Here is a 260000-nt window from a genome sequence, read left to right as displayed (position 1 = left end):
CATTAGGTTGATAAAATACAGCCTATACATAACCAGAAGTGACATGTACATAGTAATGATCTTCAAAAAAGCATGATGCAAATTGTACTGATTCAGGGCTGCAAAGCTCCTTTAGGTAGCTCCGGGGGTTCACTTACTTAAAATTCCTTTTACTTCGTTTTAGATTGTACTTCTTCGTGTAATCAACTGGGTTCGAAAAACCAATGTAAACAGGATATTTTCAGCTTTTTCTTTTTTCGTTGTGAAACAAATTCCGGTTCAGTTTAAAATGTGCCGCTTTTTCAACGCGTTGCGTGACAAAGTTTTCACTTTTACATGATGTTTTGTTTCATTCAGTATGAAAGATTTGGGAGAAAACGTTGCTCAGCAAGAATTTAGCCAATTTCACTAAACAGCTGTAACTTTTAGCCTTAAAAAACAACTAAGTTTTTTATTGGGAAAGCGACTGTTTGTGTAAGGCTGCAAGCTGAAGTTTGGAAGAAAACATCAGTAATTTCAATAAATGTCCATAGTGGTAAACTTTCTTCCAATGCCAGACAAGCAGAGATTTTTGATTGCGTGTTTCATTTTTCAAATTTTTTGAGACTTGCTTATGATCCTCGAGACAAAGAAAGCACCTTGTTTCTACAAAACAGACAATTTTTAACGGCCTTTTCTTCTGTTTTCCAATGAAATTTTTTGCTACAGGGCCAAGCAAATTATAACATTAAAGTTTGAGTGGTATTCAGTCTATCGTTAAAGACTTTGATGAATTTCTTCAGATTTGTCGAGAATGTTGGGTTTGTTCCGAAGTTGTCATATTTCGCACTTCTTCCAATTTAGTTACCCGAGGAGTGATCTATGCGTTAAAATTTGTGAACATGTCTGTTATCTTTATCGATTTCGTGTATTTGAGGATTTGCGGATATTTGTGAATTTCGAGTATTGCTTTCATAAGTTAACGCCAGTCAAGTTCAAATATCTAATTAAAATATTTTTGTCCTGTTTTCATGCCCATTTGTCGATACCTATTTCAAAAAGCAACTTCTGCTCCTTTAGGTAGCTAAGTTTAAGACGTTTGTTCGTTTTAACTCAATATTTGACCACACAGTTTCTCTAAAACAACAAATTGTTTATAGTTCACTCTTATTACAATTGCTCAGATATGTTTGAATTTTATAAACAACTTCCGCTTGCAATAAAATGAAGCTAGTTAACATTGTATGTTTTAAAGCGCCTCTTGTTCGATTGCATTAACAAACTATGCAAATAAACGTGGATATTTAAAGATATAGTAGTATTAATTTCAAAAACACCCCGCCTTGCAAATAGAACTTAGTTCCAAATACCCGGGTCAAGTGCCCTCACTAAAGTCCTCCCATTTTGTCGTAAGAGTGGGGGTAATTTGATTTTGATGTAAGGTTGAGGGGGTAATTTGGTCGGGGGGGGGGGGCAAAACGACGTAGGAGTGGGGCTGCAATGGGAAGATTTTTGAAGAATTACCCAGTGACCAAAATTGCGATGTATGAGTGGGCTCCAAGGAGATGTAATTTGAACAATTTTGTGGAATTAACCCGATGACCAAAATTTTGAATTCAGAGTTGGCTGCAGTGGGCTGCAATGAGAAAAACTTTGAATTACCGTCTCCGGCCAAAATTGCGATGTGAGAATAGGCTAGAATGGTCTGCAATGAAATGACTTTTGTGGATGTAAAACCCTGGCCAAAATTGCGATGTATAAGTGGGCTTTATTTTTCTGCAAGAAGAGAACTTTTGAGGAATTACCCTTCCCGTTTGACCAAAATTGCGATGTAAGAGTGGACTGCAATGGGATCACTTTTGTGGAATTACTCCCGACCTAAGAATTGGGCATACAATGTGGGTAAACGGATGTAATATTGATGTGGTAAAATACTCAGTGGGGGAGGAATTTGCAAAAATTGGGCTGCCAAGAGAGGCAAAATGGTGTAAGAGTGAGGGGATAATTTTTTCAGAAGGGATAAAATTGTGAAAAAATTGAGCTTCCACGGGTAAAATGATGTAAATCTAACAAATATTATTCGTATAGATGAACCGTCAAGAATAGGGCAACCATTGACGGTCTGGAGGCTGGGATAACCGGCTCAGGGTACAGAGAGTTTTAGTTCAGGACTGACAGTCTTCGAGTATGGCGGGCTAAATGAATGGCGATTAGGTATTCCAAGGGTGGGGGGGGGGGGAATGATGTAGGAGTACAGGGGGGTGGTAACTTGTTGAGAAAGGTAAAATGGTTTAAGAGTGGGACTGCCAAGGAGGATAAACTAATGTGAGAGTAGCGGAGTAACTTTTTGAGAGGGGGCAAAATGGTGTAAGAATGGGCTGTCAAGGGGGCATAATGATGTAAGAGTGGAGCTGCAATAGAGAAATGCTTAAGGAAATGCAGCTCAAAACTTTTACAACCTTTTGCGCCTCAATGAGCTGGCAAGTGGGGTAGAATGATGTAAAAGTGAAGGGGTAATTATAATTTAGCCTCCCACTCTTATATTTTGTTGGTCTGTCAAGGGGGTAAAATTATGTAAGAGCGATGGGGTAATGGAGAGAAAACTCGCAAACTATTACATCATTTTACCCTCCTTGAGAGTCCATAAATATGAGTTGGGGGTTTTTTTTATACTTTAGCCCCTCACTCTTAGATCATTTTACCCCTTTGGCAGCCCATTGCAGCTCAAAAAGATGCGAGAGTTTTTTCAGCAATTTCCTCAAAATTCCTTCCAATGTAGCCCCACTCTTTCATTTTTATGGGCGGAAAAATTTGAACCGGGTAGAGTCCTCAATAAAATTTGAGTGAGGGATACATTGACCAATCAGAGAAGAGATTATTTAAATATCCATGATTCTGCAAAGTTTGTTAACATAAAAGAATAAATTACACTCTAAAAAATTCAGGTAAGTTTACCTGAACTTTTTAGAGTGTAAGCCATAATAAGATATATTAATTTTTTGATCATTGGGGGCTAAGAGGGTATGAAAGTTCTCGGTTTTCATTGGGTCCTGATGGTTGTTTCCACTAACCATGTGAATCTCTGTGAACAGCTTGAAAGTCAAAGGTCCCCAAACTTTCCTGGGATCTGCCATATAATCGTCATCGGGAATTTTAGTTGAACTTCTGAGAGCGCACGTGAAACAGTTGTTGCCGAAAATGAAGAAACATATAAGACGAGGTAATTTCGATATGAAGGTACACTTTAATCAATTAATTAAGCCTACAGCATTGTTCTGACATAAACATCAGATTCTAATTTAAAGCCTATTATCTAAATCTACGATAAACATAGAAAAAAAAACTATTTTAAAAAATCACCAAGTGATAAAAAATGTCTGTAAAATCAATTTTGACATTTTCTTCTATTGACAAAGTATTGGAATTGAATCTAACTCTTCTACCTCAAAAATTCATTTGATGAGATAATTTTAAATTTATTTCACCTTCACTAACATAATTCAATTTTCAGGTCAACCGATAATCTAGGTACCAGTTATAGTTGCTTTTATATTTTATGTTAGCTCTTAAGTGTCAGTGCGACTGTGAAACCTGAGTATCTAGCAGCTAGTAGAGTTTGATTGTTAGTAATTGATAGAGCACAAAAGACTTGCAATGTCAAAATTTTGTCATTACGGTCATCTACCGGTACGAAATTTTTGAGTAAAATTACTCGTTTCTATTAACAGATTTCGCTTTTCCTATGTTAATAAATTGTGCGTGTGAAGCCAACTTTTGAACTTCGCGGACGAAAAGGCGGTTTGCTATATGGAAGTCCCAGTCAGTGTTTTTCAATTTGGAATTGGAATTTGCAAAGTAAAAACTTTTTCCGCAAAATATGTTATACGAAAGTGCCATCCGCGAAACTTCGCGTAATTAGATTTCACTCAGAAAAAATTAAAGGAGAGATTACCTTTCATAAAAGGAGAATATTAGGTCATAGATTTGACTTCAGAAAAAAATGCGTTGAAACATCGGGCGCTAAAGAAGTAGAAATCCTCCAAAGAATTTTTTTTCAATAAAATATGGTTGTGATGATACTGGAATACATTGCGCTTATTATGTGTGCAGAGACAAAGGGGTTCGGTTTCAGATTAACGACTGGATCAGCACGCCCTCAGCAAATTTGTAAATTCATAACAATTAAATCATAGCATATATCTCAGATGATTTGTGAATGAGAGGCATGAGAACACGTAGCAGTTGTGAACCGCGTGAAAAAATAGTATGACGCTCACATACAGAAGGAAACTTGTGAACTGCAGCACCAAGTGATAGTCTCTAGCAACTCAACTGTGGTAGATCACCCAGCTCCGTTTAAAGCAAAAATAAAATTTAGACGGCTCGACTCTGCTACGATCAGAACTGCATCGAGCCATATACTACCGCTGCACCAAATTTCTGTTGCAGTTGCAAATTTGTATCATAATTTTACTCTAGTTGGTCAAAAGGAGTAAGGTTTTGGTAATTTTTTTCTACTATGAATTTCTTCGCCACTGAATTTTCTCTGACCAACAAAATCATTTCAGTCATCAATTTATTATTTCAAATGTACAAAAAGAACAACAGATATTTATAGTCCGTATTGGTATGAAATTCTACAGATCTGTTTAAAAATTAATTGACATCGACATCAGTTAAACATTAGGTTTGAAAAAATTTTTCCCTTCGCATTTTATAGCAAGTGCTTGTTTAGTTTTTTGCCTTGAACAAATAAAGTGCCAATAATATCCACAGAAAGGAGTGGTACGCGCATCGCTATTGGTATCATTGCTAATAGAGGGTAGGTCTAATTGATCACACAATTTATGGTTTGTAAAAAATGATCTAGTTGTGATGAGAACGTATTTCAAGCAAAAATTTGATTCAAAAATGAAGCAATTATTCAATATCATTTCACCGATATCATGTTATTGAAAATTTAACTTTACTTCTAAGTTCTTAAGTTTTCGAAATATCATTTCCTCCCCAAACAACGCGTCTCTTTTATCTCTACTGCTCCCAGCTTGTTGTTGATCAGTGAGTCCCTGGTCAGAAAAAAAACTTTTTTTTATTGAATCAGGCTTAGGTCTCTGAATCTGATTGTCAGCGACAGGCACTGTTTTGTTCAGGTTCTCTGACTGCATGAATAAGGTCTCTATTTCAATGCTGGTAGTAAAAGTAGCTTCACCTGGACACAAAAATCAAAGTCTGTGACCACTGGAAGTCTCAACTTCTGTTTCGCCAGTAGTTCCACAGAAAATTTGCTTAGCGTTTAAGTTTTCCCCATGTGTCATCAAAGCTCACTTTAGAATGAATGGTCCAATTGAACCCAGGCACGGACTCCCGGCTTCAGTAACCCCTTCATCTTCTTGATTTGTTTGCTTAGCATGTTCATTTGCTCCTGGATAATTGACGATTCCAAATTTTGATGCCCTTTGGTTCACAACAATGTTTCAGGTAACATATTACAAAATTCGAAAACATTGCACGATACCACATTATTCGTATTCAAAATTTTGCGAAATTTTGACTGAAGTACAATCTTTTTCTGCAAATTTATATTTCGCACAGGTAAGGCTTCAATTCAAAACGAGCCCCCGCAGATACAGTGGTCGAAATATTACTCCGGTCTTTGGGATAAATCCAGATCTAAAAAAACTCTCTCCCAAAATTCTACTTCTAGCCTAGTTCAAAAAGTATAAACCAAGCTATAACAGTTTCCGTGCGACCATTTTCATCTACCAAATTATCAGAGAACATTTTGACTGGTTCCAGGCCACCCGGTCATCGATTGGACGGATGCTTCCCTCGAGTTTTCTCCTGTGTGCGTCTCAAGAGGTTCTGCATGAACAATGCTCTTATTTTGCTAGAAGGAAATGCAGAAAACAACAAAACGTTTTTTTTGGTTGATTGATTCCATGCTTTGAGCTTTATTTCCAGTGAAACACTTTCCGTTTTTACTCGTTTTTTCATGGTATCTTGTAGGAGAGTAGTAAATATAGGGAGCACTAGGAAAGGAGGGTTATCATGCCATGGGGATAATAGGGTATAGATTTGCATGGGGATAATAGGGTATAGATTTGCATGGGGATAATAGTGTATAGATTGGCATGGGGATAATATGGTATATAATTGCATCCGAGATAATATGGTATATAAATGCATGCGGATAATATGTTCGCATGCGGATAATGTAACGGTAATTGTCTCGCCGTCTGACTTTCTTTTTCCTCTAACTTGACCGTCCGCTTATTGAACTTAGGCTAAAGAAACTTTCGTACAAACTGAACTGAATGTAAAAATTGAATCAAATTAAAGCCGTTCAAATTAAAGCAACACACCAAAAAAAATCTGAACAATCAAATTTCGCACAAAGTATTTCTCAACACTATTCTGAATTCAACACACTATGAAATTGAGTTTGTACACTGTCCCTTTCACTGTTCGCCGCTACTTTCTGTAGCTTCTAAATCAATGAATGAACAAAAACTTTGTTCCTCCTCTGAGCTGCTTCTATCAAAGTCAACAATTTCGTCATCAGAAATGTCCTCATCTCTTATTCCTCCTGCATTAATGAAACCATGATCGGGTGGCGAATAGTGGCTGGCATTGTCCAGTAGTATTTTCAAGTTATTGCTACAGTGTTTTCTCATTCTTTTCTCCGGGGGTGGTAGATATGTTGGAAAGTCCCAATCAACTTCAGTGTCACGAAAAATTTCACTTAAGTTGTCACTACTCTCTGTACTGAAATCCCAACTTACCTGACTTTGGTCAGGATCAAACAATCCGTGCGAACTAGACGTTTCGCTTTGACTATCGCTCACTACAGAAAGGTGTCCATATGGGAGGGTTCGCAACCCATCTCCGCAGATATATCTCTTATTAACGAATGCGGATAGAGATATTTTATTAGCTGTCACCGTTTTCAGTACATGATTTTCTGATGTTATTCTTGTGTTTACTGCTCTAACTGGTTTCGATGTTTGGAGAGTTTCTTTATATAATTCGTGGGTGAGAAGTTTTTGAGCTGCCCTGGTCACAACTTTAGCAGACAACTTGCGACAACCTAAACAAGGTAAACATGTTTTACAATAAGCTCTCAAGTTTTGTTATTTAGTTTACTCCAACGCACTTAACTTGCATTCAACTTACTGAGGGAAGGGGTTAAGAATTATTCATTATATGGACTCACTTTTGATATGATTGATTACATCTTGGGTTTGAGGCACACAAACTCGGATATATAGTCTCTACTGAATTCGTCCTCGAATTTAAGCACTTCGGACTTATTTTTGTTGTCATGAAGTGCGTGGTCTTCCGGATAGGATGAAAAATTGAATTCGTTTTTTACCTCCGCAGATTGTTTGGCTAAATCCTGATACAGATAGTTTGATTCAATTCTATATAAGAGGCTGTCTGTATCCGAGTAAAATTGACGACATTGAAAGTTTTGTCCATAACTTGATAATGAAAGCGGTACATATAGTACTTAGACAAGTCGAGCACAGTTGCACCCACAATAGTCGGCGTATTCCACGTTATAATTTTCGGCTTGCTGCACATAGCGGCCATGTTCTCCCCAAATATTTTGAATCTCTCAAATTCGAATTTCGAAACAAGTTTTTCTGCTCTCTCCGCATTTCGTGTAATTTCCACCCTCGACACTCGCCTTTTCGACTCAATTGTTTTGCCATATACAGAATTATTCATGAGTTTATAATAAGTCTGTTGGAAATTATTACTTGCGTTTTTCAGCATATTGCTATTCAAGGTAATATACGGTTCGAGCCATCGTTCCTGATTGAATTGCAGCACGCGGTGAAGTTTCGTTATACGTAATCCACTTCAACAAAGTAGCCGATGGCAGAATCCTGAGGCATATTCAAGATCTGGCTAATGGAAACTTCATTGGCAAATCTAAAGCTTCCGATCGGAAGCAGCTCTTTCTGCATCAAACCCCCATACAAATTATTCGCGTCGAGGCACAACCCGAAAGTGGAAGCCTCTTCTGGGTTGAAGCCCGATAAGAACTGATTGTTGGCTTTGGCGTACCTCGTTTCGAATACGGAAGTAATTCCGCCTCTTACTGACTGCTCAATCATGTGCAGGTGCTCGGGTTCTGTCAAAAGTTCTACGCGTGCTTTTGTTATCCGTAAAGGTGCATCTTTTGCCACATTTGGCGCTGTGAAAAATTGCGCAACGTCCAATTTGTGTGTCTGGAAACTGATTTTGCGACAGTATTCTGGACAGCAGGCCAGAAGGGCAACCTCCAGTTTCAAATAGGAATCATGGTAGTCCTGCATTGTCTCACAGTTTAGCAGCTGCCACATCTTCTTCGCTTTATATAATTCGGACTCATTGATTAATATTTTTCCGTTTTCCAAAGAAATCGTCCATTTGCTGAGAGCCGGCAGCTCCCTCTCCGCAAACTTTGACCGGTCGCTCATGTAGGAATAAGGGTAATAACCCTTCTGCTTCAGAAGTTGTCTCTCAGGTGCAGGAATATGGGCGAACATAGACTCCATTATACCCTACTCTGACTCTGGCAAGGACTCCACCAGCTTTTCGAGAGATCCGTTGAAGAGTTTGTAAGAATCAACGAAGCGTAGATACTCGTAAACAGGTACGACCTTCTTGTCAGCCCTCTCCACTTTATCAACTTGCACTCCCAGCATCATTGCTATGTATTTTTCGTCTGTCGCTGGTATGACGTTGATAGTTGTTGTCGGTTCGCACTTTTGCAGACTAAGACAAATATGATGGAGGTCATAATTTTGATCAACCCCAAAAAGAGATTACGAAAAAAGTGACAAAACGACAGACAAAAAAAGACCAGTAAAAAGAAATGGTCTTTCTTCTGAAGTAAAACGTTTGGAACAGCTTTATTTAAAAGGACCAGCTTCCTATGAAAGCGCAAAACGCTTACATACTCAGAGCAAGCTGCCTTTAGGCAAAGTGCAGTCCTATTTGGAGACAAAACCGTCTTTCACAAAGTACCGTTCATTTCTATTAAAATTTCCCAGGCCGAAAGTTTTTGTAAAAGACATAAATGAAATTTGGTCATTGGATTTGGCGCACGTTGACAAACTAGCAAAAAATAACCGTAACATAAAATATCTCTTGGTAGCAGTTGACTGTCTATCAAGATATTTACGTGTGGAACCCTTGAAAACAAAGTATTTTGGCGGAAACAGCTGAAGCATTCCAAAAGATGATCAAAAATAAGCAGCTTGATAAAGTGTGGGTTGACGATGGTAAAGAGTTTCTTGGAGCTTTCAAACAATTGTGCAACAAACTTGGGATTCATATATACAGTACTTTTAGCGAAAAAAAAGTCTGCATTTGCAGAGAGGAACATTAGGTCACTCAAAAAGATAAGATAATTCATCGGTACCTCGAAGAAAAGTGGACATATTCCTACATTGGCCAATTAGACCAATTTGTGAAAACAATCAATTCAAGAGTAAATCGGGTAACCAAACTTTCCCCAAATAAAGTTACCAAAAAGGATGTACCTCAGTTAGTGTCATTGAACGCGCAAAACAGCACAACCCAGGAGCCCAAGTTTTATGTTGGGGATTTTATGAGAATAGTTAAAAAGGACAAAGCTTTCCGGAACAGTTACAAGCAATCATTCACAGAAGAATTCTTTGAAATAACGGGAACACCTACATTAAACCCACCAACATACTCTTTAGTCGACGCTGACAACGAACCAATTCCAGGAAAATTTTATCAACTCAAATTACAACTTGTCAGGCTCCCTCCCGTTCAAAATGTCCAATAACCGGTTTGAAGACGAGTTTACAGTTTACGTTGTTTCATCCGCTTCAATGAAAATATTTGATTCAAACTCACTTGCATCATTTCGGAATTTTTTTAGTGACTAAATTCAACTTTCATGTGATTGGCGAGGGGCGCTAAGTGAAATCATATTCCCAACAAAAATTGAAAATATTGTAAATGGAAATCTGACTGTGTACAACCTAAAAGACTATGAAGATTCCCAAAGATGTCTTCTGGAGGCAATGTTATTTCTAGACCCTATAGCGGGCAAAAACTAGCTTTTATGCCAGGAACATTGGATTCGGTGGCGCAACTTCTTGCCACAGTTAAGCGCACAGTTGGGTTACCCCATTTCTCTTTCAGAGAAATTAAGAGCACTGGAAAATACGAAATTTTGCTAGGGAAATATGAGGGAATTTCATTTCCCAGTGAAGAAATCCCCAGCATCATTGGCTTTGAAGGTATTCCTGACAGTAATGGAATTCATATTGGGTACAAAATGAATCCAAATGAAAACAGGCTTATGAAAAGTGATGAGACAAAAGCATATTATGGGGAATTTCCAGCCGACCTTTGTGCTGAAAAGCATCTTATTTTCATCTATACAAACATTATTGAATACCAATACGTCGGCAACACTAAGGCACCTCTTTTGAGAGTCATTGATTCTAAACATTGTCTGAAAAACGGTAGTGTATGTGAGCTTGAACCAACTCATCGAATCGTTTTTACAAATTTAGACTGCAAGAAACTTTTGACCAACACAATTCAATCAATTTCAATTGAACTGCGGACGGAAACAGGACAATTAATTCCGTTTTCGGGAACTGGAGAAGTTATTCTAACACTACAATTCAAAAAAATTTCCCAACAAAACGGATTTTTTCTATGCTAATCAATCGACGTCTTTGCCTCACTTCTCTGGACATTATCGACAAAGTGGAAGTGGTTTTGGCGCTTTAGCTGCAGGAATTGGACGTCTTGCACTGCCCCTAGCACGTCGCTTCATTTGGCCAACTGCTAAACGTATCGGAAAAGAGCTCCTGAAACAAAGTAAACCAGAGATTCTGGATGTAGTGGGCAACAAAAAATCTCCTAAACAAGCAATTAAAAACACAATTTCAAAAACTGTTAAAAAACAAACAGGAGGCTCTCGGCGAATTACTTCGCGTCGGAGGAAATCAATACGAGGCAAGCCAATGAAAGTAGGCGAGAAACGCAGAAAGACCATTTCAATGCATAGAGCACCAAAAAGAAGTCGGCAGTATTTTTTTGCTAAAGTGAACGATGATCGCGAATTTGTTACCATCAGAAGCAACTCACAGCTCATATGACTTATTTGAAAAACCCTCACTACTGGTCACTTTTGATGGTAGTTTTTGTCAAAAATTTGTCCAATCTACAGCCCAAATGGACCCATGTTAGAATTTGAAGTCGCTGGTGACAGAAACAACTTCATTGATTTACAAAAAATTTTTCTCGAAGTAAAATGTAAAATTGTCCAGTCTTCTGAAGCTGATTTGAAATATGACGCTACAGCCGCCGCTGACATTACAAAAACAAATTCTCCCTACTTTTGCAAAAATGTGTTACATTCACTATTCTCTGATTGTACAGTGTCTGCCAATGGACTAAAAATTTCAAATGCTAACGGAAATTATGCTCACAAAAGTTTCATTGAGACCGAGTTCTCACATAATAAAGATGCAAAAAATACATGGCTGGCCTGTCAGGGCTACTCTTATGAGGAAAACCCGGGAACGCTATCAACTGCAGAAATGAACAGAAGAAAATTTTTTGGTGAGACAATCAGCTGAATGCACATTCTATGGCAAAATGGCTGTAGACTTTTTCACTTGCGACAGACATCTGCTAGGTGGTGTGACGCTTCGAATTGCATTCAGACGCTCAACTGATGATTTTGTTATAATGTCTGACGATGCTGCGAAACAATACAAAGTAAAAATTGTCGAAGCTAATTTGTATGTGCGGAAGATTACCCTTAATGACACTGTTGTGTCCGGCATTGAAAAAACAATATTGAGTAGTCCCGCCTACTATCCTTATCTTGAAACCCTCACAAAAACGTTTCTGGCTTCAACGGGTCCACACATTTGGAAACAAGAAGATATGTTTGCGAGAGAACCAATCCGCCGACTGGAGATTTGCTTAAAAACAAATGAAGCTTTTCTGCGTAACAACCGGCAAAATCCATTTAATTTCCGAAAATTCAAACTAGAGCAGATTTATGTATATCGGAATGGTTTGCCTGTGGCAGATAGTACAATATCTACAGCTGACGACAAACGTCTTTACTTTAATACAATATCGGATCTAGCTTACATTGATAATGGACATGGAATAAGTTTGACAGATTACCCAAACCATTTCATAATGGTTTTTGATTTGACCAGTACCCAACAAGCATCCCACGACTTTATTCACCCAGAACTGACAAACTGTTCAATTTCTGTTGAGTTAAAATTTTCTGTGGCCTTACCAAACAATATTGAAATTTTCATTATAGGTGAAAAAGCTAGTACAATTTTTGTTGATAGTGCAAGAAGAGTATCAAAGAATCACATTTTGACAAACTAAAAATGGATGAAGATGATATCAATGATCTAAATCAAAGATGTGCTTTACTCAAGCATAAAATTCTGGGTGTCTTCGCTGCAAACAATTTTCTTCAAAAGTTGAAACCAAACAGTTTCCTAAATGTTAACGCATCAACTGCAGAAAATTTTGGTACCCATTGGTTACTATTGTGTCAGAAAGAGGAGGAGAATCAATTGTTCTTTGCTGATCCTCTCGGACAGTCTATTTCGTCATACAAAGATGTCTACCAAAGAATAAATTCTCTAGAAGAAAATGCGAAAATTTATGAGTTACTGAAGGATCAGCCAATTCAAAATAAAAACTCAAAACTTTGTGGACTTTTTTGTATTTATATTGCTCATTATAATTTTAATTCACAAAAAAATGTAAAACTGAGTGATGCTCAATTATTTCGCTTTGCTTTTCATATGATGTATTAACCCTTCCTTGATTGCAATAACTTATTTTTTCAAAATTTAATTTTTTCTTCATACACAAGGCGAACACTCAACAAATCAGTATCAATATTCAGTTTTCCGTATCCACTAACAAAAATATCCATAATTTGACAAAAAGCACCAGAATGAGGACCAGACAAAATGTTTTCAACTCTTCGGATAGTTTCACTATTAACAAAATCAGCTTGAACTTGTTTCGGTGGAGGACGGGCGTTGTAGATAGTCTTTTGAGCAACTACTGGCATCTTCGCACAGGGTTTTTGATTCATATTCACTTGTTTTGCATTGCTGTTTTTCAAATTATTGTAGGCAAAAGCTGGCAGTTCTTTGCGTACCGTCTGTGAGTCAACTTTATCTGCGGACCTGTTGAATTCAACCGCCAATTTGAGCTTTGTAAAAACGTCTCTATTGGTCTCCAAAGTTGTTGCAGACGAAAATAAGAATTTAAACGTTGTAAAAATACAAGGCACAGGAAAAATCTGGTTTAGCTTCAAAATTTCCAATTCGAAAGTTGTTGTATCAAGTAAAGCGTGATATTGGTTAGTTACTAAACCGCAAAACTCAGAAGCAAAATGAGCACACACTGCATAAACATTTGTGTTAGAAAGGGTAGGTTTCTCTTCGACAATCTGAAACTTGAACTGTTTTTGAAATTGTTTAAAGTAAATTGATGAGCGCTCGTACATCGCCTCAACCATTTTTGTTGCTGGTGTTGATCTTCGAAATTTCTTCTGACTTTTGTTGGAATCGTGGTTTTTTTGCTGGAGGTGGTTTTGTTGATTCGTCTTCGCTGAACTGAGAGCGTATATCTGCTGACTTTTTAATCAAGTTCTCAAATTCTTGAACAGTTAGAGAAACTCATTGCTGAAATTCATAATCGCTTTCCGCTTATTTGAAAAATTTTAGAAATACATAGGTCTCCGTCCTTTCATACGTTTTCACAGTTGCTCTGATTAAGCGTTTATCAGTTTTCGGAATGTCGAAGTAACAATCGCCAAATTCTGCGTCTTTAGTGGAAGTGAAAGGCATGGCGCAACCAAATTTTATCTCTTTCAAATAAAATTGTGAGCGCTCCAACTCAATAGCGGTGACAAGCTTGGATTACACATGTGTCATCAAACACTCAATTAAATACAAATGATTGGCGAATACAGTCTCAAGTACGCCTACGGCGTACTGGAGTCTGTTCATTACTATTTTTATGGCAAACATATGGTACACGAATGTGATCTTTTGAACAATTTCACACGCATAAAGTGCTCATCTAAAATGGGAAACTAGAAACAGATGCAACCTCAGATAATAAACATACATGTTGTACACAATTTCAAAGGCATAAAACACTCATATACACTAGAAATTAGAAACAGATGCGACCTCAGATAATAAATTTACATGTTGAACACAATTTCAAGGCATAAACCAATCATATACACTACAAATTAAAAGCACATGTGACCTCAGATAAGAAACTACACATTCAACACAATATATAACAACAGTTAATTGAAAACAGATGTAACCCTAGATAACAATCTTTGGTACGCTCGAGTTAAAATTGTTTGTGTATGTTGGCTCAAAATTAAAAAACAGATTTGACCCCCTAGCTTACGTGAAACTATTGAAAAAGTTGTACGCAGAAACACTGAGCCATAATTCGGCGGCATTCATATATTCGTTGAGTCAAATTGCAGTTTGTTCCCAGCAACAAATTCGAATCTGTTTAACTGAATTCTTTTAACACTTAATTTTTAAAATGTCGGTTAAAACTCTCGCAGAGTCCGAGGCTTCTTGGGAAAGAACATTAGTTTATCAGACAGTTTATGAAAATTTTGTTGTTCTCATCCAACAACGAAAACAAGACGATGTGTGGCACGTTTACCATCACAGTCTTCTTCCAAAGCTTCTTATAAATGCAATTGCCGCCCTACCCGAGAAAACCGACCCATCCGAAAGCACTATTATTACTTATGGTGGCCACCTACCTGCAAAACTATTGCCAGCATTTGAAGATTGTAATATGGACACATTACCTGAAGAAACTAAACGAATTCTCTACCGCTACGACTGTGAGTGCGTACCCTTGTTTGAAAATCATCTCGGAGCATATCAAGCTTGTGATGATCTTGGCAATTTGTGGGGGATCAAAACTTCACCGTCTTCACCAGACAGTGAGACAACACTATCTAGTCTACCCACAACACCGGCAATTGACCAAGTCTAACTGTTACGCCGGCATCCAGCCCATCTCTCTTTGCTGGAATTCACAAAAACAACAAACCTCCAAACAATTTTGATAACTTTGACGAGAACGTTCTGTCCGGAACAACTTTTCAAACGCCAAAGCGAGAGAGTCTGAGCAACTGTTTTCAAACACCCACTTGTTCAGGGACTCCAAACGTTAGCAGTCCACCAAAAAAGCGACGACCAGAAAATTCTTTGATGGAGTTATTCGATTAAATTAACTTAGTTAAAACTTGAAACTTTACTGTCCTATAAAAAACTGTTTCAATTTTGAGATGTTAAGTTGTGCGTGTGTGTGTGTTATACAAGTTACTTCGCTTCTATTTCCTGAAGGTGTAATACAACTTTTTTTAATGTCCGTTTTGTGTTATTATTCAAAACATAGACAAAAATATAATTCAAGTAAGTGATCATGTTCGGATTTGTTCAGGGAAGATTTTCACTTTCCCCCTATGACGCACTCACTGGTTTTATTCTCCTAGCAGGCATTCATGTACTGCAATCACTATGAAGTGTTTCCTTTTTGTGGAAATAATCCACAATTAGACTTCCGAATCAATAAAATTTCCAAACATCTGTTTGTTAAGCCTAAAGTTATATGGAATTAACACAATTTCTGTTTTGCAAAAAGTGTGCGCTTTTTGGGTCAAAAGACCTGTTAACATTATGCCGAAACAGTAGCAGCATATGAACTCTGAAACCAATTCATAAATTGGTAAAGTTGTCGAAAATTGTAATCCGTCAGTGATAAAATTCGGAAAAATGCACTTTAAAACATAAATGATGTCATTAGGCTCTGTTAAAAAAATTTTAGCGTCCTCTAGCAGCACCTCCGAGCTTTGGGCTCTCGTTCAACAGGTTAAAAAAAAGCAGGTTTGTGGAAAAAAAAGTTTTGGAAAAATTGAAAAAAAAAATTTTGATAGATGACCTCTGAACTTTGACCCAAAAATGAGGTCTTCAAAAAAACTTGGGATGAAACTGATGGTGCAGAGGTCCTCAGCACACTGTGTCCTACAAAACATCTCATCACGCTCGTCAAATTTAACTTAACCGTTACGGAGATAATTAGCGCCTAATAAACGGCTAATTAGCGACTAATTAACATAATTGCTAATTAATGAAAAAAATGGAGTTTTTTACAGCAATGGCTTTTTTGGAACATGCTGGATGTTTTTGGTCATAAGCATCATGGCCGAGAAATGGCTCCTTCACCGATTTCCAAAACATCTGGTCATCAATGTCACATTAACATCTGGCAATAATTAGCATATGAAGTACCCTAAGGAAAGATGTTAGATCGCGTTTCTTTGCATTTTTGCACATTGTGGGCCCACGGCATCAATTTCTCTCATAACACCTGTCATCGAAAAAGGCTTCAGAAAAAAGACACATGTTTCTGTCATGTAATTGTCATTTAATGACATTGATTTATGATGATTGACAGAAAAAAAAAACTTTTTTTCTGTTCGTTTTAGAGCAATTTTTAGAGCGGTCCTATGTTCGTTTTAAAGCGGTCCTATGTTTTTTGGCCCGGGGAGCAATTTCGCTCATCACACTTGACAGTGTAGAACAACTCTAACGACCCGTTTTTTAAGAGGTCTAAAATGGTACATTTTGAAAAACTCAAAAGAAACTAACATGTTTCTCCGCTTTTTGAAATGCACTTTTTTAAGTGATTCACAAAAACAACACTCGGTATGACCCCTCTGAGGGTCTACTAGCACATAGTTTTGATATCGCAAAGTGTTTCACATCTTTCTTGCGTTCATTATCAATAAAAATTCGAACCAAAAATTTCCCGCCAGTTCCAACCAATAAAAATTGACGAACTCAAACATTTGAATTCGGCGCCCGCCAAACAACGTTGTTATACATAGTGCCTTTCATATTACACTCTTCGTAGCGAATGCAATTACCACAAAGTGCAATACTAGTTTTCCGAATCATTCAATTCTTTCCTAAATTCAATTCAAGTTGTTATATTCAAGTCAAGTTCTTATATTCTTTCATCATGACTTTTGCTTTTCGGTATTGTGACTCTGTGCTTAGCACTAGATGAAATCGTTCTCACCATGAAACAAAATTTCATCCAGATGAAATGAAATTACCAAATTATCACTGTTCTTTGTGTGATTTTACATCTCGAAAATTGTCTGAACTGGAGCAACACATGCGAACTGAATATTCAAGGTTCACAAACTGTTGTCGGGCTTGCCACCTCGGCTTCAACAGTTCGCACCTCTATGCCCAACATGCAAGGTCAGTTCATTCAATTCCAGTCTTTGGTGCTGAGTTTCAACCTACTCAACCCCCCGATCAGTCAGCTTTTAATGGCAGTCTGCAGTCCTACTCAATAGAACCCACGGATGACGAAGTGGTGCTAGCAAGAGACCTCCAAGCGTTCATGAAATTCAAACAAGAGCGGATTCTGGAACTGATTGATCAAAAATTATCAGCGGGCCCGCAAAAAGCTCAATTCTCAGCAGAACTGCAACTTCTCAAACAATTTCGTGAGCCTGATGAAGACGACGAGCGTATCACCATCTTCAGTAACTCTCTGATGACACCTGTGTAAGCAGAAGGATTATCTAATGCAGATTTTTCATCAATGGTGGAAAAAATGTTGGCGGTGTTGTTCAACTTCGCCTCTTCTGGAAGTGGATGGTTGCTTGAAAAATTTCTTCGCGTCAATATCAAGTTCGCCAAGTACAGAAAGGCCAGCGGCTCTTCCTATATCAACTTTTACAAAAATGAAACTCTCCCCTCAACATACGGAACCATACAGACAACAACTGTTTCATTTACAGCTTTGTCGCAGCTTCCTATCTAAAAAACAACAATTTTGAGGAAGAAGAAGGACGAAATGACACTTTAAAGCTAACATCACCCGAGTTCTATCAAAACATGTCATCGCTTCAGCCTGCTGGTGAGTTTGCAATGCCCATGGGTTTCAATGACATTGATAAATTTGAAACACGTAACGACGTAGAGGTTAACGTTTTTGGATTTGAAAACCGAGATTTGTTTCCAATGCGGGTGTCTAAAAGGACAACTTCCGAATTGAGCCTCGATTTGCTTCTTCTTTATGAGAATGATAAACACCATTACGTTCTTATCAAAGGTTTGTGCAGGCTGTTCTGCTTCATCAAAAACATCAAATTCAGTTCAACTCTTCACTTATGCCGGAACTGTCTTTACTTGTGTCACAAGGATGTTAAACAATTTAAAGATCATGTTGAAGTTTGCGGTAATAATCCACCAGCTCTTATCCGCATGCCAAAACCAGACAATAATTCATACAAATTCACTAACTGGTCAACTACTTGGTTTGCTCCCTTAGTCATCTATTTCGATTTCGAGTCGTTTCTCAAACCCGTGCCCTCCTGTGCTCCAAGTGAAGAGAGAGCTTCATCGCGACCAATTGAAGTTCACGAACCATGTAGCTTTGAATTGACTGTTATTGAGCACGAAACCCCGAGCCCAAATTTACTCATTTGGACAGCTCGGAAAACTGCATGCAAAATTTCGTTCAAATGATTCATAAACTTGCTAAGGATATACACGAACAGAAGCGCAAACACCCTTTCTTCCATGGTGACCGATCATCACTTCATAAAGATGCGAGCAAACAGTGTTGGATTTGTGAGAACGAATTCTCAGAAACTGAAGAAAAAGATCTGGACCACTACCATTACAGCGGCAGTTTCCTGGGTTGGGCTCACCCATAATGTAACAGGGCCCACCGGAATTCCAATTTTATTCCCGTAATTGGACACAACATCCAAAATTATGACCTCCATCATATTTGTCTTAGTCTGCAAAAGTGCGAACCGACAACAACAATCAACGTCATACCAGCGACAGACGAAAAATACATAGCAATGATGCTGGGAGTGCAAGTTGATAAAGTGGAGAGGGCTGACAAGAAGGTCGTACCTGTTTACGAGTATCTACGCTTCGTTGATTCTTACAAACTCTTCAACGGATCTCTCGAAAAGCTGGTGGAGTCCTTGCCAGAGTCAGAGTAGGGTATAATGGAGTCTATGTTCGCCCATATTCCTGCACCTGAGAGACAACTTCTGAAGCAGAAGGGTTATTACCCTTATTCCTACATGAGCGACCGGTCAAAGTTTGCGGAGAGGGAGCTGCCGGCTCTCAGCAAATGGACGATTTCTTTGGAAAACGGAAAAATATTAATCAATGAGTCCGAATTATATAAAGCGAAGAAGATGTGGCAGCTGCTAAACTGTGAGACAATGCAGGACTACCATGATTCCTATTTGAAACTGGAGGTTGCCCTTCTGGCCTGCTGTCCAGAATACTGTCGCAAAATCAGTTTCCAGACACACAAATTGGACGTTGCGCAATTTTTCACAGCGCCAAATGTGGCAAAAGATGCACCTTTACGGATAACAAAAGCACGCGTAGAACTTTTGACAGAACCCGAGCACCTGCACATGATTGAGCAGTCAGTAAGAGGCGGAATTACTTCCGTATTCGAAACGAGGTACGCCAAAGCCAACAATCAGTTCTTATCGGGCTTCAACCCAGAAGAGGCTTCCACTTTCGGGTTGTGCCTCGACGCGAATAATTTGTATGGGGGTTTGATGCAGAAAGAGCTGCTTCCGATCGGAAGCTTTAGATTTGCCAATGAAGTTTCCATTAGCCAGATCTTGAATATGCCTCAGGATTCTGCCATCGGCTACTTTGTTGAAGTGGATCTGGAGTGTCCTACAGACGTTCACGACAACCAAAAGGATTATCCGCTAGCACCTGTAAAGGAAATTGTACAAGACGAGTGGCTAAGCGATTTCCAATTCAGCTTAAAAGAGCAGTAAATTATTCCTGAAGCTAAGGTCCCTAAATTACTGCAAACACTGTTTGAGAAGAAGAACTACGTAGTCCATTATAAATTACTCCAATTATATGTACAACTTGGATTACGTATAACGAAACTTCACCGCGTGCTGCAATTCAATCAGGAACGATGGCTCGAACCGTATATTACCTTGAATAGCAATATGCTGAAAAACGCAAGTAATAATTTCCAACAGACTTATTATAAACTCATGAATAGTTCTGTATATGGCAAAACAATTGTGTCGAAAAGGCGACAGTCGAGGGTGGAAATTACACGAAATGCGGAGAGAGCAGAAAAACTTGTTTCGAAATTCGAATTTGAGAGATTCAAAATATTTGGGGAGAACATGGCCGCTATGTGCAGCAAGCCGAAAATTATAACGTGGAATACGCCGAATATTGTGGGTGCAACTGTGCTCGACTTGTCTAAGTACTATATGTACCGCTTTCATTATCAAGTTATGGACAAAACTTTCAATGTCGTCTATTTTTCTCGGATACAGACAGCCTCTTGAATCAAACTATCTGTATCAGGATTTAGCCAACCAATCTGCGGAGGTAAAAAACGAATTCAATTTTCATCCTATCCGGAAGACCACGCACTTCATGACAACAACAATAAGTCTGAAGTGCTTAAATTCAAGGACGAATTCAGTGGAGACTATTTATCCGAGTTTGAGTGCCTCAAACCCAAGATGTATTCAATCACATCAAAAAGTGAGTCCATATAATGAATAATTTTTAACCCCTTCCCTCAGTAAGTTGAATGCAAGTTAAGTGCGTTGGAGGAAACTACATAACAAAACTTGAGAGCTTATTGTAAAACATGTTTACCTTGTTTAGGTTGTCGCAAGTTGTCTGCTAAAGGTGTGACCAGGGCAGCCCAAAAACTTCTTACCCACGAATTATACAAAGAAACTCTCCAAACATCGAAACCAGTTAGAGCGGTAAACACAAGAATAACATCAGAAATTCATGTACTGAAAACGGTGACAGCTAATAAATTATCTCTATCCGCATTCGATAATAAGAGATATATCTGCGGAGATGGGTTGCGAACCCTCCCATATGGACACTTTTCTGTAGTGAGCGATAGTCAAAGCGAAACGTCTCTAGTTCGCATGGATGGTTTGATCCTGACCAAAGTTAGGAAAGTTGGGATTTCAGTACAGAGAGTAGTGACAATTTAAGTGAAATTTTTCGTGACACTGAAGTTGATTGGGACTTTCCAACATATCTACCACCCCCGGAGAAAAGAATGAGAAAACACTGTAGCAATAACTTGAAAATACTACTGGACAATGCCAGCCACTATTCGCCACCCGATCATGGTTTCATTAATGCGGGAGGAATAAGATATGAGGACATTTCTGATGACGAAATTGTTGACTTTGATAGAAGCAGCTCAGAGGAGGAACAAAGTTTTTGGTCATTCATTGATTTAGAAGCTACAGAAAGTAACGGCGAACAGTGAAAGGGACAGTGTACAAGATCAATTTCATAGTGTGTTGAATTCAGAATAGTGTTGAGAAATACTTTGTGCGAGATTTGATTGTTCAGATTTTGTTTGGTGTGTTGCTTTAATTTGAACGGCCCTGATTCAATTTTTACATTCTGTTCAATTTCTACGAAAATTTCTTTAGCCTAAGTTCAATAAGCGGACGGTCAATTTAGAGGAAAAAAAGTCAGATGGCGAGACAATTACCGCCACATTATCCGCATGCGAACATATTATCCGCATGCAATTATATACCATATTATCCGCATGCAATTATATACCATATTATCCCCATGCAAATCTATACCCTTTTATCCCCATGCAAGTCTATACCCTACTATCCCCATGCAAATCTATACCCTATTATCCCAATGGCTTGATAACCCCCCTTTCCTAGTGCTCCCTATATTTACTACTTAGGAGCCTTTTCTGAATGATGTCTAACTGAATATCCAAGTGCGATTGACAAATAGATAATTTGGCAAGCCAGCAGACAAGAGCATCATCAAGGCAAATCTCCTCTCCGGGTGTGTCTGTAGATTCAAAATCAAAAGCAATCAGTGCTGCTGCCTGTCTCAGTTGTAGAGGGAAAGTCCTTTCCAGCAGGTTTGTTTAATCTTGTTACTGCAAAAAAATTATTATTCCAAACGCTTTTTTGGATAAGTGTTTTTGCTTTCTAACAATTTTCTTGAGAAATTAGTTAGCAAGATGATTGGATTTTCTTCTCGTAAAAGGATCTCACAACGTTGTGAGCGTCTGCTGTATCAGCTGCTCCTATTTTCAAGTTGTAGGGTTAAGATCGACGGCTTGCACATGGTTGACTGCTTGCCGGCTTCATTTTTTCACATTTTCGAACTGCATTCAATGCCACCGTATTTCTTGACATTTTTGGTATCATTCAACCTTAACGAATTAGTGAGCAAAAAGAAGCTCAAGTTGTTTTATATTGGAATTGTTTTTGCACCTGAACTTTTTAGCCCGATGCAACTCTAGAAAATTGATGAAAAATTTTCCAAAAAAAGAAGCCTGCTCATCTTGAATCAATCATAGGTGATTTTGGTTGTGCCTTTTCTAAACTTTTCCATTACGGTTGGATAAAATTCGTCTCAAAATCGTTTTTGCCAAAAATAGAACCCTTGGTTATTGTGCAAGATGGTCTCGATTACACGGATTGGGTAAAGCCGGTCAAAAAATTTTCCAGTTCTATGCAGATTTAGGTGTATTTATTGTAATAACTCAAATTTTCTGCAACTCACACTTTTGATAATAAATATGTGACAACAGGCTGTACTGGTTCCAGAAATCATTGTTGTGGCATCGAATCAATTTTTTTATTTGACATAACCTTATAGAGTTGCAAGACTTTTTCTGGCGTTAGAGTGTAATATTCATCACACTCCTTTTTGATGCTTTGTTAGGTAGTGGGTCTCCTTAGTATCCCAAAACATTTATTGAATTGCACATTTGGTTGATATTGTTGGATAAACTTCCTTCCACTGCAATCAACATCACTTAATGCACATCCCGGAAACACCAATTGAGCACCATTACAGGCTGCGAACAGCTCTTCGGAGCTCTCATATTTAGTGATCTAGCGAAATTTTTAGTGTTAACACTGGTAGATCTTCCAGAAACCATACTAACATCATCTGCCACTCATTAAGAACCTTTGACCTTTTTGGCAGCATGCAGTTTCTTTATCAAATCTTGCTTGTGCAATGCTATCTTTTGTTGTACCGTTTTTTTGGTAACCTTCGCCGGCCTACTCAACGAATAAGGTGCCGGCTCTGTGTTCCTCTCTTCACGCGTTACAAATTTGGCTATATATCAGTTACTTTCTCCAACCTCGTTATTGTTCGGCTCTCTTTTAAGACTTGTTGTACTGCTCATCCTGCATTCAGTTCTGCCGTGTGCGAGGAGTTCAATTAAGCCATCAAGGTTTTTTACCTCCTGCTGGCGGCTTTTTTCCGGGTTAGTTTCACTTCCACGCTGCACTCTGTCCTGGGAACAGATTTGGCGCATATTCAGACCCCAAAAACCTTGGCTCGTCTTAATTTGCTTGATGGCGTCATTTTGCCACTTGTAGCCTTCGATACAAGTTCCTATGTCAGCCCGTTGCCATCAGTGAGGTAGCTTCTGCCTCTGCAGTTTCTCCATCTAATTATTGACTGGTGATCTTTCTGTAAGTAGGGTCTTTGCTGTCAGTCTTTAGTGTAAAAGTTGACACTGACGTGTTACATGACCTTTCATAATATTCCCGAAATAGAGTTGCTTTAGCTGCTATTTGCTTGAATATTCTCAAATAATTTACAACTGCATGTGTTGCATGGAGAAGACTGAATTTTTTCTATGAAATACTTTTCATGCAGGAAACTTGCCCTTTAATGTATTGTATTTACTTGCCCTTTCTACTAAGCGAATTGCTCTGTGAACATTTGCCAGGGCAAAAATCTGCTCGATATTAATACATTTGCAGTACGTTTTTCTTTTTCACTATTTTGCATGATCTAATTGTGTTGATCTACGGACAACATTTTTAAATAAATAGACTTCAAAAAGTTTTTTTTTTGGGCTAGATGAGTTCTCTACATTTTCAATAGTAGTATTACTTTGAGTAGCGCTCAATTGCTGTAGAAAAGTTCTGTTTTTTGCCTTTCTAGTTATTAAAAGGCGCGCCAAAATTTAATTGTATTTTCTCATTAGGCTTTTTAAATTTAAATAGTGGTAACTATTTACTGTGCAGAATGACTGATTTTCAATTCTCATCGATTTTCCTGCTCGCTTTGCAATCATTGGCTTTTGCAGGTTTATACAGGTTGATGTAAGACCACCAACAGTTTTGAGCTAAGCTGAGCTTGGCAATTCCCTCTGGGTGCGTGGAGTGGATATCCTATTGAATTGTTTTATGGCCGTGTGAATTGTAAATGGTTCAAAAATTCAAAAACATTCTGTTTTTAAGCTTAGATTGCTTCACAGCAAGTGTAAAAAACGGCTGATCTCCTTGAGTTTCTGCGCGTCATCTTGTAGTACACAAGCCCGTACATCTTTGAGAAGGGCGTCTTTTACCGTTACGATGATGAGCAGGGACCCAGGTGTAGAATCTTTAGCGGGTGTAGTGTCGGCGTGTTTTAGATCAAATGTCACTCTAGATTTTGATGAAGCTGAATTTTTGAACGTCTTTCGTTGAGCCCTTTTGCTGATAATCGGAGAGAATTTTGCTTTTTGAGACGCATTTGTATATCAGAGAGAAACTGGTTCAATTTAAGGCTTTAGGCAAAAAAGTGTTTTTTTTTTGCGGATGGTGTTTATAGACTGATTTTGTGGTATGTAAACTTTTGCGCATTTTCTAGTGAGTGGTGCGTGATTGCTTGATTTGGAGTCAATTGTGATGCCTGTGTACTTATATTGTTCTTGCTGTTTTTACTACGCAGTTTCCACTGCAATAAAAGAATGATATGTGTTATGGTGTAATTGATTTTTAGGTGCAAAATCAATGCTGATAATTGGGTGTGGATGTTACACAAGGAATAGTGTTTTCGGATAACAAATCATGTTAATCTGTGAATGTGGGTTTCGCGATGCGAAAATTTCAATTTAATCGACACTGCTATTTTGTGATGCTTCTGGTGATGTATTTCAACTGAGTATCTAATATTTATTTCTGTCAATTGTGGTGCAAAATCACTATTATTACTAGAGTTTCTCATTTCGCTTTGCAAAATCTTTCTTAATTTATTATATGATTTTTATTAAGTTTGGCTTAAATGAAGTGATTTAAAAGAGCTTCGAATTTTATAGAGTACGGCTACAACGAAATCTTCGTCCTAAGAGGAGTTTTTTCTCAAACAAAACGGTTTCTCAATATAGATTCAACTAATCTCATTTTGGCTCCAGCAAGGTGGTTAATCGAGAAATCATAGTGAGGTCGTCTATCAACCCATCTCGACCAATGTTTATTGTAGGACTTGTTGGATTAGCGTTCCTCTAACATAGACAGAAGCGTCCGGTGATCAGTGATGACTGTATATTGCTTGCCGTAGAGATAGATCCACCAAACTATTCCTCGACCAGACAAGAATTTGCCAAACGATCACACCATTCTTAGCAACTTGAACTGATTTACACTGTATCGTTTTTCAGTGCTAATAAAAAAGCGAGATACAAATATTATTGACTTCCATCCATCTTTTGAATTTCGATCTAAAGCTGCTCCTAATCTTGATCTCAATGCGCCACATTTAATCTGAAAACATAGTTTAGGCATATTGTTATATGTTTTTCATGTTTTTTAGTTTCTATATATTTCACAGACTATTTCAATAATGAGCAAAGTGGGTGATATAGTTGTGCTAGATTTGGAAAAAAACTTACTGATATAAAGTGTTACCGCGTAAATGAGCAATGTGCCTTCTAAAGCGAGAAATGAACGACCTATTTAGGTCCAGAGAGAAAGTTATTGCGTCATTTTCTTAACCATGTAAACCTTATAAAAGATTAAGTGCACATAAAATGCGTTCTATTTGGCATAGAAAGCTCGGAAAAAGTTCATTTAACATAATTTACGTTGAGCCTACTAACAAATCGATTGCGCTCTTTTTAGGCTTAATAATTTTATGTTTCAAAAACGTATCAGTGACCAATCTGAGTCGAAAATTGGCTCAGACAAAATACGTGCTAACAAATACAGATAGATTTGCCGGGCCATTACGATGTGCTTTTTTGCCTTGATGGTGCCACGAAACAGATGCTTCAACGTTGCGATATACCTTTTTGCATTGATGTTTTTTAGAACCGTTGATCACAGACAACTTTCCGTTGAACGTTGCCTTTGTACAGTACGTTGCTTACAGTAACCTTTACGTAAAAGTTGCTCGATCTCTACTTGATTATTCACTTGAACGATGTGTCGATAGAGTGTTTTACACCTATATTTTTGGTGCCGCTCAACTTTCGAACCACCGTTTTTAAACAAAAACCCCTACTCGTATTAACTTAAAACGGGTGTCAGTCTGCATTGTCAGATTCCGGTGCGTAAACAATCTAAAAGCAAGTCTGCTAAATTAAAGGCAAATCGATTCCCACTACTTCTGAACGCATTAATGGCTGCTTTATGCCGCTATCACTTTTCCTTTGTTATATCTGGAGAAACATGACTACTACCTAACCCACCCAAATCATTATTCGCTTTACTTTAGAGCCATTGGATAGGTTCCTACGCTGAAGTTCTCTCTCAACAGATTTGCACTAGTCCTCGTTTTTTCTTACAATCATCCAACAAATAACATTTTGCAGATTGGACAAGGTCAGTGCTGAATATCAGAATATTCAAACATAAAATGTGCAAGGGTGCCTTCATCTGGTCCACAATGATGCGTTCACTCCTCAGTTGAGGTGTTATCATTCCTGCACTATTTGATGCCCCAGATTGGACATTGGATGCCATGTTACCATATTCAGTTCTTCTATGTTGCCACTTAGAAGAGAAGGGTTACTGAAACTAGCAAAAAAACTGTAAGACTCATCCAATAAAATAACTTATTTTGAAAAACGTTTCTGATTGTCGTTAATTGATTAATAACCGGCAAATCTAGCTAACCCTCCTAATTTGACTCATACTCGTTTTTTCGGGTAATTTACCTTGGTCACCGATAACCTATCCCTTATAATTTTTTGAGTTTAAAAAACATCGAGTTTGAGCAAAGCTTCCGAAATTCTCAAATCATTTTCCGCCAGATTGTAAAGAAAAGCAATTAGTACTATCTTGACAAGTCTCAGCAAAAGAGAATATTTTTTGGAGAAGGGAGCTGAGAAACTTTTTTATATATTTAGATTTAGAATAACAGAAATTAAAAATAATTTAGAAGGTACATTCTAAAAGCCTACAAATGATAACTGTACATTTGTATTGACAAAAAAGCTTTTTAATGGTGGCTTTGTTAGTTCCAAATATTCCAAATAACTCACATCAGTTAGGTTGTAAAAAATTATGTGTTTTTTATATTAGCTGCCAGCTCATTGCATCACGCCATAAAAAATTGCCTCAAGCGTTACAAGACCATGACAAAAAAGGGGATTTTATGCATTACCGGGTCTGAGTTTCAATCCTAACGCGGTAAAAGTACGAGAAATTGCTCAGTTCCATCTGATTCATTTCTTCCGTAATAAAAAGAGGCTAGTTATATGGCATGATGTTGTGAACAATTCATTGTCCCGTCATCGCAGAAATAACAATAAGCCTTTAACACCTTCGCAGCTTATTGCAGTGCTTGAAAAGTATCAGGAGCGTATATAAGCTATAGTGTATTGCCCCAGAGAGGGAACTCCTGATATGCACAATCAGCTCAAGCGTATTACTCTAGTTACCATCCATATAGTGAAAGACATTGTGTCTAAACGTACACAGAAAGACCCTAGTTTACTTAAAGAGTACAGAGCGTTACATCAGAAGCCTGCGCTTGAGTTGAAAACACTCACTATAGTGTTAGCACATAAGTACAACCTCCGGTCCTTGATAACACGCTCCCGACCTGAAATACTTTCTAACCGCCGTCGTAAAACGCTTTGCACCCGTCATGCGTTCGAGGAGGCGGAATTCACTCAAGCCTCTGATAACCTGAATGTCACTTAGTCTTGCGTTGTTGTGGGAGTGTACCCGCTGACTGGCGGAGTGACTTAATTTACTCACGAATTACCGATTAGTTTGTAGTTGGTTCTCCAATAGCGCTTTACTAGACGTTTTGATCTCCCCATTTTTTTAAGTTACTCACTACCGTCCGTTTTCCGCAGGTTATCTGGTTTCATTTTCCGTTTCCGTCTTTTGGTTTCCGTGTCGCCGTGTTTCTTTCTATTCCCCGTTTATCTGTTTCATGATTTTGTAAGTTGATTTTTTGCTGTAGTAAAATTTAATTTTTTTCTACTAGAGCGATGGTTGGTTGTTTTGTCTCGTTGCTTACTAGGGTGTGACTTAAGTTCAATCCGGAGTTACGGCTGGTTTCTTTCGTGACCTTCACCACACTTGTTTGCTGGCAATTTGTTGTAGCTTGATTAATTTAGATAGTATGCACTTTTGTTGTCTCGGTATGGTGGTTTGCTAGGGTTTGACTTGAGTTTGTTCTGGAGTTACGGCTAGTAAATTTTCTGACCTTTCGACTTTTGGTTATACTACTTCGTTGCCGTATATTATTCTAATGTTTTGATTTTTTTGATACCGTAGATGAAGCCCCATAATGTTTTGTGCTAGTTTACCTGGCAGTAGCTTCTCTCCCTGTGTCTAGGGTGTGAGTTATGTTTATTCTGGAGTTACGGCTAGTTTTTTTGGTTGATTTTGTTGCTGTGGTCTGCTAGCATTGATCTTCCCGCCTCCTCGCTTGTGGCTTACCGTCTCCCTCCCGTGCTATCCCGGCTTCCCATCCCGTCGCGCGCTACCCTCCCAACGTTTCCTTCAAGTTCGTACCGTTTTCCCGTTTCCTCCCGCGCCGTCTGCCCGACGTTTCCGCCCCGCCCCTGCCATTTCCCGCTTCGTTGCGCGCTTTTCGCCCGACGCTCCCATCCGTTAGTCCCATTTCCCGTTGCGTTGTGCGTTACTCGTTCGGCGTCTCTTCCCGTCCGTCCCCTCTCCCGTTCTGTCCAGTGTCGGGCTTTCTGCGCTCACTGTTCTTTCTTTAATTCGCCGGGTACTATTGTACTCGACGAACAACTTTGCTCTTTGACGGCAGGACAATGCAGGACAACAATGCGGCTCCAACAATGCAGGACGAATTCAACAAAGTTTATAGTGCGAGAGCAAAATTGGAGACTGAAGTTAATAACATCTAGTGTGAAATTAACAATGCTGTGGTTAAGCAAGACAGGAAAGTTAAGATCGAACGTCTGATTGTGAAGATCAAGGATGTTGTTACTAGAGTAGTTGATAAAAATGAAGTGCTCTTTGATCTGGTACAAAAGACTGAAGATCCAGATGCTGCCTGTAAGAAACTTGAAAAATGGCTAGAGACTGTAACAAAGAAAACTGACGAGTTCATTGCTGCTGCTCGAGGGTATATCAATTCGGTCCAAGACAAAGAGAAAGCAGAGCTGTATACCTCTCACCATTCATGATTAGGTTCAAATATGAGTTCGTTCCTCAAAAAGATCAAGTAAGCGTCAACGAGACTTAGAACTATCAAGACTTAAAAGGGAGGAACTTGAGCAACAACATGAGGCAAAGCTGCGCATTGCTAGACAGCGTCTTGAATTTGAAAAACAATTTTGAATTGGACATTGAGTAGCTTGAGGAGGATCATCGCAAGGAAGGAAGTAGCTGCTGTAGCCATTGAGGACATTGAGTTGACGACAAAATCATCAGCATACGGGTCTGGTACTCGCAAAAGGGGCGAGTACTTTATGGAAAGAAGTTCAGTTAAGAAAAAGAAACTTGTTCAAGATTGGGTCAATTCGTCACGGCCGGGAACATGGCAGATGTCGCAAATGAACCGAGTTTGCACTTTTCTGGTTCCATCGCCCAATCCAACCAAGCAATTTTCCAACTTCCCACCGCATCCCACACCTTCGGCTCCTTCTTTGGACTGCGCTGATTTGATAATCACTTCTAAGAAGAACGATCCATTGCCTGAGTGGAAGTTGTCAGAGTACAATGGTGATCCCCTGCAGTGGCATGAATGGTTCGGACAAATTAGAAGTGCCATAGGCTCACAGTCCTTGACTGATGATGTCAAGTTAACATACTTAAAAACTCTCATAACTGAAAAGCTAAAACCGCTAGCACTGAGTTCGCATACTGTGGTGTAATGTATAAGGATGCACTTAAGACACTTGAACGTAAATTTGGCCAAACACAGGCAGTATTCAGTGCACCTTTAGACAAACTCAGCTCTTTTCCACCACTAAAGACGCACAATAGTGATAACACCATAAACTATTCTGCAACAATTTCAAGTATTGTAGGGGTCTTTAAATCACAGTCATATGACTCGGACCTTAGGAGCGCCTCTTTTTTTAACACGGCTGTGCAAAAGTTGCCGCCCAATCTGAAAGAGTCTTGGTCACTCTTCACAGTCAAAAAACATTGGATTAAGCCAACACTGCTTGACTTCAACGATTGTTTGAAGGAGAAGGTGGAGGCACATTATTTAATGAGACAAACATCATCGAAGGCAAGAACTGAGGATAACACCAACTTAGTACTTTGTCATCTGTGAGTAATGTGGAAGGCCTCCTTCAGGTGACTGAATTACAGTTGACGAGCTCTTCTGGTAAAGATACCACGGCTTTAGTTTTGTGCGATACCATTTGCAGTAACTCCTGGGTGTTACTGCAATGATCTGGCAAATAGATTTGGTTTGCACGGTACAGCATTGAAACTAACAGTCAAGGGTATAAATACAAAGGAGGTTGTAGACATTAAATTAGTTGAACTAATTGTAACACCACACGACAACCAAGCATTAAAACCATTTGAAGTCAGCCCTTACGTAAAGGAAGACTTGAATTTAGGCGCCCATTTCATCAACATTAAAGCACTTCAGGAAACATACCCGCACCTAGCAGTTCTAGACCCAGTTACATATTGCTATGGAGACATTGAGATGACAATTGGACAGGATGTGCATCACGCCATCCGACCATTAGAGTACTTCGCTGCCGACGAGAGGTGCTCGCCCATCGCTGTTCGCTTACCCATAGGTTGGGTTCTAAGCGGCCCTCTACCGTCGTCTTCAGGTTTAGTCTCGAGTTGTTTCTAAGCTAAAATGGAGAAGGATTTTGAACTCGCTATTCAGGTAAAATCTTGGTACCACATGGAGTCGTACGGCGCAATTAAGCAAGTAGACCCACAATCCGCCTCGAATGCACGTGTGCATGATATTCTTGAAAACACCAACGTGCATAATGGAAAAATAATGCATAATGTGCTATGAGCTGAAGATAACATCGAACTGCCCAACAAATAGTTCTCGGCACTGGTTCGGTTGAAATCTTTGGAAAAGCGACACACGAGAGACCAGACTTTAAGGGAAAACTATTCGATTACCATCAAAGAGGACTTAGACAAGGGCTACCTAGTAGTAAAGGTCAAAGTTGCTCATAAGTTGGAAAGTCGCTCGAGACGAGAGTGGTACCTACCACACCATCCGGTTGTTAACCCGAACAAGCCGGGCAAGGTTCGTAGGGTACTAAACGGAGCAGCTAAAATCCATGGCGCTTCTCTTAATAAGTCATTACTCACCGGACCTGACTGACTACAAAATCTAATCCATGTACTCCTACGGTTCAGGCAACATCCATTTGCCGTATCCGCTGACATCGATGGAATGTTCCTCCAAGTTGGAGTGTTACCACGTGATCAACCATCATTGCGTTTTTTGTGGTGGGAGGACCCCACATCAAATGCTTTGGTACACCAGTATACACGCCACATCTTTGGGGCAAACGATTCGCCCACCTGCGCCAACTACGCACTTCAACGCACGGCAAGTGATAATGCTAAGGAGTACCCAGAAGCTGCAAAAGCCGTACTTGAAAACTTCTACATGGACAATTACTTAGACCCAGTGGAATCCCCCGAGAGGGCACTCATTAGGTTGAAGGAATTGGTACAAGTTCTTCATCTAGGTGGGTTCAAGCTTAATAAGTTTGTAGGCAATGTACCAGATCTGGCCGACCGAATTGATGGGTCTGCTCAATCCACTGAAGCGAAGGTCATCGTCAAGGAGGAATCAAGACACGTGCTTGGGATTAAGTGGGATCACAACAACGATACTCTGGTTGTGAGTAGGGGTACTAACAGCACCATCACAAAAAGTTTAACAAAGTGCTTGGTCTTAAGTCTTGTGTCAAAAGTCTACGACCCAAATGGTCTTGTCGCACCGTTTACTGTTGTTGCTAGGTTAATCTTGAAGGACATAGTTGGGCTGACAAAGGTGGGATGACGAGTTACATAAAGAAACAGTGGATAGATTCCTTGCCTGGTGTTTTGAACCGCATAAATGAGCAATGCGCCTTTTAAAGCGAAAAATGAACGACCTATTTAAGTCCAGTGAGAAAGATATTTCGTCATTTTCTTACCCATGTAAGCCTTACAAAAGATCAAGTGCACACAAAATGCGTTCTATTTGGCATACAAAGCTCGGAAAAAGTTCATTGAACATAATTTACGTTGAGCCTACTAATAAATTAAATCGATTGCGCTCTTTTTAGGCTTAATAATTTTATGTTTCAAAAACGTATCAGTGACCAATCTGAGACGAAAATCGGCTCAGACAAAATACCTGCGAGCAAATACAGATAGATTTGGCGGGCCATTACGATGTGCTTTTTTGCCTTGATGATGCTACAAAACACATACTTCAAAGTTGCGATATAAATTTTTGCCTTGATGTGAAGATGCTACAAAACACATACTTCAACGTTGCGATATAAATTTTTGCCTTGATGTGAAGTTTTTGCCTTGATGTGAAGTATAAATTTTTGCCTTGATGTGAAGTTTTGCCTTGATGCGTTGATCAGAGAAAACTTTCTGTTGAATGTTGCCTTTGTACAGTACGTTGCTTACAGTAGCCTTTACGTAAAAGTTGCTCGATCTCTACTTGATTATTCAATTAAACAATGCGTCCATAGAGTGTTTTCACCACTTCAGCGTCGATCTCAAAAAGCACTTCAGTTTTTTCAGCATATATGATTGGTTTACGGCCAATTTTCATTGGAGTTAATTTAATCTCTGATTGGAGTCCCGAATGCCAGAAGTTTATCGCAAGCATTCAAATTCTGTTTTAGCAAAGTAGCAATTTGCTAGCTTTATTCGTAAGTCATCTTCATCTACATATTTTAGACACTGATGTACATATTGCATGAGGTTTTTTCGAAATTGTTCTTACTATAATTTATCATCCTAGGAAAAATAGAATGTATCTTGCAGGCCATTTAGAGTACAATCTATAAAATTTTGGAAAACAACAGGCATATCAGTCAGACCATAAGTTGAGTCCTGAGGTGGTAAGTTTCTGTCAATTCGTCACTGATAATATTGAATAGTAGACTGTAGGCATATGTAAAGTTTATAGTCTTGGTTTTGCGAAATTGTATCAAGAAATTGTATCGTCACTGATAATATTGAATAGTAGACTGTAGGCATATGTAAAGTTTATAGTCGTCAAAAGAAGATTTTTAATGTTATGTTTTTCTATCAGGTTTTGCGAAATTGTATCAAGGTGCATTTCAATGATTAGAATATGATATTTGTTTTTGTTAATGGCTTTGTTTAGTACTATTGAGTCTAAAGCGATTTAACAGATGTTCCTTTCACAGTGATAACTACAAAAAAAATGAAGTTTTCGACCGAGCAATTATTTAGTTTCATATGTCCTTTTTTCTATGGGCAATTTATTTCATCTGTTACTTTTGGTTGAAGATGAATCCGAACTCGAAATAATCGTCGTTGGAGTTTCCTTTTGAACAGTAGAAGACCTAGTTTTATAGCCGATTGGGAGTTTGTGATGTAAATCATTGTTTGTTCACCATCATAGTCATGCTTTTCGACATTTTATTTTTTATTCCCTTTGGTTCACATTGGGCTGTCGATTTGAACTCTGAGTCTGTGTCCTAGACAAATTGCTTGACAATAGCGCAATTGTTGGAGGTTTTTCTTGTTTCGGGCAGCTTTGTTTGTGATTATAATGCCAACGTTGGCCACAATTACGGCAAGTGTTTGAATTGCAAATTTAGGGATTACGAATTTGCGATGCGAGTGCAGAATGATTTTTGTTTACCCTAATTTGAGTTACAGCTTCTATTTTGAAAATTGTTCGCTAAATTAACAGTTTTGTTGTTCGACCATTTTTGAATTAGCTTTTGTTGATTTTTATTGCCCATCTTCTGTTCCAGCTCTTTTCCGATAACCGTTGCTGGCCTTCTCAACACAAAGGGTGCAACTTCTGTGTTCCTCTCTTCGCGCGTTCCAAATTAGACCATATCCAAGTTACGAACTCGAACATATTCTTGGTACCACTTTACTATGACCTTTGTTGTAGTGCTCGTCTGCGGTGCGATGGCATCACACAAGCCATCAAGGTTTTTCTTTCGCCTCCAGCTGGCATTTTTTTAGCATCAGTTTCACCTTCAGATTGCATTCTGTCGTTGGAATAGACTTGGTGCAAATTCAGACCACAAAGTCATTAGCTTATCGTCATTTTCTCGTTGTCATCGTTTTGCATGTTGGCTCTCATAACTTTTTTCTACATTCATGTCAATACAATTCCAATGTCAGCCCGTTGCCGTCCGCGCGATAGCGTCTGCCAGGTACAGCGTCTTCATGTTATTAGTGAATGATAATCGTTCTGAAATAAAGTTTTCTGTTGTCAGTTTTTGTTGTAAGGTTTGACACTGACGTGTTGCATGACCATCCACAAAAACCTTTAAATGGAGTTGCTTTAGCTGTCATTTGCATGAATATTCTCAAATAACTTACAACTGCTTGTATTGTATGGTGAAAATTAAAATTTTTCTGTGGATTAACTTTCATGCAGGAAACAATTAGCGAACAATTTAAAGATTTTTGGAAAACAGCAGGCAGTCAGACCATAAGCTGAGTCTTAAAGTGGTAATTTCTTGCCGATTTGTCACAAATAATTTTGATTAGTAGACTATAGCATATGTAAAGTGTATTTTCGTAAAATAAGAATTTTAAGAATTATGTTTTTCAATCAGATTTTGTAAAATTGTTTTAAGGTGCTTTTCATTAATTGGAATTTTGTATTTGTTTTTGTGAATGGATTTGTTTAGTACTTTTGAGTCTAATGCGATCTTAATAGATTGATCTTTTAACAGTGATAACAATAGAAAAAAGTTTTCGACCGAGCAATTATTTAGTTTCATATGTCCTTCTTTCTTTGGGCATTTTATTTCATCTGTTACTTTTGGTTGAAGATGAATCCGAAATCGAAATAATCGTCGTTGGAGTTTCCTTTTGAACAGTACAAGACTTGGTTGTATAGCTTGTGATGTAGATCATTGTTTCTTCGTCACCATAATCATCCCCTTCGGCATCTTATTCTCTTTGGTTCACATTGAGCTGTCGATTTGAATCTGAGTTAGTTTCCTGTATTTTCGCACACTTTTACAAAATGTTTAAAAATACCGCAATTGCTGGAGATTTTTCCTATGTCGGGCAGCTTTGTTTCTGATTATTATGTTAACGTTGGCCACAATTACGGCAAGTGTTTGAATTGCAAATTTCGGGATTACAAATTGGCAATGCGATTGCAGGATGATCTTTGTTGACCCTTATTTGAATTACAGTTTCTATTTTGGGAGTTGTTCACTAAATTAACAGTTTGGTTGTTTGACCATTTTTGAATTATCTCTTGTTGATTTCTTATGCCCATCTTCTGTTCCAGCGCTTTTCCGATAACCGTTGCTGGCCTTCTCAACGCATAAGGTGCAACTTCTGTGTTCCTCTCTTCGCGCGTTCTAAATTAGACCTTAGTTACTTACTCGAACATATTCTTGGTAGGACTCTTTATTATAACCTTTGTTTTAGTGTTTGTCTGGGGTGCAATGACTTCATATAAGCCAGCATTGTTTTCTTTTGCCTCCAGCTGGCAATCGTTTTGCGTTAGTTTCACGTTCAGAATGCATTCTGTGCATCGAAATAGATTTGGGGCATATTCAAACCACAAAATCCATAGCTCAACTCCATTTGCGTGTTGGCATCGTTATGTTTGTTGGCTCTCGTAACTTTTACTACATTCATGTCAATACAATTCCTGTGTCAGCCCGTCGCCGTCCGCGAGATAGCTTCTGCCAGGTACAGCGTCTTCATGTTATTAGTGGCTGATGATTGTTCTTATATAAAGTTTTAAGTTGTCAGTTTTTGTTTTAAGGTTTGACACTGACGTGTTACATGATCACCCATAAAAAAATTTAATTGGAGTTGCTTTAGCTGTCATTTGCATGAATAATCTCAAATAACTTACAACTGCATGTATTCTATGGTTAACATTGAAACTTTTCTGTGGAATAACTTTCATGCAGGAAACAATTAGCGTACAATCTAAAGATTTTTGGAAAACAACAGGCAGTCAGAGAATAAGCTAAGTCTTAAAGTGGTAATTTCCTGTCGATTCGTCTCAAATATTATTGAATAGTAGACTATAAGCATATCTAATGTGTATTTTCGTAAAATAAGGATTTTGGAAATTATGTTTTTGTATCAGATTTTGCAAAATTGTATCCGAATTGTAGCAAATTGCTTTTCAATAATTGGAATTTGATAATTGTTTATGTGAATAGATTTGTTTAGTAAATTTGAGTCTAAAGCAGTCTTTATAGATCGATCTTTTCACAGTGATAACAATAGAAAAAATATACTTTTCGACCGAGCAACTATTTAGGTTTTATGTCCTTCTTTCTTTGGGCAATTTTTTTCATCTATTAATTTCGATTGAAGATGAATCCGAACTCGAAATTTTCGTCGTTGGAGTTTTCTTTTGAAAAATAGAAGACCTGGTTGTATAGCCGATTGTAAATTGTGATGTAAATCAATGTTGGTTCATAATCATTATCATCCCCTTCGACATTTTATTCTCTTTGGTTCACGCTGTCAATTTGAATCTGAGTTTGTTTCCTGAATTTTTGCAAACTTTTACAAAAAATTTAAAAATACCGCAATTGTTTGAGTTTTTTCTTATGTCGGGAAGCTTTGTTTCTAATTATTATGTTAACCTTGCCCACAATTACGGCAAGTGTTTAAATTGCAAATTTCGGGATTACAAATTTGCGATGCGAGTGCAGGATGATCTTTGGTGACCTTAATTTGAATTACAGTTTCTATTTTGAGAGTTGTTCACTAAATTAACACTTATGTTGTTCGAAAAATTTTGAATTATCTCTCGTTGATTTTTAATGCACATCGCAATGCTTTTGTTGTTTCAGAGCTTTTCCGGTAACTTTTCCTGGCCTTCTCAACGCATAAGGTGCAACTTCTGTGTTCCTCTCTTCGCGCGTTCAAAATTTGACCTTATCCTATTTACGTACTCGAACATATTCTTGGTAGGGCTTTATTATAACCTTTGTTGTACTGCTCGTCTGGGGTGCAATGACTTCATATAAGCCAGCATTGTTTTCTTTTGCCTCCAGCTGGCAATCGTTTTGCGTTAGTTTCACGTTCAGAATGCATTCTGTGCATCGAAATAGATTTGGGGCATATTCAAACCACAAAATCCTTAACTCAACTCCATTTGCGTGTTGGCTTCGTTTTGCTTGTTGGCTCTCGTAACTTTTACTACATTCATGTCAATACAATTCCTATGTCAGCTCGTCGCCGTCCGCGAGATAGCTTCTGCCAGGTACAGCGTCTTCATGTTATTAGTGGCTGATGATTGTTCTGAAATAAAGTTTTAAGTTGTCAGTTTTTGTTTTAAGGTTTGACACTGACGTGTTACATGATCACCCACAAAAAAATTTAATTGGAGTTGCTTTAGCTGTCATTTGCATGAATATTCTCAAATAACTTACAACTGCATGTATTCTATGGTTAACATTGAAACTTTTCTGTGGAATAACTTTCATGCAGGAAACATCTAGCGTACAATCTAAAGATTTTTGGAAAACAACAGGCAGTCAGAGAATAAGCTAAGTCTTAAAGTGGTAATTTCCTGTCGATTCATCTCAAATTTTATTGAATAGTAGACTATAAGCATATCTAATGTGTATTTTCGTAAAATAAGGATTTTGGAAATTATGTTTTTGTATCAGATTTTGCAAAATTGTATCCGAATTGTAGCAAATTGCTTTCAATAATTGGAATTTGATAATTGTTTATGTGAATAGATTTTTTTAGTAAATTTGACTCTAAAGCAATCTTTATAGATTGATCTTTTCACAGTGATAACAATAGAAAAAATATACTTTTCGACTGAGCAACTATTTAGGTTTTATATGTCCTTCTTTCTTTGGGCAATTTTTTTCATCTATTAATTTCGATTGAAGATGAATCCGAACTCGAAATTTTCGTCGTTGGAGTTTTCTTTTGAAAAATAGAAGACCTGGTTGTATAGCCGATTGTAAATTGTGATGTAAATCAATGTTGGTTCATAATCATTACCATCCCCTTCGACATTTTATTATCTTTGGTTCACGCTGTCAATTTTAATCTGAGTTTGTTTCCTGAATTTTTGCAAACTTTTACAAAAAATTTAAAAATACCGCAATTGTTTGAGTTTTTTCTTATGTCGGGAAGCTTTGTTTCTAATTATTATGTTAACGTTGCCCACAATTACGGCAAGTGTTTAAATTGCAAATTTCGGGATTACAAATTTGCGATGCGAGTGCAGGATGATCTCTGGTGACCTTAATTTGAATTACAGTTTCTATTTTGAGAGTTGTTCACTAAATTAACAGTTATGTTGTTCGAAAAATTTTGAATTATCTCTCGTTGATTTTTAATGCACATCGCAATGCTTTTGTTGTTTCAGAGCTTTTCCGGTAACTTTTCCTGGCCTTCTCAACGCATAAGGTGCAACTTCTGTGTTCCTCTCTTCGCGCGTTCAAAATTTGACCTTATCCTATTTACGTACTCGAACATATTCTTGGTAGGGCTTTATTATAACCTTTGTTGTACTGCTCGTCTGAGGTGCAATGACTTCATATAAAACAGCAATGTTTTTTTGCCTCCAGCTGGCAACTTTTTGCGTTATTTTCACGTTCAGAATGGATTCTGTGCATGGAATAGACTCGGGGCATTTTCATAGCACAAAATCATTAGCTCATCGTCATTTGCTTGCTGGCATCGTTTTGCTTGTTGGCTTTCATAATTTTTTCTATATTCAAGTCAATACAATTACTATGTCAGCCCGTTGCTGTCCAGGAGATAGTTTCTGCCAGGTACATCGCCTTCATGTAATTATTGATTGATGATTGTTCTGAAAGAAAATTTTCTACTGTCAGTTTTTGTTGTAAAATTTGACACTGAAGTGTTTTATGAACTTCCATAATAAGCTTCAAATGGAGTTGCTTTAGTTGTCATTTGCATGAATTTTCTCAAATAACTTACAACTGTATGGATTGCTTGGTGAAGATTGAAATTTTTCTCTGGATGAATTTTTATGCCCAAAACCTGCCCTTTAATAATTTGTATTTACCTTTCTGATTTGCGAAATGCTCTGTGAACATTTGCAAGGGAAAAAAACTGCTGGATATTAATATTTCTGCAGTATTTTTTTCCATTTGACTATTTTGCATAATCTAAATGTATTGATCTACGTACAATACTTTTGAATAATTAGAGTTCAAAAAATATGTTTTTTGGGCTAGATGCGTTCATTACATTTTCAATAGTAGTTTACTTTGAGTAGCAATCAATTGCTGTAAAAAATTTTTTTATGCCTTTCCCGTTATTAAAAGGCGCGCAAAACTTCAATTGTATTTTCTCATCAGCTCTTTAAATTTAAATGGTGATAACTATTTGCTGTGCAGAATAACTCATTTTCAATTCTCATCGATTTACCTGCTCGCTTTGCAAGGATTGGTGTTTGCCGGTATACACCAGTTGATGCAAGACCACCAACAGTTTTGGGCTAAGCTGAGCTCGGAAAACCCTCTGGGTGCGTGGAGTGGATATCCTATTGAATTGCTTTTTTATGGCCGTGTGAATTGTAAATGGATCAAAAATTCAAAAACATTCTGTTTTTAAGCTTAGATTGCTTCATAGCAAGTGTAAAAAGCTGCTGATCTCCTTGAGTTTCTGCGCGTCATCTTGTAGTACACAAGCCCGTACATCTTTGAGAAGGGCGTCTTTTACCGTTACGATGATGAGCAGGGACCCAGGTGTAGAATCTCTAGCGGGTGTAGTGTCGGCGTGTTTTAGATCAAATGTCACTCTAGATTTTGATGAAGCTGAATTTTTGAAAGTCTTTTGTTGAGCCCTTTTGCCGATATTCGGAGAGAATTTTGCTTTTTGAGACGCATTGCAAAAATATTCTGTTTTTAAGCTTAGATTACTCCACACCGAACGTATTTAAGGGCTAGTCTCTTTGATCTTGTGCTGAATATTTTGTAGAACGCAGGCCTAAAACCTTGGTGAGCATGGCTTCTTTTACCGTTATGATGATGAGCGAATTCAAATTTTTGAGACGCGTTTTTTATATCAGAGAGAAATTAGTTTGATTGAGGATTCGGAGCGAAAAGCGAGTATTTTGTGTGGATGGTAATTATAGACTGATTTTATTGTATGTAAATTTTTGCGCAAGTTATAGTGAGTGATGCGTGATTGCTTTATTTGCGAATTGTAATCCCTATTTTCTTAAATTGTTCACATATGTGTGCTTGCTGTTTTTACACCGCAATTTCGACTGAATTAAGAAAATGAATTGTGTTATTGCGTTATTGATTTTGAGGTGCAAAATCAATGCTGATAGTTGGATGTGGATTTTGCGACACAAATATTGTGTTCCGGTAACGAATTTTGTTAATTCATGTGGATTTCGCAACGCGAAAATATTGATTAGGTTAACACTACTGTTTTGTAATTTGTCTGGTGACGTATTTTTAACTCAGTCCGTAATAATTACTGGTGTCAATTGTCGTGCAATGGCCATTTTTAATAGGTTTCTTCATTTCGCTTTGCAAAATTATATTAAATGAATTACTTAATTTTGAATTGAGAAGTGATCTAAAATAGCTTCGAAATTTAGACATCGCAGCATCAAGGAAGCTTTCGTCGTAACCGGAAATTTTTGGAATCAAACAAACGGGCTTCTCTATTTATAGTCGACGAATCCCATTTAGGCTTCCGCAAGTTGTTTAATTGATAAATCATAGGGAATTTGTTTATCGACTCATCCATACAAATAGTTAATAGTTTTTATAGGGATTTTTGGATCAGCGTTCTTTCAAAATAGACAGAAGCGCTCGAATGACTAAACATTGCTTGCTCTAGAGATAGTATTTAAAATGGTCAGTGGACTATACTATTTCTCTCAATTCAAGCACGTTTACACTGTATCGGTCTTCACTGCTATTAAGAAAGCGAGATGCAAATGCTATTTTTTCTTCCGTCTTTAAAGTTTGGTTCTAAAGCTGCTCATAATCTTGATTTTGATGCACCGCATTTAGTTTGCAAAAAAGTTGGGTTTATAGCGACAAGTTTTGGTACTTTTCACAAATTTGTCTGTGAAATGTGTTTCTTGTCTTTCAGTCTATATATTTTTCACAGACTTTTTCAATAATGAGTGGAGTGGTTGATATAGTTAAGCTAGATTTGGAATAAACTTACTAATGTTAAGAACGGATCTCTAAAACCACTTCAGGTTTTTCAGTATGTTTGGCTGTGGTATGGCCAAAATTGTGTTTGTCTTTGACTCGAGTTCCAAATGCCTGTCTGTGAAAAATTATAACGCAACTATTCAACTTCTGTTTTAGCGAAGTGGGATTTTGCTAACTTTATTCGTAAGTTATCTTTATCTAAACATTGTATACACTGATGTAGATAATGCATTTAGTTTTTATGGAACTTGTCTTGACTATGACTTCATTGTCCAAAAAACAGAATGTATTTTGCCGGCCAATTAGCATACAATTCATAGATTTTTGGATATTAGCAGCAATATCCGTCAGATCAAAAACTCAGTCTTGAAATGGTAGGTTCCTGTCAGCTTCCCACAAATAATACTTAGTATTAGACTATAGGCGTATCTAAAGTCTGTAGACGTGGAAGAAGCAACTTGCAAATTATGTGTTTCTATCTGATTTTGCGGAATTGCAACAAGAAGGGCAAACTTTTAACTCGATTTGTCTTTCTTTCTTTGGACCATTTATTTTATCTCTTTGAATCGGAACTCTATTACATTTTTGATGCTTAGCTGTGCAGTTTTGCTAAAATTTTGATTTTTAAAGATGCATCTTTGATTATCCTACACGTGGGACTAAACCTAGATATTGCGCTTCGAATTTTTGTTTAATTGGAAAAAAGGGATTCCAGGTGATATAACTAACAGATTTGCTCAAGTTGTGTTGTTGTCCAAGTTGTTGAGAGAGAGAGGGAGATCTGTCAACAAAGCTTTGTTAAATATATTTTTTTGTGAGCTACACAGGCAACCAATGTTTGTAGTTTTCCAATTACTTTGCTTGGTTCCGCTGAGTATGTTTTCATCTTTGTCGTCCGTTCATGTGGTTCAGTAGCATATCCGGGTCTTCTTCCGTATTTTAGTAGCTAAGCTTCTAAATAATACGCTGCAAACGCTCACAGATTCTATCATAGCAATACGCTTGACATTTCCCTTGGTCAGTTTTCAAATCTAGTACCTCTACCTTAGTCGCTGTTTCGCTTGTCACCAGGGCTACATAATCGTCGTTGGAGCCTTCTCTTGAAGATTAGAAGACCTGGTTGCGTAGCTGATTTTAACTTGTGATGTAGTTAGCTGTTTCTTCATCATCATGTTCATCCTTTCATCCTTTCATCATTTTGTTCAATTTGTTTCACCTTGGAATGTGGGTTTGAAATTTGAGATTTGGCGAATTTGTATCAGGGTGCATTTCAATATTTGGCTTTTGATATTTGTTTTTGTGAATGGATTTGTTTAGTACTTTTGAGTCTAAGGCAATCTTAATTGTGAGAACAATAAGACAAATAAAATTTTCGACCGAGCAACTATTTAAATCGATATTTCCTTCTTTCTTTGTGTAATTTATTTCATCTGTTACTCTTGGTTGAACTTGTGTCGGAAATTGACATATTCGTTATTGGAGCGTTCATTTGAGGAGTAAGTGAGCTGGCCGAACTGGTTGTAAAGCGGATTGTAACTTTGAAAATACTTGACTGTTTCTTCATCATCATAATCTTCCCCTTCGACTCTTTGCTTAACATTGGGTTGTCGATTCGAAGTTTGAGTTTGTTTCCTGGGTTTTTTTGCATATTTATCAAACAAATGTTTGACAATTCCTCAATTGTTGGAGGTTCTTCTTTGTGTCGGGCAGCTTTGTTAGTGTTTGTTATGTCAACGTTGCCCACAATTACGGCAAGTGTTTGAATTTCAATTTCGGGATTAGGCATTTGCGTTGCGATTGCCGGACGATTTTTGTTGACCATAAATTTGATCACGATCTCTATTTTGACAAATTTTAACTAAATTTACGGTCCGGTTGTCCTACCAATTTTAATGTTTTTTGATGATTTTTACTGCCCATCGCCATTTGCATTTTATTTCGAGCGTTCCACTAGGGATTAGCGTTTCGTGGAGCAGTTCCTTTTGCGTTTCGAATTCTAATATATCGCTGAAAGACATTTCAAGCATTATGAAATCTTCATCGTGTCCCTCACAACAATTTTCAATTTGGGCTTGAGCTTCCAAAAAAAGAGTTCAACTGCCTCAAATTTTAGTTGTTTTGTTGTGAAAAAAATATGTTTTTCGTATGTGGTGTTGCAGCTTCTAGCAAAAATAACTCCATGTTCCTTCAAAGATCACGATTTGAGTATTTTCCGATTTCTAGGTGCGGATGTTTTCTACTGAATTTATGACAACCTTGCGTACCAATGCAGTGATAGAGAAGCGACGCGGGTCAGAAGCTCTAATTTGTTCCTTCATAATGTTCCCAGTTCGTCCACTTTCCTGCATCTTTCGCGCTCAAATTGCGGAGTGTGGCCTTCTGCTTGCTCTTCGTATGTCGGTTCTTCTGGTCATTCCGGTGAATTTCCGATCAATTCGTCTAAATGTATGTTATTCCTCGCGAGTAGGGGACTAATTTCTGCTGTGTTGTCCAATTTTCACCACATAGAATTGGGTTTGCATTAGGCTTTTCCCAAAAGGCTTCAATGTGCAGGAAAGTCTTATGCGGTTCTTTTGCTAACTGCACCATGTTATGCTTCGGTCAAATTGTTTGAATCACTTTGTACTACAAATGTCACTTTCAAAAGTTGTTGTGGAAATCGCGTCGGGATTTCCTACAGATTTACTCATGCAATTTCAATAAAATTTTGTTTATGGATTTCACGGAGCGAGTGCTTGTTATGTCACTTAGTTTCAAATGCGGGCAATTGACGAAATTGAATTTAGTCTTCTGATTTAGATATGAGATTCAGATAGAACAAAATTAAGAACAAATTTAAAGTGAGAAAAAACCAAATATCAACAATATTTGATGAACACAAAATTTGTTTACTTCTTGAGTATAAATTTTCCGCAAAAAGATCTCTAGTTTAATGAACAATTAAATCAGCTGTCTTGATATTAAATATTTGAACTAAATTTGAAATGGCACAAATATGAATATCAGTTAATAGATGAACTACGTAAAAAACTTTTAAAATGTCAAATTTATACCGCAATCTGCCGAGAGCCATGTTTGCCATGCCTTTTCGTAAAAACAAAGCTCTATTTCTCTTCAATCGTTCTAAAATTTTGCAGTTTCAGCTACGTTTTGGCTCGACCCAAATTTTTGATGCTGGACTTAAGCTAGACGCAAATATGTTGCTGGAGTTTAGCTCGAACTAAATGTTTCACGCTGGACCCAAAACAATAGATCCGCGCTGAGAATTGGCTAGCGGTGCAAGGCTAGTTTGGTGTTGCTGATATATGTTACACATCTAGAAAAAGAAGTATGGAAAAGTTAATTATTATTAGTCCTACAAAAATGCGATCCTCAACTCCTGGAAAAGACCATGCTCAACCTATTAGAAGACCATGCTCGACCTTTGTAATAAAAGACCTTTTCTTGACCCATGAAAAGACTTTACCTCGACTTTAACTAGGAGCTGGACCGTGCATTTATAGACTACCCCCTACTAGAATTATAAAGAAATACTCGACCCCCTGCTAGAACTATAAAGTCTTTTCATAGTTGAGGTCTAAACCTGGGGCACGCTAGACTTCTATACAGAAATTACCAAGCATAGCTTTTTCTATATACACTGTCTTAGTTGTTGTCATGTATATGCTTCTTCCATATTACCACTAGGTATCCACCATGATGAATAAACAGGATGAGAAATTGTTGTGGAAGATGGCACCGCAGATCCCACTTCTGTTGACGTATCAAATCCCTGAAAGAGAGAGTAAAAGAGATCAAAATCCGGCTCGGATTCCTTTTAAAATCCCGTTTGTGTCCATCTCTATCGCCGAACATCAGTGGATACTCTACAACATGTAACCCAAGAAAGGGACACACAGACACAAAATGGAAAAAAATCCTTTGTTTTTGTCTCTGCTGTGTGAGGCAGTTTTTCAAACAGAATTTTGTAATCTTCAATCAGCAAAATCAATATTACGCCGCAGAGGTATACCCGAACCGTCACGGGCAAATCTGAAATCATTGCGCTAATATCAATTAAACTGGTTGATATTAGTGAAATGTGACAGGCAATGCGCACCAAACACCCAATAAACTTTTTGAACGAAAAACTGTAAAAGAACAGTTTTGGAAGGCCGCCGTTGAAGCCATTTAGGTCGCGCATAAACGTCTGCCACCTACCTTTTCTATTAATCAGGGTTCTGTAGTTCAAAAAGGAGATTTGTTTCGATGATGAGATTTTAATCAAGTAAATTTTTGAAAAAAAGAATGTCTCTGTTGAACCTGCACTTAAAAAAAGAAAGCTGATGTGAACAATTTACTATCTTTAATACAAACGATATTTTCTGTAGGAATTTCTTAACTTTTCTTGTTCGGCCATAAGTACTTAGACCCAGTAGAGGATTCTTTGATTACTTTTCTCTTCTGCGAATTTTAAATAATGAGTGGTTTCAATATGAATTTAACCATTTAAATTTTTTCAATTGAAATGTTTCAATATTTCGGATTCTTTAATTACTGACTGATAAACACTAAAATAATATAGAGTTTGTTTGGTTAAAATTCAAATATCAAAACAATTGCTGTTTTTTTGTTCATTCCAGTTAATTACTGATTTCCATTGAACTCAACAAATGAAATTATTCATTTTTTTGCTTAAAAATATTTTTTGCGTCAAACTGCAGGTGTCTTTTGAAAAGTGTCTATTGACAGGTGTCTATTGGCAGTTGTCCATTGACAAGAATTTATCAATTTTGTTACTGAAAAATCTTTCCATTCATCCCTAGGAATGATAAAAATTATCTTTTTAATGCAACAACTGAGGGTATTTACAAAAATTAAGAATTTTGCATAATTAAGTGACAATTTCATAACAAATGTAGTAGACATTTCCAACTACAATTTGCCACAGTAGACACAAAAGATACGCTCAGTTCTGTATGGTATATTTTTTAAATTATAAACCAATTTTACATTCTCTTTTTAAAAACTTCAAACCACTTTAGGATACTGAAATAATAAGCCCTAAACCACTTCTACATACCGAATTTAAAAAGTTTTATACTGCTCTTTGTCATGCTCAAACGCGCGCATTAAATTAGGCACAATTGTTGGCTATAGATACTTGTCCATAGAGACAGCTCAAGAAACAAAACGTTAATAATTTCAGCATTAGGCGAAGACCTTTATAAAATAAAATGTCAGGCTAATAGTGTTAACTGTGTTCCTTTAAAAAGTATATAATTTGTTTTTATAACAAGTAGTTGGTTTTGGTCGTCGTGAGGGTAAGGCGAGGGAATTTTTCGCTATTCATTTACTGCCATAGAATCTGGCACATTTTCAGTTTTACAGGCAAACGCAAGACACCATTGGTGTTCTTATGTAGTTCTCTGCAAACGGAATTCGAGTTTAAAATGATTATAAGTGAAAACCTTGAACTGTATTTAATTTCTCTTCTAAAAATGATATCTGAAACAGATAAAGACAGGAATGATAACAGTAATATATGAAAACTGAATTTGGGCTTTGATATGGCTTTCCTTGATTTGAAAATTTCAATATACTTAAGTCATAAGAATTTGCAAACGATTTCAGAGTAATATTTCGTATTGTATATGGTCCTTGTATGACTAATGAAAAATCATACATATCATATATAACCTTGCACTACTACTAAGAATTTTTTATCATGGGTAACCAGGACATATACGATCTAAAGATAATAACTGCAAACAAGAATCTTGTATGATCTTAACAAAATCTGTACAAGGTCTGTACAAGATATCGATTATTTACAAAATTTTTGAACATTTCAGTAAAAGTATGAGTTTTATGGTCGTTAATTACCTCGACCCCCCTATTCACCATTATTGCATTGAATAAATTATTGCATTGAGTGAAGTATTACCCCATTTGGTTGTGTCCACCAATACCAGTGAGGTGTATAAAAAGTTGTTGAGGAACGAAACTCTGTCCACATCGTCAATGTCGTCAACCGGTCTGAAATTGCTCACTATCATTTGTTAATATATTTCATTAGTTATAATAATTATAATAATATTAATAATAATATTAATAATAATAATAGTAATTAGATTCGTGGTCTTACAACAACAACTTACAAATAATGTCTGATGATAAAGTATTTATCGTCATAGAGGACAAAATTAGGTAACAGAAAAAAAACAGAAAAGGATACAAGAAAAAAATGAAAGCAGAAAAAAAAGCTTTTTTCATTGAAAAATAATACAAACCAATAGAAACTTTTTAAAAAAGCAAGCCATAAATCCAAATGAAAATATGATTACTGTTATATTAGTTGTGTATTATAGAGTCACTTAATCTAGCTAATTCTAATTACATTTACTGTTAAAATATTTGAAGCTGAGAGGTCCGAACCGCGGAAGAAACCACTAACCTCGGCCATGGTAGTGGTAATTTTTCCAAGCCGATTGTTAAAGTTGACCAAAAGAGCTATGCTATCAAGAACAGAAAAAGAAACCAATTATCAGGCGCAAAAGAAAACTAGTAATAAAATGGTCAAATCTAACCAAATACATAATAATTAAAAACATAAAAATTAATGTCTGTCAATATAAGAAAAGCGTATAGCAAAAGTTAAATTATATAAGGTGGAATTTTTCCTGATATTAAAACTAAAGGAGAAAGGTTTTGTTTGAAAAGATGCAAAGTTATCCCATGCTTTCATTAACGAAAATTTTACCCAAGTTGAATTGCTGTAAAACTTGAGAGTAAAGCCTTTCACACTTATCTATATTGTACCTTTACTTATGCAGTTTAGGTCATTGAGTTATTGGCTCCAATCAAGACCATAAAAACTATACAACACACGCAAAAACCATTTAATAAGACTATTTAGTAGCTTTTACTTAAAAAGGCTACTCGGATTGCAAGAAACACAAAAACCCTACCTATGATTACAAGAAAGCAATAAATAGCTTAAGAAGATGTTGTATGTAAAATTTGATTTAAAATACCGCGTGAACAAAAGTTAATAAAATAAATAAATTGCGAGCGAAAAATTTCTCCCCACCACCACCTATCACTTCCTGATTTCTTCTAGAGTTTAATATCCGTTGATCTAATTTGATCTTCGCTTGCATTTTATCTCCTTTTCAATCAGCCCACTCAAATTTCGTTTTTGAATCCTTCTAATCATTTCTTGAATTTCTCTATCAGGGTTTTTAGCAATTCTTGTTTTGCTATTACAATTAGGTAGAAAGTCTAGCTAATATATGCGTAGCTCACTTAAAATATTAACTAGTTTTCCTGCGTCTATTGAAAAAAAAACTCAGTCAAACGAAAACATAATCATTTTATATTCACGCCTACTTAACAATTTTTTTCAATGGAACCGCAATCAATTTATTAGTTTTTTCAGTTTTTGCCTCCTAAATCGTAGCAATCTAATTAGGTTTTTTGGGGAAAATTTTTTAATTCCTCCTATTAGAGAATCTACTTCACTCTACATGCTTTTTATCATTGAAAAAGTTAATTCTGAAGACGATCCATGAAAATTACTAGCAATGCAATTTTTCAATAATAAAAAATGACATCAAGCTCATATATCAGTTTATTTGTTCAACACAAGCCTTACCCCAAACACAAGCCTGGAAAGAGATCTATTTACCCTTAAAGGTAGATAAAATCGATAAATATGAAAAATGATTCAAAAAAATGAAAGTGCTAAATTTAAAAAAATTCTACATTTTGCAGAAATAAAGATCAGAACCATTTTTTGTCTCTGGAGTTCTGTCATGTAGCCGATCTGCAGGACATAAAAAAGTTTTGTTGGCTAGTAAACAACGTTAAAATCAGGAAATGACAAAAAATTTTGAAAAAAATTAAACTATAGAAATTTTTAACAAAATCTGGCTAAACTTCGTGATTTTTTTTATCTTCAGAAAAATGTCATTGTCTCCAGAGACTACTCAATATCAATAATTCAAGTTCTATCTGGTTTGCACTGACTCATTAAGATAAATTTGGAACATGATAAAAATTCACAGAAATTTTGAAACAAAATTAATATTTTATTAATAAAATTGCTAAAACTCGTGTTGTTAAAACATTGATAACCATACATTAGCTCATCCAAATATACAGTAAATTATTATTCAAAAATGGAGCAGGTTACTGGGACCCTGTTGCCAGAAAAATCTAACAATTTCAAATAAAATCAAGAAAATTGAAATTAGAACGTTTCATTAAAAACTTCGTCATATTAAAAAATGCAAATTTCATTGCTACTAAAAACTATGCAGTATCATAAAAGAAAAACTTTGCAGAAGTGAAAACAAAATTATCAAAGTTTTTTTAGAAAAGAAAAAAAGTTTTTTTTTAAAAAAAAAGTTGGTAAAAATTGTGATATTAAAAACTTCAAAGACAATACATTACTCCTAGAAACTATGCAGTAACCCATTATCAGCGTCTAGAGAAGGTTCCTTGGCACTTGATGCTAGAAAAAACTAAAAATTATTTTGATTGTTTTTAAAAAACTAAAAATTTTTTTAAAAAAATTTGAAAAAAGCTTTATCAAAAATGCTAAAATTTGCCATAAAAAATATGAAGAAGAGATTAGATGGCCTTAAAAAGAGATTAGATGGCCAAAAAAGTTTTTCCATAGCCTATATTTTATTTAACCCTAGAAGAAGTTTTCTGGCCTCTGGGGCAGGAAAATTTTAATAATGACAATAAATTTCGAAAAATTTGAAAAACAATTGCTTGTTTCATAAAAAAAATTGAAAAAACTCGTGACGTTAAATCTTTTAAGACCATCCCATTACCCCTAGAAACTATGCAGTAACCCTATTATTGAACACTAGAGGAATATCTTTGACACTTAGGGCGGAAAAAAACAACAAAAATGCCAAGAATTTGAAAAAGAAAATTTTCAATACTTGCGTGTGTACGTTCGGAGTACCAAAACTTTAGCTCTTAAGATGGTCAAAAAAACTAATTACATCCTGCAGAAGACGTTATTCAACTTTCAAACACTTCAATTTTAAAATTGGTCCAAGAAAAATTTGAAGAAACAACAAAAAGTGCAAAAAATTGCAACATTTTGGGCTCCAAAATTCCTAACAATCACCTTCCAACCATGAATTACGGTCTTCACAGCGGTTTCAGTACTCTAAGCTTTTGAAGGACTAACTACTAAACGCGGCTAAGTGCCCCTAAAAAACCTGATGGCCGCTCAGTTTTACCTGTTTATCCCGTTTTGAGAGCTCAAACTCATGAAAAAAGCTTTGAAAACAAATTACAAAAATTTAAAAAAATCATAGCAGGACAATTCCTGACGTATAATTCAAACACTTTTGATTGACTAATCAAAAAACTGGACCTGGACGCGGAACGCACTATGAGTGAGGTGAGAAAACTATTTTCAATAAAATCAGTTCAATTAAATTAGAAAAATCAACGTCAAAATGCCGCATGTGAACAAAAAACCACTAGCGAAAACAAGCTGAACACAGAGTTAAGTTTTGAAAAAAAGTTGAACACAAAGCTAAGCCTTGAATGAACGTTAAATGGATAGAGCAAACCATTTAGAAACAATTACGATTCAAGAAATAAAAAAAACAATAAAAATGCAATTGAAATTTCGTTAAGTGAACAAACAACCACTAGCGAGAAAGCGAATATTTGTTCAAACACCTATTTCTCACAACTTTAAAATTAGGGTGAAAAAGATTTACGCCACATTACCTCTCGCTTTTTCGCTCCACTTCCTGTTTCGGCGTGACAAAATTCACTGATCCAATTTGACTTCAAAAATCTTGAAAATATTTGAAAATTCCTTTTTAAAAAGTTTGAAAAAAGCTTTATCAAAAATGCTAAAATTTGCCATAAAAAATATGAAGAAGAGATTAGATGGCCTTAAAAAGAGATTAGATGGCCAAAAAAGTTTTTCCATAGCCTATATTTTATTTAACCCTAGAAGAAGTTTTCTGGCCTCTGGGGCAGGAAAATTTTAATAATGACAATAAATTTCGAAAAATTTGAAAAACAATTGCTTGTTTCATAAAAAAAATTGAAAAAACTCGTGACGTTAAATCTTTTAAGACCATCCCATTACCCCTAGAAACTATGCAGTAACCCTATTATTGAACACTAGAGGCATATCTTTGACACTTAGGGCGGAAAAAAAACAACAAAAATGCCAAGAATTTGAAAAAGAAAATTTTCAATACTTGCGTGTGTACGTTCGGAGTACCAAAACTTTAGCTCTTAAGATGGTCAAAAAAACTAATTACATCCTGCAGAAGACGTTAATCAACTTTCAAACACTTCAATTTTAAAATTGGTCCAAGAAAAATTTGAAGAAACAACAAAAAGTGCAAAAAATAGCAACATTTTGGGCTCCAAAATTCCTAACAATCACCTTCCAACCTTGAATTACGGTCTTCACAGCGGTTTCAGTACTCTAAACTTTTGAAGGACTAACTACTAAACGCGGCTAAGTGCCCCTAAAAAACCTGATGGCCGCTCAGTTTTACCTGTTTATCCCGTTTTGAGAGCTCAAAGTCATGAAAAAAGCTCTGAAAACAAATTACAAAAATTAAAAAAAAATCATAGCAGGACAATTCCTGACGTATAATTCAAACACTTTTGATTGACTAATCAAAAAACTGGACCTGGACGCGGAACGCACTATGAGTGAGGTGAGAAAACTATTTTCAATAAAATCAGTTCAATTAAATTAGAAAAATCAACGTCAAAATGCCGCATGTGAACAAAAAACCACTAGCGAAAACCAGCTGAACACAGAGTTAAGTTTTGAAAAAAAGTTGAACACAAAGCTAAGCCTTGAATGAACGTTAAATGGATAGAGCAAACCATTTAGAAACAATTACGATTCAAGAAATAAAAAAAACAATAAAAATGCTATTGAAATTTCGTTAAGTGAACAAACAACCACTAGCGTGAAAGCGAATATTTGTTCAAACACCTATTTCTCACAACTTTAAAATTAGGGTGAAAAAGTTTTACGCCACATTACCTCTCGCTTTTTCGCTCCACTTCCTGTTTCGGCGTGACAAAATTCACTGCTCCGATTTGACTTCAAAAATCTTGAAAATATGTGATCAGATCTTGAAAACATAACCGTAAGAATTGCGAAAGCAAATCGAAGCGTAACAACTTCACAAAAAAACCGTAATTGCAGCTGAAGCCAATACCTTTAGTATTAAACCATTAGCTCATTACCTCCCCCGGTCTGATAAAAAAACTGGCGCAATTTAAACCATTGTCAAAGAAACAAAAAATCTGCAAAATTTTAATTTTTTTAAGAAGTTTGGTAATGTTAAAAAAATTTCGAAATAAATATGATGGTCACAATACTGATAGGTTGAAAAACTGACAGGGCTATCATTTACCCTTAAATAATTGTTGACTCTAATCTCAAGGATCGCTAAAGCAAACGGCAGATAATAACCTTAGAAACTAAGTTAAGTTTTCAAAAGAAAGCTGAAATCTGAGAAACGGAAAACCACTACAATTAGATTTCTAATCACTGCAATTACGACGTAAACAACCCATATTTTTGCCTTAATGTATATATGCCAGACAACTTGATTTCATACTATTTCAAAGATTAAATTAGACATAGAAAAGACATAAGCAACAGAATAATATTCAAAAACAAAAATCGTTTCGAAACAGAACCAAGCCCGGAAGCAAATTGCAATAAATAGTAATAAGTGAAAATGTTGGCAATAGGCTTTCTAGCAAATTCTCAGTACTGCCTTACGTTGAATGAAATCAATTGCAAACCAAGGAAAAGACGAAATTTTAAGAAAAAGGTGAAACCATTAATTTTTGTGACAACTGAAAAATCAATATTACCAATATAAATGTAGGTGCCAGGAATAAAACAAGAATGATAAAAACTAGAATGTGAAGAAAATGGACACAATGTAAGGAACACAGTAAATTATTAATTCATGATTTTTGAAAGTTAAAATTCAATTTGAAATGAAACAACGAAAAAGAATACATTTCATTTTTCAGCGTTCGAGAAATAGAACAGACAACGAGTCATCCGAGACAAAGATCTATCCCCTCATTAGAACAAAAAAGAAAAAAAAACGGAATTATAACAAGCGAAACCTTGTGCAAAAAAATGGTCTAAAAATGTTAAAGACTGCATTTATGAAAAGAAATTTTAACTGTTTTTCAAAAACTTAAAGTTATAAAATGACGGAATTTTCATCGAAACGAAATTAAAGTCCCTCATGTTGCACAAAAAGCCTATTTCTAGTAACTGAAACCAAAAACAGATCTAAAAACTGACCAAATTTGGAAAAAAAACTACCAAAATCGGATTAGCCAATGCACAATTTTGTAAAACAGAATTACATCGAGGTAGAAAGAGGCGATGAGTTTATGAGTTTTCAAAAAAAAAGTTGCCACATTAACTGATTTCTGACAAGAAAGACGGCTGGAAGATCCAAAAAACAAGAAATTAATAGCAAAAAAAACAAAAAGTTAATTAAAAAATCAAGGAATATGTGCCCATTTTGATTTTGAAACGCATTTTCATGCTCTGCAGAAATCTTCGGTATCGTTTTTCGAGGTTTATGATTCAATGTAGCTTCGAATAAAAATCATTTCTAGAAAAAAAAGCAATCTTCAAGAAAAAAACTGGGTCGCTTGGACGAAAAAAAGGCTTAAAAGGGGTTATCTATATGTGCCATTGCCAAAAACTACTTTTTCAAAAACTAGATTAAGTCAAAAAGTCATTCATTAAACGCAGCGCAAGATCAAAAAACTTCTCTCGCTCAGAAAAATTTAGTTCACACGATAATTGTTCTCACTTTTGCTTTTAGGTCAAAACAGCGTCTGAACGAGTAGTACTTCCGGTAAAAAAAACCTTAAGAAAACCAATACTCCTCTTCGAGTCGTAAAAAGACAGCGCCCCACTACAATTCAAATTCTTTGAATTGTAATAAAAAGACAGAACACCAATAAAATCCAATTCTTGTATTGTAATTAGCTATTGCATTGGTTGATTTTCGCTGCAGAAAAAAAGAAAATCAAGCGCTATTGAATCTGAATTCAAATGGACTACAGAAAATGAGTTGAATAATAGAAAATAGAAAATTTCGTTTTTAAAAAAATTAGAAATCGATTAACCGATGTCATGACGTACTGTTTTATTGATTCACGATAACGTATAACCGAAAATTATCCTTCAAAGAATTTTAATTCAGCCTCACCTTTCTGTTCTGCTGTTATATAAAAAACTTATTTTAGACATGCATTGACAATATCATTCAATTTGGCGATTGGCGCTACTAAACACTTAGCCTACAAATCTATTGGTTTTACTGCAGCTAATACCAGTGGAGCAAAATTGTTGTTCATTTGATTTGAAATTTCATAATTGTTCAAAATCTTCTAACCCGGCAAGAACTTCAGTTTCGCATATACATTCAAAATCTTGCTTGGTTTAGCAAAAAAGACACTTAAGATCTGGTATATTTTGACAAGGTGAATCAAGCTTTGTCCACTGCCCTAGTCTAATACCGACGGCTATTTTGCAAGATCTTGCAAGAATCTTGCAAGAGTCTTGTAAGATTACGCACCATCTTGCAAGATCTTGCAAGATTCTTGCAAGATCTTGCAAGATAGCCGTCGGACATGCAAGAATCTTGCAAGATAAGCGTCGATCTTGTAAGATTCTTGCAAGATAGGCGTCGAACTCTTGCAAGAATCTTGCAAGATAAGCTTCTGATTTTTGCAAGGGTCTTGCAAGATAAGCGACGAGTTCTTGCAAGGCCCTTGCAAAATGGTCGTCCGGAAATCTAGTCTTAGCTTGAGCGCGGTCCTTTTTGGCTTCTTTGATGACTAGTGGGATCTAAGTTTTAGATTTTTGTAAACATGTATTCCAATAAATTAGTCTCTCGATTTTTCTAGTTATTAAACAGCATTTAACGTGTTTGTTTTCTTAAATCTGAGAAATAACAAAAATAGATTTATATTCAATTAATTGTCTAAAACGAATTGAAATGTATATATTTTTACTTTACATATCTATCTGCGGAAATTGCAATTTTTAGATAAAAAGAGCCGACATACATCACAAAATTCTAGCGAAATTGAGATCACTTCACCTGCCTCGAATCTCTAGGCTGCAAGATTGTAACTCTATAAGGAGAGCAGTATCGAATACAATTTTTCGGCATCAAAAGCAACAATAGTTTAGCTCACTGTTAATTTTCATAAAGAGCTTAGTTCTACACAGATAATGTTTTTTTTTGTATATAATAATATATGTACAAAAAATAAAAATGTACAAAGGAAAAAAATCTCGTCTTAACTTTTTTTTTCAGCACGGCACAGTGAATTTGATATAGGAGACTAAAGTTTTAATTATAAGTGATATTTTCATACTTAAGTTATATTACACTTAAGTGTAAATGTCGGGTCCATTTACTGTACTGCAATTGATCATGCCTCATAGAGAGGGTCCTTAGAGACTCATGGGACTTAATATGAAACTATCGCAACCAAATAAATTATTCCTGCAGAAGTTCAATGTTAACAAGGGGAATAATTTCCGTGCGGTCTATTTCCTATCTACTAACCGTTTTCTTTAACTTCATTTTAAAAAGTCAAATGAGTACAACAAAAATGCAAAATTTTTTGTGGTCAGACTGCCTATCTATAGGAGAAAGTCGTTTGAATTTTATATTAATTTGATCTTTGAAGTGTGAAGTTAGCCTTTACAAAAGAGCAAAAAATTTCAGTTCCTTCAGATTTGAGTTTTTCACTAATAAACTAATATTGACAACAAGAAGGCTCGGTAATGTGCGTTCGCACATTAAGTTCCGAACCCGCTCATCTAATTTTTTCACTTAATTGTCTACCAAATGGGGAAAAGATAAAAAAAATTAACATAACTACATATCGTTCAACAAACTACTAAAAGAAGAAAACAATCTACTCTAGAGGGCCGATGAGACCTGTGGCTACCATAATATGACTACCAGAAAAAACCGCAATAAAAATCAAATAGTTACAAATATTAATTATGACCAAAACTCCTTGTCAATTTTTTGAAAACCACTAAAAACCAAATCAAAATCAGATAAAATTTATACTACGAAGATTAAACGGTACTTTTTTGAAACAAAATATGGGACCTTTCCCCAATGCTACTTGGGAACAAGTCGACTAGAAATGAGCAAACAGGCAAACTTTATTAAAACATTGCTTTTTTAAAAAGGAATTAAATTCGAACAGATTAGAAACAAACATTACGCATCAAATGAAATCATTGGGAGAGACTTTTATACTGCAATAGAGAGCGACTGAGGCCTCTCATTATTCAGGATATGTCATACGACTACAAAAAGAACGAAAAATACACGCAAAAACGAAAAATTTGCACGAAAAATTAAGCACAAAAACGATGTTCCCCAATCAATTAAATGTTTAGCTGATCACTAAAAACAATGAACATTGTCGTTTGCATTTTTTACAGTTGACAAAATTTGTAAATCAAATGACGCCCATTATTGTGATACTGTGAAAAGAAAACAAAAACCTACAAAAAAGAAAAATGAGCAAAAATCACAAAATTCTTTTTTTAAACTGGTTGTTCCGAGAAGAAAAACCATTTGAGGAAAATAAAACCGTTAAGAAGAATAAATTTAATTTCAATAGATAAATGATGTGAATTTATATAGAGATGCTTAGCTGCAATTTGACAGAAATAAAGTTGGCACATCTCAAAAATCAATCTCTTTTATTATAAAAAACAAATAATTAAAAACTCACAGCCAACAAAAGCTTTCGACTATAAGAGTAGACAGTTTGTCTTGCAAATACTCGGAAAACTAATTGCGACTGTTTTTTAATGAGATTAACCATGAAGATATCAAATTGTCTAAGCCCTGAAGATATCATTTCAAACATTTAAATAACAGAAAAATTATTGTTTGATTCGAAAAAACATTAAATAGAGCTCTAAATAATGAGGCTAATTTACGAAAATGATACAACATTGTAAAATACGGAAAGAAAACGCACACGACAACAAAAAATTGACTAAAACTATTACGTTTTTTTTATTCGAAAGTCAAAACAACTATCAGCTATTTACCGTTATCAGTTATTAAGTTCATTTGTTTATCTGTAGTTGGCCACTGAGACATTTAATTACACGATATTTGGTATATGACAACAAAAATTAACAACAAATAAAGGCCAAAAAAACTCTACCAGTTTCTGCAATAGAACGGTGTCGCAGCCCTTCAAACCGTATGTTAGAAAAACAAAAAATATGTTAAGTTTCAAATTTTGTAAATTTTTTTTAGTTAGATTGTTAAATAGTGTGACAATTTACAAAAGAAACAAAAACAACAGCAAAAATGCGCACAAAAGACAGAACATTTTGTAAGAAAAATCGCAATACCAAGAGCAAGAAAACCTTCGGTTAAAACAATCGGCCACAAAAATAGTTTGTATTCTATAAGGAGGAAAAGTTGACCTGTACTAACTGAGAATAAGCAAAATGTTCACTAAAATAATACAAAAAAATGACAAGTTCAGAAAGTCACAGAAATTTCATTAAAACAAATATATTCAATAACATAACATACATTAGGTAAAAAACAAATGAATAAAAAAGTTCCACTTTCACCTCTTGAGGAAGAAAATTAGATCTTTGAGTGACCAAACTTAAAAATCAGACAGCCAAATAATAACAATTGAAGACAAGAGTTCAGTTAATTTTTACTAAAACTTCCTCACAGCCATAAAAAACCTTTGGTTCTCTGAACACAAACTGTATCTACATTTGGCCTCGAAATTACGTAGTTAGGAGCTGTCATTAGCGGAGACGTGAATAAAAAATTTTGTCAGTAATTAACATTGAAAAAAAAAAAGCAAAATATCTTGAAAAAAGGCAGCAACAAAATAAAAACTAAAAGGTCTCTGATTCTAATAATCCATGATATTATCGAACCTCTCCCTGATTTTGTTGCCCGCCCAGCAAACCGACCAATTGTTCCAAGTGTTTGTGAATTAGACCAATTGTTGAGTAGAATTCTTCAAATATTAAAAAAAAACAACGATGCATTTTGTATAATAATCGAGTTAAATCGGCAAAAAACGGCAAAGTTTTGATTCCAGAAGACTTTCATACGGCACCTAATTGCAGCTAGCGCTCTTTTTGAGATTAAGAAGTCTGTGTTAAGGTTTCTATGTCACTAAGTTTGGCAGACTTCAACAAAGTGGACCAAATTTTGTGCCATTTTTGATGAAAAAATTTGAATTTTGAAAATTTTATCAAAAATTTTAGCCAAAAAAAAACTTCAGGCAAACAATTCAATATTGTCCTTCTATCTCTCACGGTAACAACAACACTCTGCTATTAAAAATTCTAACTTATTTTGAATAAAATTAGCGAAATTGTGCCAAATTTTAGCAACAATTACTGAAAATGTGAACAAAAGCAGTCGAATGTTCACAAAAATTTAAAACTTGATAACTCCCTGTAAAAAACGACAATCGAAATCTTTTTAGTTCCGTATTCTACACTGGACGGGCTTTTTAATGATACCACTCACAATTCTCTACTATGAATATATCGATCGGCCAAAATTGACTGAACAAAAAAAAACCCAGTTGAGTATATAGTTCCTCCCTCCCCACTAAAGTGGGGGTCGGAACAATAAAATTAGTGTAATCATAGCTATGGTCATCAACTCAACAAATCAACAGTTTAATAAATCACTCACATAGGCAATTTATTTCATTTCTCAAAACTTTTTCAATTTGTTTTCGTTCTCCACACTTTGCACAGCTCGCGCCCTAGTTACGTAGTAAAAAAGTAGTATTTTGTCATGTACCCACAATTCAACACAATACCAGCATTGTTAGTGTTTCCATAAATTTTGCTAAACAAACGCGGACAAAAATGGTTGTTACAGTTTTGCCGGTACAGACAATTTTTGTCACCTTTATATTTTCAAACAAAAATCATAGTAAATTTCAAATATTTTGAAAATTAATTTGAGTTTTATTAAATGACAATGACAGTTCTCATATCGAGTTTACTAATATGCAATAAATGTATCTTTTCCCCAAGTTTGGGCCAGTTTTTATCAATTTTTTAGATTAACAGGTCAATTGCATCTTTTTGAGGTATGAATGGAAAGGCGAGAATGGAAAGGAAATTGTTGGCTGACAACGAAATTTCTTTCAAAGATTGTTTGGCTAGGCATAATGTTTCAACCTTTTTGTTTTCTTTGGTCTGAACTCACACTTTTCAGTGTAAAAAAGTGCCACGATCAGAATCATGGTAGAATAGAAATACAAACTTGAAAATTCATGATTCACTGTTGGGTCACACTTTTAATGATTCGGGAGTGTTGAACGAAACTTGCAACTGAATGAATAAATTTATGTTGAATGGGTTGAATGAGTGAATTTGCTGGGTTGTACTAACAACTGAATGTCTCCCCACGTCATCAGGTAAGAAATCTATGATGAGCAAATACTGAAACTGGTTGATGTCAAGTGTTTTCTACTACATCAATACTGGCAGTATGAGATCGAAAAGATGATTGCTTTCAATCAGGTATGCTTATATTTGGCACATCTTGCAATAAACATGATAGCAGAGCCGCGTATTGCAGTAATTAAGATCGCATGAGCTAGCCGACTGGTGTATGTGAGTTGGTTTGTGTGTGTGTGTGTGTGTGTGCGTGCGTGTGTGTGTGTGCGTGTGTGTATGTGTGTGTGCGTGCGTGTGTGCGTGTGTGTGTGCGTGTGTGTGTGTGTGTGTGTGTGTGTGTGTGTGTGTGTGTGTGTGTGTGTGTTGCCAATGTTATTGCAACTTTCAAGATGATTCAAATAAACCGCCAAAATTGCAACAAAAACTTTGACTCTTTTGTCTAACAACGTGAAACTTAGACGTGCTCATTTAACAAATGATTAGACTAGAGATATGTTTTAAAACATAATTTTGGCGACCAATGATAGAAAAGACATAAAACCTTCTGAATTTAATTCAAATTTTTTAAAAACAAAGAGGGGGCATGAGCACACCCCAAGACTAATATCCAAGACTACGACGTCACCCCAGAGGAAGAGTTTTTTATTGCAGATGAGCCAACCAAAGACGAAGAGTTCTTTTTTTTCAACGGTTTTCAGACGTCACCCGACCAAGAAGGCCTGACATTTTTTGGTTGCAGACGTCACCAAGAGATGATCGCCCGAGGTTCCAGACCTCACCTCAGAAGTCCTTTCCCCGGTTAGACGTATCCAAAAAATACATGATTTTTTGCGACAAATAAACTCAAACACACAAAAATTGTTTCCCCATCGAGCTTTTGTTGACGGTTTCTGAATGGAATAGCCGTGAGAAAATACATCTCAGCAATTAACGAAAAAAAAACACAAATTGCACGTAAAAACGATCTAGCGTTTTTTACACCGGACACCGGAAAAATTCAAAAAGATTCTTTCTGAATTTGTTGCAAAAAGTCTACATGAAAGTAATATTGATAATTGAATAGAACACTTCAGTTGGACCTAAAATCAACATTATTTTGGTTGAACTCATGTAAAATTTTTGCTCAAAGAATGAAAAAGACTCAAAAGTGCTTTTTTGAGCGTCAAAAATCAAAAAAAGGTTTTTCTAACGTTTTAGTAAAAATATTAATAAGTCCAAAAACATTTTGATTAGACCCCCTGGAATTGTCAAAAAACAAGCTTGACAGTCAGTTTATCGGCTTTGCATTTTACAAAAGAGGCGTCTCAGTTTTGACAAATGTGCTTCTTTGACTCAAAAAATTCAAAAAACGTTTTCCAATTGTTTTGAATAAAAAATTTAATAGATTCACTGAAACGTAATAATTGGACCCTCTGGGTATGTTAGAAAAAGAGCTTTACAGTCACTTTATCGGCAATGCCCTCTAGTAAACAGGCAACTCAATTTTGACAAATTTGCTTCTTTGACTCAAAAAATTCAAAAAACGTTCTCCTAACGTTTTGAATAAAACAACTTATAGTTCCACTGAAACCTATTGATTGGACCCCCTAAGTTTGTTAGAAATCACGTTTCAAAGTCAGTTTATTGACGTTACTTTTTAGTAAAGAGACAAGTGAATTTTAACAAATTTGCTTCTTAGATTTTCAAAAATTCAAAAAAAGTTTTTCTAATGTTTATTGGAAATTTTCAGTTAACAAAAACAAACGTTTAAACATGCTCTTCTCCTTGTTTGAAAACAAGCCAAAAATTTATCTCGTCGCTCGCGAAACTGCAAAGAAGCAACAAAAAATTGGCAAAACTGCTTCTCTGTTATATAAAAGTAAAAAGTAAAAGAAAAAAATTTTTTCTAACATCTTATTAAAAATATCAGCCAAGTTTCAAAAAAAGCTATTTAGTAAACCTCCTCAGTTCAATACAAAACAAGCTGAAAAATTATATAACCATTCTGCAAAACCGCAAAGAACAGACAGAAAATTCCTGAAAAGCTTCTTACAAAAAAAAACCTACAAAGAGGTTTGTGTTTTCTTTGATCTTAACTGCATACTACTAGCCGCGAGCCTAGTTAAAGGGGTAGTATGTATTCCCAGGAGCCTATGAAATTCCAACATTTACACTTATTTTTGTTTTCATTTTATGAATACTACTAGCCGCGCATCAATTAATGGGGTAGTATACACTGAAGAAACATTCTCATGAAAATTAAAAAATAGAAGATAGGATCTATTTTTTTTCTCAGAAACAAGGAAATCAAAAGCTCTCGAATAAATGCTCACTCAAAATTCACTCAAGCATAAAATCCTTTTAAGTTGGAAAACTCAAAGGTCTCTTCTTTTTTGTCCGCGGTCTCAGAAACTGCCGAAAGAAGTCCCTTTTTCCCCTTTGGTCTCAGTAGTCATCAGTTGAAAAGGAATGTCTTTTCTTTGGGTCGCAATAGTCACCAAAGTAAAGATGAGCAATTTATCGGTGGCAGATAATATCCAGAAACAAATACAAGCAGTTTAATGGTAGCAGTTGTCCTTAACTTCATAAGAATCGCAAAACAGAATTTCTTGGAAAAGAGCTTCAAAGAAGACCTAGCATATAGGCAACCAGTTTTCTCTGCTTGTCTGTAGCTCACGTTACCTGGTCGGACGGCATTTTAAATTATAAAAAAAATTAACTTATTTTGCAGAAGTATCAGCATAGATTGAATTTGTTTGGTTTTTAGGTTTTATTTGTTCCTAAGACACCAAACACAAAAAAAGGAAAAGAAAACAGTTCAGTAAAAATTTTTTCTTGTACCTTGATTGTGACTAAAGGAGAGCTAAAACTTACAGGAGAACCGTTCCAAAGTCATATTTGTAAAAAAAATTGAAAGCAATTAATTGGTCCTGTTCAACAAATCAACAGTACACACGCGCGAACGCTTAGTTTTTCCTTTTTTAAGCAAATTTTTAGCTACATTTATTACCATTAAAAAAACGTAATTAGGACTCTTGTTTTCGTGAAAAGTTGCGTCGCTACTTCTGAACGAAAAGAGCTAGGCTGATTAGCCTACATAAACATAAGAGGTTTTTAATTTACCACAAAAGTCGTCGGTCCGTAAATTTTGAGCCGTTTTTATCTCTACTTTACATACGACAGAACAATTACGTGTCGACTACAGCTTTTTCATCAAGATGACAGAAGAAAACAGCCAGAGTCTACAATACGCGCTGAACAAGTCCAAAATGACCGAGCTCAACGTGAAAAATCAGCTTGATCTCTTGCAAACATCCGTTGAGCAGAGAAAAAGCTTCCGCACTCTTTCTTTGTTGATCAACAAAATCAAGGAGAGCGTTGAAGAGCTGAAGACAAACCTCGACAGCATCATGATGGTGAAAGTAACCTCTAGTAGCATAGACTCCGTCATGAAACGTCAGTCAAATTTGATATCTCGTCTTGAGAAGTTGGAACTGGAAGTCAACAGCCTCGACGATGATGGTCAGTTGAGTCAATCATCCAATCGAGTAAGCGATGACATCAGCTGGGTTTCACAGTCATCAAGAAGACAGCTTGAGTCACAGCGATCGACACCCGTTTCCCAAAAATCAGTAAAAGACGACTTGACAATGAAGAACTCCGTCAGCGATGTGTCACCCCAAGTCCCCCCAAGACCGGCGAAACCATCGTTTTTCCTCCCGCAAGGACAAAGTAAACTCAATCTTCTGTCAAATTTCCTCCAGAACAACCAGCAATTTTTTCAGGTTTCGAGAGAATGGACTGAAGAACCAGTAGAAGACTCTACGACAACTAATCACATTAACCAATCAATGTCGTTGTTAGCAGCCCCCACAAAAGCACCAACTCAAATATTCAGAACAAAGGTTCAAGACAGATTTGTTTTGGGTAATCATCAATCCCCAGCAACGTGGGTCTACAAGAACACGAGAACACCTTCAACCAGTTTGCTTCAATCCAACAACCCTCCATTCCATTGAATCGAACTGCAGTCTTATTTTCTGTTGAATCTCTTGACAACCAGCCTGAATTAATTGACTCATCAATTGGATAATTGAACCAGTTCTCTAGTTCAAAGTTGATCACATTGCCTGATATGCCAGTGAATCAACCAGCAAGTGCCGCAATTAGACCAAAAGAAAAGTCTTCTGTTCCGTTAAATAACGAAAGAGAAGGTCAAAGCATACAACGTCTTGCAATAGGTTTACAAAACTCACTTCAACATAACTGCTCAATTAGCAAAACCAATACACACTAAACTTCAAGTTCATGCATTTTTTCTGAGCAATTGCTTTAGCATCAATTTGATTTGAAAAAGGGAACAAACAGAGTGACAAATGAGACCACGCCAAATCCATGTTGTTACGAAAACAGTCGCCACAATCCCCTGCAATTTGACCATAATCAAATTTCAACTGCTCAAACCGTTTCAAACATTGAATTTGCAGCTGTTCAAATCAGCGAAAACCAGAACAGCGGGAAATTAGTGTCAGCAATGTCGTTACGTAAAGTAGCGCAAATAAACGTTTCCCCGCAATTTCAGATCCCACATTACCCAACTGGAGTTCAATTTAGCAATAGAAATCGAACGGAAGAACCAAACGATGGAAATTTCCCCCCTCCAATACAACACTCAACAATCAAGGTACCAACCTTGTTTGCTGTACATCGCAGTCACCTAATTTCCCGCTTACTCCGGAAACTACCAAACTACCAAACAGCCATTCATCCCCCCATTGCGCAACATATTAGCCAACCAAACGTTTCGGGAAATACGAAACAAATTCCAAATTGGTCATTTCCTGGAAACCAACATTTTCAGCCACTACCTGAAATACAAACAAAAAAAACCGTTTGAAAACAATTTCAATTTGCAAACCACAAATAAGAGTTCCGTTAAACTTCCTCCTTTAACAATTCCAAATTTCAATGGAAATCCACTGAAATATCATGAGTTGATAAATAATTTTTTTAACCTTGTCCACTATAATATCAGTCTTAAAGATACTCACCGTATAACATACCTGAAAAACTCGGTTGTAGGAAAAGCCAAGGCAAAAACTCAAGCTTATTCGTGTGACCCTGCTTACTACCTGATTGCGTTGAAAGAGCTTATGGTTCACTTTGGGGATCCTAGCATTGTTGTGAATGCTTTCATCAACCAATTGGAAGCTTGGCGCACGAACTATGATTACAACAAACAGAATTTTCTATCTTTTGTTTCCTTTCTCAAACGGTTATTGCAAGCTTTTGACTATTTGGGTTTCAAAGCTGACTTGCAAAGCTCAACTTTGATGAAAAAGGCAAAAGAAAAATTTCCACATAACGTTTTGATAAAACGGACAGAACATACAATCACATCAATTGTTAATCGACCAACACTCTCTGAATTCCAAAAGTGGCTTGAAGTACAGGCCCAAGTATACAACAAAATCAAGAGGGAAAATGTTCATAGGCCATTAAATAATTTGAAAACCTTTGGTCCAAACAATAATAACATTAGCAGAATTAACAACAACAAGGAAAATAGGAACACCAATGCGATGAGTCAATTTTCTAATAAATCACCTAGCAATTGGAAACAAAATTCATTGCACTCAAGTCGCCCTGCAAACCAGCATGGTCAACCACCGTTTCCTCCGCGTAAAGATGCTGATCCGTCAAACAAATATTGCGAGAAAGGCAATGAAAGTCACATACTCGCCATATGCCCTGATTACCAGAAATGTTCGCCAGATCAAAGGTATGAAATTGTGAGCAAGAACAATCTTTGCTCGAACTGTTTAAGCAACAAACATTTTAAGAAATTATGCCCGTCCACAAAACTATGCAAAAATGTAAAGGATTTCACAACACAACTTTGCATGATCCTTCAAAATGAGTTAAGCGGCCCACTGCTGCTTTCTCGACAAGCAATCCCAATCAGTCGACACAAAATCTAGCAAGCCACCAAACACAGACATCTTTTCAGCAACAAAATTAAATCAAAGGTACTGACACTGTCAGCAGTAAAAAGATCCAGCACACAAGATACGCTCAATCGTTTTCTGGTAAACAACAATCATAACAACAAAATATTCAACGCGCCCATTTGAATGCTTCGAATCCGACCCAAAACTTCAGTATCAACTGAAATACAATTCCTCCTCCTGAATGGTATGAACAACTACAAATACTACCAATTTCATTTTAAAACGGAAGTAAAGTGTTTGATACCTACGCCTTGATTGACCCCAGAAGCCAGTTCACCTTCCTACTGGATAAAGTTACTAGCTTTCTTGAGCTTCCCTGCGAAGCACAAGCATCAACAACTCTGCAGTACCTAAACACTGAACATGAAATGCCACTGTCTAAAAAAAGTGAAACAGTGACAGTAATGCCTTTTGAAAAAATCAGTCAGCAATTCACCATTGCAAGAACCTTTAGCACGCCATCTCTCAATCTATCACCCGCTAACGTTCTTGAACTCAATCAATTAAGCGACATCTTCAAAAACTTAGTCACATTTGTCTCCCTGACAAAGCGAACGGTGCAATAGGCGCCTTTCTTGGTGTCAATACGTTTGCCTTCACATATCCAGTCGATGTAATCCACGGTAGCAAAAAGCGTCCCTTCGGCGTCAAAACAAAGCTTGGTTGGACTCTCGCTGGAGAGTACAAGCTATCTCATAAAACAATGAACGTAAACAAGCCCCAGCGCCAACCATTCATTTACCATGTCTGTCGGAAAGACATTGAAGAAGAACCATTGGACAAATTGGTTCAAAGATTCTGGAAATTAGAAGCTGAAGGTACATTACGCGAATAAAATGAAGACAGCTCACTAGACCAATTAGCAGTGCAAACAATGGAAAACTCAATCTGTCACAACGGTGAAAGATATCAGATTGGCCTTCCTTGGAAACCTGTAAAGAAACTCCTGAATAACTATTTCTCAGCAGTCAGTCAACTAAATAGTCTAAAAAAACGACTACAAAACAATCCCGTTCTCAATCAGAAGTACAACCAGACACTCCAAACAGACTTGGATATAAATTTTGTCAAGCCAGTCGAAATGCAAGCAGCACCTCCAGAGTCATTATGGTACTTACCTCATCATCCAGTCACTAATCCAAACAAACCCGGAAAAGTGAGAAGAGTTGCAAAAGAAGCATCAAAGTTTCGTGGTGAATCTCTGAACTAAAACCATCTAACTGGTCCTGATTTGTTGAATAACTTAGTTGGATTTTTGTAGAGATTCAGAGAAGATCCGTTCGCTGTCTTTTCAGGCATCAAAGGGATGTTTATGCAAATTGCCATCAGACGAGAGGACCAGTCTGCTCTTCGTTTTCTTTAGATGATAGACAACAACATTCGACAATCCCAGTTTACTAGGTTAATCTTCGATGATACATGCTCACCATTTTGCTCAATTTATGTGCTTCATAAATGTGCTGAAGACAACAAAATTCAGTTTCCCGCAGCCTTAAATGCCATTAAGCACCATTTTTATATGGATGACTACAGTCTATGCCACCAATAGTGGATGCCAAGAATTCCAGTTCACAGACGAAAACTGCCTGAAAAAAGGCGGCTGCAGGTTGACAAAATTTGTTTCAAACACACCAGAGGTTCTCGCTGAAATCTCAGACGATGAAAAAGACAAACAAAAGGGATCATGAGAGTCCTCGGTCAATAATGGAACGTAACAACTGACGATTTTGTCATGTTTCCCCTAGAACAATTTCCTAAAGATGCAGCAGTGTACACACAAAAAGGAAATTATTCAATTTGGTATCCTCAATCTTTGATCCTCTGCTTGTTGTCTCCTCTGACAATTATGATTAAAATGATTCTGCAGCAGATTTGGAAACTTGGAAAATTAAGGGATCAATTGATACCACTTAAACTACAGAATGTCCCCCAGAAAGTTCTTAACAGCTACTTTGCCATGCCAGAAATTCGCATACCAAGAACTGTTAACAATTTGAGCAAAAACCCAGCCACCCAACTTTACACATTAATGGATGCCTTAATGGCAGCTATGGCATTTGTTTCTTACCTCCGTACCACAAATAGCCAAGCTGGTCATCAAGCCTCTTCTCTCATTGGAAAGTGCAAAGTCACTCCCATTAAACAAATAAGCGTGCCAAAAATGGAACTAGAAGCCGCTGTTATAGGAGCGCGCCTTCTACAACTGGTCCAAAGAGAAACGACACTGACATTCGACCAATTTTTTCACTTGTCCGACAGTCAAGTAGTCTTGGTCTGGATAGCCTCAAATAAGAAACAAAACGTTTTTGTTTCAAACAGATTGCAAGAAATTCATAAAATTTCTTCACCCCAGCAATGACATCACATTTCAACTTATCTCAATCCTGCCGATCAGGGATCTCGCGGTCTTGAGACAAACAAAATTCAGCAGAAATGGTTAGATCACCCCCAATTTCTTTGCGAGAACGAGTTTGCCTGGAATGAGATAAACAAACCACGCGCAACAAGTGCGGCAGTCACGAGAAGTCTCAAGACAATTAAACCTATAGTCGATCCGAGTAAATTCTCAACATCAAATAAAACTCTTCTGACAGTTGCAACAGTGTTCAACCTAATTAATCGCGCAAGAATGCGAACGAACAATCACCAATACAGAACTGAAGACATTCAATTATCAAGAAATTTTCTCCAGAAATTATCTCAGGACAGTTTTTCCATTCGGCCGTTAATTCCTTACAAAGTGGAATCAAAGAAGATTCTAAGTGCAAAATACAATGCCTAAATCCGTTGTTGGATGAGAATGGATTACTCAGATCTTGTGAACGATTGCAGTATGCACCAACACAACTGGATTTAGAAAAACGTCCAAAAATTTTGCACGCCAGGGACAAAATTTTTCGTCTGTACTTGGAACGTGTCCATCAAATATGTATTCACCAGTCCACAGAACCCACAAAAGCATTCATTCAACAACGTTACTATGTGATTGGCCTTCGGAAAGCGTTAGCAAGCGTACGATTTCATTGTTTCTTATGTCGACGCTTTGACACGAAAAACATTCAACCAGTTATGGCACCATTACCCAGAGTTTTCCTTTTCCAAGAGCAGAAACACAGTTCCCCTTTGCTAATTCAACCTGGAAATTCAACCACCCATATGGCCATCATTTTAGCGGTGTCTGGGAGCGTTTGATCCAGAGCGCCAAAAGAACGCTCCTTCTCATTCTAGGATCCAGAAGACTCTCTTTTGACACTTTCCTAACAAACATGGTGGAAACCGAATCAATTTTCAATTCCAGACCACTGAATAACGTTGCTGAGCAGCCCGACAACGAGGAACCCTTGACTCCAAACCACTTTCTCAACCAGCGTCCCTTCAATAGCTTGCCAACAGGAGAATTTGGAGACCAGCAACCTGCAAGCTTGAAGACATGGAAGAACACGCAGAAGCTGATTAACCACATATGGCGACGCTTGGTGAAAGAGTATCTGCCAACCTTTAGCCGACGGTCAAAATGGTCAAACAGCAGCTATCGACCGCTCAAAGTGGACAACATTGTTTGGGTGTTGAAAGACCAAACACCAACAAGAGGAATCTGGCCACTGGGAAGAGTCACGGAAACAACACCTGGACGAGATGGAAAAACAAGAGTCGTAAAGGGCTTACAGCGCGTACGTTCGCCCCGTTTCTGGTCTCGCACGCGTTTTTTATCTGTAGTTTTTTTTATTTTCTTCTCTCCGGTTATAGGAAACGTGAGTTACCCCTTCCCACAAATTGAAGTACTGATGATATTGACAACATTTCAGCCTACAGTTTCAGAGCCGATTTCAAAGAAGATGACAAAAGACTTCAATCAATTGATGCCTCCGAAAACCTTTGATGCCCCTTTGTGCCCTTGCAGCATGTTGCTTATGTTATTGCAACTTTCAAGATGATTCAAATAAACCGCCAAAATTGCAACAAAAACTTTGACTCTTTTGTCCAACAACGTGAAACTTAGACGTGCTCATTTAACAAATGATTAGACTAGAGATATGTTTTAAAACATAATTTTGGCGACCAATGATAGAAAGGACATAAAACCTTCTGAATTTAATTCAAAAACAAAGAGGGGGCATGAGCACACCCCAAGACTAAAATCCAAGACTACAGCGTCACCCCAGAGGAAGAGTTTTTTTTATTGCAGACGAGCCAACCAAAGACGAAGAGTTCTTTTTTTTTCAACGGTTTTCAGACGTCACCCGACCAAGAAGGCCTGACATTTTTTGGTTGCAGACGTCACCAAGAGATGATCGCCCGAGGTTCCAGACGTCACCTCAGAAGTCCTTTCCCGGTTAGACGTATCCAAAAAAAACATGAGTTTTTTGCGAAAAACAAACTCAAACACACAAAAATTGTCTATCAAAAAATGTGTGCATATATATATATATATATATATATATATATATATATGTGTGTGTGTGTGTGTGTTTGGGTGTGTAAATGTGTATCTGTGTTTTTTCTGGCATTTTGTTACTGATCTAGCCAAATAGCAGATGCTAAATGAAAAAAAAAAGAGTTTCTCCCATAATAGCTCCATAAATAATAGTAGAATTTCACCCCCCCCCCACATTATTGTATCTTGAGAATGCCAGATCTCTGCAGAGTGCCAGATTATTCTATAGTGCAAGATTTCGAAACCGGCAAAGTTACTTGACCCGTTGAAGTAGTTTTGAAATTCTGACATAGATCTCAAACTCTACGGAGTTTTCAGTGAATGTCATATTTCCTCGGTGATTTTTTGTACAGTTTCTCCAAATAGTGTACTGATTGAAATTGACTTTCTTTTTTGATAATAAAAACGTGAGCTTGAAACGTTTTTGAAGCAAACAAAAGGCTTATTAAACAGCATGCAGACAACCATTCAAAGTTAATATTTATAGCTAATGGTCTTAGTTATAAATACCATAGATTGTATTATTACATTGTATCCGATTGATATTGAATAATACACTATTACACATAAGAGAGTTCTGCTTTGACTGTGTTGTTCGTTGTTGTTGTTCACTTTTTCCAAAGAATAGCTGTAGGAAGCAATCGGGGCGGAAATGGCGGCAGGTGGATTGATGACTGGTGGATATCCCAGTGATGTTTCCAGTGATCTGGACTTTTTCAGGCAATCCCATTTAAGCGTTTCAAAGCTGCCTTCTCTCAAAGACAAAAGAAGCACGACTATTGATTCTGCTGGTGGTGGCAAGAAAGACAACAACAAAGGGACCTTTCCGCGCACAGCTGAGCGGAGCCATACTTATTGGAGGATTTTCCAGGTATTAGTTATTTTACTTATAACCACGACTTATAACAACTTATAACTTATAACAACTTTTGAACTTGATTTCCAAACAAATTTTGAACTTGTTGATTAAACTGCCTTAATGTTTATACAAAACTTTCCTTCTGATTAAAAATTCAACGAAGCATTCGATTGGTTTGGTTACCCGTCTCTGAAGAGAACTTCTTTGAAAGGAAAAGAGAATCTCGAATGCCACCCAAAACATTTGAAATCAGTGCTGAACCAGCAAAATTTAAATTGTTCTTTAATGAACCTAGCTATGTTCATATCAATACTTATATCTACAAATACTAAAAATACTACAAATATCTAATGAGATTGATTGTATTTAGTTAGGTAGACTTTTTAATTTACTGTTCAGTGAGTAGTAAACGAGTTTCATAACAATAATCGATAACGTTTACCGAAGAGCTTTATAAACTTTGAGGAAAGTATCTCCTCTTTTATTTTGTGTTTTTGAGTTGTTCGTGAAAATACTTTAAATAGAAAAATCTAAGCTGTAAGTGGACTGTTAGCAACTGATGAGCCCTTTTATGGGAAGAAGTTAAAATGTGACTTTGTTCTTGCTACCAACCGACTCAGTAATATTGGAAAAATGTTGATTTATAATTTCAATTATTACGACACTATAACAAAATGCCATAATCAGAGAAGTACAGATAGTACCAATATTAACAGGAGACTGAATAAGTCTAATATTAGGTATTAGATTTTTTATTTTTGATTTCGAAGCGCTTATTCTTCGATTGGTCTCTTTAACTGGCAGAATAGATTTACGTCTGCTGCACAATGACTCCGGTAGAGGCGTCAACGCTAAAAATCGCTAAAAAGTGTAAGAAATGCTGTGAATGCGGTGAAAAGATGTAAGAATTGCAATTTTTAAAGTTGATTGCGGTGAATGCTGTGAAAACAAAATTTACCGCTAAGAATAGCAAATCTTACAAAAAATAACCGCTAATTTTACCAAATAGCTTTTCCGCAGAAATTATGGCAAAATAGATGTAAAAATAACGGAGAATGCGTTGAAAGCAGTGAAAAAAAATTCAACGCTCAAAACCGGAAACCGTACAAATTTTCACCCCTAAGTTAGCACCGGTAAAAGACCAGTAAACGAAATTATATAATTCACAAGAATGTACTTCATTACAGCTTCTGCGTCAAATGAGATGATAACTCAAATAACTTGTTGTATTTTGTTTTTGCTATCCCGGAGAGGAATTTTTTCCATGCAACAAAAGTAGTCTTTTATTACGTTGAAGTCTGAAACAGTCAGAATATTTGTTAGCGTTTTTCTAGTTTTGAATTTTTTTTCGCCTAAAATTTACTTTTTTTTCAAAAATAGGGAGCTCTTAATTGGTTCACAGCAGAATTCATTGATTGAACAATTTATGTTAAACCTTTCAACAAAGCATTTAATGCATTAACACATTTTACTTATTCGACTCGCTCATTTTAAATGAAATTGATTAACAATTTACATTAGTAAACTTCAAGTAGAGGAGAGATACTTTTTTGTTCCGACCCCTCTTGAGGGGGGAGGAACTACATACTCAAATGGGCTTTTTTGTTCAGACAATTTTCGCCGATCCATATATTTATCCTAGAGATTTGAGACTCGTATCATTAGAAAGCTCGTCCAGCGTAGAAAATGGAACTAAAAAGACTTTTTCATTTTCGTATTTCACATGGAGGTATCGTGGTTTAAACTTCTGAGAAAAGCCAATTCCGTTGTTTTTATTCACATTTTCCGGAATTTTTGCCTAAATTTTTGTCATTTTTGCTAAAATCTTAAAATTTTTAAAAATAGTGTTGTTGATCTTAATTTTAAATACAAAGAAGTATTGTTGATTAGTTTGATTTAAATTTTTTGTCAAAAGTTCGGGCTAAATATTTCAAAGTTCAGCCTTTTTCATCAAAAACAGCACAGAATAGGCCTCTTTTCGCCGTAATTTTGCGGTGAAGCTGTTGGGTTAAATTAGTGATGATTTTTTGTAGGATTTGCGTTTCTTAGCGGTAAATTTTGTAAGTCCACTTTGATTAAAATTGCCGGAAATACTTCCCCAGAAAACACTAAAACAATTCTTGTAGACTCCAAAGGGGGCTATTCTGACTTCAACTTCTGCTGAGAGTGCTCTGTATTAAATCTTTGACGTTTTGCTAACTTTACTCGTTGATTATCAAAAACGCAGAAAGTCTTTTTGAGTTTTTAACTAACAAACTATCTATATCTATAAAACTTGAAAAGTAAATGTTCCTTCTGGAAGATAAGCATTTGCAGGGCTATTGTTGGACCGCTCTTGTACTGTTAAAATTCAAAAAGTCTTCGGATTGTAAATAGACGGTCTTATTAAAAAAAATGATCTTTTATATTAATTAAAGAAGAGAACATATCAATTCAAAGCTCAAGAGTGATAGGTCCAATTGACTTCCTAAGCAGCTCCATGCTAATGCATTTAGTTTTTTACTGGAAAGCTTATGTTCGTTTTGCCTTTCAAAAATAATTGATTTTCAAAATAAAGAATGGCTTAATGAAGTTTTCCTCCATTTTTGGTCAACTTGTAGCTTAGTTTCAGCGAAAAAGAATGCTTTTTCTTTCTACTGGTGTTAAACGTTATCTCTATTGCTGTTTTAAGCCTTAATTTATTGTTTCTGGCTTTGATACTACTAGATTTCAGATTTTTTTTTAGATATTTGTCAGTTTTTCTCGTCTTCTAATTTTGCCAAATTGTCACATTATTGACAGTTCTCATATCAAATTATTGGATTTCAAAATAAAACACAACTGAACATATTTTAATTCTGAATGATATAGATAATCGTTTCAATAGCTTCGACACTTCCTTCTTGAAGAGTGTACCTGAACTTTTAAATTTTGTCTTTAACTGTCGTTTTACTTTGTGGTTTTAGTCGTATAAAATTTCCTATATAGTGACATGTTTTATTAGCCATTCATGGAAAAAAAGATGAGCCGATATTCTGATAATAGTAGATAGCTGATGGTTTTCATTACTTTGAAAACAGTTGTTTTCCAAATTAAAAAAACTTTTCAACTTCGCAACTTTATTCTTTTCATTGTCTTTTTGTTATCTAGTCCCATTAATTACAAGTCAAATATGACGTTATTGATGTCAAAGGAAAGTGCCATTAGGTACTGGTGTCACGAAAAGTAATATATTTGAAGAATTCGTTATGACCTTACTGGCTTCGACACCGGTGTTTCACAAAAAAAGTAAATTAATTTGATATTTGTCATATTTGACGTTCTTTTTGTAGAAGCAAGACATATTCTGATTTATTGCGGCTCTCAAGGGCTTTCTTCGGGCGATTAAACAAACCTATTTGGTTAATTCATTTTGTAATTAATGGCTCTCATGACTTTGGAAGTAATTTCATTTAAAAAAAAATCAAAAAAATTACTTGCTTTTTCCTTTTTTTCTTTTTTGTCTACATGTTACCAAGTCTTATTAATGAAAGACAGTATATTATTTTATGGTTGTTTGGAAAAACCGAAATCGAACATATTTTTTGGGCCAACATAGGGCTTTACGGCTTCGACAGCGTTTTCAGGCAAGTTTTAATTCAATTTATGTTTGTCTTCTTTTTGTTGTTCTTTTTTAATTGCATAAAAAACTGAACAAAGACAGGTCTGAATGCATTGATAGTCGTAAGCCTATGGGACTTTTTAGTTGATTTCTAATGGCTTTCATTACTTTGAAACAAATTGTTTTTTTTTAAAAAAATAAGCGATTTTTTTAACTTTACCGTTTTTGTTCTTTTCTGTCTAATTGTTACTAAGCCTTATTACGGACTGGTCCCATAACATTTTTGGGGAATTACAAGTTATTATGTTTAGTTTCAGTTTTATCTGACGCTACGTTGACTTTGTTATTAAGTTTTGTTTTTTAAAACGGACAAAGTTTTTGTTGTCATCAATGTTTGTTGTTGTTGTTGTTGTTTGATTTTGCTGCTCGTCTTAACTCGCTTTCTTAATATTGGCATATCTCATCAATCTAGTGCGTCATTTTTTAATCCACTGAGTTATTTGCTTTGGAGGCTGTTTTTCGTTCATGTACTATTTTTGTATAAAAATACTTGGGTTTTTTTTTGTTTTTTGGGGTTTTTTTAGGATTCCCAAAAATAATTTTTGGGTGTTTCTATCTGTTCTTGATTTGGTAGACAATTATGCCAAAATTGTGGATGAGCGGGGTCGGAACCTTATGTGCGGTCGCACATTACCGAGCCTCCTTGTTGAACGTCTATCTTCGCCAGAAGGCACAGTAGTTAAGTCCCTAAAGAAACCATAATAAGGCTGAGTTGTTCGTGCGTTTCATATCATTTACGGAATACAAATTTTTCTCCAATTGTTGTCTCACTTCGCTGAAGTTTTGATAGAGTTGTGCTGGAATCATGAAAGTGCTGAAAGCAAAGATTTTTATTTTCCCCCAAAGTGTGGATTTTATGCAAATGATGTGCTCATTCTAAACATTTCTTATGTTTTTTATCAAAATCCGCGGATTTCTAACAAAATTATCCTCTTACACCCGCTGGCTTCCTAACCTTGGTTTAACAGTGCAATATGTCTGTGATAACTACCCATCTTTAAGCACGTAACGGTTGAGAACAACATGGCAGACCCGAAAGCTAGAGGTGTGTCCAGAATAACAACCAAACGACAGAACAAAACCCTCTACGGCGAGTACCCAAAAGAACCGGACATCCTTGCGTCCAAACCAAAAACTGCCTCCACTGCCTTCAAACTGCCTAGTCTTGACTCCAAATTGGGTGCCAAATCTGTGTACTGGCACTGGAACTCACTCTCGGAGGATTTGAGAAAAGGAAGAGTCATGAACTTCCACCAGCTAAAATTTGATCCCAAAAATGTGCCCCTGGCTCATGGTGCTCCCCCCGCTTCTGCATGGAGGTGGGAACGGGCATCATCCAAATACAGCTACAAATTGTCGCCCAGATATCATGTACAGTTTCTTGAGGATATTCACCAGACGAGGAGGCTGGGCTGGAAAGGTAGGGTTCCCTTTACCTTTCAGATGAAAACGATATGATAAGATAAGAAATGATTTCACGTCTCATCAATATAGATTAGGCGTCTGAAGATTTTTGAAGAAATTTGATGATGGATTTGTGATTCAATTCAATTCAGGTCGTCAGAGTTGTGCGCCAATTCTATAATTATTGCATCAGTACAGCGGTTCTTCCTGATTGATTTACTTGCAAAGTTAACCATCAATACAATCTTTTTTACAAGGGAATTCTAAATTTAACGTCTGCTACAAGCAGCAGAAATTTGCTCTCTAATTTTTACAAAAAATGTATATTTTTTAAAATTAAGGGAATTTAGAATTCCCTTAATTTCAAAAAAATATAGATTTCATTGGTTGGTTAGTGCTACACAAGCTGAGGTGGAACCCATGCAATTTCTCATTCAAAAAATATCTACACCACTTATCTATGTTACTAGCTGGCGCCCTTATGATATAAAGTGAACCTTTAGGTCTATTTTACTTATTTAATTCCACAAAACAAATAAATATACATGCAAAAAGGGCCTTAAAGTGTGGTGGTGTCCCGCTTTGTCACCCCTATTAATTTAACCCCCTATCATTTAACCCCTATTTATTCAACCATCTATGCCCTCTATTCACACAATTCCAGTATACCCAACCTGCCATTTTACCCAATGCCAACTTTAATTTACCCTATAAAGATTACCAGAACGACTATTTAGCCGACTATATAATTAAATGGCCCGTGGGACTTGATATGAAACTATCACAACCGAACATTGGATAATTGAACGAAAAGATCAAGAGCATTGGATAAAATGGCATTGCGTAAAATGGAATTGGGTAAATTGTCATGTAACCAAATTTTTTCTGAGCATTTTAGTGAGGCCTTGCAAGATTTTATTTGCGGTGATTAATGTTGTGGCAAGTAATTCTAGGAATATCAGAGAATGGGTTCAGTTCTTTGTTGCTCTGTTTTTTTTTTTTGGGGCTAAGCTTGCTAATTCACCGATTCGATTCCGAATAGTCATTGTTCCAAGGTAACACCAAAATGATCAAATCTGGCAAACTGAGACCAGAAGAGACAGAGGAGGATGAAGAGAATGAAGAAGAGGATGAGGAAGCAGAAGAAGACTTCGAGGCTGCCTTGGCAACCAACATCAGTGGAATTGACAACTTCGACACAGAGGGTGGGGGAACGGATGATATCCTGGCAGGTATGAAAAAGTACCACTTTATAATCGAATTATCCGCTGATTACATTCAAATTGAAGCATGTTATCCGTAACTTTAGGATGGTTATATATTGCTCACAGGGCTACCAAATGGTTCAATGTTACGTACAGGGGATCTTTGATATAGTATGTTTAAAACTGTTTATTCTTGCAAGCTGATTACGTCGAGGGAAAACTCTTTCGACGTGGGAAGAGTTATACCATTGATCCGTTTTTGTCTTTTTTTTCATCGATTTCGTTTGTAAGCAGTGTCTGCTATCGTCGATTTTTTTTGTAGACAGTCATGTTGTCAGGACGAGAAAACTTATTATTTTTTTACGTTTGGTCAATTCGACAAAAAAGATTTGGAAAATTTCTTCAAAAACAGACAAAAAGTTAAAATCTCTTATGTTTCATTCGTAAAAAGAGAAAATCTCAACTCTGGTTTGCTTTTCTGCTTGTTCATCGCGCTGCTGGTTCAGTCATCACCTATTGCGCGTAACTCTAACGCATCAAAATAAATTCCTACTCACAAAATCGTCTAAATAATTTCAATTTTAACCAAGCCTCTAAACGCGACTGAAGAACATCTTAAGTTCTCGAAATGCAATTAATAAATTACTTTGTGTATTATTTAAAGTCAGAGCTTGAGACTCACACCAAATAATTTTAGGCTGTCTGGAAAAAAGTGGGAGTAGCATTAAATTATTGCATTTTTCAGGAATCTGGGAACAATTGCTCCTTAACTGTTTTGAATACGACTAATTATAAGCATTTCCGTTTTATTTGTCACACAAAACTGGTCTAATTTCGACCGCGGCGACAATAATCTGAATGTGAAAAACTATAAATATGTGTTCTAATTCTGCTTTCTGAAAAACTTTGTGAAACCATATGTTTCAATATTTCAGATAAAAAATATGGAAAATTATTCAACTAATTTCCCGAAATCTAATAATGTCGATAACATTTTATTTGCATTTGCTCAATAGCAAAGAGTTACTATTCTGTCATAGAAAAATTGAAACATGTTATCTTTTTCAATCAAGATTTGAAAGTTTTTCAAGCAAGGCTGTAGAAATGGAAAAATGTCATTAGATCTCCAATATTTCCCAATTTCGTTGAAAAGATAGTCAAAATTTTTGTATAAAAAAGATTTTTGTATTTTGAATGCTGCGCCAACTTGAATGCTGCGCCAACTTTAACAATTTAATTTTTTTTGCACCACGGCTTTTATTGTATTCGACCCCATTGTAAAACCCCACCGAATTATCGTTTGTTAGTTACCCCTTGTATTTTCCAGAGTCAAAATTTGATAATACCGAAGAATAGGGTATTAATTAGGACGGAAAAGGTGAAACATAAATTTTACAGTGTTTTTTGTGGCCTTGGATATTTAGCGTGCCCGGGCAAAAGTACCAGACAAAACAGTCCTAAACTGCAATTTCTCAAATAAAAGTCGCAGAAAAAAAAGTTCAAGAAAAAAAAGACAAAATAGTCTTGATGTTTTGTCTGTTCACCGACATTTAGTCCTGTAACCGGTTTAAAATTGAACTATCTTATAGTAGTTCGGTATTTTTCTCCCATCGGTTGTAGAGTCAAGTTGTGAGATAATTGCGCCAATAGATGAAAATACCGAAATAACTTTGCAAAATAGTTCCAATTTTTCTTCAATTTAATCTTTTCATCACGCGCTCAGCCAAATTTTTGGTGACCATTTTTATCAAAAATTGTATTGCAGGATCAAAACTGGCAGGTCCCGCTGAAATTTTTTGTAGTGAAAAAATTGACTACTTTGTTCATATTTTTTATCCTTTCTTTACAAGTCTCTATTTGTGAAAAATTGAGGTTTTCGATTTTTAGTTATTTCTAATAGTTGAGTATGAATGTTTCGTGTTAACTTCCGTGGAGACATTGCCAAAGATTGAAACGAAATGTTTCTTTATCACCTGTTCTTACCTTTGAGCAGAAACCCAAAGCAGCTCCTAGAGATTTATTTGCCCCAGAGCTAGGAATTTCAATGCCATTTGATTTTATCACGGATTTATTGGTTTTTTTACTTCGTCCCATCGCATAGTTATTGAAAAAACACGTGCAATTTCTTAAAAAACTCTCAAATCATTGCAGCCATATCTGTGTGCAAATAATGGTTTCAACGACTTACAGAACATTCTCTGCTTTATTGTGGTTTGTGTCAGTTTGTTGTTTCCGTCAATTTATTCTTTAATGATTCCAACGAAGTTTTATACTTTCATGCTGAATAATTTAATCTAATGAAATCTTGGATCTTAAAACCAGCTTAGTGGGTGCACATTATTTTCTCCCCGACGCACGTGCATAATGAACTACTACGTAATGGCACGTTCTCTGCAACGGGGGAGCAGGCACAAACGGAAAAGACCCGAAATTTTAACGCACGCTGCTACGTGTTTTTTCGATGTCACGGGTTAAATTTATGATGTTACAAATTTTTGAAGTCTACTCACTTTCAGAACTAGTTGTGATACTTTGCTTTATTGTGCTTTTTCATTTCCACGTCATTTTGTTAATTTAGCAAAAATTGTTTTTAAAAGGTGGTACTGCTTTTTAAGGACGGTTTTAGAGTAAGAAATAAGCGTGGATAATGAGGTGTTGAATTGGAAATAAGTACTTACTTACAATCATCACTATCTAATATAGCGCATAATTGTATGTACTACTGGGATGTGTACTACTATTGGATGTGAGGGAATAAGCTAAGCATTAGCTCTTAATGCTCGAGCTCTATCGCTAAGCATTTAGCCGCCGCGCTCATTTGAGCTTGTTGTTGTTTGCGACTATTCCTCTGCTGCTGGGCTTGAATCGCCAGCCAGTGGATTGTATCCTCGCAGAGTTGGAAAAAGTGCTTCTACAACAAATTCACTGCTTTTTATAGTGGTGGTTTATACTTTTTGTCAGCTGGCATAGTCTGATTGGTTGACTCAGTATGTCGACATAGACTACAGCAATAGCACAGTAGGATTGCATCAGATAGCACTAGAAATGATTGAGTTGTTTTGTTTTGTATGTAGCACTGCTACAACGGTAGCATGAAACTATGGGGGTCTGGTCGTTTTGTTACCAACTAAACCTTTCCAAGATTATTGCTTTTGCTCATTCTGTTGATAATTGACAGGTCTCTCAGATATGTACAGAGGTAACAAAAAAGGAATATTTTCCTTCTAACAGAATTGCTGTTATCTCTTAGTGCCAGTCGAACCAAAGATGCTCAAATCACAAATGTCTTGTCTTTCAGACTCAACAAATACGTCACTAAAATATGTTCGGCATCCTAATTAAGTAAACTGTCTTCATAATAGAAAGTTCCTAAAAATTTAACTCAAACCCAACTCAACTGTGCTCAATAGTTTTCCCTGTGTAAAGCATTTTGCATGCATGATTTTGCATAAAGCGTTCTGAATAAATGATTTCATATGAAAGTCGAAATGGCAAAGCATTGTTATCGCTTAAGTAGGGTGAAACAGGCGGACAATTAGATGATTACAGGAAAAGCTCGAAGGCATTAAAAAGGGGCTTTTATTGAATTGCGTAATTTAGCACATCGGATTTTTTTTCATGTCGCCCGTAAAGCAATATTAGCGTTATACTGTTTCCTCCCTTATTACAGGTGGAATAAATTGGCATCCATTGAGTAATTTCAAGAATCACCCGCGAAAAAAGGTTTATTTTCTTTTGTTAAACTGTTAAATTACTTGTACCTATTTAGTCGTTCCCCTTCATTGTTTATTTTCAACCCTTGAATTCCGCTTTTCCTCCCTTGTTTTGTATGTTTCACCCATATTTTTTACGGGTTAAACCTCAGTCTGGTTTCATAAACGGCCTGAGCACCGAAAAGACACAAAATAACATTTCAAATTAAATTTAGGATTAGACGACGAAGTCAACGATTCTAAACTGGACAATCTGGACACTTCATTAGATGGTCTGGATCAGAAGGGATTCGACGATGAGGGTGCGAAAGATAGACCAGGAGCACTTGAAGACAAGGAGCAAGGATTAGCAGAAATCAAAGAGATCCCAGAACCTGAAGAGACATGATTCAGTAATCTACACTGAAGTCTCTCAGATTGCAAAAGAAAACAATCATTTCCAATTTTCTTTTAGAATCATAACCGATCCAAAAATTTTGTAAGCTTGATGAAACTTAACGCAATTAACAATTGAACCGACCAATTTTCGTTAAATAGAACAACTCATTACAATTTTGGATCTTTTCTGTTTGTGCCCCCCCCCCCCCCCCCAGCTTAGTGGGTGCATATTATTGGCATCGCCCAGACGCACGTGCCATATTTTTACATATGATTTACTGTGTTTTACATGTTCCCTCTAACTGGGGGGTCACATAAAATTGCGCTGAAATACGCCAAAACTCCCCCCCCCCCCCCCCCAGCTTAGGGGTCAGATAACCTATTGCCCCCCCCCCCCCCCCCCAACATAGTAATTATACCATAATGGGGGGCTATAATTTCATGGGGGGACTATAATGAGAAAGACCCCATCTTCCAATATGCTATCTTCGAATGAGTTTTGAGGAATCTGGATTCCAATTTATGCCGCAACATAATTAGTTTAGTCCGGAGAAGCATACGTTGAATCGTACGAGATAGGCGTTGTCTGTTCAACATCAGAGGAAAATGGCTCTAACGACTATCGACTAGCTGAAAGTGATGTCATATAGGTTGCAGCAAACTGGGACATTTTATTCAGAGCACATGAAAGCGAAACACAACGATTAATCTATTCAATTTGCGATCTATTATATAAACAAACTCTCCTCAATATATTATTCTCCGCGGCAACTTGAGTGCCTGGTTTCCAGATCACAAAATTATTTTAACAGAATTTTTAAATAAGTTCACAAAGAAGCATTCCTTAACAGTTTTTCAGAAGTTAAATTAAATAGGAGCCCCTGTAGATGAAATTAGAGCTGAAAAATCGACTAATTTCGTACAAAACTCGGCAACAGAATTTCAACCCGGGAACCGCGTTTTCGTGTTATGGTTCGATGAGTGGCTGATTATTTAGTGTTTTAGGCGCTAAAAATAAGCCCATACCAAACACGTGCATCTTCCAATATGCTATCTTTGAAAGAGTTTTGAGAAAAATGAATTCCAAGTTGTGCCGCAGCATATATAGTTAAGACCGGAGAAGCGTACGTTGAATCGTACGAGATAGGCGTTGTCTGTTCAACATTAGAGGAAAATGGCTCAAACAGCCATTGACTAGGTGAAAGTGATATCATATAGGTTGCAGCTTTAAACTGTGGTTCTCTTCTGACAACATAGTCCTATATTAAAATAGATAACTTCCTCATCACAGAAAACCCGATATTACTGCTAACAGCTAGGTTCAGATATCAGACATGTAAATCTTAAAGAGTCAGCAACACATTGTGGAGAACAAAACTGATGGCAAAAGCGGCATCCGTGTTCCTTTTAGTAGTTCAAAAAGCTTTTCTTGCTGAAGTGCAGACAAATGTACCCAGTGAAGATTTTTTCTTATTTTACTTTTTCCGCACTTTCTAATTATCCTTATAATGTACTGCCCTCCAACTAACATCACGAAAAAGAACGTAAACCCACTAACGTCGAAAAAATTGCTCTCGAATGACACGCGGCGCAATTAATTCGGGGGCTGTAGCTTAGAAAAAATACGGGTGCAAAAACATTAGTCTAAGGTAGAGTTCGCACCCCGACCTCCTGGGTGCGATTTCCTTCACCTCTACGGAGGTATTAACCTCTCGGCTATCATGGCCTTGTCATCAAGTCTCTAACAATCGGTTTTTTTGAACAACAAACTTTATTTCCGAATGATGAGAGCAATTAAACCACTCAAAAACCGAGAAGTGAGTGAAAATCACTTGAGAAGTCAAAGATTATTCTAGAAGAAAAGCGCAAAACGATCAAGCACAAAAATTGCATAGAACAGACATTTAAAATATTTGGTTCTCATACGAGAGCAATTTAACAGTAAACAGTTTTAATCAGCCTACTGAGACGATTATGCTATTTCTCAGAGTGAAAAAGAAAATCGACTCATTGTTAACGGTGACATTTAATTTCAAATGAACAAACTGAAAATTTATTCAGAACACAGGAAAGCGAAAAGCCACGATTAATCAGTTCAATTTGGGATCAATTATTTTAACAAACTCTAGTCAAGATATTCTTCGCAGCAACTTAAGCTCCTGGTTTCCAGATCACAACATAATACTTACAGAATTTTTAGTTAAGTTCACAAAGAAGCATTCCTTAACAATTTTTCTGAGGTTAAATTAAATTAGAGCCAATTGGCTGGAAATCCAATGACATTTTTCTCACCCAGCAAAGGATAACTGTAGATGAAATGACGCAATATCGAGAAATTTTCTCTTACGAGAAAGTTTTGTTAAGAGAAAGCTTGAAAACATATTTTTAAAGAGATTGTTTATGAGAAATTTTCAGAAGAGGGTTAATTTTAGATTCCCTAGCTCTTGTAGAAGAGCATTATGTCCTGCATTTGTCTCTTCTGAATCAACCCAGTTATAAAACAAACTCTCAACAGCCCGGCAGAACTCAAACTCAAAAGATTGTCCGATCACAATTGAAATAGCACTATGGGCCTATTTTCTTTCACTATGGGCCAAAAAAAATCGAAATTTGCAAATTGCTAGAATGCAAATGATGCATTAAAACGCACTTAGCATCTCAAAAAACTTTAACTGACGTTTGAAACCTAATCAAGATAATCAAGTTAAAGGATACAAATGCAAAACATGCTTATAACAATTACTTTGCATCGGTCTTTATTCCTTATAACGAGTTGAGGCTAGCTTTCTTAAAAATGGTCTTGCTATTCTTGATTCACGTCAGTATGTAATTTTTTGTCTGTCAGAAACTGTCAGTTTCTAAACTACGGAAAGAAACACAGATTAACTCTTTCTAAAAGTTGTAGCAGACTTGATACAAGAAAACACCAACACGTTTTTAGAGCTAATCTTCTTCCGGCAATATAATGTGATCCTAGAGATTTAGTTCACAAATATAAATCAAAGGAGGAATGGAAAAGCAATTGTTTTCCACGCCTTCACTAATGGATTTTGTAAAGCCCCTTGTTCTTCTCTATGACAAATTTTGACTAAATCTTGTGGCAACAAGAAATGTTAATGTTATCAAAAATTTCAGAAATAAGTCATTAAGAAGTTCTTTTCACGACTATCGATCTCCGCAGAACAAATATATCATTTGCTAATCACGGTCGTCTATTAATGTAAGGCAGAAGCCATTAAGGTTTTGCCATTAAAAGCTCGTTCTAAAAGAGCGCCCAATTCCAAGTAAAAAATTCCCTCTTGTGTAATTTTAAATTGTGTGTGCTGCCGAATTTATCGACCAGTTGTTTTAGATTTTTTGGGTATCAAAGTTTTCAGCGTACGCTAAACGGGAACTATAGTTCTTCCCCTAGGCTGGTCTTTCGAATTTCCAGTCATTATTCTACATCTCGCCTGTCCTGTCTGACATGAACATTAACAGTTGTACTATTTAAAAGTTACCACTTGCCAGTTGAGATCTACCTTTCGTAAATAGCTTAAAAACTTATGTCCAAGTAAGGCCTGAGTTCTTTCACGTTCGACAAATTTTTGTCCTGCCAAAATTTCTAACTTTCTCCTTAGTAAAAATTTTGAATTCAAACCTGTATTGTGAACACTTAATTGAACGTCAAAAACTACTGCATTAAAAGATTATTTTTCTTCAACTATTAGTTCAAAAACCAACAGAAGAACTGAGTCACTGAAAAGTCACTCCCGTTTTGGCAATTTTGGGTAGATCGTTAAAATAATTATGAAATTACTTTAATACCTCATAGATTAGTGCCGGACTTAGATTCAATTCCGCTTATCCTCGCCTCTACTGAGCCCGATATAGTGATCAATTTGTGCATTAGCTCACTAGGCTGCGACAAATATACAAAAAGTTGTGTACCAATTGGACTAAAATATTTTAAATGCTGGCCAGATTGAGAAAATTGGGTCAAAAGTAAATTCAAGCTTTTTTCAAAACATCTAAATTTGTAATTTGTTCCAGCTGCTTACACAGCAACATTTGCTGTTGTTGCAATGCCATTAATAGCGAACTTGATTGTGACTGAGTGATAGCAACAGTTTCGGCTCTCAAACTATTCAAGTCTTTCGATTTGGACGCCTGTTCTAACCCTTTCAAACTTAGCAACCGATCTGAATAAAATCCTCCCAGCATCAGTAGATTTGAATCATTTCTGACCAGTTTGAAAAGATCTTTCACATTTTCTTCGCTTTCTGACAAAACCAAAATAGGCATTACTCCAGTGAGTAAACTGGTCATGTTGACAAACTTCGTGTCTCGTAACGCATGTTCGAATATTCTAGAAGGACGTGAAATGAAGCTAAATCCGTGATATCTAAACTTGTAAAAGTAAACTTCACGTGTTTCTTCACTCATGTTTAAGTTGAAAAACGCGACTGCCATTTTTGCTGTACTCAATTGATCTAGCAATTGCTGCACTTGAATTTGTTCATACGGATGCAAAGGTGGGTTCTCTTCCAATGTTGGGTCATAAAACCTCCGATCACAGGTTTCCCAAAGAGGTCTGGGTTCCTCTGGTTTCTGCCAGTCTATAAGAGTATCAAGAATCATTCGCCTAAATGGCTTCACACGTCCCTTGCCTTTGGTCTGGATTGATCGCACTCTCGGAGTTCGGTTTCTATGTTTAATTCCAGCAACACACTGTATCTGAGCAGGACGCGGGTTAAGAAACAGATTTCTCAGCGCAAACATTTCAGTACACTGAAAAATTATTAACTTCAATTTGTTTTTTGATGGTTTATCGCCAAAAAAGTTTTGGGAGATCCATTAATTCCACTAAAACAAATTTCTAAAGTTACAACGAATTCTCAACACCTACTAATTCAATTACTAACATTAATATAATGTAGCTACTCTAGTGATTTTAATATTAACTAGAAGAACATAGAAAAGTATTACATCAGCCATGCTTCAAATTACTTCAAATCTTCGCAGTTTTGGTTTTTCAGGTTTCGCTGAATGATTTTTAATCCTCGCCTTCCTCTTGTTCACTCATTTCGATATTTTCTAACACAAGCGGGAATCTAGACGCCGTAATGGACGAATAATGGTGTAAATTCTGAAAACCACTTCCATATCCACCATTAGTATGACCGATATTCACATTAGAGAACTGGTTATGATTACTATTAGCTCCTGTTATAAAACTGCTTGCTCCATTTTGGTGTTGAGAGATTGAAAAGGACGCGAAGCTGTCATAAAATGAGCAATGAGTTGAGTCGATGCTACAGAACTGTAACGGGTCATTCGATATAGATCTAGATGCATCGTTTTGTGGTGACCTGTTCTGACCGGGATGAGAGGGCAGCTGAAGTGTACTGTTGGCATTCACAGGTGTACTGTTGAGAGTGTTGTATGGAGGTACTTGAAACATAGACGGTGGGGAAAGCGTAGCGCTCTTGGAGCTGATGATGCTTTCTTCAGTTGAAGCAGTGCCTAAATTAAAAGTGCCTAAACTGATTATATCGTCAAAATTCCCTCATACAACGGGGATTTTGATTGCAGCCTGCTTCACTTGATGACGGACGGGCTCAAAAATGAAAAGAAGTGCTCAATATAACCAGAAAAATACTCCTAAAATTAAACTTCGAAGACATATTGCCGCATTAGCGGACGAAGAGATTTGCTGTAGCATATGCGTTACAAAATAAACAGAAATGAGTTGATGAATTTAATCTTTAAGAAAATTTATTAAAAATCTATCCCTAAAAACTTAACAGCAAACGCTTTCATACCAGAAGTGTCCCTAAACATTAAAATGTATACAGTGAAGTTGGTTGAACTTCGAAAGTTGATGCATTAGTTAACAAAGTAACAAATAGACACGGAAAACTGTTTTCAAGCTCATTTGCATAAACATTCCATTTTCGATCTCTTGATGGTCATTCAAATCAATTTAAACTCAAATAGAACATTAAATGCTCTAACTGTCATAAAAACGAACATACCCAGCAGATTGCCGAAAAATAACCCCCGTTGATTCCCATAACCACGAGTGAGATTGAAAGAAGAAAAAAACATTTTTGTAGGAAAACAATTTTAAAGTGCAAACAATTTTGATGTCATTTTGTAGTTAAACAGGTTGCTGTTTCATAGTGAGACGATACAGCAGCTAGTATCTGTACCAACAAGCATTAGAGATGGTAACTAAGACTTATAAGAACCAAGTTCGAGTAAAAGGCATCTAAAACTGGGCTTTATGGGTTTATCCCCTTTCTATTTGATTTCGTTTCTTGATACTGTCTCTGTTCATTTGAAATTGCTTTGCTGCGCATCTGCTGTCTAAAAAAAACTTTTAGCAGAATGAGCAAGAAAAGCAACTAGCCTAGAGAAGTCAAAAAGATTTCACGCAAAATGTTGAACAAGCTGTGAACTAAGGTAAAGAAAAAAATTTTAGTTCGACGAATTAAAAAAACATAGCAGGACAAGTCCTGACGAACAACCCAAAGAGTTTTCATTGAGTGAATGAGAGAACAATTTCTAAAAAAAATAAAAAAAACAAAATCAAAGTCAAAATTCCGCTTGTGAACAAAAAACCACTAGCTAGAAAAAGAAATTTGGTTCAAACAAAAAACTAGGCCTAGAATGAACCATGAATGAATTGGAAAAACGATTTAGAAAAAAATTCGATCCAAAAATCGAAAAGTCAGTAAAAATCAAAGTGAAATTGCCGCATGTGAACAAAAAACCACTAGCGAGAAAGCGAATTTTTGTTCAAACACCGTTTTCTCACTCTAATTAGAGAAAATCTAGAGCTAAAATTAGAGCAAAACAATTTCACGCCGCAAAACAACTCGCTTTTTTGCTCCATTTCCTGTTTCGGCGTGAACAGATCTTAAAAAAACAGGGCCGCAATACAATTCAAATTCTTTGAATTGCAAAAATAGGACCGCTTTAATAGCCAGCTGAGAAGCTGAGGCGGCGTTTTAAACATAAACCAACTAATGTAGGAAGAATTGCTCTCAAACGACAGTCGAGGCTATTCAATTCAACGGCTGTAGCCTGGATAAATTTTAATGGGTAAAAAATAGTTAACCTAGCCGGGATTCAAACTATGGATCCCGATCCTTCGCCAGAAGCACTGCGCACCCAGCCATCAGGCCCTTCTTCTTGCTATGCTGCAATCGACTTTATGTTAGCAACAAATTTTACTTGTGAGCGCGAAAGAGATCACTCAAAAATGAAAAAACGAAAGCATGAAAAAGTCACTTGAGAAGTCAAAGAATGTTATCGAAGAAAAACGCAAAAACGCTTAAGCAAAAAAGTTGCATAAAACAGACAAACACGTTCACATATTTGCTACGAACTTCGTTTGAGAGCAACTAACCGACAAATTACCAGAACCTTAACCCCGATTGAGACAAACACCAGAAAATAATAATTGTTTTCCAAAAATAATCATTGAATTGCATTCTATTTTGATGGGATTTCGTAGTAAGACCCACCCTTGTTTCTTAACGAGAGAACACAAGGAAAAGCAAGATTATCAATGAACATTTGACCTGATAACTAAGATTAACTAGAACGAAGTTCAAATACTGGGCATCGAAAACTACTGACTCTTATGATATTATGTTGCTTCAATCTAAAGCTGTTGTCACGCCCCTATTTCGTGCCTCATAGTTACGTGATGTGTTGCCTTATATATCCATATAAAGTGCTATAATTTAGTTCATAATCAGATAGTTTTAAGCCATAGTTAAACCATTTCAAGCCGTATTACCATTTAGGACTGCAACCTCTAATTTGTTTATGTTAATTAAAAACAATCGCAGATTGATAGATTACTGATAAACATATTAGTTATCTAAGAGCCTCAGTATTTACCTTTTAGGTTCGATGAAGATCAATTTTTATAATTGGTAAATAAGGTTATGGGAAGTTATGTACTTGGTGAAGTAGTTATACTGATAAAGTAGGTGCTAAAACGGAAATTGAATATGTACTCAGCTAACATCAAGGAACGTACAAAAGCCAGAAATTGCCCTACTTAAAGATCAGTAAATATTTGCGAAGGACCAATACAACTCGAGGTACAACTCTGCGGAATCTACGATCACCGGAACACCGGAGAACCAGTTCGACAATCAGTTGATAATTTAGTCTTGAAATATCAGTAAAACTAGCAAAACTTATCTTTGAATATTCTTTATAAAATTGGATAAAATAATTAAAGATTGAACTGGAAGTTTCCGAGTTATAATAAACATTGACAGATCTTAAATATAGCAGGAAAAAGTGATAAAATACAAGGCAACTAGTGGATATATCACGTATCTGAATAAAAAGCTATTAATTAATTGTATCAAAATTATATCTGCTAAAATCGCACTATGCAACAACCATAATAAGTCCTTGTACAATGGCGATAATTCTAGTTCATTACGTCTAATATTACCCTCAAAACACCGAATAAGCATCCTTAAAGGTTAGTGCGCAACAGCTTTTGATTAAACGCTTAGTAACGGCTGTTTAAAGCACTTTGAGCAGAATAAACGAAGAACGAAATATCCTAGAGACGTCAAAAAGTTTCACGCAAAAAGTTGAAAGAAAATTCGCTGAGGCAAAACAAAATTGTTTGACAAAGAGAAAACAACAAAACAAACCCTGAAATCCAAAGAAAACATACCCGGCAGATTGCCGGAAAATAGCCGCCGTTGATTCCATAAGCATGATTGGGATTGAACGAATAGAATATATTGAAAAAAAAAGATTTTTGTACAAAAACATTTTTTAAGTCCGATTTATTTTGATGGCATTTCGCAGTTGAACATAACGTACTTCTGTTTCTTAGAGAGAGGCTTCAGAGGTTACTATTAAAACCAATAAGCACTAGAGATGGTAACTAAGACTTATAGGAACGACGTTCAAATAGCGGGCATCTAAAATTGAGCTTTATGGGTTTATCCCGTTTCTACTTCTGACTCTGTTCATTTTGAATTGCTTTGCTTAGCAACTGATGTTCAAATTCACTTTTAGCAGAATGAGAGAAGAGAGAAACTAGCCTAGAGAAGTCAAAAAGATTTCACGCAAAATGTCGAAAAAGCGGCAAAATGAGGTAAAGCGAAACATTTTTTTATTCGACGAAGTAAAAAAACATAGCAGGACAAGTCCTGACGTACAATTCAAAGAATTTTCATTGACTAAACAGAAAAAATAGACCTAGAATGGACTATGAGTGAATTGAGAAAACCATTTTAAAAAATCAGATAAAAAAATTAGAAATAAACAGAAAATCAATGTCAAAATGCCGCATGTGAACAAAAAACCACTACCGAGAAATGAAAGTTTAATTAAAACAAAAAGCTAGGCCTAGAATGAGCTGTTAATGGATTGGGAAAACCATTTAGAAAAATCCGATCCAAAAAATCGAAAAAACTGTAAAAATCAGAGTTAAATTGCCGCATGTGAACAAAAAACCACAACCGAGAAACCGAATTTTTGTTCAAACCCCGTTTCTCACTCTACTTTAAAATTAGAGCGAAAAAAATTCACGCCGCAAAACCACTCGCTTTTTCGCTCCATTTCCTGTTTCGGCGTGACCAAAATCACTACTCCAATTTGACTTGAAAAATCATGAAAATGTGTGAACAGATCTTAAAAAAAAGACAGCGCCCCAATACAATTCAAATTCTTTGAATTGTAAAAAATAGGAGCGCTATAATAGCCGGCTGAGAAGATGAGGGCGGCTATTAATCAACGACAAACTAAACAATCCTAAACTAACCAGCCGAGAAACTGAGCATTAAGAAAATAGACAAAAAACACTTCCACAGAAAAATAGAGAAAAAACAATTTCATTCAAAATCATGGGTATTTTTGTCTATGTTGATACTCATGTCTTAAACATCAATTACTGTTAGCCCAAATCAACAGCACAACTTGCAGTCTAGCAAAACACTAATATTGGACTCAACAGAAGGAGTCAAAAGACAAAACATTTGGAAGGTATCTAACAGTTTGTCAGGTTCTTCAAGATAGTCCTGAAATAAAATCTGACCGCTAACCCACACGCAAGCTATGAAAATTTGTCTCTAAGAGCGGGAAAACTCGAAATACGACAAAAATTTCAAAATATGCCAAAATTTACTTCAAATTTTTATCTTGAATTTGACATTTCCTATACGCATTGCAGAGCAAGCATGCAAGAAAATTTAGCTGAAATAAAATCCTTATTGATTGCAAAACTTGCAGAACCATTTGCCTAAATTCTTTTCAAAAATTTTTGACTAAAATAAGGAACTGCACATTCATCGGCTCAAAAACAGACCTCTTCACATTTGAAATTTGGCCTTCTCATCAACTGCAGCACAATGAGCTCTTGAAACACTACTAAAGTCAGCTTAAAGTCACTACTAAAGTCTTGATCCAGCTAAAAAGGAGAATCGTCTGAAAATTTGTCCCGCAAAAGGCCGCTATTAATGAGAAAACACTCAAGGAGAAAATATAGACACACATTTGTCAGTTTTCAGCAAACAGCAATCACTTAAAATCTATTCAGCAAGATTTGAATTGAAAATTGCTTAACATTTCCATTATTTAAAACAATACAATAATTGTTCCGACCCTCTTGAGGGGGGAGGAACTATATACTCAAATGGGTATTTTTTGCTCCGTGAATTTTCGCCGATCGATATATTCATCGTAGAGAGTCGAGACTGGTATCATTAGAAAGCTCGTCCAGCGTAGAAAATGGAATTAAAAAGATTTTTTTAAATTTCGTTTTCCACAGGGAGTTATCGAGGTTTAAACTTCTGAGAAAAGTAGAGTGAATTCACGTTGATTTTATACACATTTTCCGGAATTTTTTCCTAAATTTTCGTCAGTTTTGCTAAAATTTGCTATAATTTTTAAGAATAGTGTCGTTTATTTTAATTTTGAAGACGAACAAGCATTGTTCATTGTCTTAATTTAATTTTTTTTTTGGTCAAAAAAATCTGGATAAACATTTCAAAATTTAGCCTTTTTCATCAAAAAACAACACGAAATAAGCTACTTTAGTCCACTTTGATTAAATTTGCCGACAGTACACCCCCAAACAACACTCATACAATCTATGTACACTCAGAGGGGGGCTATTTCTACTTCAGAGTCCGCTGAGAGTGCTCTGTAGTTAAAACTTTGCCTTTTTTGCTAACTTTACTCGTTGATTATCAAAAATGCAGAATTTATTTTGAGTTTTTAACTAACAAATTATCTATATCTACAACATTCGAAAAATCATTTGTTCCTAACGGACAATAAGCATTAGCAGGGATAGTTTTGGGCCATTCTTGGACTGTTACAATCCGAAAAAATCGGGTTGTAATCAGTCGGTCTTTTTTTTAAAAAAACAAGACCTTTTTTTAAATAATAAAGAACAGAACATATCAAATCAAAGCTCAGGAGTGATAGGTCCAACCAATTCGCTTACTAAGCAGCTCGAAGCTAATGCATTTAGTTTTTTACTTGAAAGTTTATGGTCGTCTCTTTTTTTGAAAAAAAATAATAGACTTTTCAGTAAATAATGGCTTAATTAACTTTTCCTCTATTTTTTTCTTAATTTGTTCAACTTCCAGCTTAGTTTCAGCAAGAGGAATATTTATTTTTTTCTACTGATTTAACATTTATTCTCGGTTGCAGTTTTAAGCCTGAAGTTATTGTTTTCTGGCTTTGATACTACAAGATTTCAGATTTTTGTTTGTTTTGATATTTGCCAGTTTTTCACGTTTTCTAATTTTGTCACATTATCACATTATCACAGTTCTCATGTCACATTATTAGCGTTCAGAATAAGGCACATATTTAAATCGTGAAAGATATACATCATCGTTTTAACGGCCTCGACGCCTCTTTCTTGAAGAAATCAATTGAATTTTTTAAATTTTGTCTAACTGTCATTTATACTTTGTCGTTTCGGTCGTACGAAATTTCCTGTATAGTGATAGCTTTCATTGGCTTTTCATGGAAAAATAGAAGAACCGATATTCTCATATTAGTAGATAGCTGATGTCTTTCATGACTTTGAAAACAATCGTTTTCCAAAATTAAAAAAAAACTTTTCAATTTCGCAATTTTGTTCTTTTTATGTTTCTTTTTGTTACCCAATCTCGTTAGTTAATTACAGGTCAAATATGACATTATGGGTGTCCAGGGAATAAAAGGGATTGGTGTCCCAAAATCTTTAAAGAATTTGTTATGACCTTACTGGCTTCGACACCGGTTTTTCACAAAAAAAAAGTAAATTAATTTGATTTTTGTCATATTTGACGTTCTTTTTGTAGATTCAAGAAATATTCTGGATAATTGCAGGTCTTGAGGGCTTCTTTTTCATGAATAAACGACCCTATTTATATAGTTCTTTTTGTAATTAATGCCTTTCATGACATTGAACGTAATTTTGTTTCGCAAAAAAAAATTGAAAGTATTATTTTAGCACTTCGCTTTTTTGTCTACTTGTTACTTAGTCTTACTAATGAATGGCCACGTCATACATTATAACTGTTTGTAGAAGGCGCAATCGAATATATTTTGAGGGCCAAAATATGGCTTGACGGTTTTGACAGCGTTTTCTGGCAAGTTTCAATTGAAATTTTGTTTGTTTTTTTGTTGTTCTTTTTAGCCGCTTTAAAAAATGAATAAGGACAGGTCCTAATGCCCTTCTATAGAAACAGTGGTAATCGTAAATTTGTGGTAATATTAATTGATTCATAATGGTATTTATTACTTTGTAGTTAACTGTTTCAAAAAATAAGTTAATTTTTTTTTCTTTACTGTTTTTGTTCTTTTTTTGTATAATTGTTACCAAACCTTTTTATGGACTAGTCGCATATGTTTTCTGGTGATTTATAAGTTATTTTTGTTTAGTTTTTGGTTTATCTGACGGTATGTTGACTTTTTTATTAAATTTAGTTTTTAAGAGGGACATAAATTTTTTGATGTAATTAATGTTTGTTGTTGTTGTTGTTTGATTTTGCTGTTCGTCTTGACTCGCTTTCTTAATATTGACATATTACAGCAATCTAATGCATCAATTTTTACTCCACTGAGTTATTTGCTTTGGAGGCTATCTTATCGTTCATACAGAATTTTTTGAAAAAGACTTGGACTTTTTTGGGATTCGCAAAAAATATTTTTTGGGTTTTTCTATCTGTTCCTCATTTGGTAGACAATTATGCCAAAATTGTGGATGGGCGGGGTCGGAACCTTATGTGCCATCGCACATTACCGAGCCGCCTTGTTGCTTCAAACGTCGTTCGAGAACAATTAGAAGACGTCAACGATAATGGATTGCTCAAATTTATTCACGAACATTGAATAGTGAAAAGTAGTAAAAGCACAAGTTTAATAAGAGCACAAGAGACATAAGATTTCACGCAGATTTGATTTCGAACTACCAAACTTAAAGAAACTTAAACATGAAATTATTCAAACAAAACTTAATTTTACATTTTAAGTTACATTTTACGAACAAAAGTTCGAGTGCCACTTTGACTAACTTAAACATGGAGAGGAATGAAAGATGTCATGCATACGGAACCGCCGGCTGAGTGGAAGATGCTTCATTGAAATTTTTGAGGCGTGTTAGATGGACGAAGCAAAATGGAAGCACTCGAAACAGTAAAAAAAACATCGCTCGCAAATTATTTTGCATCAAAAATAGCTATTATATTAAATCTTGTTACAAAAAATGATTTATCTACGACAAGAAAACATGGGGAAACGTTTACAAACGTTCGAAAACCAGGGCTTATTTAAAAATAGCTAAATGTTAAAATAAGCCCTGCCAAAAACCAGCGAACCAGCATCCACACAAAAAAAAACAACAAACAAAGCTTTCTTTTATCCGGATGCGCAAACAAACAACAAGAAAAAAACCATTATTAATTATCAGAATTCTCAAATTTCAGAGTCATGACTTACGTCTTGTCAGCAGTTTCATTGATTTGAACCCCTAGGGAATAGTTATCCTCTAATAGACCTGCGCAGTTACTTAACTCCCCCAGTAGCAAACACAATAATAAATATAGCTGCAGATTGCCAGAAAATAGCTCCGATAGATCCATAGATCTGCGAAAAGGATGAGAATTAAGTGATCTGGAGTTTTTTTACTAATAGCTGCAATCCCATAGTTTAATTAAGAAAAATCTGTATGACATGTGTTGTTTCTATCAGCTGCCTTTTAATAACCTTCAATTAAAGTGAGTTATACTTAACACCTATAATTAAATTAAGCAAAGACCAATTTGAAATAGAATTTCATATTTGAAAGTGAGGTAAGTCATGTGACCATAAACTAACCACGCGAGCGAAACAAAAAACATAGCAGGACAAGTCTTGATAAAATAAACAAAAAAACCGCGATTTCTTGATCAAAAACCTTTTTCTCTCTAATTTGAACATATGGCAAAAAATTTCACGCCGCAAAACCACTTGATTGTTTGCTTCATTTCCTGTTTCGGCGTGACCAAAATCATCACTTCAATTTGACTTAAAAAATGAGGAAAATGTGTGAACAGAAAAAAGACAGCGCTCCTTTACGATTCAAAATCTTTGATTTGAAAAAAAAACCATAGCAGCACCAGTACTGCATGAAAATTCAAAGAACTGAAGCAACTGAAGACAACACTATCAGCCTCTTAAAAGAACAGCCTCCAAAAACAGACAAAATAAATACCATTACATACACGAAAGTAAACAAAATACTACAAAAACAGAAAAAAAAGAATTTTTTCATACACTTTTAGAAAAAAAAGTGTTATCAAATTTATCATTTTCGACAAAGACGATCTCAAAAAAACTTTACACAATGGGAATTTGGACGGCAAACAACAATAGACAAAAACTCACATCACCAATGCAACTGAAAATAAGTGGCATCAAAGCTAATGAAACAAAAAATTAAAGCTTGAATTCTGCAACATCAATTGCGCTATCTATCAATAGAAGCATATATCAACTTCAAAGAAAACAATTCTTGCGGACCACTCAAAAAAGGAAAAAAAATGCAGGCAACAATCAAAAAGATTAAAAATTGTAAAAAAAACAAATGTTTTCAAAACCAATTGAACTATTAGCAAAAAATTAAACCATTAAAAATATTCAAGTAATGAGACTAACCGACAGGATAACAAAAACAATTACAAGAAGATCATATTCCAAAAAATCACATGAACACTTGTCGTGTCGAAGTCTTGAAAACCGATGGATATGAAAAAACTGCATAAAAAGGTTTAGCTGAAATTTGAAAGCGAAGAGATCAGTCATTATTGAGACTAAGTGACAAACTAACAAAAACAACACGAACTCGCGAAAACCAAAAAAAGAACATCACAAAATTTTTGAAAACAAGTTCAGTCGAATTCGCTAAAACCCGTTATTTTGAATTGAAAAATACTAGATAAGATCAAATATGCCGGACCCAAGAGCTAAGGAGACATATCGTTAAAAAAAGTGACAGAACAAAAAATTAAAAAGGGGGATCCAAGAAAATCTTTACTTTTTGAAAGCAAGCGTTGTCAAAGTAGTGAAAATCGCTAGAAAAAAAAAGATCCTTCAAGATGATCAAACAGTACATCATAAGAGGGTCAATTAGAGCTGCTCATAATCAGACTAAGTGACAGGTCAAAAACACTACAGAAAACTGCAAATTCTTAAATCCATAACACTTTTCGAAAACAGATAGTGTCAAAGTCGCTGGAACAGTTAATTTTAACTGAAATCAATACGTTAATTCAAATTTTCATCAAAAATGCTATTGAGACCTATCATTGGAGAGACTAAATAACAAAACCACCACAAACTTTAAAAACAAAATCCAAAAATTACTTGACATCATGATGACAAATAAAGTCAAAGTCTTTGAAAACCATTCTGTTGCACTTCGAGGGTTTTAAACAATCAAAACTATGATTTATTAGAACACACGTATTGCCTTTTAAATGAATTAGTGCAGAAAATGAAAAACGAGCCAAAACAGAAGTCAATTTTTACTGCACATAAAAAACTTCAAAACAGGAAATTCTCTTTAAACAACATTTTCTCACTTAACTTTAAAAAGCACATTACAATAGCCACGCCCTAAAACTACTCGCTTTCGCTCCTTTTACTGCTCTAGCGTGACCGAAATCACTACTCCAATTTGACTTTTCATTGATAGTAAATGGTAAAAGTGTGAACAAAAAATAAAAGCGTATCAAATAAAAGATTCTTTAAAAAATGCAACACTATGAGAGAGAAAAACGTACCCAATTCAGTCGATATGGCATTAACGAATGAACAAAAAGCAGATTTGAAGTGATCGTGAGATCAGATGGTCCTAACGAAAATTGAACTGAAATATCCCGAGAATTGGATTTTTTAATGAACTCAACGTCAATCTTTTTCAAGCAAAATCAAAATATTCTAGTCATCAAAATTAATGACCGTATAGTGCAAAATTAACAAACATAGCCAGCAGATTGCCGGAAAATAGCCGCAATAGACGCCTGTGGCCTTCCATCAATTAAAACAACTAAAGGAATAAGATTGACAGATCGACCACCAGTCCTTTAATAGACAACTAGATTTTTTGTGTTATATTAGGACTGTCAATTTTAGACACATACGGTCTATAAGGAAAAAAACCCAAAAAAACGTTCTAAAAATTGATATTCAAAATCAAAAACGCAAGACTAAAAATCAAGAATGAGGGCAAATAAGTTTGGCACTACTTAGATGCACACTATTAACTAGTAAATGTTAATAAAATTTAAAGTTCCATAAGTTCAGAAGTCATTTTTTGCAAGAGTTAAGTCACGCAATTGACCCAAAAGCAAAAATGACGTCACGAACGCATATTTTAACTGCAAAGCAGTAGAATTCACTGAAGATCTTGAAAAAGTCAATTCCAAGAAGTCAGGTCGTAAGAATCATCGATGGAGACGACGAATTAAAAAAAACAGAGCAGGACAAGTCCTGACGTACAATTCAAAGAATTTTCATTGACTAAACAAAAAAGTAGACCAGGAATGAACTATGAATGGATTGGGAAAACCAGTTAGAAAAATATATGATCAAAAATCGAAACAGTAAAAACTAGAGTGATATTGCCGCGTGTAATCAAAAAACCACTAGCGAGAAAGCAATTTTTTTTTCAAACACTCTTTTCTCAATCCACTTTAAAATTAGAGCAAAAAATTCACGCCGCAAAACCACTCTTTTTCGCTCCACTTCCTGTTTCGGCGTGACCAAAATCACCACTCCAATTTGACTTCAAAAATGAGGAAAATGTGTGAACAGATCTAAAGACAGCGCTCCTATACGATTCAAAATCTTTGATTTGAAAAAACCATAGCAGAACCAGTACTGAACGAAAAGTCAAAGAACTGAAGCAACTGAAGACAACACTATCAGCCTCTTAAAAGAACAGCCTCCAATAACAGACAAAAGAAATACCAATACATGCACGAAAGTAAAATACTACAAACCAAAACGGATTTTTTCAAATTCTTTCAGAAAAAAAGTGCTATCGAAGTTATCAATTTCAACAACGACGATCTCAAAAAAAATGTACACAATGGGAATTTGGACAACAAACAACAATTGACAAAAACCCACATCACGAATGCCACTGAAAATAAGTGGCATCAAAGCTAATGAAACACAAAAACTAAAGCTTGAATTCTGCAACACTCAAAAAGTTCAAAAATTGTAAAAAAAACTAATGCTTTCAAAGCCAATTGAACGATTAGCGAAAAATTCAACCATTAAAAACAATCAAGTAATGAGACTAACCGACAGGATAACAAAAACAATTACAAGAAGATCATATTCCAAAAATTCAAATGAACACTAGTCGTGTCGAAGTCTTGAAAACCACTGGATATGAAAAAACTGCATTAAAAGGTTCAGCAAAAATTTGAAAAGCAAAGAGATCAGTCATTATTGAGACTAAGTGACAAAACAACATAAACACGAAAACAACAAGAAACCGCGAAAACCAAAAAAAGAACATCACAAAAATTTTGAAAACAAGTTCAGTCGAATTCGTTAAAACCTGTTAATTTGAATTGAAAAACACTGGATAAGCTCAAATATGCCTGACCCAAAAGCTAATGAGACGTATCGTTAAAAAAAGTGACAGAGGGGCAAAATGCCAGAAAAACTTACTTTTTGAAAGCAAGCGTAGTCAAAGTAGTGAAAATCGCCAGAAAAAAATCCTTCCAATTGAACAAGCTGCAAATCATAAGAGAGCCAATTAGATCTGTTCATAATCAGACTAAGTGACAGGTAAAAAACACTACAGAAATTTGCAAATTCTTAAATCCATAACATTTTTCGAAAACAGAAAGTGTCAAAGTCGCTGGAACCGTTAATTTTTAACTGAAATCAGTACGTTTATTCAAATTTGCATCATAAATGCTAATGAGACCTATCATTGGTGAGACTAAACAACGAAACCACCGCAAACTTTAAAAACAAAATCCAAAAATTACTTGACATCATGATGACAAATAGCGTCAAGGTCTTTGAAAACCATTCTGTTGCACTTCGAGGGTTTTAAACTATTGAAACTATTAATTATTAGAACACACGTATTGCCTTTTAAAAGAATTAGTGCAGAAAACGAAAAAAGCCATAACAGAAGTCAAATTTTTCTGCTTTTGAAAAAACTCCAAAACAGGAAATTCTCATTAAACAATATTTTCTCACTTAACTTTAAAAAGCACTTTGAAATAGCCACGCCCTAAAACTACTCGCTTTCGCGTCTTTTACTGCTCCAACGTGACCGAAATCACTACTCCAATTTGATTTCTCATTGATAGGAAATGGTAAAAGTGCGAACAAAAAATGAAAGCGCATCAAATAAGTCTCTTTAATAAAAAAATTGCAACACTATGACAGAGAAAAACGTACCCAATTCATTCGATATGGCATTAATGAATGAACAAAAAGCAGATTTGAAGTGATCGTGACATCAAATGGTCCTATCAAAAATTGAATCAAAATAAACTGAGAATTGAAATTTTTAATGAACTCAACGTCAATCTTTTTCAAGCAAAATCAAAAAATTCTAGACATCACAATTAATGACCGAATAATGCCAAAAAAACTAACACAACCAGCAGATTGTCGCAAAATAGCCGCGATAGACGCCTGCGGCCTTCCATGAATGGAAACAACTAAAGGAATAAGATTGACAGATCGACCACCAGTCCTTTAATTTTAGACACATACGGTCTATAAGGAAAAAGCCCAAAAAAAGCGTTTTCAAAATTGATATTCGAAATCAAAAACTCAAGACTATTAATCAAGAATGAGGGCGAATAAGTTTGGCACTACTTAGATGCACACTATTAACTAGTAAATCTTCATAAAATTTAAAGTTCCATAAGTTCAGAAGTCATTTTTTTTTTGCCTGAGGTAAGTCACGCAATTGACCCAAAAACAAAAATGACGTCACGAACGCAAATTTTAACTGCAAAGCAGTAGATTTCACTGAAGACCTTGAAAAAGTCAATTCCAAGAAGTCAGGTCGTAAGAATAATCGATGGAGACGACGAATTAAAAAAACAGAGCAGGACAAATCCTGACGTACAATTCAAAGAATTCTCATTGACTAAACAAAAAAGTAGACCTGGAATGAACTATGAATGGATTGGGAAAACCAATTAGAAAAAAATATGATCAAAAATCGAAACAGTAAAAACTAGAGTGATATTGCCGCGTGTAAACAAAAAACCACTAGCGAGAAAGCAAATTTTTTTTCAAACACTCTTTTCTCAATCCACTTTAAAATTAGAGCAAAAAATTCACGCCGCAAAACCACTCTTTTTCGCTCCACTTCCTGTTTCGGCGTGACCAAAATCACCACTCTAATTTGACTTCAAAAATGAGGAAAATGTGTGAATAGATCTTAAGACAGCGCTCCTATACGATTCAAAATCTTTGATTTGAAAAAACCATAGCAGAACCAGTACTGAACGAAAAGTCAAAGAACTGAAGCAACTGAAGACAACACTATCAGCCTCTTGAAAGAACAGCCTCCAATAACAGACAAAAGAAATACCATTACATACACGAAAGTAAAATACTACAAACCAAAACGGATTTTTGCAAATTCTTTTAAAAAAAGTGCTATCGAAGTTATCAATTTCAACAACGACGATCTCAAAAAAAATGTACGCAATGGGAATTTGGACAACAAACAACAATTGACAAAAACCCACATCACGAATGCCACTGAAAATAAGTGGCATCAAAGCTAATGAAACACAAAAACTAAAGCTTGAATTCTGCAACACTCAAAAAGTTCAAAAATTGTAAAAAAACTAATGCTTTCAAAGCCAATTGAACGATTAGCGAAAAATTCAACCATTAAAAACAATCAAGTAATGAGACTAACCGACAGGATAACAAAAACAATTACAAGAAGATCATATTCCAAAAATTCAAATGAACACTAGTCGTGTCGAAGTCTTGAAAACCACTGGATATGAAAAAACTGCATTAAAAGGTTCAGCAAAAATTTGAAAAGCAAAGAGATCAGTCATTATTGAGACTAAGTGACAAACAAAAACACAAAAACAACAAGAAACCGCGAAAACCAAAAAAAGAACATCACAAAAATTTTGAAAACAATTTCAGTCGAATTCGTTAAAACCTGTTAATTTGAATTGAAAAACACTGGATAAGCTCAAATATGCCTGACCCAAAAGCTAATGAGACGTATCGTTAAAAAAAGTGACAGAGGGGCAAAATGCCAGAAAAACTTATTTTTTGAAAGCAAGCGTAGTCAAAGTAGTGAAAATCGCCAGAAAAAAATCCTTCCAATTGAACAAGCTGCAAATCATAAGAGAGCCAATTAGATCTGTTCATAATCAGACTAAGTGACAGGTAAAAAACACTACAGAAAATTGCAAATTCTTAAATCCATAACATTTTTCGAAAACAGATAGTGTCAAAGTCGCTGGAACCATTAATTTTTAACTGAAATCAGTACGTTTATTCAAATTTGCATCATAAATGCTATTGAGACCTATCATTGGTGAGACTAAACAACAAAACCACCGCAAAGTTAAAAACAAAATCCAAAAATTACTTGACATCATGATGACAAATAGCGTCAAGGTCTTTGAAAACCATTCTGTTGCACTTCGAGGGTTTTAAACTATTGAAACTATTAATTATTAGAACACACGTATTGCCTTTTAAATGAATTAGTGCAGAAAACGAAAAAAGCCAAAACAGAAGTCAAATTTTTCTGCTTTTGAAAAAACTCCAAAACAGGAAATTCTCATTAAACAAAATTTTCTCACTTAACTTTAAAAAGCACTTTGAAATAGCCACGCCCTAAAACTACTCGCTTTCGCGTCTTTTACTGCTCCAACATGACCGAAATCACTACTCCAATTTGATTTCTCATTGATAGGAAATGGTAAAAGTGCGAACAAAAAATGAAAGCGCATCAAATAAGTCTCTTTAATAAAAAATTGCAACACTATGACAGAGAAAAACGTACCCAATTCATTCGAAATGGCATTAATGAATGAACAAAAAGCAGATTTGAAGTGATCGTGACATCAAATGGTCCTATCAAAAATTGAATCAAAATAAACTGAGAATTGAAATTTTTAATGAACTCAACGTCAATCTTTTTCAAGCAAAATCAAAAAATTCTAGACATCACAATTAATGACCGAATAATGCCAAAAAAACTAACACAACCGGCAGATTGCCGCAAAATAGCCGCGATAGACGCCCGCGGCCTTCCATGAATGGAAACAACTAAAGGAATAAGATTGACAGATCGACCACCAGTCCTTTAATTTTAGACACATACGGTCTATAAGGAAAAAGCTCAAAAAAGCGTTTTCAAAATTGATATTCGAAATCAAAAACTCAAGACTATTAATCAAGAATGAGGGCGAATAAGTTTGGCACTACTTAGATGCACACTATTAACTAGTAAATGTTCATAAAATTTAAAGTTCCATAAGTTCAGAAGTCATTTTTTTGCAAGAGTTAAGTCACGCAATTGACCCAAAAGCAAAAACGACGTCACGAACGCATATTTTAACTGCAAAGCAGTAGAATTCACTGAAGATCTTGAAAAAGTCAATTCCAAGAAGTCAGGTCGTAAGAATCATCGATGGAGACGACGAATTAAAAAAACAGAGCAGGACAAGTCCTGACGTACAATTCAAAGAATTTTCATTGACTAAACAAAAAAGTAGACCAGGAATGAACTATGAATGGATTGGGAAAACCAGTTAGAAAAATATATGATCAAATGCGCTATCTATCAATAGAAGCATATATCAACTTCAAAGAAAACAATTCTTGCGGACCACTCAAAAAAGGAAAAAAAATGCAGGCAACAATCAAAAAGATTAAAAATTGTAAAAAAAACAAATATTTTCAAAACCAATTGAACTATTAGCAAAAAATTAAACCATTAAAAATATTCAAGTAATGAGACTAACCGACAGGATAACAAAAACAATTACAAGAAGATCATATTCCAAAAAATCACATGAACACTTGTCGTGTCGAAGTCTTGAAAACCGATGGATATGAAAAAACTGCATAAAAAGGTTCAGCTGAAATTTGAAAGCGAAGAGATCAGTCATTATTGAGACTAAGTGACAAAACAACAAAAACACAAAAACAACAAGAAACCGCGAAAACCAAAAAAAGAACATCACAAAAATTTTGAAAACAATTTCAGTCGAATTCGTTAAAACCTGTTAATTTGAATTGAAAAACACTGGATAAGCTCAAATATGCCTGACCCAAAAGCTAATGAGACGTATCGTTAAAAAAAGTGACAGAGGGGCAAAATGCCAGAAAAACTTACTTTTTGAAAGCAAGCGTAGTCAAAGTAGTGAAAATCGCCAGAAAAAAATCCTTTCAATTGAACAAGCTGCAAATCATAAGAGAGCCAATTAGATCTGTTCATAATCAGACTAAGTGACAGGTAAAAAACACTACAGAAAATTGCAAATTCTTAAATCCATAACATTTTTTGAAAACAGATAGTGTCAAAGTCGCTGGAACCGTTAATTTTTAACTGAAATCAGTACGTTTATTCAAATTTGCATCATAAATGCTATTGAGACCTATCATTGGTGAGACTAAACAACAAAACCACCGCAAAGTTTAAAAACAAAATCCAAAAATTACTTGACATCATGATGACAAATAGCGTCAAGGTCTTTGAAAACCATTCTGTTGCACTTCGAGGGTTTTAAACTATTGAAACTATTAATTATTAGAACACACGTATTGCCTTTTAAATGAATTAGTGCAGAAAACGAAAAAAGCCAAAATAGAAGTCAAATTTTTCTGCTTTTGAAAAAACTCCAAAACAGGAAATTCTCATTAAACAATATTTTCTCACTTAACTTTAAAAAGCACTTTGAAATAGCCACGCCCTAAAACTACTCGCTTTAGCGTCTTTTACTGCTCCATTATGAACGAAATCACTACTCCAATTTGATTTCTCATTGATAGGAAATGGTAAAAGTGCGAACAAAAAATGAAAGCGCATCAAATAAGTCTCTTTTATAAAAAATTGCAACACTATGAGAGGGAAAAACGTACCCAATTCATTCGATATGGCATTAATGAATGAACAAAAAGCAGATTTGAAGTGATCGTGACATCAAATGGTCCTATCAAAAATTGAATCAAAATAAACTGAGAATTGAAATTTTAAATGAAGTCAACGACAATCTTTTTCAAGCAAAATCAAAATATTCTAGACATCACAATTAATGACCGAATAATGCCAAAAAAACTAACACAACCGGCAGATTGCCGCAAAATAGCCGCGATAGACGCCTGCGGCCTTCCATGAATGGAAACAACTAAAGGAATAAGATTGCCAGATCGACCACCAGTCCTTTAATTTTAGACACAAACGGTCTATAAGGAAAAAGCCCAAAAAAGCGTTTTCAAAATTGATATTCGAAATCAAAAACTCAAGACTATTAATCAGGAATGAGGGCGAATAAGTTTGGCACTACTTAGATGCACACTATTAACTAGTAAATGTTCATAAAATTTAAAGTTCCATAAGTTCAGAAGTCATTTTTTTGCCTGAGGTAAGTCACGCAATTGACCCAAAAACAAAAATGACGTCACGAACGCAAATTTTAACTGCAAAGCAGTAGATTTCACTGAAGACCTTGAAAAAGTCAATTCCAAGAAGTCAGGTCGTAAGAATAATCGATGGAGACGACGAATTAAAAAAACAGAGCAGGACAAATCCTGACGTACAATTCAAAGAATTTTCATTGACTAAACAAAAAAGTAGACCTGGAATAAACTATGAATGGATTGGGAAAACCAATTAGAAAAAAATATGATCAAAAATCGAAAAACAGTAAAGACTAGAGTGAAATTGCCGCGTGTAAACAAAAAACCACGAGCGAGAAAGCAAATTTTTGTTCAATCACTCTTTTCTCACTCAACTTTAAAAATTCACGCTGCAAAACCATTCGGAGGAAAAATTCACGCCGCAAAACCATTCGCTTTTTCGCTCCACTTCCTGTTTCGGCGTGATCAAAATCATCACTCCAATTTGACTTCAAAAATCATGAAAATGTGTGAACAGATCTTTCAAAAAAAAGAAAGCGCCCCAATACAATTCAAATTCTTTGAATTGTAAAGAACCACGATATCCCCAATAATAGCAGCCATCGCTTCGCGGCTATTATAAATAACACAAATAAACAACTAAAACACTTCTTTGCAAAAACTAGCACTACAAAAATACTGTACATAATGATGCAACCTTGTGAAAATCAATGGACAAAGCAAAAAAAGGGCGGCAAAAATGAGAATTTGGCCAAAAGCACAAATTTTAAAAATATTTAAGTAAAGAAAAACACATCAACGCATGCAAAAGCCGACATCACTGCATACCATAGAAGAGTATATATCATTTAACACGTTCTATCAATTCTATTTTGTGGAAAAAAGGACGAAAAGAACAACAAATGAAGATAAGATTCAGAATGCATTAAGAAGTGTCGTCAAAAATAAATGGAATCCAAGTCAATAATGACGCTAGGTTAATGCTGAAGCCATTAAAATGACCAAAACCACGCCTCCCTAGAAGTCTATTGAGAACGGTTATTTTTAGCGTAAGCGACGAAACAAAAACGGACCACACTCAAATATCCACTAAAAAACTTTCGAAAAAGTGTCAAAGTCATGAACATAACCGACTAAGGTCGGGCAAATTGCTCTCAAACGACCGGCGAGCGGTTGACTTCGTCAACAGCTAACCACGGTTTAGTGTCATCAGGGCGCTGCCTCCTTATCCAGTTTCTGAATACGAAAGTCAAATGAGTCAGACGAAATATCGGCCAAGCGAAAAATTGCATAGAAGACAAACAGGATTAATATAATTGCTACAAATTGCTTTCGAGAGACATTAACAATGGCTTCTTAAAAGTGCCTGTTAAATCATTTATGACAAAAAAAAACATTTCAACTATAACTCATTGATAATGAGGATCAGAGATGGTGACATTACGCCACATAACAGCAGCTGAAGTGCGGAATCAACAAAAAGAGAGAGATAAAACGTGAAAGAGAAAGTGAAGGAAAGGAACCCCAACCGAACGAGAGAAAAGGAGACAGGAATATCTTCTATGATTGGATTCGACACTGCAACTTCTAGTTTTCTAAACTTTTTAATAAATAAATCATATAGAAAAAAACTGAAGGTAAAATTTAAAAAAGTTTTGAACTCGGTAATAAAAAAATTAAAACATTTTTGTGTCTCGAAAGTTCTGTCAAGTAAGCCATCTCCGAGACTTGAAAAGTTTTGTTGGCCGGTAATGGTCGTTAAACTCAAAAAAGGACATTATTGAAATTTGAAAATTGCAAAATAGAAAATTCAAGACATTAATATCTTAAGAACCATTTCATTGTCTCAAGAGACTATCCAGTACCCCTGTTTCAAACCTGAAATAGTTTCACTGGCTCATAGAGATCCATACGCTTGGAACATGAAAAAGTTTCCAAAAATTTGAAAAGCTTAAATTATATTACTTTGAAAATAAAAGTTTAAAAGTTTTTTAAAATTAATAAAACTAAAGTAAAGTCTTAAAACTGTTGATCACAACCCCATTCGCTCTAGAAACTATGCAGCAGCTTAATATCAAACCTTGGAGGAGGTCCCAGGGCCTCTGTTGCCGGAAAAAATTCAAAAACATGAAAAAATTGCTTAAATTCGTGATATTAAAATCTCCAAGAACATTCCATTTTACCTATAAACTATGCAGTAACATATTATCAAACCCTAGAGGCCCGTGGCCCTTGAGGCAAGAGCAATCTAAAAAATGACAAAAAATTTCAAAAACTTCAAAAAAATTGCAAGTTTTGAAAAAAATTGCTAAAACTTGATATTAAAAATTTGAAAATTAATCCATGACCAACAAAAATTTTACAATAACTTATTATCAAACCCTAACGGAGGCTTTCTTGACCCTGGAGGCTCAATAAATCTGAATAATGACTATAAATGTTAAAAAATTGGAAAATGGCAAAAAAACTACTCCAATTTGATTTCTCATTGATAGGAAATGGTAAAAGTGCGAACAAAAAATGAAAGCGCATCAAATAAGTCTCTTTAATAAAAAATTGCAACACTATGACAGAGAAAAACGTACCCAATTCATTCGAAATGGCATTAATGAATGAACAAAAAGCAGATTTGAAGTGATCGTGACATCAAATGGTCCTATCAAAAATTGAATCAAAATAAACTGAGAATTGAAATTTTAAATGAACTCAACGTCAATCTTTTTCAAGCAAAATCAAAAAATTCTAGACATCACAATTAATGACCGAATAATGCCAAAAAAAACTAACACAACCGGCAGATTGCCGCAAAATAGCCGCGATAGACGCCCGCGGCCTTCCATGAATGGAAACAACTAAAGGAATAAGATTGACAGATCGACCACCAGTCCTTTAATTTTAGACACATACGGTCTATAAGGAAAAAGCTCAAAAAAGCGTTTTCAAAATTGATATTCGAAATCAAAAACTCAAGACTATTAATCAAGAATGAGGGCGAATAAGTTTGGCACTACTTAGATGCACACTATTAACTAGTAAATGTTCATAAAATTTAAAGTTCCATAAGTTCAGAAGTCATTTTTTTGCAAGAGTTAAGTCACGCAATTGACCCAAAAGCAAAAACGACGTCACGAACGCATATTTTAACTGCAAAGCAGTAGAATTCACTGAAGATCTTGAAAAAGTCAATTCCAAGAAGTCAGGTCGTAAGAATCATCGATGGAGACGACGAATTAAAAAAACAGAGCAGGACAAGTCCTGACGTACAATTCAAAGAATTTTCATTGACTAAACAAAAAAGTAGACCAGGAATGAACTATGAATGGATTGGGAAAACCAGTTAGAAAAATATATGATCAAATGCGCTATCTATCAATAGAAGCATATATCAACTTCAAAGAAAACAATTCTTGCGGACCACTCAAAAAAGGAAAAAAAATGCAGGCAACAATCAAAAAGATTAAAAATTGTAAAAAAAACAAATGTTTTCAAAACCAATTGAACTATTAGCAAAAAATTAAACCATTAAAAATATTCAAGTAATGAGACTAACCGACAGGATAACAAAAACAATTACAAGAAGATCATATTCCAAAAAATCACATGAACACTTGTCGTGTCGAAGTCTTGAAAACCGATGGATATGAAAAAACTGCATAAAAAGGTTCAGCTGAAATTTGAAAGCGAAGAGATCAGTCATTATTGAGACTAAGTGACAAAACAACAAAAACACAAAAACAACAAGAAACCGCGAAAACCAAAAAAAGAACATCACAAAAATTTTGAAAACAATTTCAGTCGAATTCGTTAAAACCTGTTAATTTGAATTGAAAAACACTGGATAAGCTCAAATATGCCTGACCCAAAAGCTAATGAGACGTATCGTTAAAAAAAGTGACAGAGGGGCAAAATGCCAGAAAAACTTACTTTTTGAAAGCAAGCGTAGTCAAAGTAGTGAAAATCGCCAGAAAAAAATCCTTTCAATTGAACAAGCTGCAAATCATAAGAGAGCCAATTAGATCTGTTCATAATCAGACTAAGTGACAGGTAAAAAACACTACAGAAAATTGCAAATTCTTAAATCCATAACATTTTTTGAAAACAGATAGTGTCAAAGTCGCTGGAACCGTTAATTTTTAACTGAAATCAGTACGTTTATTCAAATTTGCATCATAAATGCTATTGAGACCTATCATTGGTGAGACTAAACAACAAAACCACCGCAAAGTTTAAAAACAAAATCCAAAAATTACTTGACATCATGATGACAAATAGCGTCAAGGTCTTTGAAAACCATTCTGTTGCACTTCGAGGGTTTTAAACTATTGAAACTATTAATTATTAGAACACACGTATTGCCTTTTAAATGAATTAGTGCAGAAAACGAAAAAAGCCAAAACAGAAGTCAAATTTTTCTGCTTTTGAAAAAACTCCAAAACAGGAAATTCTCATTAAACAATATTTTCTCACTTAACTTTAAAAAGCACTTTGAAATAGCCACGCCCTAAAACTACTCGCTTTAGCGTCTTTTACTGCTCCATTATGAACGAAATCACTACTCCAATTTGATTTCTCATTGATAGGAAATGGTAAAAGTGCGAACAAAAAATGAAAGCGCATCAAATAAGTCTCTTTTATAAAAAATTGCAACACTATGAGAGGGAAAAACGTACCCAATTCATTCGATATGGCATTAATGAATGAACAAAAAGCAGATTTGAAGTGATCGTGACATCAAATGGTCCTATCAAAAATTGAATCAAAATAAACTGAGAATTGAAATTTTAAATGAAGTCAACGACAATCTTTTTCAAGCAAAATCAAAATATTCTAGACATCACAATTAATGACCGAATAATGCCAAAAAAACTAACACAACCGGCAGATTGCCGCAAAATAGCCGCGATAGACGCCTGCGGCCTTCCATGAATGGAAACAACTAAAGGAATAAGATTGCCAGATCGACCACCAGTCCTTTAATTTTAGACACATACGGTCTATAAGGAAAAAGCCCAAAAAAGCGTTTTCAAAATTGATATTCGAAATCAAAAACTCAAGACTATTAATCAGGAATGAGGGCGAATAAGTTTGGCACTACTTAGATGCACACTATTAACTAGTAAATGTTCATAAAATTTAAAGTTCCATAAGTTCAGAAGTCATTTTTTTGCCTGAGGTAAGTCACGCAATTGACCCAAAAACAAAAATGACGTCACGAACGCAAATTTTAACTGCAAAGCAGTAGATTTCACTGAAGACCTTGAAAAAGTCAATTCCAAGAAGTCAGGTCGTAAGAATAATCGATGGAGACGACGAATTAAAAAAACAGAGCAGGACAAATCCTGACGTACAATTCAAAGAATTTTCATTGACTAAACAAAAAAGTAGACCTGGAATAAACTATGAATGGATTGGGAAAACCAATTAGAAAAAAATATGATCAAAAATCGAAAAACAGTAAAGACTAGAGTGAAATTGCCGCGTGTAAACAAAAAACCACGAGCGAGAAAGCAAATTTTTGTTCAATCACTCTTTTCTCACTCAACTTTAAAAATTCACGCTGCAAAACCATTCGGAGGAAAAATTCACGCCGCAAAACCATTCGCTTTTTCGCTCCACTTCCTGTTTCGGCGTGATCAAAATCATCACTCCAATTTGACTTCAAAAATCATGAAAATGTGTGAACAGATCTTTCAAAAAAAAAGAAAGCGCCCCAATACAATTCAAATTCTTTGAATTGTAAAGAACCACGATATCCCCAATAATAGCAGCCATCGCTTCGCGGCTATTATAAATAACACAAATAAACAACTAAAACACTTCTTTGCAAAAACTAGCACTACAAAAATACTGTACATAATGATGCAACCTTGTGAAAATCAATGGACAAAGCAAAAAAAGGGCGGCAAAAATGAGAATTTGGCCAAAAGCACAAATTTTAAAAATATTTAAGTAAAGAAAAACACATCAACGCATGCAAAAGCCGACATCACTGCATACCATAGAAGAGTATATATCATTTAACACGTTCTATCAATTCTATTTTGTGGAAAAAAGGACGAAAAGAACAACAAATGAAGATAAGATTCAGAATGCATTAAGAAGTGTCGTCAAAAATAAATGGAATCCAAGTCAATAATGACGCTAGGTTAATGCTGAAGCCATTAAAATGACCAAAACCACGCCTCCCTAGAAGTCTATTGAGAACGGTTATTTTTAGCGTAAGCGACGAAACAAAAACGGACCACACTCAAATATCCACTAAAAAACTTTCGAAAAAGTGTCAAAGTCATGAACATAACCGACTAAGGTCGGGCAAATTGCTCTCAAACGACCGGCGAGCGGTTGACTTCGTCAACAGCTAACCACGGTTTAGTGTCATCAGGGCGCTGCCTCCTTATCCAGTTTCTGAATACGAAAGTCAAATGAGTCAGACGAAATATCGGCCAAGCGAAAAATTGCATAGAAGACAAACAGGATTAATATAATTGCTACAAATTGCTTTCGAGAGACATTAACAATGGCTTCTTAAAAGTGCCTGTTAAATCATTTATGACAAAAAAAAACATTTCAACTATAACTCATTGATAATGAGGATCAGAGATGGTGACATTACGCCACATAACAGCAGCTGAAGTGCGGAATCAACAAAAAGAGAGAGATAAAACGTGAAAGAGAAAGTGAAGGAAAGGAACCCCAACCGAACGAGAGAAAAGGAGACAGGAATATCTTCTATGATTGGATTCGACACTGCAACTTCTAGTTTTCTAAACTTTTTAATAAATAAATCATATAGAAAAAAACTGAAGGTAAAATTTAAAAAAGTTTTGAACTCGGTAATAAAAAAATTAAAACATTTTTGTGTCTCGAAAGTTCTGTCAAGTAAGCCATCTCCGAGACTTGAAAAGTTTTGTTGGCCGGTAATGGTCGTTAAACTCAAAAAAGGACATTATTGAAATTTGAAAATTGCAAAATAGAAAATTCAAGACATTAATATCTTAAGAACCATTTCATTGTCTCAAGAGACTATCCAGTACCCCTGTTTCAAACCTGAAATAGTTTCACTGGCTCATAGAGATCCATACGCTTGGAACATGAAAAAGTTTCCAAAAATTTGAAAAGCTTAAATTATATTACTTTGAAAATAAAAGTTTAAAAGTTTTTTAAAATTAATAAAACTAAAGTAAAGTCTTAAAACTGTTGATCACAACCCCATTCGCTCTAGAAACTATGCAGCAGCTTAATATCAAACCTTGGAGGAGGTCCCAGGGCCTCTGTTGCCGGAAAAAATTCAAAAACATGAAAAAATTGCTTAAATTCGTGATATTAAAATCTCCAAGAACATTCCATTTTACCTATAAACTATGCAGTAACATATTATCAAACCCTAGAGGCCCGTGGCCCTTGAGGCAAGAGCAATCTAAAAAATGACAAAAAATTTCAAAAACTTCAAAAAAATTGCAAGTTTTGAAAAAAATTGCTAAAACTTGATATTAAAAATTTGAAAATTAATCCATGACCAACAAAAATTTTACAATAACTTATTATCAAACCCTAACGGAGGCTTTCTTGACCCTGGAGGCTCAATAAATCTGAATAATGACTATAAATGTTAAAAAATTGGAAAATGGCAAAAAATATCAAAATATGCTAAAATTCGTGATGTAAAAACATTGCAAGACATTCCATTTTATCTAAAAATTAGTCAAAAACCTATTTGCAAACCCTAGAGGAGGTTACTTGGCTCTTAAGGCTGAAAAAATCTGAAAAAACTAAAAAAATTCAAAAAAAAAACTTGAAAAAAGCAAATTTTTATCAAAAAATTGTTAAACTTTGTGACATTAAAAAGTTGAAAAACTATTCCATTACCATTAAAAATTTGTCAGTAACTTATTATCAAACCCCATAGGATGTCTTCTAGCCCCTGGGTCTGGAAAGACCTGAATAAGGAAAAAAATGTCCCAAAAAATTTGAAAAAAATTGCAGGTTTTGTCAAAAAAATGCTAAAATTCGTGATGGTAAAATGTTGAAACCATTAAATTACCACCAGAAACTACGCAGTAACCTATTTGTAAAACCTGAAGGAGGTTCCTTGACACCTAGGGCTGATAAAAATCAAAAAAGTCGAAAAGTTTCAAAAAGATTGAAAAAAATTGCAAAATAGTATAAATTTGCGTTTTTAGCAAGCGGTTAATCATCAGTAGCTAGCCACGGGAGGGGGGGCTGCACCTTGGGCTGATTGGGGGGGGCAACACTGGGGAGGGGGGCAACAGCGCGGTGGGGGGCAATAGGGGGGGGTCTCCAAATCAGTTTGAGCTGAAACAGAGCTGAAAGGCTCTGAGAGCACTTAATGCCCGCTGGGCGCTACCTGTTTATCCCGTTTTTGAGGACGAAAAGTCAAAAGCGTCAGACGAAAAATCGGTCAAGCGAAAAATCGCATAAAAAAAGACCGACAGGACTAATATAATTGCTGCATACTTCGTTTGAGAGCAATTAAAAACCACTGCTTTGAACATCAAACCGAAAAAACAAAAACTGCTTGAAAACAGTCGAACTTAAACAAAATTTTTGCTCGCTTCTAGAAATTTTTTACATATCAATTTCTCGCTCTCCTGAAAACACCGGTACGAAAAATTACACCACAATGACACCACCCGAAATATCTATTACTTCAAATTCACAACCATTAAATTGATCAAAAAGATACTTATCCAAGAATCATTCTCGGAAAAATCCTCTTTCTCTTCGAGTCGAACCAAAAGAATGTTCTAGAACATAACGGTTAAGCAAAAATTTTGCTTAAAAAAGACAAACTGGTGTGCAATAATTGCATCGAATTTCGTGCTAGAGAAAGTAATAAACATACCCGGCAGATTGCCGGAAAATAGCCGCCGTTTCAATAAGCATGATTGGGATTGAACGAATAGAATATATTGAAAAAAAAAAGATTTTTGTACAAAAATATTTTTTAAGTCCGATTTATTTTGATGGCATTTCGTAGTTGAACATACTTCTGTTTCTTAGAGAGAGGCTACAGGGGCTACTATCAACACCAATAAGCATTAGAGGTGGTAACTAAGACTTATAGGAACGACGTTCAAATAGCGGGCATCTAAAATTGGGCTTTATGGGTTTATCCCGTTTCTATTTCTGACTTTAATTTTTTATACCGACTCTGTTCATTTTGAATTGCTTTGCTTAGCAACTGATGTTCAAATTCACTTTTAGCAGAATGAGAGAAGAGAGAAACTAGCCTAGAGAAGTCAAAAAGATTTCACGCAAAATGTCAAAAAAGCGGCAAAATGGTAAGCGAAAAAAAGTTTGACGAAGTAAAAAAAAATACGAGTGCAATAATAGCCGGCTGAGAAGATGAGGGCGGCTATTAAAAATGTACACTTACGAGCGTTGACATGGGAGCATTTATTTTTCTAGAACGCGTAGAACAATTGGATCTATTGGGTGGCGTGAAATTATATACCCACTAAGCTGGGAGTGAGGGGACAAAGAGATCCAAAAAATTTCCGTTTGGTCCGGAGACAAAACACCAAAACGACGGCCTCTCACATATTCTCCCAATTTCGAAGATGAATGGGGTTGGGTTGGGGGTCAAACTTTGAGAATCTCCTCGACACCATAAATGTGTCTCCAAAACCGTTTCGGTTAATCGGATACGTAGAGTCTAGTAAGGCGTCAGGCTCTTAGTGCCTTTGGGATGTTACCTGTTTATCCCGTTTTTGAGGACAATAAGTCAAAAGGATCACAGGACTAATGTATTCGCTACAAACCTCGTTTGAGAGCAAATCAAAATTTTGTTGGGTGGATTTAACTTACTGTTATGAATGCTTGGGTATCTAATAGACGAAGGACTCATGTACTCGGACGCAGTGGGATACATACTGCTGTAGTCGTCAGGTTCAACCATACAGTAGAAACTCTCAAACGTCGATCCACCAGGGCCAGACATTCTGGCATTAATTAATTTTTGACGCTCTAATTCATCCTTTTCCTTCTGTTTCTGCCTTTCTAGGTCTGCTTCCCTGCTCGGAATGATCAAATTGACGTACCTGACAAACTCTTCTCTAAATGCTTGCAAAATCTCTATTTCCACACTCCTTCTGGTTTGCTTTAAAAATGCATCTACTACCGTTATTCCATGTTTTCCTATATTGGAAGCTTTTTGGAAATTCAGAAGATCCAAATTCCGTTCGACGTCCAACTTAAGGTTTCTGGCGTGCTCAAGTGGGTTAAATTCTCTGAATATTTGAGGCTGTGGCTCACACAATTTGGAGCTGGTATAAACTGTCATACCGAAAATCTGAAAAATCTACATGTTAAAACAATAATCTACAAGTTAAATCTACATGTCGGGAATCAAGTTTTTAAAAACATAACCGACTCACGTCGGGCGAAGTGCTCTCAAACGCCCCGTTGGCTTCGTCAGTAGCTAGCCACGGTTTAATGAGGCTAGCTTTGGCTTATTTGAAGGGGCTTGAGGAGAGCACAGCGTCGTGGGGGGGGGGGGGGGGGGGGGCACTTGGAGGCGGGGGGAGCAGCGGTTGGAGGGGGGTCTTTGGCTGCAGGGGCCCTTCCGGCTTGAACGATGTGCAGGGATAGGGATTGGGGGCGGGGAGTAGGAACCGGTCTAATGTACTTGCTACAAACTTCGTTTGAGAGCAATTTAAAACTGCGACAGTTCCATCGAGAATAAAATATTAAACATGAAGCGGGCAAAAAACGAAATTTGCGAACACTCGACTATCTTCCTTTGCTTATTAATGGAAACAACTAAAGAACCCAAATTTCTCAATTTCTCGCGACTGATGCAAATATTGATCAAGGAGTATCCCTGATAAAGAACCAAAATAATTGGGTAAAAAACACATTAGTCTAATACTACCTTACCATACCGACCTTCAAATAGACAGTCACCTTAAATTAAACTTGGATTTTAAAGTACAAAGTCTGGTGTTGCATGAGCACATAGGTTTGCCCGTTGTAAAATTTGCATTTTAGTTGTATTTTGCTCTAAAAAAACCGTTGTAAACTTCTAAGATACAAGGATCTTTGTCAAGAATCATTACCTCTTTGTTAATCATTAAACAAAACATTTTACAAATTTTCGAAAAACAATTCTGAAAACAAAACAAAATTGAGAATGTGACCCTTAGACCAATAATGTTAAAGATTGATAAAATTGGCTTATTCAAGTTCAAGTACTGAGCAGAAAACAGTCTACTTTTTCGCTGTTGCTCATGCATAAGTGATTATCAAAAAATCAACGTGAGAAAACAGAATAAAAATACATCGAGTCCTGATCTTCAGAGTTTCATTTACTTCAATTACTTAAAAAACATGACCATTGGATTACCAGAAATAAACATAACCGACTAACGTCAGGAAAATTGCTCTCAAACGACCGGCGAGCTGTTGGCTTCGTCAACAGCTAGCCACGGTTTAGTGACCTCAGGGCACTACATCTTTATCCCGTTTCTGAAGACGAAAGTCAAATGGGTCAGACGAAAAATCGGCCAAAAGAAAAATTGCATAAAAGACAAACAGGGTTAATAAAGTTGCTACAAATTGCTTTTGAGAACAATTATCAATGGTTTCCTAAAAAGTACCTGTTAGATCAGTTATGATAAAAGAACATTTCACCTATAACTCATTAATAATAAGGATCAGAGATGATGACATTACGCAAAGAAGATGATGACATTATGCAAGGCTTTAATATCTTAAGAACCAATTCATTGTTTCAAGAGACTATTCGGTATCCCTGTTTCAAGCCAGAAATAGTTTCACAGGCTTATCCAAAAATTACTAAAACTGGAAACATAAAAAACGTTGATCACCATCACATTAACTCTAGAAACTATGCAGCAGCTTATTATCAAACCTTGGAGGAGGTTCGAGGCCCTCTGACGCCGGAAAAAATCAAAAACAAGAAAAATTGTAAATATTCTTAAAAATTGCCTAAACTCGTGATATTAAAATCTTGAAAAACAATCCATTACATCTCTAAACTATGCAGTAATATATTATCAAACCCTAGAGGAAGTTCCGTGGCCCTTGAGGCCAGAGAAATTTAAGAAATGGCAAAAATTTTGAAAACTTAAAAAAAAATTGCAAGTTTCATAAATAAAAAATTGCTATAACTTGTGATATTAAAAGATGAAATTTAATTCATGACCAAAAAAAATTTCCAGTAACTTAACATCAAACCCTAACGGAGGCTTTCTGACTTTTGAGGTTCAAAAAATCTGAATAATGAGTATAAATGTCAAAAAATTGGGAAAAAAATGGCTAAAAATATCAAAAATATGCTAAAATTCGTCATTTTCAAATCTTGCAAGACTTTCCGTTCAATCTAAAAATTATTCAGTAACCTATTTTCAAACCCTAGAGGAGGTTCCTTGGCTCTTGAGGCTGAAAAAATCTAAACTAAAAAAAATAAAACTTGCAACAAGCAAGTTTATCAAAAAATTGCGAAAATTTGTGACATTAAAAAGTTGAAGAACTATTCAATGGCCATTAAAAATTTGTCAGTAACTTAATATCAACCCCTTAGGATGTTTTTTGGCCTCTGGATCTGGAAAGACCTGATAAGGAAAAAAAAGGTCTTCAAAATTTGAGAAAATTGCACGTTTTGTCAAAAATTTGCTAAAAATCCGTGATGTTAAAATGTTGAATTCATTCCATTTTCACTAGAAATAATGCAGTAACCTATTAACATAGCCGGCAGATTGCCGTAATAGTTGCGAAAGAAGAGACCTGCGTGCCACATAATAGAGATAGAAACAGATAGATCTAAATTGAAAAAAAAATCGACGCCGCTCAAAAAACTAGGCTAAAAAACATTCAGCGATAAATTCTTAGAGCTTGTTAAAATTCATTCCACAGAAGCCTCTTCTTAGGGACCTTCACTGAACCCATGAGTTCCTTTGACCTTAAACAAATTCAAATTAAACTTAGGTTTTAAAGTGCAAAAGTGCATTTTATTGAGTGAGGTAAGTCACGTATGATCAGAATCTAATCACGCAAATAACCTAAAAAACTTTCCCTAAAGCGAGTGAGAAATGACGTCACGCGCTCAAATTCCGTTAGAGAGAGAGAAAGAAGTCATTCAGAAAATTTGACTTTTTCAGCTTTGCTGTGTGAACAAATGTAAAACGAAAAAAGAGCATCAGACGACGAAACAAAAAAAACCAAGAGCACCGCAATATAGCTACGATCAGCTCACAGCTATAATAAAACCCTAGAGGAGGTTCTTTGACACCTAGGGCTGATAAAAATCAAAAAAATGTCAAAAATTTTCAAAAAGCTTGAAAAAAAATTACAAAAAGTATAAATTTGCGTTTTTAGCAAGCGGTTGTTCGTCAGTAGCTAGCCACGGAGAGGGCGGGGGGAGGTGCAATAGGAGGGGGGGGGGGGGGGGGCAACACTGGGGTGGGGGGTTAACAGCGCGGTGGGGGGCAATAGGGGGGTCAACAGTGGGGGTGTCTTCAACCTCTAAGAACCGCCCTTCATAACATAAGTATAAGTATGTCTCCAAAACAGTGAGCTGAAATGCTCTAAGAGCACTTAATGCCCGCTGGGCGCTACCTGTTTATCCCGTTTTTGAGGACGAAAAGTCAAAAGCGTCAGACGAAAAATTGGTCAAGCGAAAAATCGCATAAAGACCGACAGGACTAATATAATTGCTACAAACTTCGTTTGAGAGCAATTAAATATTGTCCAGTAAGCCGAAAGGCTCTAAGAGTACTGGATGCCCTCCGGGCATTACCTGTTTATCCCGTTTTCTTTTTTTGAGGAAGAAAGTCAAAAGAGTCAGGCGAAAAATCGGTCGAGAAAGTAATCGCGTAATCGCAGGACTAATATAGTTGCTTCAAAATTTGTTTGAGAGCAATTAATAATTGGCCTGACATGAATAGTCTAACTACATTTGACGCAATCATGACTCATAGTGTGAATTTTATTATTAAAAGCAGCAAATGTTCAAGTAACCATATATTTCAATTTGCTTTAAACAAAGAAGCAAGATATGGAAAAGTTGTAAATTAACTCAACATATTAACCAATTATCAAAACATGATAAGTTTAATCTTCTGCAAACAGTCAGCAACATAATTTATTTTCAATAGAAATGATTTAACCTAGAGACAATGTTTCGAAGAAAGATCTATTTTACAAATTTACGATGATGTCAACATCATGTCAAATTAATGGCTGTCAATCAATATACTAGTGGGTTGTATTCTGGGGCGAGCTGCTATAGCCGCTAGTTGTGCTACAAATACCCGGGTTAGCTCTTTTTTCCTTCATGCTTCGTCTGGGACTGTTTGGCGATCCCACTTGTTGCATCAGATTCGAATACGCAGCTTTGTTCACATGCTTAGCAGCATCTGTGGTTGCAGAACAAGTTGACATGTTCGAATCTCTGTTCGACCCCTCTCGATCTCTTCTCAAACCCAATTGAGTGTTGGGTGTGATCCCGGAGGCAACTTGATTTCTGGGCTTAGTTTGAATGGCAAAATCCGCTGGTATACGTCCAGGCGATACTAAAGATCCAATTGATGTCGGGGCTTTGAACCCTTTTCGACCAATTTTTGAAGAATCTGGGCTTCCGGCAATTCCATGCGATGGTGCAAATTGGGGTGGCTGAAAAGCAGAACGACTTGACGACGTCGGCATCTCAGTGTCAATTGTCAAGCCAGTGAAGTCATTTGCAGCTTTAGTGATACTAGTTGGGGCTCGCTTGTTTGTGTTTACAGGTGATAGTAAAGATGATTGCTGTTTATCTTGGTGGTGGTGGTGGTGATGCTGTTGTTTGAGGCGTTCAGAGGGGAGACATTTTAGAACCGGGACATTTCTCAGTTGCAATTCGTTCTCGACCTCTGAGTCAGTGATCGCATCAAAAGGTCTGCCGCCTGAAGCAGTGATTGACATTTAGATACAGTGCTCACGTTTAAATTTAACATTTTCAAAAATCTAATTTTTGCAACATTTGCATGTTATTGTCAAATGGATAAACCCTAAAGAAGTATCAACATTTTGATAAATATCCATAAGCAACCCCCCCCCCCCCCTCCACCAGACACGCCCCCATTTTCAAAATTGGAATAAAAGCCCCCTTTATTCAGTCCAAATTTATTTGTTTTAGTCCAATTTTATCCCTTTTAATCATATAATTGATAATTCTGGTTTGATTTCGACTACATTCGATTAACTCTAACTCAAGTTTTCAAACTTTTGGATTCGTTTCATTTTAAAAGGGGCTATTCCCACGCAGGTATTCTTTCTTTGGGTTTTCCTAATCGAAATAAGGTGTTGTTTTTTATTAAGGCATATAACCGTTACTTTTTGAAAGATTTGACACATTCAATTGAAGATTTGAGAAGTACAGTCAGGTGAATCAGGCCATATTTTGGTGATCAATGCAATCAATCAAATAGTGATTTGAAACAAAAATCCTCAAACATCCCTAGGTTGCAACGCTTTCTATCAAGTTGTGAGAGCAATCTAGAGAACTTTAAACTATAGTAAATGTGCATATAATTGATACTTCTACGGCAGAAGGAAACAGTTCACGATCATATGACGTCATAATTCAGGGATGTTTCAGGTAGAAGTGTTCCGCTTTGTATGCAAATTATCAATCATAACAATCGTTTGTAGCTTAATGGAAAACTTTTATTCCTAAAAAAGCAATCAGCATTGAATAGGGATGAAACGGCGCGCCGCATTAACTTTATTTTAGCATCTCTATTTAATAATTTTTGAATGCAAAATGTCAATCACTGCTACTGTCCTAGAGCCACAAAGTTCAGTCTGGACTGAGGCTGGATATTAGCCGGTTCAGCTGACAGACTACTGTATGTGTGATGGCTGAAGGACCTTCGCTTTTCAGAAGCCGCAGCTGCAGTACCACTTTGACCTGCCCCTCCCAGGGAGGTCTGGGTAGTCAACTGGTGAGGTTGCAAGTTAGATTGAATTGTGTTATGGGATAAGGGGGATGATACATCACTACTAGAGCAGTTATGGTTAGAAGCGTTACTTGAGTGACTTGCATCGAAAATTCCACTGTCCCGTGTGAACAGACCACCCCCACCACCTCCCCCGTCTGATGATAAAGGTGTCGTTCTTGGTTCGTAGGACTGTCCGACGCCCCCTGTGACGCCTGCGTTTGTCTGTTGGTTTGTTGTCTGAGGGTTAATGACGTCATAATGGGTGATGCAGCTGTTCATGTCTTTTTTGAGGGAAGCGATGTCTGGGAGGCTCAATCTGCGAGTTAAGGATCTCTTTTGGAACCCCGCAGCAATGTAAGAATTCTGGATCAGGTGAATTGTGGTTGATTTCATGCGATTCTGAACAAAAATATAAATCGGTTAAAACCAATTATTAGTTTTTCGTTAATATACTAAAAATTATCAATTGAGATCTATGGAGTGAATATAAACTATTAATTGTTACCTGGTATGCGTTATGTTGAATAACAGAGCACGCGAAATTAACTCATTGAGGCAATCAGAATGGCGAATTTGTTTAATGCTTTAATTAAGAAGACAATGTACAACGAGTCTTACCTCAGCCGCGGTGAGTTCTAGAACGAATGCGTCCTTCTCAGCAGCAGCCTTGGCCTCCAACTTCTGTTCACACTCCAGTCTTGCCGTCTCGTAGCGGAACTCGAAGAAATCACGCATATTGCGAAGCTGAAAAAAATAGTATAATATAATGGCAAAAAGCGAGAAATTAACAAAATCGTCCACCGAAAACAATGCCAGGTAAAATGATTCCATAAAAAGAGTAACAGAGACTTTTCTTCGAATTAATCTGACGAAATCTGATTTCCTATAGAACTACAACGCAAAGCTTGTTGTTAAATAAAGAATCAACTTTTGTTCTAATTCGAGTCCCACATAATCGAGATAAAATCAATACTAATTGATATTAAAAAATTCATAGAGGGAGGCAATTTGAATCCTCGTATTTGCAACCTATGGCCACATTAGGCACCCCAAACTTGCGGATTGTGCAACTTCTTTGCGTTGAGTTAACCAGAGTGAGGTATGTCAAATATGAAACATAGTCCTCAGATTGCCCGAAACCACGATTGTGAAATAACAGAAACATACATTACTGATCTTCTAAGCTGAAAGGATTAAAACTAAAACAAAAATAGCCACTTAACAACGGACGAAGTGCTCTCAAACGGCAGGCCTGAGGGGTCAATTGCAGCCTGCTTCAGTCTCCTGCCAAAACTTCACTAAGGGGCTCAATAGGATGACCTTAAAGCTCATTTTAGACTACAAAGACAAAAAGTAACCAATCTGTGCGTACTTTTTATTTGCCCTCAGTAGTAAACTGTCACCGATTATTCAGCCGATTTAAATTCTGAATGAGAGCAATTTCAATTTCTAAAAAAAAACATAACCAACTTGTCTAGTAAGCCAAACTTAATGCCCTTTTCATCCCTCTTCCAGGCGTTATCTTTTCATCCCTTTGATGAGGACGAAAAATAAAAAAAAGTTCAGACAAAAAACCGGTCGCACAAAATCGCATAAAAAGACCACAGGACTACTATCATTGCTATAAAATTCAATTGAAAGCAATTAATCACTGGGTAAAGCGTGAACAGTCACTCGAAAAGTCAAAAAGTCCGACAAAAATCAGCCCAACAAATCACATAACACAAACAAAATCAATTCGTTTGAGAACTCTAGTTAGCATTCGCTCTAATGAACTTTGATAACTTAATGCACTGTACCTTATTGTCTGGGCACTATTGGTTCCCCCAATTCTTTTAATTTTGCTTTTTTGGCCTTGACTGTCTAAAACTGCCAAACAAACCCGGCAGATTGCCGAAAATAGCCATCATTAATTCCTGTAACACCGATTGCGATTGAAAAACGAAAAAATTGGAAAAGATTGATTGCTGTACAAAAACATTTCTAAAGTACGAACTTTCTTAATTTCATTTTGTAGTTAGACAATCTCTTGTTTTATAATGAGAGGATACAATGATTAGTATCAATACCAATCAGCAATATAGATGTAACTAAGACTTATACGAACTAATACTTTATACTAAGTCCAAGTAGCGGGGATCTAAAATTAGGTTTATCACGATTTCATTTTTCACTTCGTTTGCCGGCGCCTCTTTTCGTTTTAGATTGCTCTGCTGAGAAACTGCTGTTTAAGAGCATTTTTGGCGAGAGAAGAGTGAAACCAGCCTGGAGAATTCAAAAAGAGTTCACACAAAATGTTTAATCGACGAAGTAAAAAATGTGTAATCGACGAAGTAAAAATAGGCCCGCTATAATAGCCGGCTGAGAAAATAAGGGCGTCGATTGAACATTTAAAATCAATTTCACATTACCAACACACATTTCTTAATTTCATAAAAACTCCAATGAAAAGACAACTTTATTTGCATATCACTCACAAGACCGATTTCTTAGCAAGCTCAAAACGCGCGAGATCAAGAAAACCATACTAATTTATTGATTCACCACTTGGTCGGATACATGCAGGACTTTAATAGAAGATTTAGAACAAAAACGGACTAGCGTTGGATGAATTGCTCAGGCAGCGGCAATTTAATTTAGAAGCCGGTGTAGCTTAGAAATGTTTTGTGGGTGTAAGAAGTGCCCCCATAGGGTTTCGAAACTCTGACATCCAGGTTGGCAGCCTGACATTTTAACCACAAAGCTACACTGCCTTCGATTTTCTTTCGCTCACCATGGCTGTTAGCAACAAACTTAATTTCAGAGCTAGAGCACCTTAGAACATAAAAAGACTAGCGTCCTGCACATTACTCTCGAAACGACAGGTTGGGCAATTCAATTCAAGGGCCCAGATAAATTTCTGTTCCTGGATGCAAAAACATCCCACCAGCCTGGGATTCGAACCCGCGATCTCCTGAGACCACGATAGACGCATTCACCTCTGGGCTATCAGGCTCTTGCCACCTCGTCTGCTACAATCGCTTTTACTTTACCAACTAACTTTACTTCGAAGTGAGAGCAATTGAGATCACTCAAAAATGAAGAATAGAAGCTTGAAAAAGTGACCTGAGAGGTCAACAAATGTCAAAGAAAAACTCAAAAATGGTCGAGCAAAATTCTGCATATAAGACACGCGTTTACAATAATTGCTTCAAATTTCGTTCGATAGCAATACGTGAAACAAAAATGAAGAAATGAAGTGTTGAACAAACATAAACCGACAAACGTCCGATGAATTACTCTTGACCTACAGGCGGGGCAATTTAATTCAGAATTTAGAGTGAGTGCAGCTTAGAAATATTTTATGGGTGCGAAAAAATCGACTCCACAAGGGTTCGAATTCCTGACCTCCAGAATGACAGTCTGACATCGTAACCACTCAGCTACAATAGTTTTGTTTTCCATTCGCTCACAATCGCTTTTACCAACGAACTTGATTTCAGAACGAGAGCAACTTAGATCAGTCAAAAATGAAGAACTGAAGTGCAAAAGGTCACTCGAATAGTCAAAAATTCTAGAGGAAAAGCGCAAAAACATTCAAGCAAAAATTTTGCATAAAAAAGACACACGTTTACAATAATTGCTTCAAACTTGCGTAATAAAATACTGACAGGAAAACAGGCAAGCTGAAATGAAGGCATTCGAATTGATTATTGATCTCTTAGTTTATCTAAATTGAGTACTTAAACTATTTTCAAGTCACTTTTGGTTTGATTTTATGGCAGAGAATAGGCACAAGCAGCACGCGTAATTGAGTAGAGATATTAAACGTGAGCTGTTAAGATCACATACCAAAATCACGAGTGAAAGAAGGTACGAAAGAAAGCAAAATAATAAGACGGAGAACGGGCCTGAAAAAGTCTTACAACGACATCCTTTATGACTAATATGACACCTATAAAACTTTTGTTTGAAAGAAAACATACAATTTTTGAACTGAGGTTTGCCAAGAATCCTATACTAAGTTATTTTATTCCCATGGTCTACAATTGAAGCCTATCTTCATTTTGGGAGAGCGCTTTATTGACTATTTATTTGAACTGTACAATGAAAACACATGGGGCTCAAATCAAGCAATTTTTGTACTGACCTCTTTAACGAAGCGCTTGTCAAACTTGGCCCATCGTGAATTGTTATACTCTAGTGAGTACTGCATTTCTTCTAAAACTGCTACTCGGAACGACTCCAATCTTTTTTCTAAATCAGACAATTTGCGGGCACACGAGCAGTCGCATGAAGGAGTGTCAGGGTCTTCAGTATTTGAAGCAGGAGAGATGGGGGAACTCAGGATGTTGAAGGTTGCCAAGGGGTCCTTCTCAGATACTGATCTTTGGTGATCTTTCCTGAATTGCCTCTTGTCGCAAGATCTGAAAACAAACACTATCTAAACTTTGTGGAAAAGTGTATCTGCCTCGAGCTTAACTGTTTTTTGAAATGATTAAATAAAAAGCTAACCTTTGTCAGAAACTTGAAAATTAATAAGAATCGCAAACAGCAAATACGAGACATTTTTCAGGTTGCAAAATCATTCAAAATAGGTTCAAACTTTTAAGAAGGTTAGTTACCTTGAGGACTGATGGTGTCCGTGATGATGATCGCTCATAGCCCCTCCCCCTCCTGACCCATGACCATTGGCAGCCGCTCTCCGCTTAGATCTGTGACTGCGCGTACTCACAGAAGACATTGATCCTCCTGAAAACATCAATATCAAGTTACAGTGGCAGTTACAGTGTCTTGTAGCAGTTTCAATGTGATCCAAAGTTTCCTAAAGCCACCAAACTAAAATCTATTAACCACTCCAGCAAGCTCCGTTAATTTGTATACTTCAATTACTAGGTAAGTAATTAAATCCAATGAATGGTTAGTTTCATAGACATTACAGGATTGCATGGGTAGGATGTCTCAGAGCACAAATTTCAATACTCCGATTCCTTTCGAGATTCGATACTTCTTTTAAGGAAATGCCTATTCTACTTGGCTCCTCAGTTTTGCGTGATATGGCTTTAATACGGTGTGTAAAAGTTTTATGGTACCCGGTCAAGCCCAGGTACCAGGAAGGAGAATGATCTAAGCAACGAATCTGATCTCATCTTACCTAATCGACGATTGGACTTCCCAAGTCCACCAGCAGTCCCTGCGCCATGATGATGATGTCTAGAGTGTGATCTCCTAGAGGATGTGGCAACGTGTGATCCACTCCTCTTTGATGACCTGGTGCGTCCACCTGAACTCGTTCCACCTCCACTGTTGCGTCTGTGACGTCGACTGCTTCTGCTCTTTGAGCTGCAGTTGTCTCCAAAATTAGACAGACTCTCCATTTGATGTTCCTTTAACAAAACGAAATTTCTTTACAAGGTGGGGGCTATGTAATTGGAGTTAGAGGGGCGAATACAAGGAGTCATCGTTTCTGAATACGCGTTTTCAGGCGCATCTCTTACTGTACGGCTGTGAACAGAAGTCAATGTTCCAAAAGAATGAGGTCAGAATAAAGACGAGAACAAATTTTCTTCAGAAGAAATTGCGTGTCTCTGCACTAAAGGGAAACAGACGCCTTAGTTGACAATATTATGAAGTCATTATGAATGAAGTCATTATGAAAATACAGCGGCTGGAATAGAAAAGAAAAAAATAGTTTTGATTATTATTTGACGTCTGCAATAGGCGGAAACAGAAGCGCTGCACATAGGCTGATCATTATTTCATTAATAATAATTAATTGATAAAAAGCACAATAGTTTCTCTTAATAATAGTTTTTGAGTGTATCTTCACTCAACCTCTACACATTTTCCGCATCCTAATTTTTCCCCTCAGTGTGGCTGGCTCCTCTGAGCTAATCATGAACCCAAAGCAACTGAAAAATCAATTTTACCTGCCAACGCCGGGGCTGGCGTTCTTGGGCAACTCCTCTGTCGTTAGTTGGTTAAATCATGAAGAGTCAAACAAAGTCGATATACTTTAATGTTGATAACAGCCAAAGTATACTCAATATCAAGTATTTAGGTCATTAGGATTAATTAAGTCATCATCATCCTATGTGGAGCGCTTGTGTCCACCTATTGTATACGTCAAATAAAGCTCAAAACAAAAATTTTGTTTCTTTTTAAATCCTACATCTGCTGCATTTGCTCTGTGGTTGTGCTCTTTTTTTTGAGATAATTGTTGACAATCATGTGACTTTTCCTATCCTTGTCAACTAAAACATCGAAAACGAAACATAAAACTAAGAGCACTAAAATATAGCTACTCCCAGCTTACAGCTATAAAAAACAGCGTCGGTTGGCAACAGCATTTTGGGGGCAAAAGCTGACCTCTAGCATGAAATGTCTCACGAAAAAGTACCAAGCCTCACGTTTTTTCTCGAGACGAAAAATCGCTAAAATTTGGCAACGAAAAAACCAAACCAAAAACGAAGCAGATAGTGTCTCCTACATTAAGAGAGGCATGTTAGAAGAATGTTAGGAATGTTAATACCGACAAACTATTTGTCATAAGTCATTGACATTTTACACAAAATTTCATAGTCAAACTGGTTAAAAACAACTCTTTTTAACATAACCGACTGGAGAAATTGCTTTCGAACATCAGACGCCGGTGAGGTAAAAGAAAATCACCTATGCTCGTTAAATGATGTTAGTAGACCTCAAAGACCAGTTTAAATTTTGAATAGAATTCAGCAAGGTTCACGCAGGCAACTTTACATAACCGACTAACGTCGGAGCGAATTGATCTCAAACGATCGGCGAGCGGTTGGCTTCGTCAGTAGCTAGCTACCGTTTAGTGAGACTAGCTTTAGCTAAATTTAAGGGGTGAGAGGTGAGCGCAGCGGGGGGGGTTGTTGGGGGGGGGGGGGTCAACCTCTAAGAATCGCCCTTCACACCATAAGTATAAGTCTCCAAAACAGTTTCTGTGAATCGCATACTTCGAGAATAGTGAGTTGAAAGGCTCTAAGAGAACTTAATGTCCTCTGGGCGCTACCTGTTTATCAGACGAAAAATGGACCAGAAGAAAAATTGGTTAAGCGAAAAATCGCAAAAAAAGGCCAACAGGACTAATATAATTGCTCCAAACTTCGTTTGAGAGCAATCAAAAACATCAATTAAACAGCGTCAGTTAAACTTGAAAATTTCACTGTGGTTCACCATTCCTCAAACTAAGGACGTTGGGGAAAAACTCGAGCCGAATCTACTTAAACTCATCAACCTTTGCAAAATTGAGACAACTTATTTTCCTTTATAGGAAAACACTTTTTAAAAAGACAAACCTGATGTATCTCTTCTAAGCGGGGTAAGGGATGCGATAATTTCCGCCTCGTTTTGAGAAACGCACAAAATGACATTTCAAAGCAATCGCAATCAAATTACTCGCCACCCTTCAAAGTATGTTCCAAATCAAACCAGAATCACACGTGATCTGGGGAGTAAAGATTGGGGCTGATTTCTAAAAGGGAACGCAAACAAATATATATCAGCTAAGTAACTAGCGACAGATAAATTTATATATCACATAAATTACCATCGGCAAAAAAAGGAGAGCAAGTAAGGTGGGTAAACTAACAATATACCAGTTTTTAATAATCAGGGTGCATATAAAACAACCGAGGAAAGCAAAAGCGCCAACGGAGATGGAAAATGAGAGAAAGAAAAAGACCCACAAAATAGAAAAAAGGAACTACTGAGCAAGGTCTGTTCAATTAAGCGGTCTAGCTCTCTGTTGTAATATGGGGTTAAAAAAGTAGAAACAACACACAGTGGCTGGTGGTGTTTTTAGGGTTCTTTTTGAAATATGGGGGTGCATAATTTGTATGAGGGTAGAAGGCGGGGAGTTAAGGGGTGCGTAAACTATTCATCTTAATCTCTTATCAGTCCCGTGGGTGTTTGACAAACTGGTATTTGATAAGCTGAACGACTTCAGTCAGGGGTTGAATAGTCGCCGACAGATCGGGAAAATGTGCAGAATATCAAAAAGGGGCCAAAAAATAGTCAGAATGCATAATTAAGAGGGTGGGAAAAGGGGGAAATTCCACTATGCTTTTCAATTTTCCCAATTGGGGAGAAAATTAGTCCCTCGAACATAACAGGCTTCGAAATGTCTTTTCCAAAATGCTAATGGACATAGAACAATGTTCATTTTTCATTTTAATCTTTATGCTCTGGCAAATTGCGCTAAATATTAAAAAAAAAACTATCACAAGACTCTTGAAAATGAAAAATGTACTGGAGAAACTCATCAGCTTTGTGATAATGAAATATGTAGGGAATATTCTACCCGTGATAAATTGCGCACCGCAATATTTTATATTCCAACAACAAAAACAACCGCAATTACAGACACCAGAAAGTTTTACAATTTCTTCCAAATTAGCAATTCAGTTCTTCTATGCATTTCAAATGAACCTAGAATTCTGGATTGGAGCAAAGCAATTATAACCGATTTTCACAATATGCAAAAATAGAGTGTGTATTCTGCACAGCTTGGTTATTATTGCATTCATAATATGCAGAATTTCTAGCCTATGGTAATGAACCTATAATTGCGACTTGATAGCAAAATTTAAATTTTCAACAAACCACCCCCCACTCTTTCCCCACAACTGCATATACACCCTACGGGGTATACCAGCGTTATTAATGAGATGTCAAATAACTTCCATTCTGGACCATTACATCATTACCAAGTTGAGTCGGAATTCAGGGATACAATTGGCAGAAATAAAGAATAGATAGAACGAAAAGAGAGATAGTAAAGATGAAAAAACTGAAGATAGAAAATATAAAAAATAGAAAATTCAAGATGACTTGATTATCAATCCAGACAGTGATCGAATGTAAATTGATCTCCCATTTGTTAATGCCTGCTTGGACAAATCTCCAATTACGTCTACTACCCAAAGCAACCACCCTGCCTTCCTCCCTCGCTTTTCTGCCTCCCCCAAACTCCTAGCATCGCAAAATCTACCTACTAACCCCGTCCACGTTTCTCACATATCCCACACCCCTTCTCTCCCTCCCCTTCCGAAAAAGCTCTCTACGACCCTTCTCGTACCGACGCATTAATTCCCAACTGCATCCTTTATAATCTCATTTGGTCATTCGAAAACCAACTGATTATATAATCACTGGGTTGACGTTTCCGGGGACAGACGTTCTCGAAAGTTACAATTCACTGCCAAAGAAGCACGCAAACAAGCAGTGTTGGTCCTCAAAAATTTGACATGCTGAAGGAATTAACAATTTCTGATTTTGTTGAGCGATTTTTAATCGACTTTTCAACAACTAATTTACGTTTTACGCTGCTATCTGGAGATCAGTTGGACCAGTATGACGGTGCTACATTGTGCGAAGACAAAAATTTTCTAAATATATATAGAGGGTTTTTAGTCTATTCAAAGGAGTTCAGCTAAAGAAACAATAAAAATTTCCCATCAGAAACCAAGAACAGTTTCAGCTGAGCTACATCACTCGCACTTGTAAAGTAGAGAAAACATAACCGACTAACGTCGGAAGAATTACTATTTAATAACTGGCGAGGGTTAGACTTTGGTAGAAGCAAATTTTAAGCCCAGGGAGCATGTTTTGACAGCTTGAGGACCGCTAAAACTCCAATAATCGCAATTCACACAATGAATGTATGCATCCTCAGCAGTTTCGGCAAATCTCATACTAAAAAACACATAGAAAAACTTCAAGAAGTGCTCCCCAGACTAAGGCCGTTGGGCGCTAACAGTTTTCTCTCAATTGACAAGACGAATGAACATTTGAATTCGAAAATAAAAATTAATTTATCCTTTGTATCATAATACAAAACACTGATAGTCAGCAAAAATTAAAAACAATCAAAACTCCAAAAGGATAGAGAAAGGACGCTTATGACACCAAAAGCCCTTCCAATTTACTCTAGAACTCCTAGGAAATTTTGATATCAATGAGTACCTCAAAAACTAAAATAAACGCAGAAATAGAGAAAAACTTGAAATAATTAAAGCTTAAAAACTTGAACAACTTACTACCGAAGAGTAGCACGCTGAACAAAATCTCACTATCGAAGGGTGATAGCCCCAAAATTAACAACATTTGGAAAAAAATATTACAGCTATGAATACTCAGACCTCCAGTAAGCCGACATCGACATTATGAGTACAATTGCAAAAAAAACTTGCTAAAATATATTTTAGATCGGAACACTTTAGCACTCTTTACAATTTTTAAATGAAAGATTGTAAACGACAGGTCCCTCTACAGCAACCTCACGGCAGAACCCATTTAATTAGCGCCAAGCAAATGTTCAAGGCTAAAGCAACTATAACTTTCGGACTGAGCTACAGATTCAACAGGGGGCACCAAAAAAACGCAATGACGTAAAATAAATACAAGTGTTTCAATGCAGAAGTTGCATAGCAAACCACAGCCAAGGAATAAAAAAGCAAAAAATATTACTTGCTCCCAGCAGTAACAAATAAAATCAAAAACTAAATGTGCTTAACGAAGGTTTCGCTTAGGAGCAGGTATAAACATTTAAAATTATGATAAAACCTCTTCATTAGCACAGATTACACGAAATAATGTTTTTAGGTATTAAGCTGCTTTTGTTCAATATGCTATTAGCTTTAGCTGCATAATATTTTGAGCAATTAGTTTCCATTTTGACTCCAATAAATGGTTCAAAGACACTTTCTGCAGACAAATCTCATGCCAGTTAAAAAAGTTATTAATGGCTCTAAAAACTCATCTTAGTACAAAATTACCAACTCAAAATTTGTAACTAAAAGCAACGACATTATTTGATCGCCCTTAAATATGTCCCAACATGATTCCCGATTTTTAATGAACAGAATAAATTTTCTTTATACCAAAAGCTGATGTCTCTAGAGTGGTATAGCTAGAGCAACAGTAAACAAGCAGTCCATACTGAACAAAACGTGTACGGCTCTCTTGGTCAACAGTAACGTCATCTCGATATTAAACAGCACTGCTTTCCTAGTCTCAAATTTCTTGATATCAAAGTTTGTTGTCAATAAGGTTTGTTTATTCTCAACATCGCTATAATTTAACTTGATGTACAACCAAAACCACGAATTCCAATATACATCCTAAGGTTTTCCTCCCATTAAAAAAATAAAAAATTTATTGCCATGAAATCACTATTAATGGCTACCAGACTGTCGCAGACATCCTCAACAATTCAAAGACGTGAGATTTATATCAGCAAAAAGAAGAAATTCAAAGCCACTAGATACATGCTGCCAAGCATTTATGTACATTAGGAGCAGCAAAGAACGTGGTATGGAGCATTTAGGGAAACAACAAAAGAACATCTTTCAAGTCAGAAAAATCATTGTTTCAAAACGCTGCAAACTATGTCAAACAAATTCAACAATTTATTGCAATTTCTTATTCTAAAACCGCATTTCTCTATCAAAACAAAGGGTCGTGGTTTTATATGTCCAAAAAGTCGCTTATCTGTAAAAATAGATCATTATTTCACTCAAACTTCTTATCTTATCTTCAATTCCACCAAAATTTAATCTAAATTATTTGGACCGGAAACCGAACTGCTTTTTGTAAAACAATGAGAAATCGTCAAGATTGTACATTCCACTGTACATTACTCGTTCAAAAAATTATTCCAAAGAATTAAGAGCGAGAGAGGTCCCTACTTGTCTGAGTTCAACTTTGATGCCTCTTTATTAAGTGGAAAACCATTTACCCGTTTTAGTCCCTCGGTAAAAAGTTGCCTTTTATAATGACCAATTACATGTAACAAATTTGTAATAACAACATCCGTCGAATCTTACAAAAACTCTATTGATCATTAAGTCATCCCCACCAGACAATTTATATAATGATTTCTTGATACCGATTAAATTGTCAATTCTTGAAGGTATAGATTCATTTCTATTTTGCAACGTTGAAATGATGACTAAAATTTCAGCCTTTTCAAAAATTTTGTCCGTACATGATTAAGAACAATTTTCACGAAGCGGTTTTTCTTATCTAATTGAGCTAATAATCACGTTAAGAAAATTATAAGTGTCTCGAGTCTCCCACGAATGAATTAAAACTACTCCAGCATAAATCTTTCCCTTATTTCCTAACCTGGTGATGAAAATTCAGAAAATTCGGCTCTTTTCATCGTAATTTTAATCACATTCTCATTCTCTGCGATTCTTAAACCTTTTTACAATCAAATTCGTTTTGTGATTCTCGAACAATTTTAACATTCTTCATTGGCAATTTTCAGTGACAATCTTGATCGAAGCAAATTGAATGGTTTTTAAAACGAATTACAAAATTATAGAAGACATTTTCATTAGAAGAAATTTCACAACCATTAAATTTTTTTATTCGATTGAGTACAATTATTTCCAACTAAAAAATCACAAAAGTACAAGACAAAGTTTCAAGATCAACTTCTCTTAGACACAAAACTGTTTTGGTATATGAAGCGACCAATTCAAGTGGCTGAAAATTTTGTTCACGCAATTGGTTTTTCAAAGGAATTAATCGATGAACCTGCAATCTTATAAATCTTAAAACACAAGCTAATGTCTGAAGTGCTGATGTTAAAACATCCACGAAATGAAGAAAGATGCGCGTTTTAAGCATCTTCCAGAACATTATCGACTACTACAAATGTTCGCTGAATTGTTCTTGGTTTGTTGTAAACAACGCATATATTCATAATTCTTCCCGTAGACTCTCTTCAACGTCCGACTCCAGCTTTCCTTATTTGTATCAAAATCAAACACAGTTTCATGCGAAATTGATTGCAGCTAGCCACTTATTAGATAGATAGCCTGTACAGTTATCATTATCACTCACCCCTGTTTGAGTAAAACAATATCCATGGGAGACTCAGGAATAAGTATTACTCAGGACTTACATTATTGAAGTTTTCAAATTTACGATTAGTTGAAGGTCGTTTTGATGAATTACACACGAGGTTCTTTCCAAAAAAAAATTAAAAAAATCATCAGCGCTGTAGTCAAGATTTAGAGCACCATTAAGCAAATTAAGAATTTTATAAGACATCGTCATCGCCTCTTTACATATTTCTCCTTTTTTAGACCAAATATGAGTAATTCTTTCCTTCATCCGCGCAAAAAACTAACATAGCTGGCAGATTGCCAGAAAATAGCCGCAATAGATTCGTAGATCGGCAGCCTAAAAACAGTAAAAGACAGACCAAAAAAATTCGTCTTTTCATTGAAGGCTGATCTGTTATATTTTGATTAAAAGTCTGTATAAGTTATTGCTGCCTCTATTAGCTGATCTCAAATAACCTTCATTTAGAGTGACACTCTCCCATTTGACCTTATCTCTTTGAATTGAAGTAAATAAAAGTCAATTTCAAAGTGAGGAAGTCATTTTTGTGAGTGAGGTAAGTCAAGTGTGACCAAAAATTTAATCACGCGCATGAACAAAAAAAAACTCGCTCCACTAAGAGCGAAAAATGACGTCACAAATGCAATTCAGTTGAAATTGCATGAACGAATGAACAAAAAGTGGCTGTGACGTCATATGGTCGTAACAAAAATCATGACGACGAAATAAAAAAACATAGCAGGACAAGTCCTGACGTACAATTCAAAGAAATTTCATTGACTAAACAAAAAACTAGACCTAGAAAGGACTATGAATGGATTGGGAAGACAATTTAGAAAAAAAATCCGATCCAAAAAACCGAAAAAACAGAAAAAATTAAAGCGAAATTGCCGCATGTGAACAAAAACCACTAGCGAGAAAGCGAATTTTTGTTCAAATACCGTTTTCTCACTCTACTTTAAAATTAAAGCGAAAAAAATTCACGCCGCAAAACCACTAGCTTTTTCGCTCCATTTCTTGTTTCGGCGTGACCAAAATCACTACTCCAATTTGACTTCAAAAATCATGAAAATGTGTGAACAGATCTTAAAAAAAAAGACAGCGCCCCAATACAATTCAAATTCTTTGAATTGTAAAAAACCAAGAGAAGGCCAATAATAGCCCCAGCTATCGCTGTGCGGCTATTAAAAAAATATGGCTCTATTTACTAACATCCGCAGTAAAAAACCATTTTCAGCATCTTGTATACTTTTGAATCCATTTATTAGATGCATTAGAAACTCCTCTCTCTTAAGTATAATTGGTTTAATTTGGCCCAAGCCGACGTCCGATTAGCAATCGATATTTATGCATCAGCTTAAAATCTATGCATTAGCTTATTAGAACCGATTAGAACCTATGCATTCGCTTATTATAAAACGTTGGAGGAGGTCCCTGCCCCCCCCCCCCCCTGGTGCCTGGAAAAATCATAAAAATTCAAAATATTCATAAACCTTGAAAAATTACCAAATAATTCTTAAAAAAATTGCTTTAATTCGTGATATTAAAATCTTGAAAAGCATTCCATTACATCTAGAAAATATGCAGCAAACTATTAAAAACCCTAGATGACGTTCCTTGGCTCTTCAGCCTGAAGAATTCTAAAAATGACAAAAATTTTTGATATTAAAAAAGTTGAAAATTATTCAATGGCCCAAAACAAACTTCCAGTAACTTATTACCATACTCTAACGTTTGGGTTTTCTGGCCTCTTAGGCTGAAAAAACCTGAATAATTAAACCAAATGTCAAAAAAATTGAAAAAATGGCAAGTTTTGTATAGAAAAAAGCCAAAAGTTCGTTGCCTCTTGAGGCTAGAGTCACCTAAAAATGACAATTTTTTTTAAAAACTTGAAAAAATTGAAAGTTTTATCAAAAAAATTGCTAAAATTTGTGATATTAAAAAATTGAAAAGAATTTCATGGCCAATAAAAAATTGTCAGTAACTTATTATCAAACAAGGGGAGGGGTGCACCGGAGGGCTGACGGGGGCAACAATGGGGTGGGGGTGAAGCAGCGCTGAGGCGGGAGTGGGGCAAAAGTGGGGGGGGGGGTCAACAGTGAGGGGGTCTTCGACCTCTAAGCACCGCCCTTCACACCGTAAGTATAAGTCTCCCAAACAGTCTGAGCAGAAACAGAGCTGCAAGGCTCTAAGAGCACTTAATGCCCGCGGGGTGCTACCTATTTATCCCGTTTTTGAGGACGAAAAGTCAAATGGATCAGCCAAAAAATCGGTCAAGCGAAAAATCGACCGACAGGACTAATATAATTGCTACAAACGTCGTTTGAGAGCAATTAAAACGACCCTATCTGAATTCGATTGAAAATTAAAATTTATAGACAATTTAGAAGCAACAATTACAAAAATACTTCTTTAGAAACATTTAAAAACATAACTGGCAGATTGCAGAAAGTAGCCGCAATAGCCTCGTAGATCTGCAGTCTCAAAAAAAATTGAAAAAGACATTAAAAAATTCGTCTTTTCATTGAAGGCTGATATGTTAAAATTTGATTAAAAATCTGTATAAGTTTTTGCTGACTCTATTAGCTGCTCTCTTATAACCTTCATTTAGAGTGACACATACCCATTTGATCTTATCTCTTTGAATTAATAAGTCATCTTCAAAGTAAGGAAGTCATTTTTGTGAGTGAGGTAAGTCAAGTGTGACCAAAAATTTAATCACGCGAATGAACAAAAAAACTCGCTCCACTAAGAGCGAAAAATGATGTACGCACTTCAATCGCGCACGCACGCACTTCAGTCACGCACGCACTTCAGTTGAAATTGCATGAACGAATGAACAAAAACCAGATTTGAATTGGTTGTGACGTCATATGGTGGTAACAAAAATCGCGACAACGAAATAAAAACACAGCAGGACAAGTCCTGACGTACAATTCAAAGAATTTTCATTGACTAAACAGAAAACTAGACCAAGAACGGACTATGAATGGCTTGAGAAAACCACTTAGAAAAAAATCCGATCCAAAAAATCGAAAAAACTGTAAAAATCAAAAAGAAAATGCCGCATGTGAACAAAAAAACCACTAGCGAGAAAGCGAAATTTTGTTCAAACACGGTTTTCTCACTATACTTTAAATTTAGAGCGAAAAAATTTCACGCCGCAAAATTATTCGCTTTTTTGCTCCACTTCCTGTTTCAGCGTGATTAAAATCACTACTCCAATTTGACTTCCAAAATCATGAAAATGTGTGAACAGATCTTAAAAAAAAGACAGCGCCCCAATACAATTCAATTTCTTTGAAATGTAAAAACCCAAGAGAAGGCCAATAATAGCCCCAGCCATCGCTGTGCGGCTATCAATAAAAAGTTTCAAATCGTGTTTTGGTGTTTCGTCTCTCATATTTAGATTTCTAAAGTTTTTTGCTCAGTTTGAGTTCGATTAAATGTTTATGACTGCAGTTTTCTATGTCTTTCTACTGTTGCTTTATACTATATACATGAGAGTGGAGGTGACACAGTTCCGCTACTGAAAAAGTAGATATTTAAAAATTAAAGGCGCAATGACACGTTAATAGAGAACTCATTTGAACTCAAAATTTTGTACTATTCGACGTTTGTGGCGCTTTTTGAAAATTCGCCGGGTGTATGTGACTTTTGATACCATAGTGTAACTTTGGATATAATCAGCACAAGGAGATTTTCGCTTTGAATGGCTTTTATTTTTATATCTCAAATTAATCATAGCTCATGCCACTGTTAATTGAAAAAACTTGAATTTTTGCTTTAACAATCTCATCAACTGTAATTTTCCGGTTGCTCCGTGGTGCTTCAGGGGAGTTGGCTCAGAATCTTTGTCACATATCAGTTTAATTATCCAGGCTGTTCTCCGTCTGGACGATATCATCGATTCCATCATTGGCAAAACTTAATTATATATTAACTTATCTGGAACTATTTAATAATTTAATCAAAAAAATTAGACTAACGATCAGATGAAAAGCAATGACATGTAAAAACTAACAGGCGAAATTCGATCAGAAAAAACGATCGGACAAAAAATCCGATTTAAAGAGATCAACAGTACTAATAATTTCTTCTAACTTCGTTAGAGAGCAATTACGGATCCCAGTGAAAAAAGTTAACATACACAGATTTATTTCTGGCAACGAGTTAATTTTTGAAGGGAGTTTCTCTAACTTACCAATTCACATTGTGGGGATTCGTGCTTAGGCAGAGCGCTTGCAACTGCATATTGCTGTTGTTGCTGCAACTGCTGATGATACAGCAACCTTGCAGCTGCTTTGGCCATTGCATTGTAGTCCACGAAACCTCCATGCGTGGGCACCGAACCGCCGCCTGATGACATGGCCATGGAGGCAATTCCTGTACACAGAGCATCGTCGCTGAGAACCTCATTGGGCTGATTTGAGTGGCGGTTGATTAAGTGCTGAGTGGTGACACCCTGTTGCAGAAGCTGTTGGTTGAAGGCAATCGGAGACATACAGGCTGCAACAACAAACAAAACTTTAAACATATAGCTGACAGATTGCCAGAAACAAGCAGCTAAGACTTTCAAACAAGCAGCAAAGACTGTTATCTAAAAATACAAATAAAAACAATAGTAAAACATGGCGATAGTTTCGTAGATCTGTTGTAGTCTCAAAAAAAGGATAGAAAAAACAGACAGAATGAAAAACCTCTTTCCTTAATCCCTGAGATGTTATCTCGACTGAGAACTTATTGCTGCTTCTATTAGCTGCTCTCAAATAAACTCCAATTAGTGTGACACACACTCAGTTGACCTTATCTTCTTGAGCTGAAGTAAAGAAAAGTCATTTGAAAGTGAGGACAGTCATTTTTGGGAGTGAAGTAAGTAAAGTAACCACAAACTTATTCAATAAAAACCTCGCTCCATTAAGAGTGAAAAATAAAGCAATTCAGTCGAAATGGCATGAATAAACTGCAGGCAGATTTGAAGAGAGCGCGAGGTCATATGGTCGTATCAAAAACATAACAGAAGTCAGAAGGCCGCAAGTGAACAAAACACCGAATTTTTGTTGACACACCATTTCTCACTCTACTTGAAAATGAGAGGTGAAAAAAATTAGCCACTGGAATTTTCGCTCTAGGTCCTCATTTGGCGTGACAGAAGTCATCACTTCAATTTGACGTCAAAAAGGGTCAAAATCGGTGAACAGATCTTAACAAACATAGCCTGAAGTCCCTGAAACGAGTCGAGGAATGGTTGCTTAAGAAAAATACGTTTTCAATTAACTGTTACCAACAAGTACACCTAACAAAAATCTTTTCGCTGTATGTTTAAAAACATCAGACAGCTAACACAGAATTAGGGAAGCCATTACAGGTGCTCAAAAACTTCTGAAAAAATGAAAAAATGCAAGGAATCGGCAAAAAATTGATACAAAAATTATCTATTTTCCCTCATCTTTCCGAACAAAAGTGCTTTCTACCAGAAAAACTGCAATCATTTGGTAACTTAAGTTACTTATTTAAATTTCCAATGAATGAGATAAACTAAAACATAGGCCAAAAAACGCTGAGGTAGCTGAAAAAATACCATAAAACTTGGGTTAATTATTAAAAAATTTTAAAACACTGTCTTAACGTGCTTAAACGATTACTATAGCCTACTCAATCCACTAGACCGGAGAAACTAATGAAAGTCAAAAGAAAAACTAGGGAAAAAACCGGAAAGTCAAACTAATGAGTTACTTCTAAAAGCCACCCTTAAATGATCTTGAACTATGTATGCACATCTTCGGTTTAGCTAAAATGTCCATCTAAAATTTTTAATTTGAAGTATTTATTAAGTAAATAATTTTGAGGGTGAAGTCATGTGTGACCAAAAAATTATTAACGTAAATGGAAAAACTCAATTCACGTTGCGAAAAATAAGAACGTCATTTTCACAACTCTTAGAGGCAGAAATTACTATTATTATTGGTGACCTACTAGGTTGGTTAGTAGGTTGGCTGTTAGCACCGCAAGACTGTTGTTGGCTCTGCTGTACCATGGGAGATGGTTGCGGCCTGCCTCCGTGAGCAGCACTTCTAGTGGTAGTCGTGGAGTTGCCACCAGTTTTGCCCCCTCCCCTCGTGGATGGCGAGGAAGATATTGGACGTCTCAGAGGCACACGTGGCGGACCAAATGTAGGGTTGAAGTCATCCTAAACCAAATTGAATTCACAAAATATTTTTACTAGCTGCAATCGACGTTAGTTGAAGACTATCTGTGAGATAAGTGACAAATATAAATTTAGAGAACATCAATTGCCCAAAATGAGTAAGTCAACATCTTTTTTAACGTCTTGATTGACGCAGAACCATTGTTTTTCACGTGGAAGATGAAACGCATTAGTTTTTAATCATAAAGTTTTTAAATCATAACAAAAACTGTTTCAACAATCTGTGTGGTGATATTCGAATTAGAAGGATGGAATATTGATCAATTTTTTTTGTGCGCTGCCATTCTTTAATCAAGCGAATCGTGCAATTTTTAGTTTCCAGGAATGTAAAACTTTATATTCATTGGATTTTGATAAGAACCATTGGACTCTGGGAGAACTATCGGAGGAGAAATTTCTCATACCACAGATAACTTTAATTCAATTATGAATTTAATTTAATTATATATTTAAATTGATTTGACTTGAATTTGATTAGATTTTCAGTTATTGAAATTTTGATATCAACGCCAACTCAGTTACTCTGTGACCCCCTTTTAAACCAAGCATAGACTGGAACCAAAAGTATATTTTACTATTTCTGAAGAAAAAACTTGTTTCAAGCTCATGGTTTTTATGACAAATTCAGTTGATATATTAATGGTTCTTCGCTAATATCCATCCATAAGTACCCAAATTTAGCTGTTTTTCATAAATAGAGTTTTTGGTCACATTAGCTATTTCGGTAACATTTGGTTAGTTTTTAGTTTAATGGAGAATCAGCAGGAGCAGGACTAGCTTTGCTCCAATTGTGGAAATTTATAGTTCAAAAATTATTCGGATTGTAATCGCGCGCTGTCTATTTTTTTGCAAAACTTTTTGCCTTTATTACTTTTTTATATTTCAAACCAGAATGATTTCAAATCAAGCCTGAATTTGTGTCAAGTCAAACTTACTTGGAAAGGAAGGCCAATGAGCATAAATGATAATCTCATTGCAAAGCATGTTTTTTAGCTTTAACGCCGTTTGCGTAAAATTTTTTTGTGAAATTTGAGTTCTACCTGTATTTGTTTCACTAACATGTTCGATTGGCTTCCCAAAAACTAAAACCGTTAATATATTTACCGTTTTAAATTTGAAATTTGACGGTTGCTATGTTTTACGGTATTGAAAGATTTGTTTTTCAAAAAATATGGTTTTTTATTAAAGTTTTTTTTTATTTACCACCTTCAATCTTAATTCGTCCGCCTTTTAGCGTAGTCTCAACAAAAGAGGGGTCGTATTCATTTTTCTGTGAACTATAATGTAGTCTTCATTGCTTTTTATTATTTGAATAGCGGTCTTTAGCTATGAAACTACGACAATACTACGACTTCTCATAACTTTTGTTCAATTTTTTTCGACAATTTCCAATTTTTCAGGTTCCCTTTGCTGTCTTTTACGATCATCATATTAATAGCATAAAAATGACAAATTTGATATCAAATTAATGGCATTGAAAGAATCCGAAATTGAATATATTCAATAATTTGAGTGAATAGATTGTGATTTCGATAAGCTTCGACACCGTTTGCTCACAAAATTGAATTGACTTTTTGATTTTTGCCTGTATTTGTTTTTTCTTTTGGTAGTTGAATGACACTCTGGTTACTGAGGAGTCTCAATGTTGTCGTACGAAGGAAAAACTGAAGCCAATGGACGATTTCAATTGATGGCTAATGGCTTTCATGACTTTGAAGTTAATTGTTTTCAAGTGTAAACATACTTTGCACTTTTTGTTTTATGTCTACTTGTTATTTATTCTAAAAAAGGTCCTATTTCTTTTCTGGTGAATCGCAAGTCATCTGGTTTAGTTAAGTTTTTATCTGATGCTATTTTGACTTCAATATTTTTTAAAACAGCTAGACAATGAGTTTTGGTTGCAAGTAAAGCTTGTTATTTTTAATTGATTTTTTGTTGGTCATGACACTTACTTTCCTTAATGACAGATAACAATGGCCCTCTAATGTCTTTTTGTTTCATTTTGATAGTGGTTTGAGCTCAAAGTGGTTTTTTAAGTGGATACACCAATTATTTTCGAACAATATGTGATTTTTTGAAAATTTTCTGTCAATTCATTTGGTGGACAATTCAATTAAAAACGTGGTTGAGCGGGTTCGGAACATTACAAGCAAACGCACATTTCTGGGCCTCCTTGTTTGAGTTATTTGTTACCTAATAAAACAATCTACTGACTGCTTCACATTTGCAGTCAACTGAAATCAACAGTCAGCAAGTAAGAAAGTCAGTTGAAGCATCTGGATTAATCAACAGAAAATATAATTTTTTGAGACAACGGAAAAAGCTTTTTCCGTTGTCTCAAAAATTTACACTTTCTGTTGTTTCGGTCTCAGATATCCAATTTGTGGCTAACTGCAAACTTCCAATAAATCAATTTTCAAACAACCATGGGATCTCTTAAATCCAAAAAATGATAATGTTCAAATACCGCCACCTTTGAATCAAACACCTTTTAAAAAAGATGTCCTGAATTGCACACAAAAAGCGAGAGATACTAGCCAAAAGACGAACGAAGTATTTCAATTTCGTTTTGTCTTTCTTCGCTCTCTAGAAAATTTTATTCCAATAGTTTTCGTATTTAACACAACTATCAGAGTTTTTCGATTAAATTCAGTTTCGAGCAAACGAAAACACAGAAAAACTACAAACAATTTTAATTAAAATCTTAAAACAGTAACTACAAGGAACAGAAAGAACGCATGAAAAGTTAAAACACATATTTCTTAGTTTTTGTGTGTTTGAATACTTCATTTTTAAGAAGTTACACCAGAATTTTCATTTTGTTTTGTTTGAAAAAATGTGTATAAACCAATATTTTTAAAATAATTAATTTTTATCACAACTAAATTATTGAAATTTAGTTGAAATCCTATTTTTCTTCAATTTTTTGAACAGCTCCCGTTTTTCAACCTGTGATAATTTTTATCAGTTTTTATTTTATAAAAATCAAAAGTAGCTCTTAGGGGCTACAAAAAGTGAAAATATGACTGCAGAAAAAAGGCAGACTTGCATATATATTTTCCCATTTTTGAAAAAAAATGTTAAAAAACAATTAAGACAAGATATCATTCTTACATTATTATAATTTATGCTCTCTGTTGCAACGGTGTCCTTGTGACTATAGATATAGGTAGATAGATCTATGGATTTAAAAATTATTACGGGTTGGGAAAGCTGAATATCAGATATGTAAAAGCAATTCATAACTATCTAAATGCACTCGAAATTATTGATCTCAGCTTAATTTGGCTAACTTCATTTCAACCAATTACTCTGCGCTTTACTGTCAAATTTCATAAAGTTTACAAATTGAACTGCAGTTCCAAAGACTTTCGCTTTACGTGGAAAATTATGATAATGAGAAAACTTATCCAATAAGAATCGTAGAAAGAACACATTTCAACAAAAATTATCTATTTGAAAAGACTTTGAATTAGGTACAGATAATTAGGTGCTCCTTAAAAATCACTTACATTGGAATACGTGCACAAAATCTTCGCAATAAGCTCCGATAAAATAGCCTCACGTTTTAGCCTGTGCATACTTTGTCAACAAACATTCACCCAAAATTAAAGTTAGATAGTTGTCAAAAACCCGCCAGCAAGGATTGAAAAGTAACCAAAGAACAATTTCAAACTTATTGCTCGTAACACAGAACAACCCCCAATATACAAACCCAAACAACAGTTTACACTAAAACATTAGATGGCCGCTCAAGAAAATCAAAAATAGAGCAGCTAGGATCAATATAGCCTTGGTTTGGTTAATCAAATAAACATAACCGACTAACGTCGGGCGAATTGCTCTCAAACGACCGGCGAGCGGTTGGCTTGGTCAGTAGCTAGCCACGGGGGGGGGGGGGGGGGTGCACCGGGGGCTGATGGGGGCAGCACTGGGTGGGGGGGGGGGGACAAAAGCGCGGTGGGGGGGGGGGGTGGGGTGGAGCCAATAGTGGGGGTGGGGGGTCAACAAAGGGGGGGTGTCAACCTCTAAGAACCGCCCCTCACACCATAAGTATAAGTATAAGTCTCCAAGACAGTTTGAGCTGAAACAGACCTGAAAGGCTCTAAGAGCACATAATGCCCGCTGGGCGCTACCTGTTTATCCCGTTTTTGAGGACGAAAAGTCAAAAGCGTCAGACGAAAAATTGGTCAAGCGAAAAATCGCATAAAAAAAAAAGACCGACAGGACTAATATAATTGCTACAAACTTCGTTTGAGAGCAATTAAACATAAATAGTTGTCTGTTGCCTTTACAGAAGACTACATTTCTGAGAGCAAAACAGGGTAAATTTAAAAGGCTTGAAGGTTTAATTAAGGTACACTTATTCGGTAATAATAAAACTGACCGTTTATGAATTTTAAGGAACAAATACTTGAATTCGCAACCAACTCCAATCATATTCGTATCAGCTCATATTGTATCGTTATACGTAAAATCAGCAAACGAAACCAAGAAATGAAATAGGGTTTTCCAAATTTACAACTCAGTATTTCTATATAAAAAATGTTACGACAAAATCGACTTTAAAATCTGGAAACTACTACAAAAACGTAAAACAAAGAATCGGTAAACAATCAGGTTTCGAAAACGCCATTCATTAAACTTGGTAACGCTCAATTGAACACTCATTTCTGGAGAAAAACTACCTCAGTTATCTCTTCAGAAATTAGGGGGAAAAGGAGTCAATTTTCCGTGATATTTCGGATATTGCGAAAATTAAAACTGTCTAGAGCATGTTTTATCGCCCTATTTGAAAAGCACTGAAAAAATTTCTTGTACTATAACTTTAGCCACTTTATGTTTCGATTTCACCATTAATCCCGACTCGAAAATCACTCGATACACGTGTGAACGAACTGTTGGATAAAGTGAACAATATCATTGCTGCTTTTTGGATCGTAAAACGAGAAGGCCAAATTCAATCAGAATAATGGATTAGAGCAATAATAGCCCTCGCCAATACTATGCTGCTATTGATAACACTTAAAAACACCCTAGAAAAAAATTTTTGTTGAAGGCCAATGGCAACTACGATATATTCGATGTACTACGTGATCCAAATGACGTCATTTCAGATCACCTTTGTTTTTTTACGGTCTGATTTATGGTATCAAAGAAGCCATACAACCATACTTGTCTTACGTATGGTTTCCAAGAATCATTTATGGTGATCAGCCCGGATTGAGAGGTAATTTGACAGGATCCAGCCAGCCCATTTTTAGCTGAAAGTTGACGTTTTTTGGGCCATTCTTCAAACAGGGTTATCATTTTTTGTTACAAGATTCATCGTGAATGTGCTTTTTGTCGTATTTTGCCGAATACTTTCGGAATCCAACATTATTACTTCAATCATTGGTTCTAACTCATTTCAGACGATTTCTACCTTGGCATCAAGTTTTTGTTTTAAGCCTACTGACCGTGTTCTATGTAATTAAACAATTGAACTCAATCTGTAATTCATTTCAATGTATTTTTGAAATAGATATGGTCAAATTATTTTTTGATACTGATTACTTGACTAATACCTGCCAGTGTGTTTATGTTATCAGATTTATTTGGATATGAACATTTCATATCATCAAGATATTAGATGACAACAATATTGCGCTCATTATTAACTCGAATATTTCCATCTGAATTGATTAAGAAGACTTCAATTCGAAACCTGAAACGAAAGTTGTTTACCACGGGGAGATTTTTCAACCAAATATCAACACAGTACAATTTTGATCGACATTTTCATCGGCATATTTGCAAAACGTCATCAAATCTAACAATCCAAAGTTTAGTTAAAATCACTCCAAATTAATCACAAAAAGTTTGGGTAACAAAGCGTTGCTAAATAAAATTTCTATGAAAACTAAAGTTCTTTAAAACTCTCCAACTATTTTGCCCGCAATAAAGAGTTCCAAATCCTCGTTTTAAAGTTTTTAAAGATATTTATTACTCTTTCATTGTAACTCACAGCTTGCAAGATCCTTTAAAGAAGCAAATAAACTTGTCAATGTGTTGTACGGGATTATTGCAGTAATTTGTAATTCTGATATCCGTCATTTTTTCCTGCTCAATGCTAATTAAGTTAACACTGCCCATCGGCCAGTTTCCGTATCTTTGGTCCTGAAGTTAAGTAACGCTCTCATAGAGCTTACAGCCATTTCTGTTCATACTGTGCAGCACAGTGTAAAGTTTCTCATTGCATTTATTGTTCCGACCCCACTTGTGGGGGAGGAACTATATACTCAAATGGGTTTTTTTTTCGTTCAGTCAATTCTGGCCGATCGATATATTCATTGTAGAAAGTAAAGATGGTTTCATAATAAATCCCATCAAGTGTGGAATATCAAATAAAAGAGCTGCTTTTGGTTACCATTTTATCCAAGGCGCTATCGAGCTTAACAAATTTCTGAACATTCGACTGATTTCCGTAATTTCATTCAAATTGTTTGTAATGTTCGCTCAAACTTTCGCAAATTTTGAACAAAAATTGTTAAAATTTTTAACGATAATGTTATTAGTTTCACCTCTTAAGATAAAGGAGGATTACTGAAGTCTTGGAGCTGACTTTTACAACAATTTGTGCTCATTTCTAAAAATTCAGCTTTTCGTAAATGAAAATTTGCACAAAATATGGCTCCTTCGCTCTCTTTGTCCAAAGTTGACAAAAATGAAGACCCAACAACTGTTGACAAAATTTTGTAAATTCATCTGAATTTTAATTCTAATTCCGCTTCTTAAGATAGTGTTCAGGAATAAAAATCGGTTTTTCGTTAATTTAAATCAATATTTAATAGATACACCTTCTGCTAGAAAGTGAATTTCGCTGTTTTGGAACAATTTCAATTTCTTTTTTCATATTTTATTGTGGTGCTGTCAATTACTGAGAAGTAGGTTTCACAAGAATACGTCTCACAAATCAAAGGTCCTATTTGTTTCCTAAAGATGTAGAAAAGCACCTATCTAATGCTTGCACTTGACAGCTATTTGCTTTGATGACGTTGAATATATTGGTTAAAGAAAAAATTAGAGAACTTTTGAACATCCTCACAATTTGAATCTTAATTCTATCAATTTATAACTTAGTCTTATTAACGACAGGTCCCAACCTCTTTACACAAGAGTAAAAAATAATATGAATAGCGGTTTTACTCTTATGCTAACGGTTTAATGACTTCAATACTACAATATGATTTCTGAAAATCTACTGGATTATTTTCTGGTGCCTTGTCACAATATCACTTTACTTAAATGTCCCATTGGCATTCTTTTGATCCTAATTGATAACTATAGTGAATGGCTTACGTTCCAAATGGTTTCGACATTTTTTCCTCCCAAACTGAAAATTTAACTTTGCCTGTAGTTGTTGTTTTTAAGTCTTATGATATTCTAAATTCTAAGCAGGTCTCAATTCGTTCCTATGGAGGTATAAATAAACATATTTAATCATTTGAATTGATGATAATAAACAGTTTAAAAGTCTGAAAATTTGTTTAGTTTCACATCAAAGTACTTTTAAACTTCCCCCATTTTTTTCTTTTTGTCACCTTGTCACTTAATCATACAGAGTGTGAATTTGTGAATGTTTGCAATATCTTCCTTATTTGTTCGAAATTTAGGTCAACAATATGGATGAGCGGGGTCGGAACATTATGTGCAAATGCATATTACCGAGCCTCCTTTTAAACTTTTACGAGTGACTGCCTTCTTTATCTCTCCTCTTTTTGCATATTTCTCTCGAATTCTTGATCATCCCATCATTTGACAGCTTCAGAAAACCGATGACACAACACTCACTCACCTTCTATTGCACATTGTAACTTATTGCACACCAATCAATGAAAGTATTTCATTCATTTAATTCAAATTGATTTTTTCATTCACATAATAGAAATTGCCCCAGTCCAATATAAAAATCCGTTAAGAATGAGGGGAAAAACAGCTAGCACCCAAAATGCTGATTTTAATCTGGTATTAAAACAAAAAAGCCTTTAATACAAATATCCATACCTTCGGGTAAGAAGATAACGCCGCCTTATTCTTGAGTAAATAATGAGTCATATTCAATCATGCTTTACCTTTTCTTTGCAGTCCACAAATTCAATTTATTCAACTTCGCCACTTTTAATAATTTACCCAAATTATTTTTACTCAATTTAACAGTAAATCACCCTTAAAAGTGCCTATTAAAGTTACCTAAATTGAGAGAAAAACGAAGTAATTTGATCAATAATTGTAAAAGTGTGACACTAACCGCGTTTAAATCAAATTCGTTCGCACTGCTCTGGGGACCACCGCCCTGCTGCTGCTGCTGATGTACATTACCACTGTTCACTGCACCACCAGCAGTATTAACTGAATATCCCGGCAATGATAAATTGGGGTTTGAGAGCAACATAGCCGCCAGAGCTGGCGAAACATTTTCGGGCGAGAAATTAATATTGCCCAAATTGCCACTTTGTCCCGCGGCATTTTGCTGGCTCAAATCCAGCCCTTCCTCTATAGAGCTTCGATTATGTAGCGATGATGCCATTTGTAGATAATGAGGGGGATACTGACTCAGCTGAGGTGCTTCCCAAATAAATTCATCTTGGTTCAGCTGATTGTTTTCTAGGGAAGACATTAAATGCATGTTTTGAGATTGTAGTAAAGAGTGATGAGGGTTTTGTTGGCGTTGTTGATCGCTGTTGGGGTTATTGGTTGCTGATCCGGGGTTGGTGCCGAGGGAGCCTCCTTTGATAGACGCTGAGGTCCCTCCCGCCCCCGGGAATATGAGGCACTTCATGTTGGATTTGTTGAACTAAAACAAAAAATACTTGCGGAAAAATAGTTCTCTCCCAATACTTACTTTTGAAGCAAGCTGTATATGAGGTTTAGTAACAAAAACCCGAACAGCACATTTCATAAAATTTACGTATCTGACGCAACAGAGCTACAGGTTCTGCGAATCGACAACTGGAGGAGGGTGGACAAAAGAAGTGTGTTGGAGGGCAGGGGGGGGGGGGGGTGATGGCGAGGGGGGGGGGGGGCAGGGTTGACTGAGGGGGGTTGAACTTATAAGATTAAAACTTATAAGATTGAGAGCAATTAATATACCCCCTGGCTCGGTGTCCTGCTTTTTCACTCCTATTCATTTAACCCCCTATCATTTAACACCGATTTATCACCCCTGTATCATTCAACCCCTCTATCTTTTAACCCCTCTATCATCTCACCCCGATTTTAATCTTTCTATAAAATGAGGACAATTAAATTAGCAATATAATCATTTGGCCACGCCCTGGTTCTATCCACTATCATCAACAAAAACAAAACCACACTATAATTCTAATTTTGCTCTTACTGCGGAATCTATAGGTTCCTCGCTCAAAGTTGACTGAAATCTTTAACATACAAATTTTGAGAAGGTATACAAAAGCTACAAGTTGTCAGTCCAGTTTTGTGTTTCTAATTTTGGTTTTGTAACAGGCCTGTGTTGGAAGCTATCAAAAATTCGAAGACAGGCGTTGACCAAACAGTTTTTCGGCGATAACGAGCACGAAGCGCGCCTTGTTAAGTACAATGGTTTGCCAATCAAGTCTGACGATGATTGGAAAGTTCTCAAAGGTCGCCCGGATAATCGTAAATAAATTTAGTAAATAATCGTAAATAAAGTTAGTAAATAAATGTATTTCTGTACAAAATTGTCTCAAATTTGACTGAACATCTCCAATGCCAATCTTCAAGAAACAGCTGATATCATTTTCAATACCTGAAGTTATAACACTTTCATTCGCCAGCTTATTGGCATACTATATTATTGACTGTGATTTATGAGCAAAATTCACTGCCGTAAATCGGTCTACCAGTCAAATTAAACATAACTGCCAGATTACCAGAAAATAGCTGCGATAGCTTCGTAGACCTTTAACCTCAAAATACCCAAAAAAAAAACAAATGAGAAAGGATATTGAGTCAAATAAGACCAAAAAACTATTCACGCGATTGAACAAAAATTGACAATACGTGAAAAATGACGTCACACAACCAATTCAGTAAATCAAAAACTGCAAAAATGAATGACCAAAAACAGATTTACAGTGAGCGTGACATCAAAGAAAAAAAAAACAAAAACCTTGTCATTGGCGTCTGAAAAAAGGGTCAGCGACTAAAATTCGTCGCCATTTAAACCCCAGAAACTAGTTTTAAAATCAGAATTATGCGTCCACTTAACTTTGAACATAGCCGGCAGATTGCCGGAAAATAGCCGCCGTTGTCACACTTGATGCACATCGGTATTGAAACAGAAAAAAAAAAGAAGAGCAATTGACTGAATTTTTTTCTCTTTTTTTCAGTGTCAAAAAGTGATCTAATTTGGCGTAGAGGTTCAGTTAGATTCTAAACTTATACTTAATTCAGCTTCGAAACTGAAAACTGAAAGCTAATAGGCTTAATACCGATATCAGCTAGCAAACACTCTGATGACCTTTGATAACCTAATTCTCAAGGACAATGATTTTGCTCTTTTGACTTTAACCGAATTCACTACATTGCGTAATTCAATGCATGAAAGAAATTAAAATCCATTCAGCTGAAACAGTGAGTGAAGTAAGTCAGCAGTCAGAAAATCGTGACTTATGTAAAACGAAAAACGTGATCAAAAGGTAAAGCGAATTTAAAAAACATAGCGGGACAAGTCCTGACGTAAAATTCAACAAATTTTCATTCACTAAACAAGACTAGACCTAGTAGGGATTCTGAGTGAACTGGGAAAACCATTTCTAAAAAACCCAATCAAAAATTTAAAAAAACCTGAAAATCAAAGTTAAAGTGCAGCATGTGAACAAAAGACCGCTAGCAAAAAAAGAAATTTGGTTCAAACAAAAGACTGGAGTGGGAAAACCATTATGAAAAAAAAATCCGATCCAAAAAAAACCGAAAAAACAGTAAAAAAGTGAAATTGCCGCGTGTGAATAGAAAATCACTAACGAGAAAGCGAATTTTTGTTCAGACACCGTTTTCTCACTATACTTTAATATAAGAGTTTAAAAAATTTCACGCCGCAAAACCACTCGCTTTGTCGCTCCACTTCCTGTTTCGGCGTGGCCAAAATCACGACTCCAATTTGATATCAATAATCATGAAAATGTGAGAACATATCTTAAAAAAAAGACAGCGCCCCAATACAATTCAAATTCTTTGAATTGTAAAAAGGAAAGCGCCTAAATAATAGCCGTTTGAGAGGCTGACGGCGGCTATTAAACACTATTAAAACGCTAGCGTTACAATTTCAGGTTATAGAGTTTCTTAGAAAGGAATGAAAATTATATCAGATCAAAATATTAACCTTGGGCAGTCGTAACATAACGAAAACAACATAACAATAATAGAAACAATGATAACATTTTCAACTGTGACAAAACGTTACAAAAATGAAAAGTTTCAATTTAATCCAAATTGAGCCTTGAGATGAGCACACAATCCTCCCAACCAATCCGCTCACAGTTTGATCAAAAACTGTATCAAAACCCTTTTTAACAGAGACCTGCTGTAATCAAAATTCAGTAGATCTTCATTCAATCTTGCTTTTCAATAATTCGGCAAATTTCAAATCAAATGTCTACGAAAAATGCTAATTTTGTCGAATAAAAAGTACAGTAAATTGAACAGAACAAAAATATTCAGTTTTCAAAAGCAAAAAACAGCAGTTTGAAAAAGACTAACAGCCAACTCAACACTTAAATGTAACAAGTTTGACGTCACATAAATTGTTTCCATCAGGCAGACATTATATTCTAGCGTCTTTTCAAGCTGTTGGAGTGAGGTGAGTATTGTTCTAGTATGGTGTACGATTTGAAAAAAAATCAAAAAAAATTGTTGCGAAGAGTCAATAAGCTTGTGCAGTTCAGTTTTGTTGGTTAAGAATTGGAATGAAAGTGATTCCGATGATGCTTAGATTTAGATGTTCCAAAATCGAATACAAACTATCTCAATATCATCAATAGTCATCTGTCGGTCAAAAATTGAACGATTTAGACTAAAGGTCCTAATAACTGCTGCACTTTTCATTTCAAGGCACTTAAAAGACAGAACATAACCAAACAAAGAAAATCTGCAATAACCGCTGTGATGGTCAACAAATTTTCTTATTGCTCCGCTCCGAAAATTGAGCAAAAATGCAGAAGCACTGAAACCCTGAGTCACATCAGTAATCATGAAAGTTTACAAATCCCTATGCAAACGCACACCTTTTCAAACGCATCCAAGACACATCTAAAATTTGGAAATTAACATACCTGCCCATACTGAGTTCAGTGATACATTCAAAAGCCAAGAGAACATAGCCTTGAAAAATTTCACAATGATTTATACAGCTAGTATGTATTTCCTGAATAAAAAATGTTAACAGTTAAATGCAACGCCTCGTGAATATTAATGGGCATTAAACACGTTTCAACACGTACCAATTTTCAGTCTCCACAAACTTGTATCACTTGGTTCCTTTGAACAGAGGCAACTCATGGTGACATTTTAGAGAGAACCGACGTTTGCCTCGAGGCTTTCTAAACTTTCCAGGGCAAAATCGAAGTTCAAATTACACCCCCCGGAAATAAATTATAGTTTGACCCATAATTTACAACATTACAATAACACTAATGAGTGAAAATATACGGTGAAATAATTTGACGAAACAATTTTACGATGCGTTTTATTACTTTGCTAGGAGACGCCTTCCGATGGACTTACTATTAAGGCTTTTACGGTCATTAATTTTACATAAATAAACATTTGCTAACTGTAGATACTGACTGGCAGAGTTAAGGTCCATTAATGCAATATTCCCTCGTTAGCAAACCTATCACGTGTCAAACACAAACTCCTACGTCATGTTTCTAGTCCTAGGAAGATTTTGTAAAACATCTGAACGTTGATTTACTGCTTCAAAGCACTAAGAGATGAAAAATTCAAGTGGTAAATTACTCCAATCCCTCCCAAAAAACCTGTACACAGTAAAGCTTCACACGAATTCAAATATTGAATATATTTTTTAAAAATAGATATGTAAAATGCGAAGTATTACATAATTCGGTGCGCTCATTTACTTTTGAGGTTAAGGTCGTAAAAAAACTATTCCAATACGTCACCAAAAATAAAGAAATTCCAAAAAATTCTAAAACATTAATGAATACTACCGATTTTACTTAACAATAATAGTTGAGTATTGCATAGATTTGCAGAGCTGTGATTTACGTTTTCATACAATTTTTGTGCTTATTTTTTTGCTATTGTATCTTTTTGAATGACCTCTTCAAAGCCTTCCAATTTGCTCCAACAATAAATCAATATTTCGAAAAGAACGCACAGAAAATGGATTCCATAATAAGTTTAAACAAGAGAAACCGCCTTTTCCTCAGTTTTACACAATATTCATTTTATCCCGATACCTTTTGCAACAATGGAAAAGTAATATCAGTGACAGGTCCAATAATTTAACCGTCACGCCTTCAACACTACACCATAATAGCCACAATGAATCCGCAATCAAACACCTGTCCCGGTCTAATCCAATTTATATTTAAATAGTCAGGAAAGAGAACTGTTTATTCCTGTTAGCCGATGAGACTTAATTGGTTTATACCAAATCATAAAATGGCATATTTAGTACAGCGGCTCTTTGAAGTGATGAATGGCAGTATTTGAACTGTCACAAAATGTCCGCTCAAAAATCCGCAAAGTAACTATTCAAATGATATTTAAAGGTACAATGGCATCGGAAAATGTTATTGACCACTTTCAAATATTCACTAGTTCAGGCAAGCATACAGCATACTCATGTCAGTGTCAAGAGTTAGAAAAGATCAAAGCAGAAACAAACAATATATTTTTGATTATGAGAAAACAAGCTGGAGCTTTTGATTCAATTCACAATTGTGATATATATGGAAAGCATTTTTTGGCCAAGAATTTACGATATTCGTTTGAATGAGAGAAGTGAAAAAAATAGCGATATATATAAATATGACAAAGAATGGACAGGTTTACACGGAAAAAATGGTACAAAAGCATACTCACTAGCATGAGTATAGCATACTCACTAAGTGAAATCAGTGATGAAAAACTATGCCTTAAAATTAGGCGTCAACTCAAAAATAAATTAGTTTTGTTAGATAGATAGAAAAGGCAATTTGTTCTCAGCTCTCAAACGCACGCGCCCTCGAGTTTTTTTTCCAAAAAAAAATCGGATCTTTTCCGTTTGTGATCGGATTCTTTTCCCCCCACAGTACGTTATGCGCCCCCAGTTACAGAGCACGTGCCATTCATAGACGCACGTGCCATATTTTTAAATCATTGTGTAAAAATATGGCACGTGCGTCTGGGGGGTGCAAATAATATGCACCCACTAAGCTGGGGGGGGGGGGGCAAACGGAAAAGATCCAAAAAATCTTTCAAACGAATTTACTCAATTGATAAATAAACGAAATACGTCAATTCCAAAGCTTTTAAAAGTTTATATATAGTAAAACAACAAAAGCAAAAAGCAGAATCGAAGAGCAAATGTATGAAATAAGGAGCAAACATAGATGCTGATTGACTATTGCGCTGTATTCATTCTGTAGTCAAAATGTGCAAATTAGCTAGCTTTTTTCTGAGCCAACGGTTTTGGTGGCTAATAGTCTTTTGATACGAGTTTTGAAAGGCAAATTGTTCTCAGCTCTCAAACGCACGCGCCCTCGAGTTTCTTTTTCAAAAAAATCGGATCTTTTCCGTTTGTGCCTCCCCCCCCCCGGTACGTTATGCGCCCCCAGTTACAGAGAACGTGCCATTACATAGACGCACGTGCCATATTTTTAAATCATTATGTAAAAATATGGCACGTGCGTCTGGGGGGTGCAAATAATATGCACCCACTAAGCTGGGGGGGGGGGGGGCAAACAGAAAAGATCCAAAAAATCTTTCAAACGAATTTACTCAATTGATAAATAAACGAATTACGTCAATTCCAAGGCTTTTAAAAGTTTATATATAGTAAAACATCAAAAGCAAAAAGCAGAATCGAAGAGCAAATGTATGAAATAAGGAGCAAACATAGATGCTGATTGACTATTGCGCTGTATTCATTCTGTAGCCAAAATGTGCAAATTAGCTAGCTTTTTTCTGAGCCAACAGTTTTGCTGGCTAATAGTCTTTTGATACGAGTACGGGGAGTGGTGGGGGGGGGGGGGGGTGACTGAGGGGGTCAAACTTTTAAGATTAAGAACCAAGCCAGTAAGCCTAACCGCTCTGAGAGAACTTGATGCCCTCCGGGCGTTACCTCTTTATGTTGCATAGTAAGACACACTAGATCAGTATCAAAGATATAAAAATAACCTCCGAAACGACCCGCGATTGTTTGGCTTCGTCAGTATCTGTGGCTTCGGGAGGCAGACTAAAGATTAATTTATTTTGCTTGAAGGGCGTGTTGTGGTGAGTATCTCTCTGTGTGTGCAGGGGGGGGTCGAGCTTGTAGGGTTACGTATGGAAAGAAGTGGAGGAAGGTAGACCGGTTGCGGCGGTGGACTGGGGTCATCATGGGTTCAAACCTCTAAGAGCCACCCTTCACACCATACACCATTAACTTAAATCTCCTCAAATGTTTCATTGAATCGCATTCTAAGACTAGTAAGGCTCTAAGCAAACGGCTTGGCGACTTATTGTCCTCCGGGCTTTTTTTACCTGTTTATCCTGTTTTTGAGGAAAAAAAAGTCGAATTGTCCGACGTTAAAAACTGTCGACGAAAAGTCGGTAGTACAAAAATTGCATTAAAAAAGACCAGCAGGACTAATATAATTGCTGCAAACTTCGTTTGGGAGCGATTAAACGCTGTTGAAAAGCAGTTAAAGTTTGTCACATCGTTGCTCGCTGGCGCGTATGACTTACCGACTTCTCGTGTTTTATTGCAAATTCTTGCATAACTATCAGATGTCTCGGGTTTGAGTGTATATTTTCAAATGACTAAGTTTTTGTCTTCCAAGTCAACATCTGGTTCTACATTTGGTTCTAGGTTCATTTTTTTTAATATTGCATTCGTTTTTGTTCTCTATTTAGCAACAAGTACAACTGCCTCTGAATTAAAAGTTGTCATATCTTCAAGTTTTGTTCTCAATTAAACAGGACTAACCATGATGGGAAGTGTTCCTGCAACAATACTGCAGTCAAATAGGTGTTGCAAATGTGTAAAGAGTGTCGAGGTAATTGAATTCGGTCCACGCGTAATAAATCAAGTAGCCAAGAGGTGTAGGGTGTAATTATAACAAAATAACACGCAAATGTATCTGCCTGAATGGGTTTCCACTGCGGGCTGTTAAATCAAGGTTGAAAACAAAAGAAAAGGTAAGAAGAAAGACAGCGAGAAAAGTAGAGAAATAGAGGTAAAGAAATAAAGGAAAAAGAAAGAACAGAGAACGAAAGGGGTGCAAAACGGTAGTAAAAATGGGCAAAATTGTCAAATTTGGTCGAATATGTTAAAAAGCTATGGCTGCTTTTATTAGGGAAAGCTTGCAGCAGCTAGATAGATCAGACCAAGCACTGCTTGTGTGACAACACTCGGCTTATATGAGAGACTAAATATCGGTTGTGTGTGTTGTTCTAAGAAATCAGTATCTCTTAGCTTAAAAGAGATTGGATCGATCTGCAAGTGAAAGACTACTGCAAAAAGCTTAAAAAGCCCAAGCAGTAAATGGCTTCCACGTTAATGCCGCTTTTCAATTCCACCTTTTCATAAAATTCGCGAGGGTTAATTTATAATGGGGGGTCTGCGGGTCTATCCCCCAGCGAGAGAAAGGTTAAGAATCTCGAGTATCGGGCAAAAATTTGAAGGCAACTTCAAATCTTTCGATGTTCGTTTAACTGCGCGAGCTTAACAAAAGAACCAGTTTAATATCGATAAATTACCAGCAGTTTCAAAGACTCCTAAGCTCTGGGTAAATTTCATTTCATAGCAGTAAAGATATTAGTGGGGAGAATTTGAGCGATTTAATAGTAGCAAAGCGGAGTGAAAAATTGTAAAAAGGAAATGTTCAAAGGACTCTAAGTGGTAAATTGTATTTGGCAATTTCCTCAACTCAAAGTTCTTGGCAGCTTTTAAAGTTTGCGTTTATTTAGGAGTTGTTATGAAACGACGAAGCGACACAGTAAGATCTAAGAGCATAAAGAGATTAGAAACACGGCTGATAAATCGCGATTATCGGATTTCAAGACAACAAATGTAGCTGAACAAGTTATCCGTCGGAAACTTAGCCAATAGGTGCTAAATTGACGGCGAAATTAAAGCCTCTTTCTGGAGAGAAAGGATTAAGCTACAAAATCAGTTTAACTTAATTGCAATGGCAGATATTATAACAACAAAAGCAAACATAACGTTTTATGACACACTCCGGATTTTTCCAATGCCGCCTCGACTTGTTCACAGCTCTAAAACAGAACAAACAAAAATATTAACAAATAGGTAACAATAAACAAAGTTTCATAGAAGAATTAAACCGCAAGTTTATCATTCGTTCAATCGTAATGCGCACAATAAAAATGTGATAAGACAATGAGTCTTTTTGCAAATCTATAAAATCAAAAAAATATTTAAAAAACATAATTCAACCTTGAGTAAAAAGAATGACTCCAGAATTCAAAAACGTACACAATTAGTTTAAAGCACAAAAAAATATATTAGGAACTGAAATCGTTTCATCTATAAATTATACAAGTGACAATTCTAATTGGCAACCGGCGCTAAGCTGATCAATTGAGCAGGAGAGGAAACAAACTCATGGCTAATGATTCAAAAACAATTTTCACATTGACTGAAATTTGTAGTCCAATTAAGCACGAAGAAAAGCACAACAAAATGAAGCAATCTAATTTCCAGGGAAATGTATCAAAAAATGCTTTGAGTTTTTCGCAGATTTATATTCAAAATTCTCAGCTATATCAGCCAAAAATAATTAGAAACATTACTTTTAATGAGTCAGATTAATTATATGCCAGAATGAGCTTTGTCAAAAAAATTTGCGAAACTTTTTCTAAGAAGAATCTAATAGTTAGATTCGGTCAAAAGAATCAGCCGAATATTTGTAAAAAAAAAAAGAGGCAGTGTACACAAAAAGCAATTCAATTTTCATAAAACAACTTGTCATTGATTTCACATTAGCGCGTTTGGAAGGCACTAGAATTTTGCTTTTCAAAACCAAGCAACTGCCTGTTTTCTATAAAAAATGGGGTAAACCCCATTTTTTGTATTGCAGCAACTATTTTTGACAAACTGGCCTGTTTTGGTATTGGAAAATTCTACGAATTGTTCTGACTATCAAAAGAGAGAAAAGTAACAGAATCAAACATAGGTGACTTCAAGCACATCGCGCAGCGGAAAAGATGCACAAAAAATCTGAAAAACTTTTTCCCGCCATTTTTAATTAAAACTAGCTCAGAGTTTTCAAGTCTATATTTCTGCGTTTTTGGTAGAAAAACTGTAATCAACCAATTTCTTACAATGGTTGGATCACAAGCAGTCTATTGAGAGCATGTCGTCAGATTGTATTCGATTATGTTAAATTGGTCGCAAATAAAGTTTATTTTCAGACCTACAGGTTTGACCTCGTTGCTGGTGATTTTTTTTCCAATATTATTTTTTCCTCTCCATAACTGTTAATTCCTCTTCACAACGATAAAAAAATTAAATCTCATTCACATTTATTGGATCACAAAATTTGTGGTAACCTGAATTAAAGGGTAATGCGGCTAATGCGTACGGACTCATACCCATCTATATAAACAGATAAGTATAGTTTTACTCAAATGTCGTATGCATAGTTGCGAGCCCCATTAAGGATTCTTTGTTACCCACTTTTTTCTCGTCTTTGATTTAAAAGTTTTCAATAAGTCACAAATTCTTTGAAGATAAACCCTCCCTACGTGAAAGTGCATATTACGAGGTATGCTATCGTGTGCAGCTCAGGAACTAAGAGCCCAGCTTGTTTGGTTTAGAGCTGTAGATAATGAGGAGCCCAGGAGGAGTAGATATCATTATTCTGACAGCTTGAAAATCATTATGCATCCTGCAAATTTCGAACCGGATTCTTCTGTCAGAATTCCTTTATGTTAGTTTACTGTGCAACAAGAAAACGCTAATTTAGCTTAAAGTATTCGCGCAGTATTTAAAATTTTTGAAAAACTAATGATTCGTATTTCATTGAGCCACAATAAGTTTGTCATGTAATCTACGTGAAATATGATCAAATAAAAATGTTGGAAAAGTAACTCAGCAAAGCACCACATCTAGCACACCTTGATCAAGCACTGTTTAAAATTTTTCAAAATTTTTCGAGTAAACAAATTTTTTTGAGTAACAAACATAACCGACTAACGTCGGGTGAATTCCTCTGACACAACCAGTAGCTAGCCACGGATTAGTGAGGCTAGCTTTAGCTTAATTGAAAGGGCGTGAGGTGGGCGCTGCGGGGTGGACAGTGGGGGGGGGCAACGCTGAGAGGTCAGTTTTTGGCTGCACGGGGCCCTCACGGCCTGAAGAGCAGGTCTGGGGATTGGCAGGGGGTGAAGTGAGAGGGGGAGGAAGTGGGTCAACCTCTAAGAACCGCCCTTCTTAACATAAGTATAAGTCTCCAAAAGTTTCTGTGAAGCGCATACTTGGAGACTAGTCAGCTAAAAGAATCTAAGAACACTTCATGCCCACCGAGTGCTACCTGTTCATCGTTTTTGAGGACGAAATGTCAAATGGGTAGCAAAAAATCGGTCAAGCAAAAAATAGCATTAAAAGACCAACAGAACTAATATAATTGCTAAAAACTTTGAGAGCAATTAATAACATCGACAAGACAACTGTACTGGAAATAATTTTCTGAGAAAATAATTTGAGCAGATAAGATAGCAAAAAACATATTCAAATGCAGCTCAACCCGAATGAACTCCCTTTTATCAGAATCTTGCAAGATAACCAGTTTTATCCCAGAATCTTGCAAAATAACCATTCTCCTGGCGGATTCTGCCAGATAAACCGTTTTCTGGCAGAATCTTGCAAGATTATCAAATTATTTGTCAGATTTTGGAAGAGAACCATCTATCTGTCAGAATCTGACAGATTCCTGCAAGATAACCATCCGGTCTCGACTAGGGTTTTTACTGATTTTGAAGCTGTCAGAATAATGATATCTACTCTTTCTGGGCTCCTCATTATCTACAGCACTAAACCAAGCAAGCTAGGCTCTTAATTCCTGACGTGCATACGATATCATACCTCGTTAATATGCACTTTCATGCAGGGAGGGTTTATCTTCAAAGAATTTTTGACTTTTATTAAAAACATTTACATTAAAGACGAGAAAAAAAATGGGTAACAAAGAATCCTTAATAGGGCTCGCAGCTATATGCATACGACGTTTGAGTGAAAGAATAATTATCTGTTTAAATAGATAGGTATGAGTCCAAACGCCTTAGCCACATTGCCTTTAATTCAGTTTACCACAAAATTTGTGATCCAATAAATCTGAATGGGAGATTTAATTTTATTATCGTTGTGGAGAGGAATAAACAGTTAGGGAGAGGAAGAAACAGAGTTGTGGAGAAAAAATCACCAGCAACGAGGTCAAACGTGTAGGACCAAAAATAAACTTTGTCTGCACCCAATTTAACATAATCAAATACAATCTTACGACATGCTCTCAAAAGACTGGCTAAAAACTTTAGAAAAAAGCATTAAAGAAGATCTAAAGGACTGAAAAAATTGCCACAAACTTTGTTTGAGAGCAATTAATTTCATAAAAATTAACTTTCGCACCTTGCTGTAAAATTGCAGTTGGGTTCTCACGGAATAATGCAAAATGGCAATGAAATAGGTAGCAATAGGAGTAGCAAATATTAGCCATGATCAGTGTTGGCCTTCAGTACAGATTCAATGAGGCTAAATGAAGTGCATTTTATTTGCACTTTTGCAGCTCTCACGTTTATCCACTGACGCCAACTGTATTTGACTGTCTGGGAGCTATACAAGCTACACTCAGGCCATTCTTAAAAGACGTCATATCACTCAGACAAAAATTGCAAAAAATACCATAAGGACTCAACCAATTAAAAACTAAAGTTGTTTTTATCATTTACTCGTTTACAAGTTTTTGCTAAAAGTTTCCGTAGTTTAATGAGGAGCGAACATATTTTGAGGCACTGACTTAACGAGACTGAAACTTAAGAAGATCTGTGGGAGCGGGAAAACTAGAAGTCGGTCCTAAACTTTTTCAACTATTACCTGTATAAAATCAGCATTTATAAAAAAACAGTTTTCATCGCAGAGCAACACAAATCAGCATTTTGGTCACACACTATTTCAAAATCAAAGTAAAGCCTATATCACGTAATAACTATCAAAGAAAGAACTAGTTTAACAATATATGTAACAATTGTTTGAAACAAGTCAAAGTGGACGATGAAATAAACATTTTTCCCTATTAGCAAGCAAGCTCAGGAAGTTCAGCCCGAAATTTTTAACCTAATTCGGGTCTCATTAAATCCGCAGTGCATTAACAGACAGAAAGTGCTGAAGGGGCAAGGAGCGCTTTTGTCTAACTCATGCCCTAAAAGTGTTGTAATCTTTCAGACCTCATTTGTATGCTTGGCTGTGGGGCTGAACTTGGCACCAGACCCCTTTTAGCCATTGTTATTGGTGACTACTTGTAACTAATGGGCCTCTTTTCCTCTCTTTTCTTCCTCATTTTGCCCTAGTTATGTAGAGTGCGTTAAAATATACGGTAACTGTGTAACTGTCCTCGTTTTTGAGATTAGATTGCTACCATTATTATCCTTAACTGGGATGAATCTATGGTACAAATTTCATGAAACACATACAAACTATTAAGTTCAAAAATTGTCCAAGTTCACTCAAATTATAATCTTCAATAACGGGGCACGACAAAAGGTATTACAACAAAAAATGTATGAAGTCATTGGAAATAATTTCAACATTTACATGAAAATGAACAAAATGGAGCACAAAAAGGCAACAAATAGTTCACTGCTTCAAATTCAGTTCGAACGCCAATTTACATCTCAAACGGTCAATAACTTTCTGTTGAATAACAATCCCTTCATTGGTAACTGTCAGCATGATTCACGTTTACACTTCAAACAGACAAGTTGAACAAAAGATAGGGCGAATTTAACAATTGAGTCATGGAGTAAAAATAATATCACTTGTCACTAGCAAGACAAAAGCACCCCAAAAGTACCATTCGAAAGACATGGAGTCCCAAATATCCACAGTTCAAAGAACACTATATAACACAACACCCTAACTTACTATCAAAGCACACTGGCTAATAGTCACGGTCTCAAGTTTACAATTGTTCATTGCTGGTAAGTTTATTAAGTCTGCCAGGCAAGCATGAAATTGATGGGCGAAAATCCAGAACGAATATTAAAAGCAAGATGACACATCGTTCTTGACCTAGAGAGCAAAAAGCTGAAAATATTTCAAAGAACTAGCTATATCTTTGATCATCGTTTTTCACAATTCGTAACTTGTAAAATTCAATAACAACTGTCTCGAAACTACTTCTTTAAAGTTCAATGGAAAGCAATTTCAATCAGTGATTTGGAAAATGAACAAAGAAAATGTTTGTTCATTTGTTTTCAAACAAGATGTACAACTTGTAATAGCTGAAAAACAAGCCCTAGAAAAACATGATATGCATGGGAACAATCAGGCAAGTTAAATGAAAAAAAACAAAGAAAGCAAGGAAAAGGCGCGAGCGTATAACGCTAAGGAGATTAGAAAAGCTCTCAAAAGTCATATTTAATGAATCCTATAACTGCATGTAAGTAAACCAGACAGAGCTTTCAAAACGACGGGACTTTCAAGCCTAACATTTCATTCCTTCAAGTGTGCATTAGACCACTCCTTTTCAACGTATCGAGTAAAAATTGGAATGAAATGAAGCCGTAGGCCGCGCGAAAATATTAATGATGATTGTCAAAAAGCAGTATCATAGCTGAGACAGAAATCTGGCCGAGACAGAAGAGATCTTGTAGAAATCTGGCAGTATCTGTTAGAATAAAGGAGATCTTCTATTTCTGGCAGAAAATGATGAATAATCTTGAAGATTCTGTCAACGACGGTTTATCTCGCAGAACTTTCCGGAACAAAATTGCGCAGAAAAATAGTCTTCTTATAAGATTCCATGTTCGTTCCGGCTGAGCTCTATTTCAAATGGTTGATAATAAGCTTCGTTCATTTTCATTGTTGGCACAATTATTGCCATTACAACTGCCTTTCGAATAAAAGATTAAAAACATTTGAAAATACTACAAACTGCTAGATTATCAACATTTCAGAATGATGATTTACAAGTTCACTTTCATAAAAAAACTTACTTTTTTACTGTCAAAATGACATTTCTGTTTTCTTGAAAACAGGCTCAGGTGAAATTATTTTGCCACTTAGAAGGCAAATAGCTAATTGTTAAAAGAAGAGACATTTTCTTATAAAGAGAAGAGACAATTTTTACTTCATCATTACAAGCTTCATTAAAGGACTTGAGTCCAGCTGTTGACACTTGTGTTTGAGAAAGAGAAAAATCTTGGTCACGCAAAACAAAGTCAAGGGCGTGAAGGTCACTCAAAAGGGCAAATGTTCAAGCAAAAATTTTGCATAAAAAAGACCAACACGTTTACAATAATTGCTTCAAACTTCGTTCGGGAGCAATTAACAAAATACTTACAGAAATCCCGATTTTAAAAGCATTTGGCATTTCATTTATAAGAACTTGAGATAAAAAATATATTGCAGGAATCTTATAGAAAGTAGTTTTTGCAGAAAAATTTGGTTGTTGCTGAAACCTGGCAGGAAAGTGATTATCATGTAGAAATCTGACAAAAGAATTGTTATCTTGTAGAGCAGCAGAGAAAAGTAGTTAGTTTTGGTTACAGCATATTTCAATTTAAGTCCTTCCGAAAATTCCCAACGGTATAATTTTGATGAACCATAGAAAAAATGGTTCTACTTCTTTTCACCCCGATTTATTTAACCCCCTATAATTTAACCCCGTATATAATCACCCCCCAGTCATTTAACCCCGCAATTTATTCACCCCGAAATCGGTTTAACACCGAAATCTTTTATCTATTTCGGCATCCAAAAGAACAATTAGCAAAGCTAAAGTTCAAAGGACTTAAATAACACAAAACTACTGACCTTCAAGAGTGCGGCATTGAACAGCTTGCGTTTGTTTCAAATTAAAGAATAATGACGAGACTGCTTTTTAGAACAATGCCTTTGATCGAAAAAGAACACTTGACAAGTCTGACCTCTTTTATGTTGCACTTTGATTTGAATCAAAAAAGTTCAAAAACTGTCCTAGTCTAGAAGACGGAAAAACGGGTACTTTTCAAATGAAAGGATGAAAGCTAAATTTTAAAACGAACTTTCTGAGCAGGCATAAATTAGCAATTCAAAACAAAATTCAACCGTGTATTTAACAGAATTTCCAATGAAATCCAGATTGATATTTTTGCTAGCAGCTACGCTGTGCAAGCTTCATATCTAAATGTTGCAAAACTGTGTTCCCAATTAGGGGTCCCATCATAGGGTTAACGCCCGGGATCAAATTCCCTAATGAGTCACGATATGAGGCTTCGACGTAACTCCGTGAGGACGCAAGGAGGGCGCCAACTCAAAAATATTAAGATGGATTTCGAATTTAAATTAACACAAAAACAAACATAATAAAATACACGATAAATACACAACTAAGTCAAACTGGCAATAGCCCTGAAAAAATGGATATCAGTTTCATCCCTGTAAATGTGCATCAAGTTTTGCACTTTCGCTTTCAAATTCTCATACTTCTTCTTCTTTGGGAATTTGTGACCGGATGAGGCATTCAAAAAGTTTAATTTTTGCACCGCAGCGTCTTTTTGTAAATTAGTCAAAAGTTTCCAAATTCCGGGATGGGATCCGCTGAATAAGGCTTGTATCCCATAATGCCAGCCCTCAACAGCATTGGTTGTTCTGGCAATTCCCTCAATGGCTGCGTCCCTTTGATTCCATATTTAAACAAAGCTCGTCTATTTATAACAACGCAACGAAATATAAACAAAGCTCGTCTATTTTCTCAATAACGAAGCTATCCAAATTCTGCTGATCCGCCACATTCGTTATTTCCTCGACAATCAATTCAAAAGATTTTTCTATTTGCTCACTTCTTTCAAAAGCTAGAGCAGGGATCATTTTAAGCGCCAGGGCCACTTCATGATTTTCTGACACCAGCTTTTTTAGTCCAAGTTCTCCAATTTTTCAAACAAAATTTTGAGTTAAATGGAAATAACAGCCCGACAATATTGAAGCTGGATGATGTTTTTGAAAAGCATTAATAGGGGCAATTTCAAAATCCAACAGAACCTTATCCGGCTTACAATCTGGGGCAAAGGTGTCCAAGGCATCAAGTAATCGGCTGTACGTTTTTTCCGTTTTGTTGGGAAGGAGGGCATATAAACAAGCAGGGGCAATACCGAGAATATATACATGAAGGGTGTATATTTGATAGAAGTTTTTGGGCGATAGTTTAAACGTTCCATCCCCAAGCCAAAACTTGGAGCTTTCGAGAACCGATGTCATATGGGGATCGCCAAAAACTAAAATACGCTCGTTGTCATCTTTTCCGCTGTCATACCGCAAAAACTCTTGAAATTTATCGGGTATATCAAAATGCCGGTCCGATGGCTCATGAACTGACACTACGGCAGCTACGGCTGCTGCGGGTGTTAGGTTTTCACTCAGGGCTTTAATCTCTTTTATAACTTTTCGCGTGGCCGGCTTTCCAATCGAAGCACTATGATTGTGCTCACCGTTCACGCGAATGAGTTGGTCATCTTTTGTTAAAGCGGAAACGCGGCACTTGTAACTTTGATATTTTGAGCAATTCCAGGCAGTGGTAAACTTATTTAATCTTTTAACATAAAACTCATGCCCCTCTACAACTAATATTTCTTTGTTTTTTGAAGAAATAGTAAACTCAAAGTCGGCAGTTATCATGCTGAATTCAAAATGCAATAAAACAAGAAATGTTCTTGAGTTACATCCAGTTTTCAATTGCTTTTAATTGCCCCATTAAGGATTAGTTGAGATAACTAATTCGCTAATTGTTATAGTTTTGCATTAAACTATTGTGTCGTTTGCTCTATGTCCCTGACAATTATGATCCATGAATTTACAGATTAAAATCGGGGTGAAATGATTGAGGTGTGAAAAGCATGTTCACACCTCAGTCATTTCACCCCGATTTTAATCTCCATTAATTAAAATAGAAATAATTGAGGCTTAATTATCCTCAATTATAGGAAGCTTAAAATCGGGGTGAAGCAATATAGGGGTTAAATAATTGAGGGGTTAAATGATGTAGGGGTTAAAAAATCGGGGTTATAATATAGGGGGTAAAAGAATAGGGGTGAAAAAACAGGACACCGAAAAAATAAACTTACAAGCAACGCCACCAAACACCACAGCTCACCTCTTTTTGAGGTAAATAAATCAATTAGACAGACGAAAACTTGCCTCTGGTCTTTTCTTACTCACGATGTCGAGCTATATCAACAAACCGAAATAGTAAAAGTTGACATCTAAGCTTAAGAAAATATAGCTCGTACAACCAGCTAAGTTTCCCAGAATAATTTAACTCGAGGTGGTTACAGGTATGGAAATCCCAGGTTTTCAAAAACTCTTCGAAGCAGGGAGTTGTATTCTGCCGTTTCAGCTTCGATTGATTTTGGTGAATCAAATTTCATTCAGTGGATCAAAAACTGAATCCTCAATTCAATTTTACCTGAGCGTTTATACTCTTGTTTATACTCTTTAGCATTCTATGCAAAGCATTTACAAAGCGCATTGCAACAAAATGAGGTATTAGTCGGACGAAAAAGTTGAAGATATCTAATACCGTCAACCTCGAATTCCGCGTCTGGAAAAACACTCAAGTAGAATGAAAAATTAGCCCCAAGTTCAGGTAAAGCCATAATCTACATTTTTCTCGCAGACACAGAGGCTTAAAGTGAAAGCCACAAAATCATAAACTGTAGGACATACCTGAATTGCAATTATTCAAAGAGGAATACTGACCAATAAAGTATGCAAATAGGATATTGTAAATGTAATGAGGATGCTTTTAGGGTAGAAAACTCCCTTACATCATCATCCCACATATAATTGGTAAAGAGAAATTGGTAAGTAATATATTAAACGCATATGCAGTATAACCTTTACCGAAATACCAAATCCTCTTTGCCTACAAAACAATAACTATGCAAAAATTGAAACAAAGTATACCGTTCCTTGAACATGATCAGCAGCCTTAATTCGATATTATCCGACAAAATTGGTAATCGCTTTCGTTCTCATGCAATTCCATTGTCTGAGTTACGGAAAAGGGTAGAAACACAAACAATCAAAAACCAGCCAAATTACCCTAATCTTCAAAAACCTCCGACTCCAAAAAATCGATACATTGTTAATCCAAACAAATTTGTGCAAACAAACGCAGGTAAGTGTATTTAACAGAGCGTGAAATTGGTACTAACCGAGGGTAACCAACCTAGTTAAGAATAGTAAAATGGGGCTGATATAATAACTTGAAAAGGAGCGGAGTAATAAAAGACTGGATTAATAGCTAATCCAGGCTGGAAGCGATGTGGAGGCTCGATAAAAGCTGAAAAAAGCTGGAAAAGTGAGGAAACAGAGACACGTGAACACAAGTTGCAAATGGGCGGGCGGGAAGAGTAGTAAGGGAAGGAATATGATTAATATTTGCCACCCTGGCCTAGTCTCAGAATTTACGATACTCTGTAATACCTTTGGATAGTTATATAGTTATAATATGTAACAGCAGCCGACAACAAAACCTCTCTCACCCCTCCCCCAAACAAAAAAGAAAACAAAATGGAACACAAATAAGGCAGAACCAATTTCGCCATAAATTCACCATACTTTTACTGCTTAATTCCTTAATGCAATTTACCGTTTCGGTTACTTGTATATCCATCTTATCCGGCTAAGCTGTAGGAATCAAATTTGGATTCTTGCTTTATTTGGATACTATTACAAGCCCTGCCTGGGTGGGAAGTTAGGCGTTATGGATACATAACATAACCGTAAATTTACAGTCACGGAGGGCGGGCAACCAGAGCAATTGAGCATACACGTATTATATACACGCATTCTTAATTCTTTTACCCCAATCGAGGGCAGACTAAAAACTGGGGCAAAATCAGGGTTAAACATTGCCCAAAATGGGAATCAGCAATCCTGCGAGAGAGAGAGTATCATAAAAAATGAGGCGTGATTAGAAGACTACGTTTACTCAACTCAAGAGGTAAAAAGAGAACGCTAGAATAAATAGATGAGCGCACAAAGGGTTTTTCCACGCAGCAAATGTGAACAAAAACAATGCCCAAGCCGGCCCATTACACACACTTATTCTATATGTCTGCTTTGACTGATAGGGTATCGATTTAGGGTTGCCGCAATAAAGCACAACGGGTACATGCACAGGGGACAATGGGAGGAGTATTGCTTCCTGGTTGGGAGTTTGCGGAAAGTTAGAGACAGAAGGGCGCCAGACGACAAATGTGAACAGTGAATAATGACCCCAGTACCCAAATATATTCCCCCTCTGGCATTCAAAAGAAATAATTATCCAGTTCACAAAAAAACAGGCCATGTTTTGAAATCAAACTTTAATTGTACTTCAAGACTAACTGCAGTTTCGCTAATAATAGATGGAACGAAAATAGAAAAGTTGAATTCAGCATCTCACACATCTTTGAATTTTGTGATTTTGGCGAACATTGCAATGCAAAAATAGTGAATTCAAATTCGGGTTAAAACCGGAGAACATTTATCTCAATGAGAAACGAAATTTTTAAACACATTTTACTAACTTTTACACAGACAAAAAACAATTGAGCGACAAACCACAAAAAACCGAAAAAAAACTAATATCTTTGATAAAAAAAAAACAATCGAAAACAAGCAATTAATCTGAGTATTTGAGCTGCTGACGGAGATCTTGCAAATTATTACACCTCATTGATACTCTCACGTAACCTTGAGATCAACCAGTAAAGGGCTACTGACTCATCTAATGAGAACCTCATTGACTGTCTCAAAATGATTAATGACTGCAAGCACGACCCAAGTGAACTCAGGTTGTATTCTCCAATTGGCCCACCCAATTTCTGCTACGTAAGCAGGGCCCAGTTTAAAAAATTGAGATCTCTCACAAATGTGGTATCAAAATAATTTCCGTTCAGTATGAAAATGTCTGCACTTTTGCAATAAGCAAATAAAAAATGGAAATGGTAATTATGTCAAAATTTGACATATTTAGACCTTGCGAACAGTATCTTGAAAATATTTTCCCATGATATCGTGAGTATAACTTTGCTGAAGACGAAAAATGAAATCCGCATTTCTAAAAATCTTTCACATATTTTGGCGGAATATCTTTTATCATAGATGATTTTATTGAGCATCTGTTTTGAAATAACGCTTTCTGATCTACCAAGAATTCCATTGGCAACTGAAGTTAAAATATCAATGCACCTAAAAGGTTGCCTTTGTAAAAAATAATCTCAGACGATCGGCAGCTACACAGTGTTAATCAGTACTTGATCATTAAAATTAGTAATGCACCGAACGGACAAGATTTATAACTGCATTTTATGCTGCCAAGTAAAGACCGCCCGTATTTTTTCGATTATTTCCTCGTATTTTGATAAAACTATCAACTAGCTGACTCACCACTAAGCGGCAGGAGGCAGACGGTCATATATTAGCCAAGCCCCCAAAAATAATAAAATATCAACAAGTAAGCAGTAAGGTTCGGAATGATTAAACAGAATTCAAACACACTTTTCCTCCCTATGAGAGGAAGTGAAGGAGCATCTTGGGGGAATATCAAAAGAGAACGGGTCAAAAAATCTCAAAGCACATCTAACATAATGTGTGTATGAGAAAGAAACACGCTAGACTCATTTTCACTTTATCGGATTAAATTTCACCCATAAATAATGTTTCATCAGCTGAATAACGTTTTAACATCACATTAACGTTTCAATGTCTCGGAAAATATACTGCTCAATTTTCAGCAGTTCCACTTTAGAATGAAAAACTCTGCTTGAATATTAACAACTCATGTAAAAAATGATCACATTCGAGGCATACGTAGTTTTTCTCTGAGGAAATTCAAGATAATAATTTCTTCAGGGGAAAAATAAATTAATGGTTTTCCGGGAAAGCAGAACAAAGAACTTAAAAATCCCGCCGACTGAAAGCAAGCATTCTCATTTTACGATCCAGACAATAAAAAGTCCAATTAATCCTTTTTAGTCTGCTAATTTCGACCTTCACAATGTAGAGTTATTAAGCACAATCAAACTTCAAAGCGGCGGGTTTTCTGTAAAAAAAAGACACTGTGTGACAAATTGAACTTAAGAAGGTGAAAATCAAGCTGTCTGCCGTTACCTCATTTTGTGCGCGTGATAAGCGTGCATAGAAAATAGGTCGGGCGGGCGGCAAGCGCACAATAGCAGGCATGTGAGTAGTGAGGAAGCAAGTAAGTGAACGGAAGAGAGGCGTAAAAGAAGGAATAAAACGCTCTTCTTATCACGCCGGCACGGATGGATGATGGATGGCATGTACGAGTGTCTTTGGGATGAAGGAAGAGCCACCGGGGAGGGGGTGGAGGGTAGTTGTTTAGAGGCGAAAGGGGAGGAGGAATGGGGGTAACTAATAAAATATCAAATAGGTAGGGAGTGGTGGTCGGAGGTGCCTCGTTCTATTGTACTAGCTAGGAATATTGGCCAACAGCGAGATTAGCCGACAAGGGAAAAATTAGAAATTTTTCCGACGCTTAAATCTGATTAAAATTTGATCGAAAATCGGGTTGACAAAAAATTACTAGTTCGTCCTGCCACACATTACAATTTGTGTGCGGTCGGGTTGTCGGCTTAAATTCTCATTTTTGGGTCTTCGGCTAAAACTTCTGTGGGAAAATTCGGCAATCACCACTTGCTACTCTCTATCTTTCTGTCCCTTCACAACTAATGAGAAAGGGAGAGAATGGGGAAAAGGACAAAAGGCGGCATCTAACAACAGGCAGTTCCGTCTAAGCGCATAAAATACCGACAAAGATCACAACGTACAAACTGTTCTCAATTAGCAGAAATCTGATTTTAAAGCCTAAATTCATTCAAAAAAGAAAGCAATTCCATTGGTTGAAATTCTTTTTTGCTCCAACTAATAATAAATTTTAAAAATCATTTCAAAAAAAGCTGAATGTTTACATTCGAGGAAAACCAAAATAAATATTCAACTTTTCTACCTTTTAGTGCGTAATAATATTTTACAATTCACCAGCAGCAAAACAGCAGCCTAGAATGAAGACAAAATGAACCGTTGAATTATTTAAAAAGAAAGAGGGAAGGAGACAAAGATACGGAACAGAAAATGCGAGTGATGAGAATTAAGGAAAAGGTGGGAGAAAGGGAAAGATGAAAGATGGTGGGGAGTCTTCGGTCCTTCACTGGGTTAATGACAGCACTGTACACTCAAGCCACAGCTCTGTAATCATAGACCAATAAGGGTTGAAGCAAGCATACGAAAAGGGTCAAAAAGCGGCTGTATGCTGAAGTGACCCAGCAATCCTGGGCTAAAAATAAATATGGATGCAAAGCACTTTTTAAGTTAGATATGAAATTTCATTCGCTTGGAATGAAGATATAATTAGAAACAGTTAATTATATTTAAAATTGGGTTCGAAGATCTTCATGCAAAAAATGCAAATTGTGCTCAAAAAGATTTTTAAAAAGCATTATAAGTTAAGTTACTCTCTTGAATAAAAAGAAATTAGCAACCCCCCTCTCAATTTGTTTCCGGATTCACTGTATCGTTTGTCAATTCATTTTATTACTTTGGTCTCTGTAAAAAAATTACAGAGATCATAGGCTTGTTAACTTATGAGTTATGTACTCTAACTTGTAACTCTAAATTATGTCAATAAAATTCATTGCAATGTCAAAACAAAAGACTGGCAGCGCACGTAGTAATTTTATACTATTCACTTTCCCGTTTGATAGATAAGCCTGTTTGAAAACCAATTACGTCATCGTTGTAACGAAAACAAAACATCTGAAATGGTCGGCTTGGAGGAATATTCAAACCACTATTAGACAAACAAATACTGCCATTGGAGAGAGGGACTGCCTTTTCTCTTCAAAAAAGTGAGATGACATGAAAAGAGGTCCTTAAATATTTATAAATACCATGACTTATGATAAAGAACAATGACTCAGAAATCAATTAAAAGAATTTAGGATTTGACACGCAAAAGCACTTTAAATAAGAAGCACTCAATAATTAAAATCTCAACAACAAACACTGGAGCTTTAACCTGATCTCAAAAACAATAAAAATGAGGAATTTCTAATCCAACCCTCTAAAGTTGTTTGCGAAACAAGCATCTCTTGCGAAAAAAAAACTTTCTTAGACAATCCTCTGCTGAAAGACGCAAAAAAATGAATCAATAAAATTTTTTGCTTTTTTAGTTCTCGAGAAGATTGAGGTGTGAAAATTTACTCTTTTCACTACATCATTTTCCCCGTCGCATGATACGATTCATTGATCTCAATATGTCAATTTCAATGGAAAATAGTCGTCAGATTGCCTGAAAATAGCCGCGATAGACGATTGTGGCATTCCATGAATTGAAACAACTAAAGAAATAAGATAGACAGATTGACCGCAAGTCCTTTATTAGACCACTAAGCTTTTTGGTTAGATTCGGACTGTCATTTTTATGACATATGAACTCTATAAGGAGAAAAACCCAATGGAAGTATCTCAAAATTAATATTCGAATCCAAAACTCTAATACTGAAGAAATAGGGCATATACCTTTGGCACTACTTAGATGCACATTATTGACCTTTAACTAGTAAATGTTCATAAAATTTAAAGTTCATTAAGCGAGTTCAGAAGGCTTTTTTTGAGTGAGTTAGTTACACAATAGACCTAAAAGCAGAACAAATGACGTCACGCACACAAACTTTAAGTGGAAAGCAGTAGAAATCACTGAAATTGAAACAGTCAATTCCAAGAAGTTCGCAAGATTCATCGATGGAGACGACGAATTAAAAAAAAACATAGCCGGACAAGCAGTGACAATTAAAGGAATTTTTATACACTAAACAAAAAACTAGACCTAAATACTAAATCGGACTATGAGTGAATTGGGAAAACCATCTCTTAAAAAACAAGACAAAAGTGAAAAAAAAAACAAAATCAAAATTCAAAATGCCATATTTGATCACAAAACCTCTAGCGAGAAAGATAAATTTGGTTGAAACAAAAAATAAGCCTTGAATGAACAATGAATGGATTGTATAGAACCATCTAGAAAAAAAATCCGATCCAAAAAATCGAAAAAAAGTAAAAATCAAAGTTAAATTGCCGCATGTGAACAAAAATCTAGCGAAAAAGCGACTTTTTGTTCAAACACCGTTTTCTCACACTACTTTAAAATTAGAGTGAAAAAATTCACGCCGCAAAACCACTCGCTTTTCCGCTCCACTTCCAGTTTCGGCGTAACCAAAATCACTTCTCCAATTTGACTTCAAAAATCATTGGAATTGTAAAAAATTCCAATGGAATTGTAAAAAAAAAACACGATGCCCCCAATAATAGCCGCTATTGCTTCGCAACAATTAATAAACATAGCCAACAGATTTTCGGAAAATTCCTTTAGGAAAAACAGGATGTTTGCTTATAATATACAAACTTCAGAAGTCAATTTTTTTAGCACGTACGTGCTAAAAAAATTGACGTACGTGCTTAATCGTATCACGTACGATTAAATACATCATGCAAACCAACTAAGAGAGATGCTCAGATTTTATTAATTGACGTCACTCGTGCAATTAAGTTGCTGCCCGCAGAAGCTGCACAAAATTAATATTAAAACTAAAAAAGTAGGGCCTAAGGCATTACCTGAAGTGAATATTTTAATTCTAGTAATTGTTTCGATTACCAATGTTTCGTGTCTTACAATGACATTGAATCCCTTAATGCAAAATTGACTCCAGCAAAAACTAGCAACTGAAACCGTATTACAATGTTGAAATGCATGAATTTACTATTTAGTTTCAGCGACAAAAAAAGTTATAAAACCGTAGCAGTCATTGCTGCATACCATTTCAAACAATTAAACTGAAGATTATTTTGAAAGCAACACACTTCATTTTTGCCAAACATCAACGCATAAGTTTTTCTTTTTAATATGCTTCGATATTTCAAATTAATGTGTACCTGGGTGTTTTGGATAAATCTTACAGTATGAAAAATTAAAGCCAGTCAGCCACGGGAATTAATTATCTCCCTGTGCTAACGCCTTCAGTACAAAGCACTAAGTAAAATTCCACTTAAATACATTCATATTTTTTGAAAACAATTAATTTGAAAATTATGGAAACCATAAGCTATCAACTTAAATCATTAAATCGGTTCATTAAAACATCCATACGAAGACATTGAGACCTGAAATTAATAAAAAAAAATGTAGTATGACTAATAGAAGAACAAGAAATTCTGAACAATCAAAAGTTCAATTAAAACTTGCTGCACATCATTATCGAAGCCATTCAAAAAATAATACAATCCTCAGCAAATGAATTTTAAAAAGTCCTTATGTATAAATAAGCCTGTGTCAATTGTCAATCGATCATGTCTTCAGTAAGTTAATGTGACGAGTTAAACATGAACCCACTTTGCTGATTTGCTTTTGTTTCACAAAAAAAAACATTTCACTAATGAAAATAAGCTACAAGTTGAAAGAAACAAGATTAAAAAAACGGCAGGTTCAAAAAGACAGATATTTTATAAAAACAAATACTCAAAGTGATGAGAAGCTTTAGCTATCAATTGAAATCATTAAACAGGTTAATTTATACATCCATATGAAGCCATTTAGACTTATCACTATCCAGAATAATTTATACGACTACAAAAAGTAAGGCAAAAATCGGAAATTCAATTGAATATTGCAAGAAAACGGCGTAGAAGACGTTAAAACCAAAACCTATTCACTAATTATGTTCAACTGCGCCTTCAACGCCAAGAATGTAACCGCGGATCAGTCTTTAATACAATAATTTGAAAAGACAACAGAGAAGAACAAATGTTGGCAAATGTCGAAAAAATCGGGAAAAATGGAATAACTCGTAGTATCAAAGCCAAAAACGCAATCCATTTAGAAAACCGCAATGAAGGCAAATGTCACTTTCACTGAAATAAGGAGGCGAGATCAGATTGGTCTACAAGTTGAAAGAAAAATAAAAAAGTGACAAAGCTCAAGTGACAAGCCGGCAGATTGCCGGAAAATAGCCGCTGTTGACGCACTTGACGTACATAGGAACTGAAACAAGAGACAAATTGACCAAATTTTTTTCAGTGTCAAAAGGTTCTATAATTTGGAGTGCAGTTTCAGTTAGATTCTAAAAATATACTTAAATCGGGTTTCCGAATAGCGATGTCAACTCTAATGAACTTTGATAACCTAATATACTATGATTTAATGACTGGTCTTTATCGGTTGATCCGGTTTCTTTTGATTTTGATCTTTCGACTTTGACCGTATTCTCCACATTACGTAATTCAATACGTGGAAGAATTTAAAAACCATTCAGTTGAAACAGTGAGTGAAATAAGTCAGAAGTCAAACGTGGAAGTCGTTAACTTAGGTAAAACGAAAAACGTGATCAAAAAGTAAAGCGATTTGTGAAACACATAGCAGGACAAGTCCTGACGTACAATTCAAAGAAGTTTCACTGACTAAATTGAAAACTAGGCCTAGTAGGGACTATGAGTGAACTGGGAAAATAATTTCTAAAAAAAAATCAGATGAAAAAACTTAAAAAACAAAAAACCAAAGTTAAAATGCAGCATTTGAACAGAAGACCACTAGCAAAAAAGTGAGATTTGTTTTGAACAAAAAAATAGGCCTGGAATGAACTATGAATGGGTTCGGAAAACCATTAAAAAATCCGATCCTAAAAATCAAAAAACACTAAAAATCAAAGTGAAATTGCCGCATGTGAACAGAAATCACTAGCGAGAGAGGAATTTTTGTTCAAACACCATTTTCCCGCTCTACTTTAATTTTAGAGTTTCACGCCGCAAAATTTCACACCGCAAAACCACCCGCTTTTTCGCTCCACTTCCTGTTTCGGCGTGACCAAAACCAAACTGACTTCAAAGATCATGAAAATGTGTGAACAGATCTTTCAAAAAAATTCAGCGCCCCAAAACAATTCAAATGAATACAGCCCCTCCCCCGCCGCCGCCAAGGTCGGAGCAATTAGCTCAAACAAATTATGAAATTTTGGGGAGAAAATTATATTTAGACAAAACCGGTTTTTGGACACTATCAAAAAAGGTTTTTGGGGACGAAGTTCACAATTTCATTTTCAAAAGGAGCCTTTGGCTGAGAATCATGACATTCTGTTTTTGGCTCATCGTAAAACAAATTTTTGATTTCCTTAAACAGCAAACTGATTTGGAATTTCTTTTTTTAGGTTCCTTTAACAAGTTTCCGCTTTTTGCATGAGTATACTTTGTTTCAGAAACGATTCAAGTCAGGAACGATGTCTTGAGTTTGAACAACCAATTGCTGCCTGTAGAGGTTCTTCAATTTGTCTTTCTTTCTGAGCACTTCAACGTGTTTTTGCTTATACATTTATTATTTCAACACAAAAACATCACCATTCCCAAACTGATTACGCTAACAATATATAGAAAACAACACTATAAAAAAATTAAATGAATAACATAAACTTCAAATGAATAGCATTACTTACACGAATCCATTCTAAATAATAGAGAACTCAACTTTTAAAAAGCAGGAACCCGCTTTCGACAAAGAAGTTTGCAGATCACTTTCTGACATTATTCTCTAACTAAACAAAGTTTAATATGAGGCAGAAAACTTGATCGTTTCTATAAAAACAAGAGAGCAAAGCTGACTGTGTACGACAAAAGTGGATTCATCAATTTCCAAAATTTATATAATTGGTAACGCTGGTTCTAGTCACGTAAAAGTGCAACCAGAAAAACTGTTCGAGATTACCTGCACAAAGAAAGATTCCATAACGACTCTGCTTTCCATTTGATAAGCACAATAATTCCATAAACATTAAAAATAAGTACAAAACAATCGATTTGCAACTGACAAAACTATCCGATCTCAGATACAGTTTATTAAACTCAAATTCCCTTCCCGATCACTAACATCTGCTTATATTTATGAGCTTGACTGTTTAATTATGCCTCAAAATTATTAATAACTTCAGCCGGTTAAAGTTCAAACCAATTCGTAACTACAAAAATAGGGGTAAAATTAACAACACTTGACAACAAACTTAGCATTTCGAGAATAACTGTTGCTTTCCAAAACAGAATTGAAGCGCTTACCAAGTTGTCAAAAAGTTTTCCTTTCTTGGCATTCTGATATAAATCCTGACAAATGCTTAAAACAACCTATCAAAGGGTTGAGCTAGTTAATACACATTCAAGTTTTAACTAAACCTAGTCTTAACCCAGGTAAGGCAGGTATATATTATGTGATTGAATTTGACTTCACAACTGTCTGTGTGAAATAAATCCCTATCATCTTGAAAACATTCATTCCGGTTAAAATTTTCGAATAGAGACTCTCGCTCACGAAAAAATTGAAAACCAAGAGGCAATAAGAAGCAATGTTTTTGTAGCAGAAAAGAGCAAATAGAAACCATACATGATCTCTGTTATAAATAAACGACCTCAACGACGCACAAAATAAGTCTTAAAAAGAGGCGGTTCAAAATATCTTATATCAAGCAATAATAATCCAAAACTGAAATCAATACCCACTGAGTAATATGGAAAAGATAGGGCGTTAATACGATAACAGGATAATGGTCAAGTTTAGCCAAATTAAAATCCACTTTTGAGTATTAACTTCTAACTCTGCCAATTTGGGGCTGCATGGCTGAAAGGTGGGAGAAATTGAGCCTGGGATCAAACATGAAACGCGATCTAATTAAGTCGGCTCAAAACAGGTAGTTCCCAATCAGGATTGACAGTTGCCGACAAGGCGTGAATAATCAACGACGAAGACCCAATACCTCTGAAGTTCCAAACATAAGCAGACCGACTACTTAGTCTTGCTAAACGAGACATTTGTTACTTTTAAACTCACCTAAAACGAAATGCAATAACCCCTGAAAGCAGAATTTTGCTGAGACTTGAGAACAGAAATGATAAAAATTTATACCAAAATGATCGGAAAATTTAACCAATACTTCAAAATTGAACCGTACATTGATGAACCCTTCCATACACATACAATCAATGCAAATTCAAGTGTTGATGTCCGCCATTGCACATAGCCTGCAGATGGCCTAAATAGCTGCGAAATGATCGTACAATATAGACAGCAACCGGTACCGAACACAATTGATAGAGTTGTCGCTACAATCTACAACTATCTTGAAATGCTGTTTCTTTTGAAAAAAAACTTTTTGCTAAAAATCCATTCATATACGCCGTTTTATGAACGCAACTTAATATAATCTACTCTCTAATTGAAAAATCCTAGAATATATGAAGTGATGACGGTCAAAAAAAATTGATAAACTATTCCTCAATTTTTTTTTAAATTGGAGCCTTTTCAAGGACTAATTCAATATTTTCAACATTTTTTCGATAGCTTTTTCCGACCCCACTTGTGGGACGAACTATCTACTCAAATGGGTTTTTTTGTTCAGACAATTTTGGCCGATCGACATATTCATCGTAGAGAAATGTGAGTGGTATCGTTAAAAAGCTCGTCCAGCGTAGAATATGGAATTAAAAAGATTTTTCTAATTTTTTACAGGGAGTTATCGAGGTTTAAACTTTTGAGAAAATAGAGTGAATTCCGATGATTTTTATTCAACTTTTTTGGAATTTTGACAGAAAAATTTCGCAAACTTTGCTAAAAATTGTGGTTAAAAAAGTCTTGTTGATTTTAATTTTAAGGACAGAAAATATTATCGGCTATTTCTATTCAATTTCTTTGTCAAAAAATCTGGCTAAACATTTCAAAGACTTTTTCCAGACTTTTTCATCAAAAACAGCACGTAATATGTTTCTTCAGTCCACTTTGATTAAGTTTGCAGGAAGTCCACACCCAAACACCACTAACACAATCTTTGTAGACTCCAAAGGGGACAATTTCTACTTCAAAATCCGTTGAGAGTGCTCTGTAATCAAAAAACTTTGCCGCTTTTTGCTAACTTTACTCGTTGATAATCAGGCTGTTAAGACGTAAATAATTTATAGTTTTTTTGGACATTATCCAATCTAATTTTCGCGAACTGTAGTTCAATCTCAGTAATGATAGAACCTCCATCTTTTCTACTGCAACTAAAGTGAATCTGGCTAGTGGTTTAATCTCCTAACTATTGCTTTTATGACTTCGATGCCACCAGTTTTCATAATTTTTTATTAATTTTTGGATAATTTTTAGTAATTTTGGTTCAATTTGAAATTTTATCATATTATCCCAATATTGACAGCTCTCAGTGGCTTAGAGAAAGCGTTAAATGGGTCGTAGATAAAGTTTTCAGAAAATTATGGCATAAACGGCTTCTTCACTTTCTTCAACTTTTCTGCTGAAATTTTGCTTTTTGCCTGCTCTTGTTGTTGTTTTCATAATCACAAGGCCGATTGTGACGTCCTACTGATGACATATGAGTGGAAAACATTCTTATCTCCTTATTGAGGCATAAATTTCCATATTTATTGACTTCCGTTGAGAGCTATTGAACGTAATGGCTGTTAGGACATTTAAAATTAACTTTTATAAATTTTCATGAACTGTAAGTCAGTCTCAGTAATGACAGGCCCCCTTCATTTTAATTGCAATTAAAATAATCTGGTAAGTGATTTCATTTGCTAACCAATGGTTTTACGAATTCGATGCCTCGAGTTTTCAAAATTTCAGTTCCTTCCCGTCACTTCCCGTTGGCTCATAGAAGACGTCCAATGGATCATAGATAAAATTTTCAGAGAAACTCTTATGGTTTAAAGGTCTTCGACACTTTCTTCTTGGACTTTTCTGAATTTTTGGTTTTTGGATGAATTTGTTGTTTTCATAATCATAAGACTTATTGTGATCTTCTTTTGATGACTTCTGATTGACAAACATCCTTGCCCTCTCATTGGGGCATAACTTAGCATATGTTTTATCTTCCGTTGAAAGCTACTGTATTTAACGTTGTTGATATAACGGGTTTTCTCAAAAATTTTGTGGTTTCTTTTATTTGTTCATGCTTGTTGATTTTTTGAATGTATATTGTTTAAAAAAAGAAGAACCTCATTGCTGCTAAAAATTTATGAGATTAGAAAAAGTTTAACTTAAAATTTCTTTTTCAAAGGCTTTCTCGCTCAAATTTTTTTGAATTTGCTTTTTTGCCATTTAATTCTTCAAGTAGTCGTAAAATGCTGACTGTTCTCATAGGCTTCTAATGGAGTATTGAATAAATGATAACGCTCAATGCACTCAGTTTATAGCGAAGAGTATTATAGTTTACGATATTGTTCGTTATCAAACATTTTTTATACTTTTTCAGTTTTTGTTCTTTTCGTCAGCTTGTAATTCATTCTAATCATTGAGAGGTTCCATCCAATTTCTTGTAATTCAAAAAGTATTTTTTCATTGATGTCATGAGTTTTTCATCAAAAACAGCACGAAATGTTTCTTCAGTCCACTTTGATTAAGTTTGCAGGAAGAGCACACCCAAACACCACTAACACAATCTTTGTAGATTCCAAAGGGGACAATTTCTACTTCAACTTCCGTTGAGAGTGCTCTGTAATTAAAACTTTGCCGTTTTTTGCTAACTTTCCTCGTTGATTATCAGGCTGTTAAGACGTAAAAAAAATTATAGTTTTTTTGGACATTATCCAATCTAATTTTCGCGAACTGTAGTTCAATCTCAGTAATGATAGAACCTCCATCTTTTCTACTGCAACTAAAGTGAATCTGGCTAGTGGTTTAATCTCCTAACTATTGCTTTTATGACTTCGATGCCACCAGTTTTCATAATTTTTTATTAATTTTTGGATAATTTTTAGTAATTTTGGTTCAATTTGAAATTTTATCATATTATCCTAATATTGATAGCTCTCAGTGGCTTAGAGATGGCGTTCAATGGGTCATAGATAAAGTTTTCAGAGAAAAAATTATGGCTTAAACGGCTGCTTCACTTTCTTCAACTTTTCTGCTGAAATTTTGCTTTTTGCCTGCTTTTGTTGTTGTTTTCATAATCATAAGGCCGATTGTGACGTCCTACTGATGACATATGAGTGACAAACATTCTTATCTCCTTATTGAGCATAAATTTCCGTATTTATTGACTTCCGTTGAGAGCTATTGAACTTAATGGCTTTTAAGACATTTAAAATTATCTTTTATAAATTTTCAAGAACTGTAAGTCAGTCTCAGTAATGACAGGCCCCCTTCGTTTTGATTGCGATTAAAATAATCTGGTAAGTGATTTCATTTGCTAACCAATGGTTTTACGAATTCGATGCCTCGAGTTTTCAGTATTTCAGTTCCTTCCCGTCACTTCCCGTTGGCTCATAGAAGACGTCCAATGGATCATAGATAAAATTCTCAGAGAAACTCCTTATGGTTTAAAGGTCTTCGACACTTTCTTCTTGGACTTTTCTTAATTTTTGGCTTTTGGATGAATTTGTTGTTTTCATAATCATAAGACTTATTGTGATGTTCTTTTGATGACTTCAGATTGACAAACATCCTTGCCCTCTCATTGGGGCATAACTTAGCATATTTTTTATCTTCCGTTGAAAGCTACTGAATTTAACGTTGTTGAAATAACGGGTTTTCTCAAAAATTTTGTGGTTTCTTTCATTTGTTCATGCTTGTTGATTTTTTGAATGTATATTGTTAAAAAAAAGAAGAAGAACCTAATTGCTGCTAAAAATTTATGAGATAAGAAAAAGTTAAACTTAAAATTTCTTTTTCAAAGGCTTTCTCGCTCAAATTTTTTTGAATTTGCTTTTTTTGCCATTTAATTCTTCAAGTAGTCGTAAAATGCTGACTGGTCTTATAGGCTTCTAATGGAGAATCGAATAAATGATAACGCTCAATGCACTCAGTTTATAGCGAATAGTATTAAAGTTTACGATATTGTTCGTTATCAAACATTTTTTATACTTTTTCAGTTTTTGTTCTTTTCGTCAGCTTGTAATTTATTCTCATCATTGAGAGGTTCCATCCAATTTCTTGTAATTCAAAAAGTATTTTTTCATTGATGTCATGTCGTACCTCATGTTTTGTTTGTTGGACAATACGTGCTTTCGTAAAATTTTGTAAGTGGTCAAAATTAGTGTTTCTTTTTCTCTTCTTTTAGCACATTCGCCGAAAAGTTTTTGTTTTTGCTTATTTTGGTGTTTTTTTTGTTCTCGTAGTCTTTTTATTGGCAAATCTTGTGAGCGCTGAAATGAGGCATGGTATTATGCAATTCAATTAGTAGTTAGGTTTTGTAACGATCTTTTTAAACTCAAACATCTGTTTTTAATTATCTCATCATTGGGTTGACAATTACGTCAAAAATGTAAATGATCTCGGGTCGGAACATCATGTGCGAACGCAAATTAACGAGCATCCTTGTTTTATATCTCCACAGAAGACATTAATCTGTCAGAATTAAATTTACTACGCCCCATATTTTTTAAAGGTTGTACAAATCGCTTAAAACTTGAACGCACGCTCATTACAATGGCTTAATATCTCATTGCAGTTGGTTTTTTATGAAAAAAAATTTAGCAACAAAACAGATGATATATCAATTGCTCTAGAACAGGCTAAACCGAAATGCAATAGAGATTGCATCCAAACTTTTTATTTCCAATTTCCTCCGTAATTTCGCAGTGAAAAAAATCTGATCATGATTAAGCTACAAAGACGCATCTGTTTAAACGCATCCACAAAACTTTCACGACAATAAATATTTCCATCCACGTGCGTGTATAATTTAATTTTGTTAAATGAATTAATTTGAAATTGTCTTAGATAGATTGCTAGAGCATGCGTAAACGTGCATAGCGACTTTTTGTGACAAACCCCTTAAATTAGTTCACAAGCTCCACTTAATAATTGTGTTTAATTCATTAACAGTATTTTCAAGTCAATATGTAGCAAAGATAAACAAAGCAGACTAGCGAGTCACGATTTATCATTCCAATTTCATCCCAAAAACCCTAATGATTGCTCTGATGTTCAGAATTGAAGAGTTCATTGAAAATTTGATTTTGAAGCCAAAAATCGCATATTCATCTGAGCTCACGATTTCATTCTCAATTCGATATAGAGCCATTAATTTTGGCAATATGGTCAGCTAACACTCTATTTTCTCGAAGATAACATGTAAAATTGGAATAATTGGAATAAGTAGCTTCTCAAAAACACAAATATCAGCATTTTTCAATCAAATTAATATTCCTGATGTGCCCGTGCACTCAATACAACCTCTTATTTGTCTGTCATTAGATATTTTTCCATCTTGGTTGAGAACCGAAACTGTTGAATTCATGTTAAATTGCATTTATTGTTTAAGTTCAGAGGGCAACTTCCATTTTCCATAGCTTTCACGGTTCTAGATTTGCCAACCCATTTTAATTTCCGTTTTTCTTTGGAAATATGCTTTTTAGTTCTCAGGCACTACTTAACTTCTCAGTGTTTAGCAAAATATTTTATAAAGCTAACTTATGAGCAAAAAAACCGGCTCGCACCATAAGAAGATCACGAGAGTTGCCACAATTCATAAACTTTTATTGCTCATGTAGTTTGCTGACGAATTAGAAAATTGAATACAAATTCAATCCTTATCTTATACCAAGCGACAGATTACACGCGCTGAGAAACATGATTGGGGGGCTTCGATTGAACTTAGAACTTAATAGAACTCAATATCATTAGAACTTGATATAGACTATTGAGTTATTCGAAATAAAATTGAAAAAATTTTGTCGTCGAACTTTTCATTTTTGGAAGTCACAACCGCTTCAAAATTTGGATGAGAAAGCAATTTAGATCACTGAAAAAAGAAGAATTCTAGCGTGAACAAGTCAGTCAAAAATGTGTAGACTATGTGTACACTACAATCAGCTTCAAGCCTCTTTAGAGAGCAATTGATAACTTCCATTTACGGTGCAAAATATCATGTACTCTCAATATAATGCAAAAAAGTTAACACCTATAATGTAAGCCAGTAATATGCAAAAAAGTAAATTTTATGACAGCTATTTATAGTGCATTATTGCTGGGAAAATCTTCACATAAAAAAATGTTTGATCAAAATCAGATTTCAAAACGCACAAGTTTGCGAATTTAATTTAAAAACCATCGCATGAAAAACATAGGCTCTGAGTCCCGAGCACCTACAAATATTTTGGAACACGAATTAACAGAACTCACACTGAAATCTATAATTCCTACGTACCTAGATTCCGAGACAGAGGTTGCAGTGAGTCATACTGTTCAAAATTAGTTAACTTGTAGATTATAATAACTGAGCCATAAATCATTAAAACTGGAGGAGCGCCACTTTGACCAAAACAAACTCTTTTTGTTTCAAATCACTCAAAACTACAAATTCTTAACAGTAAACTGGCGCATAGCAGGCGAGAATTTCCAGAGATTAGTATAAATTTTAAAGTGGGCAATCAATAACAATTCATATTTACATTTTCACCTTTCACTCAAAGAAGAAACATTCAAATAGCAGATACTTTTTCATTCCATTCCCAATTCACAAAACTTGGCCAAACATGAGCGGCGAGTTACTAAATATCCAGCTCAATTTCTGGCTAATAGAGGTTTACTCTATCAAATGAAACAAAATCTTTATTTTCCATTAAAGACGTAAGCGTTTATTTAGCAGACAAGCTAACCCAAGGAACAAGTTGATTATATCATCTTAAACAAATTTTTCAGTTTCGAAGTTGTAAATTTTGCGTTTTTCCTAAGGAATATAAAATAGTTAAAAGGCTGTAGCATAGAAACTCTTTGACATTGATCAGAAAAACAAATTTTATTTTAGAAGACTATTTGCGCTAATTAGACGCTAAGATTTTCCATTCAATGAATTGACATTTCGGCAAGGAAAAGGAATCAATTTAGCTAACAATTACAGCAATTTGAGAAAGAATCAAGCAAGTTCTGTTCAGAATGCTAAACTCTCGCAGAATTTCAGCTCTTTGAGTTACGCTATATGCACATTCTGCCACTCAATTCAGCTGGGGTAAAAGTGTTCAACACTCCAGCTAGACGCGGGCGCTTAAAAGCCCATGTCTTTATGGGAAATCAATCAAAACAAAGGAGTTAACAGTTTGGCCACAATTGTTTTTACAAATAAACCAATTGGGTAATTTTGAAACCCCGCAGAGAGTAACCTCAATTGATTTTTGAGGCTGGTTGAGGAGGTTTTCAAAATATCAAAACGGTGACTACAACCGCAGGAACAAAAACAAAAGATTTCATATCTATTTTGTAGCGCTTTTGTCACTGTTTGTATTAGCGTAAGACAGAAAAAGTTACTTTAGCTTCAATTTATTTACAATAAGACGTAAACAAATGACCTGATAATAGGTATCAAATTGCCCAGAGCGGATTTTGCGGATTTCAAAATGTAAACTTGTTCAATATTAGTTCACAGCACACCTTTCAAACCCGTGCACAAAAAGTAAGGGTCATACATACGTGTTTGGTGTTTTCCATTAATTTTTGTCAAGAAAACAATTCAATATAAAAACCAAGCATACAAACTGGTAGTAATATAATGCAAATAATGAAGATCTTAGATCCTTCTTGTGTAGAAGAATGTCTTAGGGAAATGTAATTAGTAATATATTTATTCTTTTCTTCTCACAGTCAATAAAAAGGCACCAGAGCCGCAAGGTACAAATAAGTGACAAAAACAGTCTGCTTTTTGTTTGTGTTTGTCAATATTGCACTGTGTTATTTTGTTGGTTTCCCTAAAAACGAGTGGAAATTTGTTAAGAGATGAATAAAAAGTGTACAAGCAGGCTACTAGTCAGATAATGACGCTTTCTCCTCTCAAGGGAGTTGTACAGCGTCAGATGTAATTATCGCGTTTAAAAAGACGTAAAACTGGTTCCCATGGTTAAACAAAAACCCGTAGAACTAACCAGAAGGAGCATTAAAACCCTATTCAATAAAATAGGATAAATAAACGTGCTACAGTGCTTAAGGTTTCAGTTAATTAAGCAGACATATTAGAGCCCTCTGCTATTCTATAGACGAAAAAAATAACCATGAACTAAAAAATATCACAAAGAACAGACCACAGTGAGAATTATGTCGCCTCAAAGGTACTTCTGGCCCATTCGATCATAAAATCCATAACTTCGAATCGCTTTGCCATGCATCAACAAAAGCCGTCATTGCTCCAAAATTGAAAGATCTTGTGACCCAATATTACCACACGGTTGTTATCGCCACCGAGAAGTTATCAACCTCCGAGGGCGATAACCGTGTGGTAATTTTTTAAATCAACACCTGTTGCGATCATGTTTGTTTTTTTAGACAAGTTTATCAAACTGTTTCCATCATTAGACAACGAGTTTATCGCCACTCTTTTATCGCCACTGTTTACTTAGTAACAGTGGCGATAAAAGAGTGTGATAAACTCGTATCTAATGCTGAAGTGTTTTTCCAGTGTCGATCGGGCATTAAAGTTTATTACACTGGCAGTCTATTTAGCTTCTATTATCGCAACAGGTGTTAATTAAAAATGAAGAAAACTATTTTATCACTGCGTTTCTTTAACTACTGTGGGGTGACTGAGGGGGCCAAACTTGGGTGACTGAGGTGGGAATAAGGACCGCCTCCTCACATCCTGAAATTGTCTCCTCACTTTATAGTAAATCATTGTAAGCATATTGCACGTGCGTCGGGGAGCAAATAATGTGCACCCACTCAGCTGTGTGTGTGTGTGTGGGGGGGGGGGGGGGAGGCACAAACGGAAAAAATCTGTTTGTTTTAACATACCCGCGTAAAGTCGGTCGAATTGCTCTCAAACGACAGGCGAGTTTTCGGCGTTAGTCAGATTGGGCTTAGGGATGCTAAAAGGGCGGTGGGGGAGCGGGGTGAATGTCAAGCGATGGGTGGAGGGTTGTGAGTGCCTGACGAATCTGAATGGTGAACGTAGGGAGTGTTTGCGCGAGGGGGGTGCGGTAACCGATAAGTGTCAAACTTTTAATATTAAGAACCGCCGGGCTCGGTTGCGGAAAAAAAACCCACGAAAAAAAACCCACTTCATTTTAGATAAGAAATAAACCCCCACTTTACCATTAAAGAGCTGCGCATTTAGCAATGCCTCGCGGGCCATGGCCATGCCTCAGCCGCCCGTGGGACTTGATATGAAACTATCACAACCGACCAAATTATCACGACCGAATTTCAATTTTAAAATGGGGTTTATTTTACGCTGGGGTTTATTTCCTATCTAAAGTTAAGAGGGGGTTTTTTGTTTCCGTGGGGGTTTATTTCCTAGACCCCATGAATTTTCCTCCTCAAAACAGTTTCGTTGAGTAGCATACTTAGAGACTAGTAGGGATGTCCACCGATCGCTAATTGTTTTTTTCCGTTTTTGAGGACGAAAAGTCAAATGGGTCAGACAAAAAAAGGTCAAGCGAAAAATTGAATAAACAACACCGCAGGACTAATGTTATTGTTACAAACTTCGTTTGAGAGCAATTAATTAATTATGGAAACCTATCTTGGCGTGAATTGAAGTTTCTTCAAATATTTCATTTCCTAATCCGACGTTACCATTATTAGTGTCTGTTTGTCATTAACTTGCTGTTTGTATACCTAATGATAAGTTACGTTGCGTTATGCTGATTAACATGTTACGCCTCTAACTGCTTATTTCACTAAAAACATTTCCGGAAATTCAGTGTTCTTTTGTTTCAAACAATTGTCAACAATTTGCTAATAATTTTCAAACTAATTGCTCTCAAACGATCGTGTTGTTGGTAGTTACTCGACTTGCACTTAGGGTAGCAGTACACAAGGGAGATCACGCAATTGTGATCCACAATTGCCTTCTGAATTCATGCCTTCCCATCAATACGGGCGTACTCAGCACTTCTGAAAATATTTAAGTTAAAAAGTGCACACCAGTGCCATGTCCAAAGGCTTTGCCCGTTTATCTTGTTTCTTTCGACGAAAAATCAAATGGGTCCCCAGACGAAAAATATCGCAAATAAATAACATGCCGCCGAAAAAATTGCCAAAACCATCATTCTGAAAAAGCTAATTAATATGATTTTGCCCAAATTTAATTCATTTTAGTCCTGTTTCTAGTTCATTGGTATTGAAGGTGTTTTAGGCTTTTGATTAGTGCATAGTTGCAAGTTCAGGATTTCAATAAACAATTAAATCAATTCCGTTTCTGAATCCGTTAGAAGAATCGCATCTACAGACCCATATAACAAACAAACTTCAATTGAGAGGAATACGAAATGAATATTACCACACGATTGTCATCGCCATCAAGAAATCATCAAACTCCGAGGCGAAGCCAAACTTCGAGTGCGGTAATTTTTGAATTACTGCTATTACTCCTATTTATTGTTGCTATTACAACCGTAACTTACAACACACTGCAACGAATTACGCAATCTTTCTCTGCCACTCTTCATATATAGGAGCAGTGTCGTAAAAAGTAGTCGAATCCCACACCAGAGTTTCGCTACTGTATTAGATTTTCGTAGTAATCAACGTGCATTAACACATTATTTCACTGCAAATTTATTCACCTGTTGTTATCGCAGCGGGGGTTGATTAAATTGAGATAATGTGATATTTGCATATCTTACCTTGTTCCCTCCAAATAACAGCGCACTACTGACGTAACTTCATTTCGTTCCACAGTCTTTTCATTACAAATTTCGTCAGCATTTTTTTCACACCGAATAGAACATTGTTTGATTGTTGCGCAACATCGTGCATACTGCTATATCGAAGAAATTGCATTTCATTCATATCAAGTTTAGTAAATTGATCAGAGATTCGGAATCGAAAGTAGTGGTTGTAGACGGTTCACTTTCCGATTCCTTGACAGGTTCGCTTTCAGTTACTCTCATTTCATCTTCATCCAAAACAACCTTTGGTGGTACCTTGTCTTCATACTCTGTGTTTACAGTTGGCGCAAGATTTTCATCGTTCAGATTTCTCTTCACTCCACTGATTTTTGAAAAGCTGATCTTATCGCTCCACAAATTACCAGCGCTGTCTTCAGCTTCGTTACTAGGACCTTCCACAAGTTCCTTGACTTTTATTTGCCGTAACTTTCGGTAAAGTAACATTTTTACGGAGTCGATAGTAGTTTCCTTATCTGGTCGCACGAACGGTGTCAGAGCTTTGAAATTAAAACAAGATAGAAAATCGACAATTTCTTCAGTCGACGAATGAGTCGAATAACAACAGCGAATGGTTCTTTCGCTAATAGCCTTTACCAGTTGCGAAGGCATGGATTCACCTTTAGTAAAAAACATTGCCGTTGGTATAATAGTCAAAACTTGAGGCATGAAATTGAGAGAATGTTGACATGGTAACTTCAAGTTGGCGTCAAATCCGCAAAACGATTTACAAAAGTGTAAAAAAGTTAACGACGGTTCAACCGTCAAAAATTTTTGAATTGATGGTACAAAATTATACAGTTCAAACTGCTGAATATTGACATGTATTTTTGTGTTAAATCGTTCAGCAAGTTCTTTCATTAAAAACTCGTATCCATAACGTGTTCTATTTTGAAAGTGAACTACATTTTTTGAACTACCCGATGCTAACCATCTTTCAACAGTGTCAAAGATAACCGATAAACAGCTTTCTCTGCTCGGTATGAAATCTAAACCTTCTCTGCAGAAAGTGGTATCGACATACACATTGTCAAGGCATAGATCGTTCAGAGGCACCAATTCATTTGAAAGTTTCAGTCTATTGCCTTGACCTATATCGAACCTGAAGTCTCCGGTAAACAACACTGACACATGTGAAGTGTTCAATAGAAACATAACTGATCCCGGACAATGACCAGCTGATATCAAGGTTAAGGTGCACGTGTACTTGAAAGTACCCAATTGATCGCAAACCTCGATCGTAACTGGCAAATCAGTTTCCAGCGGAATAACATGGGGTAATAACTGCTCATATTGGGGCAGTGCTCTTAATAAACCAGCGGACAAACGATGACAGAACAAGTTTAACCGTTTTAATTTAAGTCTTTCGAAGAATGCTGGATCACCTAATCCCACCATATGATCAGCGTGACAATGAGAAAGAAGATAAACTGTGGATTGGAGATTTTCCTTGTCAAATCTGTCGATCGATATGAAAGGGAACTCAAACACTGGACCCCCAAACTCTGACATTGCCAAGCTGAAATCAACAACACATGTGAGTATCTGACTGCGGGACTCAAAAACATAGCGCAAAATAAAGTTTGAGAAAACTGTTCCAGCCAAGGATTAGACAATTTAGGACTCTTGAAAAGAATAATTCAATTTTCCAACAAGAAATCTTCATTTGCCAGTTTAAAATTGAAAATCCATTTCGATAATCAAACTTGAAGTTTCTATGCTGCATATTTTATTCCGAAGGCCGACATAGAAATTAGAGAACAAAAATGAACACATATTTACCAGTGCTAATTGTATTAAGCAGCGTCACTTAGCTCTATGGCAACATGATTAGCTGTAACCATATTAGCTCATTCTGTCATACCTCAGGAACCCATGCGACGAAATGATTCTGCAAAAACGGAAAAAATATTAACCCTTCAAATGATCAATAATGGGTCGTTCCCACTTGTCAGAAGAAAGCTCTTCTCATGAACTTTAATGTCATCCTATTCGAAAAAAAAAACATTACGAAGTCTATCTTTTGATAAAGTGCTTGATAGGCTCGGTCTGGAGCAACTAATGTCCTATATCATTAAAAACAAATGAACAAAAAGCAGCTAGGCTATCAGAACAAGGTAATTTTGAAAACAAGGAAACCAGGTGATGTCGTAAAAAAGCAAAAATAGAAAGCAGACGAACTGCTTCACTGTGCGAGCGGCTAAAGACTGGAACAATCTCCCAGAAGAGATTACGTCCAGCCCCAGTCTAAACATCTTCAAAAGAAGACTAGACAGGCAATGGGCTGACCTCTATACAATCAATTGAGACGTGGAATGGCACGAAGGAGCTGGTCCCAGAGGCATATCGCCAGTCGACCTGAAAACCTGACATTACCAGAACAAAAAGTCTTTAACAGATGCAGTTCTCTACTAAACCGAAAAAAACATCGAAAACGGTATTAGAAAACAGAAAACCTGGGAAACGGTTTTGATACAGCAAATATTTTCAAAGATATTGCAAAAACCTTTTATTTTACATCACAAGACACAAATGTGCTAAAAGAGCGAATTTTATATTATGAGAACAATTGCCATTTGTCGTTTTTTTTTGAAAACAGAACGCTATCTATAGAAATTGGGGATCTTTTCCGTTTGTGCCCCCCAGTACGTTATGCGTTTCCTGTCCATACTGGACTTCTACGAAAACTTAAGCTACAGACAACAATTATGAACAAATTTAAATTTTTTTCAGAGAAACCAATCTACTTAAAAAAACCAAATCATTTTGAATGTGGTGGAAACGGAAATACGTCTGTAATACGTCTGTATTATACGTCTGTAATGGAAACAATTCGAAGAAAACCTTTAGAAAGAAGCGCATATCCTGAAATACAAGTAAAAGCAGGTTGACATTCGAAAATCAGTACATCGTTGTAATGATCAATTACATTGGAAAATGAGATTACTAGTTTTTTGACAATTCCGAGGGGAAGCCTAGTCAGTGGATACTTTTTTAATCTGAAAAAAGAATGCATCACTTAAACGGCTATTTTAACTAGGGTTTCAGACTCTGCTAAATACGGGAAGAATTTTAATCACTGCCGATTTATTCACTACATTTCATATCAAAAATAGTTACGGCTATTCCAAAACTTTTGAGTATTTTAGTAATTAAAATGCAATCGAAATAGCGGAGATCATGTGAATATTTAGGGAGAGAGAGAGAGAGAGAGAGAGAGAGAGAGAGAGAAAGTTAAGGCTTCTGTGTCATTCACAAGGGTTTGCACACATCATTCAAGTGAGAATGGATCACCTTCTGAACTGTGTTGCAGTTGCCATAGTTGCAGAGCAGGGTCCAAGAGTAGCAGAAGCTCCAGGGTTCCAGAAAATTTTTAAAGTTACGAACTGTTTATCAATGTCCTCTAGTTCAAAATTTGTGCATTTAATGATAATATTTTGGTAGTTTGCTGGATATCATCCAAAAATTCTCATCGCTCTTTTGTGCGGTATTCAATGCAAGATTTATTGATTGCTATCAGCTCATCTTGTCGTGTATTCATTGCATTTTCAGTTAATTTAATTGATAATTCGATGTTGCAATTGCCTGCAAAGGTTTATAAGCGTTAGTAGGTCATGGAGTACGAGGTTGTATGACATCGGCAGAACCTTGATTTATGATAAGCCTTGATTTATGATGGGCTTCAATGAGCAATAGCTGATAGCCGGCTATCATATCCCACATAAGCATTAAGTTTTGTTATCAGCTTCGTTAACATAGAAACGTTACGTTTAAGTAGAGCGCCTTTGAGGCTTTTTGACAATGCTTTCAGTCAGATTCTTTCCAAGATAGTTTGGTAGACAGTATCACGCCCGGAATTATCTTCCCATTTTCACCATCGAGGAACTCTAAATTTAAATTAAAATGATGATGGTGCTTCTGCTGTTGTTTAACTGGCAGAATTTAGCATTTGTTTTCATTCAGCTTCGTTTCAATTTCCTGGCACCACATTCTACGGCTTCAAGATCCGATTGGATATCCCATGGCTATGTTGGATGTTACTAACGTAATGTCATCAGCATATCCAAAGGTTTCGCACACTTTGATCCGCTTTGGTAGATGGTTCACATTTATAATCAGAAACAGAGGACCTAATAGTGATCATTGCAGAACAACACTAGTAACTGGGACAAATTCGGATTTACATTTAGTTACTTTGACATATTGTTTTCTTTCAGTGAGGTAGCATTATTTTCGGGAAGTTAACACCACTATGCAGCTCCTCAACTTTTGCGAGTAACTTATTGTGTGGCCTACTCTCGGAGATTTTTTAAAGCCTAAGTGTTGCCCAAACAATTGATTTTCTTTTTCATCAAGTTCTTTGTGTAGAAGGTCAGGAATAAGCAGTAGCTGCATTATCACAGACCTGTGTCACCTAAATCCATCCTGAGAGATGGCTTAACGATTCCGTAGATTTCATTGAAAATTAACTTATCTAAATTTTTGACACAATTCAAATTAATCTGATTGGTCTGTAGTTTTCATTCATTGCTCGGTTTTTGTCTTAAGAAATTGGGTTTACCTTGCCCGTTTTCCAATATGATGGGAAAAGCTTTTTGTTTAAAGAAATTTGGAATACAATAAGCATTGATTTTGAAAATTGGCAGGTTTTCTTATGACCGTATTACCAATATTGTCAGTTCCCGAAAATTGTTTGTTTATGTATCAAATCAATTGTCCCAGTCTTTGAAAAAAAATACCGTAAGATGTTTTTTAGGAAACAACTAAATACAGGCCCATATCGAGAATTCATGCACTTGCATAAGTGTTTCAGAAACTATCAACAACAGTTTTTAGGTTGCCGATTCTTAAAACGTCTTCCAAATGAAAAATAAAATGAAAGATATATTCCAGAAAACCTTCAATTGCCCACTTAAACTATTTCACCGACTGTATTAGGAGAAACTTGCAACTTGCACAAGCAATTATACAACTTGCAATCCGTATCTATTGTTACTACGGTTCAAATAAACTGCGGTGCGTTATTTTCAAGACCGTACATATTTTAACAGTGCGTATCATTAATAAACCTTTAGGAACTACAAGCTCTTTGGCGACACAAATCAAAAAACATAGCATCATTAGAAGTCTGGGTAACCGCTTGGACAGGTTTCGATTGTGTATTCAGTAACCACGTAATCAAATAAAAAACGCTCTATTAACATAAATAAATCGTTTTACCGCTATTTGAATCATCCCAAGTAATGCTGGGCTTCATGCCTTTTTCAATCTGACGGAAATTTAGTTGTGATTTTTACTTAGAGTGCAAAATGAGTTTCTCGGGTTCTATTGCAATCACATTGATTACTCCTCAACTATTGAGAACCCATCCAAATGTTGTTAGTTAGTAATTTCAGGAGAATGAAATTGACTATTTAAATTGAAAATTAATGAAGATATCAAAACGGCACACTGCTGCTATCGTCAGCAGTCTCTAAGGTGCCTTGGAGACTTTGCTGCAAGTCATACAGAGACGGAAAATTCGGTGGAGATCTTTTCTGCTGTACATGCAATAGTAGTAGTAGTAGAAGAACAATATTTTGAGCACAGTTCAAGGGTTTCCACCCATTATTCGGTCCAGTTTCAGCTTGACAATTAGTTTTGTAATAATGTTTCAATTCCCGCATCGGTCGGCATTGGAATCTCCTTGTGCATTGGTTTGTCTGGGTTTAGGCTTGTTCGAAGTAGTTCCAGTAGATGTCAGTCAGTACGTCTTTTGTCGTATTTGCTCCTCTCAGATTCCTCAAAACCTGGTTGTACAGTGTCTTGGTCCTTCGGAAGAACCCATTGTTTGTCTTTGTGAGAGGAGCAACTTGCAATATCAATCAAATATCTTAGAAACAACTAAGTCAGACAGTTGCTTAGTAAGGAAGTATTCCCTAGAGAATGAACACAACCAGAAAGGGTATGCAATAGTAGTTGAACAGAATTAAGAGCGACATTATGGGTTTTCGCCCTTTTTACAGTTCAATTCACTTTAAATTTATTCATTATGTTACGGGTTCCACATCTGCGAAAAACTTTTTTAAATCCTAAGTATTCAATTGCCACCTTAGACTATTTCACCTACTGTATTAGCAGAAAATTAAACAAACTTTAACATAAAATTTGCAATCTTTATCAGTCGGAAGCATTTGATTCAAGATATATGTTCATAAAAAAAGATTGTTTGCGTTTTTAATTGCCAGTTCCGCAAAAATGATAAATTTTCTCAGGGATTGAGTACATAGTCCAATTGTTATTGAAGAAGCATCTGATCATGTTCTTTAATCCCAGTACCACCTGTTTGTTTACTTGACCCGATTCTGTTTAGTCATTATGTAAATTACTTAAAAGTTCAAAATTGAGAAATTACTCAATAAGCTGATGATTTTCAAATTTTAACACAATCAAAACTTCAAAATCCGCCAAAAAAATCTTGCAATTTGGTAAATCAGATAATCAGAAAATACTGATAAAAGTGTGCAATTATTTCATGGCAAAAAATGTGATGAAGGAGAAAACTTTGGTCGAAACATGAAAATGAAGCAAGAGCTGTTGAATTTAATCAAAGTAAATTCTCACCAAAATGCTCAATGTACTAATTGATTGATTAAATTTGTGTTCCCGAGAATCTTTTGTCATTCTTGATGATATCTTTTGTGTTCAGTCATCTACAATACCAAGCCCCTTTTATACAGAATGGAAAATATTCTAAATGTTTTTTGGAAAAAGGATGCCGCGCTAATATTTTCGATTTCCGATTTATTTATTGTAAACATTCTCTGATCGCTGGAAACAAACAGCCTTAAGTAGTGAAAAACATATGTTTCCTTTTAGTATTGTTTGTAATTATCATAAAGCATTTTAAAAATACTGCTTCAATACACTTCTGTGTGTTATATGCAAGATCGTACACCAATTTTAACAGTGCGTCTCATTAGTTAACCTCTAAGAAATACAATGTTCTTTGGCGACCTGCATCTAAAAATGGAACATCAGAAGTCCAGATGAATTTGACAGATTTTGACAGTGTATTCAGAACCCACGAATTAAAATTAAAAATGAAATCATTATGAATAATTCGTTAAAGGTTAACCGCAGAATTAAACACTCATGACTTTTTACAATCTGACGGAATGTTAGCTGCAGTTTTGACTTGTCCAACTGTCTCTTAACCAGCTATGGCTTGTGCCTATTGAAGTGTGGAGCTTCTATGGCAGTAACTGTTTTGGTATCCTAGCAATAATCCAATAATTGCTTTTAGAGTTCCACAATATTCCAAAACGTGTTGTCCCAATGGTGACTCAACATATTGAAACATCTAGATTATTGTGCTCAAATGGCGACTAGTTTGACCAACATAGGTGGAACTGCATCCAAAGCAACTACGTCCGTAGACCACATGACAATTGAGATTGCTATCGAAACTAAATTTCGGGGACGATAAGCACGTGGGATGAAGATGCTGGTCATTTTGCATGGTTTTTCCGATTTTAGCCTGAATTGCAGGATGATGTTACCTCGGTTTTACAAGAAAAATAATGTGTTAACAACTTTCGCTAGTAATTTTTAGTGCCCTCTGATATACTTTCTCGTCACAACTCTTCATTAAAGGATTTTTGAGAAATTTTGTGCGTTTTACTGTTCATTTTTACAGTGTGAACATGTTCCACATCTAAACATCATTCTCCAGCTAAATTTTTTTTTCGCTGTAAAATTGTTCGTTTCTCAAAGAAGCTCCAATATATGTCCTTCAATGCTATTTTATTTAAAAACTGTCCGAAGTCAGTGTAAGTTTTGTATTTATGTAAGTTATGCTAGAAATTTGATCAAAGAGAACTTTCGCTCGTCTGAAGTTATCGTCAGTTCTTTTTAATCGGACATTTTGCTGTCTTAAAGTTACCTCTTTCTGTTTGTCTCAAAGTGTTCCCAGTTGATGTAGCTTAATTTGGGAGTTTCCGCTAAACCCATGAATGCTTTTCTAACACCTTTCCATCGAGTAATAACTTGGTTTTCACAGTTTCCACAGAAATTTTATTGAGCGCTAAAAATCCAACAGGGGATGCTTGCTTTCATCAGTTAGCTCCTGCTACCAATATTAAGTCCAAAACTTTGCAGAAAATATTGCAGAAAACTGCGTCCATTGGTCGTCCCTCGATATGATATTTGTTCTTTTCTTGTATTAAGGAGGCACATCAGAAACTGCTAGCTTTAAAAAAAGTTTGTTTACTGCACAACATTGGAAAGAATCTGTTTTTGGTAGGGGCAATACAATCGCTTGCTTAACAGTGATAATTTAGTGTTTTGAATTTTTACTTCAGGAAAACAGGATAATGGCGAGAATAAGAAAAAAAGCACACAACCAATCGTAGCGCCCTCAAGACTTGTACGCTCAATTTCTGTATTTGGTAAAAAAATAACCGTTTTGCACTCTGCACTTGGCACCTAACGCGCTATATTTATACATTTAATACTGATTTTCAAAAGAAAGTTATTTTCAAACAAATACATGTAAATATGTTGAAGAAAAAGCAAACTGGGGAAAATGAAACAAAAATATTGAAAACCAGCCTTTTATGCCATTCGGTTATAGTAATTTAAATTAAACAGAACGAAAATGGTCAAAACGCTCTTGGAGATAAATAAACAAAATCATTTGTCAAGTCAGCAAACACAGCTGCACTTCCAAAATTATAAAGCGGCTCAATACCCTAAAAAAGGCAAGTAAACTATCCTTATGCAAACTGATCAACCTGAAAAAATGTCAAAAGTTAAATGAAGATGGTTTAGCAGATTTAATAAAAAACAGTGCCTGAAGGCTGTGTGTTTAGTTAAATACAAAAGTACCTCAAATGTATACGAAAAAATGCGTCGACCCCACGATCTGTAAAGTACAAAAAGTAAAAAAACTTCCGATGACACATTAAAAGCCGAGAAACTGGTTCAGTTCTTCGTGTTTTTGTTTTTGATGATTTTGAGGGATTAAAACTCAATGAAAGAAAATCAATACAATTGACTGCAAAAAATCAAAATTACGAAATACAAAAGTTAAACAATGACAAATCACCGTATCAGATCAGGACCTTGTTCTTAAAAATTCCACAAACCAGTCTGGTTTCCCCAGCACCACTTTCCAAATTTTTATCAACAAACAATACTTCCCTAAATATTGTAAAATGTCAAGTAACGCCAAATTTCACGAATACAAGGAATGCAAAAAAATATCTTATCTTCAAATCTTACTGTTTGTCTCAATGAGTTCCCAGTTGGCGTTGCTTAATTTGGGAGTTTTTTTCTAAAGCAATTAATGTTTTTCCAACACCTTTCGACCGAACGGCAACTTGGCCCTCACCATTTCCACAGATGTTTTATTGAGTGATATTTCTATACTGGGGGAGGCTTTCTATCATGAACAAGTTCTTGCTAGAAGTATTTCATCCAAAACTTTGCCAAAAATGCTGTAAAAAACAGGCGCATTGGCCGTCAGACGCTATGACAGCTGTTAGTTTCTCGTTTTTTGGAGGCACATCAGAAGCTTCCAGCTCCAAAAGGCATTTTGTTTATTGCAGAATATCGTAGGGAACGTGTGTATGGTAAGCGGAACGCAATGGTGCCCTTATTAAAGATAACTTGAAGGTACAGATTTTTTAAATTCAAAAAAATGGAGAATTGTAAATATAGGAGACGAGCACACGACCATAGGTCACGCCCTCAAGGCTGATACGCTCAAATTCTATATTGGGCAAAAAAGAACTATTTTGAAATCTGCACTTGGCACCTAATTCACTAGATTTTTGTATTTACAATTGATGCTACAAACATTTTTAAGTTCGGAACCTTTTCTGGACTTCTATTCCAACAACCTTGGTTACTCGTCAACTATTGAGAACCCACTCAAACGTTTTGTTTAAAAATTTCAGAATGTAATTGAGTATTTATTTAGAAAATTGGATTTTTTCCGTTTGTGCGCCCCACTGAGTGGGCGCATATTATTTGCACCCTCGCGCTTTCCCTTTATGAGCTTTCAATGGGAGAATTTAATTTTTGTGATCAATTTAACGGTGCTCACAAGATAAATTGAAAAATTATTTAGGCTGAACACGCTTTCTGCATTAAACATTTCAATTTTTATTCCTGGCGCCTGTACTTGTCCAACTGGCCCTTATACAGTTATGGCTTGTGCCTATTAAAGTGTGAAGCTTCTATGGCAGTAAGTGTTTTGGTTTCCTAGCAAAAATCCAATAAATGCTTCTAGAATTCCACAATTTTCCAAAACATGTTGTCCCAATGGTGAACCAACATATTGAAGCTTCTAAATTATTGTGCTCAAATGGCGACAAGCTTGACCGACATAGGTGGAATTGCATCCACAACAACTGAGTTCGTAGAGCACATGAAAATTGAGATTGCGATCGAAACTAGATTTTGTGGACGATAAGCATGTGGGATGAAGATGGCGATCAATTCGCACGTTTTTTTCCAACTTTCGCCTGAACTGCAGGTTGATGTTACCTCGGTACTACAAGGAAAATAATAAATTAAAAACTTTTGCTAGTGGTTTTTTGTGCCCTCTGATATACTTTCTCGACACCTCTCTTCATCAAAGGGTTTTTGAGAAATACTGTTCGTTTTACAGTTTATTATTTTAGTGTGTTACATGTTCTACATCCAAAAATCATTCTGCAGCTACTTTTTTTTTCTTTCGTTGTAAAATTGTTCGTTTCTCAAAGAAGCTCCAATATATATCCTTCAATGCTGTTTTATTTAAAAACTGTCCAAATTCAGTGTAAGTTTTGTATTTATGTAAGTTTTGCTAGAAATTTGATCAAAGAGAACTTTCGCTCGTCTGAAGTTATCGTCAGTTCTTTTTAATCGGATAATTTGCTGTCTTAAAGTTACCTCTTTCTGTTTGTCTCAAAGAGTTCCCAAATGATCTAGCTGAATTTGGGAGTTTCCGCTAAACCCATGAATGCTTTTCTAACACCTTTCCATCGAGCAATAACTTGGGTTTCACAGTTTCCACAGAAATTTCATTGAGCGCTAAAAATCTAATAGGAGATGTTTTCTGTCATCAGTTAGCTCTTGCTACCTATATTAAGTCCAAAACTTTGCAAAAAATATTGCAGTAAACTGCGTCCATGGGTCGTCCTTCGATATGATTTGTTAATTTCTTGTATTAGGAGGCACATCAGAAACTGCTAGCTCTAAAGAGCAATTTGTTTATTGCACAACATTGGAAAGAATCTGTGTATGATAAGGGCAATTCAATCGCCTGCCTAACATTGATAATTTGGTGTTTTGAGTTCTAACTTCCAGAAAAGGGATATTGGTGAGAATAGGAAAAACAGCAAACAACAATACGTAACGCCCTCAAGACTAATAAAGAGACTCTATAACCTAAAAATGGCAAGTAAAATATCCTTATGCAACCTGAACAACCTGAAAATATGTCAAAAATCAATTGTAGAAGATTTAGCGGATCTCAAAAAAATAGTGCCTGAAGGCCGTGTGTTTAGTTAAATACAAAAGTACCTCAAATGTATACAAGAAACTGCGTCGACTCCGCCTTCTGTAAAGTGAAATAAAAAATAAACCTCCGATGACGCATTAAAAGCCGAGCAATTTTTTCAGTTCTTTGTGTTTGTTTTTTGATTAATCTGAAATATTAACACTCAATTTAAAAAATAGATACATTTGACTGCAATAAAAATTTTGAATTATAAAAGTTGAAGGCTGACAAATCAACGGTACCAGATCATGAACTTGTTCTTAAAGGTTCCACAAACGACAGTGCTTTCCCCAGCCACCACCTTCCAAACTTTTATCGAACAAACGATGCTTCCCCAAATATTGGAAAAAGTCAACTAATGTCAAATTTCAAGAATTCAAGGAAGGCAATAATGCTATCTTATATTCCACTCCTTCTCTTTGTCTTATTGAGTACCCAGTTGGTGTGGCTTAATTAGGGAGTTTTTGCTAAACCAATTATTTTGTTCCAACACCTCGCGACCGAAGGCCAACCTGGCCTTCACGATTTCCACGGATACTTTACTGAGTGAAATTTCTATACTGGGGGGATGCTTTCCTGCGTGACCTAGTTCTTGCTAGAAGTGATTCATCCAAGACTTCAACACAAATGTTGTAAGAAACAGGCGCATTGGCCGTCAGGCGCTATGTCAGTTGTTAATTTCTTGTATATGGGAGGGACATCAGAAGCTGCTAGCTCCAAAAGGCATTTTGTTTACTGTAAAATATCAGAGGGAACCTGTGTATGGTAAGCGCAAGGCAATGGTGGCTTTAACAATGATCACTTAAAAAAATAGGTTTTTTACATACAGAAAAATGGAAAATTGTGATCATAGGAAACGAGGACACACACCATAGGTCACGCCCTCAAAGCCGATACGCTCAAATTCTATATTTGGCAAAAATGAACCATTTTAAACTCTGCAATTGGCACCTATTTCTTTAGACTTATACATTTACAATTGCTGTTACAAAACATTTTCAGCAGAAAAACACATGTAAACACTTGTAAAAAAAATTATATTGCAATAAAAAATAAAACGAAAATTCTGAACAAGATCCTTTAATGCCTAATGTAGATCAAATGTAACGACACTGGTACAACTAGTTTTCGGAAAAAATTAACGAAATTATTCGCGAGTCACCAAAAACAGATCATAGTTAGCTCCATGGTTATCAAGCTGCACATACAATCTAATAAAACGATCCAATACACTTAAAAAGCAAGTAAAATTTCCTTATGTAAACTCATCAAACTAAAAATTTATAAAAATATGAAAAGAGTCTAGCGAAAATGATTTAGAGGATTTCGAAAGAAAGCATTGCGTTGTGTTTAGTAAAATACAAAAGTACCTGAAATATATACAAAAACTCCGTAGATCCTGTCAACTGTAATAAGCAATAAATATGAAACATCTGATGCTGCATTAAAAGCCGAGGAATTCAATCAATTTTTTGTGTCCGCTTTCCACAAGATCAGATAAATACTAATAACTGCTTCGAATATCAAATTTTTGAATTACTCTCAGATTTGTATGCTGATAAATCATCGGGACCAGCTGAGGACCTTGTTCTAAGTAAGTGCTTAAAATCAAAGTGCATTCCCTAGCTACACTCTTCCAAACGTGTTTCAGCGAACAATGCTTAACCACATATTGGAAAAGAAGTCTAGTAACAACAAAATTCAAGAAAGGCAATAAACCTGACATCACTTGTTATCATCAAATGGGCTTTTTCTGCTGCATATCAAAGATTTTAAAGAAAAAAATATAAGATGAAGCCTGTGGCTTCTGTCGTACAAAATTTCTATCCAAGCCAGTTAGGTTTTCTTAAACGCCAATCAGCAACAATTCAACTAATTTGTTTTTTCAATTAGATTTAAGAATTCAGAGATCTGGAATCCTTTAAAGAAATTAGTAGCTTGTATCGCGATTTCTCTAGAACCTTAAATACTGTACCGCATAATGCATTACTCAACAAACTGTGATTGCAGTATGATGATTAAATATAAATCAAACAACCTCGGAACTGTGAATAGTGTTACTACCAACATAAATATTCTATTTAACAGAGCAGAATCATTAATGAAATAACGTGATTCTTATCCTCAAATTGAATTTGTAGTATAAAGTAATGGTAGCGCAATTTACGCTAATAATGCTTTTTATCAGACTTGAAAATTATCGATTTTAGCATTACTGTTTCAATAAGACTTGGAAGGAGAGCTGGAAGAAATATTGATTAAATTGATCATTTTCATCTTAATTTTTAGATGTTTATGTTCCGTACATGTACACATATTGCCTATGAATCAAGTTTTGTTAAATAAGAATGCATTAGAAAAACAACAACATAACGAAAGTCATAATGTTGCACATAGAGGATACATATATACAATTAAATATATATATATATATATATATATATATATATATATATATTATAGACATATACATGTATATATACATATATAATATGTGATGACTAGGATGAGTGACTTGTCTGAAATTTCTAAATAGAGTTTTAAGCATAGTCGAAATTAGTGAATGTAACGACAGGAAGTTTTAAATGCTGATCGGTGCTTTAGGTGATTTTGGAATGATCAATATCAGAAACATATTACACTGTGTGCCCTGTATTGATCCTAGTACACAGCACAGATTAATTGCACAAAAAAAGATTTGGAAATGGTGAAACTCATTTATTGTTGAACGTAAGACATTCTCTAAGAATATAACTAATGCAATTGACCGTTTAGATCTACTTCTTGAAGCCAAATAGAAATACCTCAAAATATTAGTGTTCTTTATTTTCAATGTCAATGAAAAAACCAACCGTGCAAGTAAATAATATGAATGTGAATGACTGTTATGGTAAAAATGGAATTGAGTTTTATCCTGGCGGTAGAAGTACACAGAACTATTTTTCTAATAGCCATAATAAAACATTCAAAGATATTTCGTATGTTTTCGCCACTTCAAATCAGCTACAAAAGCCATCAGACAGCAAGATATAACCTTTGAAATTGAAGGAAATTAGAATTTGTCGAAACTCAAAAATGGTCAAATCTGAAAAGTTTTACAAGTTGGGATCGAAATTTTGTACACCCACCCCCGATTTTTGAAAGGGAAAACCAGAGCAACCTGAGGTTATGGTACACGGTAAGGGTTACCTCTAAGCTATTCAAAAACCGAACTAACGTTGTCGCATCAGACCCAAAAGTGTGGCTATTAGCACTTAGATGGTGAAAAATTGGCTGTTTTCGATATTTTGTCGTTTATTGTTAAATTTCCTAAATTGTTTATTTTTTGATATTTTAGGTGACCATTAAAGGTCAAATACCGTACATTCGAGGCATTTAGGGCCCGTAATAGCCATCCGTGGTTATGTCAAAAACAGAAAATATTGCAATAATTTGACCTCTACTATTTAAACAATGACCTAAATCACTTTCTTGACAAGTTTCGATGATGTTATAAATGATAAATATTTAATTATCCCAATTGTTTGAATAGTGAAACCGAAATGTATTTAAAACCATTAGAAACTGTTATACAGAACAGTTTGCTCTCAGATTGGACTAATATTTGATTCTTTAACAACTTTAGTCTTTTTTGCTAAGTTTTGCTGCATCTTAACACCTTGCGAGTTTTTAGGTTAGTTGAACTTTCTTGACGAGAAGTTAGCAAAATTGCTAACACTGGCTGAAGCATAAGAAACTTCGGCACGAGATTGAAAATAGATGATTACTAGGGATTTTTCAACTTCAATCAACCAAATCAATTTACAGTCCGTTTATACGTCCGAGCGACTAATTGTTTTGACAAGATTGTTAGTCAATCGGACCCTGTGAAGAACCAGGCCGGCTTAAAACTCGAGAAACAGGCTGGGATATATCGGTTTCGCTGTGATTCTTGAGCAGCCGCAACATTTGGTCCGCCGACCCGGACAACAACACGAACAGCAACGATTCAATTTGGTGGACCAGAACGAAATCTTTCAGATGACAGGAAACAGCCCCGATAGAAATTGGAAAACAACTGACTACAAAATGTCAGGCCGACTCAAGATGCTAGAAAATGAGCAGGCGGAATTTCTCAAAATGTTTGACGGACATCTGGCTGATGTGAAAAGTCACTTGGCTCAGCAGAAACCAGTGCCTGTAGAAAAAGCATATCAATGTTTCTCCGAGACGTACGATGATCTTAAGAAAAACAGACAGCAGCAGAGGAAAATCCTGAAGCCAAAGTACTTCACAAGTTTTGATGGCAACACCGAACGACAATTGGCCGAAAACGAGAAGACAATCGAATGGTTGGTTGAACAAATACCAAGATTAAGAGATAATGAAGAATATCGCAGCTGCGTTCCTAACCAACGAAAAGACACCATGCGGGTCTACACAATGTCGGAAAAAAGTTAATCGATTTATAGGGAAGCAGAGATAGTGGTAGACATGTTGGGATCAGAAGACTTGGACGACTCCCGCAAGCATGCTTTGTGCAGTAAACTGGAACAGCTAGTAACGAAACTAGACTCAAGTCACGCAGCGTTTATACAAATCGTGAAGTCAGAATTCCTTGAGATTCTTGAGCATCCGCAACATCGCAATTCAGTAAAGACTACAGTTGGTTGCCAATGAAGGCTATAGAGTATAAGGTGTTGTTACTCGATGTAAACTTGATCATATAAAAGCAATAACAAAACAGGTTAAAAAAATTCTTGATACTGGAGTCATTGATAAAACTTGTAACGCTTTATTCTTAACTTAAAACATTACAAAAGTTATTAGTAGCAGTAATAAGATGGTGAATTAAATACATATATGACCAAAAGTTCATCTAAACAGCGAGTTTACGATTGTATTTTCAGAAAATTTTTTGCATAAAGTTATTTTTCTTCTCTATTTCGGTGAGATTTCAGATCAATTTTTGTTCATTTTTGATTAAGTTAAAATACCAAGCTTACAACATTAAAAATTAAAAGTGTTTCCTTTTATGTTGGTGGTAGAAGATATTCAGGAACATCTAATACAAATGATTTGTTAAATTCTAAAGTAATTAAGATGCCATATAGCTGAATGTACAGAAAGCAGAAAAAAAATCAATTAATTTTTGCTGGCGCAGCAATAGAGGTTGAAGGATTACAAGTTTTACCTAGGAATGTAGGTGGGGCACTGGTTAAATCTGGAAAGATGGTAGCTAAATATGTAGCATGAGAAACAGCAAATGATAATAGTACATGAATTGTAACTATAGACGCATTATAAGGTTTTTTGGACTCCTGCAATAAAGAAATTTGTTAATAAAGGTAATGATGCAAAAATTGTCCAAAGACCGATGGATTTCAGATTACCAATTTTGTGTCTCATCATCAGTGACTTTTACAGTTGATTGAAAAAATTATCTAGAAAAAGATGAATAAAATGGGTGACAATAGACTGCGTAGCAGAAAGTTTCATTATTCGCCTCCAAGACTTTCATTCGCCGTGAGAAGAAAAGATGACAGCCAATCCAAATGCACTTAAGCGGAGCAACGTTTGAGATCCACTTTTTAAAAAAAATATCAACCATAGCTCACGCCCTCAAAGCTGATACGCTCAAATTTGGTATTTGGCAGAACCATTTTGAACTCAGCACTTGGCACCTAACTCGGTGGATTTTTATATTTACAATTGCTGTTACAAAACATTGTTTTAGTAATGTAGATGAAATCGAATGACACTTGTGTAAATGCTTTTGGGAAAAAATTAACAAAATCCTTCACCGAGTCACCAAAAACAGATCATAGTTAGCACCACGATTGTATTTTCGGCAATAGAGGTCGAAAAATTACAAATTTTACTCAGGAAGGTAGGTGGGCCACTGGTTAAATCTGGAAAGATAGTAGCTAATTATGTAGCATGAGTACCAGCAAATGATACTAGTACATCAAATGTAACTAGAAACGCAATATAAGATTTATTTTGGACTCCTGCAATAAACAAAATTGTTAATACAGGTAAAGACCGATGGATTTCAGATTACCAATTTTGTGTCTTATCATCAGTGACTTTTATAATTGTTCGAAAAGAAACCATAATTCATCGAGAAAAAGATTAATAAAATGGATGAAATTAGACTGCGTAGCACAGAAAATTTAATTATGCGTCTCCAAGACTTTCATTCGCCGTGAGAAAGAAAGGTGCCCAGGTTTAGAGCTTGACTTATGATAAGACTTTATAGTTTTAGTAGGGGGTTCTTTATTGACTATAAGTACACAGTCCAAAAATTAGGTAAAGTCAAATAAAATTCTTTTCATGGTCCAGCTAAGTATTTTCATAGCCATTTAAAGTCAAGCACGGTTTTTTAATAGGTCAAGCATGGTCTTTTCTTGAGTCGAGGATCGCATTTTCTGGGATTAGTAACAGTTAAACTTTTCAAAATTATTTTTGTAGTTGTGTAACATTTACCAGCAACGCCAAACTAGAGTTACAACAGGCAGTCCATCTTCGAAAAACAAGTGGATTTCCGGCAAACAATTCTAAGAAATAATGAATAAATAAGATAGAATAGTTTTCGCAATTAAACAATATAACGAATTTGTTTGGCTGAATTCAGCCAGTTAACAAAGCTCTAACAATCGACCTTCAATCATCCATTAGTTTAGTATGTTATGATTTAGTTCATTTGGTTCTGTAAGTTGTTTTTTCAAATATATTTATAATAGCACAGGTCCTTTTTCAGGAAAATATGAGAAACATTGAAAAATTTAAACGGTAAACCCCGTTAAATACGTTATAAGCAAAGACCAATTTGCAGTGCAAATGTAATTTTTTTGGGTCCAGCATCAACACTCTAGTTCGAGGTAAAGTCGAGCATCATATTTGAGTTGAGCTAAAGTCCAGCACTAAAAACCTTGTTTGAGCCAATGTCTAGCTGAATGATTAGGTCCAGCTAAATTCTTTTAATGGGCCGTTGGACTCTAGCATGGTCTTTTCATTCCACCTTTTCGCCGAGCATGTTCTATTCATAATTTGAGGTCTAAACCTGGGTGACAGCCAATCCAAATCCACTTAGGCGGAGCAACATTGGAGATCAACTTTTTAAAAATAAACTCAAACTAAATTTTAGAACTGTCAATTTGATTTGAAAAAAACTTTACCAGATTGAAAGGTTTAAAACCATATGAAATGCCGTGAAACAATTTCTTTTGCGCAAAATTATTCAGACAAACATTTTTAGCTCAAGTAGAACGCCTGCAATTTTCAAAGCGCATCGTGGTAAATATAGTTTTTGATTTACTACACAATTTTTTTATTCAAGTATTCAATACCGAAGAAAAATTTCCAGTCTTTTAGACTGGACATCTGATTAAAACAATTTTGAAGGAAAAAATCACTATGTCGAGGTTTTTTTGTCGCTTTGAATATTTAAATTTTTTTTGACAATTGACTGACTTCAGAATTGTTCAGATGTCTACATAGTTAATGAGACAACACAAAGGGGCTATTATGAGACTTGTTCAGTTCTTCGTGTTTGTTTTTGATGAATCTGAAAGATTAACGCTCATTTTAAAAAAATAAAAACAATTGACTGCAGCAAAAATCAAAATATTGAATTACTCCTTCTTCATAAAGGTTCCACAAAATACTGTGCTTTCCCCAGCCACCACCTTCCAAACTTTTATCAATAAACAATGCTTTCCCAAATATTGGAAAAAGTCATTTAAACCCAAATTTCAAAAATTCAAGGAGGGCAATATAGCTATCTTATATTCAACTCTTTCTGTTTGTCTCAATGAGTTAATTTAGGGTGTTTTGGGAGTTTTTGCTAAACCAATTGATGTTTTTCCAAAACACCTTTCGATCGAACGGCAACCTGGCCTTCACGATTTCCACAGATACTTTATTGAGTGATATTTCTATACTGGGGGGATGCTTTCTTTCGTGACCTAGTTCTTGCTAGAAGTGTTTCATCCAAAACTTCAACAAAAATAATGTAAGAAACAGGCGCACTGGCCGTCAGACGCTAAGACAATTGTTAGTTTCTTGTATTTGGGAGGCACATCAGAAGCTGCTAGCTCCAAAAGGCATTTTGTTTACTGCACAATATCAGAGGGAACCTGTGCAAGGTAAGCGCAACGCAATGGTGCCCTTAAAAATGATAACTAAAATAAACAGGTTTTTTACATTCAGAAAAATGAAAAGTTGTGAATATAGAAAACGAGCACACGACCATAGCTCACGCCCTCAAAGCTGATACGCTCAAATTTAAAGACATATTGTTTTAGTAATGTAGATGAAATCGAATGACACTTGTGTAAATGCTTTTGGGAAAAAACTAACAAAATCCTTTGCCGAGTCACCAAAAACAGATCATAGTTAGCACCACGATTGTATTTTCGGCAATAGAGGCTGAATAATTACAAATTTTACTCAAGAAGGTAGGTGGGCCACTAGTTAAATCTGGAAAGATAGTAGCCAATTATGTAGCATGAGTACCAGCAAATGATACTAGTACATCAAATGTAACTAGAAACGCAATATAAGATTTATTTTGGACTCCTGTAATAAACAAATTTGATAATACAGGTAATGGTGCAAAAATTGTCCAAAGACCGATGGATTTCAGATTACCAATTTTGTGTCATCAGTGACTTTTATAGTTGTTAGAAAAAATCATCGAGAAAAAGATGAATAAAATGGGTGACATTAGACTGCGTAGCAGAAAGTTTCATTATTCGCCTCCAAGACTTTCATTCGCCGTGAGAAGAAAAGGTGACAGCCAATCCAAATGCACTTAAGCGGAGCAACGTTGGAGATCCACTTTTTAAAAAAAAATATCAACTTAAATTTCAGAACCGTCAGTTTGATTCGTAAAAAACTTCACCTGATTAAAAGGTTTAAAACCATATGAACTGCAGTGAAACAAATTTTGTTGCAGAAAATTATTCTGACAAACAATTTTTGCTCAAAAAGAGTGACTGCAATTTTCAAAGCGCATCGCGGTAAAACTAGTTTTCTTTTTACTTATAAATTTTTTTTACTCAAGTATTCAATACCGAAGCAAAATTTTCAATCAGCTGGACTGGATATCTGATTAAAACGATTTTGATGGAAGAAACCACTATATCGGTGGTTTTTTCTCGCTTTCATTTTTTATTGTTCCAAAATTGTTCAGATGTCCACATAGTTAAAGAGACAAAACAAAGGGACTATTACGAGACATTACAAAAATAAAATATAAAATGCAGAAAGAATGCACTGAAATTCTTTTTTGGAGGGCAGTGTTTGTCATCCTCCTGTGTGTAACATGTAATTTATTTGGGATTGTTGTACAGAGTAAACTCAATTTAATTTGCAGTGCAGTAAAATTCATTAACAACGTACTAATTTAAAATGAAAGATATTTATAAGTCAATTTCAGTTCAATTTGTACACCAAGTTATGTTAATGTTCACCTGTACGTCTGTTATTTATTATCCCGCATTGGGAACTTTTTTCGTCAAGTCTTAAGTAGCTGTTGCTATTGGAACTTCATATCCGTCATTTTGCTAAACAGCGAGTTTACAATTGTACTTTCACAAAAATTTTTGCATTAAATTATTTATGTTCTTCTCCACTTCTAGTTAGATTTTGGGTCAATTTTTGTCCCTTTTTTATTAATTTAAAATATCAGGTTTCAAAAGTTTAAAAACCTTTTCTATTATTTGTGGTGACAGAAATTATTCAGGAACATCTAATGCAAATGATTTGATAAATTCTAAAGTAATTAAGATGCTATATAGCTGAATGTACAGAAAGCAGACAAAAAATAACTGAAGTTTCGCTGGTGCAGCAATAGAGGCTCAAGGATTACAAGTTTTACTTAGGAAGGTAGGCGGGGCACTGGTTAAATCTGGAAAGATGGTACCTAAATATAAAGCATGAGAACCAGCAAATGATTATAGTACATCTAATGTAACTATAAACGCAACATAAGGTTTATTTTGGACTCCAGCAGTAAACAAATTTGCTAATACAGGTAATGATGCAAAAATTGTCCAAAAACTGTTGGATTCCAATGTTGTGTCTTATCGTCAGTTACTTTTTTTAGTTGTTAGGAATAATCATCGAGAAAAAGATGAATAAAGTGGGTGGCATTAGACGGCGTAGCAGAAAGTTTCATTATTCGCTTCCAAGACTTTCATTCGCCGTGAGAAGAAAAGGTGACAGTTAATACAAATCCAATTAAGCGGAGCAACGTTGGAGATCCACTTTTTAAAAAATACTGTCAACTTAAAATTCAGAACCGTCAAATTGATTTGAAAAAAATTTCACCATATTAAACGGTTTAAAACCATATGAACTGCCTTGAAACACATTTTGTTGCAGAAAATAATTCTGACAAACAATTTTAGCTCAAAAAGAGTGACTGCAATTTTCAAAGCGCATCGCGGTAAAATTATTTTCTTTTTACTTAACAATTTTTTTTATTCAAGTATTCAATACCGATGCAAAATTTTCAGTCTGTTAGACTGAATATCTGATTCGAACAATTTTGATGGAAGAAATCACTATGTCGAGGTTTTTCTGTCGTTTTCGTATTTTAAAGTTTTTTTGAGAATTGACTGCCTTCAAAACTGTTCAGATGTCTACATAGCTAATGAGACAAAACAAAGCACTATTACGAGACAATAAAAAATAAAAGATAAAATGCAAAAAGAATGAACTGAATTTCTTGTTTTGGAAGGCAATGTTTGTCGTCCTCCTGTTTGTAACATGTAATTTATTTGGGATTATTGTACAGAGTAAACTCATTTTAATTTGCAGTGCAGTAAAATTTCTTAACAACGTACTTAATTTAAATTGAAAGTTAATTTTATAAGTCAAGTCTAGTTCAATTTGTACACCAACTTATGTTAATGTTCAGAGTATGTCTGTTAATTATATTCCCGCATTGGGAACTTATTTGTTCAAGTCCTAATTATCTCTTGCTCTTGGAATTTCAAACTCTTCAAATCTTAAGTATCTGTTGGAACTTCATGTTCTTCATTTTGCTAGACAGCGAGTTTACCATTGTATTTTCACAAAAACTTTTGCATATAATTATTTATGTTCTTTTCTACTTCTAGTGAGTTTTTAGGTCAGTTTTTGTCCATTTTTTATTAACCAAAAATATCAAGCTTTCAAAAGTTTAAAGGTTTTTTCTATTATGTTGGTGATAGAAATTATTCAGGAACATCTAATACAAATGATTTGTTAAATTCTAAAGTAATTAAGATGTCATATAGCTGAATGTACAGAAAGCAGAAAAAAAATCAATTAATTTTTGCTGGCGCAGCAATAGAGGCTGAAGGATTACAAGTTTTACTTAGGAATGTAGGCGGGGCACTGGTTAAATCTGGAAAGATGGTAGCTAAATATGTAGCATGAGAACCAGCAAATGATAATGGTACTTCAATTGTAACTAGAAACGCATTGGACTCCTGCAATAAACGCATTGGACTCATTTTGGACTCCTGCAATAAACGCATTGGACTCATTTTGGATTCCTGCAATAAACGAATTTGATATTACATGTAATGAGGCAAAAATTGTCCAACGATCGTAGGAATTCAGATCACCATTTTGGTGTCTTATCATCAGTGACTTTTATAGTTCTAAGAAAAAAATCTTGGAGAAGTAGATGAACAAAATGGGTGGCATTAGACTGCATAGCCGAAAGTTTCATTACGCGTCTCACAGACTTCATTCGCCGTGAGAAGAAAAGTTGACAGCCAATCCAAATTCACTTAAGCGGAGCAACGTTGGAGATCCAATTTTTAAAAAATAATCTCAACTTAGAGCTCAGAACCATCAATTTGATTTGAAAAAAAAACTTTACCTGATTAAAAGGTCTAAAACCATATGAACTGCCCTGAAAAACATTTTTTTCGCGGAAAATTTATTCAGACAAACAATTTTAGCTCAAAAAGAGTGACCGCAATTTTCGAAGTGAATCGCGGTAAAATTAGTTTTCTCTTACTTAACAAATTTTTACTCAAGTATTCAATACCGAAGCAAAATTTTCAAGCTGTTAGAATGAATATCTGATTAGAACGATTTTGATTGAAGAAATCACTATGTCGGGTTTTTTTTTCTTGTCGCATTGATTTTTTAAAATTTTGTTTGACAATTGACTGACTTCAAAATTGTTCAGATGTCTACATAGTTAACGAGACCAAACAAAGCACTATTACGAGACAATAAAAAATAAAAGATAAAATGCAAAAAGAATGAACTGAATTTCTTGTTTTGGAAGGCAATGTTTGTCGTCCTCCTGTTTGTAACATGTAATTTATTTGGGATTATTGTACAGAGTAAACTCATTTTAATTTGCAGTGCAGTAAAATTCCTTAACAACGTACATAATTTAAATTGAAAGGTATTTATTTTAAGTCAAGCTAAGTTCAATTTGTACAATAAGTTATGTTAGTGTTCACGTGTATGTCTGTTATCTATATTCCCGCATTGGGAACTTATTTGTTCAAGTCCTAATTATCTCTTGCTATTGGAATTTCAAACTCTTCATGTTGCTTCTCATGAATAGTCACTCAACTTAATTCATTAACCTACAATCGTCTTTACCGTTGAGTTTAGCAGACAACACTTATCTGGAGAGTTCGCTAGGTGAAATGTCCTACGAATTTGTGTTGAGCGTACGCGCTGAGCAAATCGACAATCCTGATAATCGAAAGCTAAGTTGGAGCTCTTGCAAAAGTGGACCCCTTCAGGAACCAAAACATTGTGGGAAAAACAAACTCGAACCCTCCCTTCAAATGGGAGAAATGGCAGCTCCAATTGAAGTTAGCTCTTCTAGCAAAGGAAAAAAATAAACTTAGACACTCTACTTGACCCTCAACTAGACCAGGTACAACTCCCACATGGCCCAAGTTATCTCGACACCATTCAAGGATCATCAGCGCAGTCAGAACGTCAAAGACTAGCCCGGAATGCAGAGCTAAAGACGAATTGGGAAACTCGTTGTCAACGTAAATTATAAATTAGGATTATGTGTGGTGATAAACCTTGAAATCAAGCAGATCGAAACACTATCTCTCTGATGTACCATTTTCTTGGAATAGAAAGAAGGAGAACTGTTTGCAGTCGAAATCCCCACCTCAGAATGGACAATCTAACTTCAGCAGAACTCCGGCGTTTCATGGAGAAGCTTTCATTATACCAAGAAGCATCACTTGCGATAGATATATGCTACTCACAACAAAACAAACAAGACCAAACCGAACACTCTTATAGAAAACTGAAGAAATTGTCAAAAAACTGTGAATTAGGTAGGTAATCAAGAAGTCACTCTAATAAGAGACCTTTTTGTAGCCAACAAGCAAGATTCTGAAATTCAGGAAGAATTATTGAAAGAAACAGTCGAACACACTCAGGCACTACGTTTGGCAAATAATATTGAATTTAGTGATCAAGGCCAATTTTAAATCTGCAACAACCAATCTAGTCTACATGTAAACGCTAGAGTACCATAACGCAAGTTTTGCAACTCGAATCAACGCCAAAACTTCCAAACAATTACTCGACCCGTAAAGCAACTCTATCGAAACTGTGGTCTCATTTCGTCTACCGATCTTAAAAAATGTATCGCAAAAGGTAAACCCTGCAGTAATTGTGGCCTTCAAAACAACTTTGCTTGTGTTTGTCGAAAAGCGAAACCCAACTCTACAAAAACTACCCGCCTGAATGTGAATTCAATTGATAACTTCATTACCGCTATTTCAAACATGAATTACACCCGAGAATGCAAGTCCAACGTTTATAGCTCAGATGACGATATGGTAGCAAGTATTGAGAGCAACACTCTGCAAATTGGACCAAAAAACATGACTCTACAAATTGCAAACACAAAAGTGGGCCTCTTAATTGACTCTGGAGGTGTCTGCAGTATCCTGAGCGATTCACTTATTTCAGAAATCATCAACATTTCATCCCTTGCACTTGGCTAACAACTGCACCCACAAAAGACATCCAAACATTCACCAATGAATCAATTGCTGTAATTGGCCTGATGCAAAGCCCAGTGGAAGGCAATGGTTGGCGGATTGCAGATGCAGAACTACCGCCTAAAACCACTCATTGGCAGAGACCTGTTTGATGCCCTCGACTTACCAGTTAACCAAACTCTAAAACCATTTGAAGGTATTATGATCAACAACATCAAAACACAGTGTCCAATTAAAATGAAAAAACAAATCATTTTCCAAATCTAATTTCAGGTATTGAACAATCTAAGGTACATTTTGTCAAGACAGAATTTCAAAAACCCATCCGGCCAAAAGGTAGAAGAATACCTATCAGTTACAGAGATAATAGCGAAATAAAAAATTATTTAAAGAAAGACATATATAAAAGCTCAACAACTCTTCAGAAAAATAATTTAATTCACTCGTTTTAATTACAGTTAAAAGAGACCCAACAATAATATTAGCTCTAATCTATAAATTCGAATCCAAAATTTCTATTAAATTCATTCACAAAAAAAATCGGATGTTCAATTTTTACAAACTAATTTACTCTACATCGCAAAAAACCACAAACTACCAAACTGAATTATCTGTTAAAATTTCTTTTTCACCATAGATCTCAAATATACCTATAGTCAATTAAATTTATACCGCAAAACACTGTAAATTTTATATTGTAGATGGTGATTTGACCGGCAAATATTGATTCAAAGCTGGCTTTATTGGACACAACGACACTCCTGCCGAATTACAAAAAGGCATGGATTTTTCCCTTTTAGGCCTTAAAAAAATTTTGCTTTTTTGATGACATAATAATTGTAAGCAAAGGTTTCGACTAACTAGTCACAGATTGTCCTAAAAACTCAACGCTAATAAACTTCGTATAAACTTATCAAAATGCCACTTCGCGAAACATGAAATTTTGTGGATAGGCTACAACATATCTCAATCAGGTATCTCCCGTCTCGGATCCAAAAAATCTGCTATTCTTGCACTCAATCCACCTCATACTCTTAAAAAATTTTCTTTCTTCTCTTGGTTCCGTACAATACTTTAGTAAACTTATTTCCAATTCAGCTCAACTTTGCAATCCCTTAAGACCACTCCTTCGGAAATCAACCAAGTATACTCGGACTGAAGAACATGCTACTCTCATTAATGCTTTTAAAACTCGCATCGGAAATCAAACTGAAAACCTTCACTACAACCTGCAACTCGAAACACGTATTAAATGTGACGCTTCTCGCTCCGGTCAAGGAGCAGCCCTTGAACAATTAACAGTTGATGGTTCAAAACCCATATCATTTGCTTCGAAATTTTAAAATAGTAATGAAGAACGATATAGCATCAATGAAATGGAATTACTCGGAGCAATTTGGTCCAAAGAAATTTTTAAAAATTAACTATCCGGGAAAAGATTCTCAGTTATAACCGACCCTCGTTTCCTTCTCTCAATTCTAAAAGAACGTCGTGTTGTTCAAACAGATCAAATAATAGCTGTCTTTCACGATGGGTTGACCGTCTTTTTCCATTCAAAATCAGAATAGAGCTTTTACCCGGAGCTAATATGAGCTTTGTGGATTATATCTCCCGCAATCTATATCCCCAGCAAAAATATTTCAAACCGCAATGAACTTTATCAAATCTGCAATTGGATGCTAAACTAATACAAAAACAAAAAATTTTTTTCCGCCAATCTTCTTAAAAAAATAGTATAGATAAAAAATCTGATTCGCAAACTCATACACAAAATCATGAAAATAAATTTTTGAACGTTGATCACGCACCGCCTCTACATTTAACTCAAATTTCGAATTCAGCCGCAAAGCAGACTAACTCTCATAAAATATTCATAAATCGTTCTGTTAATTCAAATGTCAAATTTGCACCGCAAGTATGCTTATCTCAACATATTTTAATACCCCTTTCAGCGATTATCTAGTTTCGAATTAGCTATATTTAATCACACCAATTTATATACCACTTCCGGATCACGTGTTCTCTTAACTGAAAATAAATTAGTACCTGCTCTGCAAGAGTCTACTCAAACTACGAATGCAAATAATTTTAATAGCGTTGAAAATAGATTTTGCTTCTAGCATTCTCTTAGAGTCAAATAAACCGCTTTTTGCACCGCATACTACAAAAACAATTCAATCTATTTTACTACAAATTATTCAAATACCAAATTTTGCGTCACAAAGCAAAATACAAGCGTCTCTCGCTTCTCTTCAAATATTTCTAGTTGTCAATTGGTAAACAATAAAGATGTCTTTTCGCACATTTCAACCCAACATATCAGGACATTTGTTCGGTGAATTCAACATCAAAATCTTCTAAAATGAAATAAGTATCGTCATTAAAACGCATATCTGTGCCCAAATCCTCATCTCAAACTGCACCTCGCGTATCCTTTACTACGGATAGTGTACCCAATACGCCCCGCCAATCACCATCAAGTTTTAATTTAGTTACTCTCCTGACATATTGTCCCCAAGTTCTGTCCTTGGAGAAAGTGGTGGGAAATTTTTTCATTATGAACTTAATGGCATCCTTAACAAGCAAAAACGCAGTGCTTGAGGAAGTCAGAGCCTGCATAAAACAAGACAATGAGGATAGGTTGAAGCAACTCAATACCTGTGTCCATTCCTACTGGCGTGATCTCCATGTCAGTAGTGGTTGTGTGCGCATGGACGAGAAAGTGGCTCTCCCCAATGCACTTATGGAGGCACTCATTGAAGACGTACATGCAAGTCACCAAGGCAGCTGGGGAATGGTTTCTATGGCCTAACATTGCTGGTGGCTATACATGAACTGCGATCACCTTGTTCGGTCATCAGAGTGCACACCCTGCACAGCGAATATTAAAAGCCTTAAATCTGTTATACCCGCCTAGCAATATCGATGCCATAAACCAAGTTTCTAAGCCATAAACCATGGTTTCTATTCTTGCAATAGAAATAGATTTTGCAGGTTATATTATTAATGAAAAATAACATGAAATCTATATTTTAACATGCATTGACAAACTTTCAAAATACCAATCCGAGGAATTTTTTGACAATGCAAACGCTTCAATTGTATTAAAGTTTTTAGATATTTATAAACAATTTAAGTGAGCACCCCGTTCCTCAAGAACGGATCAGGCTTGCTGTCTTATTGGCAACCAAGTAAAAAAAATTGTATTAAAAACAACATAAATTTAATCCTAATTGAAGCAATTGACCTGAAAATTGGCCATTGGCCTAAGAGAAAAATTTATTAGTACAATTAAACAACGCCTTGCATGTAATAAAAAAGAAAAGAAAAAAAAACAAACTTCTTTACCTTAAGGCAGCACTTAAAGCAATACTTTACCAGCTTCGCATTTGTAAACATGAAACTATTCTGTCGAATCTTTACCCTCGAATCTGACTTTGGTTTTCGTGCTTACCCACCCCTGAGCAATATTTGTACTACACCTAAAAACCGTTATTTAATTTTTGATATAGTACTAAAAATCTATTTAGACGAGGAAACAGGAACTCCTACTGAACTTCTTCCCAAAGAGCACTGAAGAGCGTACAAAAGTGATAAAGAATTGGAGCAGAAATTGTGCAAAGCAACCCAAGATGCTCAAAACAGAGAACGTAAATCAGCATACAACGAACCCCGCTTCCTTCGCTCATCTGAGATCCATCGGTTCAAAACAATTAGAGAATCTTCGGTTAAAATCAACATCGCAAGAAAACGCCAACCAAACAAAAGGTCTCAGAAGAACCTAGACGGCTTGTACGAGACATTGGCCCCGGATCCCTAGTGCAGATTAATATACTTCTACTTCTGTGATTCGAGAAGCAGGTGAACTCGAGGTCACAGTTCGCAACAGTTAAATCGTTGAGTTTGGAACTCGAGAGAACCGAAAACTAAATTGCAGGATTACATCAACGTGCGAGGCGCCGTCTTCTAGAGAAATTGACAGAAGCCAAAATTGCTAACCATAATAAAAAAAAATCATGCGCATTCAGAAGGGAGACAGGAAAATGGGGCATTGGTAGTGAGACAATGCAAGCGGTTTATACTCAACAAAATTAAATATCGCTCGCGCAATGCAAGTACAAATGCCAAAATTTCTGGTCATTTTCGCTCCGCAATTCACAGAACAAATTACAGTCTCTGCTCCTACACCTAATCAGCAGGTAATCCCAGCCCCGTCAGCTAACACTTCCCCAGAATTGCAAATTCCTTCTTCATATGTGGGGTACATATGAAGAAGAAATTTGCAATTTTGGGGAAGTGTTAGCTTACGGGGCTGGGATTACCTGCTGACGGGGCTGGATGCCCTAAAACAGATTTCGCCAAAGACTGGAAAACGTACACGAAAAAGCACAAAGTATTTTGAAGTTGAACAAGATGATTCGTTTGGAGAATCCACCAACTCGTGCCCTCTAAATTGGCGCCAACCCGGACAAAAAAGCACGACAGGTGACATCGAGTCAATGCAGCCTTCGATCGTGCAGTCAATAGTCCACACCGAAGCGCAATTCGAACCCATATATTTCGCCAGTCATTAGCTGAGTATCTGCTAAGGACCCAAAAATTCGCCTGGCGAACCCCACTCCTGATGGCAACTTGCTAATTGAGGTCGATTTGCAACTTGCCGTCGAGTTCAATAGACAAGATTAAACTAGAGAATTCGCCAGACGAGTCCACCTACGAATTATTTGTCTAAAGCGTACGCGCTGCGCGAATCGACAATCCTGATAATCGAAAGCCAACTTTGACCTCAATTACAGTACCAAATATGTTTGTGTAAAACAAGGATGATAGAAAAATTCCAAAACGTATGACCACTATTGTTTGCATTGTTTTCAACTGATTAATTTTTATAAAGATATGTTATTCTATATGTATTAGGAGTGAAGTCTATAAATGAAAAATAAAGTTTGAATACCTTAGACAATTCGAATACTTGCTTCTAAATGTCCCAGTATACTCGCAAAGTTTTTGGGGAAAAGTTTTGCTACTTCTTAAGAAAAACTTTCGTATACACTTGTTTCTCTTACCCGCTTTGAAAATATATCAACAATTTGGAAAGTGTTTACCATAATTTTGTTGAAAATGCTAATAATTTTGTCTCAAAAACAAATTCTGAAATTGAACACCTTTTTATACTCCAGGTTTTGTCTACAAAAAAAGAGTTGGCTACCGGAGTTATGGAAGTGCCTACGGAAAACATAATCGGATGTCAAAATTTTTTCTTCCCAGGAATTTATGTCTGTTTTTCAATCTCATGTCAAATAGTACAAGCTCAAAATTGCATGTTTTTGGTCATATCAACTCGAAATTGATCTTAGGGTTGTTCATTAAGTTTTTAAAGTAAATGCCGAGCGATGTATGAAAAGTTTTAGTTCTTATTTATTATAGAAAATTTTCATATTTCTGTATCTCATTTCATTCAAATTTTTGATGCAAATAATGCTCCAATGATGCTTTCGTTGAAACAAACAGCCTAAATTTTAGACCTGAGCTTTCTGACATTGCATAGCTAAATCAGAAACCGCGGAAAACAAAAAATTCAGCTCAATCTTGTTTTACATTTTTTTACTTACTGTAAAAAAAAATAGTTATCAGCAATCTTTTAACATCAATTGACTCCAAACAGAAAAAATTGTACATTTTTTCTATCCAAGAACTGAAATCAGTTAGACGTTGTACAAACTTAAATTTAAGTGTTTAAAACTAAAAGAAAGAGCTTTTTTCACATTTAGCATCAGATTAACATTTCGGAAGACCATTTTGGATGATATTTTGTCTTTATTGAATTTTTGTTCTGATGAAATTTGTTGCAGCCCAGTTCTAGGTACAGACTTATGAAAAGACAATGCTTGACCCAAATGTACTATAACAAAACCATACTCGACTCATTTGAGCTATGAAAAGATTATAGCTGGACTTTAAGACAATCTGGACTTTAGCTCGACTCAGATTTTTCTCCAAATACTTTAGCGGGACCCAAAATTTTACAAAAGAGTTTTGCTTGGTCCAATATATATTCGGCGGGAATTGAGCTGAACTTAATGTTTGCAAACAAATCGAGTAAAAGTATTTTGATGAGTCCATCCTTGGTCTTTTCATAAGTCTGCTTTTTTGCCATTGAAATTGTCCGTCCAATATTTCATATAACGTAGTCAGCGTATATGATCCTTCAATTTTTACAATTCAGAAGCACCACTAATCCCTCAAAAACCTCAAGTTTTATTTTAAAAAAGATAGCCCATAATTTTGGAAGTGAAAACAAACTGAATAACACCGAAATTTTGTCATTGCAAATGGGATTAGGACCAATACGCTGAAGCTAGCCGATTTCATTGAATCAAGTAATTTGGTAATGTACTCGAGTTGCCATAAATCTTTATCTTAAGATTTGAAGAAGATATAAAGGGTTTTGGAAGTTTTCCAACCTTTTTGTAAGTTGGACTGCTCTGGTGCAAAGCTATTTAGTCTTGCTCCGGCTCTGCTTCTGTATGTAAGGAATCAGAAAAAAATTGAAAATTGTGGTTTTCGAAAAAAACGGACTTATGAAAAGACAAATGGCGAACCCATGAAAAGTCATTTACTCGACTCTTTTAGTTTTGAAATGACTAATGGCGGACCCATGAATAGACCTTAGCTGGACTTTTCTCGTTATAAAAAGTCTTAAGCTCGACTCATGAAAAGATATTAGCTGGAAATTAACTAGGACGCTCGACCTTGTAATTATAGTCAATATATGCCCCGCTACTGGACTTTTAAAGTCTTTTCTCCATTTCACATTTCACCGCAAAATTATGTACGAAATTTGCGGTGAAAAAACTAACTTTTCACCGCTCATCTTACGTTTTTTTTCCCATTTTTTCTCGACCCGGGCTCCACCATTTTTTTAAACAGGGAATATTAATACGAGACACTTTTATATATAATAAAACTTACACTTTTTGTTCACGCATCGCTAAATTAAAGCTTGTTGCACTGGGAAGTTTATATTGGGTTTTTGAAACAAAACAAGAAATAGGGTTGATGGAATTTCGAAGAAATTTTGTCAATTAAGATTATTAGTTTGGATTTTGGATTGTAGAAATTTGTTTTTAAAAAAATTGCTAAAAGCTAGCTAAAACTCAACCATTCACAAAAAATCCTAATTTTATCTTCCTACGCTTTTAGTTACTGAACCACCTTGCGGACCCACTTAGTTTCGCAAAATCAGATGATCAAGTCAAGTGTCCCCAAAATAGACGCATCTACTACAAAGAGTCTGGTATCCTCAAAGAACGTTTTTGTCTGTCTCTTTTCTTCTAAAAATTAAGAGAGGAGCAAACATATGGCAAAAACAAATGATTCACAGATGATGCTAAAAAATCGTATCACGAATGAAAACAGGAAAAAGGAATCATTAAACGCTGGTTGTACGCAAAAGAACATTAAAGCAGCCTTTTTTGTACCGCTGCTTTTGTTTTAGCAGTAATTAACGCTTGAAATTTACACCATGGAACCTCGTATTTTCAGAAAAATGGCGGGCTAGGTGGGCACAATTTGTTATCTTTTCTTTATTCTGATCCGTTTTCAGAGACAACGACTGATTTTCAAGAGTTTATTTTGCTGTGTGTTCTTCTATAAGCTTGTATGATTGTGAAATAATAGCTTACAAAGGTGTGGTTTATACCCGCAATTATGATCAAAGCTAAGTGTGGCACAATGCAACTCATGTAAGATAATGTATGAAAAGGTTTGGCATTGAAAGACATGAAAACCAATGTTAGAGATATGACTTTTACAGCGATTTTGAATATGAATGAACTCAAAAAATTTGAACTAAATAACAAGGGGAAGAATTGGGGGGCTAAACGGTTACGGACCGTTTACACTCTGGCAAGCAACAACAAAACTTAGCAAATAAATTTATCAGAAAAGAACAAAATAATCGACATCAGAAATTCAAATTTACTGCTTCACAAGCTTCCTCTTGAGTGAGTTTTATGCATCAGTTTGACATGATTGGAGGAGTTTCCATTCACCCTCCGCGGCCAACGAAGAAGAAGTTGTCAGTTTCAAACACTTTACCCAATCTCACTGCGGGACGTTGCACCATACCAGTACTGGTCTTGATGTCGAAGCTTCTTGCCACTCCATCTCTAGTCACATATGCTTTGACGATCCGACCAATGGGCCAAATTCCTCGGGATGTAAAATGTTTGTAGAGCCAAACAACATCATTTTCCTTGAGCTCAGCGTTGGCTTGCTGCCATTTTGTCCGTCTCTTAAGTTCCGGTACAAACTCTTTGAGAAGACAAGACCAATAATGGTCCAACAGGGTCTTTGACTCTTTGAAGTCTTAATTTGAAATCCGAGTTCTGCTGTTTGCCAGAGGTTTTAGGCAGAAGTGGCGTCTTCTCATCAGGAAATGATTCGGTGTTAATGGTTCCTTGTCGATCAAAGTGCTCCCAACATGCGTCAGTGGCCGTGAGTTAAGAATTCCTTCTGCCTCCGCTACAACTGTATGGAAGACTGAAAAGTTTAGTAGACGGTTTCCAAGGACAACAAGTAGGCTTCGTTTAGCCGACTGGATAAGTCGTTCCCAATCCCCTCCGAAGTGCGGCGCCAGAGGTGGGTTGAACGTCCACTGGATGTTCTGTTGCGCCAGTTGGAGACGTATGTAGTTGTTGTCTGGTTTGTAGTTTTCCTGAAAATTGAATTTCATTGCCTGGTTAGCTCCAAAAAAGTTTTTCCCGTTTTCCGAAACAATGACATCAGGAAATCTTCGTCTGGATACAAAAGGTCGAATAGCCATTAGCAGACAGTCAGTGGAGAGATCCTCACAAACTTCCAAGTGTACTGCTCATGTGAACAATCATGTGAACATGCACACATAATTGAGATCTGTATGGGTTGTGGATTTTTCAATGTAAAACGGACCGAACATGTCCATTCCAGTATTCACAAATGGATAGAGTTTGGAGTGCTCAGGAAACCAAAAATTTGGAAGAGGAGCCATCTTTGGTCTGACATTGTCCGCTCGCCAGCTTCTGCAGATGAAGCAGTACTTCCCCAAAGTACTTAGAGCTCTGCGGATTCCAACTATCATGAACGTTGCTTGGATATGTGCACGAACATGCTCAATTCCATGATGCCCGCAGTCGTGATGTACTTTCTCGATAGGCAGTTTGGCAATTCTGCACTTGCTGTGGAGTATCACCGGATGTTTGCTCTGAAAAAGCAATGCAGACTTCTGAAGTCGTCCCTCAAGCCTAAGGAGTCCGTCGCTATCCAGAAAATTGAATGTGGTAATATTTTGTCCTTCTTGTCTAGGGGTAGTCCACTTTGAAGTCAAGAAACTGTGTCCTTGAATAGTGTGGACTGAGATATCCTCAGGAGAAAGTTCCGAGCCTTGTTTTCGTGTGCCGCGAAGTTTCAACCCACGTTTCGTTTGATCAACCTCTTCAGTACGCGTTTTGCTCGAAATTCTGTCCTAATTGTGCCAAGGATTCCAGGCCAATTTGAAAATTTGTTTTGATCTACCAACGGGTTTTTACTAGTCTTGTCATCAACTTGAGTGGCGTATGTTTAAGATGTTTTGTCACTGGAGAATGTCCACTCGCTCTCAGGTTTGATCAAGAAAGAAGGTGCTGTTATCCAAAATTTTTGAAGATCGCATGGAGCTAGACCTCTGGTACCATGATCAGCCGGGTTCAATTTTCTTGGTACGTGTCGCCAGTCGTCTTTGTTTGAGTTCTCAGAATTTTGTTGAGCCTGTTTGCGATGTACATCTTCGGTCGATCCTTTGGCTTGGTTCAGCTGGGTACTGCTGTGTTGTTGGTCCAAAATTTTTTGCTCTTCACATCTATTGTCATCTCGGTCTCACAGAACAGAAGCCTGTTAGTTCTGCTCCCAAAGAAACTGCTTTGCGCTCCAATTTGGGAATGCTCATCTGTTTGATTGGTGCCGCCTTGGATTTGCTGATGACATAGTGGGTAGCTATTGTACTGTCAGTGGAAATTGTCCTCAGGTACGCCACTGCTGATACTGCTGAAAGTGAAGCGTCTGTGAAGGTGTGCAACTCGTGAGTTCCATCAACGTTGGGAACTAGACATCTGGGAATTTGAATTGGAGGCATATTCTGGAAGTCTTCCCTCCATTGCTGAATTTCGTGGTAATTTTCCTTTGATAGTAGCTGGTACCAATTGTGTCCTTGTTTGATGAGTTTTTGCAAGATGCATCTCAGTCGAATTGCAAAAGGCAAGATTTTACCAATGGGATCAAACAAAGAAGCAGCCATTGAAAGAAGATTTCTCTGTATGATATTCTCGTTATCATAGCTCAGTTTGGGTTTCGCAAAAAGAAGTTGATCGGATTCAGGGTTCCATGTTTGACCAAGTATCTTTTGCAACTTTAGAACTCCAATTCTGTGTTCCTCTGCAATATTTTCCAGGACAGCAGGCTTGTTGCTGAGAAACTTGTTGAGATTGAATCCACCTGTTTTGAGAACATGTTTCAGCTCAGTCGCTGTATTTGCAGCCTCTTCATCCGTTGAAAACGTTTGAATGAAGTCGTCATTCATGTAGAATTGTTTTGTGATTGACTCGAATGTTTCTGGATGTTGTTGTCTGTTATCCTTGGCCCACTTTTGCAGCACAAAAAGTGCGCAGGCGCGAGAACAGGTTGCTCCACAAATGAGTAGTTGGTATTTGGTTGTCCTCACCTCGTCATTGTTGCTCCACAAAACACGTAGAACATCTTGGGCTTCTTCTTTGATTCCAACTTGCATGAACATAGCCTCTATGTCTGCTGTTATTGCAAGTTTGTACTGACAAAACCGGAGAAGAAGTCCATGTAGATTGCACAAAAGGTCCGGTCCCGTTAGCAGCGCATCGTTCAAAGAAACCCCTTTGTAATTTGAGGCTGCTTTTTAGATTCGTCTTATCTTGCTTGTTGGTGACGGGATGATGCAGTAGATACCAAATGTTCTTTGCATCTTGGTTCGTAACAGCTGGTATGTATACCTTATCCATATCAAAAAAGATAGTGATCAGATATCTCTGTTTCAGTTGGTTGTCTCTCTAATCGCTTCTGCAGGGAGTGCCACTGAATCCTTGCCATTAAGTAGTTGTTGGACAGTGTGACGTTTTCTCGCCAAGGGAGTCCCATCTCATATCTTTCCCCGTTGTGATGTGTCGTCTCTGCCAACGTCTTTAGTGCCCTCTGGTAATCTTCATTGTGTCCCTTTGTAGAACCCTGACTCAAGTTGACACCTTCAAAAGTCCAAAACAGATGTAGAAGGTTTTTGTCCGGGTCGTCACTACCTCGCCTGAGATGGTTGAAAAGAGTGATGTTGTGGTTGCGGCTTCCTTTATTGTTTGATTTAAAGTACTCTTATGGCACAGGGCCTGTCAGAGTCCATCCTAACAGTGTGTTGACTCCGTAGGGTGTTCTTGGTTTGCCGGTAATGAAATGTCTTGGTAAAGTAGCCAAAAAAAGCATCAGCCCCTATGAGTATTCCAATTCTGTTGTCGCGAAGTTGTGGGAAATTGAATTCTGCCAGATGATTATGGTCTCTACAGAGTCTATTCATAACTTCTGCGGGGACAGTTGGCATCTGGAACTGCTCGATGGAGGTTGCGTACACAGGAAGACTTGTCACTGGTTTTGAGCAGCGAAGTGAAACCAATTCCAATAATGACATCAGCTGTTTGTGTGCTCCCCATGTGGCGAAGCTAGAGGCCGTTCTATATCTTTGGGGACTCTTATTATTCAAAGAGTATCAGCAATGTTTTGTGTAATCTGTTTATTATCACCTCCACTGTCCAAAAGTGCAAAATTCTCTATGTTGAAGTCTTTGTAGAAGAGCGTGACTGGCATCGCCTGTAGTTGAATAAAAGCTCTGACCCATGCGGGTTCCCAATTTTTGCTGCAAGTGTGGTTTTACACCCGTGGAAATTTTGCTGACCCATCATTCACTTCGTTGCTGGTCGCTGATTGAAAGTGGGTGTTACTTCTGTCATTAGATTGCTGAGGATTGCTGTGCTGCTGAATGGCAGTTTGATGCGAGCTGTTGTTTCCAAAGCTTTGATTACGATGGTTGAAATTGTTCTGATTATATTCCCTTCTGTTGTTGGTGTTCGGCGTGTTACTGATTGTTGACGGAAGCTGAGACGTTGTATGGTTGAAGTTTTTACCGTAACTTGACTGCACCGGGTTGTTCCTGGGTTGAAATCCTCTATTACGCGTTGCTTGGAAATCGCTTCTCCGCGAAGTCCTGAAGTCGTCTTGATGGAGAGATGAATGATGAAACCCATTGTATCTGCCTACAAGACACCGAATTTTCAATTTACAGAATTCACTCTCATGTCTCTTCAAGCAATTGACACACAAGTTGTGACGCCTCACCAATTGCTGACGGTCAGCTACAGATTTGCTCAGGCGTTCTTTGCAGCGACCAAGATTGTGATCCTCAGAGCATAGTTGACAATTTGAGCTGGCGTGTTGGAGTGTTTCTGGACGTGGGAAAGCCATTCAACCCGGGGTTTCTTCTTTGTGGTCTTTGGGTCTTTGTGGAGATACATCCTGGCAAGCCTCTGCATACGTGCTTATCTAATCTGCAAAATCAGCGAAATTGGGTTTCTCTGTTCTCATGCTCCTTACATGTTGATTCCAGCGAATAGTTATTGATATTGTCAACTTTTCCTTCGCAACTTTAACTACCGCAGAAGCTTTTAGGTCCGATTCAAAATGGTTAAGTCGAAGGGTCTGTATCAAACGTCTGAGGAAGGACGCAAAAATTACAAAGCTGCTGGGATCATCCCTTCTGGTCTTAGACCATTGTTCAAGTTGTCGGAGGTACGCACTCAAAAAATGCTGCGGCTTTCCAAACTTTCTGATAATTTCCTGAAGGGTCTCCTCATAGAAGTCTCCGTTGTAAGAGTGACGACAGATGAAGTCTCTTGCTTTGTGAGTTGCTGAATTTTGCAAGTATGTCATGTTCTGAACAGTTGAAACAGCTGGATTGTCGTGAATGGTTCTCTTGAAAAAAACTGTACCATTGATGCCACACCAAGGGGTCGCCTGAGAAATGGTCAAGACTAATCTTTGGTAGACTGAACGCATTCGTCATCGCTTGATGATTGGTCCATTCAAAGTTATGGGGTCGTTGAAGGAACTGTTGCTCAGAAAACTGCTACGGCATGAAATTTTACTGACGATTAATCTCTCCGTTGGGAGCGTTCATCATTTTGTTTTTCTCCGGGAATGAGTGATCCATTTGACTACCGAACAAATGACGTGACTGTTGCTGATCACGTGGATAGTGGTTGTCTGTGAAAGGTTTAGTGGAATTGTCAGGCATTGCTTGAGGTTGAAATCCCGGTGTTGTACCGGAATTCTGGTACACATTGTCTGATGGTTGATCCCTTGAAATATTGAGGGAAGCAATACCTTGATTTGGAACATTCATATCAAAATTCGGACAACTCTGAAACTGTTTCGCATCTTCACTGAGGCTGCAGTGCTCCTGCATCTCACTGTTCTCTGTTGGTTTCTGTTGCTGAGCGTTGTATTTTGCTACACTTGCTCTCTCTTTTTGAAGATCACGATGACGGTTTTTGGACGGTACACCATCATGGTCATCAGAACTGAACACCTCATTCCAGCTCTCAGCGTTTTCAACTGCATTTTGCGTTGGCGTTTTACGTCTTATTTTGCTTGGTTGTTTACGTTTGGTTCCTGAAACAACAACCTTGCTCCGTTGTTTGTTGGGTTCTTCCAAGGAAGTGTCGGAAGAGATGAACTTTTGATGGCTTGACCCATGAAGCAACCTGATTTTTTGTTTGGTTCTCAGCCATTTGCAATTTCTCCGTGAGGACTCTGCAGCAACAGTGTCGAAATCATCTTGTGTCAACTGTTGTTCTATGTGTTCGTTACACAAGTGATCAAGTTCCGCTTTTTGCAGTCGAAATTCGTCAACGAGCTCTTGGAGGTCTGCTGCTGCTTCTGTTTGTTGCATCAGTTCGTCGAGTAGTTCTTGTGCTGATTCCCACTCAATGACTTTGAACTTCAAGTGTTGCGTGAGTTGAGACTTGGAGGTTGAGTTTGTTTTGGTTTTGCTTGAGATGGCTCTGGCTTGTCTCATTGGATAAGGGTTACTTAATTTATGGTTGCACGATGACATTCACAAAAAAACTTTATTGCACTAGGAATGTTATGAGTCACTGCACTTATAGTTAGCACTTAAAGTGCTGTTAGAACGCTTACCAGTTGTTTTTTTTGTATCTAAAATAACTTGATCGCTATTTATGTTGCTGTTGTGGACAGCTATCAATGGTTTGGTTGTCTTATGTTTTACCAAATCATGCTTGAATGCTGTTTATTAAAGTATTTTTTGTACGTTCTGCGTTTTGGGGAGGGTTTTGTCTGACCATGGTCGCAGGGAAACACCCTAATCTAGGGAGGATACTTTTTTACCTTTTAGAAAACTTTGTGCCTAGAAAAAAACTTTTGCACTTGCGTGGCAGCAGGTGCAAAACTGTAAATCAAAATCAGCTTGTGTATCTTTTTGAATGTAGGAAGGGCTTAATCAAACCCTGAATTGTTTAATGCTCTTTCGCTAGACTTAGGGTCAGAGAGTAATGGCTGAACTAGAACGTGCTATAATCTAAGAAAGATCAGGCTTTGCTACCTATGTAAAAATTTGTTTGGCTATCCCCGTCTTAGGCCTATGCGTTGTTTCAAAAACATTAGCAAATGTGGGACCTCTAGCCGCATGGACTAGAGCACTGCATTGAACGGACTGCATCATAATGTTCGGAGTGCAATGAACGATGCATGGGGAAGGTCAACGAACTCTAACTTACTTAGAAAACCTGACAGCCTAAAAATTTGAAGTGCTAAAAATGTCAGATGGAAAAAATCTATAGCTCGTTTAATTCAGCTAGGTGATGTGATTTTTTAAAATTTTACTGAAAAACTACAAGTCCGAAATTTTAAGTTGTCTCTGTATTGTGAGTCGATGGTTCGGTTTTAAAACCTAGGATGCGTCAGAATTTGTTATCTTTTCTTTAGTCTGATCCGCTTTCAGAGACAACGACTGATTTTTAAGAGTTTATTTTGCTGTGTGTTCTTCTATAATTTTTTATTATTGTTAATTAATAGCTTACAAAGGTGTGGTTTATACCCGCATTTATGATCAAAGCTAAGTGTGGCACGATGAAACTCATGTATGATAATGAATGAATAGGTTTGGCATTGAAAGTCATGAAAAATCAATGTTGGAGATATTACTTTTACAGCGATAATGAATATGAACTCAATAAATTTGAACTAAATAACAAGGAGATGGATTGGGGGGCTAAACGGTTACGGATCGTTTACACAATTTGATGCTATAAGCATTGAAAAAAATTTGAAATCGGAAACTTTGCGTGCTTATTCGACACACTTATTGTGTTGACGAACACATGCGCAACTTTGGGAGATCAAATAACAGTCCCATCAAAAAGAAATAGATGATAATTGCGTCCAAAATGATTTTCAGCAGATGAAAGGTAATCAAAGTATTTACAAACTTGATGAGTCAATGGTGAAGTTGAGACATAATTTAAAGAGATTTAATGCTTGTGTTCGTAATACTTTGGAGTCTTAAGAGTCATAGTTATGCCAAAAAACTCTTGATAAAAATGTAACTGATATACATTATCAAAATTTAAAAACTTCTGTGTCCTACAAAAACTTCGGAACGCAGAAAACTCTTTGTTCAATGCCAAAATTTGACTAAAAAAGAACCAGTTAAAATTATTACTTGGTTCTACCCAGGCTTGCATTCTTCATCAGGTTGTTATTTCCGCACTATCTTCTTGAGTTCCTTGCGCCCCGCATCGGATACAGAGTGCATATTGGTATTTAGTATTTGTGCTCCAGCTAAAGCTAAACATACAACGAATTATCTGACCGTATTTCAATTTCTTAATTTTCTTTTTTAATAACCTTTTAAAATGCTTGGTTTATAAACATTAGAAAAGTGTAAAGTTTCCACCGGATATTGAAATAGATTGAAATCATTAGTATGCAATTCCAAAATACATAACTATTGTCGCAGATAAACATAAGATTACACTCAGTGAGTTGCCACAGAGGAAAAAAACAACAGTACTCGAACAATAGAAGTCTCTGTCCTAACAGGATCATTCTTTTGAGGATAGGATCAGAAAAATAAAAACATTTCTCTAAAAAATGGACAGGTTTACTTCAATTTGGGCACTATCTGCGACTTCTTAGGTGACAGTAAAACAAAGATTTGGTAACCGACTTTCTATCTATGTGGTTTATGATTTTACCTGCACTGATTGGATAACTTTATGTGCTGCACAAGCAAGCAACCTTAGTAAGCCATTAAAGGGAATATTTAGGCTGACCACCATTGGGAATACACGTAAATAAGGTAAACGTTTACAGAATACTATTGTATTGCAATATATTAGACCAGTATAGCCAACTATTGGTGTTTTTTTTACACTGGAGGTCGTCAAAACCCTTTCGTGAAAGCATAGAACTTGAACAAGGCGGCTCGGTAATGTGCGATCGCACATAAGATTCCGACCCCGCTCATCCACAATTTTGGCATAATTGTCTACCAAATGAGGAACAGATGAAAAAACACAAAAAAATTCAAGTGTTTTTTTTTTAAAAAAAAACTGGTGTATGAAAGAAAAGATAGCCTCCAAAGCAAATAACTCAGTGGAGTAAAAAATGATGCATTAGATTGATGAGATTTGCCGATATTAAGAAAGCGAGCGAAAACGAACGGCAAAATCAAACCACAACAACAAATATTAATTACATCAAAAAATTTAAGTCCGTTTTAAAAAACAAAACTTAATAACAAATAAAACTGAAAATAAACAAAATAACTGGTAATTCACCAGAAAAAAATGGTTATTCACCAGTTCATAATAAAGCTTGGTAACAATTCGACAAAAAAAACCGAAACTTTAAAGTTAGAAAATTCGCTAAATTTTTTTTAAAAAAAAAACAATTAATTTCAAAGTAATGAAAACGATTATGAATCAACTAAAACATCCCATAGGTTTACAATTACCAATGCTTCCATGGAAAAAACTCTTGGTATTCAATTTTTTATGCAGTTACAAGAAGAACAACAAATGGACAAAAAACTGAAAATCAATTAAAACTTGCCAGAAAATGCTTTGGAAGCCGTAAAGCCATACTTTGGCCCCCAAAATATGTTCAATTGCACCTTCGTCGAAAACCGATAATGTATTATGTGGCCGCTCATTAATGAGAATAAGCCACAATTAGACCGAAAAGAAAAAAAAAGCAAGAATATGTAATACTTGTTTTATCGAAGAAAATTTATTTCCAAAGACATGAAAGCCATTAATTTAAAAATGAAAAAATTGAATAGGTTCGCTTACTCGTCCAAAAGAAGCCCGCGAAACCTGAAATTATCCAGAACAAGTCTGACGTCTACAAAAAGAACGTCAAATATGACAAAAATCAAAAAATTAATTTACTTTTTTTTGTGAAAAACCCGTGTCGAAGCCAGTCAAGTCATAACGAATTCTTTGAAAACATTAGACTTTGTGACACCAATCTATTTTGATACCTTCCTCTGACAAAAATAATGCCATCTTTAACCTTTAATTAACGAGACCAGGTAACAAACAGACAATAAATGGAACAGAATTGCGAAGTTGAAATGTTTTTTTTTTTCATTTTGGAAAACAATTGTTTTCAAAGTCATGAAAGCTACTATCTATCTTCTAATATCAGAACATCGGCTAATCTACTCTTCTACGAGAAACCAATCAAACCGGGTCATTGTACAGGAAAATAAATACGACTAAAAAGACAAAGTAGAAACGACAGTTAAAGACAAAATTAAAAAATTCAACTAATTCTTTGAGAAATTACTGTCGAAGCAGTAAAGAACGACAATCTATATCTTAAAAGATTTAAATATTATAAATTGTTTGTTATTTTGAACGCGAAAAATGTGATATATGAACTGACAATAACGTGATAATTTGACAAAACTAGAAAACATGAAAAAATGGGCAAATACCAAAAAATTTAAAAAAAAATTGTGAAATCTAGTAGTATCAAAGCCAGAACACCCTAACTTAAGGCGTAAATTTGCAATAAAGACTAAATTTGAATTCAGCAAAAAGAAGGCGCACTCTTCGATTGCTGACACCAAGCTACAAGTTGACCAAATTAAGAGAAAAATGGAGGCAAAGTTTAATAAGCCATACTTTAAAAAAAATCAAATATTTTAAAAGTCAAAACTATAAGTTTTCATGCAATCAACCAGATAAATTAATTTCTTGCTAATTAGGAAGCCAATAGGACCTATCACTAGTGAGTTTTGATTTGAAATGTTCTTTTATTTAATTATTATAAAGAACGATTTTTTTTAATAAAAAACCGACTGACAACAATCCAAATTATTTGTGGGTTGTAACGGTCCAAAATTGGTACAGAGCTAGTCCTGCCAATGTTGATTGTCCATTAGGAATGTTTAATTTCTGGGAAAGCATTGATATAGATATTTTGTTAGTTAGTAAAAATCAAATATAATTGCTGCGTTTTTGATAATCAACGAACCAACTTGGCAAAACTTGGCAAAGTTTTATTTACAGAGCACTATCAACGGAAGTTGAAGTGGAATTAGCCCCCTTTTCAGTCTAAAAAGATTGTGTTAGTGGTGTTTGGTTGTGCACTTCCTGCAATTTTAATCAGAGTGGATTAAAGAAACTTATTTCGTGCTGTTTTTGATGAAAAAGTCTGAATTTTGTGAAAAATTTGGCCGGAATTTGTGACAAAAAAATTCAATGAAAGTAGACGACAATATTTTTTGTCTTTAAACGTAAGATGAACAACGTTTTCATAAAAAATTTTAGTCAAAAGTTTCGAAAAAGTGAATGAAATCAACGGAATTCACTCTATTTTCGCGAAAGTTTAAACCTCGATATCTCCCCGTAAAAAACGAAAATCAAAAAAAAAAATTTTAAATCCATATTCTACGTTGGACAAGCTTTCTAATAATACCAGTCTCAACTCTCTACGATGAATATATCGATCGGCCAAAACTGACTGAACAAAAAAAACCATTTGAGTATATAGTTCCTCCCCCTCAAGAGGGGTCGGAACAATTACAAAAAAAATTTAAGTTCAAAGTGAAATTGAGGAGTGCGTTGCATTCTCTTTGATTTTTAGGTTGACTCTGAGTTTGTACTTTAATAAATTGATTCGTTGTTCTGTTAATAAAAACATAAAAAGTTGCAAGCAATAAGATAAATAGCGTTCACACGTCTTTTTATTACAAAGGTTTTCTAAAAACAGTAGGATCAAGATATTTCTAAAAGTTATTTTTATTGTTAAACACTTATTTTCTGACGTTTGATTATCCGCCAAAATCATATTCAAAAATATATACATAAACTTTTTTCGAAGTTTTGATGAAGACAAATTTTAGTTGTACACGACAGGGAGTATAAACCAAACTCTAACAACAGCTTAGCATCAAAAATGTTTTCAAAAGTACCTGTGCATTACTGAGTTTCCGGGATCGAAAAAAAATTACATCGGTCTATTTGTTATTATGAAAAAAAAGATCTCCTGATTTCACCAGTGCTGCTCATAAATTTTACAAGAAGCATTTTTTCAGATTCTATTTCCTAAATGAAAAACATTGAATTACGCCACATTTGATCAATTTTGAAATTTTTCTCAGTTCTGTTTTTAGTTAGTAGTTGCAGCACTTTTAGTTAGTAGTTTCTGAACTATTTCGTTCAATATTATGCAGAATTTCAATTTTCATCAGTATATTAATTTGAGATTTTCCTCTAAAGTCTGTCACATATACTTGATTAAATAATTAGTTTAAGAAAGTTTTAATACATTCGTTTTAAAATAAATCATCGCATTCATTAAAATTTGCTATGAAATTAAATAATGAGTAAAGCTGTGACTTTTGTGTCACTTTTTGTAGTTCTTGTCAAAAATGTAATTGACTTAAAAAAATTTCTCCGTAGAGCAGATTTTCATCCGAATGAAATTATTAATTGAAATTTTTATCAATCTTGCGTAAAAACCGTCTATTAGAGAAATAAGAAAAATACCACGTTAGCAGGCTCAAATTATGGTTTTTAGGTTAATAAATTTTATTTGTCTCCTCCGGGTAATAATCTTATCTTCCTAAGGCACACTGAGGAAAAACATTTGTGTCACAGTTATAGAGAAGAAAGGTGCGTGTGCATAAACAATATTGAAGAAGCAATGAATTTTGAAAAAAATTCCACACATTTATTTCTTTTTCGTTGCGTCATCTCATTCTATGATCTATGTCTTGACAGTCGCAAAAAAGCAAATCAGAATTAAAAACCCCAAGTTAAGACTCCACGTTATTTGAATAACTAGAAGTTAATTAGAAGGCCGATTATTTTTTTTTTAACTTGAATAGCAACTATTAATTAAAAAATCTTACAAGAAACAGATGCGAAATTTTTACCTCAAAGAATATTCTGCTTATCATTTGTACAATCTTCGCACAGTTTTTCCCACACAGTTGTGAATTCTTATCTTGCCTCTGTTAGTTGTGATTTTTTATCTATTTGATAGTAGAAAAAAACTCACAATTCTTAGGGCCAAAAATTTGATTTTCAAATCTTATAATGAAAAACTGTGACAGTATATGTTCTTCAATCAATATGAAATCTGTACAATTATTGATAGCAATTATTTTGGAAACGATCAATTTGTTTCCTGTTTTTCTCTCAAAAATGACCTATCAAAAATACAAATTTCTTCAACTCAAAATTGTTCATTTTTGTTTTTATAGAGGATTTAAATTGTCGTTTATCAATTGTAACAAAGTCTTCCGTTAATGGGTACTAAAATTAGACCAGACGATTCTAAAATTAATATTAATTTTGCCTTTTGTCAAACTTTGTTGCGGCCTATAAGGATAGATCGCCCAAAATAGAAACAGTTTAGTTAACTACTCAATTAAAAGGCATCTAATAGTCTTTGATTTAAATTTTCTAATCATAGGTAAATTTGTTCACACCTTTGATGATAACCAGAAAATTTAAAATAGATATCGTGATCTATTATTACACGGCAATTACCACAACTTTAACCTGACATTCGAGATATTTGAGCGAGAAAGTTAATTAAACAGGCTATTTGGTTTGCAACTTGAATATAACCTCGCGGGTTTGTTGAAATAAGTTAGTAAAAATTTTGAGCTCAAACTTTATGCTTAATATGTCCAAATTTTATATCATAGTTTTACTATTTTTCAACTTTGCTTTGATTTCGACTGAGGATGGATTTCGAAACTACTGTTCAGAAAACCCGTGTAAAGACAACCAGTCATGTACCAATTTAAGGTCCGGGTTCATGTGCAAGACGGTGCCCACTGATTATTGTGCTACTTCTCCCTGTCAAGAAACGGAAATTTGCAAAAACCTTCGATCTGGGTTCATGTGTCTGTCTCAGACGCCGATGCCGTTGACAAGAGAACTGAGTTAGGATAACGTTCAAACTCTGAGATTTATAATTGCGCCGCAAAACGTACATTTTAATGCAAAATATACCACTATTATTTTTTTTTTCAATTTGACCATCAAAAATAGTCAACTTCCTTCGGTTTTATTTCTCCAAAACCGATCAAAGGCCTTATTTACATCTTAGGGTTTTGTTGAAAATTGTTAAAACAGAACTAATTAGCCTAAAATTGGTTTCCTAAATCTCTAGCATAGCAGAAACTGCGTTTAGCGGCGCAATGAAGCGAATCTGTGAGATTTGTGAAACATTCTGCAACGCCAACTAAAGCAGATGATTAATCTGAAATTTTAAAAGATATATATTCCTGATGCTTAAATTTGATTGGTGCAATATGAATGTGTTTTATTACAGAGGAGTTATAAGTTTTTTAAAATGAAAAGTATGTAAATTTAGACTTAGATTTAATTAAATTAGAACTCCTTTTATTATAACATTTATTGTGCATGTGAGTTTAAACTATTGCAAGAAAACTAAATATCAATTCTAATCCCGAGCAGTCACTTTTGTCACTTTCAGTGATTTTTTTATGACTAGACCTTCCCAGATCGTCACGGCCTCCCAGCACCGAAACATATTCTCTGTATTGTTCGTATATGTCAATTCTGTTGTTTAATTTTGAAATTCTAAAAAAGTATTGCAGTTTGCAACTGGTTAAAAAAACTTAATCTCAGGAAAAGCCTTTTGTCGTTAATATAATCAACTCTCGACTAAAATTTACAATAACCGACATCAAATAAAATAATAAAGAAGTTTTGAGACGGCTAACATTTCTGTTTAATTTTTTGGTTCTGTGTTCTGATATAAACGGTTTTGGTTCGATTTTTTCAATTCTGTTTTTCCCTTTCTCGCAAAGCTTTTTTGGGGTTGCTTGATCCAAAGATTACAATTTCTTCTAGCAAACGATTGAGTGCATATGCTGATTGGTCTACTCCGGCAAAACTGTTTTTCATATCTTTCATTTTGTTTGTGTTCTTATTTTATCGAATTCGATACAATTAGTTTGAGCAGGATGTCTATCAAAAACTCTATCAAAGATATTTCTTCTGATATAAAGCTCTTCACCTACCTGCTCTGTCTATGAAGCTGTATCAATCACAACTTGGCTTTCAAACTTGCATACAACATGGCATTTAATGAATTTCAAGGTCTCGATTGGGAGCAAAGCATCTATTGAATTGTCATTTTCGGAACATTAGCCTCTTTAAGCCTCTTTAAGACAAAGAGGCTCGGAAATATGCGTTTGCACATAATGTTCTAACCCTGCTTATCCACGTTTCGGCCTTATTGTTTACCAAATAAGGATAGGATAGAAAATTTTTAAAAATTAAAGCTTGTTGTGGCTAATGCATAAAAAACTGCGTCCAACTCAAACCTCACAGTGGAACCAAACATTCCGCTTAAGAAGGCTGAGGAGATTTGCCATTGTTGACTCCAAGATAAAACGAGAAGCAAACTCGATGTCTATCTCTAGAAAAACTTTAAAAAACTGCAGAAAATAAAAAAGGTCAAAAGTCTAAATAGCGGCAGATGAAACCTCAACCAAACAACATAACTAGTTCATTTTTCTTCACTAAAAACGACTTGGAGCGAGTCCTTATTGATACTCGGTAACAAAGGACAAAAAACAACAAAAACGGCTAACCTATAATTTGCTCATATTTTTTTGAAAACAATTATTCCCAAAGTTATGAAAACACTTAGATTTGAAATTAAATCATACATTAAATACGTCGGCAATACGATCAATTTTAACTTCATAAGATAAAAAACATGCACCTGTCATTGCAAAATTTTTATCCCACGACTACAAAAAATTAACAAGTACAGAGAAAAAGAAAAACTCAAGTTTACTTTGCGAGAAAACGGCGTAGGAGACGTTAAACAAAAAGTTTTTTTTGCGAGTGGCTTTTTATTCCCCTAAACAAAACCGTTGAGAACTGTTTCGATCAGAAAATGTCTAATTTTACGTCAAATACAGACAAAAAAATCTAAATTGAAGCGAATGAAACTATACTAAAATCAATTAAATCATTAGGCAAATTAAATTTTGCCGTCTTTCTCAACAAGCAACAACATATATGACCTGTAATTAGTGAGGCAACCAAGTAGAAAAAAAAGAAGAGAAGATGCAGTGTTAAAATTACTGTTTTTAATCAATTATTTCTGAAGTCACCAAAAGAATCTGCATGAAACTTAAAGTTGAAGACAAGTTCAAATAACTCTTAAAATGAAAATTCGGAAGAAATTTTTATCAGAAACTTTCATATGTTAACAAAAATACGGTAAAAGAGGTCAAAGACAGATAAATCTAAAAAAGCCATTTCGAATCCGTTATAACCAAAGTCAATTTGCTAAAAACTTAAGATAATTTCAGCTGCGCTTTCTCTAACGCCAATTGTGTGATATCTGACAAGTGAATGACATAAATAGGTACATAACGAAAATAGACAAAAACAAAATTTTTTCAAGAGGAGACAAATATCAGTTATCACTTCTAGTCACTAAACAGGTTCATTCATTCCTCCAGCGGAGGCTTTTTATCAAATCATGTTATACGTTTACAAAAGGAAACTGAAACAAAGACAAAATTAAGAAGAAAAATTTAGCAAAAAACCTGCTTTGAAGCCGTTAAAACAATAACTTCAGTAAAACAATTGGCTTTATTTATTTGCGTCTTTCTTTGATGTCAAAAAAATGATAATTGACTGGCATTTTGTAAGACTGGGTAACAAATTTAAAGAAGAATCAAAGCTAGGAAAAATATATTTTTTTAAAAAACAATTATTTTCAAAGTCATGAAGAACTATCAGCTATAAATTGATATATTTAAACATGTTTGTTGAGTACCCCATCGAAGCTTATGAGACCTGCTATAAAGACAATTTTGTCGCACCTTTAAAAGGGAACTTCAAATACAGACAAAATACAAAAAATGTGTTTTTTTTGCAAAAATCTGTTGTTGAAAAATATATATTTTCAATTGCATCTCCTTTGAAGCCAAAAAGTGATATGTTACCTGTGATAAAAGAGAATAGATATCAAATAGGCAAAAAAAGAGAAGATGAGAAAAAAGTAAAAACCTTTTATTTTTCTTGAAAAAGTTATCTTTGAAGTCATGAAAACCATCAAGTAACTCCGTCAAAACAATTTTTCAAATCTTTTACAATGTTTGTGATTTATTTTATCAAATCCCATCAGATTAGTTTGTGCAGGATGTCTATCAAAAACTTCGGATGTTTCTTTTGATATAAAGCTCTTCATCTACCTGTTCTGTCTATGAAGCTATGTCAATCACAACTTGGCTTTCAAGTTTGCATACAACAGGTCATTTAATGAATTTCAAGGTCTCGATTGGGAGCAAAGCGTCTATTGAACTTTTATTTTTGGAACATTTGCCTCTTTAAATCTTTTTAAGACAAGGAGGCCCGGTAATATGTTCTAACCCTGCTCATCCACGTTTCGGCCTAATTATTTACCAAATAAGGATAGGATAGAAAATTTTTAAAAACTAAAGCTTTTTGTGGCTTATGCATAAAAAACTGCGTCCAACTCAAATCTCACAGTGCAACCAAAAACTCCGCTTAAGAAGGCTGAGGAGATTTGCCATTATTGACTCCAAGATAAAACGAGAAGCAAACTCGATGTCTATCTCTAGAAAAACTTTAAAAAACTGCAGAAAATAAAAAAGGTCAAAAGTCTAAATAGCGGCAGATGAAACCTCAACCAAACATTATAACTAGTTCATTTTTCTTCACTAAAAAGGACTTGGAGCGAGTCTTTATTGATACTCGGTAAAAAGAGACAAAAAACAACAAAAACGGCTAACCTATAAATTGCTCATATTTTTTTGAAAACAATTGTTCCCAAAGTTATGAAAACACTCAGATTTGAAATGAAATCATTCATTAAATACGTTTGTAATACGATCAATTATAACTTCATAAGATAAAAAACATGCACCTGTCATTGCAAAATTTGTTTCCCACGACTACAAAAAATTAACAAGTACAGAGAAAAAGAAAAACTCAAGTTTACTTTGCGAGAAAACGGCGTAGGAGACGTTAAACCATATTCTATTTCCTAATAAAAAAATGCTTGGTTGTGCGTTTTGAATGCCAAAAAATAATATGTAACCAATCAATAATGAGATAAGCTAACACGTAGACAGGAAGAGCAAACTTTTGTGTTTTTCGAAATAGTTAACTTAAAGATCATAAAAAAGATTAACTACACATAGAAGTGGTGAATGAGGCTTTTTATTCCACTAAACAAAACCATTGAGAACTGTTTTGATCAGAAAAAGTCTAATTTTACGTCAAATATAGACAAAAAAAATCTAAATCGAAGCAAATGAAACTATACTAAAATCAATTAAATCATTAGGCAAATTAAATTTTGCCGCCTTTCTCAGCAAGCAACAACATATTTGACCTGTATTTAGCGAGGCAACCAAATAGAAAAGGAAGAAGAGAAGATGCAGTGTTAAAATTACTGTTTTCAAACAATTTTTTTTGAAGTCACCAAAAGAATCAGCAATAAATCAAAAAATGAAGACAAGTTCAAATAACTCTTAAAATGAAAATTAGGAGACATGTCTTTTATCAGAAACTGAATAACGGTAAAAAGGTCAAAAACAGACAAATCTAAAAAAACCATGTCGAATCCGTTATAACCAAAGTCAACTCGCTAAAAACTTAAGAGAATTTCAGCTGCGCTTTTTCTAAAGCCAATTGTCTGATATCTGACAAGTAAATAACATAAATAGGTAATTATCAAAAATAGACAAAAAACAGAACACGCAAAGTTAAGAAACATTTAAATTGTTTGAAAGCAATATTTTTTCAAGTAAAGACAACTATCAGCTATCACTTCTAGTCACTAAACAGGTTCATTCACTCCTCCAACGGAAGCTTTTATTCAAATCATGTTATACGTTTACAAAATGAAACTCAAACAGACAATAATTAAGAAGAAAAATTAGCAAAAAACCTGCGTTGAAGCCCTTAAAACAATGACTTCAGTAAAACAATTGCCTTTATTTAATTGCGTGTTCTTTTGATGTCAAAAAAATGATAATTGACTGGCATTTTGTAACAAATTTAAAGAAGAATCAAAGCTAGGAAAAATAAAATTTTTAAAAAACAGTTTTTTTCAAAGTCATGAAGAACTATCAGCAATAAATTGATAAATCTAAACATGTCTCTTGAGTACCCTATCGAAACTTATGACACATGCTACAAAGACGATTTCGTCGTACTTTTAAAAAGGAACTCCAAATACAGACAAAATACAAATTTTTTTTTGCAAAAATCAGTTAATGAAAAATACATATCTTCAACTGCGTCTCTTTTTGAATTCAAAAACTGATATGTTACCCGTGATAAAAGAGATTAGATATGAAATAGGCAAAAGGAAGAGAAGATGAGAAAAAAATGAAAAAAGTCTTTTACTTTTCTTGAAAAAATTTTCTTTCAATTCATGAAAACCATCACGTAACTCCGTCAAAACAGTTTTTCAAATCTTTCAAGTTGTTTGTGTTTTATTTTGTCAAATCATATCCAATTAGTTTGAGCCGGATATCTATCAAAAACTTAAGATGTTTCTTTTGATATAAAGCTCTTCATCTACCTGCTCTGTCTATGAAGCTGTGTCAATCACAATTTGACTTTCAAATTTGCATACAACTTAGCATTTAATGAATTTCAAGGTCTCTATTGGGAGCAAAGCATCTATTGAATTGTCATTTTCGGAACCTTCGCCTCTTTAAGCCTCTTTAAGACAAAGAGGCTCGGTAATTTGCGTTTGCACATAATGTTCTAATCCTGCTCATCCACTGCTCGGCCATATTGTTTACCAAATAAGGCTGGGATAGAAAAATTTTAGATATTCAGGTGTTTTTTGAAAACAACTGGTTTATGAATAAAAAAAATGCGTCCAACTGAAATCACGCATTGGAACAAAAACTTCCGTTTAGGAAGGCTGAGCAGATTTGACATTATTAAAAATCCCAGACAAAACGAACTGCAAATTCAAAAAACAATCACAGACACTAATAACTTCTAGAACTCGATGTCTATTTGTAGAAAAACCTAAAAAAACTGTAAAAAACATTTAAAAAATCAAAAACCTAAATAGCAGCAGATGAAACCTCGAATAAACGAAATAACTAGTTCATTGTTCTTCACTAATAATGAATTGGAACCAGTCCCTAAAGAAACTCGTTAACAGGGGGAAAACAACCAAAACGTCAAGCACAAAAATCGCCCTCACTTTTTCAAAGCAATTTTTCCAAGGTTATGAAAACACTCAGATGTGAAATGAAATCAATCATTAAATACGTTTGTGACACGATCAATTTTACCTACTTAAGATGAAAAACCTGAAAATGTCATGATTAAAATTTTTTTCCCATGACTACAAAAAATTAACAAGTACAGAAAAAAAAGAAAAACTCAAGTTTGCTTTGCGAGAAAACGGCGTAGGAGACGTTAAACCATATTCTATTCTCTAATTAAAAAGAATTTTGGGTGTGCGTTTTTGAACTCCGAGAAATGATATGTTACCAATCAATAATGAGATAAAGTAGCAAGTAGACAGGGAAAAGCAACGAAAAAACTAGCTTTCAGATCATTAGACAAGTTAAATTTTGCATTCTTTTTCAGCAAGCTACGTGATATGTGACCTGTATTTAGCGAGACAAACAAAGATAGACAGAGAAGGACAGAAGATGCAGTGTAAAACTTGAGTTCTTAAACATTTATTTTTCAAATCATCAATACAATCAGCATTAAATTAAAATAAAAATAGAAGACATGTTCAAATAACTTTCAAAACAGAAGTTTTGAGATATTTCTTTTATCAGAAATTTGCATACGTTAACAAAAATACGTTATAAAAGGTCAAATACAGACAAATACAAAAAAATAATTAAAAAAAGCGAAATCGAATCCGTTATAACCAAAATCAATTCATTGAAAACTTAAAATAATTTCAGCTGCGCTCTTTCTAACGCCAATTGTGTGATATCTGACATGAAATTAACATGAACAGGTGATTAACGAAAAAAAATAGACAAAGACGAATAAGAGACGCAAAGTTAAGAAGCATTTAAACTATTTGAAAACAATATTTTTCAAGTAATGACAACTATCAGCTAACAGTTCTAGTCACTAAACAAGTTCATTCATTCCTCCAACGGAGGCTTTAAATCAAATCATGTTATACGTTTACAAAAAAAACTCAAACATAGACAAAAATTTAGTAAAGAAATGGCAAAAAGTCCTGCATCGAAGCCGTGAAAACAAAAACTTCAGGAAAACAACTGGCTCCATTTAAATGCGCCTTTCTTTGATGTCAAAAAAGTTAAAACTGACTGGTATTTTGTAAGACAGGGTAACAATATCCCAAAAAGAATCAAATCTAGGAAAAATATTTTTATTTAAAAAACAATTGTTTAAAAAAACAAAAATCATGAAAATCTATCTGCTTAATTTTTTTGCAAAGATCCATTGCTAAAATTAATTTTTTTTGCAAAGATCCGTTGCTAAAAATAATTATCTGCAATTGCGTCTCTTTTTGTAGCCAAAAAGTTACCTGCGATAAAAGAAATTAGGTATCAAATAGGCAAAAAGAAGAGAAGATGAGAAATATAGAAAAATCTTTTATATTTTTTGAAAAGGTTATCTTGAAAATCACGAAAACCATCTGCTAACAAATAAAAACAATTAAAGTCATAAGAAAAAGCCATACTTCTTAGAACTCTTATTCTCTAAAAATTTTCATAGGGCTACAAAAAGAAAGGCAATTAAAGACGAAAGTGAAATGAGTTTCGAGAAGCTCTTCCAGAAAACGGTGTCGAAGCTGTTTAACCCACAATATATTTACTGAAAACTACAAGTTCCGTTGAGCCTATTGTCTGAAAAACAACTCATAACTGTCCTTTATTAATTTGATAAGGGGGCACAAATAGAAAAAAAACTTGAAAAATGGCCAAAAGTTCGAGAATAAAAGAATTGTGAAACTAGTAGTTTTGAAGCCGAAAAAATTTAAAAAGTTACTTAAGGAGTAAAACGGCGATGGACTTTAAAATTTAATTAAACTGAATATTCTTTCTCTGCTTAATGAAACAAGACAGCAAATTCACTAAAAATATGAGTGAAAAATAGTGGCAAAGCTCTATGATCTCTTGTTGTTTGAAAACAGATGAGTTTGAAAGTCAAAACGACAAAAGCCCTTCGACGAAAAAATCTTAAAACTTAAACTGCCAATTTTTTCATGAAGCCAATTTGACCTATCAATAGTGATTTTTGATATGAACTATTTGGTCGGTAATGAACATAAAAAAACTGACAACTTTTATTAGAAATAGAGACGGCCACTGATTACAATCCGGATTATTTTCGAATTTTAGAATTACATGACCAAGCGAAAACTAGCGTAACTATTAGTCTTCGCACAATAGGAACGTGCAATGGTACCCAGTTGAGTGGCAAAAAAAATATGACACAGAAAGTTTACATATCGAAGGAAATAGAAGCTGTTTATATCATGATCGAGATAAATTAGCCAAAACCGGCAAAATTTCCAATCCGATTCATATTCTCTAATGAGATCGGAGAGGTAAAATAGACCTCTCTTGAGTGAAAGAAATTTGTAACAGCAATTTTTAGGTGTTGCTTTTCGTTAATTATACGCAAAGTTGACTAACGAATCCTATTTCCTGCAATTTGCGATATAAGAAGGCTGATTTTTTTAGATAAGTAGCAACAACTTGCGCCAGGAAGTTGATGAAAAATGTCATCGATAATCTTCTGTTTTTAGAAAAGATACCAACAATACTTTTTTTAAACAATTTCAACTTATTTTAGCAAAGCCGACACAAATATAGGCAAAAAGTCCAAAAAATGTAAATGAAAACAACGGAAATCCGTCTAATTTTCACAAAACTTCAAAAAAATTGTTTAATTACTCTTTTTACGCTGGACGGGCTTCCTAATGATTACACTCACACTCTCTACGATAAATAAATCGATCGGCAGAAAATGACTGAACAAAAAAGGCCCATTTGAGTAATTAGCTCCGCCCTCCGCTGAGGTGGGTCGGAACATTAAGCCTATCAACATAAGCCTCTTTAAAAAATGACTGGGAGTTAGGTTTCTTCGACACAATTTTTGTAAATAAATTGAATAGCTTAGTGTTAACAGGAATTATGACTTGTTGAATTGAGCAAATTGAGATTTGTGGTCTGTCTTATTTTTTTCCTAAAACAAAATGGTTGAGTTCTGCGGTGTGTTGAGCTTTTTTTTATATTAGATTTTTTTTGTACCAAATTTGCGGAGACAAAACCAATAATCGAAAAAAATGCCAAATAACCATTTTTTAGCAGTTTTTGAACATATTTGTAAGGAGCAACTTGATTAAATATTTGTAGGGAGCAAGTTGACAGAATAAGTCCTTGCGTTTGGCGATTGTTTATTTAATATGTTGTTTTACAGTAAAAGTGAGCAAAAACTGAATTTCAGGTTTTTTAATATATAACATTTAACCTATTCATATTTGATATGATCTCATTTTTTATCACACCTAACCTATGTGATAGCAACTCAATTTTTTTCTATTTATGTGAAGAATATTTCTTGTTTCATTCTAATTGAAATAAAACGGAAACGATGCATACCTGCCTAACAAAAATACACCACAATGAACTAAACAGATCTGCAGAGATTAATTTTCTAATAACTGATAAGAGTTATCCTTCTTTTTAGCTGAAAGAAACGTTAAGTAAAATTACGGAGCATGTTCAGTACACCCAAGGAGCTTTCAACTTTTGTTTTGAAAAATTTAACACTTTTACCGGCCTATTTTGACTGTAGAAAATAAAGACAGGCGCAGGAAGGAGTCTGAAAAGAGCTGGCAAGGGCCAGCAGTACTCTTTTACTGTGACCAGAATCAATGTTTGAGCCAAGGCCACCTGTTGTAAATTATGGTTTTTATGCATAGCACATTACTATTTAATATGGGGGGGCATAAGAAATCTAAATTTGATTTACCTGCCGGTAATTCAAATACAAAAATTGTCCAATCCAATCACAAACTGAGTCATAACTGAGTTTTTGACGAGTATATGACATATCAAAACAAAAAATTGCGGTATCTTCAAATTAATTTATAGATATGGAGACAAAAAGTATTCAGTGCAAAAAATTGTTATTGCAAAATCTGATTACAATACAAATAATCTTTAAAAAAGCAGCAAAGCTCAGAAATTCAATTTCATGATTTCAATTAGACTACAGTTTTTCAATTTCTCTCATTTTCAAAATGATTACTGTTTCAGTTTAGTTTGTTGAGGTATCTGGTTTTACTGCATTAAATGCGACAGCAGAATAACAATGAAAAAGTAGCCAATGTTCCACGCGATAAACGAGATGCTGAATACGTAGCGAGATACAACATCAATATCTTGACTCTTCGGTTTCAGACTTTTGGGAAGTCGTGACGTAATATGGGACAGAGTCCTAGAAGTTGCCCTGCGTTCGTTGTCCATGTTCACCGTTTTCAGCTGGCTTTTCTGTTTTTGAATGTGTTTTTCAGATCCGGCGTAAGACACAATAGTGAATTCGAATATGGTGAATACGGTGAACACGAAGTTGACCATCAGGTATACGTCTATGATTTTGAGGTCACTGCCAGACGGGAACGACAAAGACACACCTGTCATCAGGGTGATTTGGGCTAAAAGGACAAAACAATCTACTATATGGTACCCTAGTAACGAGAAAACTTCAGACTACTAATTACTAATTGTTTTTTTTGCGTTTTCAAATTTCTTAATGCTTAAATCAATTGCAGCAGCAGCATCAAACGCGTTCTATTATATTCCATTATGTACAGACTAAACCCAGATTTACGAAGTTAGCATGAAAATAATGTTTTTGGTTTTTTCATCATGTTGCTCGTCTTAATTGAAATGTGAGTGTTTCATACCTAGAATAGAAGTGATAGATAGACTGGCTCTGGCAGGTACGGCCTTCTTGTCCAGCCAGAAGTTGAGGAAAGAGAGGCCAGTTAGGATGAAACTGGGAGCATACATCACTATGAAATACTCCGTTAGTTTTCTCTTGAACCTGAAAAGCAACGAAGTCGATATCGACAATATAAAAATACTGTTACAAAGCATTTATGCACATCTTTTACAGCCTTAAGTATGACCTCAAATATGGCGAAATTTGAATATGCTGACAATTATCACTTTTTGATATATTTGTTCCGACCCCCACTTTAGTGGGGAGGGAGGAACTATATACTCAAATGGGTTTTTTTTGTTCAGACAATTTTGGCCGATCAATATATTCATCGTAGAGAGTTGTGAGTGATATCATTAAAACGCATAGACATTCTAAAATATGAAAATACTTTTTTTTGAATTTCGTTTCTTACAGGGAATTATCGAAGTTTAAAACTTTGTGAATATTGGACAATTTTTATTCACACTTTCAGTAATTTTTGCTAAAGTTTGGCAGAGTTTTTATAATATTATTTAAAATAAGTTAAAATGTTTAGCGGTACAGTGTTTTTGTTACCGTTAGAGACAGAAAAGCTGCTGGATTGTTTGCTTTGAGTTTCTTCGGCTAACAATTTTGATAACATTTTCAAAATTCAGACTTTGTTCATCAAAAATTGCACAAAATACTTTTTTTTGATCCACTGTTTAAGTTTGCCGAAATTGGTGAACTAAAAATCGCTGAAGCAATCTCTCTAAACTCCAGAAGAGAGCTAGTTGAAACTTGGCGCCCTAGAAAAGTTTTCTCGAATTAAAATTTTGCCTTTTTTAAATTTTGCCGTTAAAATTTAACTCAATAATTACACAAAATACATCAAAAATGTTGTTTTAAATAATTGAAGTATTTCACTCAACCATTGGTCTAATCAGGAAACGTTTGGAACACTTGGTCGGTTTCTTGGGCACAGGACAAAATCCAGGATAGATTCGAGATTATCATGGATTCCTACAATTAGAAATTTTTTAATTTTTATTTTGGTGCAGCGTTTTTTTTTCAAAATATTTTGCTTTTGTTTTTTATGTTAATTACTGAAAAATTTTTTATTCATGGCTCCAAAATTGAAACCTCCCACTTACGCAAAAATGAGGCCAATTGTAGACATAGTTTGTTTTCAGAGAACCTAATGTTTTTTATGGCTTCGAAGAGGAGTTTTAGTAAAATTTAACTGAATTCTTCTGTTTTGCCTTCAATTGTAAGTCTTTCTGCACTCTGATTACTTAGTATAACCATTCAAAGATCCAAATGACTTTTTCAAGAGGTGTAAAGGAGGAAGTGAACCTATACCAAGCATTTGGTTGCTACCTAATTTCTCTTATCTCATTGATCTTATTTGTTTTAAGGAAGTTTAAGTGATTTTTTGAACTTGTCAGTATTTTTATTTTATTTCTATCAACTATTAGCTTGTTCTCAGTAAGTTAAAGTCAAACTTTCTTTTGTGGTGGATTGTTTTAAGAGAATGGTTTTTGGTTTTCGTACTGAGAGTTTTCATACAAAATTTTGTGATTTTGGTGCATAATGGCCAATATATGCGGTTGTTTTTGTTTCTTTGGTAAATTGTCACAATACTTAAAGTCTAACTGACAAAAAAGTCAAAACAAAATCGTAACTGAGCATATTCATTGTTTGCTTAACCTATACCTTTAAGGGCTGCGACACCGTTTTCTTGCAGAATTTGGTAGTTTTTTTTTATTTTTGCCATGAATTTATTTTTAGATTTATTTGTCGTATGCCAAATTTTGCGTACTTAAAGGTCTCAATAGCCAACTATTGATACATAAATTACCTTTATAAATGATATAGCTGTATATCTAATGGTTTTAATGACTTTCAAATTAATTTTTTTCAAAAAAAAAGCAAAAAAAAAGAAAAAAAATGTAAACGTAAAAATTCAACTTGTCCCTTCTTTTTCTGGTTTGGGATTTTTTCGTATTTTACATTTTTGTATCAATTTCTTATTTTGGGTTCATTGTTGAGAGATCTCTTCAAATTTTTGTTGACAAAAACAGTGATTTTTCTGTTGGTTAAACGTTTTGCCTGATGTCTTCAGGCATGAGACAATTTGTTTCAGAGGAAATTTGAGAAATTTTGAAACTTTTCATTTTTTGTGATTTTTGCTGCCATTTTAAAATTATGTTCAACACAGACGCAAATGAAGATTTTATTTTCTCGAGGTTAACTTTTTTAATGGCTTCAACACTGTGGTTTCGTAAAATTGTTTGTGAAATTTTTCACTTCAGCTTTTATTTAAAGTTAATTCATAGTTTTATGGCATAATCTCGCTAATAACGGACGCAATAAGGTTTTGAAGAAGCTCCAACACAAACTGTCTGTTCTTTTAATCGAAAGCTTATGTTGGCAATGAATTTTCGAAATATTTGTGATTAAAAAAGACAATGGATTTCTGAGCTTTGCAAATCCTTTTTCTGTTAACTTGTAGCTTATTATCTCTATGGATAAGTCAGGGCCCTCATCTTTTGAATTAAAATTTTCCTCAATTGGTTTTTGTTCTTGGTGCAACGTGTTGTCAAAAAGATTTATTGATTTTTGCATATTTGTCCATTTTTGTCGGTTTATGTTTTGTTTACACAGTATCACAATAATGGGCGATCCTCTGGTCATATGGAAAAATGCAATCTAACATTTTAAATTATTATAGTGATTGGTTAATGTTTAATTGACTGGGACACCGTTTCCGTGCAAACTTTTTCTTGCAAATTGTTTGGTGCTATTTTCTTCTTTTAGCCTGTATTTGTCGTTCTTTTTGTAGTTGTATGGCATATCCTGGATGATTAAAGGTCTGAATTGCTCTCTGTGGAGGTATAGAATAATCTCCAAATGATTTCTTTGGATACATAATGTTTCTAATCAGTTTGACATTAATTCTTTTCAAATAATGCAACGAAATATTAAACTTTGCCCTTTTGCTCATTTCTTGTAGACTTGTTGCCAAGTTGCATTGAAGAAAAGTCCCATCTTATTTTCTAAAGAAGTAGTTGTTAACATTCTGTATTATAAGTGTTATCTGATGCCATTTGGATTTGATTATAAGAAGTTTTCAAAAAATGGACAACGACTTTTCGTCGTATTTAATATTTGTAATTATTTAATTTTTATTGCCGTCTTTTCTGCTAGTCATATTATAGTACTCACAGGCCTCATTGGCCCTCTAAGATATATTGTTTCATTTATTTAGTAATTTGTTGACCGATATGTTGATATGTTAAGTTTTTGTCTCTTCCACAGTTGTTAGACCATTAAGTGAAAAATAAAAATGAGCGGGGTCGGAATTTTATGTGCGAACGCACATTACCGAGCCTGCTTGTTGATATTTGAAATAGTTAGATTTCTGGTAACTGTCAATTTTACCATCTGAATTTTTTTTTCGTTTTCATAGCCACGTGTGAATAAACTTTAAGTGTATCAAATTTAGATACGGGGAGGGGGAAGGAAACAGGACCGATTACTTCCATAAATAAGAAACGGCGTGAGGAAAAACGCCCATAAGATACACTAGATGTAAGTTGTTGGTTAATCTCGAAAATGCTTCGAGCAATATTGCATTTAAACATTCGCATCAATCTTTTTATACGCTATGCCATGTGTTTTGATTGCGACCAAACATGGAAAGAGTTTACAAAAAAAACTTTGCTCTCATTCATATCTTCAGCTTGATCATACATAAGTTACTGCTCACATCCTATCTCAAAAACACAGAAATGTAGTTAAATGCCTTATTGAGCAATTGCAAAAACAAAATAAATGATTTTTCTAATTTATGGTTGAGCATTCGGTCAACTTCTATATTTTTATTACATCTCTTACTTTTCCAAACGCGGGGTAGAATGGCGTTCGGCATTTTGGCAGTGGGTGGATTTCATGCGGCCAATACATATAGGTAAGGTTTTTTGCTCAAATATTAGTAATTGTTCTTAAAATATCTATTAATAAGAATGAAAATGGATGCAAGAAAACCAGCCTTATTATATTTTGTTCATTATGTCGCTGACGTGATAGTCTTTTTTCTCGATGTTTTAAAAAATCACTGTAATCTAGGTTCTGCAAACGCTCAGTGAAATATATCTAATATTGGAACACCATTCAACATTTGAAACAATTTTTTTATTCCAATGCCATAATTAAAGCAAATCCTCAGTTTTATTATAGAAGCATAAGCTGGGTTTTCTTCTTGCTAGCAACGAAAAATATACGTTTTCGTAAGACTACCTGAATCACGAAGCAAATTTCTTGCAATCTGAAATTATATTATCCTATAGGATGCGGGTGAAACCATTCATAATATTTTACGTACCGACCCCCAAAGCCTATCAGGCCTGATTCAGAGATTTTACAGAGGCCAACTCTACCCAAATCGGGACCTGTCTGGACAGAAGGAGGCTAAGAATTGGATAAGTTGTTGCCGTTAAACGAAACTCCGAGTCAAATTCTGCCTAAGTGAGCGGGATATATTTTGAAAAGAATTTTTGATCCCGCTGATTGGTTTTTTGGTGATTTTGCAAAATTTAGTTTCAAACTATAATTTTTCGAGCTAGTCAAGTTGAGGTTAAAATCGATTGAACCTCGAAGTCAAAGTCCCCTTATGTGTGTGGGATATATATCAAAAAGAATTTTGGATTCAGCTTACTTGGGAAAAAAAAGTTGGGACTTAAAAAGATTTTTAGTTATTTTGAAAAAGTTCGCCCTAGAATATTTTTTTTTCAAGTTATTCGAGAAGTGCTTCTCAATGTGTGCGCGTGAGTTTGCTTTTTGGTATTTTTTATGTGTTTCCTTGCTGAAATTGTTTTATGTGCATTTAAAATCTTTGGTATTGTTATGATTCTTTTCTTAGCCATAGCTCTTCATTTTTCTTCCGCAGCGATTACTGAATTTGTTTTTAAAGACCTCCGAGGGCTTGAAAAGGTTATTATACCGTATCAAGGCAAAGAACTTAATTTTGATAGCATTCGTAATCATAATTGGTGCATTTGATGCTTTATTTGTAAATCAAAAAATCAATCTTGGATCCTGTTTGCCATGAGGAATCCCAAGTCTGGCGTGTTGTCTGCCAAGATGTCGCCAAGTCTTGGGTCTAATCTTCACAGAGTGACAGAGACTTGCCTTTCTCTTGGCAGAGAGACCCAGGACTTGAATTTTCTCTATCAAAAGAAACCTCAGAGATCATCTCTGGTGTGTTCTCTTAGCAGCCTTGTATTGGACCTGATTGTGAAAGGTATCCAAATTATGCCTGAAAACTTTTGTAGTTTGAGCTTGAAAAGTCAAGAATTTATAAAAACAATTTTCGTTGCTGTGGAATCTCGACAGCTAAAAGACACTTTAGCTTGAGACAGCTTTCTGACACAGAAAAATATCTATGCACATAGAAACAATTGAAGAAATAGAAAACTGGTTTACGGTTTCACTCCCAACAGTTTTTACTGGCGAGAATGTTTACAAAAACTAATTTTGACGTTGGCTGTTTCAAAAAAACTCGTTTTTCACCCTTGTTTTTTATTCACCTATGCATAGAAGCATGAAATATAGCGTACATCCACTGAGCCGGATTTGTCAAATATTTGTCAAATATATGTTAAAATTTCTATTAAATTATCAAAGGTGTTTTAAAGGTTGTAATGTAAGTTTTGAAACAAAATAATTAGTTTGAGTCTACTTATTCGAAATTAGCATATCAACTAAGATAGACAGGTTTTGCTCAAAAAAAAATTGTTTCGAGACAGATGAAAAAAAACATTAAATTGATACTACAATAATATTCAAAATCTGATTACCAAGAATAATACAAAAAATTAAATTGACATTCCGGCATTTTGTGTAAGACTATGAAGGCTACGCGTATCAACTGCGCATAATATAAGTAATAAATCCTTTTCATGCTTATCTACTACCACCTAACAAAGGTATTCAACTTTGACTACACTCACCAAAACCTAAAACGAAAAATGTGAGCTGCGTCATTTTGTTTCTTCGATTGAAAAATTCTTAGCATTGCATTCAATTTCATTTGAATAAAAAATAAACGCTTTTTCAGAGACAAGTTGGATATTTCGTGATCACTCACAGTAGGACAACCATGCAGTAGGACAACGATGCTGGCATGCTGATTCATATCAAAACGTGTGAAAATTTGAGAAGTGGTAGTGCACTATCGTCTACATCCTGTCTCATTTTGTTGCTACTCAACACAGTATTGACAAGGGGACATCTTTTATAAGACTTGCGCAATCTTGCAAAATGAATTTTTCTTCGTTCACCTTACAGATGAACAACTAACATGGTTACTTATCATGATTTTCTTTTCAATATTGGATAAAAATTTTCACAAAGCCAGATAAAGCTGAGACTATCATTTCTCGCGGTCATAACAAGAGAACTTCAGAAAAAAATTATTGTTCCAACCCAACTTGTGGGGGGAAGAACTATATACTCAAACGGGTTTTTTTGTTCAGACAATTTTGGCCGATCGATATATTCATCGTAGAGAAATGTGAGTGGTATCATTGAAGGGTCGTGCAGCGTAGAGTTAGGAATTAAAAAGATTTTTTATTTTTGTTTTTTGCTAGAAATTTTCGAGGTTCAAAGTTTTGTGTGAACACAGGACATTTGGCATTTTTTTCTAGAAAAATATCAATTCAAGACTACTTTTCACGCTACTAAATGACACATTGTTTCATTCCTGATAAACGAAAGGCAAAAAAAATGCTAGTTTTGGTCTCAGGGTTAAGTTTACTATAAAAATAAAACTCGAATTCGCTTTGAGAGCTGTTTTTTTAGAAAAAATTTTTTTTGTTTTTTAAAGTCAATTATAGACTAGACACTCTCTTTATCAAGATTCCGTTAATGAAGAACCTCACTTACAGTTATATGAATCCCAATGAACAAAAAACTTATTTAATCGTTCAGTATAATTTTAACTGAATAAGTATAGATAACAATTGAAATAAGAGAAACAGCATTCAGATAAAGCTAATGACTTTAATGGCTTCAATAATTTGTGTAATCGCAATTTGTTTTTAGTTGTTCTGCAACTGCACTTCATTTGTATGGCTTAGTCTAAACAATTACAGGTCCCATAGGTTTCGTATTGACTTTTTGTAACTTTTTCAAGAAATATTTTGCTAAAGGTTAAGGGTTTTTAGGACGTATGAAGTGATGAAAGGTTTTTTTCTTGCAGTCTTTTTAATAGCAGATCTCGTGAGTGCTTTAATGAATCATGGCATTAGGTAGTTCAATTAGTAGTTTGGGTGTGTAAAGATTTTTTTAACTCAAACATATGTTTTTGATTATCTCTTCATTTGGTTGACAATTAAGTCAAAAATGTAGATGAGCTCGGGTCGGAACATCATGTGTTATAGCCTATTTACATAGATTTAGTTTTCAATGAAGATCGCCGAGGTTAAAAATTTTATTATTTCGAAGAAAAGAGAACATTTGGATAATAAAACCCAGTTTTATGGGCGCCATAAACAAAAGGCCTTGCGGTAACCGTTGCCCGCGTTAATTTCAACGAAAAAATGATCAAATCATTATTTTTTTAAAACTAGGTGAATCGGCTTTATTCAAAATGCTTTTTTATTTGATGAAATCAAAATCCGATAGCCTCAAATTTGATCTGATGTTGAACTATAATCAAGGGTACGTTACAGGGATAAGAATATGGTCACACTAATAAGCTCGATGAAATCAAAATCTTTTCAGAAATTTGCAAAATATTTTGGCCAAATATCCTTATTAAACTGAAAATAAATCCGTTCTCTTGTAAAACTTTTCATTCTCTCAAAATCAAAACTTTAGCGCAGGTATAAAATAATAAGCATCACATTTCTTTCTCAACAAAACTTGGAAAAAACTGCAAATTTTCGTTTTTGAATTAAACTTTTAACTAAACGATTATAACATTTAGATCAATAGGACCAACTGAATTGAATATTTTTAAAGTAGAGAAATCAAATTACTGTGTACTACAATTCTGTGTAGCTCTGGTTCATTATATTTGGTCAATCAAAAACGATCTTTTTCACGGCCTGGCAATAAATTGAAGTTCGTTTGCTTTTTTAATATTCAATGTTGACACACTAAAAAAATGGACCAGCCCGATAATAAGTTAAAAGTAATATTAATCAGTAAGAAACAGTGTTTGGGGAAGAAAAAGATGTGCTCAAACAAGTTCGATTATAACTTGGTGGTTAATTATAATCAAATTATTTTATGAGTTATCAGATGTCCGTAAGAGGTAAGAGACAGTTATCATAAACTACATACACATTGTTTTTAGCAGTACTGGCTTAGATTAGGTAGTATGTCGAGGTATTACTTACTTGATGTGTGCACATAGATTGATGTAGGTGTGTCCCAGGGCAGAGTAGCGGGTGGTCTTGTTGATGACGTGACTGTCCACATAGAAGTGAGGAGTGGACAGATCCTCTGCCATATCAATTGGGTTAGAGAACCACGATAGCGACTGCTCCTCTATCGGGTACTTGTACTACATTAAAACAAAAAGAGATATCGCTAACCTACTCAAGAACATAAATTTCAATCCCGTCAAAATCAAAGTTCTATATCCCAAATGTACATGAAATGCGGTTTCGGAAAAAAACCAAGAGAAACCCCACGGAAATAAACCCCCCACGTGACTGTCGAAGAGTTGAAAATTACAGAACAATTACACATATTTTTTTGTTCGGGGTATGTATATATGGGCCCCCACCTCGTTTTTCTGACCAGGCAGGTCATTTTGACAAGCCTGAAATATTTTGGATACTAACATGGCTAATGCAAATTGGGCATTCCTGCTGGTCGAGAGGAAAGAAAGTCATCCTTAGTCTGCACCTGGTTTGCACAATCAACCTCATCGAGTACAGAAACTTCCCGGAGGCATCTACCTGAAACGAAAAAAGACGAAACTACAATTTCAACGAAAGTTAGTCTGACAAGAACCAAATATATACTCTGTGTATTCCTGGATGTCAGAAAATAAATAGGGACAACAAATTATTTTTCAGCGAGTTATTGTAATTGTGAGAAATCGCTGGGCTTTATAACGAAACATGAAATGTCTTGATTGTGATTCTGATAGAAAAGAAGATCAATAATTAGGAATTAGATATGTGCGCAAACTGGCAAAAGCTCGACAGGATTTTCGACAAAAGAACAAGTCTGCTTGCCTTCTTTTGTCAAAGTCAGTATTGCACCGCTGAAGTCAGTATTGTCAAAGTTTATTGAGCTGCTTAGTTTTAGTTCTACCTACCGGTACCGAAATTCAGTTCAGTGCTGAGTAATTCTCAATGCAATACTTTAGTATTTCAGCAAGTCTTACAAGTCTGGCATGTCAAAGCCAGGAGTTGGGTAGAAGTTTCAAATTAATTTCCAAGTCAAAACTAACTCTTCGAAAATTTCGAGTGAAAATATCAAATTTCAAAAAATTTTGTAACGTGCTACGATTTCGCGATTAATATTTAACCACTTTCCGGGGTCTTTGTGAATCACTCCTCAGCTATACCAAACAACGAATTATCATCTCAGGGTTGCAGTAGGTCACATTAATACATTTTCAGCTGGCTGCCATCCGTTTTAGCACCAAAATAGCTGAGTCAAATTTCCAGAAAAAAATGCATTTGACTACGACTCAATTCCAACGAGTCCGTGACCCAAGGTTGCCCTAAGATAGTCTTCGTGTGACTTTTTATTTGGGTTATAATCGATGAAAACCCAAACTGATTATAATCGATTTTTTTCGATAAAAATTGATAATCGACATGTCGGGGACCCATCGCTCGTTGGAATTTATTTCAAATAAGATTTGTGAAAATAACACGTCATATCTATGTTTTTAAGTCTTTTTACGGGAGATTGAATGATATGATTATGGCGGCTATGCCATATTATGAGAGATGCAATACTTTGGTCATATAATTCTTGATTTTAGGTTCGTTACCCCAAAAATTAGGTTATCCTTGATGCTGATTCTCTACTAATTTTTTTTTAAATTTTCGTAGGAATCTCAATTTTCAATATGAGTTGGCTCATTATTATGTCCCCTAACTAACGCTACTACTCTGATCTGGCTGGCTTGATTTATTTCGGAAACGTTTTGGCTATTTTGGATGTTTTTTGATTTAAACTTGGCAAGTCTGTGACAGTACTTGAATTTAGACTTGCCAAGTATTGCAAAACTTGAATCCAGACCTGCAAACTCCGCTTAAACTTGTATTTGAACTTGCCAAACTTTGGTCGAGACCTGGATTTGGATTTGCAATTCTTGGACAAAAAGTGCACAGGACTTGCTGATAACGCCATGGTTCCGCTGGTCCGCATTGGGAAGGGTGATAGGTCGTTATCTGTCTTGAGTCTTAGCTTTAAGTTTCAATTAGTTTGGTTGCTCATGTTTTGTTTCAGGTTACACAATTCAAGCAAGAGTATCATTTCGGGTTTTACAACATTTCATCATCATGACTTTTCTCGTTACAACTTTTGGAAACAAATCAACTTACAAAAGGCGGTAAAACACAATAAACGGAAGAAGTTAATCTCTAGCATTAACATCCTCCGGGCCCACAAAACCTAACCCTAACCTGGTTGTGGGTTTGGGGTAGACATGCATAAGTTTTACTGCTGGTCTGTTTAATTTGCCTAAAGCGGTCTTAAACTCGCATGACCTAGCTATGTTGTCGGGGCCGGTGAAAGTCCGTGTGACTCGTCCCAGCGGCCAGATTCCTCTTGGTGTAAACTCTTCAAGAAGCCAGACAACATCATCCACTTCCAAAGCTGCTTCACAAGACGTCCACTTCTGTCGTTTGTTCAGCGAAGGAACATACTCGGTTAGCAGCCTCTTCCAAATCTGCTGAAGTCTCTGCTTCACCAGCGTCCACGCCGAACTCTTCAAGGAAAGTGTCTCGTTGAAAACGGCTCCAGGAACATTGCAGAAGGGCCTTCCAAGCAAGAAGTGGTTTGGTGTAAGTGGGTTGTCGTCTTCGTGGTTGCTTCTCACGTGAGTTGACAAGACACTCGTCTTCACTGACGATCGTGGCAAAGACATCTGGGGTGAGTTTTGCGGAGCCGAGGTTCAAGAGAAGAGCTCGTTTAACACACTGAACGAGTCTCTTCCACACCAAAATGATAACGCCATGGTTCCGCTGGTCCGCATTGGGAAGGGTGATAGGTCGTTATCTGTCTTGAGTCTTAGCTTTAAGTTTCAATTAGTTTGGTTGCTCATGTTTTGTTTCAGGTTACACAATTCAAGCAAGAGTATCATTTCCGGTTTTACAACATTTCATCATCATGACTTTTCTCGTTACAACTTTTGGAAACAAATCAACTTACAAAAGGCGGTAAAACACAATAAACGTAAGAAGTTAATCTCTAGCATTAACACTTGCATTTGTAAAATGTGACATGCTCATAGTTCTGAATTAGTGCTGAAAATTGACTCGCAATAGGACTAGCCTAATACTGGAATTGAGCAGGCGTTAGATCCAGTTATATGCTTAATCTAACATTAGTTTTTGAGCATCGGTGCTGATTGCTTTGAAGGTATCTCACCAACAAATTTACATTTTTTGTTCACTTTATGTGTTCACGTTTCAAAAAAAACATTGTGAGTTAAAAAGATTTATACTCACTAAGCTGAGGGGGGGGGGGGGGGGGGGGGGGGTGGGGGGGAGGGGGGAGGCGAAACAGAATTGATCAGAAATTTGCTCAAATATTTTGCAGCTAGTTGCAGATTGTTTGTTAATGC

General features: G+C 35.6%; 6 protein-coding genes across 19 annotated transcripts in view; 1 reads left to right on the top strand and 5 right to left on the bottom strand.

Moving 5' to 3' along the window:
• The first annotated feature begins 71059 nt into the window (after positions 1–71059).
• LOC142345293 (uncharacterized) lies at positions 71060–81949 on the top strand. Its single transcript, XM_075397281.1, has 4 exons — positions 71060–71480; positions 76111–76528; positions 77568–77744; positions 81646–81949. Exons 1-4 carry the CDS (start codon positions 71262–71264, stop codon positions 81816–81818), a joined length of 987 nt encoding a protein of 328 aa, XP_075253396.1. The 5' UTR covers positions 71060–71261; the 3' UTR covers positions 81819–81949.
• Positions 81950–85781: 3832 nt separating this feature from the next.
• Positions 85782–86646, bottom strand: LOC142345692 (large ribosomal subunit protein uL10m-like). Its single transcript, XM_075397936.1, has one exon. It carries the CDS (start codon positions 86567–86569, stop codon positions 85799–85801), a length of 771 nt encoding a protein of 256 aa, XP_075254051.1. The 5' UTR covers positions 86570–86646; the 3' UTR covers positions 85782–85798.
• Positions 86647–86682: 36 nt separating this feature from the next.
• Positions 86683–116274, bottom strand: LOC142345691 (uncharacterized). The gene is made up of 2 exons (XM_075397935.1): positions 115769–116274; positions 86683–87313 (listed from the first exon to the last, which is right to left on the bottom strand). Exons 1-2 carry the CDS (start codon positions 116241–116243, stop codon positions 86844–86846), a joined length of 945 nt encoding a protein of 314 aa, XP_075254050.1. The 5' UTR covers positions 116244–116274; the 3' UTR covers positions 86683–86843.
• Positions 116275–119977: 3703 nt separating this feature from the next.
• On the bottom strand, positions 119978–190172 carry LOC142345689 (uncharacterized). Of its 9 annotated transcripts, XM_075397927.1 has the most exons (12): positions 178855–179263; positions 168099–168717; positions 157146–158437; positions 149262–149807; positions 140740–140953; positions 138968–139272; positions 127037–127268; positions 126507–126633; positions 126032–126308; positions 122521–122646; positions 121992–122301; positions 119978–120864 (listed from the first exon to the last, which is right to left on the bottom strand). In XM_075397927.1, the coding sequence occupies exons 3-12, from the start codon at positions 157146–157148 to the stop codon at positions 120179–120181; spliced, it is 2826 nt and encodes a 941-aa protein (XP_075254042.1). In that variant the 5' UTR covers positions 157149–158437; positions 168099–168717; positions 178855–179263; the 3' UTR covers positions 119978–120178. The 9 variants fall into 9 exon arrangements, with proteins under 9 accessions (XP_075254042.1, XP_075254040.1, XP_075254044.1 ...); XM_075397925.1 differs by lacking the exons at positions 168099–168717; positions 178855–179263 and adding an exon at positions 190017–190172; XM_075397929.1 differs by lacking the exons at positions 168099–168717; positions 178855–179263 and adding an exon at positions 185612–186103.
• A 35284-nt stretch (positions 190173–225456) lies between these two features.
• Positions 225457–226380, bottom strand: LOC142346166 (uncharacterized). Its single transcript, XM_075398674.1, has one exon. It carries the CDS (start codon positions 226378–226380, stop codon positions 225457–225459), a length of 924 nt encoding a protein of 307 aa, XP_075254789.1.
• Positions 226381–247382: 21002 nt separating this feature from the next.
• LOC142345688 (gamma-aminobutyric acid receptor subunit rho-2-like) overlaps positions 247383–260000 on the bottom strand; it is a 120482-nt gene continuing 107864 nt past the window's right edge. For all 6 annotated transcript variants that reach the window (XM_075397919.1, XM_075397920.1, XM_075397922.1 and 3 more), the window contains 4 exons: positions 257032–257148; positions 256582–256748; positions 248175–248314; positions 247383–247922 (listed from right to left, as the gene is read on the bottom strand). In XM_075397919.1, coding sequence (XP_075254034.1) covers positions 247549–247922; positions 248175–248314; positions 256582–256748; positions 257032–257148 — 798 coding nt within the window. In that variant the 3' untranslated portion in view covers positions 247383–247548. The remainder of the gene's footprint in view (positions 247923–248174; positions 248315–256581; positions 256749–257031; positions 257149–260000) is intronic.

The sequence above is a fragment of the Convolutriloba macropyga genome, chromosome 9, assembly GCF_964194025.1.
Source record: "Convolutriloba macropyga chromosome 9, txConMacr16.3, whole genome shotgun sequence".
NCBI lineage: Eukaryota > Metazoa > Xenacoelomorpha > Acoela > Convolutidae > Convolutriloba > Convolutriloba macropyga.
Note: the sequence above shows the minus strand (reverse complement) of the source record. Positions and strands in the feature narration are given on the sequence as shown.

Excerpts from the sequence above, each read along its gene's own strand:
- LOC142345293 (XM_075397281.1), top strand. The coding sequence starts at position 71,262 with ATGGCGGCAGGTGGATTGATGACTGGTGGATATCCCAGTGATGTTTCC. Across the intron at positions 76,529-77,567 it reads GAGGAGGCTGGGCTGGAAAG|GTAACACCAAAATGATCAAA; the intron begins GTAGGGTTCCCT and ends CATTGTTCCAAG. Across the intron at positions 77,745-81,645 it reads AACGGATGATATCCTGGCAG|GATTAGACGACGAAGTCAAC; the intron begins GTATGAAAAAGT and ends AATTAAATTTAG.
- LOC142345692 (XM_075397936.1), bottom strand. The coding sequence starts at position 86,569 with ATGTTTGCGCTGAGAAATCTGTTTCTTAACCCGCGTCCTGCTCAGATA.
- LOC142345691 (XM_075397935.1), bottom strand. The coding sequence starts at position 116,243 with ATGACAGTTTATACCAGCTCCAAATTGTGTGAGCCACAGCCTCAAATA. Across the intron at positions 87,314-115,768 it reads ATACCCAAGCATTCATAACA|GCACTGCTTCAACTGAAGAA; the intron begins GTAAGTTAAATC and ends CTTTTAATTTAG.
- LOC142345689 (XM_075397925.1), bottom strand. Across the intron at positions 140,954-149,261 it reads ACGAATTTGATTTAAACGCG|GATGACTTCAACCCTACATT; the intron begins GTTAGTGTCACA and ends AATTTGGTTTAG. Across the intron at positions 139,273-140,739 it reads CCAACCTACTAACCAACCTA|CCTGTATGTCTCCGATTGCC; the intron begins GTAGGTCACCAA and ends TTGTTGTTGCAG.
- LOC142346166 (XM_075398674.1), bottom strand. The coding sequence starts at position 226,380 with ATGTTCATGCAAGTTGGAATCAAAGAAGAAGCCCAAGATGTTCTACGT.